General features: G+C 42.6%; 12 protein-coding genes across 31 annotated transcripts; 9 read left to right on the forward strand and 3 right to left on the reverse strand.

Moving 5' to 3' along the window:
* The first annotated feature begins 6,460 nt into the window (after positions 1-6,460).
* On the forward strand, positions 6,461-41,876 carry mast3a (microtubule associated serine/threonine kinase 3a). 4 transcript variants are annotated; one of them, XM_020045535.3, is made up of 28 exons: positions 6,461-6,851; positions 8,239-8,270; positions 16,077-16,165; positions 16,871-16,943; positions 19,720-19,740; positions 19,893-19,971; positions 21,583-21,740; positions 24,277-24,352; positions 24,507-24,716; positions 26,147-26,248; positions 26,401-26,533; positions 28,116-28,189; positions 28,360-28,445; positions 28,719-28,927; positions 29,499-29,637; positions 30,286-30,418; positions 30,601-30,766; positions 31,058-31,159; positions 32,737-32,859; positions 33,132-33,253; positions 33,448-33,611; positions 36,351-36,472; positions 36,588-36,779; positions 37,264-37,490; positions 38,907-39,029; positions 39,166-39,302; positions 39,549-39,736; positions 39,956-41,876. In XM_020045535.3, the coding sequence occupies exons 1-28, from the start codon at positions 6,813-6,815 to the stop codon at positions 40,756-40,758; spliced, it is 4,122 nt and encodes a 1,373-aa protein (XP_019901094.3). In that variant the 5' UTR covers positions 6,461-6,812; the 3' UTR covers positions 40,759-41,876. The 4 variants fall into 4 exon arrangements, with proteins under 4 accessions (XP_019901094.3, XP_019901093.3, XP_019901095.3 ...); XM_020045534.3 differs by lacking the exons at positions 6,461-6,851; positions 8,239-8,270 and adding an exon at positions 12,643-13,108 and having other exon boundaries at positions 39,552-39,736; XM_020045533.3 differs by lacking the exons at positions 6,461-6,851; positions 8,239-8,270 and adding an exon at positions 12,644-13,108.
* A 3,972-nt stretch (positions 41,877-45,848) lies between these two features.
* On the forward strand, positions 45,849-84,020 carry pik3r2 (phosphoinositide-3-kinase, regulatory subunit 2 (beta)). Of its 5 annotated transcripts, none has more exons than XM_034291433.1 (16): positions 45,849-46,042; positions 54,803-55,612; positions 68,041-68,133; positions 68,995-69,063; positions 69,414-69,545; positions 70,560-70,776; positions 71,677-71,756; positions 72,466-72,565; positions 72,797-72,895; positions 74,799-75,033; positions 76,874-76,999; positions 79,906-80,048; positions 80,255-80,431; positions 81,756-81,827; positions 82,816-82,992; positions 83,349-84,020. In XM_034291433.1, the coding sequence occupies exons 2-16, from the start codon at positions 55,288-55,290 to the stop codon at positions 83,548-83,550; spliced, it is 2,247 nt and encodes a 748-aa protein (XP_034147324.1). In that variant the 5' UTR covers positions 45,849-46,042; positions 54,803-55,287; the 3' UTR covers positions 83,551-84,020. The 5 variants fall into 5 exon arrangements, with proteins under 5 accessions (XP_034147324.1, XP_034147327.1, XP_012988754.1 ...); XM_034291436.1 differs by having other exon boundaries at positions 70,563-70,776; positions 83,349-84,019; XM_013133300.4 differs by having other exon boundaries at positions 74,853-75,033; positions 83,349-84,018.
* A 10,082-nt stretch (positions 84,021-94,102) lies between these two features.
* Positions 94,103-97,950, forward strand: ifi30 (IFI30 lysosomal thiol reductase). The gene is made up of 7 exons (XM_010894264.3): positions 94,103-94,279; positions 95,215-95,403; positions 95,522-95,596; positions 96,543-96,632; positions 96,988-97,140; positions 97,282-97,350; positions 97,624-97,950. Exons 1-7 carry the CDS (start codon positions 94,163-94,165, stop codon positions 97,690-97,692), a joined length of 762 nt encoding a protein of 253 aa, XP_010892566.1. The 5' UTR covers positions 94,103-94,162; the 3' UTR covers positions 97,693-97,950.
* A 2,963-nt stretch (positions 97,951-100,913) lies between these two features.
* Positions 100,914-104,286, forward strand: mpv17l2 (MPV17 mitochondrial inner membrane protein like 2). The gene is made up of 5 exons (XM_010894278.4): positions 100,914-101,301; positions 102,305-102,466; positions 102,647-102,723; positions 102,939-103,065; positions 103,166-104,286. Exons 1-5 carry the CDS (start codon positions 101,112-101,114, stop codon positions 103,210-103,212), a joined length of 603 nt encoding a protein of 200 aa, XP_010892580.1. The 5' UTR covers positions 100,914-101,111; the 3' UTR covers positions 103,213-104,286.
* Positions 104,287-107,402: 3,116 nt separating this feature from the next.
* On the forward strand, positions 107,403-156,170 carry pde4ca (phosphodiesterase 4C, cAMP-specific a). 9 transcript variants are annotated; one of them, XM_029119166.2, is made up of 16 exons: positions 107,403-107,487; positions 108,892-109,161; positions 141,351-141,542; positions 142,243-142,284; positions 143,091-143,127; positions 144,232-144,305; positions 144,539-144,585; positions 144,851-144,963; positions 148,042-148,135; positions 149,793-149,977; positions 150,320-150,418; positions 150,586-150,750; positions 151,109-151,208; positions 151,371-151,648; positions 151,926-152,108; positions 152,232-156,170. In XM_029119166.2, the coding sequence occupies exons 2-16, from the start codon at positions 108,905-108,907 to the stop codon at positions 152,748-152,750; spliced, it is 2,385 nt and encodes a 794-aa protein (XP_028974999.1). In that variant the 5' UTR covers positions 107,403-107,487; positions 108,892-108,904; the 3' UTR covers positions 152,751-156,170. The 9 variants fall into 9 exon arrangements, with proteins under 9 accessions (XP_028974999.1, XP_019901169.1, XP_010892593.2 ...); XM_020045610.3 differs by lacking the exon at positions 142,243-142,284; XM_020045609.3 differs by lacking the exons at positions 107,403-107,487; positions 108,892-109,161 and adding an exon at positions 112,148-112,641.
* A 190-nt stretch (positions 156,171-156,360) lies between these two features.
* On the forward strand, positions 156,361-164,847 carry LOC105024394 (ras-related protein Rab-3A). The gene is made up of 5 exons (XM_010894327.4): positions 156,361-156,464; positions 158,124-158,348; positions 162,038-162,156; positions 162,269-162,393; positions 162,547-164,847. The coding sequence occupies exons 2-5, from the start codon at positions 158,124-158,126 to the stop codon at positions 162,735-162,737; spliced, it is 660 nt and encodes a 219-aa protein (XP_010892629.1). The 5' UTR covers positions 156,361-156,464; the 3' UTR covers positions 162,738-164,847.
* A 390-nt stretch (positions 164,848-165,237) lies between these two features.
* Positions 165,238-167,014, reverse strand: LOC105024402 (transcription factor jun-D). Its single transcript, XM_010894340.3, has one exon. The coding sequence runs from the start codon at positions 166,760-166,762 to the stop codon at positions 165,866-165,868; it is 897 nt and encodes a 298-aa protein (XP_010892642.1). The 5' UTR covers positions 166,763-167,014; the 3' UTR covers positions 165,238-165,865.
* Positions 167,015-170,322: 3,308 nt separating this feature from the next.
* On the forward strand, positions 170,323-179,166 carry LOC105024411 (pyroglutamyl-peptidase 1). The gene is made up of 5 exons (XM_010894349.2): positions 170,323-170,677; positions 171,290-171,342; positions 174,644-174,760; positions 174,984-175,216; positions 178,147-179,166. Exons 1-5 carry the CDS (start codon positions 170,647-170,649, stop codon positions 178,349-178,351), a joined length of 639 nt encoding a protein of 212 aa, XP_010892651.1. The 5' UTR covers positions 170,323-170,646; the 3' UTR covers positions 178,352-179,166.
* Positions 179,167-179,790: 624 nt separating this feature from the next.
* Positions 179,791-193,685, forward strand: LOC105024419 (regulator of nonsense transcripts 1). Of its 2 annotated transcripts, none has more exons than XM_013131424.4 (23): positions 179,791-180,134; positions 180,669-180,805; positions 180,931-181,020; positions 181,269-181,436; positions 181,627-181,807; positions 181,988-182,149; positions 182,266-182,353; positions 182,637-182,735; positions 182,891-182,999; positions 183,083-183,242; positions 183,553-183,671; positions 184,410-184,574; positions 184,771-184,885; positions 185,004-185,147; positions 185,455-185,668; positions 185,797-185,914; positions 186,253-186,409; positions 188,538-188,680; positions 188,944-189,118; positions 189,389-189,470; positions 190,215-190,615; positions 190,750-190,869; positions 191,048-193,685. In XM_013131424.4, exons 1-22 carry the CDS (start codon positions 179,967-179,969, stop codon positions 190,864-190,866), a joined length of 3,312 nt encoding a protein of 1,103 aa, XP_012986878.1. In that variant the 5' UTR covers positions 179,791-179,966; the 3' UTR covers positions 190,867-190,869; positions 191,048-193,685. The 2 variants fall into 2 exon arrangements, with proteins under 2 accessions (XP_012986878.1, XP_019899410.1); XM_020043851.2 differs by having other exon boundaries at positions 182,266-182,350.
* Positions 193,686-193,965: 280 nt separating this feature from the next.
* Positions 193,966-214,321, forward strand: LOC105024426 (homer protein homolog 3-like). 3 transcript variants are annotated; one of them, XM_010894380.3, is made up of 11 exons: positions 193,966-194,423; positions 194,809-194,857; positions 200,580-200,736; positions 201,575-201,706; positions 201,810-201,917; positions 202,818-202,826; positions 203,654-203,787; positions 204,465-204,621; positions 209,084-209,191; positions 212,390-212,470; positions 212,590-214,321. In XM_010894380.3, exons 2-11 carry the CDS (start codon positions 194,835-194,837, stop codon positions 212,773-212,775), a joined length of 1,095 nt encoding a protein of 364 aa, XP_010892682.1. In that variant the 5' UTR covers positions 193,966-194,423; positions 194,809-194,834; the 3' UTR covers positions 212,776-214,321. The 3 variants fall into 3 exon arrangements, with proteins under 3 accessions (XP_010892682.1, XP_010892673.1, XP_010892690.1); XM_010894371.3 differs by having other exon boundaries at positions 193,967-194,495; XM_010894388.3 differs by lacking the exon at positions 202,818-202,826 and having other exon boundaries at positions 193,967-194,495.
* Positions 214,322-214,323: 2 nt separating this feature from the next.
* Positions 214,324-216,071, reverse strand: LOC105024444 (ubiquitin-60S ribosomal protein L40). Of its 2 annotated transcripts, none has more exon segments than NM_001311000.1 (5): positions 214,324-214,578; positions 214,681-214,783; positions 215,037-215,123; positions 215,240-215,351; positions 215,982-216,007. In NM_001311000.1, coding segments are annotated over 3 exon segments (279 nt in total). In that variant the 5' UTR covers positions 215,343-215,351; positions 215,982-216,007; the 3' UTR covers positions 214,324-214,578; positions 214,681-214,694.
* Positions 216,072-218,063: 1,992 nt separating this feature from the next.
* On the reverse strand, positions 218,064-228,873 carry LOC105024459 (ceramide synthase 2). Its single transcript, XM_010894419.5, has 11 exons — positions 228,256-228,873; positions 226,500-226,667; positions 224,207-224,324; positions 223,872-223,990; positions 223,547-223,604; positions 223,076-223,126; positions 221,681-221,773; positions 220,366-220,494; positions 219,748-219,857; positions 218,676-218,832; positions 218,064-218,570 (listed from the first exon to the last, which is right to left on the reverse strand). Exons 2-11 carry the CDS (start codon positions 226,664-226,666, stop codon positions 218,358-218,360), a joined length of 1,215 nt encoding a protein of 404 aa, XP_010892721.2. The 5' UTR covers position 226,667; positions 228,256-228,873; the 3' UTR covers positions 218,064-218,357.
* Positions 228,874-231,412: the final 2,539 nt, after the last annotated feature.

The following is a 231,412-nucleotide window of genomic DNA, read 5'->3' on the forward strand; positions in this document are numbered from 1 at the left end:
CGGGACCTGGGTAGATGGCTGCCGATGAGCCTTTTTGAGGACCGTACAATGTGCTGCAGTTGACCACCGCGGTGGGGAAACCCAAATCAGATGGCCAACGGAGTGGTTAAGGATGAATTCTACATTTGATGTGTGGATAAGCATTGACTGAAAGTTTTTTTTTCAGCTGACGCCAGTGTAGTCTGCATTATAGTCTCACAGTGAGCCTCTCTGTTGTATATTCAGTGTAAATGAGAAGAAAAAAAGCTTTGCAAATAAGCTCAGCAACATCTGCGCTGGATGGGATGTTGGACAGAGTTGCCTTGTCTAACTCTAGCGACTCCTTGTGGTAGGTCAAGCAGGTCATGAAAGTTCAACCATAGTTGAGTGCTGGAACATTCTCTCTCCCCCCAGCACATAAGTGCCAGGAAATACCTCCTTGAAAGTGTAGTTTGATAAGAAGTAGAATGGCTACTAGGATTTACATAGGAGCAAAAGTTTCGATCTTATGCACCTGCTGGGGTGTTGAACTAGAAAATTGGGAGAGTGGAATTCGGTAACATCTGAATAAAGAAAACTGAAATTAACGAGGAGAAAAGGAGAAAAAATGCTAAACTGGCCTTTGAGCTCTGTTTATTGTCAGTTTCACTTTTATGTGCTATTGATAGCATTTAATGATTTTTATCACTGCATACATAAGCGGATATAGAAGAGAAACCAAGTATTGACTGAAAACGACTTGATGTAGCATCGCCCCATGACTACAGCCTAATCAGGGTTAAAATACCTTAACTAGAACAGTATACAATATACTGCTATTGTTGGCGTTGATTGGAAGAGCTGCTTGTCATCTATAGATGTACAACACGTGACGAACAAGACGTGATGTACAACACGTGACGAACAAGACGTGATGTACAACACATGACGAACAAGACGTGACGAACAACACATGACGAACAAGACGTGACGAACAACGTGTGACGAACAACGCGTGACGAACAAGACGTGACGAACACCGCGTGACGAACAACAACGCGTGACGAATAACATGTGACATACAACACATTACGAACAACACGTGTGTGGTCCTACTGTCAAGTGCAAAATTACTGACTCATGCCCGCATAGCAACTCTCAGCTGGTTTGGCAGATGTCCTGTTCCAACCCATTGTTAAGGGCTCGTGCATTCTTCAACTAACAACTACGATTGAGCTGGCCGTTGCTTGACTGGCCACTAGGTGTTGGTATAGTGCAAAAACACAAGGCAACGCTGGTCAGCATCTTACCCATGGACAGTACCGCCACAACATGGTTTTGAACTCACAAATGTGGACGTTCTTAAAAGAAACATTTAAGCCGCATGGTTACATTCATTTGGAATCAAAAGTGGTAAATAATGCTAATCTCATTTGCAGCACATCTCATTTGTGTACTAAACAACAGATGTTCTTAAACCTCTCCTAGGAGATCCCTTGACATTTTTCAGTTTTGTTGTAGCACTGAACCAATTCTCCTGAATTACCCAGTGAATAGCTTAGTAAGTGACACACAACTTAATCCAGGCGTGCTAGCTCTGGAATATTTAAAATAAATGGAAAAGGCAGGGGTCCTCATGAACAGGTTTGAGAACCAACCTTATTAGATTAGATTCAACTTAATTTTCATTGAACAGTACAGTACGACGGAATGCAGTTAGCATCTAACCCTGAAGTGCAAATAGGAGAGGGCAGAAAGTATCATTATGAATGAAAACTGTTTACAAGCCCCTACATTTGGCCATGTTTTGGTTGATTGCCCTTGCAATGGAATGGAAGGTCAGTTGTAAATAATAAGGGTTAGTTTGGAGAAATATTCAGGCATGAACTTTTTATGGGTCTCTCTCTTTTCTCTTTTATGGGTCTCTCTCTTTTCCTCTATTGTAAGCAAAAATGAAAGTTAATCTCTGATTGCTCAGCAGGATTCCACAAGATTTACAGTGTTGCCTGTTCTGTGATATGGGCAGTCAATCAAGACTAAATGTATGGCTGTGGTTTTCCCTCGCTCTTGATTGGTAATAAGTGGTGAACCTGCGGTGGCGAGGACACAGGAGAAGTATACAAAAACACATTAAATGACATGCGATGACCACTGCATGTGAATGTTTTTAGAAAGAAGATGACCGGGGTTAAGCGCAGTCTGAAGTCAAAGCTCAAAACGAGCAAAGACAATGAAACAAGGGATGATTCATGCCACCGACTTACAACAAGGAACGTGTGACACCACATGACAGGACAGGCATTGTTGGGGCATTCTGGTGCCGCTTGGAGGAAGACAGCATAGATCATCAAGCCATTTTGTTCAATTCAGCTGAGCTGCACCGTTGTCCACGGCCGTCTGAAGGTTTGTTCACACAGACAGATGACCACTGCAATTATTAAAGGGCTACGGAACCAATTTGTTCACATATGAAGTGTATTCAAAATCTCACTGAAATCAAATGTTCTTTTTTTTGTTGTTGAATGTAATGATACAGGCAGTGGCGTTTTTACATGTAAACAATTGGTGGGGCACAAACCATTTCAAAATATAGGATACATACCAGTAAAGCTACAAAACTCACTCTTGCTACTGATGTGTTTATTTAACACATCAACATACAGCGTGGCTCCACAAAACACTTTTAACGACAGAGCGGCTTGCTTCTACCAGGTGTTGTAATACACATACTGGAGAGAGTGAGAGAGACCTTCTAGTGTAATTGCTCTCCTTCTCTCTCACACCATGTAAAATTACCACTGTCACATTTACAAACCTAAATTAGGAATGCAACCAAGCTCAGAACCAGTGTGCCTACAGGGCCATACATGAACAGCAATGAGCTGAACACCACTGAAGGCCACAACGAAGCGGAAAGACAACTTTTTAGGGATACAGATCCATTCTATGACAACAGCCTTAATAGATAAGCATGGAGACAGACACTCGTCACCATCTATATCAATCGATCCAGCACAAAAATATGACCAATGCATGGACCAGCACCACAAAGGCAGGATGATAAAATATGCTTTCACTCATTAAGGCTGAGGGCTCACTTGAAGAGAAAAGTGGCATGGCGGTTCTTCCTCTGGGCAAACTTTTCGATGACTTTGGGAATGAAATCATGTAGCTGCTGAATCAGCTGGCTTTCGATGGACAACATGTCCAATGCATTGAGTCGTGGCTGTCCCATGGTATTGCGAGTGAAGGTTTTTACCCTCTTCAAGGTGGAAAAGTTCCTCTCAGACTCGGATTTCGTCATAGGTGTTATGATAATTTTCAGCAGTGTGACGGTCTCAGCAAAAGCCTCCTCTAGGTTGTTCTCATGGATGGATGCTCAGTGTGGAGGTACAGGGTGGTCAGCTCAGACTTTTCCTTGTTTCCTAGAGGACATAGTTTCAGCGCACAGTCAAGCTCAGATGTAGGGAATTACAGGACAAATTGTGGGAAGCGTGAGCGGTCAACCAGCTTGGCAGCAATCAGGTGGTCACTGTGAAAACCTCTGCTCCACCTGAGAGATGACTGTGTTGCATGCCTCCTTCATCACCGGCGCTGTGTTGTTTACTCGTCTGCCTGGCTTGTCTGTTCCATTGTGAACAATGACAGCCCATTCATCAGTTTGGTTCCACATATTCTGGACATTCTCCTTGAAAAGGGTGAGCGCACTGTTAATCCCAGATGCATCGATCCTCCGTTTTTGCAGAGTGTTGTATAAAACATAAACTTCTGGCATAAGGAAGAAAGAAAATTCCAGCAGCTGCAGAAAGGCTCGGTCCCTGAGTTTTTTTGACAGGCCGTATGCCTCACTTATGGTGGCCTCATCCCATCCTGGTTGTGAGCGTATGTCCTCCGTACACAGGAGCAGCGCAGCGCGGTTTTCCCAAACTGCATTGACAGTTCTACTTTTAAAGTTCCATCGTACAGCGGGTGGCCTTGGAATGCACCTCAGCAAGTGCTGCAACACGTTTTGGAGCACCAGAGAAAAAGGTGGCAAAAGCAGTTAAATCTGCAGAAAACACCTTCAGGATGCTCATCCTTGCTGAACAAAGTTGTTGCAAGGTCAGGTTCCGCTGGTGAGCATAGCAGTGAACAAACTGGGCACGTGGGTATGTCTCTTTCATTAGCGTCTGTACCCCTCTGAAGTTTCTACTCATTACATCCGCACCATCATAAGTCTGAGCGATCGGCTTTTCTCCCAGCATCAGAGGTTCCAGCACACCCTTGATGAAATTAGAGAGGCCGAGTCCGGTTTTATCTTTGACTTCCACAAACCCCAATAACCTCTCTGTCACTGTATTGTTAGGCAACACAACCACCATTTGTGATTTACAGGAGATTTATCAGTTGTCTCATCTGCCAGTATGGCAACAAATTATGTCGTCCACTTGCTTGACTATCTCCTCCCTGTACACTTCATACATACAGTCTAACAGTTCGTTTTTTACAGGGCTAGATGTCCCTTTGAAGATGGGCTGAGCGTCATAGTGCCTCTGAAGTCTCGACCTCACACATAGTCTCGAAAATGCGTCTGAATATTCCAGGATTCAGGGAGTCCACCGACTCGTCGTGCCCCTGCAGTGCGGTTTCACATTTTCCACACATTTTAATACATGTTATGATCCGACTGAGAACGTGCCTGTTTTCCTCCACCTGTTTGTGATGCTGCTCAATGGAGCGCCTGTATGCACTGTCAACTTGGGCTGTGATATTTATCCTTCAGAAAAGATGTTTCAAATCTTTGCAACCCGTTCTCGACCAAGTACCATCTCCACCAAATAGCAGACATGGAAAACAAAAGAGTGCCTTCTTTTCTATGCTAAACGTAACCACTTTTTCTTCAAAAACCACTCCACGTTAAACCTGCAGTTACTTTTACCAGCAGTTTGAGTGATGACAATATCCCATGGCTGATGGGCACGAAGTCTACATTGATCACACTAACATTCTCAGCAGTCGTGTTAATATTTTCACACATACAATGTGCATTCACGCTTAGCCTATGGCCTACTACTGCGAACTTGAATCGGCAGAACGGAAGCATCAAGGCAGGGACCAATGAACCTGAAATTAAATCCTGACACAAATTATATGCAATTTAGGAAGATGCTACATTCATATATAATGGATGCTCTTCCGCTCTCTCTGTTTTACTCAGAGTGGCGTCGTCTATGCACACTGCTGGGCTGGTTAGACAAGACACTGAGGAAGGGTTATGCCCTGAAGTTTCACTGCCTGCCTCCCCCATACTCAGGGGATTTGGAAACAGTAGTGGTGTCTCCAGTGAAGGTCGCTGCCCTGTAAGGGGAGGTTGCGGAACTTCTAGAGAAGGAGGCAGTGTCTTTAGTCCTGTTGGAGCAGAGGGTGTTGGGGCTGTATTCCCCTTACTTCCTGGTGCCCAAGAAAACGGGGGGCATTGTCAACCTGCGCGTTTTAAACAAATGCGTGTCGAAGAGGCCTTTTCGCATGCTCACGACGAAACGTCTCTTGGAGTGCTTTCACCCCGGGGATTTTTGCGTCCGCACCGACGTGAAGGACGCTTTCTTCCATCTCCCAATACTACCTCGCCACAGGAAGTTCCTGCGGTTGGCTTTTCAGGGCCAGGCGTACGAGTACACACGGATTCCGTTCGGATATGCGCTGGCCCCCCGCACTTTCAGCAAGTGTGCGGAGGCGGCGTTGGGACCTACAGCGCTGGTTCACATGTCTCCAGTTGGATCCTGTGGCTGAGATTGACGTGGTTCTGTCTGCTTGTGTGTCTGCTTGTGCGCCGAGTCCAGATCTCGGTGTGTTTTTTGGGCTGGCCTTAGACGCTCAAATTGGTTTTTTACTGATTGAGGAGGTGCCAGATGGGTTGGGGCCGTGGGTGCATTCGTTTGGGTCTGTTTGTCAGTGAGCAAACGTATGCGCCAATGTTTGAGCGGGATGGAAGCGGCTCGGTGGCGTGGTCGGTATTCCATGCCTGAGCCGTCCTGTTGGGCACTTGTCTTGTAGGTGAGGTTGGTGACCGGTAGGGAGTACATCCAATAGGAGCGAAGCCCCTATGGGCAAATCTTCACGATGTAGAACGATAGTTACTTTCGTAACTCCAGTTCTATGAGTGGAGCGTTGCCTATAGGGTTCATGCCCTGATCAGTCTCTGACTGCTTTTCTTTTATAGCCATGGGGCTGATGGCCATGAGAGGTGTGATTTGCAAATTTAAATTTTCTGTGACTGCCTATTGGCAGAGGGGTAAACCAATAGGAGCGAAGCCCCTATGGTCAAAGCTCAACTCAGAACTGGAGTTACAAAAGTAACTATTGATACAGGGTATGCTATGTTGTTTATCAACATTAACTTTTTAACTGACTTGCTTTTGCTCTTTTTATGGTAACACAGAAATGACTGTACATAGGCTAGGAAATGTACAAATAGTGGATTATTCTGATTTAAAACTGCATATCCTGCAACCCTGATAAAAAAAAATCCGCAAGACTAACTTCAACAAGTGTGCCAGGGTCAGAAAAATGTTGGACGAGCTAATAGGCTGAAATATTCTATATAGAGGCCAAGCTGAATGAGCACTGTGCCACCCTAGGCGCTTTTGTCTTTAGACCCTCCCTGCACATTAATTCCCTCACCGCTGGTCAGGTGACCCCGCGACTGGCAATTAAACAAAATCGTCGGTTTTTTGATGAAACCATGAATCCCGCCGGTACCAGACGTTTGTTGAGCTCCCATTCAGACTCTGCAATGAGTAGGAGACAAGAGGACGCAGTGTGATTGGAATTACATTGTGAAAAAGGACCAGCGTAATTCTCTAAATTATTTCATAATGGACGAGCCAAACATTCTGAGACGTCGTGGACTGCAGGTAAAAACATGATTAAAAACATAAGCATGTAATAACATTAAAATGCTGTTCCTTGCAGTCATGTTTCGTATGTATGATAGGTGACACAAATGACCCGTTTAAGAATAAACGTACTGTATTTTTCTCTCTTTCTCGCACACTTAAGGTTTTTTTTTTATTGTGATTTGCTATTAATCGAATAAACGAAAACGGTTAGACGGGTTACAGTGGGCGCATATTTCGGCCCCTCAAAGACAGTTCTCACAAATGGTATCGCAAATGATTGATATCCAGATAAAATTGCATCTCATTTGTTTTGCAACATTGTTTTGAAATGGTAATGAATAGGTTTCGGGACAGAATATTGTTGTACACATTAATGACGGGTGAGTTTTAGTAGGCGGTGGCACTATAAGGCGCGTTTTTGGAGGTGCAAAGTGAATATATTTAATACATACTGCATATTTAACCCGACCGTTTTTGTTTTTAGATGGTATACATTTTCTACAGACCGTACTCTACAAAACAAAGGGCATTGTCATAACAATGATTATGGCTCCATGCTGTATTGCCTACCCAAGCTTCTAGACCCAGATTGGGTACACAATCTCCTAGACTATATTTCCACAACACTAATAGGTTGCTGTGGTGATTTGGGCGTTGAGCTCTATCGGATTCAGGGATGTGTGGTTAGTAGAAAGGCTTCCTTTTTTGTCCACTTATGTCCTTCAGGTATAGATGAGTAAATCCTAGTCCTCCTAACGGAGGGATATGTATTATTATTTTTTTAAACCAATTGCTCAGAGGCTTAACTGTTAAAAAAAACCTTCACTGTTGGCTCAGACATTGAAGTGGACATTTGTATTTCCATTCTATTATATTGATTGGTTCTTCCTCCTAATAACTTGCAGTTTTGATATGATTGCTGATTAATATGCTGCGTCATGTTTACATAAAGATTCAAAATTAATATGTAGCCTATTTTCTGGTTGAAAAAACACTGAGGCACAGGGTGTTGTATGTGCTATGTACATTCATTTAATATGGGTCTACGCGCAGCCATAAGTGTAAAAACGTAGGAACGACAACGTTCAGTGAGAGCTATATATTTTTCACATAACAGGAGGTGAATGAACCGCAGAGGACATGCTATGACGAATGCGTGCATATAGTACTTTAGCGCTGGTTCTGCATAACTGGCTACGGTTTTTAAGCATGAACCATATTCGGTGTGACGGGGATTTGAAAGAATAATCCGAGGCCGCCTCCGTCAATCAATGTTTTAATTTAGTTTCAGGGAAATTATCCCTTTGGGTCCATCCTTCTGGGATTAAATGTGCATATCAACCTATCCACCGTCGCTGCCTTTGTCACCGTTTTTATTGAACGTGTCTTTTTTTAATTCCAGAAAGAGCTGAGCCTTCCACGAAGAGGGAACGTGTAAGTATCTCTGAAGAGCACCCCTGGTTATCCTTACTCTCGTGACACTATTGCATTCAAAACCATGTACTGTCATAAAATGTTGTTATCAGTCAAACAGTTTAATCACAGAAGCAGACATTTACTTGGTGCTTTCACATGAGGAAACGCCTCTTTTAAAGATGCTTGTGAATTGTCCATGGGAGTACGTCCATGGGAGTATGTCTCAACTCCAGGATGCTGGCCTTTCCACCCACAATCTTCCTCTGTCCAGTGTCTGTGTTATTTTGCCCATCTTAATCTCTTCTTTTTATTGTCTGGGATCTGGCTTTTTCCTTGCAACTCTGCCAAGAAGGCCAGCATCCCGGAGTTGCCTCTGTTGACGTTGAGACTGGTGTTTTGCGGGTACTATTTGTTGAAGCTGCCAGTTGAGGACATTGGAGGTTTCTGTTTCTCCAACTAGACACTCTAATGTATTGGTCCTCTTGCTCAGTTGTGCACCGGGGCCTCCCACTCATTCTACTCCGGTTAGAGCCAGTTGGCACTGTTCTGTGAAGAGAGTAGTACACAGCGTTGTAAGAGATCTTCAGGTTTTTTTTTAATTTCTTGCATAGAAAAGCCTCAGAACAAGAAGAGACTGATGAGTTTCAGAAGAAAGGTCTTTGTTTCTGGCCATTTTGAGCCTGTAATAAAACCCACAATTGCTGATGCTCTAGGTACCTAGTCTAAAAAAGGCCAGTTCTACTGCTTCTTTAATCAGCACAATGGTTTTCAGTATTGCTAACATAATTGAAAAAGTGTTTTCTAATGAGCTTTTTGAAAAGATTAACTTGTATTAGCAAACAGAACGTGCCATTGGAACACAGGACTGACTTTTGCTGATAATGGCCCACTGTATGCCTATGTTGATATTCCATTAAAAATGACCTGTTTCCAGTTACACTAGTCATTTACAACATTAACAATGTATATACTGTATTTCTGTTAAATTTCATGTTATTTTAAGGGCCTTTATTTTTCCTAAAACAAAGTGACCTCAAAAGTTTGTACTGTACTGTATTATATACCGTATTGATTATATCTTTTCATGTGACAACACTGAAGAAATGACACTTAGCTACAATGTAAAGTAGTGAGTGTACAGCTTGTATAAAAGTATACATTTGCTGTCCCCTCAAAATAACTCAACACACAGCCATTAATGTCTAAACCGCTGGCAACAAAAGTGAGTACACCCCTAAGTGAAAATGTCAAAATTTGGCCCAATTAGCTATTTTTGCTCCCCGGTGTCAGGTGACTTGTTAGTGTTACAAGGTCTCAGGTGTGAATGGGGAGCAGGTGTGTTACATTTGGTGTTATCACTCTCACACTCCCTCATACTGGTCACTGGAAGTTCAACATGGCACCTCATGGCAAAGAACTCTCTGAGGATCTGGAAAAAAAGAATTGTTGCTCTACATAAATATGGCCTAGGCTATAAGAAGATTGCCAAGACCCTGAAACTGAGCTGCAGCACGGTGGCCAAGACCATACAGCGGTTTAACAAGACAGGTTCCACTCAGAACAAGCCTCGCCATGGTCGACCAAAGAAATTGAGTCCACCTGCTCAGCATCATATCCAGAGGTTGTCTTTGGGAAATAGATTTATGAGTGCTGCCAGCATTGCTGCATAATTTGAAGGGGTGGGGGGTCAGCCTGTCAGTGCTCACTGACACCGCACACTGCATCAAATTGGTCTGCATGGCTGTTGTCCCAGAAGGAAGCCTCTTCTAAAAATGATGCACAAGAAAGCCTGCAATCAGTTTGCTGAAGACAAGCAGACTAAGGACATGGATTACTGGAACCATGTCCTGTGGTCTGATGAGACCAAGATAAACTTATTTGGTTCAGATGGTGTCAAGCGTGTGTGGCGGCAACCAGGTGAGGAGTACAAAGACAAGTGTGTCTTGCCTACAGTCAAGCATGGTGGTGGGAGTGTCATGGTCTGGTGCTGCATGAGTGCTGCCGGCACTGGGGAGCTACAGTTCATTGAGGGAACCATGAATGCCAACATATACTGTGACATACTGAAGCAGAGCATGATCCCCTCCCTTCGGAGACTGGGTCGCAGGACTGTATTCCAACATGATAATGACCCCAAACACACCTCCAAGACGACCACTGCTTTGCTAAATAATCTGGGGGTAAAGGTGATGGACTGGCCAAGCATGTTTCCAGACCTAAACCCTATTGAGCATCTGTGGGGCATCCTCAAATGGAAGGTGGAGGAACGCAAGGTTTCCAACATCCACCAGCTCCGTGATCTCGTCATGGAGGAGTGGAAGAGGACTCCAGTGGCAACCTGTGAAGCTCTGGTGAACTCCATGCCCAAGAGGGTTAAGGCAGTGCTGGGAAATAATGGTGGCCACACAAAATATTGACACTTTTGGCCCAATTTGGATATTTTCACTTAGGGGTGTACTCACATCTGTTGCCAGCGGTTTAAACATTAATGGATGTGTGTTGTGTTATTATGAGGGGACAGCAAATGCACACGGTTATACAAGCTGTACACTCACTACTTTACATTGTAGCAAAGATTCATTTATTCAGTGTTGTCACATGAAAAGATATAATCAAATATTTAAAAAAAATGTCAGGGGTGTACTCACTTTTGTGAGATACTGTATATACAGATTTTATATATACACAAATGATATGGCTCATACAGCTTTTGTAAGCAAGTCAAGCAAAAGGGTCCTGTTTGAATGTGCTGTTGCTGTAATTCAGCCAACTTTCACATGATGGGAGCAATTCAGGGATGTCCCCTTTTAAATGTAGAATAATTCCATACAGAAAATATCACATGCACTGGATTCTACTACTATCTCCTGAAAACATGTCAGCCAAATCAAATACAGACAAGAATTGGCATGGTAGGTCAGCTAGGCTTTTGAAATTAGACAGGCGGAAAAACAGATCGGCTGGCAGTTATATTTGATGCTGACTACTTTACAGGAGTGACCTAGTATAGGTAAAAAGACCTGCATTTAGCCCTTAGCCCTTAGTTCTGTAAGATGTAAAGGACAGGAAGGGCTATTGTGTTGGTCAGGTCATGAATGTTGTTTGGCCAGAGTTTCTGTTGATTGTTGACACACATTCAGTCTTTGGTTTGGAGAAATGTGTATTGGCCCTCTGACCGTTGAGGCCAGACGTGGACTTAGGGTTTGGCCAAGGGGGGGGTGAAAAACATTGAATGGGCCCATATTTTATCTATAGCTGTATTTGGTATAATATACCTTGTTCTTAAGAATAGTAGGCTAAACAAAATTTCACACAAGATCAGATAGACTATGTGATGGCCTTTGTTGTCAGTTCCTGCTGAATCCCTTTCGAAAACAAAGAATAATCAATCAAATCCAAAGTAGAACAAACCTCTTCATTATTTATAAAGATTATGATGTTATAACCCTGAAGAAAATACTGTTTGACTATTGAAATCCAGTGCATAAAACGTCTTGTCACTCTTTTTTTTAAAGTAACCATTTCAGGGTAGCTAAGTCCTGTGCATCTCAGTTTGTGCTGCAACGTTTGATGAATACATCTATTTTTACTTTGTGTTAAGTTTTAAATTGAGGTCTGCGGTGGACTGAGCTGCTATTTGACGAATAGCTGGGAAGCCCAGTGTCCAATTGAAATGGGCCAGTATGGCCCAGGTAAGGTAAAGTCACTTTATTCTTGGGGAGCCCATCATTGAAACATGGTGGGAACCAAGTTCTTCCACGAACCCTTTGAAAGGGTTCTTTAACAAATAATTTGAAGAACATTTTTGTGTTGATTTTTAAGTGGCTCGGTTGTTTGTATGGCTCTGAGTAACAAGAATAGTTTGCGATGGCCTTTTAAATTTTTCATTTGAGAGCTTTTAGTGGTTCCCCTATAGTTTCAAAGTAAAGGATACTCCATGAATCTTATTTTAAGGATTTAAGGATAAAATAATGGTTTGGCGTGGATACCTCTGAGGGAAACTGTGATCTCTTGAATTCGCATAGCCCACGTGTGGCGGTAACGTAGGGCGGTACAATTTGATATGACAAATATAGGGAAAGGACGATTATTAGAGAATAAACAAGCACCGAATTGCTGAAAATAAGACCACGTAAAAAATGAGTGACATTTCTCTTACGTGGTTTTGGATTTAGCCCAGGCCTAGTTTGTATTCAGCTTTATTAATGTCCCGGGTTTTTAAAGTTAGCTAAAGCTAATGTTAACAATTTGTCTGACCCTCTTTCAAATAATTTTTATAATGTTAAACACTACAGTACATTCGATTGATTTAAATCCAGAAACCGTAGGTTTCGGTAAAACCCATCTTTTCACACAGCGCAATGACAACTTCCTCCTCTCGGTGTCAATCCCTCCTCCAACCGATGGGCAGACACAATCTGCGCGGTGTTGTTAGCTGTTGCTGAAAACTTTGTAGCGTGTCAGTAAACATGTTTTTGCTAATTTAGACAAATTCCACAATATAGTCCGCGAAAGACAATGATTGTGCTCCAAAAAATTCGCAGGGAAGAAGTAAAGTGATGTGGGTGTTCGTCTACAGCTCGTTACTTGCCTAAAATGCCACGATATGGAAATAGATAGCGCCAATGCCAACCCTTGTCGGAGTTTCTGGTTTCGGACACCGAGTACTCTTCCCAACATTTCAGACGAAGTAACAGCTATGCTTTTCAAGATATAGTTGACTTTTTCCAAACGTGATACAAATATTACTTTGCATCCGTCTAATTCGTCATGTCAGATCAGAATTACTACTGGACCGTCCTGCCCAGTTACAAAACAAGTTTTGTGACTGGGGCCATGATGAAAAGATCAAAAAGGTAATTTGAATTTGTTCTATATTTCAATCATTCAGACTAAGTCAGTAGAGCATTTATGGTTGTTTCGCGCAACGGGAAACCTATTTCAGAGCATGTTGGATTTCGATTGTCTGAGTCAAAGGTTTATTCATCAGACCGCAGGATTGTCGCAATTCTTGGAACATTACGTCGTGTCTTCAAAATGCAATTTTTTGCTGATGATTCTCTTCAATTACAGAGTAACTTTTCATTCACAAAAGCACAACAAATTGGTCTTTGTTTTCATGTTTTTGTTCAGCCTGGGTTCTCGTTGTGGTTGCCTTACAGTAGCCTGTGTCGGCTTACATCCGCCCTATTTTTTTGATAGAGAAACGTGGCCATTGTAGACTATGCAGTTATTGTTGCCTAGCTATCTGTGTATTGTCTTGTAGAAGACGCAGCTGTCCACAGGGACGCTGTGTTCTTGATGTAGAAAGCGCACAACTTCATCGTTACCACCGCAGTGTAGCCTATGCAATTCAATATTTTGTATTCACATACATACCCTTGGTTTCTATTTAAGTCAATTGAAAAACATCAAGAAAAACATTGCGTTGCATGCTTCTGGGCTGCCTATACTTCCCTAAACATATTTATGTTTAGGCATTTGTAGAATGAGGCTGGCGTTAGTGGTCAAATCACAATACAAATCTCAGTGTGACTGATGGCAGTGTCAACAGCCAAGCATTCATTCACCACAACCTGTTTGTTTATGACAAATCCCTGCCTCCTCATTGTACTTCCTTATGCATGGCACTGTGCAAAGTCCCTACAAGCAATAGGTTTCAGCTTGTTGATAAACACATCAAACAATGTCTGACCCTTTTAGATGTCTGTTACTCCCAGTCAACTGAAGCATATAACAGACAGTGATGAGTGTCAAACTTTGCACCAGTGATAAAATGCAAGGCCAAATGATAGACTGCATCCAGAGACTTGAGTACAGAAGTTGAGGCATGCATATATCGCCATAATGTAGTAGCAACATAAAAGTTGATTTCACAACATATTTTCTATGCGGACGTGACAGACATAATTTATTCCTATAAAATAAACAAATGTTTAATGTTTACCCTTTTCACCAACTTGTTTTTAAAAGATACATTTTCATCGAACCAAATTCCAAGGAAACAGCACATTCCATAAAATAACCATTTAAGGTCTTCATTTTAGGGTCCTCCAAAGCTAGATTTTGTGATGTAGAAAACGGCATGTCCTTATATTGGTGCTAAATGCAAATAAAACGATGTTCCATAATGTATTTTTGTATCAGTTGGAAATCAGACTGCTTGTGCAAAAGCACAATTTCTTAGTTATGGATTTCATTAATGTATGAGCAATATAGGACAATGTAGGAACATGGTACCCTGTGAAACTCCTTTGTGGACGTGGAGAAATGTAAATTAAATTCCATCAGCTACAATGTCCTGTGTACTGTCACTCATGTAATTTTGAAACCAGGGCCAAATTTCCTTGGCCAGGCCCAATGAAGACAGCTTTTTCAATAAGATTGAGTGATCTGCTGTATCAAATGCCTTCGACAGGTCAAAAAACAAAGCAACTTCTCTTAATTGCTCATCTAAGGCATTGGCAACATCATTTACATCTAGTCTAGTTGCTGAGGTAGTACTGTGCCTAGGTCTAAAACCAGATTGAGATCTGTTCAAAATGCAATTTTCAGAGAAAAAGGAATACATGTTTATTTATCAATTCCTCCAGGATTTTAGAACTGGTTGAGAATTTAGAGGGCAACTAGTGTCCCCCACCCTTATACATTGGGAATACATGAGCAGTTTTACTGACCTTGCTGCTCCAGAGATAATTGGAGCAGCAATTACCAATAAGCCTGGATTTTGCATATCAGCCCCTGTGGTTTTCTTAGTGTCTATTACTAGCAATGAATCAAGGACCTCTTTTTCAGTGTACAGACTCAGCAAAAACCCTTGTCACTTGTTCGTGCACAAATATTCAGTTTTTTTTTGTGTTCTATCATTTATTCCTGTCGTTTGTGATAGGTATAGAGTTTATTTTCCCCAAGAAGATCAACTGCTGCAATAAAGTGGCAATTAAAAACATCAGCAAAAGCATTTTGATCAGTAGTGTGTACGGAGTCCAATGCTATATTTTTGAAAGTGTGGTAGCGCCTCTGTTGTTATGGGTTTTTACTGTTTTCCAGAATTTTGAATCACATCTGTTAAATATTGTTAAATATATTATACTTAGTTTTCTCAATGTCTTAAGTCTGCCAGTCCAAAATATTTATGGCATCTGCCTGTGCCACATTTATTTTATGTGCACATATAGAAAACAGATAAGGGATTGCTAGTGCTGTTGAGTGCTTTGGTTGTGATTTGATTTAATCTTGATTAGATTTTTTTTTTAAATTAGATTTTTTCTTTTTCAAATTGCCAAAGTTAGATGAGTAGTGGGTTCATTATATACTTCTTGTCATTATTTGATCTCATGTTCAGGCCATTAAAGCAGATATCCCAGTGCATGTCTCTAGGTTCAGGGCATGAATCCGATCTCCATGCCGACCCAAAAATGTCAAGTTCTGTTCTCATCTAAGTGTCTCAATTATTTTCGGTCACTGCCAACAAGATGATGGCATTGATATTACAGTGGCGTTGTGGCAGAAAAACAACTGTGCTACCTCAGAAACAAATGAACTCAAAATGGTTTCCGTCTCATCTGTAAATCCACCCGGGCCATAGAGACGTGGGCACAAACGCCTGGAGGCCCTGTGGCCCTCCAATAGCAGACACAGAGTGTCCAGTTTTTCAATGCAGCATTTTAATTACATTTTCTTTTACCGTTATTCCAAAAATACGTTCTCAATGTTCACAACACCAGTGTGTTATAATCAATCCCCAATATCTCCACTCTTATCTTCGTTTACTGTGTCGTGAAAAAAAAGATAACAGTTTTTATATCTCCCCCACACACACAGTTGCCGTAACAACAAGAGGCGGAGTCTGGCGGTCGGGACCCCGTCACCTACGCTCTCGCGACCACTCTCGCCTCTCCCCCTCACCGCAGGTAGGCATTGTCGTTGGCCGCCACCACCCGCCACTCAACATGCTGTACCTGACAAATCAGTGCTGGATAAACACACGGCAGGCCAATGAACATGTGACAGAGAAGAGGTAGCAAACCAATGTGACCTTTCCAGTTCAGTATGCTGGCAGAGCACAATGCACACAGGCAAAAGAACCACATGATGACAATGTGTTAAGAGATTTTTTTTCTTCTTCTCAGACAGACAAATAAAAAGAAAGGCTTCGACTGACCTCGCTTAAGCGACTGGTTTGTTCTGTTTTGAAGCTGTAGAATCCCATAATGCTTATGCTCATATTGCTTGAGGGTTCTGTATCGCTTCAGGGGGTGGAACATTTATACTGTAGACGTGGTGAAGGAAATCGTTTAAGTTTGGTTGTTGATTGACACAGATGCCTGTTATCCTCTTTTATTTATAGAAAGCTGGTAGGCAAGCTAATCAGGTTGCCCCGACAGTTTATAGAAGTTGAGCGCTGTGGAGGGAGATAGGCCTATCACAATAAACATCTACAGACCGCATGCTCATAAATATGCACATTTATTTTTATTGAATGCAGCTCCACCTGACACTGATTAACATGTAGGTCGGCATATTCTTGGCTCGTGCGTCACTTAGTCATAACTATATTTATTTATTAAAAAAATCTCTTCTGAAAAAACACTGACATTGTCTAATTGTTGTTATAGCTGGAAGTAGTCCCCAAGAAAGCCCCCGAAATGTCTCCTCTAGTGCCTCAGCCAACTTCCAATTTGCGCGCAGGTAAGGAAAGATCTTTTTCACTGTACTTTTTCATCTTGTTGGTATTATGGAAACAATTTCATCTCATTAAAAAGCGGGAGCACAATTCACACACACACACTCTAGACCGAGATCTTAAATATTGCATTTTGCATCCAAATGTAATGGCACAGTAGGTAATCTGCTCGTCTATGACCGCATCAATGAATCAAAAAACCATGTTAGCAGAGAGGGCCGTGTTTTTACGTTGAAACCAGCCAAATGGCTCAAGGCCCACTCAAGGAAAATGGGACTTGGCATTAGTCTGCGCAACTAAATGCAGAGTAAGGCAACATAGCGCACGCTTATTACTCAGTGCTGTCATTCCGACGCAATACAGAATGCGCTTCTACCGAGTCTATCGCGCTTTATTGGGGGCAAGCGCAGTAGTAGTGGGAGGATAGACTGTGGTAACCGTGCAACCCAGTTGTGCTGCTGAGCATTGAGGCAGTGGCGTTTACAGTGCTGTTATCAGTGTTACTCACCATAAGCCCCAGGGAGGAGTGGGGTAAATCACATGGAGAATTTTAGCTGGGCGCACGTTTCCATCGACTTACACATGCCTGAATTTGCTGACGTACCTGAGATGCCAGTGTGGAAAGTTTATGTGGCTGCAGTGTGTAAAATATTGTGCCGGAGTAGTTGTTAGTACTCGAACTGCGGCGTGGTTGTGGCCAAGGCAATGGGCCCATGTTGAAATCCTTGTTTGAAGGCTGTTCACTTCCCCAATTGGGGTTTGTTAGAAAACATATATAGGGAATAATCTTTACGATTGAAATTGTGCTGAAATATATTTTGAATGACAATATATATATTATCGTACAGCTATTTTTAGAACTGCTGGACGAAACCAAAAATCTAACCGCAATCTCCACCGTTCTGGCGGTGGTGAGATTCATTTTATACCGTGTAAGACATGACCCCTGGGCAACACCCCGTTGTACTTCGCAAACATCAAAGCAGTGAGTCACTCACGCAGGCTCACACTACAACAAACCTCACGCGTGAACCGGTTAATGTTCTAATCCAGGCACTGGTCATCTCACGCCTGGACCTCTGCAACTCACTGTTGGTATGGATCCCTGCTTGTGCCACCAAACCTTTTGCAACCTATTTTGGACACTGCCTGGTGTTCAACCATATCCGCCATTCGCTCGGCGCAGTCAAGTGTTTCCCGTTACTGCTCACCCGTCCGCTACACGACCACAGTGCTCGGTACAGAGCAGCAAGGGGAACTAACCCAGCCTTCAGGCAATGAACAGGCCCCCACATCCCTACCCAAAGTCTCTGATCTGCCACCTCTGGTCTCTTGGCTGTCCCCTGCCGATCGGAGGGGAGCTCGCGCTCAGCCCAGTAAAACCTCAGCGGTGGAACTATCTGCCCATTAAATCCCTTGACTCCCTTTCCATTTCCCCAAAAAGCTCTGGAACCAACCTTCTGGAACCAAAAATATGAATCGAGGTTTTTCCATAAAACAAAAATCAGACCGTGTGTGTCTGAACAGAAGCTATTCAAATGCAAACTCTTTCCGCTGAATGCTCCATGAAAACGAGGACCTACAGGGTTACTGAAAATACTTCCAACTCATCAACAAACCGCTCCCTGGCATTGTCTCCTTTCTCCCGGTGTGCCTCAGCCACAGAACAGTCCCTGATGGGTTGGAGCATGTCCATGTCACACATACAACCAAAGCTGTTGTGCGGGTTTAGGCTGAGGCTTCATAACAACATTCATAATGGGTGTCGTGATTACATTTATTTTCTCTCCAGCTATCGGATTAATTTTCATTCGGAGCGTGTAGCCACCCTAACGCAGCAAGTGTATCCATTCGTCTTGGGTTTTTCCGTTATGCTATCTCTGCTCCCCAGATAGGCCCAGAGTAGAGGTTAAAGGACTGCATGGTGCCAGTGGATTTAGTTAGGATAAATGCCATTTTCACATTATAATTAAGGAGCATTAAAAATCCTGTTCTTTATTTACATAGTGATGCATTGTTTCCTTCCCCTTGTTCATCAGCCGCTGCCCCCAACCCCCCAAGCTTTTAACTTCCTTTATTTCCGTTTTTGTCTTGCTAACACACAAGAAACACATGTTCTGGATCATTCAACAAACATTCTTACTTGTCAGCATCCCTGCGGCGATGCAACAACAGTTAAAATGATCAAATAAAGTATAAATTAAATCGTGTTATGAAATGGCTAGTAGTTATAACATAGTAGCACATATAGTGGGTTTGCATAGGGTGAAGTGGTAAGTACAGTAATTAGTCTGAGTCAGAGTGTTGTTTTTGTCGGCAGCAGTTAGGACGTCTCTGTGGCAGAAATGTTGTTGGGCGGGTGGGAGGAGTGTGATTGCAAGAAAGAAGCCGTCCCTGACTCTGGTGTGATACAGACCCATTCTGTATGGCGGTTTTGCAGGGCGTTGTTGTGGTCCTTTCTGATGATGCAGGCCTTCGTCGGGGCCTTGTTCAAAGTGAAAAAGTGAAATGAACATTGTCCTCTCACATGATTTCTTCTGAATAAAATGCTTAGGCGGTTACCTAAGGATTAATAAGCTGAATCTTTTATTTTTGATGTGTGGTATTAAGCCGAAGCCATTGTGTTCATGGCTTTTGTAGGTTGATAACGACTTGGCAAGTGTTCAGCACCTTTAGTTCAGGCTGGGAGCTGTCAAGGTGAAGCAGGTTTATGATTGCTTCATTGTGTAACTGGTTGTTGGTTCTCTTTCTCTGTCTCTCTGTCATAATGTCATGAACCAGTCACCTGGCCCGCACAGAAAGGTAGGAAAATATTTTATAATTGTTTTGTTCAATGTTCAATGTTACCTCTTGTAAACACATTCAAAATCATTTGGTAGTGTTTCATGGCTTGATCACTGAAGGATAGAATGGTCATTTCAAAGCTCTCACTTGTTTTTTCATTGTTCCTTCAGGGCGGATGGGCGAAGATGGTCGGTGGCCTCAGTTCCCTCGTCTGGATACGGTACTAACCCTCCCAGCTCCTCCGTTTCTGTAAGTGGTTTCTATCATCCTGATTTACAATATTTAAACCGTTGTTCCTCAAAGAACAGGAATAACAAACACAACTTGAAGTCGTTATTTTTAAGATGAAATTGCCAACCTTGTTTTGGTAAAATCTTTTAAATCAAACTTCATTTGTCTTGAATTTGGCAGTTTCTAGTGCATTAATATTTTTTAAACTTTTTAAAATTGAGTTCAACTCATGCTCTTATAACAATGTTAAAAGTGAATATTTTATATTTATTTTCTAAATTGCGGAGAACAAGAGTCACCTCATGGGAGAACAGTAATACTGATGAAATGGCTTGTAAGCCCGCCTCGTCTATCTTAAGGTTTTCATCAGTGTTTTTGGCTTGAGGCAACAACGGTAGAACTGAATATGACAGCAACGTGGACAGATGACTACTTGGTATAAAAAATGTAAAAAAAAGTGCAGTGACGTATTCATTAAAAGCCACGAATGACCTAATTTGAAATGATCTTTTCATTGCGGCTCGGGACATTGCCTGGTGGCGTTTCTTTTTCCCAGTACCATTTCAGTGTGCATTTTTTGTTTTGTTTCTACCAGCTTGACATTACTTGTCTCTTATTTGTTTGAGTGGAAAGCTTGGAAGCACAGGAATATGCAGAGGTAGCCTAGGTTAGTAATGAACTCTACACCTGTGGAAAAACTGTGGAGCCTCCAGCCTGAGAGATTCATTGGGTGACATTGCAGATTTCCTGGTGCATCAGTGTATACAGGAAGTCAAACCAAGGGCAACCAAATCTGTCAGCTATGTCTGGCTCTGGGTCTTGTCATTATTATTTTTTTTGACTTTTCAAATGACACCCCAGACAGCAAACAAACAAGGCCCATTCTATCCAGACCCCTATGTCTGGGCTTTGATTTTTCTATGGCTAAATGCGTGGCCTAGGCGGTGAGGTCATTCTCTCCCCTCCCACACAATGCCCCATTCAGTGCCCTGTGTCAGTGAACTCTTTATGTAGTGCCAGGCACGGACGCCTCTCCAGTTTCCTTCTTGGAGCGTTTCTCTGGTCAGATGAGCCTCGAATCCTCTTCTCCTTCAGTGACACGCATACGTTCCACTTTGTTTGTGGGTTTTGGTTTGGCCCGTTTGGTTCTAAATTAAAATATACACAGCCAACAGCGCCTCGGGCTAACCATGAAAGGAAATACTGATTCAAACCTGATTCTACCGATTCAAAACGGATTCTAAAAACTCGCCGAATATTGTTTTTAGGCCTGAAATACAGGATGTCGTGCCTTAATGCGCAGTCCCTTGAAATTCATGTCGGAAACATTTAGTTGGCTCTATTGAAACAACAAAGACAGTTTAGCTATTAAGCATTATGTGTCTTATAGTATGTGGCATGGCGACATTGGAGCCTACTTCTGGAAACGGGTTATTTTCAGCCATGATCTAATTTATCTCCTAGTCTATCATTGTACTAAGCTAAAGTATACAATTATTTTACAAATTGGAAATAGTGTTTTGTATCTGAGAGATACTGATATCGCTCTCTGTCCAGTTTCCCTGTCTTCTGTCTCTGTCCAATGTGTGTCTCTCAGTTCAATCTCTCTCTGTTTTTCTGTCTCTCTAGTCTTCATCCTCCTCTCAGGAACTTTTGCACCAGCTGCCCTTCCAGCCCACGGCAGACGACCTTCATTTCCTGTTCAAACACTTCCGGAGCACGGAGAGCGTGCCAGATGAGGAGGGGAACCCCTCGCCCCCCGTCCGGCTACGTTCACGCAGTCTCAGGTGGGCATTCTCCCGGGGGCATTCTCACGGGGGCCTATTGCCACCCAAATAAAGTGTTGTTTATCTATGCAGTACTTCATTTAATATTACTTGGAAAACATGGCAAAAGACTTAATGAGTTTCATGTAAAGATTTTCTTTGTGACTTGCGCCGTATTATCAGTGGGTTTCTCTTTCACAATCACCTCAATAAACATCGGTTTCTGGTTTGTCTGTGCGCTCAGAGGCTTTTGCATCTACTGTGCATGAAGCAATTGAGTACTCAGACTCTGGTGGCGTCAGTGTTTGTGCCGTTACGTCACAGTGCTCTCTAGTCAGTGAGTTCGAGTGACACAGGTTTCTCCTCACAGTGACACAGGTTTCTCCCCTCAGTGACACAGGTTTCTCCCCTCAGTGACACAGGTTTCTCCCCTCAGTGACACAGGTTTCTCCCCTCAGTGACACAGGTTTCTCCCCTCAGTGACACAGGTTTCTCCCCTCAGTGACACAGGTTTCTCCCCTCAGTGACACAGGTTTCTCCCCTCAGTGACACACTTTAATCTGTTCTCTAGTAGTGGTGGTTTGAGAGCGTCTGCTGGGTCGACCTGTGGAAGTCTGGCTGCCGTTTTAGAGCGTGTCAACGATTTCTTGTTTGCTCCTTGTGGTGAAACACGTTAAACCCCAGGCAGCGTGCAATGCCTTTGTGACATTCTCCCCATGCAAATCCAAGGGGAGAATCGTTTGTACCGTGAGACCAGGCCATTTGCGTAAGTGTCACGCGCCACTACACTCAAGGTTCAGTACCCGGGGTGTTTTACAGCCAGTCGTGACCCGGGAGCACCAGGGTTACGCCTGACCCGCAGCACTCAAGCCACGCCTTTCAGCAGGTCAGTAACCTGCCAGCTGAATTCAATATTGTTAGTCGAAACAATCACAATCAGCTTGTTCTCCATAGGCTGATTGGGCTAACTTGTGGTTGAGAAAGCATTGGGGAGAGAAGCAGAGCAGCTTGACGGGGTACATCATGTAGGACACGTTCTGATTCATTTTAACCAGAAAAGGAACTAGGCAAGCCTTTTTCAGCCGGCCCATGATTAGAAGGGAGGAATTTTGTTGTCCCTGGCTGGTTTTGAGCCATGGTTTTCTATGTGTCAGTCTGTGTCTTTAACCGTTACTCTGTTTAAATAGCGGGAATGTATCTTTTACATCAGCCATTACATTTCTGCTGAAATAATGTGGGCAACAGAACGTTTCTTAACCGAACTGAAGTGTACTCTTCTACAAAGGGTGTCGTCCATACAATAACAGTTGAATAGCTAACCACTATGCTATGTGAACTACGAGGAAATTGAAAGCATTGGCTGACTCTCAAATCGTATACTTCGTACTACAACTACATACTTTGTGGATGTTGGTGAAGTACGTACTGTTTTATATGTAGTAAGCTTGTATGCCTGTATTGGGACCGATTGGGACATACTGTCTCGTCAGAAAATTGCGTCTCGACATTAGATCATTTTGTCATGCATTAACATCACGCCAAGATTGAATATTTTGCTAGACTCCATTAATCATTGTGTTAAACTGACTAATGTTTCTTATTTCTTATAATGTTTACTTCCACCACAAATTGCATCTAAGAACTATATGGCTTTTATTAGCCAGTAATAGGCCTACTAGTATCTACTTACAACTTGGAATAGTCATAATAATTGAGCAATTGCTAGCGAGACAGAAGATGAACATTACACTGCCAAAGCTATTTCATGTCATGGCACAACAACGTTTGTTTTGCTTTCATTCGTGAATGATACAATAACTATCAATATAGGTGAGGATAACTGAATCATTCGTCAAGTAAAAGGCGAGAGAATCGTGGGAACCCCTCTTTTTCTGAGCAATGGGTTGTCTATAGGCTGTTACTCCTAAAAGCATGCACACTTCGAAAATCCACCAGAAATAATCAGTCAGTCAGTAACAGACATTCGCTCTTCTTGGCCGGCTCCACTAACATGGTCTGGCGAACATAATGATGAAAAAATATTGTGGTACAGGTTGCTGAGCTTTTGGGGGGGGTTAAGCTGACAGGTCACCATCCATGTGAACATATTGCACCTAAAAAATGTGTTTGACAAGACCTTCTGAAATAATTGCATTGGAGTGCCCCTCACATAGGGGGGATATTTTCCAACATATTTTCTTAACTGCATTAATTAGGATGTTAAAATGATTGTCTACTATAAACCCCATAGTTCAGTTTAGTTAACTTTTTTGGGTTCCCTGGAAATAACGGCTGGGACAAATGTCAAGTGGTTTTGGGGATCTCCTCCATGCTGTTTTTTACTGAGCCCAACTCTCCTATCTAATAGCCCAAGTCGTGACAAAGGTTATTAAGACTCAAGACTACATAACTGTTGAACAACATTTAGCCATGAGGGGCATTTTATGTTTTTGTCTTACAGCTAAACATGCTATTATTCATCACACTCTATATTAGTGTGGTTATGTGTGCTATAATAAAGAAATTGATGGTTGTCTTCTCTTCTGTCTTCCTCCAGTCCCGGTCGAACATGTGGTACCTTTGACAATGAAATTGTAATGATGAATCACGTCTACAAAGAACGCTTTCCCAAGGTATGCATTGTTTTAGCACGTCGATTCATCCGATCATCTTTTTGAATTTTATTAATCGCCAATTAGACTATTAGGACCTTTCTGTTTTGTCGGTGAAGTGCGTTGTGACTCATTCGCAAATTGGCGTTTAAGTTAAATCTGACGTGGGTTCCAGGCCACAGCCCAGATGGAGGGCCGTCTTTTGGACATCCTCGCCGACTGCTCCCCGGACTGCCACCTCCCTCTGGCTGATGGTGTACTGGGCTTCATCCAGCACCAGCTAGTGGAACTGGCCCGCGACTGCCTGGACAAGTCCCAGATGGGCCTGGTAACCTCGCGGTACTTCATGGAGCTGCAGGAGAAACTTGAGAAGCTACTGCATGAGGTAAAGCGCTCCCGTTGCGATAGATTTCGGTGAGCATGCTCTGGGATGGAACCTCCTGGCACTGGCGTTTACCTGTGGTTGGAGCGTTGCATTTTCTAGTGATTGTTTTATTGTCCCTTTTATTATCTCTGTACTGCGTTAGAAAGGTCTGATGCAGGGAGGGTCTTGACTGTGGTCAATCTCAGTGGGGTTCAGGATGTGATGGACAGGTGTGTAACATGTAATTCTAAGGCGTGGTCGTATTGGGTCATATTAAGGTCAGTTTTTTTTTTCTTGAAGGCACTGCATCTAGCAGAATAACAAGATTTGGTGTTTACAAACTGACACTGGATTTGGCTAATATCCCACAACCATTTCTTGAATGTGATGCTAGCCGATCTGGCCTCGAACCTTGACTGGGGTGGTTAGCTTGGCGCGTAGTATTTCTAGCATAGTCTTATGAAGAGATGATTTGCATTGTTAGCAGTTTCAAACCTTGAGTGTTACTCGGTTCTCGCATTGCATGGTTTTTAGAACATTAACAGGGGGAGTTGTCGGGGGAGTTGTGGTCTTACATTAAATAGTCTCTGCCGTCTTGTTTGATTGTGTAACTGGGGCTCATTGTACAATTGTCCATAGGATCACTGCTTGTCCATTTGTGTCGTCACAAAGGAATATGTTCATTTTGTGCTTTGTTTGGCTACTATATTTGTTTTGGGCAGTGTATTTCCCCCTAGGTATAGTGAACTTGTTTAAGTATGGTGATTTGTTTCCCAAATACAGGATGCATCTCAGTGTTTTTAGGAACGCTGAGTCCTTTTATAATGGTCATTTCCCGAGACAGAAATGACTGCATTACATAACCATGCAATTGTACATTCACTTTGATGTGCTCTCAAATTAGACAGGAACGGTCTTGTCCCCTTTCACAATCGCCACTTAAGACACTCCGACATATTGCAGTGGTTATTTCTCACGCCTGGGTTCTCAGGCAGTATGTGCTGCAATACAGCTGCAATGGTTATTTTAAGCAAAATTAGTAAGTTACAACGCGATTGCAGAAGTTCTTTACCCCTATATTTGGCACATTTTGGAATAACTTCAAATGACACATACACACACACACACCGAGCCAACTACCATCCAGTCCCTTATTTAGCATTGGTTTAATGCCGTTTCATTCAAATCTATTGCAAATTTCAATGCAAAGTCAGGTGCGTCCTTGCATTTGAATTTGTGTTTCTCTACGTGTGTGTGTGTGTGTGTGCTATCAGTATGTTTTTATTTTGGAGCAAAACTTTTAGGTACATACACTTGCAAAGTGTGAACGTGTTCTCAGTGTGTTTTCCCTGACTAATTGACAGAAAAAGAAGACTTGTGTCCGAATATCCCAGATATTGTGTGTCTCTCTCTCGTGTCTCTCTCTTTATTGTTCTTGTCTTGGTCACTAGGCTTATGAACGTTCTGAGAGTGAGGAGGTGGCCGTCATCATCAAGCTGGTGAAGAAGATTCTCATTGTCATCTCGAGGCCGGCCAGGTTGCTGGAGTGTCTGGTATGATTCACACGCTGGCACCAAATCCGCCTGTCCTTCCGCCTGTTTAAATGCGTTTTCCCACCTAAATCGATGGCAACAGGACTAACATGATCTGGAATGGGGCATTTGTCATAATGTCTGACAGTCCAGTGGTGTTTTCTCCCTGGCAGGAGTTTGACCCGGAGGAGTTCCTTCATCGTTTGGAGGCAGCGGAGGGCCACGCCAGGGTGGGCCAGGTCATCAAGACTGACATCCCCCGCTACATCATCAGCCAGCTGGGTCTCAACCGGGACCCACTGGAAGGTACGGTGCCACGCCTCTTCTTCACCCCACTAGGGCTCCAGAGTGACGTAAAGAGCCTTACAGACCATGTCTCTTCACTACCTCCTTAGAAAGGTCAGCCCGCACAGACTGATGTTACTGACCTTCCCTGGGTGATCCCTGTCAGTAACTGGCCTTCCCTGGGTGATCCCTGTCAGTAACTGGCCTTCCCTGGGTGATCCCTGTCAGTAACTGGCCTTCCCTGGGTGATCCCTGTCAGTAACTGGCCTTCCCTGGGTGATCCCTGTCAGTAACTGGCCTTCCCTGGGTGATCCCTGTCAGTAACTGGCCTTCCCTGGGTGATCCCTGTCAGTAACTGGCCTTCCCTGGGTCATCCCTGTCAGTAACTGGCCTTCCCTGGGTCATCCCTGTCAGTAACTGGCCTTCCCTGGGTCATCCCTGTCAGTAACTGGCCTTCCCTGGGTCATCCCTGTCAGTAACTGGCCTTCCCTGGGTCATCCCTGTCAGTAACTGGCCTTCCCTGGGTCATCCCTGTCAGTAACTGGCCTTCCCTGGGTCATCCCTGTCAGTAACTGGCCTTCCCTGGGTCATCCCTGTTAGCTTACACTAAGTAGAAAGGATAAATATCACATCGTATCAGGCCGTTTTCAAACGGGTTGGAGTGGTATTCCATTGGCCGGTGGCCTTAACTGGTCTAAGCTGCTGTGCCTGGGTACATTTACTGTCCAGTCGCGGGTCATTTGAAGTGCAAGTCAAGTAAAAAAAGTGTGGAATCAATTACATCATTTTATTTTTTTTTATTTTCGGTCACTGATTTGGCACTTACTGTTACAAGTACATATCATTTTTATAAACCTAATGTGAAAACCCATTCAAAGGTCTCATGGAATATAGGTTTTACATACAGCAGAACACTACATTTAGGCTGCAAAGCAAAACCAAAGTTATTTTTCAGGAGAACAATTGCAAATGCACATTTTTCTCGCACACAGTTTCCACTCACAAGACCAGAACTCGATCTCAAAAACATTATAAGAACCGTTGCCCACAGGTCTGTCTTAGCGAGCTGTCTGTCTTCGTTCAAAGAGGAGATTGATAGATAAGACGTGAGCTGTAGCACACATGGGAAGGTATCTGAAGGGCTTCCACTTCCTGTTGACAAAAAGTCACCCAGTGATTTAACCATATTCACATCATAGTCTTGTGCAACACATTGGCTTGGCTTCACAGTGGCTAATCGAGTACGCGGCAATGACATGGTCTGTCTTCCATTCTGGCTCTGTAGACATGGTCCATATGGATCAATGACATGGTCTGTCTTCCATTCTGGCTCTGTAGACATGGTCCATATGGATCAATGACATGGTCTGTCTTCCATTCTGGCTCTGTAGACATGCTCCATATGGATCAATGACATGGTCTGTCTTCCATTCTGGCTCTGTAGACATGGTCCATATGGATCAATGACATGGTCTGTCTTCCGTTCTGGCTCTGTAGACATGGTCCATATGGATCAATGACATGGTCTGTCTTCCATTCTGGCTCTGTAGACATGGTCCATATGGATCAATTACATGGTCTGTCTTCCATTCCGGCTTTGTAGACATGGTCCATATGGATCAAACCAGCTCAGGACACCACGGAGCGACCTACAGGGAGAACGATGACGCCTTGGAGGTAATGTAACAAGAAACGGCTACAATGTTAGGGGGGTCGTGCTCCGTTCACCCACATGACTGTTAGACGATCATGGTGATGTTAAGCATTGTGTTAGCATAGCCCCTTTGACACGACTGATGCTCCATTTTCAGGGAGATAACGTTTTGTTCCTCAATTTTGTGTCTTAGGGCCGGGCTGCCTGCACTCCTCCTCGCAGGAAACCGTTAGAAAGTGACTTTGAGACAATCAAGCTCATCAGTAACGGGGCTTATGGGTGAGTAGGAGAGATTTCTTTCGAGCTTTCTCGGTTTCTGACCAGTTCCCGGTATCACAAACCTGGGAGGAAACTGGGGAAATGGTCTTCTGCAGTGCCGTACAGTTGGTGGAAATGTCAGTTCTACATTTCAGATGTGATAAAAATGTTTGACACCGCCCAAATGCTTGTCCAAATATGTTGTGTGCCAGATTCCCATACACCCCCTCACCCGTCTTAATTTGATCGATGATTCCTAGTCATGCTTGCTCACTTGTCTCCCCCTGGTACCAGCGCTGTGTTCCTGGTCAGACATAGGGAGACCCGGCAGCGTTTTGCCATGAAGAAGATCAACCGGCAGAACCTGATGCTGAGGAACCAGATCCAGCAGGTGTTTGTGGAGCGAGACATCCTGACCTTTGCGGAGAACCCCTTTGTAGTCTCCATGTTCTGCTCCTTCGAAACAAAACGGCACCTCTGTATGGTGATGGAGTACGTGGAGGGTATGTTTCATTTTTGGCACCTGAAGATTTATTGACCGAGAGAACCCAGCCGCTGGATAGAACCTGTGCTGGGGTTTGGATAGAACCTGTGCTGGGGTTTGGATAGAACCTGTGCTGGGGTTTGGATAGAACCTGTGCTGGGGTTTGGATAGAACCTGTGCTGGGGTTTGGATAGAACCTGTGCTGGGGTTTGGATAGAACCTGTGCTGGGGTTTGGATAGAACCTGTGCTGGGGTTTGGATAGAACCTGTGCTGGGGTTTGGATAGAACCTATGCTGGGATTTGGATAGAACCTTTTTTGGCACTAGGGATTTGAACCAGCGTGTTTCCAGTTACTGGTCTGACACTTTAACTACAAGAATTTCTGACATTAAGTTCTTCTAAACCTAATGACCCCAAAAATTCACTGTGGATGTCAAAGAAGCCTGAGGCAGAGATCAGTAGATCTGGTTGGCCGATAATGAGCTGATGTCATAGCAGCTGTAATGCTGCTGTTGTGCTGTTTGTCGAGCTGTTTCGATGCTCATTTCTGACAGCCTGTTATAGTGCGTTTCCCCGCTGTCTTCTCCAGGTGGGGACTGTGCCAACCTGCTGAAGAACATGGGTCCTCTGCCTGTGGACATGACCCGGATGTACTTCGCAGAGACTGTCTTGGCACTGGAGTACCTCCACAACTATGGCATCGTACACCGAGACCTGAAACCTGACAAGTGAGTCCGGCATCAAATGGAAAAATGGTTCAGTTTGATGGTGTTCTGCACGGTGTTCGTGATGTTGCCATTGTAACTATGTTTCAATGACAACATCGCCATGTTGTGTTTGGGAAACCGCATGGGTCGATGCTGATTCGCCGTGGTGTGTGAGACTGATACCACCAACAGGAAGTCACATCACTTTTCACTGCCAGGATTACTAGGGGTGTGCCGGGCACTCGGACAACACTAGGGTCATAGAGAATATCTTTCATTTTCTGAATACAACTATTTCATTCTATCTAATCAGGGAAAACATATTTCTGTATGTATGCTTGCCCAGGCCACTAGGTCACTAGGAAATAAAGGCAAATATAGGTATTTACATTTGATTGAAGTAGTGGAAAGAGTGGTGGGAAAGAAAGGATCACATCTTGCAAAAGTGAAAAATGGGCATCTTGGGTTTGTGATAGATTGTCGATATGAACTATACAACTTTATTTTTTTTTTACATTCATTGAACTTTTTTTTTTTTATAGCTTATACCTGATAGATGTGTATACTGGATAATATGCTTTGTGTATAGAACTTTTCATAATCCAGATTTACATTCTGTTAACTCGAGGCTAAACGATTGTGTTCCAATGTATTTTTCTTCCTGTGTAGTTTGCTGATCACATCCATGGGCCACATCAAGCTCACTGACTTTGGACTGTCCAAGATTGGCCTGATGAACATGACCACCAACCTGTATGAGGGTCACATTGAGAAGGACACCAGGGAGTTCATAGACAAACAGGTGACATGTCTCTGTCTTCTCTATCTGTCTGTCTCTGGTCTTCTCCCTCCCTGTCTGTCTGTCTCTGGCCTTCTCCCTGTCTGTCTGTCTGTCTCTGGCCTTTTCCCTGTCTGTCTGTCTGTCACTGGCCTTCTATTTTATATCATCAATCTCTTTGATTTTCTCTTGGTTCATTGTCCCAGGTGTGTGGTACTCCTGAGTACATTGCCCCCGAGGTGATCCTCAGACAGGGCTATGGGAAGCCGGTGGACTGGTGGGCCATGGGCATCATCCTCTATGAGTTCCTGGTGGGCTGTGTGCCTTTCTTCGGGGACACGCCCGAAAAGCTCTTTGGACAGGTGGTGAATGGTGAGTTGTCATTTCCTGAATGCGTAAGGTTTACCTGAAGAAAGGGGAAAAAAATTTGTAGATACTATGTTTTGATATTATTTTGTTCGTATGTTGCTTGTTACCACAGTCTTCTTGCCCTAAGCACACCCTCAGTCTTGTCTTACTCTGATGGGCACGAAAGGCACACAGTACCTGGTTTCTTTAAATGTCTACTCAGTGAGACGAGAACATCTCATCATCCTTTATGTCACAGTCTCTGGTGTCTTCGGGACATCTGGTAATTCAGTTGATCTGGTGTTTGATTGACAGACGACGTTGTCTGGCCTGAGGGTGAGGACGCCCTGCCCGCTGATGCCCAGGACCTAATCACCAGGCTGCTGAGACCGTGTCCTCTGGACCGCCTGGGGACTGGTGGGTGTCTTCTCTGATGCCTTCATAGAAATAAGTTTGGAGTTGATTGAAGCAGTTCATTCAACTTTACTTTTCTGCTGCTGTCGTCTGTATGAGTACCATAGATCAGTACAGCTGGGATATAAAAAAGTAGCTGCCTACGACCTCAAGTATCTTTGGTTGTCTATGATGGGTTACCAAGTTTCTATTAACATTTTTATTTTCAACCTTCCAAAAGGAAGTAGCTCAGAGGCAAATCCATAGTTACTAAACCAGCAGTTGCTATGGGCAGTCAGCCTGGAGTTGTTGACAGTGGTTGCTTCATTTTTAATGAATTTAGCACATTCTTTGGCTCATCAAGCGAGCAGATTCATACAATACGCCAACTGGATCGCTGTACACAAGATGAATTATTGTAGTCTTAAATTGCATTTTTTTAAATTAGAATGTCTCACTGCTAAATAATGCCATGCAATCTCTTCCTCCTTGCCTTTCTAACACTGCTAACACTATGACGTTTAAACCAAAACAATAGACAATAGACCCAGCTGCATTTAATTTTGTTTTACCTTTTATTTGTATTTATTTATTCTATATACTTATTGCGCTGATGCATGATTTCCCCCTGAAAAGCAGTCTCGTCCTGACAAGATCATGTAGGCCTGTACCCACAGATGATTAAAAATGGGAAAAACAAACATCTGAGAGAGACACACTTACCGGCCACTTCATTAGGTAAACCTTGCTAGTACCAGGTTGGACCCCTTTCGCCTTCAGAACTGCCTTAATTCTTCATGCATAAATTCAACAAGGTGCTGGAAACATTCCTCAGAGATTCTGGTCCATATTGACATTATTACAGAGATGATCTTCTGCATACTTTGGTTATAATGAGTGGTTATATGAGTTACTGTTGCCTTTCCATCAGCTCAAACCAGTCTGGCCATTCTCCTCTGACCTCTGCCATCAACAAGGCATTTTTGCCCAGAGAACTGCCGCTCCATGGATATTTTCTCTTTTTCGCACCATTTTCTGAAAACCCAAGAGATCTTTGTGTGGTAAAATGCCAGTAGATCAGCGCTTTCTGAAATACTCAAACCAGCCTGTCTGGCACCAACAACCATGAAACATTCAAAGTCACTTAAATCACCGTCATTCCCCCTTCTGATACTTGATCTGAACTTCAGCACATCGCCTTGACCGTGTCTACATGTCTAAATGCATTTAGTTACTGCCTTGTGATTGACTGAATGCATATTTGCGTTAACGTGAAGTGGCCAGTGAGTGCTCAGCAATGCTGTACTAAAAAACTGTTGTTGCAAATCAGTTCCCAGAATAAAGGGAAAATAATGCCTTAATGCTGAGATCCCGTTCATAAATTGCCCTTGCTAAGCTGATGGTGCTGCGATTTCTCAGAAAAGTAAAGACATTTCCTGTTTTGAGTCAAACGTCTGTGGTATGTTCTGTTACTTTTTTCCCCCTCAGCTTTCAGCCAAAATCTAATTATAACAAACTCGTTGTTACGGATATAATAATAATAATTATTATAATTTTTTATGGCTAAGATTAAGTAATGTTTCACATTTGACACACTGCAGGGGGCACACTGGAGGTCAAGATGCACATGTTCTTTGTGGGTCTGGACTGGAACGGGCTGTTAAGACAGAAGGCTGAGTTCATCCCCCAGTTGGAGACTGAGGACGATACCAGCTACTTTGACAGTAGGTGGCGACCTTCACCACTGTCACCAGGACTGTTACCATACGTGTTGTGGTGTAAAAGTGCTTGATGTGGAACTTGGGTCCTGCTGTTGTATCAAGGACAGGAACATCCCAAAAACAAGTCTAGTGTCAATCATTGTGGCTTGACTGTGGTGCTGAGGCTCTGTTCTGGACCTTAATGAAGTGTCTGTGTGTGTGTGTGTGTGTGTGTGTGTGTCTGTCTGTCTGACTACCGTACTTGTGTGTGTGTGTGTGTGTGTGTTGCCCTTCAGCCCGGACTGAGCGATATAGTCACCTGGGATCGGACGATGACGAAGATGATGATGAGACCTGCGACGAAGACACATCCCTGGAGCTCAAACAGTTCTCGTCTGTGGCACATCGCTTTAGCAAGGTGGGAAACCCCCCCCCCCCCCCCTCACCCCTTCAAAAAAAAGAAAGAAACAAATCCATTTGAAATTATTTGATGTATGTATCGACTCGCAACGTCATTGTCATGTTTTGGTATGTCGGAAGGAAAATAAAAAGGTGATGCTGGTCATTTCACCAAGCTTTTTCCTCACATTTCTCTGACCTCTGGTCCCCCAGGTGTACAGCAGCACAGAGCATCTTTCCACATCCACGCCGTCGTCGGAGCGCAGCCACAGCGAGGAGAAGGAGGAGAGATGGGAGGGAAGAGCACTCCTCTCTCCAGGAGAGGGAAACAAACAGGGGGCATGCGGGGACCAGAGGACGGAGACACCCAGAGGAGGGTGAGACACCAAGAGAATAAAACCACACTATGATCCAGTATAGCTGTGTCTAGAATAAAACCACACTATGATCCAGTATAGCTGTGTGTCTAGAATAAAACCACACTATGATCCAGTATAGCTGTGTGTCTAGAATAAAACCACACTATGATCCAGTATAGCTGTGTGGCTAGAATAAAACCACACTATGATCCAGTATAGCTGTGTGTCTAGAATAAAACCACACTATGATCCAGTATAGCTGTGTGTCTAGAATAAAACCACACTATGATCCAGTATAGCTGTGTGTCTAGAATAAAACCACACTATGATCCAGTATAGCTGTGTGTCTAGAATAAAACCACACTATGATCCAGTATAGCTGTGTGTCTAGAATAAAACCACACTATGATCCAGTATAGCTGTGTGTCTAGAATAAAACCACACTATGATCCAGTATAGCTGTGTGTCTAGAATAAAACCACACTATGATCCAGTATAGCTGTGTGTCTAGAATAAAACCACACTATGATCCAGTATAGCTGTGTGTCTAGAATAAAACCACACTATGATCCAGTATAGCTGTGTGTCTAGAATAAAACCACACTATGATCCAGTATAGCTGTGTGTCTAGAATAAAACCACACTATGATCCAGTATAGCTGTGTGTCTAGAATAAAACCACACTATGATCCAGTATAGCTGTGTGTCTAGAATAAAACCACACTATGATCCAGTATAGCTGTGTGTCTAGAATAAAACCACACTATGATCCAGTATAGCTGTGTGTCTAGAATAAAACCACACTATGATCCAGTATAGCTGTGTGTCTAGAATAAAACCACACTATGATCCAGTATAGCTGTGTGTCTAGAATAAAACCACACTATGATCCAGTATAGCTGTGTGTCTAGAATAAAACCACACTATGATCCAGTATAGCTGTGTGTCTAGAATAAAACCACACTATGATCCAGTATAGCTGTGTGTCTAGAATAAAACCACACTATGATCCAGTATAGCTGTGTGTCTAGAATAAAACCACACTATGATCCAGTATAGCTGTGTGTCTAGAATAAAACCACACTATGATCCAGTATAGCTGTGTGTCTAGAATAAAACCACACTATGATCCAGTATAGCTGTGTGTCTAGAATAAAACCACACTATGATCCAGTATAGCTGTGTGTCTAGAATAAAACCACACTATGATCCAGTATAGCTGTGTGTCTAGAATAAAACCACACTATGATCCAGTATAGCTGTGTGTCTAGAATAAAACCACACTATGATCCAGTATAGCTGTGTGTCTAGAATAAAACCACACTATGATCCAGTATAGCTGTGTGTCTAGAATAAAACCACACTATGATCCAGTATAGCTGTGTGTCTAGAATAAAACCACACTATGATCCAGTATAGCTGTGTGTCTAGAATAAAACCACACTATGATCCAGTATAGCTGTGTGTCTAGAATAAAACCACACTATGATCCAGTATAGCTGTGTGTCTAGAATAAAACCACACTATGATCCAGTATAGCTGTGTGTCTAGAATAAAACCACACTATGATCCAGTATAGCTGTGTGTCTAGAATAAAACCACACTATGATCCAGTATAGCTGTGTGTCTAGAATAAAACCACACTATGATCCAGTATAGCTGTGTGTCTAGAATAAAACCACACTATGATCCAGTATAGCTGTGTGTCTAGAATAAAACCACACTATGATCCAGTATAGCTGTGTGTCTAGAATAAAACCACACTATGATCCAGTATAGCTGTGTGTCTAGAATAAAACCACACTATGATCCAGTATAGCTGTGTGTCTAGAATAAAACCACACTATGATCCAGTATAGCTGTGTGTCTAGAATAAAACCACACTATGATCCAGTATAGCTGTGTGTCTAGAATAAAACCACACTATGATCCAGTATAGCTGTGTGTCTAGAATAAAACCACACTATGATCCAGTATAGCTGTGTGTCTAGAATAAAACCACACTATGATCCAGTATAGCTGTGTGTCTAGAATAAAACCACACTATGATCCAGTATAGCTGTGTGTCTAGAATAAAACCACACTATGATCCAGTATAGCTGTGTGTCTAGAATAAAACCACACTATGATCCAGTATAGCTGTGTGTCTAGAATAAAACCACACTATGATCCAGTATAGCTGTGTGTCTAGAATAAAACCACACTATGATCCAGTATAGCTGTGTGTCTAGAATAAAACCACACTATGATCCAGTATAGCTGTGTGTCTAGAATAAAACCACACTATGATCCAGTATAGCTGTGTGTCTAGAATAAAACCGCACTATGATCCAGTATAGCTGTGTGTCTAGAATAAAACCGCACTATGATCCAGTATAGCTGTGTCTAGCTCTAGCTGAAACATTGTAGAGAGCTGAGAGACAAGTCTTGCTGAAACATTATATAGCCCAAATTACATTCAAATCCAAATAACTATACAGATATTTTTAAGTTAAGTGTGAATTAGTAGGTTGAAAGTGTCAGTCCATCCATTATAGCGTAATTATGGTTGGGTTCCATGCAGCTCATTGACTTTGTAGGCAACATGCTCTACCAGAGTTCCATTCCCAGAATGCTGGTGTGAAAATGTTTGCACTCGCTATCGTACGTCCCCCTGGACAACAGCGTCTGCTGAAATATGTCAATTCTAATGCTAACAAGATCACAACGTCTCTCTCTGTAACTGTCCTGTACTTGTTCCCTTTGCTGGTCCTCCAGCCTGCGCCCCAGGGCTTCCTCCAGCTCGTCCCAGTCTGAGAGGAGTGCCAACCTTCTGGTGATGAACAGCACCCAGAGCCTGGAAACCATGCCACGCTTTGCCATCTCAGCGGAGGACGAGGGTGAGTTCAGATACCCGCGGCCTCTTTAAACCGAACACCCATCACGGAAAAGACAAGGCTCCCTGTACATGACCTCCCTCCCGCCCTTCTCCCCCCTCCCCCCCCCTCCCCTCAGATGGCGTCGTCTCCAACCTGCGTCGTATCCGTATCCGTAGTAACAGCACAGGCACGCGGCCCTCTTACAGGCGAGGGGCGTCCCGTCGCATCGGGCACCAGCTGGAAACCCCCGAGAAGCCCAGGCCCCCGGCCGGCTGCAAGGTCCCCAAGTCGGCCTCCGTCTCGGGCCTGTCCCTTGTCATCACCCCAGGTAGATGAAGCCTCTAGCCTGGTGCCACTCCCACAGTGACAGAGGTCCGTCCCAGTGTTTTTGTATTTCACTGGTAGAAACGGGCCATCTGTTTACATTTAGTGGTTGTTGGAGAACCACAAAAATCCAGAATTTGTAGCAACTGATTAGCCAAGATAATTAGCATTAGGAGGAGAATTTGATGAGCAACACTGCTCTACTTTTATAGGTGCATTCTTTGATCCTGTCTAGTAAAATCGCTGAAATGTGTTCCCTGTCTTGGTTAGAGTGGAAAGTTTACCGGGGCCTTTTAAAGAATACTACTGCGGTGCATAATTATGTGTGAAACACCTCCGACCGCTCATAACGATGTAGGGAGACTGAAAACATCCCAGATAGTGTCTAGCAGTGGATTTTTCCTTTACGACTTCATAGACACCACACTTCGATACATTTCATATGAAATTCCTTCATCCTAACACGCGTTCCCTCTCTGCGTCTCTAGACACCACAGAAGGCATGCCCACCAGCCCCAAGTCGTCCTTGTCCCTCTCCTCCAACCCCTCATCCCGCGACTCATCCCCCAGCCGGGGGGACCTGTCCCTGAGCATCAGCAGCCTGCGACCCCCGGTGGTCATCCACAGCTCCGGGAAGAGGTTCGGCTTCGCCCTGCGCGCCATCCGGGTCTACATGGGTGACACGGACATTTACACTGTGCACCACATGGTCTGGGTGAGTGGTCTTACCAGCAATCACAAAGATCATTGAAATGGAATCTCGTCACTAACAAGACTACAGGGCGGCCATCTTGGGCAGGACAATTAGGCTAGTATGTACTGTATACAGTGAGGGGGAAAAGGTATTTGATCCCCTGCTGATTCTGTATGTTTGCCCACTGACCAAGAAATGATCTATAATTTTAATGGTAGGTTTATTTGAACAGTGAGAGACAGAATAACAACAAAAAATCCAGAAAAACATCTACATTTTTTATAATTGATTTTCATTTTAATGAGTGAAATATTTGACCCCACTGCAAAACATGACTTAGTACTTGGTGGCAAAACCCTTGTTGTCAAGAGGTCAGATGTTTCTTGTAGTTGGGCAACAGGTTTGCACACATCTCAGGAGGGATTTTGTCCCACTTCAGCTCCCTTCACAGATTTTCTATGGGATTAAGGTCTGGAGACTGGCTGTGCCACTCCAGGACCTTAATGTGCTTCTTCTTGAGCCATTCCTTTGTTGCCTTGGCTGTGTGTTTTGGGTCATTGTCATGCTGGAATACCCATCCATGACCCATTTTCAATGCCCTGGCTGAGGGAAGGTGGTTCTCACCTCCTGGGACTATGGTCCCAGCTGCCTTGAGATCATTGAAAAGATCCTCCCGTGTAGATCTGGGCTGATTCCTCACCGTTCTCATGATCATTGCAACTCCACGAGGTGAGGTCTTGCATGGAGCCCCAGACCGAGGGAGAGTGACAGTTCTTTGTCACCTTCTCACCAAGCTGGCGATGGTTTTGTAGCCCATTCTAGACTTGTTTAGGTCTACAATCTTGTCTCTGAAATCCTTGGACAGCTCTTTGGTCTTGGCCATGGTGGAGAGTTTGTAATCTGATTAATAGATTGCTTCTGTGGACAGGTGTCTTTTAAACAGGTAACAAGCTGAGATTAGGAGCGCTCCCTTTAAGAGTGTGCTCCTAATCTCAGCTCGTTACCTGTATAAAAGACACCTGGGAACCAGAAATCTTTCTGATTGAGAGGGGATCAAATACTTATTTCACTCATTAAAATGCAAATCAATTTATAACAATGCATTTTTCAGGATTTTTCTGTTATTCAGTCTCTCACTGTTCAAAGAAACCTCCCATTAAAATGATAGACTGCTCATTTCTTTGTCAGTGGGCAAACGTACAAAATCAGAAGGGGATCAAATACTTTTTCCCCTCACTGTATCTGGTCATTTATATCTATGGCTTCTGGTGATCCATTTCAGTCTGGTAAGTTACAGAAATTCTGTCCATTTGTGGTGCATCTATGCGCCTGCTAGTTTGCAAACCAAATCTCAAGCTAAGAATATCGTTACTTTGGGTGCCAGTCAAAGCCGTCAAGGCTACGTTCTAACTGGACCTTCTCCGTGTGTTCCTGTAGTGCGTGGAAGAGGGCACCCCAGCCCACGAGGCGGGTTTGAGAGCCGGGGACCTCATCACCCATGTGAACGGGGAGTCTGTCCAGGGCCTGGTGCACACTGAGGTGGTGGAGCTGCTGCTCAAGGTGAGACTCAAGAAGACTCTGTTGCCGGGCTCTCCCTTGCCTCGGTCTCTCTTGGGTGTCATTTGCTTTATGTAGCCCAAGTGTTCTACGTAGAAACACCTAGTGGCCAGTAAACCTATAGCCGTTATATTCACAGAGCGGCAACAAGGTTATGCTGCAGACCACGGCCCTGGAGAACACCTCCATCAAGGTTGGCCCAGCCAGGAAGACCAGCTACAAGAGCAAGATGGCCCGACGTAGCAAGAAGAGCAAGAGGAAGGACAGCCAGGACGGGTAAGGGAGTGTTGGTAGGCTTGCGTTCGTAGGTGGATAAGGGTCTCCAGCAAGCACATGTTATGTCGCAGCAGATGTAAAGTCCCAGTCTGTAGGCTGTGCGGAAACAATTATTTGCCACAGAAAGCTAACAGTGAATTTGCTTCAATCCCAATGGTGAGGATTGCATGAGGATGATCTTTGGGTGTAGGATTGGACCGAATGCTACACCCATATCGTCATTTGATTCCCATTTCTGTCCTGTAGTAGACGGCGTAGCATCTGGAAGAAGCTGTCCAAGCACACGCCTTCTCCCATGCAGAGCAGTCGCAGTTTCTCGTCCGGCTTCCAGCATTCGGTCTCCTCCAGTGACAGCCTGTCTGGCTCTCCCACCCAGAGCCTGTCGCCTGGGCCGTCCACACCCTGTCGCTCCCCTGCCCCCGATCAGTCTGGAGGTACGTTGGTAGCTAGCCTCTTTATTGGATCGAAACTGCTCCGCTATTTGGTGCTGTGCAAAATTGAATGTATTCAGGCCGGCAAATTGAACACACAGGCATAATGTCGTAGGGGTTCAGGGCCTGAGTTTTCTGTTCTGCTATCAAACAGTTAACAGCTGGACTGTGAGCACATTGTCTTTTGTGGACGATGCTGAGCGTTGTCTCCTGTTTCCTCAGACTCCAACTCCCCCCTGAGTTCCTCACCCTGCTCTAGCTCTCCCAACTCCCCCGTTCCCCAGGCCCGACCCAGCTCCCTCCACGTCCTGGGCCGCTACACCAAGGCGGGCCGCTGCAAGTCTACCAGCAGCATTCCCCCCTCCCCGCTGGCCTGCATCCCCCCGCCCCAGCCCCTCTCCCCCCAGTGCCCACCGTCCTCACTCCCCAGTCTGTCCAGGAGCCTCCAAGGTTTCCACGGCAAGACCTTGTCCCCTCCCACCGTGGCGCGGCACTCCGTGCGCCCCCGCAGCGCCGAGCCGCCCCGCTCGCCGCTCCTCAAGAGGGTGCAGTCGGCCGAGAAGCTCTCGGGGGCGTACCACGGCGACAAGAAGGCTTTCGCCACCCGCCGACACACCATGGAGGTACCCCTGTCAGAAGGGAAGGGGCTAGAGGACGTGGAGGCGGGGGAGACTGCCACGGGGTTTGTCTGTGTGGGCGAGCAGCATGGCCGCCAGGGTCTGTTCTTAGGAGGTCAGAGGAGCCACGGCGGCGAGCACCGCTCCAAGGAGGTGGTGGTGATGAGAAAACTGGCCCTGTCTGAGAGGAGGGACTCCTTCAAGAAGCAGGAGGCGGTGCAGGAGGTGAGCTTTGACGACCCAGAGGAGAAGGAGGCCCCAAGCTCTGTGCTCCCTGTCAGGCAGTCACGGTTCAAGGCGTCATGGATCAACTCGGCCCAGCCCGACTGGGGCCTGGAAGTGGCGGGGCAAGGAGCACAGGATACAGCGGGGCACATATCCAAGCCAAAGGAGAAGAAGGGCTATTAGCAGAGCATTGCTCCAGGAAGGTGAAAGGTCAAGTTATAGTCTCACTCTAGAGGAGAGTAAGGCTACACATTCTCCGGCCTCCGGCCTCATCAATAACCCAATGATTTGGCTTTTGGGGGAAAGGGAAATATCATGTGACACGCGTTGCGGTTTTGGACATTAACAAGGCAACACTCCATCTTAACTCCTTTTGTGTTTACTGAATTGGTTGAACAGTCCAGAAGTCAACATCCCGTGACATTTCCCTTCACGTCCAAGACCAGTATGTCGGGATCTTGTTGCAGGTGTTTCTTAATGCCTGCAACGCCGAGTTATAAATTCGGACTGTCTACAGTATGTGAGGGCCCTGCATGTTCATCCGCGAGAATATACTCAAGTTGAGCCAATTTAGTCAGCGAAAGAGAGGGAATCTAAAATAATAATTGGCACATTCCGCTTACAGTTTGCACACTACCACACTGTAAAGGGAACAGTTGAGTGCCAAAATTGATTTACATCCCTCATCCCTCCCTTTTGGATTTAGTTTCACTGTAGCACTGAAACATTATTTTTTAAACTTTGTAAATACCTTCTTTTTTTTGTTATGAATAACCTATTTATGATGCTTTCTTTTTTGTTAATTGTTTTTGTTTATGGGGCTGAACATGACAATATGCATTATTTGCCCTTCATGTAATGCACACAATTGAATTGCCATTCTCTAGTATAATTGATCGAGACGTGGAGAAAGTAAATTTTAGAACAAATGTTTGGATGGTTGTAAATGGAGACAGCGGATGAAGCAATTTTGTTTAATTATCTCTGTTAAATTGATCAACATTTGACTTGCCATTATTCATTATTTAAAAATAGGCTGTTGATTTTTGTGTTTAACATTGGCCTCAATAACTTGAATGTTTATTGACTCAAAGTGTTTCCAAACCATTATTCCAGTCTCATAATTAACACACTAAAACAAAATGTGGGTGGTATTGATTGGTAGTAACCGTTATATCCAACAGCACCTAAGAAAGGGTGTCACGCGGTACAAGAAGTATATGGCATCTCAATTCTATAGGCTTTGTGCCAGGACATGGATTTCTCTAAAAAAAAAAAAAAAAAAAAAAAAAAAAAAAATTGATATATACACACACACATACAGTGGGGAGAACAAGTATTTGATACACTGCCGATTTAGCAGGTTTTCTTACTTACAAAGCATATAGAGGTCTGTCTTTTTATCATAGGTACACTTCAACTGTGAGAGATGGAATCTAAAACAAAAATCCAGAAAATCACCGTGTATGATTTTTTTAATAATTAATTTGTATTTTATTGCATGACATAAGTATTTGATAACCTACCAACCAGTAAGAATTCTGATGATGAGTCTGATGAGACAAAAATAGAGCTTTTGGTCTAAACTCCACTAGCTGTGTTTGGAGGAAGAAGGATGTGTACAACCCCAAGAACACCATCCCAACTGTGAATCATGGAGGCGGAATCATCTTTCTTTGGGAATGCTTTTCTCCAAAGGGGACAGGACGACTGCACCGTATTGAGGGGAGGTTGGTTGGGGCCATGTATCGCGAGATCACCTTCCCTCAGTAAGAGCATTGAAGATGGGTCGTGGCTGGGTCTTCCAGCATGACAACGACCCAAAACACACAGCCAGGGCAACTACGGAGTGGCTCCGTAAGATGCATCTCAAGGTCCTGGAGTGGCCTAGCCAGTCTCTAGACCTGATCCCAATAGAAAATCTTTGGAGGGAGCTGAAAGTCCATATTGCCCAGCGACAGCCCCGAAACCTGAAGGATCTGGAGAAGGTGTGTATGGAGAAGTGGGCCAAAATCCCTGCTGTAGTGTGTGCAAACCTGGTCAAGAACTACAGGAAACGTATGATCTCTGTAATTGCAAACAAAGGTTTCTGTACAAAATATTGAGTTCTGCTTTTCTGATGTATCAAATACTTATGTCATGCAATAAAATGCAAATTAATTACTTAAATATCATACAATGTGATTTTCTGGATTTCTGTTTTAGATTCTGTCACTCACAGTTGAAGAGTACCTATGATAAAAATTACAGACTTGTATATGCTTTTTGTAAGTGGGAAAACCTGCAAAATCGGCAGTGTATCAAATACTTGTTCTCCCCACTGTATATAGATAGTACATACAAGTAACAGCACATCTGGAATGGTCCCTGCTTCAGTGCCCTGTCAATCATCTGGTGATGTCATCAAATGGAATCACTCCACTGGCTCTTTCACTGGTTTAAATCACATACTGATTGGCAGGACACAAAATAAATCAAGTTTTATTCTGACACTTCAACCTGATGATTGGGGATCATTAGTGACCCTGCAATACTCTGCCTACCAGCTTGGTGAATAATAGCACGCTACCCTGCAATCTAATTGAGCAGAGGCGTATTTTCACTGGTTAGTGGTTTTTACCCAAAGGGATCCTTTTGGATTTGGGAGATTTTATCTACTTCCCCAGAGTTGGATGTATGTGTGGATACCATTTATATGTATCTGCCTCCAGTATCAAGTTAAAGGAAGCTTCAAATGCCACTACTGTCTAGGGTAAGTACAGTGAATGCTAGTTAACAGATAACATAGACTTCCAGTCATTGGGTTAATGCTGGTTAGCAATTGCACTGGTGCTACAGTTAATCAGTCTCTGGGGAAATACTTAAGGGGCCTTCTTCCCAAATTCACATACGATCACTAAAGGAACCTTTCAACAATGTTCTCATTTTAGGTTTTCCAGAATCCTTGTTTTGCTTTTGCATTTAAATAATTGTACAGTTGTATGTAGGAATTGTATGCATTTGCGTTTTTTAAACCATGTAATTAATGTTTACGTTTGAGTCAGTTGTGTACTGTATGTAAACTTTTTCCATCTTCGCTGTTAAATTATTCTGAACAACGAATGACAGGGACTGGAAGGATTTCAACAGAATCCCTAAAAGACCAAGACATTTCATTTTGTTTTGTATATTTTCATGTTGAAGCAGTCTTGTTGCATTGCTGATTCACCCTTGTGGTTTATAAACACCATAGCTAAATCTGACAGCAGTTGACAGTGCTTGGTAGTATAACAATACATTTGATAAGATTGATTGGGTGAGAGAGATGAATGTTTGGTTTGGCTGTCAACTTAGTATGCTATCATTGCAACATTGTTTTATTCCACTATTAAAGAAATAACCAAAATTACTGGTTAATCTGCATTCCTGATCCTGGTTGGCTGATAGTTGTGATATATGAGATCATACACCAGGGGTGTAGACTTCACATGACTGCTCTAATTGTGTGCGTAACCAGGTCATTATATCAATAAGGCATCTCTGAGGTTTGTGGTATATTGCCAATATACCACATTGAAGTGCTTTATTCAGGCACCCTGCGATGTATTGTACCTGAGAACAGTTCTTAGCTGTGGTATATTGGTGATAAACCACACCCTCTCATACCTTATTGCTTAAATATATCAGGTGATGTATGGGACATGTTTTACTTGGGATAAGGGAGTACTGACGTAGTTAAAATACTAACTTAAATTTAGCATCAGCTAATACTTAAACTGGAAGAAAATCAAAATGTGAGAAAAATAAAATGTATCTACTTGTTTTGTTGCTTGTGTACTTGAAACAAATTGTATTCATGATTTCTGCGAGTGTAATAGATCATTCAATTCCCAATAGATTTTCCAGACCTTGATGTTGTCAAAATATGGTACCTTTGTTGGAAATACTGCATCTTCCTCCTGTGTCACACAGTTTCCCCTCGACTGAATAACTACGTGTTATAATAGTTAAGGTTGTTTTCATTGTCTGGCTTGCTAGAGCGTTTGTCAGATTTTTACATTATGTTTAATGAAACTACGATTGCCATTTAATGTAACAGAAAAATACAATTGTTCTTAAGGTACCCACGTACATAACTGAAATATATTAATTTAAAAGTCTTGAATTCAGCTTCAATAATCCAGGGGATGAAGCATGTGGTGCCCGCAGTATATAACCAATTTCAACTACCTTCACGTTTCTCCTGATGTATGTTAAATGGGACATCTGTAATAATCAGCCTTAATCCATATACATGCTGGGGCTGTTCGCCTCGGCCCTGGAGGTCCAAAACACTTTCGGTGTTTTTACCTGGTGATTAAAGATGGAGTTGGTGACTTTTGCAAAAAAAAACAAGTAATTTCTTTGTTGAAACCCCCCATTTTGGTCTGGATGTGTAATATGTTGTTTATGTGTGCGTAACCTAAGTAGGATCACCATCATACCTTATCGTAGCTATGAAATTCCAATTTTTCGGGGAGCCATTTTGGCACAAACTGTGTCCTAAAATCCAAGAATGCATCTTTAATGGGACTTCTCTGGTGTACCAGATCTGAAGTGGACCCTGTTTAGAAGGGGAGGATAGAAACCAGAAATGTTTGGACCCTCCAGGACTGGAGATTCAGAGCCCTGTGACGTAGTTCATGCTTGTTTTACCTTGGTGGCCCTCAAACTGCTTTGTCATTCTATTTTTCAAACTGGTCTCTGGTAAAAATAAAAATTGGTGTGAAGTGAAATTATTTTTTTGTCAAACGGTGTTTAAAATAAATGAGCAGCAGAAGACTAATATGAAGTGGTGCCTTTTTTAAGGGGAAATCGTATGTTCTGTTGTCAGATGCACATTCACCACACTTCTGTAGTAGGACTCAATAATAAATAATATAGATTCTTCCAGTCTTCATATTACATTTGAGGGCTAGATGGGCAATGGAACATTTCAATTCGAGTAATTTAACAGTAATGACTGCACACTTTATTCATGTGTGTGCCCCATGGTGAGTTGAACCCACAACCCTGTGCTACCTGAGTGGGATAACAGCCTATAGACTACAATTTTTCAGCGTAATGAACAAAGTCATTGTAAAATCATATATTTCATAAAATGAGGTTCAAAATATTTTTGAGGACTGAAATTTAGAAGTGAAATATCAGCATGGACGTCCTCCTGCGGTTCGTACTTTTCCGACTGAGTTCGTTTTTTTCCGCGCTCTTCATATTAGTTCCCACGCACTCTCCTTTTCTGTGCTGTGCTGGAAAATGGCTGTGTAGGGAGCTGAGAGTTATGTGCGACAAAAGAAAGAAAGGGAGAAAGAAAGCGGGCGAGAAGTAAACAAGGAAGGTGGACGACTCTAAAGCATTGAGTGGGGAAAACTGTAAAAGATTAGGAAACGTACGGTCTGTAGGTGTTTAAGTGCTTCCACAGCGAGATATTTGGAAGAAGTATTTGCGGGTGAGTTTTTCCAAGTTCTTGCACATATCCAGTCCTAGCCACTGAACTGGAAAATGGTGGAAGAGCTTCAAGTGCCCTAGTACGCACAAAAGCTGCACGAACTTCTGCACGAACGTGTTGGAAGCTTTGCAAGAAGTCGTTTTCTATAGTTTTACATCACGCCAAATGTTAATACTACTTAGCCTACGTTAGTAATTTAATAATGACTGTCATTTACAGCAGGCCAGTAACATGCGCCTCAATAGTGACATATCACAATCGTCGATCTACTTAGCTACTGTAACCTTGTTTGCAGTCCCTATATGGCGCGTGATTGTTGCATTATTTTGTTAACGATAACGCGTCGAAGCAAGTGTGCTCAAAAAGTACAGATGGCAACTGTTGGGAATTTCTCGAACACGTCACCCCTGGCGCTGAATGTGCGAGCTTTACTTGCAACAGGTTGGGAAATGTGCTACACGAAATGTATTTAACTGACAGCATCGTCTGTCTTGGACCAGCCGAAAATACTTAATCCACCAGTTCGCGTTGTTGTTTATAAGTTATTTTTGCACTTTTTTGTGGTTTAGTACTATTACATGGTTGTATGTACCATATTTATTGTGGGTTGATTACATAAGTTGTAATGTCTTAAGTGTCTTAAGTGAAGAATGTTACACTTCACTGTGAGTCCCATGTTAGCCTACACATTATTTCTGTAATTACTGTGTAATTGAAGTTTGATATCAACGAATTGCTGAACCGTAGCCTACACTGAAGGCCGACACACGGTAAGGGTGTGGTGGCCGAGCTGGTCGATTTGAAGGAAAGAAGTCCGTATGTAATTTGCTGAATTGATGAGACATTTTTTTTATAATTATCTGCATCACCTTCATTTTTATTTCGTTACCAATATTCTACTACTAGTTTGAGGGTTTTAGCCATCAACTGGCCTATGAACAATCGCTATAGTGGGTGAATGTATTTCATTTTACACGTTATATGGTTCTTATAATCAACTACATGGGCAAAATTCCGGCGCTACGTGATTGGTATGGTCAGTTTCAATGATTAATCTGTGTCCTGGCTGTACTTAGTAGGGTTACCAATGTGCGGTGTAGCAATGAGTAACTAATACACTGTACTCAATGAAGGAAAGTACTGGCCTGCTTACAGTAATTAATTGCATTTCCATTCAGCGAATAATGTTCTTTATTTCAAAGTCAATAGATAGGCTATGTGGCCTAATTAGGGCCAAGCTCTTTACCTAACATATTTACACAAAGCAAAATCTCCGGGCAATTTTGAGTCTTCACCCAAAAACGGTTTAAGTCAGGCCTGAGTGAGACTAAGCTGATTCCTGATTTGCGCCTGTACGGGCAACTCTCCCAGCAAGCAACCAAGCACCAACTATCATGTTGGCTTAGATATTTGCCGAGGATGAGTTAGTGTTTTATTTAGCCATAGAGGTCTGTTTGTTCTGGAATTCTTTGATTCAACATAGTTTGTTCCTCATGCTGCTACAATATCACAAAGATTAGTTTTCAAATAGGCTTATAACATAACACTATGTCATGCTGTAGACTGTTGACATCCAAGACTAGCATCTGGCATCTACCAGTGGACAGATGGCCACAAGGTGAATGTATACTCTTTGTATTTATTTGGACATTGGAGCTCAAACTTGTACATTTGGCTCTAGTCCAACTTTCTGGATTTGAAATCGAATGACTTTCACCATAAATTTGAGGGTATTACTGTAGGTATGTCTTAAAAATAGGAAAGGAACCGTTTATTTTAATAGTGTTTCATTTTAAGATGTTTTTGGACAAATTCATACAGTGTATTTAGGTAGTCGAGTTAACTGTTTTTCCATTTTCTTGGCAAAAGAAACTCATATCTGCTTAATATTTTGTAACGTTCCCTCTTATTGGTAATGGTAACATATTAGTAACATAGTGTTGATATGTTTACAAATATTCTACTTTTATTAACAGTAAAGGAGATTCCAAAGTGATATCCTACATTATTTACTATTCAGTTTAATGGGCAAATTATCATATTAAATACGAGTCGCAAGCTTGAATTACTCATTGTGTGCTAATAACTAAATTAACGGTAACATTATGTTCCATTTTCTCATGAAACAGTTTTATCCCAAGTCCTTGTCCTGTCTTTTTTTTCCCTGTCCAAATATATCTTCTGGGATTGTATGTGAATTTGAGTTTAGGCCTTTATATAAATATATTAATTTAACCACATTGTGTGCCATAAAAAAATGTGCACTGAAATCGCTGTCTCCAGAAATTACAGACTTGCCTGTAGAATTGGATGAATGCCCATTGTGAAAGGCACCGTTGAATATTTGTGATTAGGCGTTCAGATCTTTTTACTGACTATGTAGTTTAAACTGGCTCAGTCAAAAGAACAAATATTTAGATTGAGCGCATGACCCCATAAACGTCAAATTACAAACTTTTTTGGAAAGATTTATGGTTTCTTATTTACCATAGGAGTCTCTAATTTGTAAGTGTGAGTCATTAAACGTCAAACATTGAAAATTTGTGATTGCTAGTGGCTGGGCACATACAGTGAGGAGAACAAGTATTTGATACACTGCCAATTTTGCAGGTCTTCCCACTTCCAAAGCATATAGAAGTCGGTAATTGTTATCATAGGTACTCTTCAACTGTGAGTGACGGAATCTAAAACAAAAATCCAGAAAATCACATTGTATGATTTTTAAATAATTAATTTGTATTTTATTGCATGACATAAGTATTTGATCACCTACCAACCAGTAAGAATTCCAGCTCTCACAGAACTGTTCGTTTTTCTTTAAGAAGCCCTCCTGTTCTCCACTCATTACCTGTATTAACTGCACCTGTTTGAACTCGTTACCTGTATAAAAGTCACCTGTCCACACACTCAATTAAACAGACTCCAGTCTCTCCACAATGGCCAAGACCAGAGAGCTGTGTAAGGAGATCAGGGATAAAATTGTACAAGGCTGGGATGGGCTACAGGACAATAGGCAAGCATCTTGGTAAGAAGGCAACAACTTTTGGCGCAATTATTAGAAAATGAAAGAAGTTCAAGATGACGGTCAATCTCCCTTGGTCTGGGGCTCCATGCAAGATCTCACCTCGTGGGGCATCAATGATCATGAGGAAGGTGAGGGATCAGCCCAGAACTACACGGCAGGACCTGGTCAATGACCTGAAGAGAGCTGGGACCACAGTCTCAAAGAAAACCATTAGTAACACACTACGCCGTCATGGATTAAAATCCTGCAGCGCACGCAAGGTCACACTGCTCAAGCCAGCACATGTCCAGGCCCATCTGAAGTTTGCCAATGACCATCTGGATGATCCAGAGGAGGAATGGGAGAAGGTCATGTGGTCTGATGAGACAAAAATAGAGCTTTTGGTCTAAACTCCACTAGCCGTGTTTGGAGGAAGAAGAAGGATGAGTACAACCCCAAGAACACCTTCCCACCCGTGAAGCATGGAGGTGGAAACATCATTCTTTGGGGATGCTTTTCTGCAAAGGGGACAGGACGACTGCACCGTACTGAGGGGAGGATGGATGGGGCCCTGTATCGCGAGATCTTGGCCAACAACCTCCTTCCCTCAGTAAGAGCATTGAAGATGGGTCGTGGCTGGGTCTTCCAGCATGACAATGACCCAAAACACACAGCCAGGGCAACTACGGAGTGGCTCCGTAAGATGCATCTCAAGGTCCTGGAGTGGCCTAGCCAGTCTCCAGACGTGAACCCAATAGAAAATCTTTGGAGGGAGCTGAAAGTCTGTATTGCCCAGCGACCGCCCCGAAACCTGAAGGATCTGGAGAAGGTCTGTATGGAGGAGTGGGCCAAAATCCCTGCTGCAGTGTGTGCAAACCTGGTCAAGAACTACAGGAAACGTATGATCTCTGTAATTGCAAACAAAGGTTTCTGTACCAAATATTAAGTTCTGCTTTTCTGATGTATCAAATACTTATGTCATGCAATAAAATGCAAATGAGTGATTTTCTGGATTATTTTTTTAGATTCCGTCACTCACACTTAAAGTACCTATGACAAAAATTACAGACTTCTACATGCTTTGTAAGTGGGAAAACCTGCAAAATCGGCAGTGTATCAAATACTTGTTCTCTCCACTGTAAATGTGGTTTATTTGTTTGTACCTTTGAATTTCACGACCTTGTATTAATTAAATGCTTTAAACCACGAACATGATAGACTGGTGGTTGGGCCATATCTCAAGAGTTGGTGAGTCCAATAGGCAATGAGCTTGCTGTTGAATTAATTGTAATAAGCAGGTCAAGCCAACAGAAAAAGGAACAACTCACTTCAAAAATTGCATTATGACTTGATTCAGTAAAGAGTTATAAAGAATCAATCATTTGCAAACTGCACACTGCTGTTAAACACCATCAGTCAAAACTTGTGTCCTATGCTGATGTTTTTCTATGCATTTATGTTGATGTGTGGTTGTGGTTGAAAATATCATAGAAATTTACACCCCCCCCCCCCCCCCCCCCCCCCCCCCCCCCGGGTTCAAATGTCAGACAGTATTGTGGTAGTAAAGTATTTCCATCTAAACAGTCATGTCAAAAAGTGCATCGTCTGAGGAATTTTTGCCCACTCTTGGATCATTGTCTTGTTGCAAGATCCATGTTCAGTCAACATTTTACATTCTCTTCTAGAATTCTATGGTATAGTATGGAATTCATGGTTGACTCAATGTTGGCCTGGCGGCAAATCAGCCCCAAACCATAATGCCACCTCCTTCATGCTTTACGGTTGGTATGAGTTTTTTCTGTTCAAAGGCACTGTTTCATTTTCACTACCATTGTCTAGAGCAAATTTTTGCAGTCGTTTTGGTCTTCACCCAGTTGTTGTCTGGCAACCCCCAGCTGTGTCTTGATATTATTTTTTGAGAGCAGAGGCTTCTTTCTTCCTGACTTCCCATGTAGACCACGTTTATGCAGTATCTCTCTGACAGTTGACTCATGCTCCCTGACTTTGTCTGTGGCAAGAGAGGCCTTTAGATCCCTTAATTTTCCCCTGAGGTTCCTAAAGACCTCTATGAGCATATTTCGGTCAGTTCTTGGGCTGAATTTGGTGGGACGACTTGTCCTATGTAGATTGCCAGTGGCCGGTACTTGTATCCATTATAGCAGATCCGTCAGAAAGTGGGAGGGGTACTTGGAATTGGTTGGAAATGGCTTTGTAACCCTTCCCAGACTCGGGCATCAATAATCCTTCTTCTTAGGCCCTCAGATTGGTCATTTGATCTTGGCAGGATGGTTTACCACACGCCTATATGTTACGACCAAAACCATACAGTTCAGAAATTATGGAAATCTGGACCATCCCAGCGTACTCTCCCCAATTTTCCATTCATTTGTAACGGTTTTGATGCATCTGATTCAAATGTAGCCATTTTATGTGATGGTTAGGGTAGGGTTATACTATACTTTTGTGTGATTTGGTAAATTGGGTTACTGTTATCAATGACTGTTTGGGGGATTTAGCTCAGAAATCCATGTCCAAATATGTAAAGAAATAAATAAAAAGACTTTCCGGGAGTGTACCTACATTTTCAAATTACTATTTATGTCATGGTCACACTCCAGATCAAACGTAAAACCGTGTTTGCCAGCACAATCACACCAGAGAGATTTTTCTATTTAGCAATTATATGTAAAGTAGTTTAAGCAGACCTATTTGTCATGTAGTAAGTGTTTTGCACAGATTTTGCATAACAAATCTTAAATTAAAAGATATCGTGTCAGAGTGCATCACTGGAATTCTGGGATGTAGATTCTTAAATATATCAAGACTCATTCAAGACTCTCATTCAAAATGCTTAATAATATGTCATGGCCTTACTAGAGAAAAGAGTTACTGACGTTTTTATTGCCTCCAGTAGAAGTCCAGTCCGGCTGCCTCCCAAGTGGGGACTGGGAGGTAGCCTTTATACCAAGCAGGGTAGTAAACGTACCTATAAACCAAAACCTGTGTGTAAGTTTAGGACCACTCTGTTGTGGAATAATTCTTTACTAGTCTCTTGTCGAGGAACAAAAGCAAAAGCATTTGACAGTTGCGATGATTATACACCAACAAATCTTGGCTCATAACGCACTTTTTAAAAGCACTAGAGCTTGCTCCTTTGGATACAACTGCATACAAATGTGTATTTGTTTTACGGCTGGTGACTCTGGCTTGTGTAGGATGCAAACTGTATATTTGATTCTCTAGTTATATTCCTTTTGAAATAACATTTTCGGTCTTCTAAAGCTGCTAAAATGTTTTCTGCAGATTTAATCAATCTCAAATGCAGATTTTAATAGTCTGTTCATGTTTATGGTAAAATATCTGATATTGCTGCCTTAGGCATGAATTATCTGTATAGTAAATATTTTCGTATCTGTTTGTTGATTTTTTTTATTTTACATACATTTTTATATTTCATTCATTCAGTCATTTAGTATGCAACGTGATGTGTGAAAAGGTGGAATTGTTTGGGTCAGGAGCTTTATCACTGCCTAGATACATTTTCTAATATTAGAACATTTCCTTGATTTGCCCGAGCTTCTCTGGTGACTCCTGAGCACATGGCCGAACAGCAGCCAATGAGAGGCCAGGCTTAGTTTCCCTCTCTCTAGCAACAGTGAGTTTCCTGCCTTTCATTCATTAATTATTTTCTGTGGTGTCCCTCAGCCGTTTGGGCTCTCCTGATAACAAAACGCGCTGTCTCTTGACTGACTAAAAGTAAAGAAAAAGGAATGGATCCAGTGACGACAAGCCAGCAAGCTGCTGCCTTGAAATGTGACGTTCTCTCCCTTAGCAGGACTGTGGCAGAGATTACTCTACTTTCAACCCATTTTAGTTGCAGCACTTTTTTTTTGCAGTGGAAAAAAAAATAACCCAGAACTGGACGGTGACTGAGTGCGGGACGATTGCAGTTTCTTTCTGCAGGGTTGTGAATATAAACAAACAAAAAAACGGCAAAAGGGAATGGACTTTTTTTTGGCGGGTGAGGGGGGGGTGTGGGGGAGGCGCGAGGGGGAGACGTGGGGGGGGGGGTGTTATGGTGGTGTGAGGATTGCGGGCTGTGGTTGGCTGTGCCTTTGCCACGTGTCCACCCTGGCACCTCTTTTCTCGACACGAAGGATGTTGGACAGAGAGCCTTGGTGAAACTGTCCGGTTTCCCCCTAGCCAAACGTAGGGTGAGTACTGTTGCCCAACGGTACGTCCTGTGATCGTGGTAACTATTTAAGGTGTCGTAGCAACGATATTAGAACTCAGAAAGGATAACCACAATGTTGGCACGGTTTTTCTTCTTTTCTTTTTTTGTTACATTCGTGTGGAGATTGGTCAGAGGGCTTTTTGAATTGAGTGTATGTACCCCTGGAATTGAAAATGCGCCACAGAAGAGGTGTACAGTTCAAATTGACTGTTCTTTACATTTCAGCATCAACCTATCGTATATTCCAAACTAATTTACTTGATGAGCTTTTCGTGACTGCTCCAAACAGGTCTTCACAAAGACTAGTTATTTGGAGTTGGACGTTGGAGAGATGCTCCAAAAACTGTTAGGGCTGCGGAGCTATTATTCCCTGAGTCAGAAGCCCAACCCCTCCATTACAACCCCCTCCCCAAAATAAAATCTCAGATTTTCTTTTGGTCATCACTTCAGCCACAGAGGGGGAAAAGGAGACTTCATCTTGCCATACTTTGTGGGACCAAACACTAGTCTGAAAGCCTAATCTCTCTCTGAGGCACAGTTGCCATTTTGAGGGAAACTTGGTCTATTTTTATTTTGTCGCTTCACTCCTTTTGCTGAAGCTACAGTACGCAAAAACAGAAGGTAATTGGGGTACAGTTGTCTGGGTCTTCGTGTTTTAAGATAGGATTTTATTACTGTGCCTCGGAATTCAATGAGGAAATCGATTGACAATAGACAGTCCTAGGATAATGTTGTCACTGAACTGGTCTTCAATAATGTATTATTATGATTGAGATCTAATAAAAAAGATGTAATGGTTCTATTTAGCCATCTACGAAGTTTTACAATATTTTACAAGAAGCAAGCGTAAGTCAATGTGAATGGATGCATGCATGGGAATTATATTTTTCTGTGATTAACTGTATTCGATTATAAGTCCAAGATGTGACTTGCATCAAAATATATTTTTTTGAATATTATTTAATGTAATGTTTTATTAAGTGATTATTACTTTTTGAGAAACTGCCAAAATATAAATATAACTGAACCATCTGAAGTGGCACCTAATACCTCGATTTCCTTTAACAGCAAACAAATAAATGTTTTAATGTTTATGCTTTAGGCTAGTACTGTAAACCTGGTCATCTCTTTTTCTCTAAAATTGCTGAAGCATACTTAAAAAAAAAAGATTATCCTATTAAGAGCATGAGGGAATTGTTGAAATCTGCAGAACCATTACAATGTTGTCTTTTAGTAAAACAATGTCAAAAATTTGTCAAGAATGTACATTATAGAATGGGATTCTGTGGTACGTTATGACGCAGAAGCAGCATCCAATCCTTCCATCCCAGCCCAGATTGCACAAATGCATAGCATTGCCGCAGTTCGCCATTTTACTAATACTTACTTATTCTTTGTGCTTTTGGTAATAACACGGATACTTCTCTAATGGTGGGCAACCGCATATCTGTAGCAATATTTGTAATATCAATGCATGTTTATTTGACACCACTTTTAGTGTTTTCCTCTCTGTGCACTGCAGGTTGTGTCACTGTCCAGAATGTGAGGAACCTAAGAAAATCTAATCAAGGGACTGTAAGGCTGTCCTACTCTGCCTTCACCATCCACTGCCACCGGCACCGCAGGTTGACCGAGGAGTCCGACGCAGGGCCTCAGTTAGGTTTATAGCCCATCCAGCTTTTTTCCGCTTGAAGGAGCATGTTGCCAACGTTGTCTCTCTGCTCCATCGTCTGGTTAAACCGGGGGATCAAGCTGAGGAAAGTGCTCCACTGCGCCAACACCGGTCAGCTCTGAGGAAGCAGCACCCAAACTACCTTGCTGTATAGACTCGGCCATTTTAGCTATGCTTCTTAGGTTTGGTTGATAGTTCCTGGGCTCTAAGTGACCACTGCTCCAAGCAAAATCATTGTCACCCCCTACAGCCGATACACTTCTGGGTTGCCGTGGCATTGGGCCGACTTTCGCATCCTCTCTGCGTCTTTCGGCAGCTTTTCTTGGCTTCTCAAAATGGCGGTTGAGGGTTTCCAATACCGTGCCCTCTATGTCTACACCAAGGATTTGGAGGAGGACATTGACCTGCAGCCCGGAGACATCCTGACCGTCAGCAAAGCCTCCCTGTTCTCCCTGGATTTCAAAGAGGGGGATGAAGAGCATCCGGAGCTCCTGGGCTGGCTGCTGGGCTTCAACGAGCGTACCAAGCAGAGGGGGGACTTCCCGGGGACATATGTCCAGTTCGTGGGCCCTGTGAGGATGTCACCGCCGTCCAGCCAGCCTCGCTCCCAAAGACCCCTCCCAGCAGCCCCAGGGCCTGAGCCTACAGCGTCACAGATAGGTATTTTATTCATTTTGTTCATCGATTAATTGTCTTTGCAAATGAATACGTTATGTTTTAGTGTATCTTAATCTCAGTATATTAATATGATCTGATCTGAAAAGAAAGACTTTTGAGTGTCAAGAGTAGTATATTCCTCTCAAAATACTGATGACCTGTGTTTTTTTTCCATAACATTATTAATCTCTAGATAGGTTGTGTTTGAAAGAACGTTAAAACTTGAATGCAGTTTAGGTTTGGCTGCTAATATCGTTTGTTTGAATTGAAGCACTGGTTAGATCTGGTTTTGGCCTACAATTTGTTAAGGTTTATCGAAGGTTTTTTACTCTGACCGCAGACTGACCCTTCTAATCTACATTAAAGAGATGTCATATGCCTCTATAATTCAAAATGCAACTAAGCAAGTTCTCATTTGAACTTAATCCAGTTACTGGCTTGAGTCTTGGTCAGGTTTGCTTTAGACTGTCTTATATTTTTCCTTGATCCTTTGTTCAACTCTCTTGCATAGGACAGGGACAAGATGTATTTTACGAGGTTGTATCCAATAGCCTATTACTGACATAAGATATGCTGAAAACCTTTTTGATATACAGATGTTATAAACTTTTACATAAATTTGAGGATTTTATGGAACTTGAATTTCAGATAACAATTGATTTGCTATACTGCATTGAATATGAGCTATAAATTAGTTATTTTAGTTGAATTTAGATAGTTGATAAAAATGTTTCTGTATTATGAACAAGATAAATTGCCCGGAAACAATATTACATGACTTGACAAAGCAACCCATTTTACCCTCTTTATTCTGTAACCTAGAGGTCTGCAGAGTGCACAAAGTACTAAAAACAAGGATGCCAATAATTGTGGCACACGATTTTTCTTAAAATAATTATTTCTTAACAACAACATTTTTAATTTAACAATCTACATTCCAATAAACGTTAGATCTGCATAATATTTTCTGTGAACGATCAAGCTGCCAAACATTTTTCCTTTTTTCACAGATTTTTTTTGTTCATAACTTAGGATGCCAATAATTCTGAAGGGCACTATAAATAGGAAAAGCAGATGTAACCAACCTGGACAATGCACAAACGTAGGCCTGTAACAGGGCTTCTGAGCGTGTAAAATAGTAGACTGTTTATTATCTTGTCTTAACTCACATCTAGTTTTGTGGAACTGAAGTATTTTAGTTCTCACCCCACATAGTAGTGTTTTACATGCATTGCGATGGCGATAGTTCCAGTTCAATTTGAAAAGTCATGCCAATTGCTTTTCAACACTCCACTTCGATAAGTCTAACCATGTGAAAAATCTACATATTTCTGATTCCATCTCTCCAGTGGAAATGTCACAATTCTTCATTGTGCAAATGGAAGCAGTCTGTCGAGAGCTCATTGACCCAGGACATTTGGGCCCAGTTTAAACAATGGTGCAAATTCACTATAACGAGCTCAACCCATACGATGGGAAGCAGAGATTATTAATTCTCTACAAAAAACTGTGCTGAACCTACTGCAATTTGTAACAAAACAATATTTATAGAGTATATATTTCTTTATCCAAATATTTTCCTTCGTATGTATTTACCCTTTTATGTTCCTTTTATGATTAAAATTCGGTCCGCATTTAACATATTTTCACATACATCCAAGATTCCTAGAATAATCCGATCTGGGATCCAAGGGTCAAGGAATTTGGGATCTGATCCCAAGTAATCGGATTTGTGTATATTCGAGAAGACCTTTACCCTGAACTACTATATTACTGCATAAGTATGTTAATGATTAAGACATATTCATTAGCGATTTTTACTGTGGTGCTCTCCAACTCTAAATATACAAAAACATTTACTAGTTCTACTGCACACTGTTTTCTCTCCTGCTTTTTTACTCTCACTCTCTCTCATTCAGCCCTGAGATTTAATTTGCAGCCTCCTTATTTGGAAAGCCAGCATGTCATTGGGCCAGAATGTATTAAAATAAAAGTATATATCTGATCGGCAGTGGTTACTTATGTTATTTGTAATGAGTTGAAAATACCCAGTCCTCCTCTGTCAAAATTAATGTTCCCCAAAGATGTAATGCTCCCTAAAGGGTCATTCCCTTTCAATTCAGCAAGCCATAAGCATCCACCATCTCAGATTGGTCTGGACTGATTCCTAGAGTCAGTTAACATACATTTAGCATTCCTGGTTAGATTTAAATTGGATTTGATCTGTAAGAAATTAAACTAATTAATTGCACTCAAATTATACAGATTTATTTATAGGATTCATATAATAAATGGTATACCTAATATGCGATTTGGAGCAATTGTTCTTGCAATTGCGTTATACATAAGGAATCCACCAACTATTTTCTAAATTAACCCACAGATGCACATACTCCCATGCTAGTCCCACCTTGTCAACTAGTATACATTATCAGTTCTCTCTGTTTGACCAGTAGCTTGAAGCTTCTTCTTGTGGTATTGTTTATTCTGCCTATCTCATGTATTCTCTGTGAATTTCGGGACGCCTATTTTCCCTTGTTCAGAGAAAGTTTTCATGGAAGTTAAATTCCCATTGAAATGAATGTATTTGGTCCTAAAGCCATTTGTTTTTATTTGACCGGGAATACATCGGAAAAGGTCAGCCACTATCTGCTGTGAACGTGATCTGCAGGCTATTGATCATGGCTGGTGAAAATTGGTGACACTCCTCTTCAGTGCCTGCGCAAAGACGCTGGGTATTGGTGGGAACCAGAACATTCTGTCACACACATCGATCCAGAGCATTCAAGCTTCAGTTTGTCCTGGAATTCATCAGTTGTACGGTTGGTTGGTCTCAGGTGAAAAAGCCAGATGTGGAAGTCTTGGACTGGTGTGGTTACACATGTTCTGTAGTTGAGAAACCTGTTGAATGTACTGTCAAATTCTCTAAAATGGCATTGGAAGTGGCTTATGGTGGAGAAATGAACAATGCATTATCTGTAAGCAGCTCAGGTCAACATTGCCACAGTCCTCATGCCAACTGCAAACTCACTCTAAATGTGTTGCCTCTATGGTAGTGTGTTGTGTGACACGCACGTGTATGTGTCCAATCAATGGGTTGTCTTGGCGAAGGAGAAATGCTCAGCAACATGGATGTAAACATCCCCCCTAAACATACAGCCGAAGCCCCATTGTATCTTTGGCTTTGGCTGTTGGCTTTAGCTATATTTTAAGGTCTTCGTCAGTCAACTTGACAGAGCTTGAGTTTGCAAGGAAGAATGGGAAAAGATTGTTGTTTCCTGATTTGCAAAGCTGGTAGAGAGTTATCCAAATAGACTCATGGCTATAATTGCTGCCAAAGATGCTTCTAAAAAATATTAGCTAAAGGGGTAAATAATTTGACAAAATTTCACTTTAACATGTGCTTTTTTGTGTTCATCAGTGGCAAAAAAACAATTTACCAAATAATTAAATAATTAGATTTCATATTTCAATATAACAAAATGTATAACAAAATGTAAGTGGGTGAGAGAAACCAGTTGGGCAGCAGAGGTCTCTGACTTGGATGGAGCGGGGGAGGTTGGACATGCCAAATCCTCTGCCAAGAAACAGTGGAGCCGAGTGGGAGAGAACTGGGGGGTGGCTTGGCCTAGCGTCAACAATGCATTGTAGATTAGGTATGGGTTGGCCCAGATTTGTACAGATATCATCTTTATCTCCCACCAAAATGGTGGTCCTTGTTGTGAATAGATAGACTTTGAGTATAGCCACCTCGCTGTAATATATGTGTATAATTTTTATTTGTATATGGATTTAATATTTAGTTGAATGGGTAGCTTTAGTTAAAGTATGTAGAAAGCAGGTGCTTCCACACAGGTGTGGAATTAACACCATGTATAGGCTCATGTATATACATTTTGGGTAGGCCCAGTTGCCCAATATTTTGGCTATTATGAAAAGAAGGTCTCAGTGACTTTGAAAAAGGGGTGGTTGTTGGGTTATGTTCTGCAGAAGCTTCACTAAGTTACATGGCTCAACGTGCAGATGTTTTAAGATGTGCCATGGGCCTCCGTCGCCAGATACCAACACATTAGAATTTTTTATGTGAGAGTCTGGAGCGATGTCCGGGGCAGCGTTTTCCACCACCATCGACAGAATACCAAATAACAGAACAATGGTGTTGCCTCCCTCTATTAGAGTTCCAGACACTTCTAGAATCAGTTCAACGGGGCGCTGAAGCTGCTCTGACAACCAGTGGTGGCTCCTACCACTATACGGTTTTTGTTTTAATTTTAATGTATCTGTGTGTAAAAGCATCAAACCTGACTTTTGACAATTTGCTTATTTTGTATAATCTGATTGGTTCATGCGATTCAAGATTACGCTTTATCTTGGGTTAGGATTGTGAAGTGGTCCATTTAGACATGTAATGAGAACACTAGTTCCTTCCTCACCTTTCACAGGGAAATGTTGCTCTAAACGCTGGTTTTGGCAGATTTGAGAGAGACAAATAAGCCATCTGGAGATGGTTTGCCTCTATTAACATTTGTTATTGGCTAGAGAAACCCATGAACTTTGGGAATTACACCAGATTTGAAATCAAACTCAGGCTGAGGGCAACACAATCCTTTTCTGACAAGAAACTAAACTCTGCTCGTGGCGCAGAAATAATTCTCCAAACGAGGAAGGAGGCGTTTTTTTCCCTCCTCCTCCCTCCTCTCCCTGGCCTCACTTTTACTGCCTGCTGAAGTGAACCATGGCTTGGCATTTTTGCAAACTCCTCCTCCTCCCCCTGGTTCACATACACTTCTGATACTGTCTCCAGGCAGCCATAAACTATCCAACTGCCCCAGTTCTCAGAAAGGAGAGGCCTCGCTCCCTTCTCCCCGCTCCTTACCAGGAACCTGCTTTCAAAGAATCCAACGAAGGGAAGAGGGGGATCACGGCCTCACCAGTACCACGCAGCAGTTATATAGCAACCAGCTGAGAACGAGCTCACTTATTATTTGTAGACTTCATGCAGTACACAAAGTGCAATGCTCTTGTGGATTAATTTCTGCCCACTGCATTTGTTTCGGGGCCCTACGTGTGTAAATTAACTGATCTGGTGTGTGTGTGTGTGTGTGTGGGTGGTGGGTGGGGGGGGGTGTCAAGCATACCAGAAATGACATTTTATGTTGCATTTGTGTAACTTCGGAGAGGCCTGGGTCCCTCATGAGACTTGCCAGAAAAAGTGAGCTGGGCCACCACACACACACCTCCCCTGGGTTAGATCTCGTCCGTCTCATGCGGGCTTTGCCACATCCTGGCAAAGGGGGCGACGTTGAGCTTGTGCCTGGGTGCGTCGCCACGCTATGCAGATACAGGCCTTGTAATGTGACCGGCACAACTGCATGAGATCCCGGCGCGGCGTAGCAGGACATGTGAACTTTGGAATACGGTTTTGCAAAGGTCAAGTCACATGTTCCAGATTGCATAATGTGTTGTGCCGATAACTAACAGATGCGTCCTTTGATAGTTGGATTGGGGATTGAATAAGTGTGGAATTTGAAGTGGCCACTCCTCCAGTAAACATGTGTACAGTGATACTAACTCTTTCCAAATAACTCTTTCAGTTGTCCTGTCAGTAAAGTCAGGTGAAAATTATTTTATTAACAAATATTGATGGAATAACTGTCATGTCGTGTGAGAATATTTCTGTCCTCAAAGGTTAGGTTGCACAGATTGAAATGTTACCATGAATTCACACGGCAGTGATGAGCGTCGTGCTTCCTTTGAAAACATTGATAGCGTATTATAATATGCGTACTGAACGCAGAATCTGTGAAAGGGTCAGGTCTTGGGATATCTAGCTCCTCATAGAACAATATGGTTCCTTTTAACTCAGTAAGTTCAGTGGATATATTTGCTTTTACTTAAACACGTTGTATCTATTTATAATTTTCGACCAGTCGATTGGATGAAAACAAGTGTGTTGCCCTTGCTGCTTCTGACATTCAAACATTAGCCAAATGCCTCTGTCTGCCTTCTGTATAGGGCAAAGCCACGTAATTAATTGTCTATAGCCAATTTTGTGTTATGTGTTGGCTTGATGTGTCTCTGGCTGAGTCATAGGTTCCTGTCGATGGTAAATGAAGATCAAATTATGTTATTTTAGCGGATTGTCCTTTCAACCATCGCTCAGCCCAGCTGTGTGGAGGAGCATGATGTTATGAACTGTGGCCTCTGCAGCCACAGATGTCATGTATCAGCAAAAATAATGACCAGAGGGAATATTTGAATACTTTATCAATATACAATGGGATAGTTCTCTCCAACCTCCCGGGTCTTTATTTGTAGATTATGAGGCTTTTACTTTTTTATAAGTAATAACCTACATTTGAGGTTATTACTTCATATCCAAGTGGAAAACGTAATTTCGTACGCCGGCGTCCCGTCTCAACGTGAATAGAGCTTGTTACTGTTATCACATTGTACTGTTGTGCACTCCCTCGTTCCTCACTGCCTCTGCTTCCTCCAGTTCCTCGTTCTCCCAGTGTCATGGCTGCCGTCCAGGGCGTGTTGAGTCGCAGGCCTGCTTGCCAGCACGCAGACTACTGAGGTGGTTCTAATTGAGTGATGATGAGTTGGTGCTCTCTCCAAAAAAAACAACGACGACTCCGGGGCCACAGCTGTTTTTCAGAAAAAATCGGTGTTCCTTTTGCACAACAGCACGAGCGACTTTAAGAATGTGCACGTGTTTGCGCGTCAATGTGTTTGCGCATCTGTGTGTTTGTGCGTCTGCGTGTTTGTGCGTCTCCGTGTTTGTGTGTGACAGAGGGAGACATTACAGTTATTCTTCTGGAGGACTACATTGCATTAGATCAGGGGTGGGCAATATTTTTCACTGGGGGGCTGCCACACTGAAAATGCCAGAGAGCATCGTGGGCCAGATTACTTTTTCAACCAACATGCCTAAAAAACACACAACATAGCGAACTCTGTTAACTTGCATATTATATTTATGCATATTTATTTTCCATGCAACACCGTTTTCATAATTGAACTTAATTTACTTTAACAATGTTTTTTGATTATTTTCTGTTAACAACTGTTATTATGGCAGGCAAAGGCCTAAATAATCCCTTTTTAGGGTTATTACTCAACAGAAATGTTGCAACACATATTTTCCTTAAAACTTAACTTTCAACTCAACAGAGTAAGCTACATTACATAAGGTATAGTGTATAACAGTTATATAGGTATAATAGTTATTAGGGCAGACATAAGTCTGTATACTTCATACAGTATATTTTTAGTACTACGTGCTTTTAACGACAGCGTTTCTAGCAGCGCAGACCCAAGAAATGAACTTTTAGGGCTACTCACTCAATTTGAACAGGAGAGCCTCGTATGGGCGTTGACAAGGTGAAGTCAGGAGTAATTTCTGTTGAAGCAGTGTGCGGTTCTGTTGAAGCAGTGTGCGTTTCTGTTGAAGAAGTGTGCAGTTCTGTTGAAGCAGTGTGCGGTACTGCTGCAAGATGTTCATCAGTGAGGCTGCATCTGCCCTTGGACTTGTTGAATTGTAGCATCGGTTGACAGTTTTTGTATTTCGCTGCATGCTTGCTCTGAAAGTGCCTCTGCAAATGGTACTCTTTAAAAACTGTGACGTTAGCTTAACATATTTAGGAAGTTGCTTTACCTGCGACATCTGCAAATAACTATTTTCCTCTCAATAGTTTTTTAAATACCCTACTTTCGTTATCAACTTTTCTTAAGCTCATTTCCAGAGATCGCTAGCCATCAATTGCGTACAGTACGTACAAATGATAACTTCCGCGCGTGGATTCTGGTGCTGGTTCCCCACGTATCATAGCAACGCAATTACCTTGTTTCAACTTAAAGTTATATTAAACATACAGTATGATACTGCTGTACTTATTACTGGGAGTTCCACGGGACTTTTGATTTTAAAATAAATAAATATTCAACAGTAAATAAAGTAACGTAATCTGCGGACCGTGTCAAGTATTTTGTATTAATAATACTATTATTTAAAAAGTTTAGGATGTGTCGCGGGCCGGATAGAATGACTCAACGGGCTGGATCCGGCCCGGGGGCCTTTTCTTGCCCAGGTCTGCATTAGATTGTCCTGCCACCCACCTCCAAAGTGGAACACATTTGTTTTGTGGTTTTATAGTCTATATTTTTGCTTATTTGCCTATTGGATTTAATTTCCCTGTTTTATTGGCTGCGGCACACCCAAACCCAAGTAGATGTGAGCAAGAGTGCATATATAGGTGCACTGCCTTCATGTTTGTTGATCTGAATAATAATCACTGTACTGACTATACATACTTTCAGATGTATAGTCTGCTTTTATGGATAGGTAATTTATTTCCTTTATTTTCTATATTAAAAAGCATTTAGGTTTAATTCAGCTCTTCCTTTACCACATGCAAACAATCCCCAGGTTTGAAGGAGGAGTTTCAATTTAAATGGTACCCAGCTGCCTGACATTTCAGTTATCTGAAGTTGAAGGGTTAAAAAAGGATGTAGAGGTACCTAGCCCATCTGAAAAACATTCCGGTATGCTTAATCAGTTTATAGGATAGGTGTAATGTGGCTTGTAGGAGGCATGGACACAGGCACTGAAATAACTAAGTTATTTTAATAGAAAGTACTAAGATGTTACAAAACTAAAACATGACTGAACAACGTTTGAGAAAGGAATAGAATCCAAAACGATGACCAACACTAGGGAAGGAGGAACTTAAACAGGGACATTGAACACAGATGAGGCCGATAACAACCAATAGGTGTCCGTGATCCAAATGAGGAAGAGAGGATCTCACTGGACGTGACAAGTAGGGTCATGTGATGCCGTCTTAACCAGCAGGGAATGTCTCTCATTTACTGTAGGAATGTCATCGCTCTTCCAGTTGATGATTGTTGTTTTCCGGGCACAGAGCAGGCTAGTTTGTATGCTGTCCCCAGGGGGCTTTGGAACATGACTCAGTTCAGATGGACCTGCGAGTCGGGACAGTTCTGGGCACACATGGATTCTTAAAAAGAGACAATAAAGACTTGTGAATATCATCACAGAACCAAGGATTTCTATGGGGCAGGCACCTTTATGGTCAGTCAGTATTTCTTGGCTGAAAGGGAGGTGGGTTGCGGTTGTTTTTATATGGCGTGTAGCCTACTTTCTTTTTATCATCATCAGTGATTGTGGGAGAAAGTGTGAAGTGCCGTTTGCACTGAACAACCCCATAGGCTGAGCTCTGCTGTCTGTACACGAAAGGGGCGGGTTATCAGCTGAGCTGGCTACCACGATTGGATCACAGCTGCTCTCCCTTCCCTCTCAGTCGCCCAGATAAACAGACACACGCTTGGCTCCAATCCCTGCCACTCACTCATCACAGCACGCAACGCTGCCTGTCTGTCTCTGGGCCAAACACAGTTTCAGCATGTAGACATTGTTGTTCTGCCTACTGACCTAGTTATATTGGAAGTCCACTTTTGTGAGGTTGTATTTTTCTACTCTGCGATGTGCAGAATACAATATGCGAGATATCTGACTCGTCCTTGAGAAGTCAGAGTTGCGCGTTCCTCGGCTATTCATTATGTGGCTTGTTCCAATCTGTCGTTGTCATGAAGCCTGAGCTACACATCATTAGAAGATGAATGTAAATCTTCTTTGGGGGCGGCAGGGGGGTTTTGAGCAAAGGGAACATGGGCAAGCTTAGATATCGGGGGAGAGACATTTTGCTCCTCTCAGCAGTGAAATGTATCAGGCCGTCCAAGGTCTGTTTCCTTGAACCACTCATATTTTTTTTTAATAGATGGCTTTTTTAATAGATGGCTCTGTGTTCAGATACAAGGGAACTAGGCTACTGCAACCCATTTTCTCTATGTGTGAGTTTGTGTCGGGTACAGTCTTGAGAGTATCACCTAAAGTCCAGCCGTCACGGATCAGCTATTAGCAGTTGGGGGGCGGGCCAAGACACAGCTGACCCACACATCACCAGTGGACATGTCCATAAAACCTGAACAAAGGTTCCTCTGTCCTGGTGGCTTCTCCAGCAGCTTGTGGAGTCCCCCAGACACAGTAGTTGGAGTCATGAGTGAGTCCAGCACAACCTGTGGGGGATTTTGAACCGGAGCCCTTGACACTATTGACCTATTGGAACTCTTTGTCATTCCTCATCTGTGACTGGTATGACTCCTTAAGGGAGTCCATACCCTAAGAGGGCCAGTTTAATGCAGACCATATTGATGCAGACTCAACAAGTAGATGCGTGTGGCCAAAGCCTCTACCCATACTGTTCCATAATGATTGGGCGAAATAGATAATTGGAAGGTCTTTAGTCTGCGGTGACATTTGGGTGGTCACTGGTCAGGGATGGTTGAGCTGGAGGTGGCCGCACGCAAATCGTCCGACGGAGGGGGGGGGGGGGGCTGCCCTGTAGATTCACCCGGGGCCATTGGGAAATGTGTCGCGACACTGATGCATTGTGGGATAATGGCAACTTTGCCTCTGTCATTTGGCTGCAGGAGGTTCTTCAGTTTTAGCATAGGGCGTTTCCACCCACCAGGGGACCTGCTGCAGATCTGGTCCCATGGTGTAAAGAGATTGGAAGAGACAGTTAAGTCTGGAGAATACACTAGCTTGATTACTTTAACTGTCCTCCTTAAGAACAGGGAAAGTGTGGACCACCTTGGACAGTCTCAAGTGGTTTTGACTGTTTCAGTATTGCTGGATACCATTATATCCAATGTTTGTGCTATATTTAGACCTTAAACAGTTTATACCACGCCTGGACCTTTTGGAAGGAACCACCTTGTAAAAGGGATTTAGGCGGGAGGTTAGTGGGAGGGCCTTTGAATTTGTCCTGTCTACCTGCTATCCAGAGAAGGATGAGATTGAAAGGATTTTTTACTAACAGGTTTGCATTGGGTTTCTGGGATAAGATATGAAAGCAGTAATGTACAGGTTGAGTCTCCCATTACGGCACGAGGGAAATCCATATGTTGTTGTTACAGCTAAAAGCTTTATTTCGTAAACAAGGAGAGGAGGGTCTACGACCTTACTGACATCCTCATCCGTGACCCAAAATGCTTGGATTTTTTACCCCTTAATAAAATTTATTTTTGGGGAGGCCACTTTAAGTTCAGGCCATTGCATTTCTGATACCACCATCCCTTCAGAAATCCAACCCGCTTTGATGCGTGACTTTAAACCAGATAAAAACCATTCAAAATGTTTTCATATGGTCTATTTTTTGCAACAGGATTGTTTTGGGCCGGATATTTTCCTATACATATTAACACTCAGTAGTGTACACCTTGAGCCTTTACAAGGGGTGCTTATGTGTTTACATGAAGGACAGGAAGTGGGAGAAAGAGAGAGTGTGCATGTGGGTGTTCTGCCCAGACGCTGTGCGTGTGCCCGACATTGGAGGTGCGAGGGGGGGCAGGGCTGACATTCGTCAATGAAGCCATCAGAAACAGGCTGTCACGCATGCTAGCACAAGCTAACGCTTGCCAGGCAGCCGCCAGGGAAGAAGGTTTTCATGTTTAACGTGCATCGGACGGAGCAGGGCAAGGAGAGGGAGGGAGAGGGGGCAAGGAGAGGAGGAGAGAGAGAGAGAGAGAGACAGTGGGGCGGAATGTGCTGACGCTGCGTTTTCGTCTGAACTCCCCAAATTAATAATCAGCCGTGGTTTAGCCGTGCCCTGCCAGGAGCAGGAGGCTGCCAGGCCGGGGGAGCGCTGGGCCCAGAGAGGAGGCACTGGCAGCAGGCCACAGGGCTTTTGCTTGTTCAGGTTTTTTGATTAAATCCTTTATTGCGCTTCGCTCACGCGAAGGGGGCAGAGGAGAAAGAGCGCAGAGAGTGACTGGAGGGGTAGAAAAAGGAAAACCTCTCCCTGTCACTCTTTTGCTCCCGCCCCCGTTGTCCCTAACTACCGTTCTCTCTCACTGTCGCCTCCCTCTTTTCGTCGTTCCCTCCCTCCCCTTCCCCCATTAGTGACTGGGAATGTGTTTGGATGTGTTGTATGGGGCAGTTGTGGTTATGTCGTGCGCCCCTGGATAGTGCCGGCTGGCTCTTCCATCTTTCTTCCATATTCTTTCCATCTTTCTTCCGTCTTTCCACTGAGGCTCCGTGCCTTTGTGTGCTTTCTCGATGGCACATGGCCTCTCTGGGGTGATTCCTATTTTTGAACAATGTAAGTGTAATGTGCAGGCACTCAGCCTCTGGAGTCGAGGCAGAAGTGTTTTTGGCTTCCACCCGCTGCTGTTTATAGGATGTGCGGTCTTCCCTGGGCAAATATGAGAGGAGAAGCCCGTACGTTAGCATTTTGGAGGACAAGCAGTGGGGCTCGCCGTGGCTGCACAGCGCCTGGAGTCCTGTTTAAGGCGCCCGCGGGAAGTCCCAACGTGATTTGGTGTTGTTTTTGCCGTTCTTTCAGCTGTCGCTCTTCCAGATTTGACCGAGCAGTTCACCCCGCCAGAAACTGCCCCCCCTGCCCTGGTGAACCTGGTGGAGGCCATCGAAAAGAGAGGTACACAGACACACACACACACACACACACACACACACACACACAGAGGGGGTAGACAGCGTTCTTCCCACTCTGACCAGTACCACATTGTGTTGGCCTGTATCAGTTCCACGCTCTGGGATATGCACACGCTTTCTTTTCCTGTACTTCGCAAAGTCGAAATCCACTCTTTGACTCTGGTCACTCTGTTGTATAGTTCATCATTAATAAGTGGTTATCAAACTGAGGTCAGTGGGCCAAATCCGGCCCCCAAGCAGTAGGTTTAAGTATGAAATGAAATAATTGGGGCGGTAAAGCACTCCAACCCACACTTAAACATAGTTAACTAGATCAAAAGTATGTCCAAATGGTTATGCTCCTATAATTTGTTTATTGTTCTTGACAAATAAATCAAACATTAAAAAAAATCTGGAGCCAGACACTGAATTTCAAAGTTCCAATGTTGCCCGCAAGGCAAGACGTTTTCCCACTTCTCTCATAGATTCTAGGCTACCATTTAGGAATGAAGGCTAGAACCCCGGGAGGCAGGCTAGAACCCCGGGAGGCAGGCTAGAACCCCGGGAGGCAGGCTAGAACCCCGGGAGGCAGGCTAGAACACAGAGAGGCAGGCTAGAACCCCGGGAGGCAGGCTAGAACCCCGGGAGGCAGGCTAGAACCCCAGGAGGCAGGCTAGAACCCCAGGAGGCAGGCTAGAACACAGAGAGGCAGGCTAGAACACATAGTCACATCGTAATGTTCATTACATTTTATCTGCCTGTCTGGGCGCATCGTGCTAAGTGTCATGCATACTGTAGGGTTTCTTTTAGACAATGAGTTATCGTCTAGCTCACAACATCACACATCATCTTGGTTCATTTGCAGGTCTGGGCTGCAAGACCCTTTACAGGACACCATCTGCCTCAGATGGCTTAGCTCGGAGCTTGAGTGAAGGTGAGTGAATATTATCAGTGATGGAAGTGTCTAAAAAATAAATAAATTAACTTACTGCATTTATCCAGAGGTTACGTTGAAATGTAATTTTTTCCCCCAGTAAGCCTGTCTTTGTACATTTAATGTACAATACATCTATATATTTTCTGAACCGCCAAGTGACTGATAAGACTTGACACAACTTACAAGCCCTATAAATACATTCATAAATGCCCCGCATGTAATGAATTTAAAATGAATTGCTCCCGCAAACGTTCTCGCTAATTCCACGTGACATGTCTGGATGGGATGAGGAGGCAGCCTGCCAAGCCCACTAACTGCCCCCCTTTCCCTCGTCCTCTTGCCCCCAGAGGTGGAGTTGGCGCTGGGCGGTGACATGGGCATCCTGTCGGAGTGTGTGCTCCGCTACCTGCGGGGGCTGCCGTCCCCCGTCATCCCCTCCGGTGTTTACCCAGACCTGCAGGCTGCTCTGAGGGCTGCAGGTACACATTTCACCGCCCCCCCCGGCCTGGCAGACACGGTTATGCTCTCCATCGGTATGGACAAATACTCCAATGCTGTTAAATCCCTCCGTGGCTGGGAAGAGCTTGGTGTGTTTGGTTATGACCAGGGCTCGACTTGACTGAGGATATCACAGTCCCTTTGTTAAAGAAAAGGGCAAAAGGGATATTTGACAAGCTCTAAAATCACTGCGAAAGGTATGGCTCCAGTGCGAATGGGGATATGTTGATTCCTCAGTATATCCCCATATTGGCCGTGGGCGCAGTGAGGGTTCTCGTTTTACCTTTTAGTGACCTCCGCCTGAGGAACTTAAAGGAACAATTAGGGTTGAAAATGTTGCTCAGTGGCACCACAGTACATTGCTAACCTTGTTGGTTGGATTTGACAAGGCCACATTTCTGTTACTGGTCAAGTGCCAAACCCCTGGGCTCTCTGTGTCGCGCTACTACGTTCCACGTGCCCTGGTGGTACCAGACCACCCGGGGCTGGGAGTCCCAAATGGACGGCTCCCATGGGGCCCTTGGGGAGGTGTGGCCAGACAAGGGTGGCCCCATCAGTTCATTTGTGTCCAGTTACCCTACAGGAGAATTCTCCTGGCTAAAATGGTACACCCGCCTAGTCATATGAATATGGTTGAAGAGCCTTCCCTACAAAATAATACTTTTGCCAAAATAGGTTTGTTTTTAAAACTCAATGTAAGCAGGTTTGTGGTGCACAAGACCTCCCAAGTTGGTATTACATTTAAGTCCAAGTGGCAATGAAAGTGGTTTCGCAATGTCTTGAATTCAACTTGATGGAACCCGCAGATACCCAGGAACTAGTCAGGCATCATATAACTTATATAGCAACCCTGTTCCCCATTGGTGTGTGTGTGTGTGTGTGTGTGTGTGCGTGCGAGAGATACTGGGAAAGCAGAGTTAAGTGTGTGTGTGTGTGTGTGTGTGTGTGTGTGTGCGTGCAAGGCGCTGCCGTAACACACTGTGTCCCTCCTCCAGCAGATCGGGCTGTGACTGTGGAGGCAAGCGGAGACGGGAGTCTGAGTCTGATCCTGGAGGGGGCCGCTGGCGTGCCACTGCAACACAACCTCACCCTGCACTACCTGCTCACTCACCTGGGCAGGGTGGCCCAGTGTTCCCATCTCAACGGCCTGGACCCTCATGCCCTGGGCCAGGTCTTTGGCCCGCTACTGATCCGGCCCAGCTCTGGACCCGGGTGAGTGGATGGATCCGCGATCTGGCCCGAGGAAAGCCAGGCCCTAAAATCGGTCGGAGTAAGGGCGACCGCCGACAGGGCTGGGTCTGGTGTGCATCGCTCGCTGGCACTGGTCAGCGTTGCTGGATCATTTTTTGTCAAACTGTGTTCAGTCAGTCGGAAATTGAAGGATTGTGGGAACGGTGTGCCAGCAGCCTAATGGATTGCATTGATACTGTGCAGAGTGTTTTTTAGTTTTTTTACCATATCTGAAATATATAACACAAAGCCCAGGAGACCTTGTGTTAGCGTTGAGACCTGGTGGCTCCAGGAGCTTTGGAGGTCCGACTAGAATCAAATTGTTTTCGGTCTACACTTGTTAATTGAAATACAAAACATCCTGTTTGTCCCGTGTAAAGCCCTGCCCTTCCTTGTTTACTGATGTACTTCTTTTGATTTGGAATGTCTTTGAATGTCGATCAAATGACCTGTGTGTTTTTTTAATCCAGTTTGGACTCTAACACAAAGCTGGTAATATCCTGTAGAAAACGGCCAGAGTGTTGCACCATAGCTGAGGAAACCGGCCTCATGTTTAACCCTGCCGTTATGGCGTCTGGGTCAGCGTTGGCAGGGCCACCAAGGCCGTCTTAATGAAGTAGTCAATATCAGTAAACTTCATCGGTTGGTCCCACCTGATTACACGGTTGGCGTGGCGATCAAACGACTCCGGGTCATCAGAGTTGGAAGTCCCGCCCTCAGTGACTTCATTGAAATGGCGGGTGCCTAAAATGGCGGGTGCCTAACATGCAAGAGTTAATAGTGGAGTGCTTTTCCTCTCACTTTTCATCTTGTTTTGGAATTGATGGTACCCCCCCCACCCCCCACCCCCCACCCCCCACCCCCGTTGTTGTTGATTGATAGGTGGGAGGAGGAGTTTCCTGCACTGGCAGTGGAAAGGCTGCTGATTGAGAGGACCATGGGAGATGAAGTTCCGCCTCCAGGTATTAATGGATACAGTGCTTTAAAATTGTGAGCGCCCCTGAAAATAAGATAGATCCTGGAAAGGATGGAAAATAAGTTTTTTTTTGAAAGGTTGGCCCAGACTAATACGGTGGTTCTCCAACTCCTCGAGGCCTGGGAGGGGGGGGGCTTATGCCAAAGAGAATTCCTATTCAGAACTCTACTGTATTGAGATGAAAATAGCACATACTTAGTTTTTCAGTGACTTTGGCAAAGCATAGCTGAATTAACCGATTCTCAGGCCAGTAGACTGAGCATTTTAAAAGCCCGCATCTTGGCAATGGAGGAAACATTTAGAGGTTATCAAGCTTATATCCTGCAGTTTTACACATGTTGTCATGGTGCATAGATTGTCCAGTTGTTCCAGTTTTACAGCTAATTACGTGACTTCATTGTGACATGAAGGAAAAAATATATTGCAGTTTAAATCTTGAATTACAATCAATTAAATTACATGGTTCAAAACAAACATTAGTGCAAACCTCCTAATACAACGATGAGACACAGGTGACACAGTGTTTTACGAAACCCTCTAAAAGAATTCCACGGATGACTTGGCTCAAAATCTGTCTTTTGGCCTTGGAATGCAGGGGGCAGACCCCATGTTGATTCTGTTATACCTTACCAAGTCATCTAAACCATCATAATTCATTTTTATTATTCGTTCTGTGTGTGTGTGTATATATACAGCTCTACCGGCCAAGCCATTGAAGGCCAAAGCCACATCTCCAGCCATGACTGAGACAAGCATACTGAGTGATTCTGAGTGGTACTGGGGGGAGATCTCCAGGTAAACAGACATTTATGTAACTGTAGCATTTCTTAATCCTCAAGGTTATCATTTATTTATTCCATGAACCAAATTTTTGCATGAATTATAACTGGTTCCTTAAGGATGAATTTATTGAATATGTCTGCTCACATGGAACAGTCTAATTTGATTACATTTAGGTCAAGATGTTTTATTGTGAAGGATCTGGTCCTGTCAGGAAATCACAATCACCTCGCAATGTATTTCTAGGGAGGAGGTGAATGAGAAGATGAAAGACACCCCCGATGGCACGTTCATGGTCCGTGACGCGTCCAGCAAACTGGAAGGAGAGTACACACTGACCCTCAGGTGGGAGGCTGCTCACCGTAGATTATATACCGTAGATGGGATTTCCATAGATTATGGACTGTAGATGTTATTACCTTAGATAATATTCTTTACATGCTGTTATTGTAGATAATTTACGGTAGATGGTATTATCATGGATTATATTGTGTAGATGGTATTATCATGATTTTATAGTTTAGATGGTATTATCATGGATTATATAGTGTAGATGGTATTATCATGGATTATATAGTGTAGATGGTATTATCATGATTTTTATAGTTTAGCTGGTATTAGGGATAATCAACCAAGGGTCCGGAGCCCCCTTGAGGTCCACAGAGCTACTGCAGAACATGATGTTTTTGTGTGTGTGTATGAATGTGTGTGTGTGTATATATATGTATATACACTCACCTAAAGGATTATTAGGAACACCTGTTCAATTTCTCATTAATGCAATTATCAAATCAACCAATCACATGGCAGTTGCTTCAATGCATTTAGGGGTGTGGTCCTGGTCAAGACAATCTCCTGAACTCCAAACTGAATGTCAGAATGGGAAAGAAAGGTGATTTAAGCAATTTTGAGCGTGGCATGGTTGTTGGTGCCAGACGGGCCGGTCTGAGTATTTCACAATCTGCTCAGTTACTGGGATTTTCACGCACAACCATTTCTAGGGGTTTACAAAGAATGGTGTGAAAAGGGAAAAACATCCAGTATGCGGCAGTCCTGTGGGCGAAAATGCCTTGTTGATGCGAGAGGTCGGAGGAGAATGGGTCGACTGATTCAAGCTGATAGAAGAGCAACTTTGACTGAAATAACCACTTGTTACAACCGAGGTATACAGCAAAGCATTTGTGAAGCCAAAACACGCACAACCTTGAGGCGGATGGGCTACAACAGCAGAAGACCCCACCGGGTACCACTCATCTCCACTACAAATAGGTTAAAGAGGCTACAATTTGCACGAGCTCACCAAAATTGGACAGTTGAAGACTGGAAGAATGTTGCTTGGTCTGATGAGTCTTGATTTCTGTTGAGACATTCAGATGGTAGAGTCAGAATTTGGCGTAAACAGAATGAGAACATAGATCCATCATGCCTTGTTACCACTGTGCAGGCTGGTGGTGTAATGGTGTGGGGGATGTTTTCTTGGCACACTTTAGGCCCCTTAGTGCCAATTGGGCATCGTTTAAATGCCACGGCCTACCTGAGCATTGTTTCTGACCATGTCCATCCCTTTATGACCACCATGTACCCATCCTCTGATGGCTACTTCCAGCAAGATAATGCACCATGTCACAAAGCTCGAATCATTTAAAATTCGTTTCTTGAACATGACAATGAGTTCACTGTACTGAAATGGCCCCCACAGTCACCAGATCTCAACCCAATAGAGCATCTTTGGGATGTGGTGGAACGGGAGCTTCGTGCCCTGGATGTGCATCCCACAAATCTCCATCAACTGCAAGATGCTATCCTATCAATATGGGCCAACATTTCTAAAGAATGCTTTCAGCACCTTGTTGAATCAATGCCACGTAGAATTAAGGCAGTTCTGAAGGCGAAAGGGGGTCAAACACAGTATTAGTATGGTGTTCCTAATAATCCTTTAGGTGAGTGTATATATATATGGTTTAGTGAGTGGGGAGAGGAAAGTGATTTGTGTTTCTGAACATTACATTTTATATACTGCAAATCAATGAGGGAGGAAGGTTTAGATATAATGATGGGTTTGTGGAGGCAGGAAAAGAAAAGAGGTTTATGTTTTTGTAATGTGAATTGTTTGTGATTGCGTACTGGCCCTTGGCTTACCATTATGAAAAGAGCAGTGTTGAGAATATCTACATTATTAAACTTAAGGAAAAAAACGAGTCACGTTCAAAAGTGCCTGAACACACCCATTTTCTTATTGTTCCATCAGCGGTTCTTTTCCAACCGCTCCTGAACCATTCATCCTTTTTCGACTGTTCCACAGAAAAGACGGAAACAATAAGCTGATCAAGGTCTGCCACCGGGGAGGTCGCTACGGCTTCTCTGAGCCTCTCACCTTCCCCACGGTGGTGGAGCTCATCAACCACTACCGACATGAGTCCCTGGCCCAGTACAATGCCAAACTGGACACTCGGCTCCTTTACCCCGTCTCCAAATACCAGCAGGTACAAACAACTTTGCATTCAAATTTTTCTTTTCCCGAGAGTGTCGTTTTTTTGCTGGTCCTCCTCTCTCGATGGTGGCATTGACTCCAGCAGCCCCGTCAGGCTGGTAACATGATCATAGGTAAGTTGTGTGTTTGAGAAATTTTGAATTTCTCAGGATTTTCCGTTTAGTTGCCTCAAGATCCAGGGCAATGCCTCATATATTTGGAATGTCCTTTTTTCATATGAGTATCTCATGCCAAATGTGCTTCCTGGTATGTATTTTCACTGACAGCTGGTTAACCTAATTTAGCCTTTTCTTGTTAACTGTCTGTTAGTCTCTTATGTCCACTGGGAGGAATTCTTGCCCATTCAGTACTACTTCCACTGTGTCATGTGCATGGACGTTCTTGCGTGCTTCTGCTTCAAGTTCCCCCACAGCATTTCTATAGAATTGAGATGTGGGTTTTGACTCTATCATTCCATAAGCCTCTATTTCTTGTTTTTGGGCCATTCTGTTGGTGCTTTGCATGTGTGTTTTAGATCATTGTCCAATTGAAGGATCCGTGTTCGATCAGCCTCAGATTGTTTTTGACAGATGGCCTCACATTCTACTCACATATTCTGTGGTACAGTATGGAATTAAAGGTTGACTCAATGACGGCAAGTTGGCCAGGCACTGGGGCAGAAAAGCAACCCCAAACCATTATGCCAACATATCCATGTTTTATGGTTGGTATGAGGTTTCATTTTCCCCAAGAATGGCGTCTGGCATTGCGGCAAAACTGGCATCTCCATCATTCACACAACTATCACATTGTTACAGTGGTTTTTGTCTTTACCCAGGGGAAATGTCAGCTGTGCTTCAATATTCTCTTTCTAGGGCATAGGCTTCTGTCTTTCTGAACTCCCATGTGGACCAAGTTTGTGCAGTGTCTTTCTGACAGTTGATTCATGCACTTCAACATTGATTGTGGCAAGATCCCTTGATGTGACCCTGGGGTCCTTAAAGACTTCTATGAGCCTCTTTCAATCAGCTCCTGGCCTGACTTTGGTGGGATAATCTGTCCTCCGCAGATTGCTAGTTGCCTGGAATTTTCTCCATTTAGATGTTCCATCAGACAGGGGAATCTTCAGAGGGCTTCAGACCAGGTCTTTTGATCTTGGCATGATGGTTAGCCACACACCCATAAGGTTATGACCAAACCAGGCCAAGTTTCTAATCTTTATGGAAGGCTGGACCTTCCCTGCTGCGATGATTTTGTAATAATTTGCATCTGTTTTGGTGCACCTGATCCTAATTTGAGTAATTTTATGTGGTGTTAAAATTAGGTGTGTACCAAGTTCTTCAGGGAAGGAAATTGTTTTACTGTTCATTTTAATTGCGTAAATGGTTTCAAAGTAAAAGGTTTTTGTTGTTTAATTGGGTTACCTTTATCAATGGACGTGGTTAAAATTTAGCTTGAATGTCAATGTTTCCAAATATGTTAAAACATTTCTTTCCAGGGGGTGCACTTACATTTTAAAATGACGGTACCATTACTTTATATAACTATGTGTATACTGTATAAAACATAGGTCTTCAGCCCTCTACAGTGGACCCCCCCCCCCCCTCCCCCCCTCCCCTCGCAGCCATCTCACAGTTTTGTTTTAGCCCTGAACTAGCTCACCTGATTCAACAGATAAGGGCTTGTTAATAAGTTGATTCAAGTGTGCTAGCTGGATACATCTGGGATACATCTAATAGATGGAATGGCTGGGCGGGGGGGGGGGGGGGGGGGGGGGGGGGGGGGTTCCCCCAGGAGAGGGTTGAAAACCTGTGGTATAAACACACCTGTCTCTGGCTAACGTCTGACCGTAGGAGCAGCTGGTGAAGGAGGACAGCATTGAGGCGGTGGGGGAGCAGCTGAAGGTGTACCACGAGCAGTTTCAGGAGAAGAGCAAGGAGTATGACGTGCTGTATGAGGAGTACACTCGCACCTCCCAGGTACAGGACTCCTCTCCGTACCAGGAGTCGTCTTGGATTTGGGTAGGGGGGGGCCTTTTTACAGAGATTCGGGTCGGGTCTGAAATTCTGTACTTCAGAACTGAGTCGGATCACTGTTGGTGGCCATTGGTGTGTGTAGAAATGTGATGTACCGGGCAGACAGACCCACTGTTTATCTTTGCTGAAATGGACCTGGGAAGTGGAGTTTAAGAGGAATTGTCAGCAGCTTGAGAAAAAAAAAGACAAATGTAAACAGATGTTTTCTGCCAATTACCTGGTTTTCTTTACCTTGTGAATGTTAATTTAAAAAAAATAGAATTAAAAGGTATATATATTTTTATGTTATTTAAATTAAATGTTGTCCCGATAACTGTTGTTTGTGTGAATAGGCCAGAACATCAGTGGGTTATTCATTATTTATTTACTCAAATTTACTTTTGAGTTAATTTGAATCAATCATCTGTTTACTTTTAATTAGTTGTCAAATTTGCTGTTTGTCAAGTCAGTGAGGGAGAAGGAGAACTCTGTAACTCCCACCAAAACCAGTTAAATGAAGTCTTGCATGTATTAACAGGCCTATAGGATTTTATCCCTCAAGGGAACCTTTTTTTAAGTGGTGAAAATAAACAGCAAACAAGGTTAGACCGTAAACCTGTATATTCTGGACGTAACTTGAAGAAGGACAGGATTATATGATGAAAACTGCCAGTGTCACTGAAATGGTGTGGAGAGAGTTCTGGACAGTTAGTCTAGTGGGAGAGTGGACGGTTACTCTAGTGGGAGAGTGGACAGTTAGTCTAGTGGGAGAGTGGACAGTTAGTCTAGTGGGAGAGTGGACGGTTAGTCTAGTGGGAGAGTGGACAGTTAGTCTAGTGGGAGAGTGGACAGTTAGTCTAGTGGGAGAGTGGACAGTTAGTCTAGTGGGAGAGTGGACAGTTAGTCTAGTGGGAGAGTGGACAGTTAGTCTAGTGGGAGAGTGACCTAGAGCCTAATAATAATAACTAGCGTTAAGTTGTTAATGGTTGAAAGCGGCGCTGACGCACCCTGCATATGAACTAGGATACAATAGGAAGCCGTGTAAGAGGAGGGTGATGCAACAGTGAAGAGTGATACCACAGGCATCATAGAGACAATATGGAATAGAAGTACAGTGTGGCAGCCATGGTAACATGGTTTACAATGGCCTCCTCTGTTTAGTAGAAATACAAGAAGGGAAACGTGTATTAGCGCTACTTAAGCACTTTGCACACTTCTAGATCTTAGCTATTTTAAATGTATTTATTGAATTTTCTTGTTCATTCAATTTATTTGTTCAGGCTTGGCTATTTAGTAGGCTCTTTGTACCAGGTTCTCTGTTAAAAAAAATAAATAATAGAACCGTTGGTTATCTAATGATGAATGACTCAAGTCAAGTGTGATATTTGTCAGCATTAAGCTGACTGACTCATCCTGTATTCTTTTTTCAGGGGAAGGCAGTTTTTATGGATAGAAAGTAGAGAAAAGTGTTGTTTTTGCAGAAAGAGCAGTAGGCTCTTATAACTTAATTTTATTTCAAAAATGATATTACCCAAAACAGTACAGGTTACCTTGTAGTAAGATTGTCTTCTCACAGCTTTTTAGCAAGCAAGCAAGTTTATATATTTATATAGCACAATTCATACATTGAAGCAATTCAATGTGCTTTACAAAGAAAAATATATGACATAACATAAAAACAAATACTCAAATGAAAACATCAAAATAAATGAATACATCATAATAATAAGAAATACAATAAGAAAATATATAAAGATAAAGAAAATTGATGAAAACATAGGAAGCTATAAGGCTAAACAGTGTGGTTAAGTTTTAGTGCTCAGTCATTTAACCTGGATTTAAAAATGGATACGTTTGGGGCACGTCTAAGATCTTCTGGTTGTTTATTCTAGTTGTGTACAGCATAAGTGCTAAACACAGCTTCTCCATGTTTAGTTTGGACTCTGGGCTCTACTAGCTGACCTGTGTTCATGGATCTAAGAGCCCTGCTCGGTTTATATTCTGCAAACATATTAGAAATGTATTCTGGTCCTAAACCATTCAGTGATTTATAAACTAAAAGCACCACTTTGAAATCTATTCTGTAACTGACTGGAAGCCAATGCAAAGATTTAAGAAGTGATGTGCTCTGTTCTCTTGCATTCTGAATGAGCTGTACTTGTTTTACAAGGACACTGTATGGTAATGAATTGTATTTTTATATTTCTGGTCAATTTTCGTTAACACATCCAAATGTTTTAGATAATTTTTTGGAGTCCGGTAAGAATTGGTTAAATCCTGTTAGGTTTGGCTTACATTTTTGGGATCCATTAGGTCCACATAGCTGATTCAATATTGCCCATTCTTTTATCTTTCCGCTGTAACCAATGATGCAAAAGAACAGCTGAAAACAGCATGAAGAAAAATCACATTGCTCCCAACTGTCACGTGGAATAAGAGAGGGAGATGCGACTCACGGTATTAAAATGCTGTTTGGTTAAGTTAGTTTAGCCAGTGCAGGAAGTGTGGTGTTGATTCCCCTCTTAGGCCACGCTTTGGTAAAATGTACGACTGTAAGAGGTTGTAGAAGAGGGTCCCACTTGTTCCGTCATGTGTCCCATGCTAAATGTAACACGGTTAATATGGGACGCTATCCTCGTCTCTCTCCACACCTAGCTTAAAATGTTGCCAGTTGGATTAACGTTTGTATAGCTCAGATGGTTGGAACGTTTTCCCAAGAGGGCATTCTTGTGTTGCGAAACAGAAGGCGTTGGGTTTGAGCCCGGAGTGGGTCCCTGCCGACTGGCAGTGGAGGAAGTTCAACTGTTAGAAAGCAGCACGTATCACAAACGTGTTTAACGGACTTGTGTTCATCCGTGTCTCTCTGTCAGGAGCTCCAGATGAAGCGCACAGCCATTGAGGCCTTCAATGAGACCATCAAGATCTTCGAGGAGCAGTGTGAGACCCAGGAGCGCTATAGCAGGGAATCCATTGAGAGGTTCAGACGCGAAGGCAACGACAAGGAGATCCAGAAGTAAGGCTTATTCCAAGCGACAAGCATGTCGAAACCACACCATATGTTCCAGTGGATAGTTTACACACATGTATACCAAGAGTACGCTAACTCTGCCCTCAAATGTGTGTCTTGGCTGACCAAAAGCTGTAGCTATTCAGTCAGTTTCTTGTTAAAAAAACTGAGCCAAAACAGAATTGTCACAGGCTTTTTCCTCTCACGTTTAGGATCCAAAGTAACTCGGAGCGCCTGAAGTCTCGGGTTACTGAGATCCACGACAGCAAGAGGAAGCTGGAACAAGACCTGAAGCAGCAGGCCACCGACAACCGAGAGATCGACAAGAGGATGAACAGCCTGAAGCCGGACCTCATGCAGCTCAGGAAGATCAGGGACCAGTACCTTGTGTAAGGAAGATCAGGGGCCAGTACCTTGTGTGAGGAAGATCAGGGGCCAGTACCTTGTGTGAGGAAGATCAGGGGCCAGTACCTTGTGTGAGGAAGATCAGGGGCCAGTACCTTGTGTGAAGAAGATCAGGGACCAGTACATTGTGTGAAGAAGATCAGGGGCCAGTACCTTGTGTGAGGAAGATCAGGGACCAGTACCTTGTGTAAGGAAGATCAGGGACCAGTACCTTGTATAAGAAAGCTCAACACTACATCAGGAATCAACGCAGATGTTCTGTTCATTTTCTCAGGAAAATAATAACTCAGTGGGACAACACGCACCTGAGGCCATTAGCGATTTCATTAGTTCCAAGGCGATATACAGATGGAAGTGTGTAACCTTTGAAAGTTGGCCTTACTAGGAGTGACCTTACCAAGTAAAGTACGTCATAAAGATGTAATTAAATGTTTTGTCGTATCACAATCGACTGCAGGGCAGCTGTGAATAGGGGCATGGCATATGTATATGTACAGAGACACTGAGAGTGCAGACAGACAGTTTCACCTGGTCTTTGTTCATCTGGGAAAGAGATGATTCCCAACTAGACGTTTTGATAATTAAATTCTTTTTTTTTTCATCCTTTCACCTCTAAATCTTGTTCTATGTTAAGCACTGTTATTTATTTATTTTCTACAGTAGTACAGCTGGCAAGACAGGTGTTCGTCCCACATGTCTAATAGTTCAGCCAGAATATCAGCCTCTTTTTCAGCCTCTTATGTAGAATGTCAGCCCTCTTTTTCAGCCTCTTTTGTAGAATATCAGACCCTTTTTCAGCCTTTTTTGTAGAATATTAGACTTTTTTTCAGCCTCTTTTGTAGAATATCAGACTCTTTTTCAGCCTCTTTTGTAGAATATCAGACTCTTTTTAGCCTCTTTTGTAGAATGTCAGACTCTTTTTCAGCCTCTTTTGTAGAATATCAGACTCTTTTTTAGCCTCTTTTGTAGAATGTCAGACTCTTTTTCAGCCTCTTTTGTTAAATATCAGCTTCTTTTGCATTTGTTTATGATGTTTTGTAGTGACATTCATAACATTAATGCACGGTTTCTCATGGAGGGGAAACCTTCCTCTCACCAGGACACTCAACTGTTCATTACAACCGAGGAGATTAAAAGATCAGTCGAGAAGATTTGCTAGCAAATCTGCATATAAAACCCGCAAATTCAAACATACCAGTTGGCGGAGAAGCTGTATACGGTTAAAAACCTGTGGGAAGATTTGACAGCATCTGTGAGTTTGATATGCTGTGTGGAACGACAAATATTCTGTTTCTTTTGGTTTTACAGCTGGTTGACACAAAAGGGGACGAGGCAGAAGAAGATCAATGAGTGGCTGGGCATTAAGAATGAGGCAGAGGAGTAAGTGATATAAATGTTTGACAAGTGCTTCGCTTGCATGTTGACACCCAAAGGTGCATTTCTAAAACTTTATTTAATTTGAACCACATTCACGTTATATTTACTAAATGAAGGGTGCTGCAGTGATCTGGACCCTGCCTCTCAGTGCAGCTGTGGCATTGCAGGCAGGGTTCAAATCCGACAGAAAAGGGGGAGGGTGCAATTACAGTATGTTGTTGCGACCCATTCTGCCCTCAAGAAATATCACATTGACTCACTCAAAAAAGACCCTGTTTTGAACTCCACACCCTCTCACCATAAGTCTGCAGCCCCAGGGTGAATCTACATTGACATTGTTGCGGAGAGTGCCGCAAAGCATCCAGTGAGACGATGGCCTTGTACCAGTGTCCCGCCCATAGTTTCCTGTTGGCCCTTGGTGTGGGAGTGTCCAGTGGGGGTATGGAGAGCTGTAAAAACCCTCAGGAAAGGGAAATCACTGCAGCATTCGCGCACCAGCCCATGGACACCATGCAGTTCACTGATCAAGAGCCTTGTGTTTTTCACAGTGCCTGTACTGATGGCCAGTATCGCTTGCCCTGATGTTTCTTAAGCAACAAATATATGTGCCCATGGTGTGTCCATCCTCAAGGCTAGCAACCCTTCAGTTACACATCAGAAGCTCTAAACACTAGGCTGCCCCAGTATATACCAATATTCTCAACTCCTGGTGTTTTATGTTAAACCTACTGTTTGAACAAATCGGGATGATAAACCTACTGTTTTTCCCTAGCTCAAAAATATAAAGTTTTGAGTAAAGGGAACAAACTAGAATATGTAGCTTGCCCGGATGCAACGGCATGAAGAGCTTGAGCTGAATGTCCAGTGTGAAATATCGGACCCATTTATTTCATTATTGTTCGGACATTGACCCACGCCCGGGACTATGACACATTGGACCCCCCCCCCCCCCCCCCAAGGGGCCATTAACATCCATGTCTTTCTCCTGCAGCTCCTACTCACTGGTGGTGGAGGAGGACGAGGGCTCGCCCCACCATGACGAGGCCACCTGGTACGTGGGCGACGTCAAGCGCACCGAGGCGGAGGAGCTGCTGAGGGACAAGCGCGACGGCACCTTCCTCATCCGAGAGAGCCAGACGCAGAAGGGCTCCTACGCCTGCTCTGTGGTGTGAGTGCCCCCCCCCCCCCCCCGTGGTGCTATGTCGGTTCCCCCCGGTCAGAATGGCTAAGACCGTTCCTGTCCTTGGGGCTAGACGGGAGACAGGAGAGGATTATGTACGAGGCGCTGGTTCCCCCACGTCTGGCTTTGTCTCCCCAGTTGGCTAAAGCATTGTGTGCTGGGTGATTGATAAAGGGCGGACCGTGGGGGAGATGAACGTAGCTATGGTTGTATGTGGGTAGTCGATAGGATTTAGGGTGATTTAGAATTGTCCTTTTACTGTCTTCAGATGTTAAAATGTTTATTTAGAAATGTGTCCTGTGGCGACCTTTGACCTTGTTTGTTTCCCCACCCCTGCCCTCCAGTGTGGACGGTGATGCCAAGCACTGCGTCATCTACAAGACGGACAGGGGCTATGGCTTTGCGGAGCCCTACAACCTCTATGGCTCCCTGAGGGACCTGGTTCTCCACTACAAGCACGAGTCCCTGGTCCAACACAATGACCAGCTGAATGTAACCCTGGCCTACCCGGTCCTAACCCAGACCCAAATGCAGCATCCCAGATGAATGGGGGGGGTCGCGGCACTCCGATCCCCGACAGAGACTAGCCCTTCTGAAGCATGGCCCAAATGCACTCCGCGCACCACAGTACCAGCCGCAGTAAATACCAGACTAAAGCCCTATACCTGTGTCCGTCGTAGATAAAACAACATCAGTACAGTTGCGATAACAAGCTTTCGAGACCCTGGTGAGGATAGCGAGAAATGTGGACGGGGACGATGTAGCTGGAGGGTTAGAGGTACTAGACAGCACCCGCTCCCATGTTGACCTTTCCGGACAAAGCCTCCAGCTGTCATCTCTGAGGTCTGGTTGGCTGACCGGGCCGCTCGCCCCACTGCACCACGAGTCGGTCAGAGCTAAGAGACCTCGGTGCTGGAATGGGGGCACTGGAGCCTGTTGAGTTGGGGGGGGGGGGGGTCGTCACACTCTTTGATTCGTTCAAAAGCTTGCTCAAGTGCCAATGACCATGAGCCTGTGTTGGGACAGAAGGGGACTGTGGTGTAGGTGGTTGGGTGGGGGATGGCGGGCGGGCGGGCGGGGAACAAGATCAGGGCATGATCCGAAAGACAGCTATAGAAATAGAAATACATATATATGTACATGTATATACACACACATATATATATATATATATATATATATATATATATATATATATATATATATATATATATAGATATAGATATAGATATATATTTTAAAGTCTAATTTCCGTGAAACTGCCATGGACAGTTCTCCTTTGGGCTCTTTCCAGTTACTTGTAAGATACAAATACTTTATTAAAAAAATTAGATGTGGTTTATTTGGTGTATTGTGAATATATAGATGATATTCACAATGGATCAAATCTATATATTGTTTAATGCAGTTTCTGGAGGGATTCAGGTTCCTCTTTGCATTTCATGGGTATTGGAGAAATCCCTGCAAGCTTGATTCAGATTTAATCTTATAGTGCTTTCTTTTATACTGTAGACTGTAGCCATGATGGAATAAGGTATTACTGTTAGTGTTCTCATTGTTTTAATTTCTATGCTAATATAGTTAGACCTATTGGATTTTAATTATCGGTACAATGGCTTAATCTTCAGAAAGCCGATCTGGTACAAAAGTATTCTCAGAAGCTCTTTGATATCGCAGTGTTTCTCTCCTTTCTGAGCTTGACTGTTTTTATTTGACACAAGCTTGATTCACAGAGCTGTAGAACGTTGTTGTACAAAATAAATAGAAACTGATTATTGTATAGAGACGTTATGTAACCCGTGTATCTACAGACAGTGACTGGCAGTGTAACTGTCTTAATTGCTGTGTATATACTGCAGTCAACCATGCATTGGAAGTATTGATTGCCTTTTTCAGCTGTGCCCGCCCCCCCTCCGGGAAAACTGCTGGGGGAGGCGCATCATCCAGTTCAAGTGAGCCAAATGAAGGACGTCTTTTCATGTAGCAAAAACAAATAATAATAATCTGATCCTTTTTCAGAAACTACGCATGACCACAGAGGTCTGAGAGATTTTCTATATTCATGGTATACGTGGAAATCCTTCTTTTGGGTAGAACCTAGACACTAGCTCGTGAACCTGTGCTGTTTTGAGTGTATGTCTTGTGTAGTGTAACTGTAATTTTCAAACGCTAGTAAGTAAATAAGAATATACATAGATCTACAGAATCCCTCCACAGATACCGAGCGGTACTTCAGTCATGTGGCTTCAGGGACTTATTCTGACAACTCATCGATTCCTGTTTTGCATGACACAGATTTTGTTTGCGCAAGGACTCATCAGCCAAAATTCTACGGTTGACTCTTGACTCAGAGAAGCATTGTGTAATGACACTGGGGATATCAAAGATTTTAATTTGGTGACTTTGTTTAAGTGGTGCTTGTGGATTCTGTTCAAAAAGAAGAAACTTGCCCTTTCGTAGAGTCTGCAGTCAAATGTAAGTAATCTAACAGCCGCTCCTTTGGGCAGTTCCAGTTTGCCCCAAGTGTGATTTATGTTAGTCAGAGATTAAGGCTGGGATTCATTCAGACTTGCCATTAAAGCTAAGCTTGTGCAGTGTCTTTTCAATATTCCTCCTGTGCTCATACACTTGGAATTCCACAACGTAAAATCCCACCTGTGAGGGAGGGCCACCTTGGAAGAAGATTTATGTATTTTTAACACCTGAGTTCATTTGATCTGAAACACAAAAGAGCATCTGCTTTAGTAGTTCTGCAATGCGGGTTTGATTCATTTTTAGGTATGATACACAGATATTGCATTTGAGCATGTTCATTAGTTCAAAGTTTGAGATTTTTTTTTTATGTGTCAATATTAATTGGATGTTGGATATAAAATAACATTTTCCTTAAAGCTGAGAGTATTGTTAGTTAAAAATTTATTTTTCATACAACAAAAACAGAATAAAATAAAGGAGAATAGGATGATATTGTATAATGGTGCTTTGCACTGTCATTGGCCAGAAGAATAGCAAATAAATAAACTTGAAGTGACATGAGTTGGGCGTCTTGAGAGTGCTATGAAAGATTCACAAAGTTAAGAAGTGCCTTCCTGATCTGTGTCACTTTCTCTCGTAGGCAGTATCAATGTCTACTCTATGTTTTGTTTAAAAAGCATTTGATCTAACGTCACTCCTTGAAGTTAACTGGTTGAGGAGGGCAGTGGTCATCTAACCTGGACTCGGCTTCGGTTCGAGTTTTGAAAATGTTTCAAGTTTAGTTTGGAGATATTTTAGTTTAGTTATAGAAATGTTTCAGTTCCGTTGTGGAGATGATATAGGTTTAGTTAAAGAGATGTTTCAGTTTCGTTGTGGAGATGATTTAGGTTTAGTTATACTTCTTTTGTTATGTCCTTTCTAATAGATGTTACCTTTATGTATTTTTTTGTCGGGGGCTTTTGCTTGCTGCTCGTTGTTCAGTGAGCTAGTCAGTTTCCTTTGGGGTTTGTTGTATAGTTTATTGATTCAAACCTTTTGGACAGAAATGTGAATACGCCGTCACCCAATACCGCGTTTTGTTTAAAAAGCCGAATCTCATTCGTTAAGCTCTCAAATGAATGCATGCAGTATTTCTGTTTTCACATCAATTCCCTGTGAATTCAGAGACCTTCTACCCATCTTCTGATGCATTTATTTACAGTCCGTTGGACCAACATTTTGTTAATGCACTTTTTCATGTTCCAGACCTTTAATTGAGTGTGTTTAAGTCTGAAGAATGAACGATTGAATAATCTTAAACAGCATTGGTGAAGCTCAGTAAGCCGTGATAGTGTTGTTTCAGGAATATTTTGTCTGACTTTCTTTGTGAAAAGGAATACAAAATAAATAAAAAACGATTCCCTACGCAATGCATTGGGTGAAAGTGTGACAACCTCCAAAATCGTAGCAGATATTTTGAACCTGTTTTTGAAATTGCCACTGGGGCAAGCAGGACTCAGGTCCGTCGTTGCTGTTTTTCACGACTGGTTTGTTTTACTGTGTATATTATAGAACTGTGTTCCGTGTTTGGTTCTGATTGTGCCGGGCCTACCCATTTTAAAACGGATGACCCGTTTCAAACCAAATGAAAGGGAAGCTAGCTAATACGCAGTCAGTACATTTGATTGGTCTCCGGCCCTCTGAATGCTATGTGGACGTCCTGCTGTCACGTTGACATTTGCGCTGACACCTGTTGGTGGCGGTATTCTTTGGGCGGCCGCTCTTAACGACATTGGCTTGTGGAAAAGGGTTGATGGAGCGTTGGTCTTTTTCCCCCTTTGACTTGTAGCAGAGGGTTTTATGACTAGTCCTGAACCCCGTGGTGGCAGAGTGTGCCCCTCCAAAATGTTGATTCATTATCCATGACTGAAGCTTATCTATGGTACAAAATACATGTAACAATGGTACCATACGTCTACCATATCGTTTACTGAATAAGTAACGAACAGTTATTACGCTTGATAAATATTTAGGTTTGAAGCATATTGGAAAGAAGTATATTGAAATATATCTTGACATATAGTTTTGTTTTATATTCAGATATTGTCGGCAACGGAACCAGGTGCGCCGAGTCAGGCAGAACTAAGATACGTGTGGCCTAGCAGCTTTGCATCGGCGGGCCAAGCGATCTCTAGTTTTGGCGTGGATAAACTGTCGTGCCATTGAGCTGAGCTTCATTAGAATCATCGGTAAGCGTTCCCACCGATCAAAATGCAGTGCTGAATCCGGTGTTGTCCGTGACGACGTCATACTGATTGGTCGGTCTTTGCCCCTTGGGCCTACTCGCACTGACTATGTGAGTGTTCAAAGACGTCCAGTCTGAGTTGTTTATCAGTGTCCTTGGCACCAGTGTCATTCAGAAAAGCTCCGTCAGCAATGCAGGACAATACTAGGACTAACTGGTGTCTAGGCTGCAGCCTTTATATTTCACGATAAGATTGCTATTCTGAACAGATATAGTTTCCTGTGTACACCACTGTTCAAACGTTGGTGCCACTTAGACATTTCCTTGTTTTCGAAAGAAAAGCAATATTTTTTTAGTAACAGAAAATGTATCAGAAAATGTATCAGAAATGCAGTGTAGACATTGTAAATGCTGGATGCTGGCTTTCTAGGCAGGGATGGAAAGAATAAGCCAGCTCTCAGACTGGCCAAGAAAAAGCCAGCTCTCAGACTGGCCAGGAAAAAGCCAGCTCTCAGACTAGCCAAGAAAAAGATTAAGATGGGCAAAAGAACACAGACAGGCCTGCATCCTGGAGTCGCCTCTTTACTGTTGACGTTGAGACTGGAGTTTTTGCGGGTACTACTTGGTGACGCTGCCAGTTGAGGACCTGTGAGGTGTCTGTTTCCCAAACTAGACACTAATGTATTTATCCTCTTGCTCAGTTGTGCACCAGGGCCTCCCACTCCTCTTTCTATCCTGGTTAGAGACCGTTTGCACTGCTCTGTGAAGGGAGTACAGTAGTACACATTGTTGTACAAGATCTTCAGTTTCTTGACAATTTCTCACATGGTTTATCCTCAAGTTTCTCAGTACAAGTATAGGCTCACGAGTTTCAGAAGAAAGTTCTTTGTTCCTGATTATTTTTAGCCTGAAATTGAACCCACAAACGCTGATGCATAGTGAACTAGTCTAAAGAAGGCCTGTTTTATTGCTTCTTTAATCAGCACCACAGTATTCATAATTGCAAAAGGGTTTTCTAATGATCAGTTAGCATTTTAATATGAAAAACTTGGATTAGCAAACACAACGTGCCATTGGACAACAGGAGTGATGGTTGCTTTTAATGAGCCTCTGTACTCCTACGTAGATATTCCATTGAAAATCAGCTGTTTCCAGCTACAATAGTCATTAACAACATTAACAATGTGCACAATGTACATCAGATCAATTTGATGGTATTTTCTATAGACATTTATTTTTTCCTTTTGAAAACAAGGACATTTCTAAGTGACCCCAAACTGTTGAATGGTAGTGTAGAAATGCTTTGTCCATAGGATGGAGAAAGCACCTTTCTTTTTTTTATTTTTACATGAACATATATCCTCATAGGTTCTAATTTGTTTTTTTTTTCCCATGAGAAGGCTGTTTGAAAGCTTACCCGGTGAAGTGAATGATTCAAAGAGAGGAGCATTTAATCATTGGATGAAATTCCTCCAAATGCACTACAAAACACTGATACTTTATGCCGGCCAAACAAGAATACGTTTCCAACGATATTAGTTAAGCTACACATTTCAACGGTTCAAAAACACTCTTTGGATGAATAACAGACTTCTATACAGAGGACAGTGGTGGCATTAGAACATGTTCCTTAATGGTGCCAGGCGAGGGTTTGTTTTTAATTTGGCTTTTTAAAAAAGCTAATTGATTTTACTGTCAAAGTGTTTGTTTTATTTGTTCCTTTGTTAATAACCTTACAGAATCTATAAAATAAGCTAGCTTGAATATTTTCCTCCATACAGAAATGTAAAATGTTTACGATATCTAATTAACCAAATAGCAAGTATGCGTTTGAAAATCAATCTGTCTATCCCTAAAAGTGGACAGATAGATTGATTTCTTTCTTTCCTCTGTCGTTTAAAACTTGAAGATGTTATGACTGCTTGTTGTTTTGTTTTGATTTTTTTTTACTTGTTAAACAGTGCTCCCTCAATATGACAAAATAAGAAATGTTACCATCTTCTGCTTTGAACAAAACTGACAAAATCCTTTATTCTATCTCATCCAGCACAGAATGGTTTGACCCTGACTGGCTAAGAATCGTTGATGTCTGTTGCTTAACCTTCTGTTTCTCAGACTGTTTCACCTGGACTTGACTTCAACGTCTGTATCTCAGACTATTTCACCTGGACTGGACTTTACCTTCTGTATCTCAGACTATTTCACCTGGACTGAGCCTTTTGTAGAGTATGGCCAAATCCTAACTGTAGACAACGGCTCAACTTAGTGCTTTCATGCATAGATGTTGATGGGAGATTTGCAGGAAAATTTGAAAACTTGCAGATGTCCAAGTTAGGATTTGGACATAGGTTGCACCATAGATGATTTCTGAGGTTTTTGTCACCAGTAGGAGGTTCACACTAGCTACTTGGTGAAAATGTATATCTACAGGTTTTTTTGGGGTGAGTCAACTATTACATTAATTTGAAAATGTGTGAATGTGAAGAAGCATGTATGTCGATTTTGCACTAAGAACTCCTTATCTCACTACACTCTAAGGTAGAGATGTTCAGTGAATTGCTCTCTGTCACTAAAAGAAAAGATCTTTATCAAATTTATCTTTGTGAAGTTTTGATTTCTTCAGCTGAATTTGTGGGATACGTTGACTCTGCTTACAAAAGTGCGCTTTCATTTACTTAATGTTTAATCTGCACCCCTTCAATGTAGATTTGATTTTTGGTAGCAGTTTGTTGTCATGTGACTGTTATAGAAAACAGGACAGGTGCAGTGCATTTTAACTTTGGAGATAAGTATATGGTGTGACGACATGATTCTTATTGTAGCGAAAATGTGGTGTCATGTTTTTTTTCTCTTTTTTAAAAAACGGTGAATGGAAATGAACGGGACAGTCTGATAAAGCTACTCTACACCAAAGTGCAATTGAACTCAGAGGGGGCACTGTTGGTGAGCCAGCGGGAGTCTAATTTGACTGGTCGTGGTATGCACAATCCTTACGTACCTAGTCTGTCTTAATTCAGATGCAACATTTCTTTGTTTTGTTTTGTGTACAGCTCAAACAGCTACTCCTGCTTCTGTATGGATTTTTCCTTAGATTGATGCAATGATAAAAAGAAATATTAAAAAAAATAAAATACATTCGAAAAACCAAGTGTATGAAAACGTTGGTATTTTGTTGGTATTGGTATTTTGGTATTACGATGTATATTGGTATACGTTGGTATTTTGTCTGTGCAGTTTATTGACCAGTACAATATAGTTGGGCAGACCTATACAGTAAAGTAGTCCTAAATTTAAAAGACCATCAACTGTCACAATATTGTCATAAAGTCACCCTCGTGTCCCCCTGATGTGCTCTGAGGATTTTAGGATGGCCCTAAATGCTCACATGACACTAGGTTAATCTTTTACAACAAATTAGTCTGATTACCCTTTTTTTTGCTGATATCTGCATTACCCATGAGGCCATGACATTTGAGCACAAAGAGTCATGTGGTCTGAGCAATAAGGAACAATGGAAGGCTTACTTAGAATAACAGGGGAACTTCCAAGTTGTTAGGAATTAACCATATACACTGCCTGTCAACAGCAAAACTGGTTGTACAACAAGATTCCACAGCCCCAATGTAAAAATTGAAAACTGTGTGGTTAAGGTAAGGGCTCAATTTGAAATAAAATTTTGAGTTGGCAAAGTAGACACTAATATACACATTCTTCCATTGTGGTTAAATTTTTCAGACAGTTTTTATGAGGAACTAGGAATATCATTAATAGTAAAGGGGGAACTCCTGAGTTGAGATAAAGCAGCATAAACTGGGGCAGTGGAACCAGCCATAGAGATGAATAAAGGACTTCACATGAATTAAACACATTGTAGCAGGGTCTTTGCCACTTAGGGTTTTGACTAAGTAGTCAACTTAGTGGGGCTACCGACTGCAGCGGCAGATCCATCCTCGTGACCCAGTTGAATTTCGGTCTCCGGCTTCATCGTCTGAAATGATCAGCCAATAGATTTTATTTGTGATAAGTAAATTCACTTGAATAAACAGAGGTGGCTTTAATGGGGCTGTCCATGCCCAAAACACAAATATTTGAGGGATACAGAGGTGTGATATCTATAAATGTCTATTTAGGGCCCTTTTACACTACTAATTCAGCTACACAAAGCTGAATTCTAAAGGTGTCTGCAAATGCATCATACTGCACCGCCATTACCACAAGCACACATCAAAATCCTCAAAGAAATGGTTACCTTTAAATCAACAAGTTTGCATCTGCCCTTCGATCCCATTGAGTATACATGGCTTGTGTTGAAGTGGGCAATCTATTTCACCAGGTACGTGGTACGTGAAAGTTAATACCCCTCGAATCCCCTTTGAAAAGTGCCAAATCAAAAATCCTGTGAAGTTCCAAGTAAAATTGAACTTCTTGGGTAAAATGCAAGGTGTTACATTGGTCACAAACCCAACATGGCACATCACCCGAAGAACACCAGCTCGACTGTGAAATGTGGTGGTGGCAGCTTGTTGTGGGAATGTTTCATTAGAGTCTGGAGAACATGTTAGTATAGAAGTGAAAATCAATGAAACAATGTACAGTTACCTTAAGCTACAGTTAAGGTAAAAGTGCTTGAGTAAACCTGTTCCAAATCTCATCAAAAATGCGTGGCATGGCTTAAAGTTTCATGTTCTTTGACAGTGTCTTTGGAACCTGACAGAGCTTAAAGGTTTTTTCAATAAGAATGGTCTTCAGCAGCTTATTCAAACGGGATCACTGTAACTCCCTGCCAAAACTGATTGCACCAAATTGGAGACTTAAAGCACTGATGTACCAACATATGAAGGGGGTGTGAACTACAGACAAGGAAACTCCTTACCTGGGTTTTTTTATATAAAAAAATGTGTTGATCTTCATAAGGGGTATGAAGTCGTTTTGGAGGTGACTGAAGTTGGCTAGATTTACTTACTCAGCGGTCTATAAACATGTTAACCAACATGGGCGAATTAAGTCACCGTGAGTGACTGACATTGCCGCACTGACCACATTGCGAAATTACACATCATAAAAATATGTTTTTTGGGGGTTAGCAACCCCACCCTAAACGGACGCATTTGTTGCTGATGCCTAGAAACAGCAGTGTACTGAAATGTTCATATAAACCTCCAGCCCCTTTATTAAAATGTGTTTTGTATTTAAATCAGTGCTCCACAGAGTCTGTAAAAATCTAGACCACAACTGTAATTGTAGTCCAACAGGCTGATGTGGAAAGATTAAAATATTTATTCTTTGGAGACAACAGACCACTGTTTTTTAGCATTGAGGAAGCGACCTTGAAAATATAGCATAACAAGCAACACACTGTAAGAAGTTAAGCTAAACTATAGCTGCCATTCAAAAGTCAATTTATTCAACAAAGTTAGTTTAAAAACGATATTCATTAAAAAAATTCTGTGAAGATCTGCATAGCCTTAGATCTGCAGATAGATCTGCATAGCCTAATGTTATAGCACATTTCCAAAGTAATAGAATAATTTATATTTGGTGCCAAACAAGGTGCATAAATTAGCCGGCTTGGGTTCAAATCCAGCATGCCGCCCTTTGACAATCCCCCGTCTGTCTTCCCTCCTACCAACACTGTTCTGTCTTTCAGAATAACATTTTAAATTACAAACAGTGTAAGCCTGCCCAACTGCAAAAACATACCCTTAATAAAAATGTCTTACACACCAATTACAGCATTGGATGCTTTTGAAACACACAAAGCACAATACATTCAATCACAGTACATTATGTTTTGAGTCATTGCTGGACAGCAAAACCATGGTTTTAGTACATTCAGGCAAGGTCACTTTGGGTGGACAACTCAGGAAAACTCAATACCTCTTAGAAAACACTATGATGTGTCTTTGGCAAATAGATGTTTTATAATATAATAAAATAAAATGGAATAGTATGTCTGATATGGAATAGTATGCGGGCACTAAGTTATTTCATAATGGCGGCAATTATGTAGACGTCCCCATTTTAATCTTTTGCCCTGTGATACACAAAAAAGGCTGGTCTGATTGTTATAAAAAAAAACAGTTCGTGCAAAACGATCAGAATTGTGCAAACTGTTTAACTGCCTGGTCTATTAACATTTATGGTAAAACTACACATTTATTGCATTTATTCCGGAACAGACCACCAGGCCATACATTATATTCATCTATGTGTTTAAATGCATCACGAGGCATTACAAACTGCTTAGCTGCAGTAAAGTGGTGTCATCTGCCTCAAGTTGGATAAAACAAACTAAAAAATATGCCGGTGTTAGGTGACACAAATGATCACATGACTGACAACCAATCACAAAATTGAAAATCTCTGCATCTAGGAGGAGGGCAACGTGATCAAGTATTTGAATCACTAACTACAAAGTTATATTCATTGACTGTCGATTGTGTGCGTGGTGAAGGTAAAATGAAGAGTGTTATCGTATTCACGGTTTTGACTATTTGGGCAAATGTAGATTCTACGCCTTGCTTGTCTTCCCCATCGCAATGGTGTGATTCTTTGGACTCAGCTATCGAATGCGGGGTAAGAATCTTATCGGAAACAGTGTTTTGGTAACACTTACATGGTAGGTTTTCTGTGCGGTACAATGAGACCACAGTTACGCCTTTGGAGAAGGTTCTTGGAGGAGGGGGGAATTAGACCGCAAATACACTAATACAAAATTACTCCAGTAAAAGTCATCAAGTATAGCTAATAATAAACATAAAAACGTATTTGGTAGTAAATCTAAGTCTGTTTACAAAGTAAACCTATAAATCATTTTAAATTCTTTATTAAGCAAAGACGGAACTTTTTCATTTATTATTTTTTTGCGGATATACAAAACAACGCTTAGACAGGCTGACTTTGTTTGTCAGAAATACAGGAAGTGGGAATACTATGAGGTAGCTATAATGTTAAATAATACTTTGTGTGAGTTGAGTCCAACGTGAATTGAGGTTAAAAAATGTTTTAGTATGAAGATGAGCAGAAAGTGCATTTCCAATCGAAATTCACGATCACACCTGATCAAATTGCGCAAAATCATCAAAAAGGCACTCCTTTAGAATAGTTGTTTTTTGTTTGTTTTTTACAAAAATGAACAGTCAGTTTGTGACTTTTTACGACAGTACATAAATCTAAACCCATACCATTTCTCAGTCTTCATATCCTGAATTACACCATTTTCTTGTGAAAATGTTACTGTGGTTACAATGGTGCAGTCAGAGAGAGACCCTGTGAAGTAACCTCCAGTTGGCCAGTCATATGGTGACTGTGGGTTAGTGTGGTCTGCAGGTGTCCGTGCACTCTGTATTTGATTGATTGGCAGGTAGTTTGGCGTCCGCTGTATAACTTGGAGAGCATAACTTGGCGGTACAAGGCCGTAGCATTCTAACAAGGATGTGTGCTTCACTGTATGGTATAGGGAACAAAACACCCTCTTAATCTATTCTTATTCTGCCATTCTTGTGTGTCAGGTTCTGAAGCAGTGCCTGGAAGCCAATGCCACCAGGCCGAAAGCACTGGCGCAATCTGTCCAAGTAGAGCTGTACTTTGAGAGTCTCTGCCCTGGATGCAGACAATTCCTCACCACTGTGCTTTTACCCACCTGGGTCTTGCTGCAGGATATTATGAGTGTGACATTGGTGCCCTTCGGAAATGCACAAGTATGTACGCTGAAGCGTGGACAATGCTCATCTCACGAGCCTTGGTTTGACACTGGTACGGAACTTGAAATAGCGTTGTGGAATTTTGTTTGAATAATTGTCCTTTGTTTTGCTGCAGGAATCCGGAAAAGAGAAACCGTATACCTTCGTCTGTCAGCACGGTGAGGAAGAGTGTCTTGGTAACATGATTGAGGTGAGATATTAATTATAAATAATGTTTTATTTATAATTAATTCAAATTTTTTGGTCTCCTGAGTAGATTAAGGAATACACATTTATTGTTAAAGTAATTGCCTAATAATTCCCTAGCGACTACACCAGTTTATTTGACATTCATTGATGGGGGTGTAACAGTACGCTAAAGTCACGGTTCGGTACGTAACGGTACGCTAAAGTCACAGTTCGGTACAGTGGGAAAAGATATGCAAAACATTACATTTATTTTAATTTTAGAAGTTATACATTTTGCCCATTGCCACTGTATTTAAAGCTGCACTAGGGAGGATTTTTTTTCCCGTAAAACAATGACAGCATTTTGCAAATACTCACCGGTGAGAAAGCGGTTCCGCGCCAATGCCCGATAAAGAATGCATTTCCGAATACTAATACGAAAAATGGAACTACATTTTTTAAGCGCTAACTCAATGTTATAGTTAGCCTTGCTAATGTTAGCTCATGGTTCCTGGTTGCAAGCTACTGAAAGCTCGTCCAGGTCTGCTGTTAGTAGACGAGGGAGGAATTGGCTGTTTGTCAGCATGTCGTCCTCTAGCTGACATTATAATTTCTTACGGTAAGCAAACTTCGTTCTGTGCTAGGCTACTTAAACAATATGCCCTCTCTGGGGGAAACTCTGAGTTTAGTATGTTAGACTATATCAATTCGGACCACAACGAGCACCGAACTCAACGTCCTGTACGGATACGTGTACCGTTACACCCCTATTTTGATGAACGTGTCACTACGTAGGCCAACGTTTTAGCAATGAGTAGAAGTATCAGTTGTCACCACATTTTTTCTTAGTTGACATCATGCGACTTCCAGCTTAATCTAGACTGAAGCATTATGCTATTTTCTTTCTTTTCTGCACATTAACATGACATCTTCCTCTTTGTTGTTTTGGGTGTGCCTTCCCCTCTAAGACATGCATAATGAATACTACAGGAAGTCAGGCGTTGCAGATCATCTACTGTATGGAAGCCTCTACTAATGTGGTCAAAGCTGGTCCCATGGTGAGTGACATTAATTCTTACCTTCTGTCTACACCAGACCATGAAATGATCATGCCTAAAACCAAATACAGCACTGCCTTATTGGAATACCATTGATGAAATCAAAACTATGAGGATATGAGTTTGTAATGTGTAATTGCAATATGTATTTATTTTTACTATGTTCTACTCACGTGGTAAGAGGTTATGGTTGGATGGAAACGTGAGATATGGCTGGACACCATTGTAAATATTAGAATGGAGCGGCAGGGCTGTGTAATAGAGTTGACCAGTAACTGAAAGGTTGCTAGATTTGAAGAATGTTGAACCAAATAACACCTGGAAGTCCTGTTCTGACCACCCCTCCCTTCGGCAGTGTGTGGAGCTCTATAGCCCCCAAACCAAGTGGGACAGTATCATGGCCTGTGTTAAGGGAGCACAGGGCAATGAGCTGATGCATCAGAATGCCGTGAAGACTGGTTCCTTGAAGCCGGCCCACGAGTATGTGCCGTGGGTTGTCATCGATGGGGTATGTTCACAGCATCTGTGTGGTGATTCACGCTTTAAGGAATGAACTGTATTACCACCTGATACAGTTAAGGAATAATAATACCTATCAGACATTTGAAGAAGTTTGTCTAGATTGTTATACTTTTTGGTTTCTTTTTAGGTGCACACAGACGAGCTTCAGGATAAAGCAATGGCTTCACTCTTCACTCTGGTCTGCAGCATGTACAAGGTGCGTTTTGACCAAAGAAAAGGACCATTCCAATATGCGTATTATGTCTTGATCGTTGGTCCTTTCTTCTCCAAGTCTATTCACTGGCTAAATGTAAATCCTTGACAAAGATACCGGGATTACAGTGAGTGTAGAACATGCTTGCAGAACACGCCCTGCTAAATATAGCGAGTAATTTACCTTTTTTAGGTAGCTTTTCTCTGGCGTGTGTGTCTTGTGTGCCATGGGGTCAAGTGTTCAGTCCTGTGAGGTCTGTAATCTTGTCTCTTTCAGGGACCCAAGCCTGAAGCCTGTGGTGCAGTCCCAAAGAAACGTCACAGAAGTTACTGTCATAACGAGTGAATCCTCTCTCGTCACTGCGTCACCATACTGACATTATGCCTTCGTGTTTAATGAGCAGATATGGATGGTGACCATGAATAGTTATGGTTACAAACTGTTACTCTGGAACCAAGAAAAGGGATGCCATGGGTTGTATCAGGAAATAAGAAATTTCATGATAAATAAGCCCTCTGATAGCAATACTTTTTTATGGAGGGATGATGTTTAACTGGTCTTTTGTAACAGGATGACAAATAAAGCAAAGTATTTGAGAAGATCTATTTTATGAAGTTAGTTTATATATATACACACACACTCCCCTAAAGGATTATTAGGAACACCTGTTCAATTTCTCATTGCACTGACCAATGGGGTTTGGGTGCTCTTAGCACAAGGCTATATGGTGGTTTTGGATATCCTCACTGAGTCTTGCTTAGGAGAAACATGGCATGATAACCCGCTCTCCCTGGGCAGCTATGTTCTCCATAGCTATAGGCCTGCTCACCAGGTATTCATGTGCTTCAGAAGAATTTGTCCAATGGAGTGCAATGAACAAATGTCAGGCACCTAGGAAGATACAAGACATGGCTACAATATTTTACCCTTGTTTAATTTATCATGTGACAGGTGTTAAGTTGCCCATTGTCAGTTAATCAATTCAAACGGACGATGCCAAAGTGGATCGTTCAGTAGTAAAGAGCCCACTACGTCTGCATCAAGACGCATACAAAAATACAAACTAAAATGTCAAAACACACATAAACCGGGTCAAATCAATGTCAGTACATTCATTGCTACTGTTGCTGGCACCAAGACAGTAAAGCAATCCACTAGCACCAAAAAACTTCAATGAGAAAAGGCTGGTACCTTGTTCTTTATCTTTAGTTCTCTTTCTCCCATACAGCTAATACCCAAAGGCCACTGGTCAATCCATGCCACTGAACGTCAGCCACAGACACAATATATCACATTCGCATGACTATAAAGTTGTGCTCAAAAGTTTGCATACCCTTGGAGAATTGGTAATATATGTACCATTTTTAAAGAAAACATGAGTGAGCACTGAGCAGGCAGCACACGTCTTATTTCTTATGGGATTCACATTCAATTGTAGGTCATAACAGAATGGCACAAAACATGGCAAGAAAGAATAAAATGAACCCTATTCAAAAGTCTGCATACCCTTAGTTCTTAATACTGTGTATTGCCCCCTTTAGCATCAATGACAGCATGCAGTCTTTTATAATAGTTGTCTGAGGCCCCAAATTCTTGCAGGTGGTATAGCTGTCCATTCGTCTTGGCAAAATGCCTCCAGGTCTTGCAAAGTCTTTGCATCGTCTTGCATGAACCACATGTTTGAGATCTCCCCGGAGTGTCTCGATGATATTAAGGACAGGAGACTGTGATGGCCACTCCAGAACCTTCACCTTTTTCATCTGTACCCACTGAAGGATCAACTTGGCCTGCTGGAAAGTCCAAGAGCATCCCCTGCGCAGCTTTCATGCAAAATAATGCAAATTGTCTGACATCATTTTCTGATAACATGCTGCATTTATCTTTCCATCAATTTTCACAAGATTTCCTGTGGCTTTAGAGCTCACACACCCAAAACATCTGTCTACCCCCACTATGCTTCACAGTGGGGATGGTATTCTTTTCACTATAGGCCTTGATGACCCCTCTCCAAACATAGCGCTTATGGTTGTGACCATAAAGCTCTATTTTGGTCTTGTCATTCCAATTTACAGTGTGCCAGAAGCTGTGAGGCGTGTCAAGTTGTTGTCGGGCATATTGTAACTGGGCTTTTTTTTGGCATTGGCACAGTAAAGGCTTCTTTCTGGCAACTCAACCATGCAGCCAATTTTTGTTCAAGTATTGTTTTATTGTGCTCCTTGAATCAACCCCACCGTCTTTTTCCAGAGCGGCCTGTATTTCTCCTGAGGTTACCTGTGGGTTTTTCTTTGTATCCTGAAAAATTATTCTGGCAGTTTTGGCTGAAATCTTCTTTGGTCTACCCGACCTTGGCTTGATATCAAGAAATCCCAGAATGTTCCACTTCTTAATAAGTGATCGAACAGTACTGACTGGCATTTGCAAGGCTCTTTTTACATCCTTTTCCATCTTTATAAAGTTCCATTACCTTACACAGGACTTTTTACAGTTATTTTCTGCTCCCAGTGGCTCGATATCTAGCCTGCTCAGTGCATGCACATGAGAGCTAACAAACTTATTGACTATTTATACACAGACAATAATTTCAATTTAAAAAGACACAGGTGTGGGAAATTCACCTTTACATGACATTTTCACCTCTGTGTGTCACCTTGTGTGTCTGTAACAAGGCCAAACATTCAAGGGTATGTCAACTTTTGATCAGGGCCATTTGGGTGATTTCTGTTATCATTATGATTTTAAAAGAAGCCAAACAACTATGTGATAATAAATGGCTACATATGATCACAATCCTTAAATAAAAGGATTGCATCAGTCATATTTTCAAAATCAATGCCAAAATTTCACAATTTCGACCAGGATGTGCATAACTGTAACCGCCCCCATTACTAATACATACTTCTCTGAGTCTCTTTATACATTATAATTTACATGTAATTTGTATATGGCACACAGCTCACTCATGGGTGTGTCATCTGAATTTCCCAATTTAAATAATTCAAAATGGATTCTGCTACACACAAGGAACAAATCTATACCAAACAAAGGCACTGTGAAAAGAGTTGGTCCCACGTTTCATGAGCTGAAATAGAAGATCCCACACATTTTCCATGTGCACATAATCTACTCCCAGATATAAAATCCATGAAGTAGATTAAGCCCTGTTTGGTTTTCCAAAAACATACAACCTTTACACTATAGATTATTGTCCTAGGAGGATTCCTGCTAAAACCATTTCTGCCTAAGCAATGTACTCTTAAACATAGATATGACCTTTATACCTTAGCTATGCATTGTGCTTATGTTTCATGGAATGAATAGTAGCCCACACCTACACAATCGCCTTAACAGTGCAGTGTTAGTGTAGGGATTTTTTAAAAGTCAAATCACCTTTTTTACAACCTATTATAGGTTTGAACGAATAGAGAACTATGAAATACACACAAAAAAACCGTCTCGTCTCGTGCGTCAGGCTGCTGTACTTTGCGCAGCATTGTGGAGTATGACGTCCTGAACTCCTCCTCGTTACGCGTTAAGACGCTCTGTTATTGAATCAATCATTAAAAAAACCGAAACAACTTGCTGTACGTCTTTGAAAAGCCGCGGTCTTCAATAGTAGACTACTGCAAAAACGAATGTACTTGTATATGACAGTAGAACAGTGATGTCGACATGGTTGGATGTTTAAGGTCGATTAAGACATCGGGAGGTAAACCAGTTCAATTAGATTCGCATTGTTTGGAATAGCCTAAGAACCAATAGGAATCATGATTCCGCAGTCCAGCAGAGAATTTCTCGTCAAGATTTCTGGTTACTGGAAGCCGCTTTTCAAAGGACGGTTTCTTATTGTAACCAATACCGTTAGCTGTGGGAGTATGCTTGCCGCCGGCGACATCCTTCAGCAAACCAGAGAGAAACGGAGAGTCCCCGGCAAGGCACGTGACTGGGCTAGAACTGGTAAGGTCTTGAACCGAGAACAGCAGCCAACATGCTGTCCAATGTCCACCTTTAACACCTCGCCTTATGAAACTGCGTTTCTAAAAGGGAATAAATTGTGTGTATATCGTACGGCAAGATAAGTTAATTATAGTCAATCATTAAAAAAAAAATGCATGGCGTCCACAATGATGTTCAATTATAATTCACATTTGCATGTGTAAATGTTATGATTGGATGATTTTTGTGCTCTAGATTTCAAACTGGCCTGTGTTAGAAGTAATCCGTTGTACGGGCATTTTATTTCGTGTGGGTTATGTTTTCCCACGGGACCATAACTTAATGTGTGCACGCACTTAGAAACGTTTGTTAGCTGTGTCATGAACGCGACTGGTCAATATTTCACCAGGATGTCAAAGAAACGTAGGTTTCCAAAGCACGTTTGTCCAAAACAATTTCTGCATTCAGCACCCGAACGGTACACCCAACACCTTTCTTCTAGGAAAATAAACATAATATCGAACGTAACAGCTCCCCTGTGTGCAACAATATGAAGCAAATGTATCTGATGTTGTAAAAATATGAGCCAGACATCAACAGTCGTAGTTTATAACCGTTCTGTACACATTTTTATGGAAACAAATCCCATATGATTCTTATGGGTTTATAATTGGAAACACAACATTCCTGCTAGAGGTTTCTTATATAATTTTAATAGGAAATAGTAATCTTATTGGATGCTTCCGAATTATGATGGAAAATCCTACGCGATTTTTGACTAGGAATACATGAACTACACAGACGGATACCGAGGGGCACAGTTTAGCTCGCTTGGATGTCTAGTCTGAAAGTGAAGCGTTTTTTTTCTCGGTCAAATAAATTATGAACACTTCAGCTGACCGACAAGCATGCGGCTAAGGCCCTACCTTGGCGCGCGACGGGAATCCTTACTACTGGCCTATATATCGATGTCAATAACTGTAGACATGTATTACATGCGGCTGTCTAACACTGCCATCTGCAGGTAGCATGTTCGCAGTAGGATGCTCCATGGGTCCTTTCATGCACTACTGGTACCAGTGGTTGGACAAGGTCTTCGTTGGCAACGCTCTACCTGCTGTGGTCAAGAAAGTCCTAACTGATCAGCTGATTGCATCACCGACCATGGGAGCATGGTATTTCATTGGTGGGTTATGTTTTCCCCCCCCAGTATGTAAACGCTTTGGAATGCTGAGTAAAATCAATGTCTATTTGGACTGTTGGCAGAAATAGGGGGGAAGTCTTCCTAATGCAAAACCTAGCAACAAAACGAATCCATGCGATTTGTGTGAGAAACAGTTGTTTTTACAATCATCTGTTTGTCCAGGAATGGGCAAGATGGAGGGCCACAGTCTCTCTCAGGGTTTGGAGGAATTCAAAGACAAGTTCTGGGAGTTCTACAAGGTAAGTGGATTTAAAAAAAAAAATCTTTCTTTTGAATAGTTTGCCCGTAGTATTCCATTGCATTTTGGCCTTTGCTACTCTGCCCATTTATCTCTTTTGATTTTATTATATTCTTTGTTTGACCGGTCTTGATTTGACTGGCTTGGATTAAAAACGAATCTAAACCAGTCTTTGCCCATGGATGCTCCTCTAGTTTGTGCTCCTTTGCCTTGAAGGCGGACTGGTGCGTTTGGCCTGCGGCACAGATGATCAACTTCTACTTCTTGCCTCCTAAATTCCGAGTCCTCTATGTCAACATCATCACTCTGGGGTGGGACACCTATCTCTCCTACCTCAAACACCGTAAGAGCTGACCTGGCGCCGTTTTGCTTATTCTCTGTCCAACATTACACTTCAAAAGAGACAGGTCCTCAGTATGCATCGTTGTACTCTGTTGTGTCAGGAGACAAGGTCGTTGAAGGAGAACCCAGAGACCGCACTGAACTCTGACCAAGCCCAAACAGGAGGAGTGAGGTTTAGAACCCGGCCGGTCACACGAGAAGCTCAAACAATGTATTGGGAACTTTGTGACAAAATTAATTACTTGAATTCAGCATCAGTATCACTGACATTGCCAATACCCCCCATCCTTCGTGCCTTAAATGCGCTAACGACGATAATTCAAGTTTTTAATGCTAAACAATTGTTTAACAGTGAGCGTTGCCTTGCCACCTCGTACAACACAGGACCTATACCATTTCTCAGTTAAACTTTATTGCGGTGCGCCGCCATGAAGCCGAAAAATGCTTGTCTTATTTGTGTAGTGTCCGTCTGCACTGAGTGAAGATAACACTCGGCACTGTGTAGTTGGTTAATATGGTAATTATATTCAGTGTCTGGGGCCTCATCATTTCAGTCGCCGGGGTTTCTTCTGATCATCTACCAGCCTCATGAAATTCAACATTCAAATTGATGTGTTTCCTGCTGAAGTTGACTTCTATTATATTTTTTATATATGTTTTTGGAATGTTATTCTTCTGTTGATAGAGGAGTGGCAGAGGGAAACCTGTTTAATTAAAGTATTGGTATGCCATAAATGACACAATTTTGTTTTAATACCAGCAAAGTATTTGTCTCCTGTATTAATTCATTTTTTTCTATTTAATAACTCAGATATTTTATGAGCAATAGCTTTCTCTTGCATCATAAAATATAAATATTGTAATTTTAAATTGAATTGTGGGTATAGTATTATTACTATTTAATATAATTTATAATGTATTTATACGTTTGTTAACAATAATATGGTATGCCAATGCAGTGAAAGACTACAATTCTGTAGCTGCAACTGCCTACAGATGTTTGCTGTTGCATTGTAAGAGTGTAACGACATACAATTGTCAAATGTGTATGTATTTATGAGATCAGTATAAATAATCAATCTATAATAAAATGTGCAAAGTACTGTGCTTTTGGAAATTATCCTGTCCACTTAATTTCCTGCACATTTGTTTGTAATTAGGACTTGACTAATTAGGACTTGATGTAAAAATATGTTTTGCTATCAATCTTAACAACATATTTGTGCCATTTTATTTAAATAAAAAACTGAATTATCAAAGTATTTAGACCCTTTTTACTTTTTACTGTAGCAATCACAGCTTTAAGTCTTGGGTATGTCTCTACCAGCCTTTCACTTTTTGATATGGGCAGTTTCTTCCATTCTTGTTAGCAGATCTTTATGAACTCTGTCAGATTGGGGGTGGGGGGTGGGGGGTCAATAAACATCTTCAGGTCTCCCCACCCCACAGGTGTGCAATGGGTTTTAAATCTGGGATTTGACTGGGACACTCAAGAACATTCACAGACTGTTCCCAAAGCCATTCCAGCATTGTGCTTTGGGTCATTCATTGTGCTAAAAAAAGATTAACCTAGATTATCCTAAGCCTAATAGTTTGATTTTTGTATCATTGGAGACCAAAATAGTCCTTCTGGCAGCATGTCATATCCCTTTTAACCAGGAATGGCTGGCCATTCCACCATAAAGTCCTGACTAATGGAGTGCTGCAAATATGTTTGTCTTTTGGCAGGTTCTCCTATCTCTACAGAGAAACATTGAAGCTTAGTTAGAGTGATGATTGGGTTTTTAGTTACCTCCTTGATTAAGGCCCTTGTCGGATTACTTCGTTTGACTGAACGTCCAACTCTAGGAAGAGTTTTGGTGGCTCCAAATGTCTTTTACTTCACAATAATAGAGCACACTGTGTTCCTGGGAACTTTCACTGCTTAATAATAACCTTAATTTCTATCATCTTACCTAGATCTATGCCTTGACACAGCTCATTGGTTTACAGAAAGTTGCTTTTACTTCATGACTTGGTTTTCTCCAATCAATTGTATTTGGAAAAGATGGACACCAATTAAGTTCTAGAGACAACTCAACAATGTTTTAAATAACACTGGATGCATCTGAGTTCAATTTGGAGTGTCATGGCGAAGGGACGTATGTACATTTTAGATATTTCAGTTTTTTATTTTCAGGAAACCGGCACACATTTAGGTTATCAATTATGAATTAATTCTACAACAATAAAATGTGAAGACAGAAATGTTTGTACAGTGTGGAAAAAAATGTGTAAAGAAAATGCAAACATAATTTATGAAAAAAGTGAGAGCTACAGTATCTCACAAAAGTGAGTACACCCCTCACATTTTAGTAAATATTTGATGTGACAACACTGAAGAAATGATACTTTGCTACAATGTAAAGTAGTGAGTGTACAGCTTGTATAACAATGTAAATTTGCTGTCCCCTCAAAATTACACATCACACAACCATTAATGTCTAAACCGCTGGCAACCAAAGTGAGTACACCCCTAAGTGAAAATGTCAGAATTGGGCCCAAAGTGTCAATATTTTGTGTGGCCACCATCATTTTCCAGCACTGCCTTAACCCTCTTGGGCATGGAGTTCAGCAGAGCTTCACAGGTTGCCACTGGAGTCCTCTTCCACTCCTCCATGATGACATCACAGAGCTGGTGGATGTTAGAGACCTTGAGCTTCTCCACCTTCCGTTTGAGGATGCCCCACAGATGCTCAATAGTATTTAAGTTTGGAGACATGCTTGGCCAGTCCATCACATTTACCCTCAGCTTCTTTAGCAAGGCAGTGGTCGTCTTGGAGGGGTGTTTGGGGTCGTTATCATGTTGGAAAACTGCCCTGCAGCCCAGTCTCCGAAGGGAGGGGATCATGCTCTGCTTCAGTATGTCACAGTACATGTTGGCATTCATGGTTCCCTCAATGAACTGTAGCTCCCCAGTGCCGCCAGCACTTATTCAGCCCCAGACCATGACTCTACCACCACCATGCTTGACTGTAGGCAAGCCACACTTGTCTTTGTACCCCTCACCTGGTTGCCGCCACACATGCTTGACACCATCTGAACCCAATAAGTTTATCTTGGTCTCATTAGACCACAGGACATGGTTCCAGTAATCCATGTCCTTAGTCTGCTTGTCTTCAGCAAACTGTTTGCGGGCTTTCTTGTTCATCATCTTTAGAAGAGGCTTCCTTCTGGGACAACAGCCATGCAGACCATTTTGAGGCAGTGTGCGGTGTATGGTCTGAGCACTGACAGGCTGACCCCCCACCCCTTCAACCTCTGCAGCAATTCTGGTAGCACTCATACGTCTATTTCCCAAATACAACCTCTGGATATGACGCTGAGCATGTGCACTCAACTTCTTTGGTCGACCATGGTGAAGCCTGTTATGAGTGGAACCTGTCCTGTTAAACCGCTGTATGGTCTTGGCCACCGTGCTGCAGCTCAGTTTCAGGGTCTTGACAATCTTCTTATAGTTGAGCAAGGTCTCATGTTGAACTTCCAGTGACCAGTATGATTTAACACACCTGCTCCCCATTCATACCTGAGACCTTGTAACACTAACGAGGGAAAATGGCTAATAAGGGTGTACTCACTTTTGTTGCCAGCGGTTTAGACATTAATGGCTGTGTGTTGAGTTATTTTGAGGGGACAGCAAATTTACACTGTTATACAAGCTGTACACTCACTAATTTACATTGTAGCAAAGGGTCAATTCTTCAGTGTTGTCACATGAAAATATATACTCACATATTTACAAAAATGTGAGGGGTGCAGTCCTCTTTGTGAGATACTGTAATGTTGGTTGACTTTTGACATTAAACAGTTGCAGAAGTTCACTTGATCTCAGATAAGAAACCCATCTTATTGTTTTCCACTTGTTATGATTTATGAAGACATGTTTGGGAATGTTGCGGTGCATCATAATTGCTAGATAATATCACCACGCTCTTACACTATGGCCCGCCAAAACCTCTTTGGCCTGCCTAACCTCTTTGGCCTGCCAAACCAGTATCTGAGGCTAGCAGATTGTGGAGATAGACACGCATGAATCATGGCTGGCAAATAAAGTACCATTCGGACCAACATATATTGTCATCTCTTTCCCTGCAGTTGAGGAGTCAACGTTTCTTTTGGATTGTTGTACACTTCAAATCCTTATAGGACCGAACTGGCCAACAGGTGCATTGAGCATAGTTTTTATAAAAACGATCAAGGGGAACAGTATAGTTTAGTTGCGGTGAATTGGATTGCAAAAGGCCAGTTTTATGGATATTTAAAAATGTCTGTTACATGGATCTAAAACATGGTGATCAAAACATTTCTGTGGGACTGTGTCATTGGGCACGACCTGTGAAACGCATGAAGAAAGGCCCCTAATCAAGTCTTTCCGCTCAGAGAGGTTTGGTTTGGGATTTTCCTTTGAAATGTAATCTGGAGCGGGTTGTTATTCCTTAATCATTCTATATCTAGGCTACTGAGTCTGTCGTTACTGGACAGCATGTTTTTGAATCTAAAACTGTAATGATAAGATGTGGAAACTATGTAATGCTAGGTACTATAGCGTTTGTTTGAATAGCAGCCCGTTCCATAATCAATGTGCTTTTTGACAAACTCACTAGTGCAATACTATATTAACTTCAATAAGTTGTATCTTAAAAAATGTCGTAGTTGTTTTATGACTGTTCATTCAACGGTCCTACAAACATGGCAACATTTGGTTTGCGACCCTGTATCTCTGTCTTGCTATTTTTACCTGCCAAAATGGTAATTTCTTCCTCTTTTCGCTTCTGTACTGCACAATTGGGAATTTGAAATCAAATAATTACTGTGAGGTTGAAGTATAGATTCGCATCTTTTATTTGAGGGTATTTCTGATTCACTGTTTAGAAAAAAATATATACTTTTATGCATTGTCCACATATTCCGGCAGAATTATCTCACATCAAACTTGAGCAATTGTGTTTGGTATTTGGTCTCATATTGTTTGTGTGGAATAACTCCTTGTTAGAGAACAATTGAGCCCACCAAACATTTTGAGGTCTGTGTCTTCGAATGCGGGAAGATGATAAGATGTACGTAGTCTCCAATCTGCAGATATCTGAAGAAGGTATTTCTACTGAGGTCATTTCTTTCCTCCAGTGCTTCTAAATACAGACTGTGCTATGCATGATGGTAGTATTATTATACAGTAACTTCTAAGGTGGGTAAGGATATGAACACTACTCCATTAAAATAGGGGACAATCCTCGCACTGTATTCTAAGACAGCTGGTTGATGCTGTTGTGTCATCAAGCCCAAAACGTGACAACACAGGTATTTGCAGACCAGTAGTAAAATCTACAGTTTCGGGAGAGCCAATCCAACTCACGATTTGGATTTTAATTTTTTTTAACTATTGTATTTCTTTAAAAGTCTCAGATTAATGGATTAACAATAGAATCCAGTTGTGTCTATGTGTGTGTCCACATGAAAGCGTTAATAGATCCATAGTATCCATAGGACTGGTCACCCCTCTGAGCCTGGGTCCTCTCTAGGTTTCTTCCTAAAATTCGACCTTCTTAGGGAGTTTTTCCTAGCCACTGAAATTCAACACTACTGTTGTTTGCTCCTTGGGGTTTAAGGCCGGGTGTCTCTGTAAAGCACTTTGTGACAACTGCTGTTGTAAAAAGGGCTTTATAAATACATTTGATTGATTGATTGAGTATGAGTGCAATTAACTCTTCCCAGCGAGGACATTGTGACAGTCACATCCCAAAGAATTATCACAGTCTTCTAGAATCCTAACATTAGCCCTCCTGTCCAGGCACAGTGGGAAGATGTTTTACCTGTGTGAAGAAGATGAAGATTCAGAGGAGGTGTCTCCGGAGCCCGTCGTGAAGTCAGATGTCGCCTGTGCTGTCAGAAGAAACTTTTCTGGGATGCTGCAGCTCCCCCTTCTGTCCCAGAGGCAATCCAACCTGAATGAGGTCAGGAGTGCTGAGCGAGGCCAGCTCATGTCTGTGTCCTCCTCAAGTCGTCTCAAGGCCACAAGGAGCCTGGACACCATCACCGGCTGCTTTTCCAGAGCTCTCAAGTACGTATTTTATTTTTTTTACTGTTGAACCCAATTCCAAACCCATTAATATCTCTATAGTTGTTAGTCTGTGGGTTTATTTTAGGATTACTGGGGCCTTCCATCTCTCTTCCTTCTGTTTTGGGATGTAGGGGGAGTGGGAACAGCAATAGATTATTGCTGGAGTAGGGCCATCTATCTGTTCATGGGCGTTTCAGAGAAATAAAAAGATACATGTATTTTTAAATAGTTGTTCCAGTACAAGTCATTGCTGACTTCCAGTTGCTATTGGATGAATTATGCACGTACTGAACCCTACTGAATAAATCAGGACATGGTCCTATAAAGTTTTGATATTACCAAGTTACTCAATTGTCAACTTAATTCTTGAGAAATCTTCCTGATTATGATCTTCTAGTGATTAATGGATGAAGTTTCACGGATGACTGCTATGACTAACCATCCATTGGTATCTATCAATCATCTAAATCTAACAATATTTATCTACATAGAGAATGTGAACAGAGCTTGTGTGTATTAGAGGGGGGAAACCGAGAGAGAGGTCACACTGTAGTCGTGGAGACCAGAAATCCCCTCAAGGATACTACAACATGAGACAAGAAACATTCTGACCTTGTGTTTGACACCGGTCCCACCAACCTCGGATTTCGGGAGTTCCTGTTCCTATGCATGTAATTCCCACTAGCCTGCAAGGCCCTGGGACCTTTTATTATGCCGCTCCAAGGATCCGAACTTACTGCAGAAATTATGCACCTTTTGGGAGCCTCCAAAAATAAGACTTTAAATGGGAATCATCTTTTGTTCTCCCACAAGGATCACTAAATATTAAATGTGTGTGTGTCCATGTTTAACTATACCTGTGAGGATAGAAAATAACTGAAAGGCTAGTCAAACAAGGGATTTAGGGTTAAAAGTCACACTTGGGTCAAGGGAGTTGTGGTATAGGCTTACTTATTAGATCAGCCGTGAAAACGTGACCCAAACCATTGCAACCATGCCAACCATGCTAACCTCTTGAACTCTGTTATTTCTCTGCTGTGTAGTCAGCTGTAACTCCTCGCTGTGGAGCCTTGGGGAGGAAGCGGTCTATTTATTTGAAAAAAAAAAATGATTCAGATGATTCGATTCTAGTTTTACTGTTTTGGATCTCAGGTTAACGTTTAGAATGAGCGGCCAGGTTCTGGAAGATGCTACAACTGGCCCATAGGGGGAGCCACTTCACACTGCAATATGAAGCAGCATTAACAACCATGGTTCTCTCTATTTAAAGGCTTCTCATTGCGGTCCTATTGTCTCAGCAGAGAGAAGACCTTGTGCTCACATGTTAAGTTGCCATTACAGTGTTGTTTCAAATATGTTATAATTTTTTTGATCAAATGTATAATAAGATGACAAGCTTATATTGTTACGTACATACAAGGACCACCCCAGGATGTACAAACTGGCCCAATTTGGCTAGCCAAAGAAAAGAAAAAAAACGGAGTGATCCCCCAGAGATGTTATGAACGAACAAACGAGACAAACATCGAAACCTTTCCGGTATTGGCGTGTAGAAAGAAATTATCTTGGCTTGGTACCGCTCATCGCTGGCTGGAGGGTCCAAACAGGGTGCTGCTCAGTAAAATCCTTCTCTGGGATTTAGTAGCTCAGGTGGTCGGTTGGTTTGGAGCGTCGGCCGAATGGGAGTGATGACACGTGACTGGTACACGATACAAGCTAGTGCACAGTTCAATGGAAACAGACACTGTTCCGTATGCTTTGTGACTATTGTTAGTTACTGGTTCTTATGGGAGCCATTTACAAGACGTTGTCTTCTTTCTAAAGCCCGGGAACACTCATCATTCTAATACCCTTTTCAAAAATACATTTCTCTCTGTTTTTCTTTCGCCTACGTCTCCAATGTTGAAACAACTTACAAAACGCCTGGAACAATTGAACTGGGGACATTCCGACCGAACTTTCCATACATCCTAGCCTGCCTTCTTAATTACAGATCTCTTATGAGTGATAAAGACTAATCCACTGCATAACTCTCCTACACTTGAAATCATTAACCTGCCTGTCGATGACCTGTGTAATGAGTCATGATTGTCAATCCGATTCGTCGTCAGGCGAGTTGTGCCAGAGTTTTAACCTTGCCGTGGGGCCTGTCCAATGGAAGTGTCCTATTCCTGGCCCTTCTGTTGTTGCCCTGTCCACCTTGATGGGCTGGTTTGTGGTGATTTGAGAGTTGTGAGAGTGGCAGTTCCTCCAAAAGGGGTTGAGAAGCCCTTCTCGCCAGGTGTGGTGTTTATTATTGAGAGGGACACTATTTGACAGTTGGGAGAGAACCAAAAGATCCTGTTTTAAAAGGCAACCCTGTGTTTGCATCTGTCTGGCTGGCTGTCATAGGTTCCCTCCTGTGTCAGATGTTCCGACTCCTCAGTTATTCTGGGGAGAGCGGTGCTCAGCTGCAAGTCGTAAGATCGCAGGAGAACCTTTTCTCTTCTCCTCCTGATAATAAACCCCCAGGGGATCTGGCCCCCCCCAGTCCCAGATAGAGAGACATCGTGACAGGGCCCACGCTCTTTATAACTTTATCTGCCCTGGCTTTTTATAGTCAGGGCCCTTCATGTGACTTTTCCTTGGTAGACTTGTGAGCATGTGAAAGGCTAACAGATTTCTTGAAGCAACTTTTCAGACGTCACAACACCGCTGGAAATTGGACGGGAGTGATGTTAAGTTGAGTACGGGTTAATGTTTATACTCAGAGGAACTGAGAGAGGAAGTAATTATGGAGCATAGTTTAAAGAGAGGCCCGGCATACAGCTCTGGCAAGAGGAGGGGGAGGAGGCAGATCTGTCGCTCACTGTAAATCAAACGTCCATATTTAGTCGGGCGGGAGGGAAGGCCTAGCAGTTATGTAAACAAAGGCCTGGGCCAGCTGGGGAGGGATTGCACTGCACCAATGTTTGAGGCTGTTAGCCGTGGTTATGTGACAGGGCTGTTTCCAAACCGAGCGGAGGGTCAGATAGAGAGCCAACTAGCTTTTTAGGTTGCTCCTTCTCAGAGTGCTCCTGAAGAGCACCAACTACAGTCAGTTTCAGCTTCAACCATAATGGAGGGGTAGTTCAAGCTTTGCTTGCTTCTTCGCTGACTGGGCAGTTCTGTCAGAGGAGGTTAGGAGCGGTCAGTCTTCAAGGTTAATCAGAGTAGCCCGTTGGGACGAAGAAGCTGGAGGAGCCGAGCTACTGAAATAAAAACCATGAGCGAAGCCAGCACCTTTGTGGGGGAGCGTCCTGGCGAGAGATCAGAGGAGCAGCCGGTCAGCAGGCTCCCAGTTGTCCAACTCAAGCCCAGGTCACCGGGCACATCCCCAAAGATGTCCCCCCACCACTCCCCGCGCGGGTCACCCCGAAACTCCCCGCTTCTCTTCAGGAAGCTTCTGATGAACCGGAGCATCTCTCTGCAGCGGAGGTTTACGCTGGCCCACACTCCCAGGTAGAGAATGCAGTGGGTTCTGTGCCTGTGTTATCTGGGCTTGGGGTCCCTCAGGGTTGCGTGACAAGTCTACTGTGTTTAGAGGGTGAACTTTCAAAGCCGGTAGAAGAAAAAGTCCCCGGGCCCCTTCTTAAGGTGATCTGAAGTTAAGTCACCAGAGATGGTTTCATATGCTGAAGCTAACAATGGCTTTTGAAAGTACTGGTCTGTGCTGTGCTTGAATGGATGCATTTGTTGTAGAGAAGCAGAATCTCTTCTATCGGCTGGCCCGAGGCAATCTAACTTATGCCTTCTTTCTCTGTTGTGATGTTTGGCACGTAGCAACAGTCCATTTGAAGAAAGTCCATTTGATTGGATTCTTAAAAGTTAAAGGAGCCCCTTAAATGTTTTAACAAGGTCCTCCTCTTCATACACTAAAGTTGTTGTGATAATAGTGAATATTCCAGAGTTATAAGCTTTGTTCTTTTCATGTTTTGTCTGATCTCCTTTTCATTATACATGTGTGTCTTGATTTTTCTTGTGGACCAGTAAGACAAACGACAGTATAACAGGTGTTTATGATATTATCCAAAGTGATGCAAATTTGATGACCACTTGTGTTAATGGGTCCCGGCCTATGTTTAGATGACTCTGTTAAGTCGGAGTAAAGCATGGTTCCATGCATTGTTTCTGGGTCGAGATGTCTCTTGTCATGCGCGGGGATTGTTATCTTTTCTGCTGTGATGCCGGAGATCAATGTGACTTCCTCAGAAAACGTCCCCTGACAAGGCAGAGCGACGGTTCAGTCTACAACTGTTTACTGAGGACAGCTGCCTAATGGGACACTTGTCAAGCCCTTCTCTGACAAGTCTATTGATAGTAGCGCTTTAATGACCCCTGTGACGTCGCAACCACTAGCCATAACCCATGATATTGATGCAGATCAAATATTTACCGTGTTTGTGCTCAGGAGCTGAAGCAGCACGGCTGATGAAAGAGCACTTGACCTTAATTACCTGGGAGCAAAACAAATATTATGTCTGGAAGGAGACAGCAAAACAAATCCTGGGTGTTTCTGGTGTTTGTGACAGTTTCTGTTTAAGGGGGGACGGGTGTTTCCAGTTTATACACTCTGTGTTGCTTGTGCAAAGTGCACTTTAGGAGAACGACCAGGTGCGGAAAAGTTCACTTATCAGCGTCACACACCTTTACCTGACATAAACAAAGAGACAAGAAGCAGAGACTGTGAAGAGGTTTCTCAGAATTTTTTTGAAAGGCGAGGTAAGATTCAGCAACCTTGAAAAACATGAATTCATGAAAACAATATCAAAGTGAAGAAAGAGCTTTGTTTTTTAAATTTATATGTGCTGTATATATGAACTTTTATTGCTTAAGGCATTTCTTTTCTGGGATCGAACCACGACTGCCCTAGTCCTGTCAGTGAGTTTGTGTGAAAAAAACCAAGACGAGCACGCCATCTTCATGGCTTGTCTGAGACTCCACGGACTTCGTGGAAATTTGGTCTATTTAAAACTATAATTAGAAAGAGGGGCCATCCGTTTGGGAGGGAGCCTTGCAAAGGGCCCGCCCTTGATAATGTACAGTGCCCCTAAGAACGTGAGTGGAACATGGGGATTAGTTACAGCTGGGTGGCTAGCAAAGTGGAGGAATTAAACAAACTGGGGGTCTGCAAGAACAGCCTACCGACAGCCAGTTGACGTTAGTCAGGACAGGAGACATTATGTTTTCCCTTTAGCATCAACATCCGTGTTGGAGGGAAATCACTGGAGTTCCATTTTGTGTAACGGGATGTTTTGTTGTCATTGTGGTGTTTTGTTGACTGGTTCAGAGAAATGGCTGGACTGACCGGCACGTCCTTACATTGGAGCGTTGCACCTAAAGCTGGCTCCCGATATATTGTTTAGAAAAATACCTTTAAGTTGCTCAAAGTCAGATGTTGTCTAATTGCAATTCCATTTCATTGTATTGGTGCTTCTGATTTTCTGATTAGCAACTCAACTCAAAGAAATGCTGCATATATGTAGCCGAGTGATGCTGTTCTCATGTTTTAAGGAGTGGCCTCCAGTATTACCAGGTGCGTTTATATCAAGGTCTGCTTGCTAGAGAACCCCCCCCCCACCACCACCAAAAACATCTGTGATTAATGTGAAGTAAATAAGATAATTTGAAAAGGTGTGAAGCAACATGTGATACCATGAAAGTACACATATGACAACATCTGAGCACTTGTAAAAACCAAGTGTCAAATGGTCTTAAAAAATGACTTAAAACAGCTATGGTCCCCTGCGGCTTTTGTCTAGTAAACACTTTTTTGTTTTGCTAGGACGTCCCAAACATTTTATCCGTGCGAAATGACATGTGAAGTGTTTCAAAACAATGTTTTCATGCTTGAAATGTAACATGTGGACCCATGGGATTTTCCACACAAAATATATGTATTTGTCCAGTTTGGGATGACCCTATAAGGCCTTATACAGTTACTGAACCTGAAACCCTGGAGAGCATGAAAAAGGATAAGATACAGCTCCGGAAAAAGTTTTGAGGCCACTCCCCAGGTTTTGAGTGAAAAACAGAATGTCAAAATTATGAGACCACTGCAAATTGAACGCTTCTGTTTCTCACTCAAAACTTTCCCTTTCAACTTTTTTGGAAAAGAAAGAAAAAGGTGCGGTGGTCTCTTCATTTTAGCTGTATATTACACCTAATTCCCTAGGTCCCGCACATTTGTTTTTACTAACCTCCAGATGGAATTGACAGCTTATGGGCTCTCTTGGTCTGGTTGTAAAATCCCTGTATGACCCCCAGAGACATGGCAGCAAAATCATCCAAATCCTAACCCTTCTTGCCCTGGTTAATCTGGTTAATGTTTTGGACCCTTGCTGATGTAATGCCGGTCCTTTCCAAGGGAGGGGGCTGCGGTGTCGTGGATACATGTTTGCGCCTCACCCGTTAGCCGGGACGGCTCTGCTGATGTTTTTCCTGACTTGGACGGGAAGTTGAGTGACTCTGAGGCCGTGCACTACAAAACATACTCTCTGCCCTGCCCTCTGTGGCTCCAGACCAACAGCAGGAGCACATTTATGTAAAAATTATCTTACTAAAGCTTGGAGGACGCATGACAGTTATGACTCGGCAAAACTGCCGTACGTGCGCTCATATTTGACACCTGTCACACTGGCCCAAACATGGCGGCTGGAAGCTAACAACCCTGGCGTATGAACGGGTGTTCATTGAACGCTCAGGGCAAACAACAACGAATACATTCCAAATGTGAACCGTCTGTGACCGCCTCCTCTCCGGTTGCCTTGCACGGTTTTGTCGAGCTGCCGAACAGCGCCCGCTGGGTGTTGCTGCCTTGTGTTGAAGCGGGTCCGCCTGGCCGGAGCTGCAGGGATGCGTTATGACATCTGTAGGACGCCCAGCGTGGGACTGCACTGGAGCTCTGAAAGACTGCACTGGAGCCCCACGCCGGGGCCCGAAAAGACCCCTCCCCTCCCCCTTCACCAGCTGAGTCCATCTAGTGACACCCAGCTCCTAGCACCATTTAGGCTGCTCAACTTCTCATCTCATGACCATCCCTCGCTGCCTCTCTCTCTCTCTCTGTCTCTCTCTCTCTGTCTCTCTCCCTGTCTCTCTCTCTCTGTCTCTCTGTCTCTCTCTCTTTCTGGCTGTCTCTCTATCTCTCTTTTTCTCTCAGTGGAGCTAGTGTTGTTGTTAGTTGTTCCAGGCCAGAGTTTAGTCTCGGCAATCTCAGGAGAGAAAAGAGTAGAGTCTGTTGTGGATGGCTGAGGAGGCCACACACTCCAGGAAGCATCGGATGGGATTATATTCCTCTATTTCTCTCTCTCTCTCTCTTTACTTTTTCCTCCAGGGATGAAGGTCTTTGAGCTTAATTTCAACAAAGAAAGAAGCATTTGCTGAGCTTTAGAAGAGCCCTGTGTCAGATTTCTGAGGCGGCCGTTGAAGAAAATAAAAGTTTGGACCCTATTTGGAGAATACCTCTGACCTTTGGGAAGATTAAGCTTGCTGTTTCCTATTTAGGTGTGCTAGGAGAGAAAGTGAGAAGTTGATCTTGGCTGCTCACTGGTGAGCAGAAAGGGAAACAAGCAGGCAATTAGCTTCAGATCTGCGCTGACAGCTGATATGAGCCACACGTTCAGTTGATTAGATTTGGCCAGACTACCAGTTGCTATACTGATAGACTTGCTGAGATGGGCTCTTAACAGGCACCAGTCTTTTTTTCATGTGGGTTTGCAAAGACCTGGTTGGAATTGAATTGTTCTAACATATGAACATATCCTCGCAGCAAGGACCAGATGCTGTAGAATTTCAGCTGCTTAGTAGGGCAAACTTTCCGATTGATGGATTTTGCTCTTCAATTAAGGCCACTACTTCCTCTTGTCAGGCGGAACCCAGCAGACCTAACCTTTGACTGTTCTGAACTTTAATTTGTCCCACTTGTTTCTCTGCTAAATGCTGTGTATCTAACTTCGTTCGATTTTATTAAGTGTTTGTTCTCCAAAAAGGGACCTTTCACTTTACGAGACCGGACAAAAATGGGGGTTTCGGACATGCTGGCAAAATTCTAGTTCCCTGAGATGTTGCACTGCATTCTATTCATCCCCTGACAACTGAAGGTCACCCTGTGAATTCCACCAGTACATTTGGCTTTTTCACGCCGCCGACACAATGATGAACAAAGACTCTCGCTTCCCCAGGAAGACCGTGCACAGCAACCCCTCCTCTCGAAGGCATTCATGCATTGGGTATGTGCGGTACTGTATTTCAGTCTGATGTTGTGTTGCACTTGACCAACTCTGGTTTCCGTGCCCTGTGGTGAATGTTATCTGATTACTGATCACATACGTTTCACAATACGTGATGGTGACTTGTTTTCGTCTGCAACCATAAGGGCATCGTTTTAGTTGGTGTGTTGCATTAGATGCTAGTATGGTGCTAGTGACACCAAAGTGTTTTATTATGGAGTGAATGTTAAACGTCCAGCAGGTCATCACACTGAGTGTTTCTGAGAAGTAGATCCCCCAAGAATCCCATTATCTTTCAGCATCCAAAGTTTCACTGTAGCACAGAGACACTGTTCATGCTGTTCATTTTGGGGTCAGTTGCATCTCTTTCCACTCAACTGGCGTTGGGGGAGATTGGGATATAAATGTGTTTTTATAGTGACACTATCGGTCTTTTACTTGCATCTAGTGAAAGTCAGTGTTGGGAAATGTCACAGTTTTCCTATTCTTTGTTTTACAGTGTGACAGTTTTGCATTTCATGGGTTTTCCCATGGTCTGTTTTTAAGGTTTGTGGTTTGGCTGTGATGTGTTTTGTCCCTTGACTTTGGTTCAGTTTATAGTTTGGCTGTGGTGTGTTTTGTTACTCGCCTTTGGTTCAGTTTGTAGTTTGGCTGTGATGTGTTTTGTCCCTTGACTTTGGTTCAGTTTATAGTTTGGTTGTGGTGTGTTTTGTTACTCGACCCTGGTTCAGTTTATAGTTTGGCTGTGGTGTGTTTTGTAGCTTGACTTTGGTGCAGTTTATAGTTTGGTTGTGGTGTGTTTTGTTACTCGCCTTTGGTTCAGTTTGTAGTTTGGCTGTGATGTGTTTTGTCCCTTGACTTTGGTTCAGTTTATAGTTTGGCTGTGGTGTGTTTTGTTACTCGACCCTGGTTCCGTTTGTAGTTTGGCTGTGGTGTGTTTTGTTACTCGACCCTGGTTCAGTTTGTAGTTTGTCTGTGGTGTGTTTTGCTACTCGCCGTTGGTTCAGTTTGTAGTTTGGCTGTGGTGTGTTTTGTAGCTTGACTTTGGTGCAGTTTATCATTTGGCTGTGGTGTGTTTTGGTGTTCTGGGTGTCCCGCCCTCAGGGCGCCAGGCTTGGGAATCGATGGCACAGCCAGTGTCCATTGATGTGTTTCCTGGGGTGTAATGGTCCACAAACACGCCATGATTACATATGAGGATACACACACACACACACACACACACTCTGAGAGTGGGAGGCCCATTTAAAGTCTACACACCCCTTCCACACCCCCATGTTGCTGCTCTCAAATGAAACCAAAAATGGAATTACACATATTATTTCCCCGGAGACATGTTTGAAAGTTAAAAAAATGAACAGAAAGATCAATACCTCACAATGCATATGCATATAAACAACGGCAGAGTTAATATTTGTTGGAGGCACGTTTGGCTGCGGTTACTAGTGAATTACTTTCATTTTATTTGTTTATTGTCCAGTCCATGACTGTGACTTGGTCTCGTCACACTAGCTCTTCGGCAGGTTCATCAGCCCACCATGCTTTTCGTCACACTTCTCGCTCAACCATGAAGTTTTCAGCGCAGCATACGCACTTGATATCTGAATGCGTTCTGCGGCCAAAAAACTGATGACATCATTGTTTTTAGGCCATTTTAAATTAAACATACCAAAAGAGTCAATTTGAATGGTTTTAATTAGTGTTGTATTGGATTTTACACAAAACATTTCGTTTTTTAAGTTAGTCCAAGAGTTTACTGGTGGTTGCTGAATTGATTATTTTGAGTGGGTGTTTTGACATTGGCTTACTCTTTTACAATGTTATACAGGCCAGTAATTTGTCCTCAGAACAAGTGTAAAAATGTTAATGCCAAAGTCACACCAGAATAGCTTTCCAAGAGGTTTTCAAATTTCCTGAATGTCCAGGCTCTGTCCTAACTTAAATCTGGTTAAAAAGTCTGAAACAAAGTTTGGAAAAGGCTTTCCACTAAGGGCTCCCAACCCAAAACAAATGGAGACAGCACAGTCTCAGAGTTGTGCGAAGTTGGTAGAATATTAGTCTAAATGATACACAGCTGTAATGTCTGTCAAAGGTGCTTCTACAAAGTATTACCTGTATTTTCTATATAATATCATGTTTTTATTTTATTTTGAAAATGTGGGCCCAATTTGGACATTTTCACTTAGGGGTGTACTCACTTTTGTTGCCAGTGGTTTAGACATTAATGGCTGTCTGTTGTGTTATTTAGAGGGGACAGCAAATTTACACTGTTATACAAGCTGTACACTCACCACTTTACATTGTAGCAAAGTGTCATTTCTTCAGTGTTGTCACATGAACAGATATAATCAAATATTTACAAAAGTGTGAGGGATGTACTCACTTTTGTGAGACACTGTATATACATACATACATACCTGTGACACTCTGGTACTTGTGATAAAGGAATATTCTTACTCAATTTGATATTATATATTTATTTTTTTGGAGGAGCAAAGATATCTTCACAAAAAGATTTATGTTGGTTTATTAACAAAATAGTCACTTGTTTACCACGAGTTAGGAAAAAATACTTGTATATGATGGGTGAGCTTTAGTGAACTCAAGCTCCTTCCCCCTTGGCCTCAGAAGTGCTCTCTTCAAAGTCCCCCAGCTGTGATTATGTCACAATCATATGAGCAGATCAAAGATCTAGAACACCGACAACAGAATAGAACTCTCACCCATAATACCACTCGCCTCAGCTTGTTTTAAGTTCATGTAAGGAAAGTTTTAAGTGATGTTACATGAAATCTTTAAATCTAGCTACAAAGATGTCATCAATAAGGGAGTTTAACATGTTTCTACAATACATACCATATTATTAACCTTTCATTATTCACTTAAAGATAATCTGTGTTATTCGTGGAATAATTTATTGTTGTTCCTCGAAATAAGTTATTGACGTTTCCATTTCATTTTGTAATTAGGTTGTTCATGTGAATAACTATTACTAAAACAGTAATAAAAAGCCAGAGAGTTATAATGTAAATGCTTTGGACTAATAGCTAGATTGGGTGAATGAATTACCAGTTGGTCTATCAATTATTTAGCCTGTCACTTAATCATCTCGCTGCCCTGTGTGTTTATTCTTTGTACCTTTATTTATACAGAGATGTCAGCGGAGATCATTCTGAAACCAGGGTTGAGTGTCCTTGGCCAGGCCCAATGAAGACAGCTTTTTCAATTAAACTGTATTATCTGCTGTATCAAACGCCTTTCGACAGGTCACAAAAGCAGCACAGCTTCATTTCTTATCTAAGGCTTTGACAAAATAATTTACAACCAATGTAGTTAGGCAGCAAATGCAGCAAAATGCAATTTTCTGATGAAAGAGGAACGTAACTTTATTTTTGTGATTTATTTGTTATAGTTATCAAAGGCACCAATGTCCCTACCATTATGCAGTGGGAGGACATTAGCAGTTTTCCAAACTTTTAGGGATAAGCCCCAAAAAACCCCTGACAGTCCCCCTGAACACACGCTTCCCTCGCCTTCACTGTCTGCGGCCGAGACAAAGCGCCCATCTATATTCCAGATGTGTTCCCATCACAATAGTAGCCCATCGGCTTGCTCCGCCAGTACCAGGCCACCATTCAGCACTGTAACATTTTGTGCCGGGGCACCATTAGGAACGGGACCAATCCCTGTCATCGCTTTTCCAGCAGAGATTCCACTGTAGTCCGCTTATAGTACAGGGTCATGGATTGACGAGGGCCCACGGAATTGACCGTCATTAGATTCGGTCTGCAGGGAACGTTTGGCACTCTGGTAATGCATTCTCGTACTCTGCGTCTCAGCTCCATGCCAGTTATCTAGGCCTAAGGGCCTCACGCCACGCTCTGTTTATGACAAAGGGGTTGGTCCCGTTTTACGAGAGGACTGAAATGGGGACGGTATCTATGGTAACTGAGAAAAGGAGGGGCTATTGAGTGAGTGGTGAGCAATTGCTGCGTCATGCCATGCAGATCCGGTAGAATTACATTGATTGACCGAAAAAAGCGCGACATACGCAAGGTCACGACTCTCCATAGCTCCAGTTACACAAGAAGGAGAACATTTCCCTCTTGGTCGTAGAAGCCCATACGGAAATGTAATTTATGGCAATATATGTATTATGCATTATTATTATATGTGTCTTATATGAGCATTTGTGTTATAAAGATATTTGGTTTGATCAGCACATATGAGCGAGAATTGGCCGCTTTTATATGTCAGATTAAAATATGTATTTAACATATATGATAATGTATTTTTAAATATATGTTAAGTCTTTCAATGTATATAGCCATATACTAGATTTCTGTGTGGGAGGTCAGCAATGGTAGATTTTCTGCCATTTAGAACTCCTCTGGCACTGAATGACGATCTGCATGATATGTGGCCTCTATGAACAAAGGTCCCTACACACTATTCCTTATGAAGTAGGATCTAGAAATACATGGATGGTATTTTGTGGGCATGGTCTGGCATGTAAATGCGTATAAATCTAGGTATTTGTATTATAACAAGATTTGGTGCACCTGTTGCTGTCAGGACTTATGAAACTTTTATATTAACCAAATGGTGACGCTGTAACAGGCACGTTTACATCGATTATTTTCTTTGACTCAGAGTCATGACATTTGGCACACATGCTCAGGGACATGAGTCTACTTAATTTGCATTATTTTTCTGGCTTGGGGAGGTTGGGCATTTTCCTTCGGTGAGAAACTGGCTCAAGTTTTTCGTCTGTAAAGGCAAATACAGAGAGAAGGCAGATACAGAACCAAGGTCGACAATAAGAGATAGCTAGTGTCAAGCGAGGTAACACAGGGCAACAGTGTCAGTGTCCACAGGTCCCAAAAATAGCGCCCCCTGAGCCCAGAATAGTCGATAAGCCCTGCTGCTGTGGCTGTGCTCTGGCTGTGTGCGTCACAGCTCTGCTCCATATTTTCGGCATGACTGATTTCCCCAATCACTCCACACCAAAAGCACATCGATCCAGTACAGCGCAGTTGCTTCCCAACCCGGCCCAATACTGGCTGTCACTAAGCCACCCCTTCCAGCTACTCCTCATCCCATCCCTATTGTCCCGACCCAGAGCACGTCAAGGGACCACATTTCTATTGGACCTGCCCTTTGGCTGGTTGTAAGGCTTAACAGATATTTCAGTTTGTATTTATACCATGCTGATTGAGAAATAGGCAACTAGTCGTTCAGTTTGGGGTTTTATTTTTGAAGATTGTAACGTGGCTGCTGGTACACAGAAAGTACCTCTCAGCGGATACTATTTGAAATATTTGAGTAGGATTAATTGAATTCCTGATAGAGGTGTCGGAGGGGTGCAAGCAACTAAGGCCAAGCTTTGCAGTACTTCTAACAAGGTATTAACTGTAAGCCCCAGCCTGTCTGGCTCCTGACACTGTGCAGTCCTGACCTGGCCTCTGCGCTGAAGCTCCTTCACATGGCATTTGGTTGTTGCTGCTCCTGCGGGCACTGTGTTTATTGTCACCACTAGAGGGCAGAGGTGTCTTGGTTATGCACTAAGGACAGTCTAAATGAAAGAACAGGGGACGGCTATGAAGGTAAAACAGCGACGTAAGTTTTGTATGCCTAAAAAACGGTTTGCAAACTTGCATTTAATTTTGTAGTTGTAAAAAAGATTTGCAAACTTGTTAAAACGATTTGCAAACTTCTAAAAAATATTAGCAAAAATATAATTACCTTTGTAGTTGTAAATAATATTTTACAAACTTAAAAAAAATATTTGTGAACTTGTAATTAGTTTTGTAGTTGTAAAACAAATAGAAGAAGGCTGTGTGTGGTCATCTTGAGTACCTTAGATCAGCGCAGCTGTAAGAAAATATGTGTTTATTATGCCCTTGAGTGTGACTAAGAAAAGCTTAGTTTTGACGCATGTATTTATACCATTTTATCATTGCGCAGATAAATCCTTCCAACAAAAATCTTTCATTGCTACCCAAGCCAGCCAGCCATTTCTTCAATTTGCACTTTCAAAACCTTTCAAAACAACTGTTTGTTGATCGATTTATTCAAGTTTCTGTGGGCATTTACAATGAGCCAGGCACTGTTTCCTCACTAAAATAAATGATCCTGACCCAAAGCTTGCGTTGCCACCCGAGCCAGCGGGTCGTTTGTTGTAGTTGCATGGGTATTTTTCAATAGCCAGACACTATGGACAGCGGTATCACTGTCCACCATACATTAAGCACATCACCTGACTCATCATCCAAGCTAATTCACATGGTAAGCAGTACATGTGACCATTCTACGTGTTTAAGGGGAATTATTGTAATCATAAGCCTTTTTAATTATTTCAATCGATCATCTTATGACTAGGCTGTGAATTATCCTGTGCAAGCTCATCATCTTTGCCTTTCTAATGTTACTCGCACTGAGGTTCAAACTGAAACGAGACTAGTCCGCACACATCTACTTTATTTTAGTTTATTGTTACCAGTTGTATGTATTTTGTATGCCGATGAACTGTGCCTTTGCATGTTGGACCTCTTTGTCCCGTCCTCCAACTCAATAAATCATTACACGCTGGAGCAGTGGATGGATGGTTCATTCATTGTTGTGGTGATGGGACAAGAGCTCTGGTTCTATGGATTCATTTGAAGTCATCAAGGGATAGTAGCAGCATTCCCACGGACATTCTCCACAGATCTGCCGTGGATGTCCAACAAAAGTCAATAACAACATCCAAATTGGGATTGTATGGTGGCATTACAATTGAATAATTACCAATTTGCTGTAATAACTCAATAATTTCAGAATCTTATCTAATTTCAACAATAATGCAATGTACTATAATCAAACAATTCAGTTTTCCAGCAAATGTAAAAAATTCACCTGCTAAGGGATTACATTTCACACCGTAAAATAAATTAAATAGAGGAAAAGCAGACATTAACATTTGTAAAAAATACAACAATTGGCTCTTACAAACCAATTGCTGGGCTAAAAGCAATGGAAATAATGCCTAGATGCTTTTTACATTTTATTAATTTCCCTGGCTGGGCTGATTTGACAATGGATGTGGAGGGATTCCTTTGAAATGCAAACAAATGTCCCATCTTGCTTTGGTAAATAAGAATATTACAGCTTTAAATGTGTGTTTCAACCAATCATCAATGTTTAATTTCACCCTCTCGTTGTAGAACCCCCTTTTAAACATGTCTGGTACACTCAAACACACACACACACAAAACCATCCTCACAAGCTGTCAGACAGACCAGGGTCTAGTCTCAGTGCCCTGGCTTGCCTGGCTGTAGTTCAGAGGTTATAGTCTCCCCTGGGGGCTGTGACTCTGCCTGCCTGGGGCCTGGTTGTTCCCCTGGTTCTTCCCCTGGTTGAGTTACCCACAGGAGGCCTGCTGCAGTTAGCAGACGTTTTCATCGGGTCCAGGGCGTGATCACCCTGAGACCCCTGTCGCTGACAGGTGTCAGTTTATGATTCATGGCAACACCCTGATACCCCACTAGGGTACATGCTCCAGCACGACGTCTGACGTCTCTGAGCCACAGTTAAATATAGGATTTGGCAAGCACCGCACCAGGGCCAGTTTGTGCTTAGCTGAGTGACAACTGGTTGGGCTTCTTTCGTAAGGTCAACACGTTTTCCGCTAAGCTAATAGTTGCCGTGGCAAAACTTTCCCTGACCTTTCGCGGTTCCCCTTGCTCATTTTCTTCTGACACAATGTGATTTGTCTCTGTGTTTTTCTTGGCAGTTCATGTTAATGAATGCCTCCTCATGGCACCGGAGTTACTTTTCAACGTGAGCGGGTCTATTCGTTTTAGTATACAGGGATGTAGACCGACACGTCACCTCGGGGTCTGATGGAACGACTCCCGAGTGTGATGTGGGCCAATTGTAACTTTCCCTAGGTTGGCCGATGCCTATAGACCAAACACTGGTGCTGCTGTTCATGTTCAGGCTTTAAGTAAACAAGAATCCTGGCCTTTTGTTGAGGATTTGCCGAGTAGTAGAATGAGAAGGGAGGTGAAGACTTAATCTGTGACACTCACAATTTTAGTTGATAGTACAGTCTGTTGTATTCTAACACAACTGGCCACCATTTGTGGCAAACGTTTTCAGGCTTTGGACTCCTTGGTGGCGCATTGGACCAAGGCGCCATTTGTAACACCAAGCTGACCATTACAATCAGGTCTATGGCTAGGAATCCTGGGGCCCCGGAAAATATATACCCCCTCATTTATAGACAACCTTGACCTTATTACGATCTGTGGGCCCCCCCCCCACCCCCAAACTATGGGCCCCATGAATCATATCCACCTTTCCCCGTGTCGGCTACGGCCCTGTTTAAAATCAAGATTCAAGCCTTTACTAACAGATTATCATGCAAACACCCTGTGTGTCTCTCTGCTCCGACATTTTCTTTTTAATAACCACTGTCTCTGGACAAACAGTAGGACGTTAACCAGACCTTAGCACAGGATTCTGGCTTTTCTCAGACGCCCACTGGCTTCCAGGATTGTGACGTCGATACAGTGTCTCCTAAAACTGTTCATAATACAGAATGTAGAGTGGGTAGTAATCTATTCACATCACAAGAACAGGCCCTGAAAGTCTTTTAGCTCCTTCCTCATGACTTTATTTTGATCTGTGGTGAAATAGGTCAAAATGTTATTTTTCATTTTTAGAATATTGCACTGCAAATAGAGCATCTGGTATATGTCAAATCCCTAAAAAGACAGTATCCTCATTTTTGTCCACCTTTCAAAGCTATCCTGTGGGAACTCACTTGGTGACCACAGGACTGAAAATGATCTATTCCACATCCATGTCTCTGTCACTAACAAATACAGCCCTGGGTGGGAACACTTTCAATTCACTTGAAAAGGCAAAGAACACTGGGGACTTATTGGAGGGGTTACTCCAAATGTCGAAGCAGATACGACTTAAATCTGGATCCCCTGTAGAGACTCGTGGTTTGAGTAGTAAATAAAAACCTATTCAATTAACCGTACTCTGAAGTACAGGAGCTTTTTTCTCAGACACTTTGAACAGCGAAAGCAGGTTAACAGGGATGTGTACCAGAGAGAGGTCAAACAGATACAATGTTGTGCCGTATCTGTTTGACCTGTGGCCTCAAATATACCTATTGCAATCCCATAGATATTAGGAACACCTGACTCTGTTAGAGGGTGGAGGGACTACCGTATTGCAATGGGTTTTGATTCTTGAATAAATGGTCCTTTTTGCTCTTGAGCCAGGCAGTCGTTGGGCAGTTTAGAGTTTTATGGAATATTTCTGCAGTAGAGATTACATTTTCGTTACCGCTGAATACCTAAAGGTAATCTGCTTTCATGTGCTCTATTATTCCACGCCTTTGGCGCATTTCGGGGGGTTTGTTACAATTTTCCCTTTCGGTTCCATGTCTGCCTTTTTGTGAAATACCTCACTGCAAAACCCTCCTGCAGGGACCGTAGTGGGTCAGTCAGGAGGTTTCACACTTGCAGAACACATTTTGGGTGCTCAGAAATACACTGCCTATGGCCCTATCTGGCCTCGGCTTTTGCGTGGGCCGGCTCAACACACACGGGAAGTGTGGGAGGAAGTCCATGCCCAAACCTGTAAGTAATTCATTGTGAGGACCTGTGCCCCCAGGAGGTCGGAATCACCGTCTATGTCCCTCAGCCAGCCTGGAAACAATCATCCTTCCCACTAAAACCTCGACGAAATCTCGGCAATGGATGTTCACTGCGGCCAGTGGGAGAAAATAGAGGAATGTCGTTTTATCCGCTGAAGCTGTCGTCCGTATTACCGCACACGTGTGGAGTATTGGGAGCGGAGAACCCCACAGTGCGGTGCTGCAGTTCCAGACTGATGTAGAGATGCAGCAAAGGGTTAACGCCTCTGCCGTCCCGAGGAGGTGGAACCGTGTGTGTGTTGAGGCCACACCCCTTTTCTTTGCTATGACCTCAGTGTAAAACTTGCTTCCCGTGTAGGTATACTCACACACACACACACACGCGCGCGCACACATGCACACACGCACACACACGGGCTGCGTAGGGTCAGAGAGGCAGTCTAGAGGAGCCACAGCTTCCACCTTCCATTCCTGTTGGAATACGAGGAGAGTGACTGTGCTGAGGCTTCCTTTAACAACCAGAGGGCAACAGGCGCTCTAAAAGGAGATACCGGTGTCCTGTTGGCGAACCTGAGGAGAGACCTGAAACATCAAGCCAAACGCCATGAAGAAATGGAGTGTGGAGGGTTTTGCTTTAAGAACCCATAGATGTGCTGAAGAGATGAACAATCTACATTTTCCCCAATGCTTGAAGAACAGCTAGAATGCATATTTCGACCGTTGCTACTACCCCAAATTCTTGGAGCCCGAGACACAGCTCCTGCCCGAGAGGCCATGAGAATCGTGGGTAACTGCAGAATAGCGGGGCCCCAAAACAGAAAAAGGAAAATTGACCCTGTTCTGTACAGGGCTGGAGAACTAAGACGAGACACGTGCGCGAAAAGAGAAAGAAGCAAGGTGAAGGATGAGCGTGCCAACCAACTGTGCATTCTATTTCTCTGCCGATCGATCTTTCCAAGTGCGGAATGGGAATATCTGCGGATCGCCTTGTTCAGTCAACAGGCCTATTGACATCATTCAGAAACGCAGGCGGTAATACACTATGCTAATCTATATCTTTTTTCTTGCTGTTTGCATGCTGTTGTAGAAAGCAGTGTTGTTATAGTACCAGAAGAATAAATGAAATTGCTACGGTGCCTGAAAGGAAAGCTATGAAGTTGGAATAACCCCAACTTCACAATTGTGGTGGCGAAAAGGATATCCCAGATATCCCAGTCTCTTCATACTCGCAGTATAACATAATCAATATGAGGGGGTTCTTTGGGAAATTGAGGAATCTGTTTTCCCAGAGTTACATTTTCTAATAGTGGTGAGAAAAAATGTATACAGCTGTGTTCATCGATTTTGGGAGGTTCCAAATAAGAATTAAATGACCAACAGTGACCTTATTGGATCCTTTTTTCATTCCTTTTTATTTCATTAATCACTAGTATTAGTATGAACTCCCTTAATCTGGCCATTTATTTCCTAATCCAAAACTTCTCAAAAATGGTGAACTCAGCTGAGTACTTTTGCTTTGTATTTTCATCCCTCGATCTAACAGCAGATTGTCAATGGGGATTTTTTTGCAGTAAAACATTTTTTTTTATACTGAACTTTCCGTTATTAACTTTCCGTTATTAACTTAATATACTACTTGTTTAACTTTATGTGATAATTCAACAAGGCTAAACGTAGTTTACAGCCATGTATTACTTCCAGCCCTGCCTCAGACAGACCTTGTCTATGGCAGACTTGAGACTTGAGAAGGGGCGGTGGGATTAGAGATCTGGTGAGGCAGTACAGTGCCTCCAGAAATAATCAGGCTGGCAGTTCTGTAAACAGTTGCTTAGAAGAGTCCCCAAGTTTCTCCCCGCCCCTGTCAGTGAGACGGTTTGGGATTTGTGGGCTGTGGAAGAAGTCACACACACACACACGCACACACACTCACAGCCCCCCCCCCCCCCCCCCCCCCCCCCCCCCCCCACACACACACCCACACTGTACATAAAGAGCAATTACTTATAAGTTATTTAGCAGATGGACTCATCCAGATCAACGTACAGTAGTAAATACATATTACACACACACACACACACACACACACACATGGACAAACTACAAAACTCGTCCTCGATACCAATGAATCTTCTCACAGGGCTCAAGGAGGTTTTTATGTCACATGTAATCCTCAGTGCTACTGGGGAGGTTATGAAGGAGGACACGGAGATAAGGACGTTTCATTCCTCTGTCCCTTTTCTCACGCAGGATCTTTGTTTATTAGATTTAATGCAGTAAATGTGGAGTCAGTGGGAATTACTGTCATCTTGTTTCTGTTCTACAAAATTTTTAGGAAGGAGTTTTTTTCTGCTTTGGGATTTCGGTAATTTATTTATTTACTTTAATAAATTTGGAACGGACAACTAGGTACTAACAACTAGGTTCAATTCTGGAATGTAATTATACCTAGTTATGAATTTAATTCAGTTGGTTGACTTGGATTTGACAGAAAAAAAATCACACTTTTCTCACAGAGTTTCCTACCCTCTTGTGCTGTACGCTATGGTTACAAATGGGAGTTTTAGAACCAGATCAATACCACGATCCACATCATGAAACCCTCTTTTGTTTTTATAACCTGTCTTTGTGGGCTTCATCAGCTGGTAGCATTTCACCTTTAATCTACCAGGGTTTACTAATCCTTTAATCTATCAGTTTCCCATGCCTTTAATCTACCAGGGTGTACTATGCCTTTAATCTACCAGGGTGTACTATGCCTTTTATCTACCAGAGTGTACTATGCCTTTAATATACCAGGGTGTACTATGCCTTTAATCTACCATAGTGTACTATGCCTTTAATCTACCAGGGTGTACTATGCCTTTAATCTACCAGGGTGTACTATGCCTTTAATATACCAGGGTGTACTATGCCTTTAATCTACCATAGTGTACTATTCCTTTAATCTACCAGGGTGTACTATGCCTTTAATCTACCAGGGTGTACTATGCCTTTAATCTACCAGGGTGTACTATGCCTTTAATCTACCAGGGTGTACTAATCCTTTAATCTACCAGGGTGTACTATGCCTTTAATCTACCAGGGTGTACAATGCCTTTAATCTACCAGGGTGTACTATGCCGTTAATCTACCAGGGTGTACTAATCCTTTAATCTACCAGGATGTACTATGCCTTTAATCTACCAGGGTGTACTATGCCTTTAATCTACCAGGGTGTACTATGCCTTTAATCTGCCGATTTAGATGATCAGGGGACATTTTTCGTTATTTATAGAAGCTCACTGCCACTGTAAACATGTCGTTTTATTTTGTATATAGAAAGAAGATACATATTTCCTGGAATTCCAGAGTGAATCACAGTGATTCACTGCCATGTTATGTGAACATCCTGTGTACAAGAGACATGGATCAATCTTATTACATTGCATTTAAATACATGGTAGATCTGCATATATAATTTGTCATTTGAATTTAGAAAAGCAAACCATTGCACTTGAGAATCTTATTCCAAGCTACTGTAATATGCTGGAGGGAGGCACACAACAGAGGTCAAAGAATACTCACTGTAAATTCACTGTAAATTCACTGTAAATTCACTGTAAATTGAATGTGAAGAGTCAGTTGATTAAACCCATTCATTTTTAAATCTGTTTTAATCTGTGCCATAACTCTTCTGTTGAAGGCCCTTTAATTAAACACTTGATCATAAAATCCCAAGTGAAAATACATATAAATGACATTTACACAGGTTTAGGCCCAAAGGCCTATCAAAACATATTATTATGTTTTGATATGTTAAACAAAGAAAGTAGGAAATAATTAATATTTTTCCTCCAGATTTTAAATCAATAAGTAGCTACAGTCTTTTCTTAATGCATCAATTCCCAATGTGCTTGGTAAAGTGGAAGATCAGAACATATATCCTCCAAGACATCCCCACCAGGCCCTGGAGAAACCCTTTCTAATAACTTTTTAAACATTACATTAGATTTATATGGCACTTTTACTCCAAAGGTCAACAACTGCTTAATTCCATGACATGTTACATCTATGTGCTATTGATAAAAGAATTTGAGCTGTTAGCCAGTATGTGAAATACCTGATCCACAAAGATTATAAAGACATCAAGCCCCTTTAAAAGAAAATAACTTGTTCCTTTGGCAGGACAGGTGCTGGCATTGGCCAGAAGAAGACTCATTGTTACATATGTGTCTAGATGTACTTCCTGGCTTTTCTTAAATCACCTCCGAGTAGATTAGTAATTGTGGGTCCCGAAGGAACACAAAGGCATTCATCTGTCTATTCCCAGACGTGGGTTCTGATGGTGTAGAGTTACACTCCGGTGCTGTGCTGCTGGGTCATTTGTTAGAAACTCACTGAGTGTCCTGTCATGATTAAATAAATCTCTTGCCTCTCCAGAGTGGATGCTTTTCTAACACCCCTGGACTTAACTAAGGAGATCTCCAGATACAAGAAGTTGTGAAATGCTTTTCTTTTTGGAGAAAATGTGAATGTGTGCCACAGCAAATATTGGATCATTAGCAGATAGGCCGATAGCTTGTGTAAATTTGACGCCAATTCCACATAACTTAGTGCTACACGTTAGCATGGGAGACGCTTACTGTAATAATATCCACATCCCAGCTGTGTTCTCTACTTTCCCCCCACCATCTGAATATATTCCAGACAGCCTCCTCTTATCTTCACCTCGGCCCCTGAAACACACTGCAGTACCCTGGCCGAAGACCCGTTCCCCTCTCTTCGTGCTGTAATGTTTTCTCTCGAGTGCGAGCGATCTCGGAGGATAACAGAGAGCCCCAAATGTGCCTCTGGACCCCAGGAGACCCTGCAGTTTTCCCAGCCCAGGTCAGGCCCAGAACAGCTAAACTAGCTCCGGCGTGGAAAGCGTGGATGTGCCCCATTTGCTTTGTTTATAGTTAGAAGGCTCTTTTATGAATCATGACTCTGAGGTTTTCGAACTGACCGGCTTTTATAGCCAGGCCTTCGTCCCTACCGACCTAAACAGCCATCCTCTTCACAGCACATCGTTGTGTACGTTATGTAGCGAACGTTGGAGCAACATTGAGCTTGCGCGTTTTGTTTATGTGGGCTTTTATTATTCTTTTTTGAGTCAGCTTTAGAGTTTGTGTGTAAATGGGTGTAACGACATATTCACGTTGCGATGCACTGGTGTGTCTGTAGCACTCTCTGCCAGTACAGATGTCCTGTTTTGATTTGACCGGCGGCAGATGAAACGCTGCTAGTTCAAATACTCAAGCAAAACAGTCTGCCATTTTTGCTCATGTAAGTTACTCTGGATAAGTCTGTCTCCCACATATCAAATCAAATGTTTTCATTAGACTTCATGGTATATATTTATCCAGTGTCCTTAGTAGCATAGGCTTTATGTGTTGTTTTTAAATTGCAGCACGAGGTTTGGGCTTAGATAGTCCATTAAAACAATTATAGAGAAATACAAGCACATATCCTCCTGACTCGTTTTCCCCATAACACGACCCGGCACGGCCGGGCCTGACTTTCACAGAACCTCTGATGGCTATCTCAGCTGTGTTCATAAAGTGCAACGGATGAACTGTGCTTCAAGGTGTGTGAGCGTGCGTGTGTGTGGCCCAAACACAGCAGTTAATTAGTTGTATTTGGAATGACTTCATTTTTATGATTTATCTTGCTGGGAAATGTAATATAATGTGTTGCTCCATAGCGCCCCAGTCCTTGGCTTGCCTTAATTTGACGAGTTCGATTAATTTAAGTCAAACTTATTAAAGTAGATCACATGTAGAACTTTGTGTACCCAAGTTCAGATGGTGCATGGCGATGTGTAAAAACACAGGGAATATGTAGCCGGCCAATGAAATAATATAAAGAGGGTGGAAGAAAAGTGCAGCCAGAAATGTATGCAAAGCCATTCAACTGCAGAGCCAAGATACACACTTGCTGGTATTATGGGCCTAGATTGTGATATTTCATACTTTCTGGCTGTTTCTACTTTTGGCAACTCCTGCAGTAAGACGTTTAAAATCACATTAACAAATACGTGATGTGATTCTATTTGATGGTAAGTTACTCATGAATCATTTTGGAATAGTTCATGAGACAATGATTATAATTTGCAAATCACATAACAACAAATTGTTATACAGCGCTGGAAAAAAAATGAAGAGAGTAAAATGAACAGTTTGGTTTTATTATATTAACTAATGACAACATTACTCCCAAATTCCAAATAGAAATATTGTCACTTAGAGTATTTATTTGTAGAAAATAACAACTTGTCAAAATAACCAAAAAAAGATGCACTGTTTTCATACCACAAATAATGCAAAGAAAACAAATTCATAATAATTTTTCAACAACAAAATACTTATGTTTTAACTTAGGTTCAGAAATCAATATTTGATTGAATAACCCTGATTTTTGATCACAGCTTTCATGCGTCTTGGCGTGCTCTCCACCAGTCTGTCACATTGCTGTTGTGTGACTTTATGCCACTCCGGGCACAAAGATTCAAGTAGGTCGGCTTTGTTTGATGGCTTGTGACCATCCATCACCCTCTTGATCAAATTCCAGAGGTTTTCAATGGGGTTCAGGTCTGGAGTTTGGGCTAGCCATGACAGGGTCTTGAACTGGTGGTCTTCCATCCACAACTTGATTGACCTGGCTGTGTGGCATGGCCATTCCTCTACGGTCCAATCCTTATGGTCTTTTGCAAACTTCAGCCTGGCTCTTCTTTGCTTCTCATTGATGAAGGGCTTTTTTCTAGCTTTGCATGACTTCAGCCCTGCCCGTAGGAACCTGTTTCATATTGTCCTCGCTGTGCACTTCACCCAGCTGCTGTTTGCCATTCTTTTTGTAGGTTACTTGATGTCATCCTACGGTTGTTGAGTGACATTCAAGTTGACGTCATCTCGGTCAGTGGAGAGTCGTTTTTGCCCTCTGTAGCTTTGTTGTCCCCAATGTCTGTTGCTTGAACTTTTTCAAATGAACCGCCGTCTTTGAAATTTTCAGGATGGACACAACCTGACGCTCACTGTATCCCTCAGCCAGTAAAGCCAGAATTGAACCCATCTTTTCCTCATTTAAAGCGTTTCTTTTCAACTCTTTTATCATGCTGAATAGTTATTTTTTTATTCTCATTACCTTTGAGGTACTACTTTCACTGTTTTTGCCATCCAGAATGGCTGCCATACATGTAGAGATGCTGATTGAAGAAAAATTAGGAGCGGTCTCTTAATATTTTTCCAGAGCTGTATTTGTTGTTTTTTTTTCCTTTGGGGAGTATTATTTGTTAAAATACATTTTGGCACAGGGAATGGTAGCTATTTCTTTTTGTTGTTCACCTTCATTATTTCACATGTTTACGTGTTTCTTAGTTAGTCTGTAAATAAAAACAGGAAAGCATAGAAATGGGCATATAGGTGGGAAATACCTGTCTCAGAGCACATTACACAATGTGAGTGGTTTCATGTGACAAATATAGATATATCTAGTGTTAAAGTCACTGCCTGGCATTACATTAGTACATTACACAGTACTCAAAAATACATACATGGCTCTTCGTTCCAAAGGATGAAAACCTCAGTCATCTACAATACAATATCCCCATAATCGTCAGTAGATTGCTGGTGTTCTCTGAACCCTCTCTATCCTGGCCCCAGCCCATTCCCAAAGCGAGGGTCACGTCCTCTCCCATGTCTGACAAGGAACAATGGAGACTACGCAGAACACACGCACGCCCGACCGGCTGAACCAGGAACTATGTCCCCGGTGACCTACAGTATGACCTCAGAAGCCAGGGAGTGTCCTGATCCAACAGACTGCAGTTCGACCTCTGTACCCCGTGCTACCGCCCCCGACTCAGTCCGCCTGCGACCCAACGTTCAATGCCACAGGAAGGGAAGTAAACAGGAAACAAACAAAGTCATGGTGTCTTGGGTCAGTGGATTCAGTTAACTCAACCTTGCTTCGCATGCAAGTGGAGGGGAGACATTTTAAATAGAGTGTTTAGTTATACAACAGGTCCACGATGGTGTTTACAGTAGCTTTCACTGAGTGGACACTCTTGTGTAATAACTCACAGCTCTTCTTTTTTTGATGGCCTTAGCAAGTGAAAAAGCCATAAGTTCTGCTTACACATCATGATACAAACCTGCATGCAAACTCTGTAGCTTGCTATATCGGTTGTCCAAAGTCAAGTTAATGGGTACATTGCTGTTGTCATTATTTAGTACCATTGCATTTGTAGATGAGTTTATAACAGTGTAATATATGCCTGGACTTGATGAGGCCCTAAGCAACCCCCCTTTTCAAAGCAAATAAAAGCATTATAGTTTTAGGCTTCATTTTTGGCAATTCAGCTTTTAATATAATGTCGGAACAAGATTCACTTAGAACATCCATTGGTTAGTAACTCCACTAAGATTACTGAAAGTGTAGAAAGATTGGCTATGCTAACTTCCTGTCTAAAAGGTGTTAGCTGACATGGCTAACTGTCAGAACAAAAAAAAAATGCTACCATTCTAACTAAAACAGTAAATTGAGACAAAAATACCTAACCCCACCTCGTATATAATCCTTCAAATTTACTCTTTCCAACATGTTACACACCATTTTGTGCTAGTCTCTCTTCAGTTGAGGGGGATTCTCTCATGTTTATTACCCATTATTTACCAGTAAACAGTTGGTGAGCACGGTCGCCAGGACTGTAACGTAAAGCATCTCCGTGTCCGGCACAGGAGGTGTGGGGGAGAATGGTCTCAGCCCTGTGGCTGTGCAGGCTGGCCTGGTCCAACTAACTGTAACGCTGGATCGGCGGAGACCTCTTTTCTTTCAAGATCTTCGGGTGAGTGTGAAGGATGAGGAATCACTCCTCCCACACTGGGCCTTCTGCGGTGCGGGCTGGGCTGGGTCCGGCCTCTGCTCCAATGTAACCCAGCTGGATCTGACCCAGCCGTGACATGTGGCGACCCAGGCTGGTTGTCAGGTAGCCGTCCAATTGACAGGCCAGCATCAGTCACGCTTACTTGCCAGGCTGCTTGTTAAGTAATGTTTTCTCTCATGAAACCTTTCAACTGGAAGGTGGGCTTTTGAACAGTTGAGAATCAGCTGTGTTTCAGAGAAAATATAGTATTTGGTCGTGGGGGTCTGTCTTTTATGACCCGGTCTGGTTCTGTATAGAAGAACTCTTGGATTGCACGGTAACTTGCCTCAGTCCAGGACAATGAAGTAATGCATCTTATCAATTCCAAGAGGAGCAAATGTGTTTAAATACTAGCTGGTTATCAGTTTATTTGGTCCAATCTGTAGGGCTTATACATCATTAGAATACCATTAGATGTTTGAACTACCATCTCTCATTTTCCAGGGAACTGAGTTCAGCCATTTTAATGTGATTTCAACAAAGCCCAGTAGAGGGACCCTATCCCAAGCAGGAAAGAAAACATTATTTTCCACACAATGCCCACATCTCAGATCAGCCAGTATGGCCCTATCTTGTAGTGTTGAACACCCACCCACCCCAGGTTTATTTGGGGCTGTTTTCCTTTCTATTCTTTTCATTTATGTTCACACTTGTGTTTGTTTGTGTCTGTGGGTGTGACTGGTAAGAATGTGAACAAGAAAAGACAATGGAGTCTGTTTTTCGACATCCAGACGCACAAAGAGCCACCATGGTGCTATAGTATATATATATACTGTTACTGTCACCACCATGGTGGCTCTTTGTATGTCTGGATGTCGAAAAACAGACTCCATTGTCTTTTCTTGTTCACATTCTTACCAGTATATATATATATATATATACAGTATCTCACAAAAGTGAGTACATCCCTCACATTTTTGTAAATATTTAAATATATCTTTTCATGTGAAGAAATGACACTTTGCTACAATGTAAAGTAGAGTGTACAGCTTGTATAACAGTGTACATTTGCTGTCCCCTCAAAATAATACAACACACATCCATTAATGTCTAAACCGCTGGCAACAAAAGTGAGTACACCTAAGTGAAAATGTGTCAATATTTTGTGTGGCCATCATTATTTTCCATCACTGTGGGCATGGAGTTCACCAGAGCTTCTTAGGTTGCCACTGGAGTCCTCTTCCACTCCTCCATGATCACATAACTGAGCTGGTGGATGTTAGAGACCTTGCGCTCCTCCACCTTCTGTTTGAGGATGCCCCACAGATGCTCAATAGGGTTTAGGTCCCCCACCCCTTCAATTTATTTCCCAAAGACAACCTCTGGATATGATGCTGAGCACGTGCACTCAACTTCTTTGGTCGACCATGGCGAGGCCTGTTCTGAGTGGAACTTGTCCTGTTAAACCGCTGTATGGTCTTGGCCACCGTGCTGTAGCTCAGTTTCAGGGTCTTGGCAATCTTCTTATAGCCTAGGCCATCTTTATGTTGAGCAACAATTCTTTTTTTCAGATCCTCAGACAGTTCTTTGCCATGAGGTGCCATGTTGAACTACAGTGACCAGTATGAGGGAGTGTGAGTGCGATAACACCAAATGTAACACACCTGCTCCCCATTCACACCTGCTCCCCACTGTAAGACTAACGAGTCACATGACACCGGGGAGAGAAAATGGCTAATTGGGCCCAATTTGGGCATTTTCACTTAGGGGTGTACTCACTTTTGTTGCCAGCGGTTTAGACATTAATGGCTGTGTGTTGTGTTATTTTGAGGGGACAGCAAATGTACACAGTTACACAAGCTGTACACTCACTACTTTACATTGTAACAAAGTGTCATTTCTTCAGTGTTGTCACATGAAAAGATATAATCAAATATTTGCAAAAATGTGAGGGGTGTACTCACTTTTATGAGATACTGTACATGTACACATACATGTATACAAGTTCAGAGCAGAACTCTGAACTTGACCCTGAATCCCTAACAAAAACAGATGACATATTTAGACTTTCTTCATGGTAGCACCCAACCACATGAAAGTGGACGGTCCATGGTGATTCGTGAAGACCTGTGGCCTTTATCTATAAACATATAAAGCTATAAACATGTATGGACATTATTGCATGTGTCCATGCAAAATCCGTTGTCACACACAAGGATTTGAGTGTCGCCTTGGCAAAACTAGCCTGTGCAGCACTTCAGGTGTTGAGGATAGCGGCGTCCATTGTTACAAGTCAACACTCTCCTTCCTCGTTAAGAAAGAATATTAAGTCACATTTCCGCATGCCTGGACTCCTCACATGTGGCCGTAGTACTCAAGCAAACGGTAAACACAACTCCAACCTGGTGAATACATCAAAAGGCCATCTTAGGGCTTGGCGGCGAGGGAAAGACGGGGTGGGGGCATTTTTGATGGAGACTACATTTAGCCTGGCATCTGCTTCAAATAGAAACCCTCCATAAATATTCATGAATGGAGGGAAGAATCTGGTCTCGGCGATGCAGCGAGGGCGTGGGGGGAGAAGAGAGAGAGGGAGCCAGCACCACCTGAAAAGCTATTTTTAAATCTTCTGCCTCTATTCCGCGCTCTGAGAGGGTATTTATAGCAGCGCATCCGCACCGGAGAGTGGGAGCTGAAGTGACAGCTACAGTCGGAGTGCTTGGAATCAGCCAGAGCCAGCTCGCCATTAGGGAGGAGGGAAAGTAGCACTGCCCCCTGGCAAAGGTATTTTTAGAACACTGAACACACATGCTCTCACACACACAGCTCCCTTCGCAAAGTCGCCCGATTTTTGCCGTTGTAGAATCCCCTCGAGCACGGGCGAAATGACCTGAAGTGCTCATTGAACAGTGCGTGTTCCTAGGCACATTTGTTTTCGTCTCACGCTCGTCCTGTAATTATTGTCCCGGGTCCCGTCCGGCACGATAATAGTGAGTGGCTATCCATTCATCATGGCCCTTATTGGGTATCGAACCCACAACCCCAGCGGGCCAGGTGCCATGCTCTTACAACTGAGCTACACAGAACACTATTGACGCATTATATATACATATTATTATATATATTATATATAATGTATAGTTCTCTGTCTGCAATTCTGTTTCTCTCTTTATCTTTGTCTGCTTGTCTCAGCCCCCCACAGCCCCTCGCTCTGTTGCTATGTATAGTATTCTTTCACATGAATAGAGGGGGCCTTCTGCATTGATTACATAACACACTGAAACAGACTCGTCTTGTTATTATGCAACATTCCAAGGAACAAAGCGAATGAAGAAAGTGAGTGCCTACTGTAAGCACATAAACACAGTGGCCTCTCAGTGCCGTTGTGCCACTGCGACCAGGGTTTGTGTGTTCCTGTCCTGGGCGGGGACTGTTGCCGGTGGCCAATCTGGTCCTGGCAGGCTAATAATGGTCATTATATACGTACATCCTTGTATGACACCTCGTTGAGTCCACGCCCCAAAGAATTCAGGCTATTCAGGAGGCAGGAGTTTTGTATGTATCTAATAACCTGGGTACTAAAAATATTTATTATAATTGAATATATTATTTCGCACAAAACATCTTCAGCTAGAATACAGGGTTTATGTAAGTATACATCTGAAACTGTCTGGTCTTGGATCAGATCAGAGAATTTGAGGTTGCAATTAAAGTGCTAAAGGGGGGGATGGTAGCCTAGCACTGACCAATAACCACATGGTTACTAAACCCTGCTGTCATCATGAAAAAACACCTAGATCTGTCCCTGAGCAAGGCACTTACCTTAAATGCTAAACCAGGTCCCGTTACATGTTCTATGACGGCTTTAGCATGAAGGTTTTATTTCTTCATGTAATTTGATGATGCTGATTATTACTATCATAATATGACTAAACCCCTTGCCAAGGCCTCGAAGCCGTGTACAGTCTCTGCCAATGCAAAGTGGTTGCAAAGAGTTGATTTTGACTCTGGCCTTCATCACAGCCCGCAAGTGGATTTAAGCCTGGATGTTGTTGAAGGTTGTGGAAATTAGGATGTGGATCAAGGCAGAAACGTGCCAAGAATCATACGTGCATTTATTTGGCAGGAGACATAACCCCCCCCCCCCACCCCGGTGCGATCCGGAGAATCCACTCTACCTGACCGGCGGTCTATAATCTATTAATAGCAGTCACGTGGCCCCACGTCAATACGCCAGGTTATTGTTAGCTCGCCGCAACTCCCACACCACACCGACCTTGCAGTGAGTCGACCCAACTCGTGCCAAACTGCCTTCCAGGTCCCTCGGCTACAGCCGGTGCAGGGGAGACGCTTTGGTGCCGCGTCACTAGTCTACACTGTCACCTCCTTACCTCGTCTCCTTCCCTTGCTCCTTACAGCTCTGGAGACACTGGGCAAGGCCAGGAGGTCACATAGGGTATGTATGTACGTTTGTGTGGATGCACTTGGGGTTCTCTTTTTGTTTTCATGTTTTTTTTTTTCTTTCATAGTTTTACGATCCGTTTCTCATGAGGGGGGTGAAAGATGCATTTATATTCGTGAGAACTACCGCTGTCTGTCAGTCTGGGCCTAGGCAGGCCTCGCCTTACGATTGAAATCTTTCTCTGCACTAGCACTCGCTGCTGATTTCAGACTGAGGTCTGTCCATCAAAATGGAGAAGAACATCCTTTAAGACGGTTTGTAGGTCTGTGAGTCGCTGCAGGGGCTTCACCGCAGATTGACCCCCCCTTCACCCGAGCCTCAGTTCCCACCGTCTGCCCAGCCAACACCGTGCCGACGCCAACCTCACCAACCTTTTGCCGACGTATTCAACACGACAATGCATTATGCCTTTTTTATTTTTTTTTAAATGCTGCCATATCCTGTTCTTTATTCAACCTCACTGTTGGAAGGGTTTTGTGTAACGATTGACGCCACTGATATTTTTAGTCTTTTCAAATGCACTCGATTTGAGTGGGGGAAAGCGGTATGATCGCTTTGTCCTGAGTTCAGGCCCTTTTATGATGTCTGAAATAACGTCAGCGTTAAGCGTCCGTTCGTTTTTGTGTTTGTACAGTAAATGTGTTTCATTTATTGAGTGATGGAGCAACTGAAATTATAAATCATAATGACAATAAAAAAAGACACATGGCTTTTACTAGAAGATGCAATACATCCTGTGGAGTGCGTCTATGACTTTTTCCTGATCGCTGTTTCTCGTCGCCGGGAACTAAGCTCTACACGTTGAATGGTAGAACGCTGTGGAGTCAGATGTACTTTAATCTGAACCGTTCTTGCATTTCTACTGTTAAGTTAAAGCTTCTTTAACGTGTTTGAGTATTAATAACAGTGGCTTTTATTCCCCATCTCCTGTCCCTCCCCTGTAGTTTTGATGTTGAGAATGGATTGTCTGTGGGGCGAAGCCCCTTGGACCCCCAGGCCAGTCCCGGTTCCGGCCTGGTGCTACAAGCCAACTACGCCCACAGCCAGCGCCGTGAGTCCTTTCTCTACCGCTCCGACTCCGACTTTGACCTCTCACCCAAGGCCCCCTCCAGGAACTCCTCTACTGCCAGCGAGCTGTAAGTGCCTGGTTGCCTGGTTTCTGTCTTCGTCTGTTATCTTTTGTCTTCCTCTCATGTCTACTGTGTCACAACGTGACGGAGACGTCTCCCCCGAGGGCCTCAATACCACGAGGGCTCTCCGCGAAAAAGGCGAACCGTGTTCATAATGTCCGAGGCTATACACGGATATGGTTTCGTGGAATAGATAATATCATATGGGGGAGCTAATTGTGTCTTGGGAGTTCAGAGCACAAGGAACCAATTAGGCCAATTTGAAAAAAGCTTTCCGTTATACTGTATAATCACACTATCTATTTGTCATGCAGACGGTTGTGTGGTCCCTAAAGTTATCCTTCAAAAGACCTTATTAAGTGGATTTTATCTTACCACAGTTAATGTAGATTTCTTTCGGACCCAAAGTTTTATTAGCACAAAATGGCGTATTTAATGAAATTGCTCTGCGGGTTTGGAAAATCTACCATCCAGTCTGAAAGCCTCTATTACAACAACCCGTCGTTCTTTCCATCACAGCACGCTTGCATGTCAACTCCGCTTTTGTAGGATTACACCAAGTTGAAAAAACTGGCCACTTTTTTTCTTTACTCCTGCTGTCTGTTTTTTCCAGCCTACGTCAGCCTAGGCCAGTTTCCCTGTCTAAACACCTTGGTTTGTGGTTAATCGGTTGCAGGTCACCAACTCTTGCCTCTGTTTTTTAAAGGGAAGAAAGCTTGAAGCACTGGGATGTCAACTGGTTGTCTCGGTGAGAAGGACTTGACAGTACACTGACTTTGTCCCCTCAAGGGCCTGTCCCTCATCTCCATTTCAGGTTTCAGAGCCATTATCCCCTCCCCACAGCACCGATGAATAATCATTGGCTCCTCCCCATGGCACCGATGACTAATCATTGGCTCCTCCCCATGGCACCGATGACTAATCATTGGCTCCTCCCCATGGCACCGATGACTAATCATTGGCTCCTCCCCATGGCACCGATGACTAATCATTGACCCCCCCCCCCCGCCCAGCATCGATGACTAATCATTGACTCCTCCCCACGGCAACAATGACTAATCATTGACTCCTCCCCCAGTTTTTACCGTGACCCTATGAAAAATATATTTTTTCTGTTGCATGTAAAGCTTTGAGAAAAATACGCTAGTATTAACTCAGACCTTTTTTTCTACGAGTTGCATTTTTATTTATCCTTACCTCACGGTTCTTGTACAACGCATGGTATACTTTGCTTGACCTAAATTTCACCTGGTCTGGTCTTCTTTTTTATTGCCCTTTTTTTGTTGTTGTTTCTTGCTTTGGTGTGAAGGTTGTTCGTTTTTATTTCACATAAACTTATCAACCATCTTGATTAATGAATGTGATGAATTTCAAAGGTGTAGTCAACAGTATTACCAACACAGCTACACATTTTGGATTTAACCTGTTTGTTATATGCACACTAAATGGTTTGGAATTATGTTTAGCTTTTTACTGTTTCTATTACTGTACTTAGATAAAAAATCAAGAGCAAAACCAAAAACCTGACTGTGACCTGTTTTCCCTGCTTTATAGACACGGAGAAGACATGATTGTGACACCATTTGCACAGGTCAGTCGGAACTCTTCGTCATTGTTTTCCTGCGCTGCCCGGTAATCTGTCTACATGTAACCATAGTTGAGCAATTCAGCGAAACATGGGAAGACAACTTTGGAAAGAAAACAAATCCCTACAAATAGGTTGTTGCCATTGGCCCAGCGAAGTCAGGGCTGACGCCACAGGTGACAGGGACAAGAGCCGTCGACTGCCAGAAAAGCCTTTGGCGTGCAGCTGGCGCCTCTACGCAGCCGGCCCACTCACTTTACTAAACAACCAGAAATCCAATACGGCGTTCCTTGACGCGGTTGCTGACTGATAAGAAACCCACACGGGCTGGAAACCGGACAGCTTCTCTGTCAGCCTGCTGGCTCAGGGTTTAGACTCTGACATGTATGACGTACGCCTGGGAGCGAGCCGGGTAATCTACTCACTTTACATTCTGTAATGAAGATGGCTCCAGGGGCTCTGATAGTCACCAAAAGGGTGTGTGGGGTGGTCTTCGCGTATTCAACATTAGAAACGACTTCAGAGTTCCATGTGATCTTCATCATTCCACACAGTTTAACACTCAGGACATCTTTTAGGAAGGCAGTTAATATCATAATAATATTAATTATAGTTCTTATTTTTCTTATTAGTTTTTATCTTAACAACATCTGATCGCTACTAAAAATGTTTTCATAACATACACAAAACCTGAATATAATTATAATCTCTTTTACAGAAAGGCATTAATTAAATGAATATCAACAATGACACAGGATTAATTTACTTTAAATATCATTTTATATATTTACGACACAGATTACGTCAAGTCTTGGACTAAATAAATAATTTAATCTATCCATAATGTTTAATATATCTAAACATGTTTGTTCTACATCTATTTATTTTTACATGAATGACCTCACATGTCACAGTATGCTAATAGTCTTGGCCGTTTCTATAGGTGCTTGAATGCTAATAGTGATGATGTATGCTAATAGTATTGATGTATACTAATGGTCTTGGCCGTTCCTATAGGTGCTTTTATGCTAATAGTGATGATGTATGCTAATAGTATTAATGTATGCTAATAGTAATGATGTATGCTAATGGTCTTGGCCGTTCCTATAGGTGCTTGCCAGTTTGAGGACGGTAAGGAGCAACTTTGCAGTTCTGACCCATCAGCAAGACCGTCAACCCAGCAAGTAAGGTTACTCAACCCCTCTTATAGGCCCCATGGGGCTTGTTTGATAGAGCAAGGTGCTTGCAATGCATGGGTCAATGGTTTGATTCCCATGGGGGACAAAATAATGCACTCAGTACTGTCACTAAGTCTCTCTGGACAAGAGCATCTGCTAAAATCCGTTTACTTTTATTATGAAGTGAACAGTAGATTGCTACAGACTTCACATATTCCCACTGGGACGTGTGTCCACAGGAAAACTGGAAGTAACCCACCATCCATGTGCAAGACAAGTTTAGCAGGTGAGTTTAAAAAAAATAATTCCAACTTTGCTTGGTTGAATTGCATAACTCAGCCACTTAGCAGCAATGTTTAGATTATGATTACATCCAGTCTGAGATGAAGCGTGACTGACGACGGAACCATCCATAGAAACGAGGCAAGGTGGTCCCGCGTCATTGGACAGAATTCTGTTGAACCGTTAGCTGATGAATGGGGGTGTGAAGTGAAGGCTGAACGGCGCACTCATCCATCTGGTAATGCCTTGTCTTTGTGCGGCTGTAACAGAGGAGCCGTTCCAGCAGCTGGCGGTGGAGACGCTGGATGAGCTGGACTGGTGTCTGGAGCAGCTGGAGACTCTGAAGACGCGCCACTCCGTCAGTGAGATGGCCTCAAACAAGGTACATACAGTCACGCGCACACTGAACCCTGGCCCAATCACATGACTCGGTGGATCTGAATTGTTGGCTTTGAATGGCTTTGAATGTGTTCGCTGTGGTGGTCTTAAATTAGGTACTGCCCTAAAGCGGGAGGCCCACCTGTAAAGTCAGCATCATCCTGGCTTCACCAAGCGGGACGATGCGCAGTGCTCTTGAATTAATCTACAGAGAATTGTAATCACGTTTTGGGTTAAACTCTATGTAAAGATCTTTCAGTAAACCAATCATAAGCACTTTGTAAAGAGTTTACGTGGTATTTGTTGATAAGTATTCTCTTGATTTGTATTTTACTGTAGAGGTACAATATCTACAGTACCCTAAAAATACTTACTTTTTGGGGAACAGCTGAATCTAGTTTCCTTTTGTTTAGCCAAAACAATTGACTATTTACCCAATTAAACCGGAGAGAGTTATTTCACACTTAATTCACACTATAGTTTTTAGGAATCAGTGGCTAAGGCAATCCCATCAGCGATTAGGAAACAAGAATTAGCCAACATTTCCGATTTCTTCTGACGGTTGGAAGCTCATTCCATTAATGAATGGGATAGTCGCACGCTTTGTGCATCAACGGAGCTCCACCCTCCCCAACTCCTAATATCTCACATGCAGAAAAATGTGAATGAAGCAGCGGGAGCTGATGAAATGGCATTCCCTATCCGCATCAGTCTATTCATTTCTCTGTCTATCCATTCACCCTCTTTACTGTCTCCCCTCCCCTTTCGTCCAAACCGGGCTATGAATCCATGATTAAAACAACCACGCAAAATCGAGCAACCGAGTGCTGGGTTGAAACAACATGAAATACAATAGGCTAATAAAAAGGTGGACGTGGAAAATGAAAACACGCGCATGGCAGCGTGTCTCACGCGAGGCAGACTTCATTTTGGCAGATCAGTCATTGAAAAAGTAGATTCAATGAGGAGGAACGATGCTGGGACCTTGAAACTGCGCATCCGACTTCTTTGTAGTTTCTGCATCGCTGCAGGATTTTTCTCCACGCATTTTTGTTTGGCTTTCTAAACATTCTAGACTGTCACTCGTGCGGTTTACTTCAGGAAATATAACATGCAATGATCAATGATCGCTCAGTAATGTAACAGAAAAATAATATATTTTTCTCTTTTGCCTTCTGCAAATAGTGTTTACATTCTGAGTAGTAGAATGATTTGTCGTCGGATATTTTATTTCTACTTAGCTTTGGATCTACGGATAATTGTTTAATTGTCATTCATGTCATTCATGGCAATGCATTCATGCGTCGCGGTCTATATTGTAGCATAAATATATGAATGAAACACCTCAGCCATTCAAGGCATCGGGATCCCTCTGATCGCCTTCAAACTTGGTGCACATGGTGCGCCTTCCTCAAGTCCCGCCTCCATGCTCACGGTCAGCTGCCTTCTCGCGCTCAACGTGGGCCAATCAGCTTAGCCCCCCTGTCCCAGCCTCTTATGCAGCAGGCTGCCGATTGGCTCACTGCTTTGGGCATATGGGAGAGGGAGGGGATGTAGTTGTTGACACACAGAACTGCAAAATAGTACTGGTGAAGGAGAGAGTGGGACGAGCTGCTGCAGTCTCACCTCTGACACGGTCCCCACACTACGCACCCTCAGCCTGGCTTCCACCTTTTTTCCACAAAGGCAACCTTTTACATGGCCATTGCTGCAAGAGTGCTTGTACAAAAGTGTGCTTGTGCGTTGTGCGCGGACTGTGCTTGCAGGAGATCGGGTAGAAGCAGGATAGGAGCGCTGTACTGTACCGGCTTCACTGTACAGTTGCAGCCGAAAGGACTCGGCTCTTGCACTCATTCACGCACCTACCACTTGTTTTATTTGGTTCTGCAATGCCCGAAGTCAACTACTTGTTCTCTGTGTCAAGGATATATATTCAGGTACGACGGGAAGGGCTGGAATTGCATGCACGTGTTGCTTGGTGAATGATGAATGTGTAGTACAGCTGTTATTGGTAGTACAGTTCTTCACAGTCAGTTGTAATGTGATGGATTTTTTTGCAGCGCAGGTGTGAGCGAACTGAGCGGGCGAACTTGTGCACTCGTGTTTGAGTAAAGTCCGAAAAGTCCATGCAGGCATTTGTGTGTGTGTGTGTGTGTGTGTGTGCGCGCGCGCATGTGCGGAAACGTGTCGGTTAATCTGTTTGTATGTTCATGTGTGTGTGTGCGCTTAAGCCAATAAATGAGAGAGGGTGCATATACTCTATTTTCATCTTTATATGTGTGCAACAAGTGTGTGTGTGTGTGTGTACATGTGTGTATGAGTAAGTCCATGCATGCACTGTATGTATGTAGTATGGGTGTATGTATATACAGTGTGTTCACCTTTATGTGTATGCGTGAGGTTGTGTGCACGCTTGTATGACCAAGTCAGTGAAGTCCCTCATCTAAAGGAAGTCCAGAATATGTGTGTGCGTGCAGATTCGGGATGTGTCCATTCATCTTTGCGTGTGTGCGTGTGCAGAGTACATAGTATGTATGCGTGGGCGTGTGGGTGTCTTCGAAGCAGGCTGTTGCTGTTTCCATGTGTATGGTGATTATATAAGACTTGTTCTACTCATTCCGACTGAAGGAAGAGATCTTTGCAAACCCCCCACCCCCCATGGGGGAATACTGTCAGTGCAACACGGTGTTGTAAATTGCACACCCATGCACAGTTCAGTCCTGTTAGTTGAGTGTGTGAATGTCTGGCTTGGTCCTCGGTCTGTACTCAGCGTTTGAGATGCGGCAGCCAGGGTTCCCTTCCTGGCTGCCGCATCTTTCCCGTCCTGGTGGCAGGGATTTTTATAGGTAAGATGACCCCCTGCATCTGGGAAACGATGCCATTATTCTCATACACTTCGAAGGGACAAACTGGGAAACGAGTGAAACGTTTTCACTGTGTTGTTATGTTCAACTCTGGTGTGTCAGAGAGGGAACAAAGGCACCAGAGTGTAGATGTAAGTTACTGTAATGTATGGATGTGTCCACAGAGTCGCTGCGTCCTCCTGACCTGTTGCGTCCTCTGTTGTGGTTTGCTTCCCTAGTTCAAGCGGATGCTGAACAGAGAGCTCACTCAGTTGTCAGAGACCAGCCGGTCAGGAAACCAGGTGTCTGAGTTCATCTCCAGCACCTTCTTAGGTATGTCTCCTTGTCTCTCTCCCACTGTCTGTCTCTCTCTCTCACTGTCTGTCATACTGTCTGTCTTTCTTTCTCTGCCGCTCTCTCACTGTCCATCTGTCTTTCTGTCTCTCACTCACTCACTTACTGTTTGTCTGTCTCTCACTATCTGTCTGTCTCTGTGTGTAATGCTAAAATGATTGTCATATTTCAATTCTGTTATCTATATGCACTTTGCCGTTGTTTAGTTACCTGTAATTACACCAAGACAATTAAAATCCATGTAACTACAATAGATCTGTGCAACTTCAACTGGAAAGTGTCACCTTCCCTGGTGACCCTTCAGAACTGTGTTGTTCCCACTGTGTAACACCTGTGTAATGACTGTCTATTGACTGTAATGACTGTCAATTGACTCTTTAATGACTATTGACTGTGTAATGACTGTCAATTGACTATGTAATGACTGTCAATTGACTCTTTAATGACTATTGACTGTGTAATGACTGTCAATTGACTATGTAATGACTGTCTACTGTCTGTGTAATGGCTGTCTACTGACTATGTAATGACTGTCAATTGACTCTTTAATGACTATTGACTGTGTAATGACTGTCAATTGACTATGTAATGACTGTCTACTGTCTGTGTAATGGCTGTCTACTGACTGTGTAATGACTGTCAATTGACTCTTTAATGACTATAGACTGTGTAATGACTGTCAATTGACTATGTAATGACTGTCAATTGACTATTTAATGACTATTGACTGTGTAATGACTGTCAATTGACTATGTAATGACTGTCAATTGACTCTTTAATGACTATTGACTGTGTAATGACTGTCTGTTGACAGTCTAAGGAAAAGGCCTCTGTTCTGAACATCACCTGGTAAATAATGAACGGTGCAACAGGGTGAGGCTTAGTTCATTTTTCCAAAGCCATGTACAGAACCGAAGCATTTATCCCACTTATACCAAAGTTGCCCTACGAAAAAAAAAACATGAATACACATTTACCAGTAGAAATCACCTTTTCCAACAATAATCTTCAATAAAAGTGCATTCAGATTTTCACAACTTTCCATGCTAGCTGTCAAACTTGATCCCTTGTGTTTGCTCGCCAACTACAGACAACTAACAGTTAGTAGCAATTCTTACTTTCTCAACTTTCCACAAAATCGGGTTGTTAGTACATCGTCAAGACACAACCCAGTCATTAAGTCAATTTGTTCTGTATCTGTTGACACGACCCAGTCGTTTGTTCTAAATATTCTGTTGCCATGCTAGCTTCCAACGCTAATCCCTTGTGTTTGCTAGCCAGCTACAGCTAACACAGTCAGTAGCTAACATCTGTACAGTTGCAAGAATAATAGCATAGTAGCAACATTTGCATTTGTTTAAGCTGTCATTTACACATTATGCCAGGAATATTTTTTTTTCAAGTACTGTCTTCATGTATGCGCTTAATATCAGGTTATGGTTAGTTGCACCGTATATATTGGTCCCGAGGACATCAGACCAACGCGAATACTGGGAAGTAATTTGTATTTTAGAACATACAAATAACGAATCACAAACAGGAATTCAACTATACTTTGGTAACAACTGTGTAATGGTTGTGTCATTACTGTATTATATCGAGCTGATATAACGGTGGGTGCCTGTTTGTGCCTCAGAAAAGCAACATGACATGGAGATCATGTCTCCACCCACCAAGGAGAAGAAGGAGAAGACCGACAAGAAGAAGCGCCCCATGTCCCAGATTGTGGGGGTGAAGAAGCCTATCCAAGTCCCCAGTGTGGCGCCCTCCATCATCCCCCGCTTTGGGGTCGCTTCCTGTCAGGAAGGTCTCCTCGCCAAGGTAGCCTACACAACTTCTATTTTCCAACAATTTATTTGTTTATTTAGATCCCAGCACGCAAGTTATTTTTTTTTCCATGGGTCCAACACAAAAAATATGTTACAGGATACAACATTCAAGACTGATATAGGTTTAACGACAACGATAACATGTAGTCATAACAGACAAAATAAAAACAATATAAAAATACTAGCCACTAAAGACATTCAAGCAAATAAAATAAAAAGCACAGTATACAACAAAACAAAAACAGACTATTACAGTCCCCAGCAAGTCTTGGGGTCAAAGGTTGTGTGTTTTTTTTTTGGTTTAGTTTTTCTGAAATGTTTTTCATTCTGGCAGGAGTTGGAAGATGTGAACCGCTGGGGTATAGATATTTTCAAAATATCAGAATATTCTGGAAATCGTCCACTTACAGTGGCAATGTATTCAGTTTTCCAGGTATGTCCTCCTGTCATTAACGAGTCCTTCTTGATCGGCACCCCTTATATGGCTCTGCTGTACACAACGACACTGCTCAAAGCATTTCACCGATGGAGCAAATGTCAAAGGGGTTGTCTTAAACGAGCACGACCCACTGTGCTATCTCTGGTTGCCTTTACACATAGGAGCGAGAGCTGCTCAAGTCCTTTAAGATACCTGCGGACACCTTCATCACCTTCATGATGACTCTGGAGCACCACTACCATGCCGACGTGGCCTACCACAACAACATCCACGCCGCCGACGTGGTCCAGTCCACCCATGTCCTCCTGTCCACACCCGCCCTGGAGGTACGGCACTGACGACACTTTAGCGTATGAACAGAAAATCGGCCAGAGCGCTTTTTGGTCATTTTGTTATTGTCAACTGTATAACGAGCCACTTTAGGTTTCTAGGGCAGATTTCAGTCGTAGAACGTCTTTTGATGAGTGTGCCTGTATTTGTACAGTCAAACAGATGTATATGTATAGTAATGTGCCAGACTATATTAAGCACATTAGCACTGGGCCAGAACCAAACCCCTGCCACAGCAGTCCGTACCTGTGAACCTGAAGGTGGTGACTTGGACAGCTAGGCCACCATAGTCCACCAGATTCAGTGTTTATCTTTATTATAGTCCATATTAAAATATTTCTCCCATCTTTCCAGGCTGTGTTCACTGACTTGGAGATCCTAGCTGCTCTGTTTGCCAGTGCTATACATGATGTGGATCACCCAGGCGTATCCAACCAGTTCCTCATAAACACCAGTGAGTTCTCATGCCTACCCTGGGCTCCAGGATGGAGATGTTTATAATTCTGAAACCCTTTTCTGGTTGGTTGTCCACATTAACGAGCCACACAGACCTCGCCCCGGCAGTTTGAGAACGCTGCTGTACATAACTCTGTGTCTCTGCTGTGTGGCCATCCAGACTCAGAGCTAGCCCTGATGTACAACGACTCGTCTGTCCTGGAGAACCACCACTTGGCCGTGGGCTTCAAGCTCCTACAGGAGGAGAACTGTGACATCTTCCAGAACCTCAGCAAGAAACAGAGACAGTCCCTCAGGAAGATGGTCATTGACATGGTGCTGGCCACAGACATGTCCAAACACATGAACCTGCTGGCTGACCTGAAGACCATGGTGGAGACCAAGAAGGTGACCAGTCTGGGAGTGCTTCTGCTTGACAACTATGGAGATCGTATCCAGGTAAGACTCACAGAATTATCCAATCTACTCTCTCAGCATGGATTCATATTCAGAATGACAGGTGTTAAATAGATAATACTATGACCATTTGGTTCATCTAAAATATTTGACCACAAAGCCATTTATTTAGTGTACGTGGCGTACGCCAGAATTGAACCCATTACACTAGCTTTGGCTGATATCGCCCTTCTCCAACTTATTGAACCACCCCATCTTATTAAATGATTGTTCAGTTGACTGAACGCTCAGTAACTAATGGTTTGGGCTTCCCCCCCAGGTTCTCCAGAACATGGTCCACTGCGCTGACCTCAGCAACCCCACCAAACCCCTGGAGCTGTACCGTCAGTGGACGGATCGGATCATGGTGGAGTTCTTCACACAGGGGGACCGGGAACGGGACAAGGGCATGGAGGTCAGCCCCATGTGTGACAAACACAACGCATCCGTCGAGAAGAACCAGGTATGGTTACGACACATACAGCCTAGAGACACACACACACACACACACACAGTCTGGTCTTACAAGTCTGCTCCTGTTTACAAGCGTACGTGTGTTGTTGACGACGTTCCTCTTCTGCTCCAGGTGGGCTTCATCGACTACATCGTCCATCCCCTGTGGGAGACCTGGGCCGACCTCGTGCACCCTGACGCCCAGGACATCCTGGACACCCTGGAGGACAACCGCGAGTGGTACCAGAGCATGATCCCCCACAGCCCCTCGCCCACCCCGGACGCCAAGGACAAGGACCTGCCAATGGGGGCCGGAGGGGGCGGCGGACCCTCAGCCGGGGACAAGTTCCAGTTTGAGCTGACCTTAGAAGAAGAGCGAGAGTCTGACACAGAGAGCCCCACAGAAGAGGAGCAGGGCTGTAGCTGTGCAGGAGTGGAGCCTACTAGGACTGACCAAGACAGCATACTCCCTCCTGTGTCTGCCACTGCGCGTCCATACTCTCAAGCACTCTCCAAAATGGCCACTTCTGTCCTCAACCTTGATGGCAGGACTTTGTCAACTGACACTAACCCAGACAGGGAGGCCGCTGAAGTCAGAGATCACGACCCAGAAGGTAACGCTGGCGTGAGGCGCTTCAGGTTAGGGACATAGCACTAGAGCTATTGTTCTTTATATTTTTTATTTTGTGCCTCCCAACCGGATCCCTTCAAACCTCGCCCCCCACCCCCCCCCCATTTCTGGCTTCCTTGGACTAAATGACAGAGAAAAGCTTGGGTAGAGAACATGGAGGGGTGGGTTCTGGAAGCTTATTAGGCTGTCAGTCACCTTGCACTGGAGAGATGAGAGCTGTTCCACTGTTCCTTGTATAAAACAATGTTTTGAGCTGGTCTTTTACATTTTACCACGTTGGACATATGTCACCTTTTTTGGCCCACGTTTGCCAGGCAGAAGCTCAATTGATGGAGAAAGAGCTAGGACTTTTGCGTGACATGTCTTCCACTTCACTACTTGACCGCTTGAAAAAATTAAGGAAGCGAAGAGACAGCGAAAACCAGAGAGTCTTTTCAGACATCATGCCAAACAGCGCAATGAACAGATTCTTGGCATACGGCAATATTTGCCAGCCCTTATCAACTGTTGATCATTGTATCTTTTTAAGTCACTTACAGACTACCAAATGTGTACTACAAAGGACAAAGTACAAATCAGCAACTTTTGATTAAGAGGTTGTTTTAATGTAGCACTATTTTTTTGGGGTACCCCCGTTCCAACTGCTACCGTGTATCTGGCCGCAGCCCTTGCTTCACATACAGGTTCAGGCTTTCTCCCACAACTGAGACCTGAACTGTCACGTGTCAACCCGCAAAACCTACACTGATTCGGGGGGGGGGTTAGAAGTATCCCAAAGCTTTGCTGTGGGCCCCTGGCGCCTCCCGGTGTTGGATATGGGAATTGATGGCACGTGTAATCCGATTGGAGGCATTCTAAATGCCGGTTCCTACTGTAAACTAACAGCAGGCATGATAATTGAATTGGGTTTAGCTGTGGTGTTGTTGATACCCAGGGTACCCAAAACAAGCACTTCAGTTAATATTTAGTACTTCTCTGTATGATTTAATTTTAAGAAATATATATATATATATATATATATATATATATATATATATATATATATATATTTGAAGTAATTCAAAGTGTATAGATACTGCTTTATAATGTATTTGTGTTTATCCTCAACCTGTTTATGACACCCATTTCGTCATTCTGCCTCAACTCTTAGCACTTTACAATTTCCCTCACAGCCAATCCCCTACCTGCTTGAAAGGGCTTGAGCTAACCCATGAACACATTAGAGGCAGATGACAGAGATGTTTTTTTTTTTCCACTGGCACCGAGGTAACCAGCACCCCATTCTGGCACATCAACAGGACTAGATGCTCTGAGGGAACCTGGACAAAATGAAGCACTGTTTGACAGGAGGTCTTTAGGACAAACTGTACAAAGTCCTTTTATGTCCATTGTTACAGTACGGTAGGTCTGACATTTTCCTCCTACTTCAGGTACCATCATCATTGGTCACATTTTGAACTAGTTGAACAACTGAGATACTTTGGTAGAATTTACCTGTGTTCGCTGCACTCATGTGGAAAATGTTTTTTTTTTTTTGTCCGACTGTTTCAGAAATATGAAAGATTTGCAACTAAAGAGCAAATCTGACTGTCCCCGAACAAGAACATGGGACAGTTTTCTATGCCAGAATTTTTTTCTCCCTTTTCCTTTTGTCATGGATCAATATCCTGCTCTTCACAGGGACATAGCCAATGACAATACAAGTGCCAAGCAAACATGACACAACTCGTACTGTAATTTCCATTTTGCCCCTGGCTATTTTCCATCAGTGATTGACGGACAGCAGTGTTGATCATGTCGCCCTCCCTTTTGTACCCATCCTGTCCCATTGGCTTCTGTTTCAGAACAATAATCCACTGATAACTCTACTTTTCTTAAAGATGTGGTTTGTATGACGATATTTGGATTTATTGAATTTATAAAGAAACCAAAGCACTTTGTATGGTACTTTGACAAGTCCGCACTTCCAGTACAGTTGACTGTAATCTAACTGTTGTCTAATCCACATTAGAATTCTGTCTATACTCTGTAACCTGGTATTATATGGCTTGATGCCAGGCTGGCCCTATGCATTAGTGACATAAGCAACTGCTTGGGGCCCGGTGGTTGCTTGGAACTCATTTGGAGTCTAAACTTGCTTTCTAAATGAGCTCCCCTTGTATTTACTGGTTTACAGTGTACTGTATTTGACGGCCATAAAGAGTCACAGAGCCAAGTTATCTCAGTAATCAAGTTACCTCAGTTTTCATTGGCTCTACACCCACCTATGTTTGTCTTTCGACAGCGACGGTCTACAAAATTTTCTACAAAAAACTACACTCAGCCAATTTTAAGATGAAATCTTAAACACCATTGAAAAAACTAAGTATATGAATCTGCAACTGTGACGTAAGAGGCATCACTTTCATAGTGCATATTAACATGGCAAAATGTATGGCCACCTCCCTGACTCTTCATCCAATGAAATTACATTCAGGCCTCTCTGGCAGTTACCAGAAACCTATGGGTTTGGTCAGAGCATGTGAGTGTAGCAATGGTTTGAAAATTCACTTTGATACTCTGATTGGTTAGTAACAATGTAATTGCAACAAAACAACAACGGTTCACGTAGAGCCCCCAAAATGCTAGGGCCGGCCCTGAACTAATGCCTACAACAGGCTGAACCAATGTAGCCGAAACAGGGGAGGTGTTATCGGATTTACATTTTATGTAACTAGATGTCTTTTGATGGACATGCATGACTTGTAAGAAAAGTTTCCAAGTATCTAAAATAAGCTAATCTGTGTGGACGGAAAAACAAACGTCTGAGCTACAATCATGGTTCTATGTTGAGTTTTTCAAAAGATCTAGAAAATGTGACTTTCTGGAGCCTTATATTTGCATCCGTTTTCTTTCATCGTAGATTTGATACTTGATAGAGAGGGGATACACCAGTGCTCAAACTGTGGTTGAGCAATCGCAGCTGTATGACATCAGTTTCATGAAAGGATTCAGTTGTGCGTGTCACTTAACATTTATTGTTTTGTATATTTTCTTTGCAACGCTTTGTGTACAGTGTATTTATTATTTCTGTGTATCTGTCTGAAATGAAAAACTACAGACCTTGCTGGGGGCTGAGTATTTATTTGTATACCTTCTGAGGTTTGGGAGAAAACGCTTGACAGATTTTAACTGCAGTACTCAACCGAATGTTTTAGTTTCCTTATGTCTGCCATTTGAAAAGAAACCTGTTTTTTTTTTTTTTCTAGATAGCATCAGTAAGGTAAGAGATTCCTCAAGTTTCAGACATGCTATTCCTTTGTTTCTCTCCTGACCAGAACTTCTCAGTCAGCAGTCTTGACAATCCAAACAACTGTTTACTACGGGTTTAAAAGCTCTGTTTGCCTAAATTGTATGCCTGTCCACCTTGCCAATAAAGGAGTCTTCATGCTTTGGACATCATGGAAGCTTATTGTAAATAATGTTGACAACTGAATACTGCAGTTTTACCCCCACTGATTATTAAAGTATCAGTTTAATAACGGCATTTCAGCGACTTTTCTGAGAAGGCAAAATGTACTGTTGGGGTGGACCCAACAATGTTTTGATTGGTACACCAGAATGTCAGTCATCCTCTAGCTCTACTCTGACCCGCTCCTTCGTTGACAGTCAATCGAGTGACTCCCGGAGCTTCTGCAGGTGCAATACTGGGCACTACGGCTGCATCTGAGCTGCAGATAAAACGGACATTTCACGGTAAGCCGCAAGCTCTATTATCTTGCGAGGCAACGAAACAAATTACAGTTGCGGTGGAAATTGTTTGATTATCGGGGCATATGAAAATCAATTAAGATAACTAATTTTATTGAAAAATAACAGAAGAATAACCTTCATTTGACATAGAGCTAGAAGACTGGGATGCTTCGCTACTAGCATCAACACCGCCTAGCATGCTAGCTAGCTAGCTGACTAAGCCTTATTCTAGTGAGACATGCGTTTTCATCCGGCCAGCTGATGTTTACAATGCTTGATCAATGCGTGTCGACATAACAGGCTAGATCTTCTGTCATTAAAAAAAGGTACCTATTTCATTGACCTGGAGAAGTTCACTTTATACCCATTGTATTGGGTTGTGTTTCTTTCCTGAGAATTTTGCTAGGTAGCTACACAGTGTGACTATCGTATGGATGGTCTTATCCTTTCTGATCAGCCATTGTGACCAAGACAGTTGAAACCCATGCAAATGCATTTATCAACAAACGTACCTAGCTTGTTAAATTGCCTGTAGTCATGGAGTCAGCCTGGTGTACTGAATCTATTCAGTGTTCTACATGCTCTAAACATTTATTCCCATCCAATACACACAGCTATAGCTGGTTAGCCAGTTTAGTCGATGCTTAGCTTAAGCCCCGGAGTTTCCGCCTTCTTCGTCTTGGTCGGGTTTCATATGCGATTTTACTGTCTGAATGTCAAGAAATATAACCAATACGTGTTTACATTGTTTATTCGTTATTTTTGTGCTTTTCATTGCATTAGAGTACTTCAATTAATAATGTAAAGATGGTCACAACGTCGTTTATTTCTGGCTAAACGTAATAAGCGTATTATGCAGGGCCTGACTCGCCCCAGGACGCGACGTGGGGTGCGCACTTAACTCTTATTCCATATCAGTTGTTGAAGATAAAGGAAATAAATAATACACAATACACACTTCTTTAGGAATGTCATTCCTTTCCTGATAAAGAAATCGATGGGAAGGAAACTGTCACTTCCCATGATGTTTGTATAGTTCATTCAATTTAGTCAACATTTTAAAACGCATAACTCATAAAATACAGTTGCATTTTAGCTTCTTGTTAAATGTATTTTTTTATGAATTAAACGAAGTATTTGTGCATGAAATTGTGTTGTTTAAAAAACATAGATATTGATTGACATACATTAAAGCGAAAGTAGTGCCCAGAACTAAAACAAATGCACATTTCCAAAAAAACAAGCCTTGTTCCAAATTCAACAGCATTTAGTTTGATTTAAGGTTTTGTCAGTGAAAATAGCATGGTGAAGCATGTTATAGAAATATAGCTCTAGGAATCCACCTTTCTCTTTAGTTTACAAACAGGGTGTTCGCTGAGTGAATCATTCACTGAATGGCTTTATGTTTAAAGATGCATTCTGGGACTTTTGCCAATATGCCTCCTATTTTGGACAGGGTGTGTAATGTCGTGTTTGTATGTTCACAATCTACAAGCCATTATCCAAACTTCATCCATGAAATTACAAGTTTGAAAGGAAGGGGTTTAGATTAACACATACATCAGACACATATCGGGACATACATAAGACATTTCATTTTCACAGGAAAAGTTTCAAAAAGTTTCAGAAAGACAAATCTTTTAACATTTTTTCTCTTCCAAGATGGCCTCAGCAACAGCCACCTATGGACAGAAGGAGTCCTCCGATCAAAACTTTGACTACATGTTCAAGATCCTGATAATTGGCAATAGCAGTGTGGGTAAAACCTCCTTTCTGTTCCGCTATGCGGACGACTCATTCACACCGGCCTTTGTTAGCACGGTTGGCATCGATTTCAAAGTGAAGACCATCTACAGGAACGACAAGAGGATCAAGCTGCAGATCTGGGTGAGACATTGACCTCAACTGATCTTGGTCGTCCCCCTGTTGACCACAGATGAGTTCGTCTAGGAGGTGTTTAGGTTTTAAAGGAATTGCTCACCCCAGTTACAAATGTACCTCATCTGATGGCAAAATATAGTAGTCTGGTTTAGGTGAAGAACTGACATTGGCAGATTCAACCACTGTGGTTGGAACAGTGTGTCTTCTGTTTTTACTGCTATAGAGTAAAGGCTGTAGGGGAAATATCATTAGGACAGACTTGAACGTTTCGCTTTTTTTCAGGGGGGTGGGGCTGGCTGAGTTGTTTGTTTTACTGCATTCAGACCCCTGTTCTTACATGCACACATCTCCATTATAGTCCTATAAAAGCTGTTACAGGCAAGAGGGGCACTTTCAGCAGTGTTTTTACACTTGCAGGAGTTTTTTGGTTTCCAGTCTTTTTCTTTCTCTCCGTCTCTACCACTCTCTTTTTTTCTTCTCTGTGTCCCTCTCTCTCTCTGTTGCTCTAGGTGTCTCTGTGTCCCTCTCTCTCTCTCTCTGTTGCTCTAGGTGTCTCTGTGTCCCTCTCTCTCTCTCTCTGTTGCTCTAGGTATCTCTGTGTCCCTCTCTCTCTCTCTCTGTGTTGCTCTAGGTTTCTCTCACTGTTTTTGTCTGTCTATCTCTCCCCTTCCCACCATTTCTGTCTCCTCCCCTCACTCGCTGTCCCTGGCTCCTGAGAGGAATATTCTGCTTGAGATTTGTAGAATAAATTATTTTGGGGTATCCCATTTTGATCAATCATGTTTATCTCCTAATAACCAATTGTGGGTAAAATTTTTATGTATCTGCATCTGCTATAAATTAGGTTAGATATGGTTTTGGGAGAAAATGTAACAAGCACAAAATGAAAAAAACTGGCCTGCTAAGAGAATTGTATTTACAAGTGTATCTGACACTGGAGAAGTAGGTGAAGTTACAATGTGCAAGCCCTCCCGAGAGCTGTCCAACTGCATTTGGACCTCTGTAATCGCTGAAATATGGCCTCAGTGGAACACAGGTTTTACATTGCATGTAAAAGAGGCTACTTTTGGTCTGGGGTTTAAGACATCACAAAAAAAAAGACCTTCAATAATTTTGATAGTTGTTGATTTTTTGTGTGCAATTGGGAGGAAAAAGGTTATGGATGAATACAGTTGACAGACGAGATACGCAGAAATTAAAGCCCCATTTTAACAGACTCTCTTATCCAGAGGAGCCTGCAGTACAGGTGAGTTCATCTTATGTAAACCGGGTGGGATAAGCCCACTACCCAGGATTAGCAAGTACACCCTAACGCAATGAGGCAAGAGCCAACATCTGGATTATAGTCAAACAATGACTTGACTGGGTGTCATTTCTTCGTTGGTGTAGTCTTGAAACAAGCATTTAGAGTTGACACACTTGTTGAATTGCCACAGAACATGTCAAGAAAAGCGATTCATGAGGCAGAGTGTAGACTGTGCAGGTGGACACAGGCAGAGTGTAGACTGTGCAGGTGGACACAGGCAGAGTGTAGACTGTGCAGGTGGACACAGGCAGAGTGTAGACTGTGCAGGTGGACACAGGCAGAGTGTAGACTGTGCAGGTGGACACAGGCAGAGTGTAGACTGTGCAGGTGGACACAGGCAGAGTGTCTAGACTGTGCAGGTGGACACAGGCAGAGTGTAGACTGTGCAGGTGGACACAGGCAGAGTGTAGACTGTGCAGGTGGACACAGGCAGAGTGTCTAGACTGTGCAGGTGGACACAGGCAGAGTGTCTAGACTGTGCAGGTGGACACAGGCAGAGTGTAGACTGTGCAGGTGGACACAGGCAGAGTGTCTAGACTGTGCAGGTGGACACAGGCAGAGTGTCTAGACTGTGCAGGTGGACACAGGCAGAGTGTCTAGACTGTGCAGGTGGACACAGGCAGAGTGTCTAGACTGTGCAGGTGGACACAGGTAGAGTGTCTAGACTGCGCAGGTGTTTAGTGGTTGCACCCAAAGTTCCCTCTGAAAACAATATTGGACACTGAGCAACAGTTTGCTAGTAAGTTACAATAGGAGAGTGGTAGACATTTTCTTACTGGGATGTCACTTACCATCAGGTAATCCATGCATTACATTTTTACCCTGCGGTTCATTTGGGATGTGGAGTGCTCTTCTGGCTGCAGGGCCGTTTTTTCTGCCCATTATAATGACTTAATGTGTTGGATATAACAAAAACAACTCAGTGCGTAGGATATTACAAAAACAACTCAGTGCGTAGGATATTACAAAAACAACTCAGTGCGTAGGATATTACAAAAACAACTCAGTGCATAGGATATTATAAAAACAACTCAGTGCGTAGGATATTACAAAAACAACTCAGTGCGTAGGATATTACGAAAACAACTCAGTGCGTAGGATATTACAAAAACAACTAAGTGCGTAGGATATTACAAAAACAACTCAGTGCGTAGGATATTACAAAAACAACTCAGTGTGTAGGATGTTACGACTAAGTGTGTAGTGTATAGTAATAATGACTTAGTGTCTGGTGGGGCTGCATGATTTGGATAAAATATTGAATTGCGATTCCTTTGACAAATTTTGCAATTACGGTTAGGATTTTCAATTTTCAAACATGGTTGTAAACAGCATAGATAATCTCACTTAAAAATAGAGATCATAGCCTACATAATGTGCTATTAAACTGAATAGAAATCCAGTTAAATTTCAGTGTTTTCTATTTTACCCTTATTTCCAAATTTAAGGTGCAGCCTGTATCAAACTATTCGTTTAATTGCTCATTTAATGCAGTGGCGTTTGCTATGTTTGTGCCATTGCCATAGCTGGTTAAGCAAAATTTCTCAACCCTTGAGGTATACTTTCTCCCTTATAAAGTTTGTTTGTAGGCACCAATATTGAAGCCTAATCTTTTAATAACCGTGCTGTTGTGGGACAATATATCTTTTCTAGCGTCAAACGCATCTCATTCACAGTTTTGGGAGCTGAAAATCATATATGTTAGCGATTTGGATATTGCACATGTCAGTTTCACAATTTTGATTATATTTGGATTAATTTTGCAGCCTTTGTGTCTGGGATATAAGTACTCTGTGTGTAGGATATAACCACTCAGTATGAAGGATATAACAATAACAACTGTGATGGAAATTCACATAACATGACACAGTATGAAGGATATAACAATAACGACTCAGTGTGTAGGAGTAAACGATAACTCAGTGTGTAGCATATAACGACTCAGTGTGTAGCATATAACGACTCTGTGTGTAGGATATAACAACTCTGTGTGTAGGATATAACAACTCTGTGTGTAGGATATAACGACTCTGTGTGTAGGATATAACAACTCTGTGTGTAGGATATAACAACTCTGTGTGTAGGATATAACGACTCTGTGTGTAGCATATAACTACTCTGTGTGTAGGATATAACGACTCAGTGTGTAGCATATAACGACTCTGTGTGTAGGATATAACGACTCAGTGTGTAGCATATAACGACTCAGTGTGTAGCATATAACGACTCTGTGTGTAGGATATAACGACTCTGTGTGTAGGATATAACGACTCTGTGTGTAGGATATAACGACTCTGTGTGTAGGATATAACAATAACGACTCAGTGTGTAGGATATAAAGATAACGACTCTGTGTGTAGGATATAATGACTCTGTATGTTTCTGTTAGGACACTGCTGGACAGGAGCGCTACAGGACCATCACCACGGCCTACTACAGAGGAGCCATGGGCTTTATCCTCATGTATGACATCACCAACGAGGATTCCTTCAACGCTGTGCAGGACTGGTACGAAAACACCAAGAAACTGTGTGTGTGTGTGTGTCCATATTTTATATTTTAAATGTGTGTGTGGTCTACTAAAATGTTTATTCTCAAACTTTACTGTGTGTGTGCGCAGGTCAACCCAGATCAAGACATACTCCTGGGACAATGCCCAGGTCCTGCTGGTGGGCAACAAGTGTGACATGGAGGACGAGAGGGTGGTGGCGGTGGACCGGGGCAGGCAGCTCTCCGACCAGCTGGGTGAGTTGGACCCCTGTCCTCACCCGGGAACACACCCAATAACGTCCCTGTCTCGTTTTGCTTTACAATCGCCAATCATTCACGTGCCCTGTCTGCTACCGCGGTTGTCGGTTAGACTCAAAAACAGTTTTACCGCCTCCCTCTGCTCGGCAGGTTTTGAGTACTTTGAGTGCAGTGCCAAGGACAACATCAATGTGAAGCAGACGTTTGAGCGGCTGGTGGACATCATCTGTGAGAAGATGTCGGAGAGCCTGGACAACGTGGATCCTGCTGTCACCGGAGCCAAACAGGGGCCACAGCTCACGGAGCAGCCCCAGCGACCCCACCAGGACTGTGCTTGCTAAACACACACACACATACCAAACACACACACACACACCGAACACACACTCGCCACTCACTCGCACAGAAACACCCGACAGTAACACACACACACGCCTCCCTGCAGCCTCGTTAGCTGTTGGAAGAGGTCTGTGGTGGGTTAGTGTCAAGATGGAAGGCCCTGTTCGAAAACGCCATTATTACATATTTCAACCCCACCCCCCCAGCTTCCGTCCTTCCTTTTGTCCATACCCGTTCTATTGTAAAATGCCCAAGTTCACATTCCTCTGACTACTCTTTCTGTGGCCTCGAACCTGTAGGGATTTCATGTCTTTTGTTCCAAGGGCCACATTTCCGAATATGTGTTTACTGTTGATGGCTTTGAGCTGTTTTTAAAAATATTGCTCTATTGGCAGGCGGCTAGCGATTTTGACCCACCAAATCCATATCAGTGGTATCAGTGGGTGAGGTTTGTCCAAAGACCAAATTTGGGATAGCGAACATTTTATGAGATTGTTTTTTTGGTTTTTACATATCCAACCAAAGTCTTACTGAAAACACATTAATTTAGTAGTACTCTACTGATTTAATTTAGACTTTTATTTGGGGTTTTAGTAAAGAGGGATAGAAAAAATATTGATTGATGGGGAACGATGTCTCTGAGTACGAGAGAAGATTACTAAACTGTATAAATGTGCGACTTCATAGTGTAGTAAATATGCATATAAAAATTCTAATATATATGAAGAAATATTATACTAGTAAAACAATTGAAAATGTCTGTGCTTTGTGAGGGGTGCATGTAGTTGGAGCTGTTCTCTTTTCTTCTATGCGTGTGAGAGCTGTCGTTGCACTCGTCCCATTGACATGTAGAGGTTGCAGCATGTCCAACAAACGGTGGAAAATGAAGCCTCGCAAAAATTGTCAGTGTACAACACTGCTACTCTACAGCACAATTACCTCTTATTGATGTGTACCACACACACACACACACACACACATACACGTTCTCAGACTTGTGTTGGGTTACTGCACTTATACTACAACACTGGACAAACCTTCCAACTAAAATCTATGGTTTGTCATTTTTGGGGTTTGGAGTAGATACTTGTTTTGCTGAAGTGTGTCCGGCGTCGTGTTTTCTTTTGCTTTGCCCTGTTTTAGTGTTGGCTTTTATGTGTGGAAAACACACCAAGAGTCACCGGAAGAAACTTGGACACAGGAAGGTATTTCGTCATTTGTGTCACAGCCATCAATATTTCTACATATTATTTATTGTAACTTATTTATTTTATTTATGAACGAGCTTCTACATAGATAATCATAGTTTTGCGGGCAACACTTCATCACAGCTGTAAAAAAAAAAAAAAAAAATAGACTGTTATATCAGTATTGTATAAAGAGGTTGGTTCAAAACCAGAATGTCAGATGAGATTGACTCGTGTTGACATTCTCCTGCATTTCACTGTATGTTCTCCTGATCATGTTCAAGCAATTTCAATGAAAAATACCTGTATATCAATTTTCCATGTTTCTACACTAACTGTGAACCTGTGTGAACGGGTGTGATATAATGCCACTGTATGTACAGTATTCCAATTGGAGACATACTCTCAATGGCCACTCTCCTGGTTTTCCTGGTTGATAAATAATGCCCCCCCCAGCAAACCTGCTGAAGGGCATGTCCGGGAAAAAAATACTGTTGGCTTTAGGCAGCTTTTGCATGGTGTTTATTCCAAAGATATCCCAACAAAGCCAACATTTGAGGGCCACTGAGATAAGACCTGGAAGACATACTTTGAGAGCTGCACTGAATGAAAGGCTTGTCCTCTAGTGGGTCTATCCTCCGTGGCAGTTTTTAAAAAGGGGAGTGTTAACATTTTGATCAGTCCTTATCACATCCTATTCTTTTTTCTGCATTTGTTAACTTTTTTTTCTTAATTGTGTTTTGCTAAAGCTGTAAACTTGCCTCTGACAGTCCAATTCAGTTTTGTCTTAGCTCTCTTATCTGTTCTGTCTACCCCTTGTAAATAATGTGGTTTTTCTTGCGTTTTAGTCATGTGCGAATTGTGCTGTAATACTGTAACTCCAGGTTTGCTAAAACAAGGAATTAATAAACAAAACATAAAAGCAGAGTGTGTGAAAACTTAGTTTATATATTTTTTATGTAGACACACAAAATGTTGTATGTTCTGTCATATTAGTTCTGGCATCTTCGTTAAACGGGACAGTTGTAATATCCTAATTTCCCCACTAGGTGGCAAAACAACACATTGCTGCCTTATTATTGGCATTATTGGAAGCTGTTCTATTTGAGCGTTATTTTCCCTGTTGTCATTCTGAGGACGTATGTTATTATACTAATGTAAGAAAACATTAAACGGGACAACCCAAACAAATTAAACTGCAACTATTGTGTGCCAATCTTGCCGGGAGAGGCCGTAATCAATAGTTAGGACAATTTGTGATTTGACCAGAACTGCAACAAAGGACGTTCGGTCCAAAATTAGACTTGACAAAATATTATATAATTCATTGAATTTAATAAACAGCTTTGAGAGGTAAAATCACATTAAAAATGGCTACATATGGCCAACAACAAGGAAGGCTACATTCATGGATGGTGACAATAAACACTGAACCGCACAACATGGAATGAACATATAATTACTGTACACAAGAGCGTATACAAGACATGCACAATTCATATTTGCAAAATATAAGACCGTATGCAAAATAAGACGTTTTGGTAAATAAAATATACATTTGTCATTGGTAAATAAGTGCTTGTAAACAAGAAGCCTAAGGCATATATTACACGGTGGATGACATGCACTCAATGACATCCTGGTGTTTAGTTGCAATTAGTGAAATTGTCCAGCTTACATGCAGATAATGTTATCCTTATATGTACTGAATTGTCCTTTGGAGAGCTGATATGCATGTTCCCCGGAAGAGGGCAGCACAATTCGTGTGTGCTATGATGTAGGGCTCATAGCCATTTTAAAAGTGTTCCAGTTCTGATGGGTTTTCAGCAATTGTATTCTATTAGAAAATCCTGCTGTGTTTCAGGTAGTCCATATCTTCAGAAGTCCTGTGAGAAGATAACTAACCAAATGATGGTGGTTGCCTGATAGGCCTACACAATCCTCTAGTATGCTTGTACTTGGTTTGGGAGAAGTTGACATCCATTACTCACGTGGTTCAGAACCTTTTGTTTCAACTGTGCCACTTGCTCTCTGAGCACACTGGCAGTGGAAGCCAGTTCAGTGTTCTGAGTCTTCAGGTTTTTGACCTTGTCTTCAAGACGGGATATTCTCTCCAGTTTTCTTTTGCGGCACTTGGACGCTGCTATTCTGTTTCGCAGCTTTTTCCTCTCTGCTTTGATGCGTTCCTGGTTGTCCATGTCAATAGGAGACAACGGCGGGCTGTCTCCAAAACACTGCATGTCAGGGACCGTCTGCGGCTCGTCCTTCAACGCCTGGAGCCGAGACAGCGCCGCCGCAGCAGCCTGTTGATGAGCGCTCATCAGATGAGGTGGCGGCGGGAATGGAATGGTATCTGTCGAATAATTCACCGTGGTGCCCAGTGGGCTATTTCCATAGCCGTTTAAAGTCGTGTACACTGGCAGATCTGATGGCAAGCCTACCGGGGCTGCGTTGGAACCGATGAGGTCCAGTCTCTCCGGGGCGCAAGTCCCCTCGCTTAGCTGATTCTGCTTGTGAAGATCCTCAAGCGCTTTCACGAAGCCTTCCGCGAATTCCTGTTCGTCGCTGGCTGACTTTGGATACAGAAACTGAGAGGTTGGGGTCGTGGTAACTCCATTCGATTGGATAATCAATCGTTCAAGGTCCGGAGTCGCCAATTTCAAGAGTCCTAAGTCCGGGGAGTTCAGAATTCCGTCTGCGTCCCTGAGATTCGGTTTCAGATTGGAGCTTTCGTCGTCCAGGTTTAAACTCATGTCTTTCTTCATCATGCTGTTGTACGAATAAAGGCTTGAAATCCCTCGACTATTCAGCGCATTAGCAGGGTAGAGGGTTGTTTCCATTCTAAACCCTCACATGAGGGTCTGGTTGAGCATTACGTATTAAATAACACGATTCAACATTTAATCTATGGCAGTAAAACCAACAGTTCAGGTTACAGTATACAGTTTTCTCCTCTCTTCAAAATCAGATTCAATTAATCGACTGTCCACACTGTGCCTGTATGCCCGAGGCGAAAACAATGGTCTTGGCTTTTCCTGTTCTTCTCGCCCGGGTACAGCGCTTTTCCCGATGACACGACTGCTATGCGCACACCCAACCCTCTGCTTGCTTTCTATCCCTAAAAATTCCATTATGTCACTTCAGCGCGCTAAGATTGGCTCAAAATGACGTTTGTTTCCGGTCTGATTTAAACAAGGGGCTGAACCAGTCCTTATTGCCATGGAGACTTTAGGTAAACTGCAAACAGCGCAGTGCATTGTGGTTTGATGTCATAGATTAGAAAGCACAGGGTCGCCAAAAGAGACAGGGCGGGTAAGGTTTGGAAGCTAGGGAGGGGCTCTGAAGGTTCTCTTCAGCTCTTTCTGCTAGTTCAGTCTTAACAGGAACTTTATAGACAATGTTCCCACGCCATCTTGACAGCTGTATGTCAGTGAACACACATACATACGTGTATCTACCACCTACAAACACACGCACACAGTAAAAAAAAATTCAGACACATTCAGGAACACTGAATGGGGCTCTGTGTGAATCACTGTTTGTGTTCCTGATTAAAAGTAAAAAAAATAATGTAAAGTGTTTACATTTGGCTGGTCCTCTCTTTGACAAGAAGCTTTATCTGAATTGGGGTTAGAATAAGGGTTAGGTATAAGGTTAGATTATTAAGGTTAGACAAATTCTGAGGTTTAGTGTCAGGTTGAAGTTTAAGGTTAGTTATTAATTGTTGGCTTAGCAGTTAGATTTAGAGTTATAATTAAAGTTAGGGTTAGGATGAGGTGTTTAGGTTTAGGCATACATTTAATAGTTAAGGATGAGTTCGGGGATGGGATTTTGGGGTTGTGGTGAGGGTTAGTATTATATTAAGAGTATTTTGTTTCTATGTACATCCATTGTCACTCCCCAGACAGAGTGTGTGTCTGTGGAGAATGTACTGACATTCACAAACAGTCAGTTGGGCCGTTGGCACGTGCGTGTTTATCTCCAGCATGTGTGTGGACATCTGTTTTTTGTTCCAATTTATCACTTGATTTGTTCTCATGACACGTGACACATGTTGGTTCCACTTTCAGTCCCGTCCCGTTGAGGAAATCATGACAGAGAAACAGGCAAGGATACCTATCAAACTACATTGTAGTCGGTCAGGGCGCACTCCCAGGTATGCAGTCAGTCATTGAATGGAAAAATGTTCCCTTAAAATTGAGTTAATTTGTCTTACAGGATAACACTGTCTTCCAATCTAATTTTTTTAAAGAGAAGGCATCGCATAGAGACACTGACCTGAGAGGGTGCATCAACATGTTGGAGAAAGATCCAGAAACAGGGATCCAAATACTTCAGTAAGAAGTAATTTTGTTAATTAAAAAAATTTCTTTAAGGAAAAAAAACAGCCAATGTTGATTTCTTGTTTGACAGTTAGGATGGTTAGTAACGTACATAGGCCTTTCCAATAGTTACTCTGATTGTTATGGAAAGGATTTATTATCTGCCCACAGAACGCGCACTGCTTGTCAAGGCTCGAGAATGAAGTATCACTCCGGAATATTGAAAACCCCCGCGAGAAGTAAGGTCAACAAATGGCTGCACACCATATGAGACTGTAAATGGTGACGGTGATGACTGCCTGCTGAAGCTTTGAATAGCCCGGTGCAGCGCGGTGGGATACAGTCAAAGCAGCCAATGCCGCCCCTCCTCCCAGTTGGAAGCGATGACGTCCGTAGACTGCCTGCATCAGCACCACATAATGGCAAAGGGCATAATTTGTTTCCATGGCAACTTTGCCACAGGCTCTGACGCAAGAGCAGGTGAATGACTGAGGATGGTGGGTAGGGGGTTGTTTAAGACTGCAGTGCAGGAAGACAGGAGGATGCGTGGGTGGTGAATGGTTTGTGTTTTATAGTTTATCTCCACTATCTCCAGTATTACATCTTCCAGTATATTGTATATTGTGTTATAAAGTGTAGCCTATCCTCATTAACCCTAAATGGTGTAGCCTGTCATCGTAGATGTTATATAATTTTGCCTATCCTCATTGATGTTATATGGTGAAGCATATCATCATGGATGTTATATGGTGAAGCATATCATCATGGATGTTATATAGTGAAGCCTATCATCATGGATGTTATATAGTGAAGCCTATCATCATGGATGTTATATAGTGAAGCCTATCATCATGGATGTTATATGGTGATGCCTATATACATGGATGTTATATGGTGTAGCCTATCATCATGGATGTTATATAGTGAAGTATATTATCATGGATGTTATATGGTGAAGTCTATTACCATGGCTGTTATATGGTGTAGCCTATCATCAGGGATGTTATATGGTGAAGTATATTATCATGGATGTTATATGCCAAAGTCTATTATCATGGATGTTATATGCTGTAGCCTATCATCGTGGATGTTATATGGTGAAGCATATCCTCATGGATGTTATATGGTGAAGCCTGTCCTCATGGATGTTATATGGGGAAGCTTATTCTCATGGATTTTATATAGTGAAGCCTACCATCATGGATGTTATATGGTGAACCTATTATCATGGATGTTCTTTAAGCAAAAGTCTCTCCCTTGTAAATCCTCTCTCTAATAGTTAACATAGCATATTAAAAGAAACCCCAACCCAAAGCTTCCTATGTTTATAGACACAACAATTTAAAAAAAATCATATTCAGCATGGAGTTTAGAATTGGACATTCAGAGAGCAGTGGCTAGAATGTATGAGTCATGTCTAAAAACAGGGGTGTGGACTGAATACAAACCAAAAGTTGTTATGGTGAACAAATATCAAAATGGGAGTGTCTGTATAAAAACATAAATACCAATCTAGTTGGTTTTAGTGAGGATTTCCTACAAAATGCCATGTTGTTGTGTTTCAAGCAAATTAAATGAATGGCTACACTTTACATGAGCAGATAGAAAATGCCTGACTCTTAACAAAATACTTGAAAAAACAATTTTATTTATTAATAGGATACATATTTGCTTACACATTATCTTCTGGCTTTGAAAGAACCTTTACAAACTGAAGGATGTCTTTTCAATGCAACTGTAGATTAAAGCTCAGGACCTATGCATAAGGCTATGCATTCCCATACAGTAGATAACCAAAGAAGGCTGTATGCTAATCATGTAGACTAGTGTTGTCAAGCGTAGAAGAAAAAACGAGACTGCTCCGCCAAAGATAGTTTAGAATGAAGATAAGCAGAAAGTGGTTATCGAAAGATTTCTCCTTCACGCTACCATACGATACGTAGACGATATCATTGCAACGTTAGCTAGCAACAAAACAAAAACATGTAATCTGATCGTGTTGCGCGAACTGCGCATGTGCACGCTATCCAGTCAAAAGTACTCCTCCCATACATTGTTGTTGACAAAAATGAAAACGTGTTAGCTTGTCACATACTCGTGGTGGTAATAATGACAGTAATAATTCAGCTACCTAATACATGGTAATGAATGAGTGTTGTGTGTATATTTCGAGAAAATTAACAACTAAGACGAATGTTTCAATTAAACCATTAACTTCTGAATTGTATGCGTTCCCGGAAGCGTCGCGATGTTGCTTGTCTGGGTATAGAATATCTGTGCTCGTTTCTCCTGCAAAAAGAGTAGATGACTGGTGGTGAAAGAACTGCGAGGAGGAATTCTCAACTCAACAGAGTATAAGAAGAATAGATTACATTGTTGCAAATTTGCTATAAATAAAAACTATGGCTACTAAAAGGAAGGTAATAGTGACAGGTAATCAATTTTATGGATATTTTTACCATACGGAGAAAAAAAATCTTTATAGGCTTTTTTGTATTTTAGTCACTTTTGTATAATGCTTGGAATCTTCCATTCAGAAATTATCGCAGGTTGAAATCTATGCATTTTAAGGGTGGAACCAATGAGCCAACCAAACCTGTGACAGGCATATCAAGGCAGACATGATAATTATGTAGCCATTCGTGGATACGTTGGTAATACATTGTGAATGGCTACATATGTGTTGACAAAAAGCCTATTTTCAGTCTACTCTTGTCGTACAGTGACGGGAGATTTCGGATTCCCAACAATACAACGAAAACAATCTGTCGTTTTAACTCAAATTAAAACACGACAAAAAGGGCATTTTATTATAGTGCTATATCATGTACAAAAGTCCATGCTTTTATTGAAATATGTTGTGTATTGTGACAATTATCGTCAACCCAGTTGTTAATATTTAACAACTTTAACCTTTAGACTTTGAATGAAGATTCTTGTTTTTCTCATTTACACAGGCTTATAGAGAAGCAGCCACAAAAATAATTGTTGCTATACAGTGGTTTTTCTGATGGCTGAAAAATTCGTAATCTTCTTTAATTCTAGGGTTTCAACCTTTTGGAGAACACACGGTCAATGCTAGCTGGGTGGCAGTGCAGGTAAATAACGTTTATTCTTATAAAACCTTTGTACTTGTACATGTGAATTAACGCAGTTATTATTAATTTATAAGTAACAATACTATATACCATTAAATACAATAACATAATGACACTATAAATTGAAAGCATCATGGCATTTTTTCTTTTTTTGGATATGGTCCACATTAACATTTGTATATATAAAAATATATAAAATTCACACTATGCACTACGATATACCACTGTGTTAAAATATTGTTGATAATGGAATATGAAGTGTTATCCCTAGGAAGGTATTAAAACCACCAACATGTTCTACCAACATTAAACAAGAAAAAAATCTCAGCAGAAATATCCCATATGGAAAATAAAAAAAATTTTGCAATGCATAATGCATGTAGAATGTATGATGAATATATGTAGAATTTAACTTTATTCAAAATACATTTCAGGAATGAAAATGTCTTTAAAAATGTATACATACATTTAACTTTATTCAAATTACATTTCAGATATAAAAATGTAATTCACCTTTTATTCCGAAATGTATGTCAAAATGTATAAATACTTTTAAATTTTGTCCAAATGTATTTCAAAACAATTAATGTTCACAGTCCAAAATGACATTAATGTAATACTTGTTATATTTTATCACTTCACAACAGACCTGAAAATTATTATGCTTTTATTTCAACAAGGAACACAGACTTAGACCAAGATATCTGTTACATCTGAAAGGTGTTATTCCTTTAGAGGCCTCAGATTTTAGTTGATATTGGGCCTGGTAAGGACAGTGGGGTCCCTTAGGTGTAACCGAGGGACAGGTCAATATTTTATTACAGCCGATAGTAGGAGCACACTTGTCTTTACACAGTGAATATACAAACAACACTTTCAAAATATTAGTGATTGATGACATCTGTAAAAACGGTTGGCTGGTAAGCCTTCACCCGTCTGATCGGTTTGCTGAGAATGCCCTCACCCGCTATTCACTGAAGCTGATTCGGAAGGTTCTGATCTTCTACAGGGCGTCCGGTAAGAACGAGACGGATGGTTTACTGTTTAAGACTTTTATTCATCCACTTCTTGACCACCACACATTGAGCACACTCACACTCAATCACGCTTCACCGCAACTGAACTGCTTGTATGAATTATAAACCATAAGTACAATTAGGAGTGCTATACGTGAAGCATGCAAACAGGGTTCACTGCTTTACACATGCATTTACATATAACTTCACACGTATTAGACATACAGCCAGTTTAGTCAGGTTCAACCGGCAATAGTGCAGCAACGCTAACCCTACAGAACCTCCGCGCCACTGAGCCAGAAGTCCCCTATCACGTGCAATGGTAATGCACGCATGATCTACTTAGACTAATGGTATGAACTATCTGTACACTCGTACTTGACCAACTTTAGAACAGTATCGCATGGTGTATAAAAGTAAAAGGTAAATCACATAACTCTGTGCACGTAATCATATTGCTCTAGTAGCAGGTAGGCTACGTGCTATACAACGTTGTAGCTAACATTTCTGACCATCAATTACCGTAAACACTTCCGTACCCGACATAACCCGCTGCCAATTACTTTGCTCAACTCACCCATAGATGCACGCACAGCATTCAACCATCAAACCCATATCCCACAGTTGAGATTGGCAACTTGCGTCTTGGTCTCACCTAAATGTTCGCAGATGGGCAGGCAGGGCGAGTGGGTCGTGCGCGCTCTTCGCGCGGTTCGGTTGGTGAACAGTGGTCGTTATGGCAACAGTGCCACTCAACTAACAACGATGCAACGTTGGAGGGACTGGGGGAACTTTCATCAGGTTTAGGTGTTGAAATACTATTTATTTATAGATATATATTTACAAAATGCATTTAATCTTGCACTCACCAATATACTCGCACATTTTAGAGTGGCCTTTTATTGTGGGCAGCCTAAGGCACACCTGTGCAATAATCATGCTGTCTAATCAGCATCTTGATATGCCACACCTTTGAGGTGGATGGATTATCTCGGTAAAGGAGTTTTGTGAACAATATTTGAGAGAAATAGGCCTTTTGTGTACATAGAGAAAGTCTTAGATCTTTGAGTTCAGCTCATGATAAATGGGGGCAAAAAGTGTTGCGTTTATAAATTTTTTCAATGTATTTGTAAATGTATTATAAATGTATTAATTACATGTCCTTAAATACATGAATTAAGCAATTTTTGTTATTTTTAAATGTATCCCAAATATGTTTAGAAAAATATATTTAAAATGTATTTATTTTCCATATGGGACATTTGGAACAACCTAGGAAAGGAATGTGGGGAGGGTCAAGCATGAGCTTGTGAGAACCTCTAGTGTAACAGAGTTAAGAACATACTGCAAGCATACTCTTTAGCTATCTTGAAATGTTGCTGATGGGGCTTGATTCACACTGCGTTCCCTGTTTTTTTTTAAATGAGGGGATCTCCCGAGTCATGCTGTCGCTACCTAGCTGCATCTTTTCAACCAGGGTGTTCATTTCTGTCATTGCAGCCAGAAAGCGTCTCTGCTGTCTACTAGTTACTGGTTGACTGGGCAATGTGATAAGCAGCAGAACAGCTTGGTGAAATGTGCATCAAAGGACACACTGCTCAATCGTAGTTGGTTTGAAGTTTTATTGTTTCCCTAGCTCCACAAGTGCTGTCACTTTTGTGGGGCGATGGTAACAACACTTCGTGGTTGAAGATTGTTACATTGGTGCTGTGACCCGTATCACCCAGTTGGGCTCTTTCTAGATGCTTCAGTTGCCGCGGAGGGGGAGGAGGTCAAAGGGGGTTTCGTGTAATGGGTGTGGAATGGCTAGTCAGTTAGAGCTGTGGTCAACACTGGTAGCATTTCAATCGGTTATGTCATTCACTCTGATATTTTGAAGGAGTTGTTCTGCAAGGGCTGCAGCTTTTGTGGCTCAATGCTAATGACAATTCATGGGTGATAGTCTTCATTATGTTCAGGAGATAGAGTGTGGTCGAAGTGAGATTGTTTCACATGCATTAAGGCAAAGCAATAATCACAAATTAGCGTTGCAAAACATGGAGGAGAGAAAATGGATGGGAGAGAGAAACCATTCTCTTCTGTTTGTTGCCTTCTCACAAGAATGGTGTGAAAAATCTGTCAGAATTTGGGCTCATATCATCTCAAAGGATTCCTGTGTCTGACCGCCAGGCTTCCTCTCCCATAAGTAGTAGAAATGATGACCTGATGCTTCACATTTAAACATTGTCCCCCTTCCTGTGGATTCTGTGGGTTTCTCAGTCACTTCCTGTTTTCTCTGTGAACAGGAACTGGAGCGGCTGGGCTTGGGTCAAAGTGTCGACCTGCACGTCTGTGAGGTACCAGTGGAGTACAAGACAGTTCAGAGTTTACTGCCACAGCTATGGAAACAACACCAGCCACAGGTAGCCACAGGAAATTATATAGTCAAAATGAAAGAGTCAAGTGTTGTTGCAAATGTAAAAATGGCGGACAGTAAAAGGTATTAGTGGTAGCGCAGGGCAAGTGCATACGCATCAAATTACACATTGGTTTGCATTTCAAAATATAATGACCGCCTTTGTGATTGTAACTCATGTAGCGGTGCCTAAATTAACGCCCACACACAACCTCTCTGTGGGTCTACAGTTAGTGGTCCACGTCGGGGTCTCAGGGATAGCCACCGCGGTCACACTGGAGAAGTGTGGCCACAACCATGGCTACAAGCGGGTGGACAACCACGGATTCTGTCCGGACTCTCAGTGCTGCGTCGACGGGGCTCCTGACTGCATCGATTCAGTCATAGACATGGGCCTGGTCTGCAAGAAGGTCAACTCGTCCAGTCTGGGCGTGACAGTGGTGGTCTCTGAGGACGCGGGTCGGTGAGTCCTGAGCGAGACTATACTCTCATTCTACCAATCAGATTCAGTGCCCTCTGGAATTATTGTGACCCTTGGTGATTATGAGCAAAACATATTCAAATGTAATTGTAGTTCATTAACTTGATTATACATTAGAAGTGAACTATTCTGTGAATCACATGCCAATCTCCCTTATTCACCTATTAACAAGTGAAAGGTCAGGAAACACACTAGGAAACTAAAATAAGACAGTGTTGATAACATTTGTAAATAAGCAATGGCTGTAAAACATACATCTAGATTTCTACAGGAAAGTTTAAGTTAAATGGAATTGTGATATACCTGCCTGGAAGAGGAGTGCAAAGTTAAGATATACAATTGTTTTAAGATTAATTTTGTCTAGGAAATTTTGTATTTTAATATGGAGTTGTAGGACCTATGTAGCCTTCTCAAAAAAAGAATGGAAAATTATCTGATGACATCGAAAGTGCATAATGCTGCCTAAAAGCATCTACAATATGTACCAAGTTTTCCATAAAAAGTTTTGATTAACTATTTACTGCTTTGCCTATTTTGTCTTCAAAAGTTAGGGGGGAAAAGTATTAATTTTATTTTATTGTTTGAAAAAAAAAAAAAGGGACCCTCATTTTCCATTTTCCCAGTGCATACTTTGCTTACTCTTAACATTGTAAATCAGCCTGGATGTCCTAGAGCAAAACGAAAACCACCTCCTTGTTTTCCGGAGACTCTACTAAACGTAGAACATGTTCTACTATGTTTTTCTTAAGGAATGTATTTATAAGTGCACCTGATGAGGGAAATGTTCCACTAACTCTTTAGTTTGGCTTTTGGTTGATAGCATGGCTTGTGGGTTTGTTGGTCACCTTGACCAAACGGTTTGTTGCTCCAACCGTTTGGTCAAGGTGACAAGACAACCGCCACTGACGACTCCAGTTGGATTCGGTTACATCTAAGGTTCTGTGTGTCTGAGGGGAGAACGGCGATAACCAGCGTGCTCCCCAAGCTCTCCCCTTCTGGGTGATGTATACCATGCATTTGAATCATGACCAGTTCGATATTTACAGGTGTCTTAGTGACATCTTTCTTTTTAGAGCACCCCACCTCTGCAAAAAGACAGCAAGATTCTACTGAAAATAGTAGAAGAAATATATACACTCATAATGGAGATATGAAACAAGAACAGTTATGTACTTATACAGTAGGTACACTTTTGAAGAATGTTCCCTCAAAGGTACATTTTTGGTCTTTATGGGGACAGAAGAGCACCTTTTCACTTACAGAAATGTGTACAGAGTGAATTAAAACAAAAGAAAGAATCAACGTGGGCCATTTCACCCCAGTGGGCAGGGGCTGCATTGGACCCTGCAGCACTGAAAACATGTGTTGGTACAATTTGATAAGGTACAAACATGGACTGGCAGTAAAGGGTACACAATTGTCTCTCAAAAATGTACCCCACCAGCGACAAGCATTTGAACCCTTTTAAGTACACACCGGTACTCCTATTTCTGAGTGTGTAGTGTGGCTAGACCAAACACAAAGGGAATCAAATAACACATAATGTCGTATGATCACATTGTATGATTTTTTTATAATTAATTTGCAATTGACATAAGCATTTGATCACCTACCAACCAGTAAAAATTCCGTCTCTCACAGACCTGTTTGTATTTCTTTAAGAAGCCCTCCTGTTCTCCACTCATTACCTGTATTAACTGCACCTGTTTGAACTCGTTACCTGTATAAAAGACACCTGTCCACACACTCAATCAAACAGACGCCAACCTCTCCACAATGGCCAATGGCCAAGAGCAGAGAGCTGTGTAAGGACATCAGGGATAAAATTGTAGACCTGCACAAGGCTGGGATGGGCTACAGGACAATAGGCAAGGCAACAACTGTTGGCGCAATTATTAGAAAATGGAAGAAGTTTAAGATGACGGTCAATCTCCCTCGGTCTGGGGCTCTATGCAAGATATCAACTCGTGGGGCAATCAATGATCATGAGGAAGGTAAGGGATCAGCCCAGAACTACACGGCAGGACCTGGTCAATGACCCGAAGAGAGCTGGGACCACAGAAAACCATTAGTAACACACTACCACATCATGGATTAAAATCCTGCAGCGCACGCAAGAACTACAGGAAATGTATGATCTCTGTAATTGCAAACAAAGGTTTCTGTACCAAATATTAAGTTCTGTTTTTCTGGTGTATCAAATACTTATGTCATGCAATAAAATGCAAATAAATTACTTAAAATCATACAATGTGATTTTCTGGATTTTTGTTTTAGATTCCGTCACTCACAGTTGAAGAATTCCTATGGTAAAAATTACAGACTTCTACATGCTTGTAAGTGGGAAAACCTGCAAAATCGGCAGTGTATCAAATACTTGTTCCCCTCACTATAATTGTATGGGTTAATGTCATCAAGACACAAATGCCCTGGAGTTTGTTAAACATCACTGGAACTTTGATTAGAACTGGTTCTGTGGCCAACTGAGGCAAAAATTACGCTTGTGGAGAATATGGAGGGATTCTACATGCATGAATGGTCACAGATCCCATGTTTTCGCCCACCTCATCACACATTACAGAAGACTCTGTGCTGTTATCTAGGGAGGGAGGGGAAAGTGCAAACATTACAGAAGACTGTGCTGTTATCTAGGGAGGGAGGGGAAAGTGCAAACATTTTTGCTCATCTTTACCAAGTGTGCCAATAATTCTGCAGGTCACTGTACATAGAATTATGTATGATCCGTAGTTCCAAGTAAGCTCCATTAAAGGGAATGCATCCTATGTATGAACTTCCACACCTGGTATTGCTTCAGAAAGCCTTCTCATCTGAATGACAAATCCATGGGTTCTGATCAAAGCAAATGTCACCTGTTGACTCTTTGAACCTAACACTACCTTTAACCCTGTCAGGTACCTATGTGACTACACCTACTATATGTCACTGTACCTGGGGAAGGGCAGGTCAGCGTTTATCCACGTTCCTCCTCTGGAAAAGCCCTACAGTGCCCAGGACCTGGGCAAAGCTTTGCAGGCTGTGGTCGGGGAGATGCTGGAGCTCATGGGTGCAGTTGAAGACGATGACCTCCAACGCTGCAGCCACCAGCATGCCCACTGAGGAATGACCCCTGTAACCCCCTGCTCCGGCCCACAATGGACAAGTAAAGCACTTAAAATCTGCTACTCTGTTCGCAGTAATCTGTGGAGCCGCAGTTGAAGGGTTGGGCATCAGCCATCCCTAAGGAGTGTGGAAAAGAAGGACACATTTTTGAAGAGCCATGTCCACCTGTAATAATGCTAAACTATAGATGAGAGTAGGATCTTTATTTATCCAGTGTGCACTGAAGTGTGTAGTGTCACACGCCCTATGATTCTGACACCTGTTTTATCGGTTGTTTTTCACTTTTAACCAGTTCCTCTATTAGTTCCTGGGGTCACCTGACTAATCACTGTCACTTTGACACAATGGTTAATGTTATGTGCCATTTAGTGTATCGTCCTTCATGCTGCGTGCCCCTGTGGTCACATGTTCAATATTTGTGGTGTAGTAATGCAGTGATGATGCCCAGTGTGGTCTTGTGGACTAGGATTCTGCCCCCAGTGTGCATGCGCTGGTGCAGTGTGGGTTTGAATTAGTGAAAATATTCCTCTTTATTTCCTCAATGTCTCTATCCAATGTTGCATGAATGTGTGAAGAACTCTTCAAAAAAAACATGCCGTAGTCTGCAGACTGTATGGTCAACAATATATGTATTCAACAAGATTAATGTACCTCAAGCTTGTGTTGATATCTCAGGTGATGTATTGCACATACAATCAACATTTGTAATGTGACAAATAATAGAATGTGAAAATGTTTATTTTGTATCAGATATTCTGTATTTCTGAATATGAAACAGGTATAATGCTGTAATTAAATATCTGTCTCAGTTGGCCTTTTTGTTTTTTTGACAAAGAAATCCACAAATGTGCCACTCGGACTAAAATATCCATTATTTACAGTTATCTTGGCCACGGGTTGTAAAGGGCCGCTCTAGGGCCAAAAAGGGTCCCTGAAAATGAATTGCTGTGTCATGTGGCAATTCCTGCCCCATGTCATCAAATCTTCTCACTTTCAAACTTGGAATTTTGTGAGGTATGTTAGTAATTCTACTCATTGATTATAAACATGTATACATCATATTACACATCCAGCTCAGGTTTAAAATAATGGGATATTTAAAATAAGGTTTTCTTAGTTGCATAAGTCCCAGACTGCATCTTTAAGTGCATACTTCTACAAATAGTACAGCACAACATTTCTTTAAAACTATTCATAATTTACTTCTAAAATGGGAATCATTAAATTGAATGTAATCTGACTGAAATTATTAATATGAAATGCGAGTTATATTTTGTAGGCCCTAAAATAAAAAAATACATATTCAATATTTTCAGTTCAAGGCCTACAAAATAAGAATGAAAAGGATATTTGAAAAATATACACTTCTTGTGTAAACGTCATGGACACTCCTTTGAATGTGCTCTATGCGTTTGTTGTGCAGTGCAAGGTGGTACGTCATTATTTTGAGTGGGAGTTGAGGCTTTCGAGCCCGTGTGTTCTTAGTTCTTTATCCATTTGCTTAGGTGTTTCGGTATTTTTTTAAGTTTAATTTGGTTGGAATATCTACACATTGCAATATTTACAGCTTAATCTTTAATATAATTCTGAGATATCACTGTTTGTGGAGAAAATGAGTGTTGAGGCGTACGGGCCGAGCTCGCAGACTCTCACGTTCCTGGACACCGAGGAAGCGGAGTTGCTTGGAGCAGACACCCAGGGTTCGGAGTATGAGTTCACGGATTTTACACTGCCGAGCCAGACTCAAACAGGCCAAACCCAAAGTCAATTGGACAACCAGGTTCGTGGAATTATTGTTGCATGTTTGGGTGTAAAGTAGCGATTAACAGCTCGCTAACAAGCTACATTACAGGCTAGCGTGTTTTAAATACAGAACCTCGGAGGTAACTAGCCAGCTAGCTAACTAGTTAGCGGAAGCTGTTAGGTTAGCATAGCTAGCATCGCCATCAGTCTAACCACCTAGAAAACACGCTTCTGCCCTAGAAGCCGTGGCAGTTGGCTAACCTATTAGCTTAGCTAGCATTTTTATGTATGATTTAGCATGAGCTAATTTGCATGTAGGCTTTCTGTGATGGACACAGGGATAAACAAGTAGTATATAATTTTCTTGTCAAGACTACGGCTGTGTAGTAATGTTGACTTTCATTATCTATTGGACAGCCATACAATTATGGGTACAGTAGTTGGCTAGATAACAAGCCATTTTTTTCAAAAAGCAGGCTTGCTATTTAGTGTTCTGGATTCTTTGGTGTTGACCATTTCCATTATATATTATTTAATCGCTGTCTTGACATTTTCCACGTATTTATCCTAGGTAAATGGGCCAGATGGGGTTTTGCAGAATGGCGACGACTCTGTTGTAAAAGCAAGTCAACTTCTTGCAGAGTTGAACTTTGAAGAAGATGAGGAGGACACCTACTACACTAAAGACCTCCCAGTCCACGCGTGCAGGTGATGTCAAGAAATACTTGGAATTCTTCCTTTAGTCGTGTGGATTAGTATATTTTTTTAATAAATTTTTTGCTGCCCACAAAGTTTTGACAGTTGTGACGTTATCCTGTCATTCCTATACCCAGTTACTGTGGAATTCATGACCCGGCTTGCGTGGTGTATTGCAACACTAGCAAGAAGTGGTTTTGCAATGGCCGTGGCAATACATCTGGCAGGTAGGTTTCAAAGACCTTCTAGCCTGACGTTGTGGTGTTAGACCTTCCTTACTGTGGTGTTAAATGATTATCCATGCAATACTGCAAGTCTCTCCAGATTAGAGCTTCTGCTAAAGGGCAACACTGTAGTTAATGTGTCCGGTGTCTACTCTTTGCAGAAAACTGCACACAGGTGGAAATATGTGTATGGTATTTCCCCGAATGAATTGACCCGAAATGTAGATGTATTTTGTGTCCTTCTCTCTCAGTCACATTGTGAACCACTTGGTTAGAGCCAAGTCCAAGGAGGTGACACTGCACAAGGACGGCCCTCTGGGGGAGACGGTGCTGGAGTGTTACAACTGTGGCTGTCGAAACGTCTTCCTCCTGGGCTTCATCCCCGCCAAGGCAGACTCTGTGGTCGTACTGCTGTGCAGGTAAAACTAGATCCGTTGCGTTTGCTAACCTCTTATTTGTGTATTATGGTCAAATGCCATGTTCCTCAAAATGTTCTTGACTTTTTCTTTTATACCCGTTATCAAACGTCTCTTTTCACTGAATATAAGGGGTTTCACTGGAGAGTGCATAGATGGATGCAGAGGGGGTTATGTTTTCTTTGTCATTCAGACAACCATGCGCCAGTCAGAGCAGCCTGAAGGACATCAACTGGGACAGCTCCCAGTGGCAGCCGCTGATCCAAGATCGTTGCTTCCTGTCCTGGCTGGTGAAGATCCCCTCAGAGCAGGAGCAGCTCCGGGCTCGCCAGATCACCGCCCAGCAGATCAACAAGCTGGAGGAGCTCTGGAAGGTTAATAACAAACTGTGTTTGGCTTCAGCTGACCCAGGGGTTTTACTGTAGGCCAATGGCTTTCACCTTTCTGGTTCTGTAACGCTACTGGCTTTTATTTGGAATTCACAAACTCTGCTTTGGCTAACTCCTTCCGGATCTCTGGCTGTTGTTGGTCTGTGTTCTTCCGGGTGTCTTCAGGAAAACCCGACAGCCACTCTGGAGGACCTGGAGAAGCCTGGTGTGGACGAGGAGCCCCAGCACGTGCTGCTGCGCTACGAGGACGCCTACCAGTACCAGAACATCTTTGGCCCGCTGGTCAAGCTGGAGGCTGATTATGACAAAAAGCTCAAAGAGTCCCAGGTAAGTTTCTTTTCTTTTTTTTCTCTGGGGGAGTTTTCACACTGGCACTTTCTGGTTTTACGTACTTCATTTATCTCTGTCTGATGTGTGTCGTCGTCCCCCTCCTCCTCCCACAGACCCAAGACAATATAACTGTCAGGTGGGACTTGGGGCTCAATAAAAAGCGGATTGCCTATTTCAGCCTTCCCAAGACGGACTCAGGTGGTAATTCCTTTTCTGTTCGTCTTCATCAGTGTCACACGGTGTCCACAAGTGGTCCATGTCCATTCCATTCCGGCAACCACTTCCCTCACATCCTCACTGACGAGCACATTGGAGTGTTTTACTGAGCCTGAATACGTGTGTGTGTGTGTGTGTGTGTGTGTGTGTGTGTGTGTGCGTGCGTGTTCAGTTTCATGTTCAGTTTCAGTTTTCTATCAATGATCAGACGCGCCTTTCACAATCTAATTCGCCTTTGTGTCGGTGTCCCTGGTTTGTATTCCCATAGACATGCGCCTGATGCAGGGTGATGAGATCTGCCTGCGGTACAAGGGAGACCTGGCCCCGCTCTGGAAGGGCATCGGCCACGTCATCAAAGTCCCAGACAGTATCCTCCTCATTGTTCCTGTCACTCCCATGTCGCCTCCACTCTTCAGTTCCGTTTCGGTTTGTCCTCTCAATAGCGACGCAACGTCTCTGCATTAGTCTCTGGAATGGAGGGTGTTGCGTTGTTCTGTGTAGTCCTTAATTCTTCCCTAATAGACTACGGTGATGAGATCGCCATTGAGCTGCGGAGCAGCGCTGGGGCCCCTGTAGAAGTACCGCACAACTTCCAGGTTGACTTTGTGTGGAAGTCCACCTCTTTCGACAGGTAGGAGCCTGTTGATCCCGGTCAGTGTGAGAAGCAGTGGGTCGGTGTTGGGTTGACCGTTGCACCGTTTCTATTTTGTCCAGGATGCAGAGCGCCCTTAAGACCTTTGCCGTGGACGAGACCTCGGTGTCGGGGTACATCTACCACAAGCTGCTGGGTCACGAGGTGGAGGACGTGGTCATCAAGTGTCAGCTGCCCAAGCGCTTCACTGCCCAGGGCCTGCCAGACCTCAACCACTCTCAGGTGGGTGTCAGCATGATCACAAGGTATTTATTTACAGAGAAGACATTTCTCATTTACGTTCTTGTGGTTATGGGGGAGGAATGGGGTTGAATGAACCAATCAGAAGATTGGTTAGGTAGCCGCATTGACATGAGGACCTGATTAGGAAATGTGATATACAGATGTGAGTTATCCCTGGTTTAAACGGTATTTGCTTACAGATGAGGACAGGTGGCCTGTTTTTAAATGCTCTGTGTCGTAGGGTTTTGTGCTGTGTCGTAGGGTGTTGTACTATGGTTATGTGTTATGTAGGTGTTATGTTATGTCGTAGGTGTATGCTGTGAAGACCGTGCTGCAGCGTCCTCTCAGTCTCATCCAGGGGCCTCCTGGCACCGGAAAAACCGTCACCTCAGCTACCGTGGTCTACCACCTGGCCCGCCAGGGCAACGGGTAAAACATTCACGCCCTCCACTGACGTAGAGCTTCTGACATCACAGACGGGTGCTTGAGCATTACAGTGATTTGGCAACCAGATGAATGGGTGTTCGGTGGGGTGTGGTAGAGCTGGGAGAGGGAGTCTGCATGCAGACCGCATGTTTTTATAATACAGGGCTCAACTGTGAAAAAGACCCTGGTATAAATGTAATGCTCCTGTCACAGGAGGACACAGTGCAGAGTAGGTAGCTGACTTTCCCTGTAGGAGTGACTACTACACTAGTCTTTCAATCTAGGAGTGACCACTACACTAGTCTTTCAATCTAGGAGTGACCACTACACTAGTCTTTCAATCTAGGAGTGACCACTACACTAGTCTTTCCCTGCAGGAGTGACCACTACACTAGTCTTTCCCTGCAGGAGTGACCACTACACTAGTCTTTCCCTGCAGGAGTGACCACTACACTAGTCTTTCAATCTAGGAGTGACCACTACACTAGTCTTTCAATCTAGGAGTGACCACTACACTAGTCTTTCCCTGCAGGAGTGACCACTACACTAGTCTTTCCCTGCAGGAGTGACCACTACACTAGTCTTTCCCTGCAGGAGTGACCACTACACAAGCCTTGGGAGAGGTCACCTTTGTTGCAGTTTACCAATTTTTTCTTGACCTACTTGAGGCTGATGGCACTTTGTCCCTACCTAACTCTGGTTCAATTTGTCCCTCCCCTAACCCTGGTTTTATCCCCTCAGGCCTGTGCTGGTTTGTGCTCCCAGTAACATTGCAGTGGACCAGCTGACTGAGAAGATCCACATGTCAGGCCTGAAGGTGGTCAGGCTGTGTGCCAAGAGTAGAGAGGCCATTGACTCCCCTGTGTCCTTCCTGGCTCTGCACAACCAGATCCGTAACATGGACAGGTAGGTTGGCTCTTCTGTCTAAACAGAAAGGCTGTATTTCTTTTTGGTCAGTTGTGCTGCTATTTTGAAGTGGTAGGCATGTTCAGCTATGGGCCGTGAGATTTGCCTTAGTTTCCAAGCATAGTCCCAATCGTAGGCTGCGTAGATTTATACGCAGTAAAAGTACAGTTTCTTTAGTTGTTGTGTCTGTGTTCAGCATCCCAGAGCTTCAGAAGCTGCAGCAACTGAAGGATGAGACTGGGGAGCTCTCTTCCTCTGATGAGAAGCGCTACCGGGCCCTTAAGCGCACCGCCGAGAGGGAACTACTCATGGTAACACTTGAAAATCAACACCTGAAACGAAGCCCTGAACGTGTCTCCGCAAATAAGTTGATTCTTCCCTAAGCCTGATTATTTCCGACCACACGTCTCTTTGGTCCTTGCTCCTCAGAATGCGGACGTGATCTGCTGTACCTGCGTGGGGGCCGGAGACCCTCGTCTGGCCAAGATGCAGTTCCGCTCCATCCTCATCGATGAGAGCACCCAGGCCACGGAGCCAGAGTGCATGGTGCCTGTCATACTGGGGGCCAAGCAGGTGCGTCTCAGGGACATTTCCCAGATGGATCCTGCCCAGGGCAGTTAGTCTCAATGACGCCAGTGTCCAGAAAAGAGGGGAGGTTGTTTGCTGATCGTTGAATCAGGTTACATTCAGCTTCAGGCCGGTTTCGGTCTTACCTGTACGTTATTGTCATGGGGACACTGTCCCATATTAGTGCAATTTGTGGGAATACTTTGGGAGAAGTTTTGTGTGACCGAAATGATTGTGCAACCGTTATGCGCCAGTGCCAGAGGGTTTCGAGTACCCCGTCTCCCCGTACTGAACCACTGACATTCATCCGCAGCTGATCCTGGTGGGGGACCACTGTCAGCTGGGCCCGGTGGTGATGTGTAAGAAGGCGGCCAAGGCCGGCCTGTCCCAGTCCCTGTTTGAACGGCTGGTGGTTCTGGGCATCCGACCCATCCGCCTGCAGGTCCAGTACCGCATGCACCCGGCCCTCAGCGCCTTCCCCTCCAACATCTTCTACGAGGGCTCCCTGCAGAACGGCGTCACCGCCGGTGAGTCACGCTGGGGGGGGGGTGTCTGTCTGAGACGTAACCCCCGGCTACACCTCGGCCAGGGAATGTGCCTGAAATGTGAACGTGCTAGCTCTGCCGTTCCTGACACCTTTTGTTAATCCCAACAGCTGACCGCATCAAGAAGGGCTTTGACTTCCAGTGGCCACAGCCTGACAAGCCCATGTTCTTCTACGTCACCCAGGGCCAGGAGGAAATCGCAAGCTCCGGAACCTCTTACCTTAACAGGTATTTCACGAAGAGTAGCATTTGTCTTCTCTGTGCTTGACTAAACAACGACATGCAGTGGATATGAAAAGTCTACACACCCCTGTTCAAATGCCAGGTTTTTGTGATGTAAAAGAATGAGACAAAGATAAATCATGTCAGAACTTTTTCACCTTTTAATGTGACCTATAATGTGAACAATTCAATTGAAAAACAAACTGAAATCTTTGAAGGGGGTAAATGAAAAATAAAACCTTACAATGACCTGGTTGCATATCTACTTTTTATATTCCCCTGTACTTAATTCATGAAACAGCTATTTGTTTTTGTGAATAAGCTTCTTGGCTTTCTCTGGACAGGACTGAGGCTTCCAATGTGGAAAAGATCACCACCCGGCTGCTGAAGGCTGGAGCCAAGCCTGACCAGATAGGCATCATCACCCCCTACGAGGGCCAGAGGTCCTACCTGGTGCAATACATGCAGTTCAGTGGTTCCCTCCACACCAAGCTCTACCAGGTACAGTATTATATACCCACACCAAGCTCTACCAGGTACAGTATTATATATCCACACCAAGCTCTACCAGGTACAGTATTATATACCCACACCAAGCTCTACCAGGTACAGTATTATATATCCACACCAAGCTCTACCAGGTACAGTATTATATATCCACACCAAGCTCTACCAGGTACAGTATTATATATCCACACCAAGCTCTACCAGGTACAGTATTATATATCCACACCAAGCTCTACCAGGTACAGTATTATATACCCACACCAAGCTCTACCAGGTACAGTATTATATACCCACACCAAGCTCTACCAGGTACAGTATTATATACCCACACCAAGCTCTACCAGGTACAGTATTATATACCCACACCAAGCTCTACCAGGTACAGTATTATATATCCACACCAAGCTCTACCTGGTACAGTATTATATATCCACACCAAGCTCTACCTGGTACAGTATTATATATCCACACCAAGCTCTACCTGGTACAGTATTATATATCCACACCAAGCTCTACCAGGTACAGTATTATATATCCACACCAAGCTCTACCTGGTACAGTATTATATACCCACACCAAGCTCTACCAGGTACAGTATTATATATCCACACCAAGCTCTACCTGGTACAGTATTATATATCCACACCAAGCTCTACCTGGTACAGTATTATATATCCACACCAAGCTCTACCTGGTACAGTATTATATATCCACACCAAGCTCTACCTGGTACAGTATTATATATCCACACCAAGCTCTACCTGGTACAGTATTATATATCCACACCAAGCTCTACCAGGTACAGTATTATATATCCACACCAAGCTCTACCAGGTACAGTATTATATACCCACACCAAGCTCTACCTGGTACAGTATTATATATCCACACCAAGCTCTACCTGGTACAGTATTATATATCCACACCAAGCTCTACCAGGTACAGTATTATATATCCACACCAAGTTCTACCTGGTACAGTATTATATATCCACACCAAGCTCTACCAGGTACAGTATTATATATCCACACCAAGCTCTACCTGGTACAGTATTATATATCCACACCAAGCTCTACCTGGTACAGTATTATATATCCACACCAAGCTCTACCAGGTACAGTATTATATATCCACACCAAGCTCTACCAGGTGCAGTATTATATATCCACACCAAGCTCAACCAGGTGCAGTATTATATATCCACACCAAGCTCTACCAGGTGCAGTATTATATATCCACACCAAGCTCTACCAGGTGCAGTATTATATATCCACACCAAGCTCTACCAGGTGCAGTATTATATATCCACACCAAGCTCTACCTGGTACAGTATTATATATCCACACCAAGCTCTACCAGGTGCAGTATTATATATCCACACCAAGCTCAACCAGGTGTAGTATTATATATCCACACCAAGCTCTACCAGGTACAGTATTATATATCCACACCAAGCTCTACCAGGTGCAGTATTATATATCCACACCAAGCTCTACCTGGTACAGTATTATATATCCACACCAAGCTCTACCAGGTACAGTATTATATATCCACACCAAGCTCTACCAGGTACAGTATTATATATCCACACCAAGCTCTACCAGGTACAGTATTATATATCCACACCAAGCTCTACCTGGTACAGTATTATATATCCACACCAAGCTCTACCTGGTACAGTATTATATATCCACACCAAGCTCTACCAGGTACAGTATTATATATCCACACCAAGCTCTACCTGGTACAGTATTATATATCCACACCAAGCTCTACCTGGTACAGTATTATATATCCACACCAAGCTCTACCTGGTACAGTATTATAGATCCACACCAAGCTCTACCAGGTGAAGCAGTGCTATATACCCACACCAAGCTACAAATAAATGACTTGATTTGAAATGTACAGCAATTGTGGGGTCTTGTTAGTACTGTGGGGATGGGTATGTTGTATGCAATGATGATTACAATGTTTTATGCAGAAAGTGTGCAGTATTATTTATTTTTTCTATCCCTGGAGGCACTGACTGTCTGTAGTCTTTGATAGCTGGTCTCAGGACAGTTTTCAGTGTAGCCCAGGGTGGTGACTGTGTTTAATGCTGTCTCCTGGCTGTCTGTAGGAGGTGGAGATTGCCAGCGTTGATGCCTTCCAGGGCAGAGAGAAGGACTTCATCATCCTGTCGTGTGTCCGAGCCAATGAGCACCAGGGCATCGGCTTCCTGAATGACCCGCGCCGCCTCAACGTGGCTCTTACTAGGGCCAGGTGCGCAAAACCCGCCCTTCTGTTCCCGCAGGCCTAACACACACACACACACACACACACAGTATTTCAGGGTCCGGTGTGGACGTTTCCGTGGCAAAAAACATTTCCGTGGCAGCTTGTTGGTGCACTAGGTCTCTGTGGGTGCGGTCTCTGTGGGTGCGGTCTCTGTGGGTGCGGTCTCTGTGGGTGCGGTCTCTGTGGGTGCGGCCCCTCCGGGTGAGAGCGTCTGACAGGACCTGTGTGTTTTGTCATGGTGTTGACAGGTACGGGGTGATCATCGTGGGCAACCCCAAGGCCCTGTCCAAGCAGCCTCTGTGGAACCACCTGCTCAACTACTACAAGGAGCAGAAGGTCCTGGTGGAGGGACCCCTGAACAACCTGAGGGAGAGCCTGATGCAGTTCAGCAAGCCCCGCAAGCTGGTCAACGCCATCAACCCTGTGAGTGTGTGTGTGTGTGTGTGTGTTAGGTTATGTGTGTACATGTTTACATGGTGTAGGGCTGAGGATTGCCAGGTACCTAACACAACGATGTTATCATCATATTAAGGTGCCGATTAGACACATTGCGTTGCGATACAGTTTTCAGATTTGATGCTACAATTATTGTCATGGACAATATTGTGCTATGTAACTATCAGTGCCCGCCCACCCATACAAGGGTTGTACAGTGAGTGCCATAAAAAAAAGCTGTGTGTGTGGTTTCTTCAGGGGGGACGTTTCATGAGCACCGCCATGTACGATGCCCGGGAGGCTCTGATTCCTGGATCTGTGTACGACCGTAGCAGCACCGGTGAGGAACTCTGTGTCTCTTCATGCTTTGCCCCGGTCCAATACATTCTCTGTGTGTCTCTTCATGCTTTGCCCCGGTCCAATACATTCTCTGTGTCTCTTCATGCTTTGCCCCGGTCCAATACATTCTCTGTGTCTCTTCATGCTTTGCCCCGGTCCATTACATTCTCTGTGTCTCTTCATGCTTTGCCCCGGTCCAATACATTCTCTGTGTCTCTTCATGCTTTGCCCCGGTCCAATACATTCTGTGTCTCTTCATGCTTTGCCCCGGTCCAATACATTCTCTGTGTCTCTTCATGCTTTGCCCGGGTCCAATACATTCTCTGTGTCTCTTCATGCTTTGCCCCGGTCCAATACATTCTCTGTGTGTCTCTTCATGCTTTGCCCCGGTCCAATACATTCTCTGTGTGTCTCTTCATGCTTTGCCCCGGTCCAATACATTCTCTGTGTGTCTCTTCATGCTTTGCCCCAGTCCAATACATTCTCTGTGTGTCTCTTCATGCTTTGCCCCGGTCCAATACATTCTCTGTGTGTCTCTTCATGCTTTGACCCGGTCCAATACATTCTCTGTGTGTCTCTTCATGCTTTGCCCAGGTCCAATACATTCTCTGTGTCTCTCTTTGCACTTTGCCCCGGTCCAATACGTTCTCTGTGTGTCTCTTCATGCTTTGCCCTGGTCCAATACGTTCTCTGTGTCTCTTCATGCTTTTCCCTGGTCCAATGGGTTCTCTGTCTGTCCCTCCAGGACGTACGTCCAACATGTACTTCCAGACCCACGACCAGATCGGCATGATCGGCACCGGCCCCGGCCAAATGGCCTCTGTGAACATCCCCATCCCCTTCAACCTGGTCATGCCCCCCATACCCCCGCCAGGCTACCTGGGCCAGGTGAACGGCCCGCAGGTGGGGCGCGGTGGAGGCATGAAGGGGAAGGCGGCGGGGGGTGCCGTCGCTCGAGGAAGCCGTCAGAGGAGCCGTGGCATGGGGGCGCACGGTGGGGGCAACGGGCAGCAGGGCCACGCCGGACCCAGCCAGGACCTGGGCTCCCAGCCCTTCTCCCAGGGGCCCCTCACCCAGGGCTACATCAACATGAGCCAGCCCTCCCAGATGAGCCAGCCGGGCCTCTCCCAGCCCGAACTGTCCCAAGTAAGTCAGCAGACAGCTTTACTTGACATTGTTTCTCTGACACCAACCAGCACCTGTAGCAGTAGTAATGAGAACTATCACGAGCCAATTAGAAGCTTCTACTCAGTTTTCTTTTTTTCAAATTTTTTTTTCAGGACAGTTACCTTGGCGATGAGTTCAAGTCCCAGATTGACGTGGCCCTCTCCCAAGACTCCAGCTACCAGGGGGAGAGAGCATATCAGCATGGTGTTACTGGACTGTCCCAGTACTAGAGTGTAAGATACTTCTTTTTCTTTTCTCTTCTTCACGTCCTTTTTTCTTATCCCACTTTGAACCTTGGAGCGAAGCTAACAGTGACTGTATCATGTTAAGCAATACTAGGTCAAGTAAATAGGATACCACAGGTTGTTTTACCAGGGTATTAAAGTGAAATTTGTTTCATTTCACCCTTAGGTTGTGAAAAACAGAGCTAGGCCTGTGCTGAGCTTAGTTCGTCGGCATTTTAATCTGGGTAATGTAAAAAAAAAAAAAGAACAAACATGGATACCTGTTTTCCACTGCTACAACTGAAGCACCACTGTGTGAAAGCAACAGGAGAGAGACCGAGAAAAACCAACCAATCACAAGAGTGAGAGCAACGTGGAGGTGGAGCTGGACAGGACAAAGAGCTGGAAACGAGGGAGGGAAAAGCGAGAAGGCGCTGCCCGCGCGCAGATACACGGAGAACAGGAAAAGCAGCACACGTCAGGGTAGCGCCGCCAGGGAGACGGGCCCTTCGATGAGGGGGGGTGAAAGGTTCCGGATCCTCATTGGGGACACAGGAGTCACTCCCCAGCCCCTGCCACCTCTTCCTTTCCCCCTGGGGACCGCAAGTTAGTCGACGGAGGGCCTTGGCCTCGGGCAGAAGAAGACTGAGAAGAGGTGTTCTCACACAACCCTCCAAGCTCATTTCACATAACTGTCTCCTGCGAACTGTAGAAGGGGGGAAAGAGGGAATGAAAATCTTGAAGCATTCAGACGATTTGGGAAAAATTCTAACCTCAAAGTTGATGCAGTTGAGGAAGCGAGGGGTTTGGACAGACCAAGAGCAGTTGTGGTGGAACGTCTCGGGGAAGGAATGGAATGGTGCAGCGGTCCGAGAATACTGACCGTCTTTTTCAGCTTTGAGTTGGAACGTTTTCTGCAGTCTGTTGTCGCAGAGGTTCTGAAATGGAAAGCTAGGGGAATCTTCCTGGCTTCCGCATGGTTCTTTCTCTAGGTGGTCTACTAAGGGAAAATGGTGGAATGGCTATTAAAGGAAAACATTGTCTCAAGATCTGAAGTGGTGGACCTGAAGGATCTGTAGTTTGCGAGACAAGTTTTTTTTTGTTTTTTTGTGTATCTTTCTGTAAAACAAAAAGGGAGAGCATAAAGAATACCATTACCAACATTGTAAATGAAGCTGTAATCACTTCCAGTTTGTTAGTTTAAAGGGCATCACAGCTCCATAATAATAAAATGTCATTTAGCAGCTGCTTTAATATAAAACGACAAGAAACGCAACATAGGAAATGCTTGTAAAACTCACATATATCTTTTACACAGCTAATTGATTTACTTAAAGTAAATGGAAATTCTCCCTAGAGCCCCAAGTTTGAACATGAAATTGTTGTATTTAATCATGTTTTCCATTATTGGTCATGATTAGCTACTGATTAGTGGTGTTGCATGGCAACATGCATTTATGCTCAGAGAGGTTATAGCCATCAAGTACCACTGTTGTAAGACTGGGTAGAATCGTATGTCTTTGAGATAACCGACTCCCAAATACCTTTTGAAGTCTCTGGCAACTGTTAAACGTAGACTTTCACCGCTGGCTCATGTGACGTTGACTAATATGGACGAAGCATATGAACTCTCAATTTCTAACCATACCTCGACAAGATTCTTGACAGGCAAGAGGCAGTTCTGCCAGTATGTGTGGATGTTCTAGATACTGGGCATAATTGTATATTCATTGCTCAATAGACAGTGTGTTCTTGATTTGCACCCCCCCCCCAACATACCATACCATATTGTCTGTGGTAGATTGTTGTAAACCCTTTTTCTTGTTGGCATTTTACCCCTTTGAATGTTCCATTGTTTCAACATAACATTGGATAGGTACATCTTATAACAAGGCGTAGGCCTGTCATGTCACATGTAGAGTCATGCCGTTGATGTTATGTGTGTCATTAATGGTTGCAGTCCTACTGTTTAAAATAAGAATTATGTTTAAGTCCAACTGGTCACTCCTCTGATGTTAGTTTTTGGTTTTACATTTTATAATTACAGATTACAAGCCTGTGATAACTGAGTGTCAGTTGACAATCATTTACATGTTGTTTTGCTGAATCGTGAGAGGCTACGATTTCCAACATCATAGTCATATGACTGGGATGTGGTTTACCATTGTCTGTTGTGAAGGGCTGTGGGATGTTTCTATGTTTATTCTCTCTGACTGATACGTTTGTACCTACCAAAACTATATGATATCCATATCTTAGACATGAACCCCTTCTTTTAGATACATTTGAAAAATGTGTTGATTATTTGTGACAGCTTTCCCTATCTGACACCTGTATGTGAACTGACAGAAGTTATTGCTAAATATTCACATAGATTTGTTATTCCTTTAATGAAATTGGCCTGTCGTTTCCAAGGTGGAGTTATTGAGACTAACAAATGAGGAGTGTATGAAATTAGGTAGATTAAAGATTACTGCACTGCAAATAGTACAGTGGTTCTTTTGATATTTAAAGATGTGCAAACAAGACAATTTATTTGTGTGTTCCATGACAGATTTGGAATGCAAACCTTGAATTTGGACAGACAATTGCTTATATCTTTCCACTATTTCTCCCCCATTGTGCAGTCCTAGTATTATTTATATTCATTATATCCTGCTGAGATGTTTGCTCTGAAATGATTGAAGTGATATTTTTTCCTCTTTGGAAATTGCCTGAATGTTTATGTAGTTTTTTTTGTCATACAGTATTTAAACCTCGAATCTCATCTTCATAAATTTGGAAGAAAAATAAAGGTTGCTTCTTTCGCTAAGTGATGAACAGTTTAACTGTTTTAGAACCATTGATTCTTTTGTAATTACTTGAATTATTAGCACTCATTGTTTACAAATATGGGCCCGTAATAGGGAAATGCGGTGACCTACACGTGTCTTGTGCACTTATAAGGAATTTGTTTGATGTGAGAATGAAATTCGGCATCTGCTGGTGTCCACTACTAACGATCACCAGTGAAGTAGGTTTGTCGTTGTAAGATATATTTATATTTCACCTACTAGCTAACTGTCACCACCAGGTGGTGGTATGTAGACTAGGTGAAACTAGACCTAAGCTCTGCGACGCGCGCGACTCGTTCTATCCGGCATATGAAATGTATAACCAATAAAAAAGTAGCTCGCGCTAAAGCGATACTTTGTAACCAGTGCAGAACGCTGCGCGCTTACGACTCGCGTTGCACCTTGGAGAGGGATATACAGCCGAGCTTCGCGGGCCACTGCGCTACAAGGTTACTGAAGTGCAGCGAAAGATTAGTACATCTGAAAAATCTACACATGATGGACTGCCTGGAGAGTGGCAACTGAAACACACGGTTCCGATTCGTGATGGCAGCGATGTCCGACGTCGTGGCAATAATTGTCAAGTGAAGGGCAGAGCACGTGATGTATTCATAGTGAATGTCCACAGTATTCACAGCCAAGTCTTGCCCTTTGCAGTGAAAATCCGGTGGAAAATTAGGAATAATCCGTATCCTAATACAGAAGAAGAAAAAGGCTACAGCTCTCCCGGTATTTAAAAACAAAAGAAATCATGTTGCACTTGGATCAATAGATCTAATTTAATCTTTACCACGACATGGGGTGAGTGTTTTGAGTAACTATTCAAGTCTCACTCACCCGTTGCATTGGACGCTAGTAAATGACTTACTATTCGAGAAAAAAAAGTTTAGGCTATGCTGCAGTCACAGGCATATTAATATCGGCGTTCACTGAGCTATGTGCTGATCAATTAATGTATCAATGAATTGATAGGCTACTGATACATTGAAAAACCGCGAGAGCTATGTCATTCTTTTTTTCTAGTCCAGTTGTTCAGTGTTAACATGTTTTGTTGTTTGAAAACACAAGCTATATGTATGCAGTCAGTGTGTGTGTTAATTTCCTTATCCCACAGAAAGAATACTTCTCCCGCCTTATAAGATGTATCCGCACCATCGAGAAAGGTAACTGCAGTTCATTTTCCTTTTAGATCTGAGTTAATATTCTCTTAAGTAGCAGTTAAACAATCCGTGCGGTTTATCATGACAGACATCCTAGTTCGAATTAAGATATCCTTTCCACCATTTGAATGTTGGCTGCTAGAAGTCTTGACGTAATGACCTTGGGATGCTATGTCTCCTAAAAAATAGTTCTACAGGACAAGAAAGACTTCTTGAAAATCGTCTCGTGTATGATCTTATGAAGGTCCGTGCATTAAAAAAAATAAAAAGCAAGTGGGTAGAACTGCTATGGAATTACACCTCAAAGTTTGAGAGTGATGTCAATTTCCATCTAACAAGAAACTATAACAAGCTGAATTTTGCACTGTTACATGTTAAAATTGAGTGATTGAAACTTATTTTACAAAGTAGTTCATCTCATGTTGGTGTTTTGTTCTCTCACATTATGTTATTAGAATGGTTTATTTGAGTAGCAAATTTCTGTAATAGCTATGAGACCACTGGTATGCAATCTTAGTACAGCTGTAATAATTAATGGAGAGAAGTATTTTCCCAACACACACCAGGCCCTAGAATCTCACCTAGAAAAGCACCAGGGTAAATTATTCTGTATCCAGTGTGCACATAATCAACTGTAATAATATGCCAACAACCAAACTGTGTGATTTATAAGACAGACAATGAGGGCGCAATTCAATCAAACCTACAATGCGTTATTCATGCAGTCTGTCTTTTTACCGGTGTAAAAAATAACCTGACGTACTGTAAAATACTTGGACGAACTTGCATGTAGAAATGCATTTACCTTTCAGCATTAGAAATGTACAGGCACAGAGTTTAATTTAGTAAATACTCACATTTGCATAACTGTTGCCATACCATGTATTTGAATCCCAGTCTTAAGTAAATTAAATAAAATGCAATGATCTGGTAATTCATATAGAAAGCATTTATCTGGTTATTGTTCTCGAATTTCTATCCCCGGAAAACAAGTTTTTACACTGATCTAATGTTGGATCTTCTCCCTATGTCTTATCCTGGTAGAATGCAGCTCTGGAGCAGATATACCAAAGCCTTGAAATCAGCCTTGCTGATGTGAGCCGAAATGGCTGACAGTGACAGGAGCTATCTCCTGTGTAGCATGAGGCAGCGTGTTTCACACATACACCCCCTGGACAGGAGGCTAGTCTATCACAGAGCCTTGCCTGAAATCTGTCTCCTTAACGGTGCCCAGCAGAGAAGTGTTGGGTCCGGCTCCTGTAGTCTTTGGTAAAACCCAGCCCTGAAACCCTTAACCGAAAAGATCACAGAGTTGAAAGAGAGACCGGGGTACCTGGCTACAGTGCCCTCCTTTAGGAACCAAAATGTCAATGTGAGCTTCCCCCAAAACGGTCAGACATTTTTACATTGAGTCGGGGCTAAATGTTTAACCCAGATCGTGTATGGACTCATTTACATCACGTAACATGAGGGATGAACAGTAGATCCTGGACAGAGATTTGTTATACCCTGGTTAGTGTCCTGGATAATTTTTTCCCACTGAACACAGGTTTTTTTTCTGTGCCCGAGGCAAGCCTTTAGGTGTCATAACACTATGCCTGCTAGGCACCCTGAGTGGGTGGAGGTAAATTAAGACGCTCTGATGTGCCCCCGGGGAGGGGCTCAGACATGGCATGATGTCGTCATGTCAGGGTGATCCCAATGGAGCTGGGATCCTGTGGTAGTCAAAGCTGCTCCTTACTGATAATGAAAGCTTTTCCATAAGTGACCACAGGCCGATCAGGTGGATGCTGAGCGAGGCTTAGTCCCCGCGGAATGGGCATAACCTCCCGTTGCCTGTTCAAAGGTGGGCAAAAAAACACTGTCCGTCTTTACAGTGGAATGGAATGTTTCACGAAGAAACTAGCCCTAGCCAGAGATAAAAAGTCTCATTTGAGGGATGTCAGTCGGTTTCATCATATCTAAGCTAATTATCGGGAAGTGTTGGTGCCATGATGGTAGCACTTACATTCCCGTTTCTCAGAGTTGGATGAATTGTGGGCGATTTCTCTGACTCCGTTCCACTGCGGTGTTTCTGTCCCCTGACCGGCCAACCCTCTGATCAGTGTCTCTGCCTAGGGGGTGGCTGCATGGCCAGCCGGCCCGCCTTACAGAAGCTGGTTATTAAACAGGAGATCAGTTGACAACAGGGGGATTATCATGTGATGAGACGGAGACATACAGCTCAGGCTTTCATCAGGGAGCTTTCCTGACAGGGTCTGTGTGCCTGTCTGTCTGTGTGCGTGCGCTTTGAGGCATTTTAGGATTCTGAGGCTCTCAACCTCCAGCACTTGATTTGTGTGTCACTGAAGAGGTCAGAGTAGGGGTCATTGTAGTCTGACCTCTTAGTCTGACAATAGTCTCATTCCCAGACACAGTCTGGTGGAGCACTTTGCCAAATTTGGCCTTTGGAATACATTGTGCCTGGAGAATCCACTGGTGTGTTTCTCATTGGCTTAATCTGCATCTTAATTTACAACCTTGTTTTCCAAAAAAGTTGTGTAAAATGTAAATAAAAAACACAATGCAATGATGTGGAAATCATTTTAACCCTAGATTAAATGGAAAATAGTACAAAGACAACATATCAAATGTTTAAACGGAGACATTTTATTTAGATGCCCACTTTGAATTTGATGCCAGCAACACATGACAGAGGCAATAAAAGGCTGGAAAAGTTGTATAATGTAAAAAAAATACAAAAAACTAGTGGAATATCACACAACTATACAGGTCAATTGGCTACAGGTCAGTAACTTGATTGGGTATTAAAAGATAATTCCGGAGATGATGGGTCTGTCAGAAGTGAGGATGGGGAGGGGTTCACCACTCTGTGTAAGACTGAGCAGTCAAATAGTGCTACAATTTATGAATAACATTTCTCAATGTAAAATTGCTAAGTGTTTGGGGATCTCATCATCTACGGTACATAATATAATTAAAAGATTCAGAGAATCCAGAGAAATCTCTGTATGCAAGGGACCAGGCCGAAAACCAATATTGGATGGCAGTGATCTTTGGGCCTTCAGGCAGAACTGCATTAAAAGCAGACACGATTCTGTAGTGGACATCACTGCATGGGCTCAGGAACACTTCTACAAACCATTGTCTGTGAACAAAGTATGTCGCTGTTTCCAGAAATGCTAGTTAAGACTGCCATGCAAAGAAGAAACCATACATAAACAAGATCCAGATCCGCCGCCGCCTTCTCTGGGCCTGAGCTCATTTAAGATGGACTGAAGTGGAAAACTGTCCTGTGGTCTGACAAAATTTGAAAAGATTTTTGGGCATCATGGACACCATGTCCTCCGGACTAAAGAGGAGAGGGACCGCACAGTTCAAAAGCCAGCATCCGTGATGGTATGGGGGTGCATTAGTGCACATGCCATTGGTAAATTGCACATCTGTGAAGGCACCATTAATGCTGAACAATATATACAGATTTTGGATCAACATATGCTGCCACTGTTATGGAAATTCTTGAACTAATATACATTTGAGAAATGCCTGCTTTTCTATTACCTGGTATGTAACTCTGATTTTTGTTTCTGACATGTCTGAATGATATCAATAGATCATTATGACCTCTGGCCATCTGTTAATCTGCCCAAACCAATAAGGGTATCTGTCCTTTGTTCTTCAGGAATTTGGTTGACTGTCTTATACGTTGTGCCCCTACCCCCTAGACAGTAAACACATAGGGCAGGAAGGATAAGGTGTGGGACAGCCCGCCCTTTGGGTAAAACCTATGTGACATAAGACAGCTGGGCGGTATCTAACCACAAACCCTTTTAACTTTAATTAATACTGACTGTTCATGTATTTTCCTCAGAGATTCCTCACAGGTGTATTTTGTAAGCTTTTGACGCATTTCTCTATTTGCAAATAAACTGCTAATTATGGCAAGAGAATTTTGTCTCTTCCAGTTCCTATCGATGGAATTACCATCACACCACCCAGACATTGTTTTCAGGGAAGGCCTTTTCTTATTTTAGCAAAACAATGCCTGCCTCTGTCCCAACTTTAAACATGTTGCTGTCATGAAATTCAAAATGGGTTAATTTTAGGGATAAATGATTTGCACATTATTGCATTCTGTTTTTGCATTTTACGCAGCGTCCCAATGTTTTTGGAAAAGGGGTTGTGCAAACCAATGATCTATCACAACACCTCCAGGTTTCTCTTGGGTTGTGGGCAGTCTTGTTATGTTCAGCAGATTTAACTTTTATTTAATATTAAGGAGTGGCAAGGAGCCTAGTGGTTTACGGCATCTGCCCAGTAACCAAAAGGTTGCAAGATTTAATTCCATATCCGACGAGGTGGAAAAATCCTCCATTCTGTCCCTGAGCAAGGCAGTTAATTGCTCGCAGGTCATTGCTGATTTTCAGCATTTGTACATGCAAACATAAATACAGCTCTGGGAAAACTTAAGAGACCACTGCACCTTTTTCTTTCCTTTCCAAAAAAGTTGAAAAGTTTTGAGTGAAGAACAGAAGTGTTCAATTTGCAGTGGTCTCTTAACTTTAACCCTTCTGTTCCTCACTCAAAACTTTCCTTTTTGACTTTTTTGGAAAGGAAAGAAAAAGGTGCAGTGGTTAGCTGGCTAATCAGTCAACGAAGTTTGTATTGTACCACACTTGGTACGCAAGTCACAAAGTCTGGTAAGACTCAATACGTGCAGTAACTTTCATTTCGACCTCACACTGGCGCTATAATGGAAATATGAAGTTTGGCTCCCATACTCTTAGACACCACTAACAAAGTTTTTACTAGAATTATTACTTTTAATCATCACCTAACGGCAACACACTGCAAGTCCTCCTGAATAATTTCAAAAGCTTTAAACTGGTGATGACAATGGAAAAATGGCATACTGGTAAATCTGTAGCCACACATTAAGGTATTATCTTTTAGTCCGCAGTGTGTACGTAATCCAATGGCTTTTTCAATGCTTTTTTGTTATAGCCTGGGCTTCTGTAGTTTAGCATTCTCATGTCTGCTGTCCCTTTCAAGTTGGACTGCACTTTACTGGACTTTAACTATCCTTCTGTTAGAGACCCTTCCACTGTTCTCACTCATGTTTGGTTGGGTTTAATTTTTCCGTGTCACAGTTGCCAAACCATCCCGAAACACCTGTGACATTGTTGCTTTAAAATATTTACCCTGTATCTAGGAGACCTATCAGGTTCAGAGTGGCAGGAACAGGGGAGAGGGAGGGGACATGGGCAAAGCTTCAGAGCTGTAGTCAATGTCCTAATGCCAACCACAATCACTGGCAAATTTGGGTAAGTCCGAGAGATCTGCCAAAGGTGAAGCCAACATATGTAACATTATGGTAGCCAGTTAAGTTTGCGAGCTGTTCCCTATTTTTCTGAAAAGGATGTGGTTGTTCCTCTATGAAAGCACAAAGAAATTGCTGACGTTTGTTATTCGTCAGAACATGAACTGTAGGTCTCATTTTCAAAGTTTGTCCGCCAGTATAATCACTGAACATTTGGCAGCTGTGTTACATTTTCTTCCAATAACAGTAAGAAAGTGTCACCCTTCCAAAGATGTGAAAATCAAATAACTTTTCAGAAAACCCTTGCTTTCTGAACACCGGTCCATCTTCACAAACTTGGCAGAGTCTTCTAAGGAATAGGAAAATCTTGGCCATCATTAGCCTGGAGTCACCTTCTTTCCCCAGGGAACAGCCAATCTTCAGTGCCAGGGCCCATGTGTTCCAGATTGACCCGACCACCAAGAGGAACTGGATCCCAGCCAGCAAGCATGCAGTTACCGTATCCTTCTTCTACGACGGCAACAGAAACGTGTACCGCATCATCAGTGTGGGCGGGACCAAGGTGAGCCAGGCGGCTGAATGCAGGCCACATTTAGATTATGTTGTTGTTGAAAGCTGTGATTAAGGGGAAACAACCCTTTGAGGGATTTTGATGGGATTATGGTGGGTTGGTTTGGAAAACGGTCTCTAGTTCCCAATAATGTGCTTTTAGCCAATATAGCACTTTACAGTTTGGCAGTGTAGTTACGTTTATTCTGGAATGAGTAGCAGGTCAGTCATGGCCAATTTGACATATTTTCAAGATGTTCACTTTGCTCTTACTTTTTCTCACTGTTGTTACTTATCTCTCCATCTCAAGACCATGTTTGTTCTCGATGCTAGACATAAAAACAGTGGTTGTACAATTTTGTGAATGTAAAATCATTGTGTGGTTTGTGAGAAATTAAATGTAAACAGAGGTTCAGTGTAACCAATTATCAAGCCCCATCTTCCTCACAACACTCACAAAGTCAAGCCACATCTTCCTCACAGGATTTGGGTTTCTGGAGATTACAGGGTGGTGAGGGGAATCTATCTGATCTCCTCTTAGCACCTCTGATTTGACCCACATTTCCAACCCCCCACCCCCCGTGGTCAGCTGCCCAATTCTCCCCGTCTCGTGTCTGCCACGGTTGCGTCATGTGGAAGATGTTGCCCCAGTCTACCGTAATCATTTGTTTAAAAAGCTTCTCTTATTTAAGCTGCCCCTGCCCCCTGGGTCTGGGCTTAACATCAGTTGTGTTATAGTCATTCTGCAACCGACACGGGAGGTTATTGTGTTTTCTCTTGTGATGAAAAACAATTTGAAGGGCTGAAGCCACTTGCCAGCCACAATGTCCCCCCCTCCTCCTTGTCCTCAGGCAATTATCAACTGCACCATTACGCCCAGCATGACGTTCACCAGGACCTCACAGAAGTTTGGCCAGTGGGCCGACAGCCGGGCCAACACCGTCTACGGCCTGGGCTTCGCTACTGAGCAGCAGCTTCACCAGGTGAATCTTCCTCGCTTCACGCCCCGTCGAACACCCGGGTCTCTGTGAAATAGTTCAGTCATCCAGCAGACGGACATGCATTTCTCTCTTGTCCCTTTCTCAGTTTTGCGAACGGTTTAAGGAGGTGAAGGAGGCTGCCCGTCTTGCACGTGAGAAGTCCCAAGACAAGATGGAATTGGCCAGCACAGCCCTTAGCATTGCTGCGCCACAGGTGAGCGCTAACAATGCTGATGTCAGGCAAAAACCTCTTGTCTCCAAAGCAGACACTTTTGAAAGGATTTGTAACAGTTACGAATATCCATTAACATAGAATACAATTTAGAATTTAGAAGATATATTTAATGTGTGTTATTGGTCTTAGAGTTGGAATGTTTGCTGTAAACACATGTGACTTTGATGTACGATTTTTATGTTTTCATCCAAGATACAATAATGACTCAGTAGCAAAATTGCTTTGGTATTTTACAGAGGAATCTGTGAAATTCCATTTTCAAAGTACTTCGACAGATACATGAAATGCATTATCAGAAACACATCAGAGGAATCTTCTGGAGAATAATGTTTGAGAGTCTGTGAAACTTCGGCAGCAGTACATATTGAGGTGCTGAAATCTCCCAGGCCATTTTACTAGATGGGATAAAGAAAAGGGATGGGAATGAAGACATTAGAAGGATGAGCTGGGTCATTTGTCTCTCAGGAAAGTGAGAGGAAACTAGGGCAGTGGTAAAATTATCCTATGCAGTTCAATGCTCTTCTTGGCGGTGTGTTTTCGCTCACTTCAGAAGCCTCTGAAAGGATGAACATTTGCAGTCCCAATAGAGATCAATGGAGAGTACAGTTATCAGATACGTCTGCCTGGGTTTGAGAAACATGGCTCCATTTTGTGGCTGAGTGGTTCTCAAGTGTTGCCTCTCATTCCTAATCCGTCCCAATTAGTGCTGTAATGGTGATGTTGGAAAAGAAAACTGCTGGAAGATTCAAAACCAGTCAGATATATTCGTACTAGGTTGCAGTACACTACCTTACATCATTTAATTTCATTGATCACTAAAATTGATATTGGTGTGTTCTTATTTTCTTGTTAACGGACAACATGGGATTTCTCCTCAAGTTTTCACAGGTGGGTCTCATGTTTATTAATTTCCAACCTTCACCATCCATGTCTATTCATAGCTACTGTGGTAGTGTTTTGTAATAGAGTAGGCAAAGAAACAAAAAGGCATCATCTTTGAGTTGCTCAAAGTTTCAAACTAACCAATTCTCAAAACTGCTCAAGGGTTTTTGACCCTCCAGTTGTTACAGAGTTGACTCTCCAGTTTATTTTAGGGATTTGTTTGCTCATTTTGTGTTCTCAGGATCTCATCGCCTTCTCCGTTCTGATTTAAAGGGGTAATCTGCAAATTGCTGCATACATTTTTAGAAGAGTTGAGTGTTTGTCTATAGGGTTTTAGTTCCAAAACACTATGAACATTTTCAAAAATGTTCTGAAAGAAATTATGTTCATCTTATCAACTAACAAAACAGCTGACGTCGGATGACCATTTATTTTAAATATATTGAAAGGCAATTGTAGTTCAGCGAAAAATAGTAATGTTTTTCTTTACAGTGATCTTCAAAAGTATTTGGGCATTACACATTTACACATATTTACACATTTTATCTCAGTATTTTTTATATTTTAAATGCTACAAAGACTATGTGTTTAAAGTGCAAACTATCAGCTTTAATTTCAGAGTATTTTCATCCATACTGGAAATAAAACCATGTAGGGTGCCAAAAGTATTTGTACAGATTATGTTAAATCCAATGTTTAATACAATGTCGCATTTCGTTTGCTTGCCATGACTGTCTCGAATCTGTTATCCATAGACATCACCAATGCTGGGATTGTGTTGTTTAATCTGCTTATTTCCCGACTGAAGTTATTTCTGTTTCACTGTGTCTTAGGACCTTGGTGACGAGCTCCAGTCGCCGCCGGTGGCCTGTGTGAACGGCCCTGAGGACAAGATGTTCCGCAGTCAAAGCGCTGACATCACACTCTCATCGGAGAAGGAACGCATTAAAAAGATGCTTTCTGAAGGGTAACCCCCGCACTTTATACACACAGCATTGTAGCTGAAGTTCATTTCATTGTCTGAAAGAACAAAGAATGTTTTAACCTTTTTAATGTTCAATTTGTTAAGCTAAGATGAAGGTCTCAATCTCAAAGGTTCAGACAGGGTTTATGCTAATCTTTTTCGGCCAGAGTCATTATATTAGCCATGATTACCTGTTTTGATCAGGTTCTCCCCCATTCACTAGAAATATTAATGGCGCTCAGGGTCCAGACAGCAGAGAATGGAGTTAGGGATGAGCTAATGTGCTGACTAACATAATTAAGGGAAGGTTACTCACATGCATATTATCTTGCCATTCAGTCACCCGTTGTGCCCTCTCTGCTTTTGTCCCCGTTTATCCAATTTCCTGTCATGCATTATCACAACACAAGGTTTATGGTTGCTATGGTGAGCTGCTACCATTGAATAACCTCATGCCTTTTAATGGTAGAATTGGAAAATGTCATCCAAGGGCACAGACTCATGGGGCAGGAACATATTTAATGGACCAATTACAGTCATTTTACACATGGGTTGGACAAGGACACCATTGGCCGCAGAGCTTTGCCACTGAGCCTCCCCGGTTTACCGTAAATGTCCACTCAATATGTGTCTGATTGAACAGAAGATATTGGTCCGAGGTCTTGTCTGATGTCTTCCAGGTCTGTCTGTGAGATTAACCTGGAGGCAGAGCTGTTCACCCTGCAGGACAGTAACTCCAAACTGGTGGCAGCGCTACATGAGGCTAATAACAACGTGGAGCAGTGGAAGAAGCAGTTAGCCGCCTACCAGGAGGAGACCGAGAGGCTACGAGACCAGGTGCGTGCTGTCATGACTAAGGATCCAGAGGATGCTTATAGCGTGATGCTGTGTTTGATATTCGACAAAACATTGAGTGGATTTAATCCCAGCAGAATGCTTGGTAAATGCTGGGTAAAATGTATACACACATAAAAAATAAGTTACATTCCCAATTGTGCAATGTAGAAGTACAGTTGAGTATGTTACCATAGCACATGACAAAGACTGTGTTGTAATCAGTATCATTAACAGTGGACATCTTGCCTCACATTCGCTTACTTCATAATGGCAAAGTGGAACAACGGGTTTTGGTCTATATCAAAAGTCTTTCGAGAAAAGGAAAAGGACTCATTGGCTGGTACCTCACTTCGTCATTCTCTAACAAGACTCCTTGTCACGCTGTTTCCCCTGAAGCTGTGTTCATGGTGTGTTTGTTGGGTTGGACTACTGGACTCCCGCTGCGCCTTGTGACACTCTTCTTCACCTGTCCCTGAGGCATCTGGTTTAAAGGTCCACCAATGGATTGTGGTACACATAAAATCCCGTTAACCTCTCATTCCTGAAAATTCATACAATACGTTAGTATCATCATTGAAATATTTAGAGGACTGGACAGATATAGGACACATTCTCTGATGGGTGTTTGGTAGCTGGGTCTATGCTTTGCTATTTTTCTCTTGGGATTGTGTGTATTTGTTTTTTTTTTCCAGGGTTGCTGGCTGTTTAGTGCTGAGTCCTTATGCAGTAGAGTGTGCTAAGTAGCTCTGTGCCACGGAATACATCTCTTTGGATTTGAACACTTCAGTGGGTTGAGTACCAACCAGGTTTGGGGGTTTAGTAATTGAACATCGCACTCTAGTGACTGTTTGAGGCTTTTGAGCTCAATCAAAGTAGAAGGCCGGAGTGTTCCCTCTGGCTCGTTAAGGATTATGGTCTTACTCTTTTAAATTACTCTTGCGATTTATGTTTCTGTTAAACTCTCTTAGAGAGCAAATATCTGAAATCTCTGAAGAACCAGGACAAGCTCAAATATTAAATAGATTTTATAGGACTATTTGTTGAAACACATTTACAGTCCAAGATGATTACCATTCTCCACTTCACAGTAATCTTCTTCTGAAAAGACAAGCCATCTATGTCTGGTGGACCAAAATCTCGCTCTTTCTCTCAATCTGAAGTGGGCGACCAGGTGGCTGAAAATGGTTCACATCTCTAGGGGATGAAAAAGAGAGGGGTTTGTAGGACAGCGATATCCTACTTTCAATGCCCTAGTTAGGTGGAGGAAAATGACAAATCACCAGAGGGAGCTGGCTACTAACCCCCTCCCACTCCCACCACATACAGTTAAAAATAATTCTGCTTCTCAAGGCCCGACAAGAGCCTGAGACCTTTTAGAGGTGTCCTTTTAGTTTGGCTTGTTTTTCTACAGGTGGGACTGACACTGGCAGTGTGGTTTGAATTCCCCCTTAATTGTTAACTGTAGTGTCTTGGTCTTTGGCTTCCAGAAAGGCAGTGGCTTCGCTCATGGTTGAGGGTTGCAGGGATATAGCAAATATTGTGTGTGTTTTTGAGAAGGAAAGGTTATGTTTCTTTTTTGTATCCTCAAATGAGAGAAATTTACTGGGAATTTTTGGGGGTTGCATTTGTTCAATATAAAGTAAGGCTTTTTGTTGTTTGGTTAACAAGAGGTGGTTCTATGTTGCATGTCTATAAAAGATATTCTCAGTGGCATGGCTTTAACAAAAATTGGGTTAATGTGGGAAGAGGGCTGGAGGGGTGTATCCTGCTGAATGATCCAGATTCCAAGATGGCAGGGTTCCTGACATTTCCTGGATGAAGGATATTTTCACTCAGAGAGGAAAAAGGATTTGGATGCATGGCCAAACACACTTGCTCTTTACTAAAATATTTACCTATTTCTTTTCAAATTATTAAATTATGTCTGGTGCACATTCAAGGGGCTAATACCAGAGGCAGCAAAGCAACCCCTCAGAATTAACAAATCTCTCCCATCTAGATTGTAGGGAGTTGTACTTTTAATTAAGTCATTGATCATATTTTCTTTAGGTTTGTTTTGGAGAAGTTACGTCAGGCATTCTTATATCCTTCAGCAGGGATTACTTCTTAGGATTACCAATGTAAACCAAAATACAAATAAATAAAAAAGAAGACCATGCCTACGATCCGTTATGGGGGTGGTGGGATAATGCTTTGCCTCTGGTCCTGTGGTCCTTGAATATGCCCAGTACATTATGAGAACAGCTGATCATCAAGATGACAGTTTTTTTTAACTCCCAGCAGGACACCAAACGCACATCAAAATTCCCTGGAATTGATTGCGATTCACTGGAATATTTTGGATTGGCCAATGAAGAGCCTAGATTTAAACCAAAAACAAAATGTATGTGAAGTGCTGAAACTAAAAGTCAGTGGGCACCCTTCAGATGCTAAAGAATTAGAGCATGTTGGAGCAGAAGAGTTAGACAAATTGCCCTTTGCTCATTGATGGATACAAGAAGCATTTGTTGGCAGTTACTTTATCTTGGCCAAAGACTTTGCTACCAAGGGTGTCTATCATTTAGTCCAAGTCATTTGTCTTCATTAACCAAATTGTAGTTGTGCCCACTTCAGGTTGGTGGAGAGTGCCTGCCTCAAGTGGAGGAGTTTAAGTATCTAGGGGTCTTGTTCACGAGTGAGGGAAGGATGGAACGGGAGATTGACAGACGGATCGGTGCAGCTTCTGCAGTAATGCAGTCGATGTATCGGTCTGTCGTGGTGAAGAAAGAGCTGAGCCGCAAGGCGAAGCTCTCGATTTACCAGTCAATCTACGTTCCTACTCTCACCTATGGTCATGAGCTTTGGGTCATGACCGAAAGGACAAGATCCCGGATACAGGCGGCCGAAATGAGTTTTCTCCGCAGGGTGGCTGGGCGATCCCTTAGAGATAGGGTGAGAAGCTCGGTCACCCGGGAGGAGCTCAGAGTAGAGCCGTTGCTCCTCCACATCGAGAGGGGTCAGCTGAGGTGGCTTGGGCATCTTTTTCGGATGCCTCCGGAACGCCTTCCTGGGAAGGTGTTCCGGTCCCATCCCACCGGGAGGAGACCCCGGGGAAGACCTAGGACACGCTGGAGGGACTATGTCTCCCGGCTGGCCTGGGAACGCCTCGGTGTCCCCCCGGAAGAGCTAGAGGAAGTGTCTGGGGAGAGGGAAGTCTGGGCATCCCTGCTTAGACTGCTGCCCCCGCGACCCGGCCCCGGATAAGCGGTAGAAGATGGATGGATGGATAGTTGTGTACAAATTATTCTAAAACATTTTTAATCCAATTACATGGTGTGTTGATGGAAAGCGCTTATTTAATTTGAAAGGATGTAGGGAATTATTCAATAAAGGTGCCAGGTGTCTACATAAATAGATCCAACTGTATGTGTACATATGTCAGCCAAAATAAACAAGTGCTTTCACACAGGTGTGAAATTAACCAATACATGGAAGGCTTGTTTGCCCAATAATTTGGCTACCATGACTAGAAAAGGACCCAATAACTTAGACTGGACTACTAAACACCTCCCAGAAAGAGATTTTTTTTCTCCATTAACAACAGTGTAATTGTCCCACTGAAAACTATAATAATTAGAGGGTTATGTTTTCACAGGACTCAATGGTCGTGAACACATAGATGCTTTGTTTGCGCTCACGGCACGGCAATCAGTACTTCCCTCAGACAAGTCCTGATTAGCGATCATCACATTCACTCTGGCCATTCTAAGTAGCAAAATCTATGCACATGATGAGTTTTGCTCCCCCTCCCTCGCTGACTTTTACTAACAGTTTCTGCTACCGTCTTTTGTTTGGCTTAGAGGTAGCGCTTAGCGTGTAGGCTCTGAGCAAGGCCAATCACTGAAGACCAAGTGCTATAAAACACAGCATGAGCCCATCATGTGGTGAGTTAGCTGTCACCAATAAGACGAATGTCAATATCATTGCTGCATTGCGGCCAGTTTAACATGTACCTCTTTAACTTGGCTTTGCAGCTTTGATATTCAAACTTAAATTCTTGCCACTGACAAGCAGCATGACATGATGCTGCCAACAATATAAGGTGCACAAAATGCAATCTCCTTGATCCCCTTGTATTGCCACTATATTGAGGAGGCGGCATCATCTTGTTGTGGGGATGTTTAACGTTGGAAGGATCAAAATAAATGTCAGAGCAATTGGACACTGCTGTTTGGTCTTGCCAGACAACCACATCCACTTGATGAGACACAGAGATTCTGCAGGATTTGAATCAACACTATAGAATACAACAGGAAGGCTCCAGTTGACATGCCCCTATTTCAGGACCCTTTATGAGTGCACAGCATGTGGCTCTATCTACAGTGGCCCCATGAAAGTGAAAGTCAGATTCATACATCAAACCCTTGCCGGAGCTTCACGTCTAGGCTGATTTTCTCCTGGTCTTAACCTTGTATGTTGCCAGGTGGCTGATCTGGAGGCACACGGAGGCCACGGCCCCAGTGACATGCTGAAGGACGAGCTGACTCAGTCTCTGGAGGAACTGGAGGCCCTGCTCAAAGCAAAAGATGAGGTCAGGGGTTGGGGGGGGGGAGCCCAGTGGAGGTATTTTATGTATAGCTATTAGCCCTCTCTAGTTTACGGCTTCTCTTCTAATGCTTTGGGTTTTGAATTTGGGTTGGGTGTGGCCTGGGGTAATCCCCCACTCTAAGCTTCCAGTACACATGTACAGCTGCAACATGGATTTGCATCTTTCTTTGCATTTTTCTCACTTCATTTTCCACTGTCAGGAAGCAGTTTCTTGATGGGGTTGAGGGTGGAAGTAGTGCATATTTTGAACAATTTACAATGTATGTCAATTTGCAATGTACCCTGCTCAAAGAAATTAAGGGAACACGTAATCATCAGGGTATAACACCAAGTCAGTTAAACTTCAGGGAAATCAATCTGTCCAGCTAGGAAGCATAAGCCTATTGTGAATCAATGTGACCTGTTTTGAAAGTGACAACAGGTGCACTGGAGAGGCAACAGCAACACCACCCCCAAAAAGGGAATGGTTTTGCAGGTGGTGGCCACAGACATTTGCTCTATCCTTATCCTTCCTGACTGATTCTTCTCTAGTTTTGCTTGTGTCCTTGTCACTACCAGCATGAGGCGGTATCTGCAGCCCATTCAGGTTGCACAGGTAGTCCAGCTCCTCCAGGATAGCCCATCCATGTGCCGTCCTGGATAAGGTTTGCTATAGAGACGAGCCATTACACAAGGAGAGCTGGGCCAAAGACCGGCATCAGACCAGCAGCAGGACCAGTATCTGCTCTTTTGTGCAAGGAGGTACAGGAGGAGCACTGCCAGAGCCCTACAAAATTGCCTGCAGCAGGCAACTGGTGTGCATATTTCAGACCAAACTGTCAGAAACAGACTCCATGAGGGTGGCATGAGGGCCCAACATCCTCATTTAAGACCTGTGCTCACAGCCGAGTACCATGCACCACGATTGGCATTCACCAGAGAATACCAGAATTGGCAGGTCCGCCACTGGCGCCCCGTTCTCTTCACAGATGAGAGCAGGTTCACACTGAGCACATGTGACAGACGGGAAAGAGTCTGGAGATGCCGTGGTAAACGTTATGCTGCCTGCAACATCATCCAGCATTTCATGGATGTTCATGGATGACGAAGGCAGTTCATGGATGACGAAGGCATTGATGCCATTGACTGGCCTTCACATTCTCCAGACCTGAATTAAATTGAGAACCTCTCAGACGTTATGTATCGGTGCATCGGATGCCGCCAAGTAGCACCACAGACTGTCCAGGAGCTCACTGATGCCCAGATCCAGGCCTGGGAAATCCCCCAGGACATCATCCGCCATCTCATCAGGAGCATGCCCAGACATTGTCGGGAGTGCATACAGGCATGTGGGGGCCATACACACCACTGAGTCACATGAGTTGCCATGATGAAAGTTGGAACAGCCTGTGATTTCATTGTTTACTTTGATTTTTGGTGTGAGTTTGAATCCAGCCATCAATCGGTTGGTGATTTTGGTATCTATTCACCATTTTTATGTCATTTGTTCTCAACGAATTACACAATGTACAGTAAAAATGTTGATATTCAATATATTTTGTTGATTGAGATCCAATGTATGATTTAAGTGTTCCCTTAATTTTTTTGAGCAGTGTATATCATTTTATATATGGGCCATACAGTGGATATAAAAACTCTACACACCCCTGTTAAAATGCCAGGTTCTTGTGATGTATAAAGAATGAGACAAAGAAATCATGTCAGAACTTTTTCCACCTTTAATGTGACCTATAATGTGAACAATTCAATTGAAAAACAAACTGACATCTTTGAGGGGAAAAAAATAACCTGGTTGCATAAATGTGCACACACTTTGTTGAAGCACCTTTTGATTTTATTAAACCACTCAAGTCTTTTTGGGTAGGAGTATATTAGCATGGCACATCTTGACGAGGCAATATTTGCCCACTCTTCTTTGCAAAAGCACTCCAAATCTGTCAGATTGCGAGGACATCTCCTGTGCACAGCCCTTTTCAGATCACCCCACAGATATTCAATTGGATTCAGGTCTGGGCTCTGGCTGGGCCATTCCAAAATTTTAATCTTCTGATGAAGCCATGCTTTTGTGGATTTGGATGTGTGCTTTGGGTCGTTGTCATGCTGAAAGGTGAACTTCCTCTTCATTTTCAGCTTTCTAATGGACACCTGAAGGTTTTGTGGCAAAATTGCCAGGTATTTGGAACTGTTCATAATTCCCTCCACCCTGACTAAGGCCCTGGTTCCAGCGGAAGAGAAACAGCCCCAACGCATAATGCTTCCACCACCATGCTTCACTGTGGATATGGTGTTCTTTGGGTGATGTGCAGTGTTGTTTTTGCGACAAACATACCTTTTGGAATTATGGCCAAAAAGTTCAACCTGGGTTTCATCAGACCATAACACATTTTCCCACGTGCTTTTGGGGGACTTGATGCCAGGCTTGGATGTTTATCTTTGTAAGAATAGGCTTCCGTCTTGTCACCCTACCCCACTGCCCATTCATATGAAGAATATGGGAGATTGTTGTCCCATGTAGCACACAGCCAGTACTTGCCAGAAATTCCTGCAGTGCCTTTAATGTTGCTGTAGGCCTCTTGGAAGCCTCCCTGACCAGTTTTCTTCTCATCTTTTCTTCCGTTTTTGAGGGATGTCCAGTTCTTGGTAATGTCTCTGTTGTGCCATATTTTATCCACTTGATGATGACTGTCTTCACTGTGTTCCATGATATAGCTAATGCTTTGGAAATTATTTTGTACCCTACTCCTGACTGATATCTTTCAACAATGAGATCCCTCTGATGCTTTGGATGATCTCTGCGGACCGTGGCTTTTGCTCTGAGATGCAACTAAGAAAATGTCAGGAAAATCCTACTAGAACAGCTTAACTTTATTTGTGATTAATCAGAGTCAATTTAAATAATAGCAGGTGTGTAATGACTTTGAATGTGATTGGTTAATTCTGAACACAGTCACATCCCTGGGGTGTGGAGGGTGTGCACACTTATGCAACCAGGTTATTGTAAGGTTTTTATTTTCCATTTTTCCCCCTCGAAGATTTAAGTTTGATTTTCAATTGAATTGAAATCTGACATGATTTATCTTTGTCTCATTCTTTTACATCACAAAAACCTGGCATTTTCAGATTTTTTATATCCACTGTATGTCCTCTGGCTAATGTGCAAAGTATAATGTTTGTTTTCTAGGAAATTCACATTCTGCAGAGCAAGAAAGCCGAATACCATGAGATGGAGCAGGAACGAGAAGAGGCCATTCATAGACTACAGGTAGACCAGGAAACTGAAGGCCCATTTTTAAAAACCTTTTCAGAGAAAGAACAGCCAGCAGGATGCACGTAGAGTGAGTTAAGGTGGGTGAAACTGTCTTTCCCCTGGTGGTTCTGTAGGAAATGGAGATGCGTAATGTGGAGCTGGAGCGGCGGGTGCAGAACGCGGAGCAGAACCTGGCCGCCTCCCTGGAGGAGCGGGATCGCCTGGAGGGTGAAGTGCAGAGGGCCATCGAGATCCTGGACGTCAAGATCTTTGACCTGAACGACCTCCGGCAGAGCCTGGTCAAGCTTATTGACAAATAACGAGCAAATGGACGGGTCTGTCAGGGACTGCCACAGCAAAGAGGAAAGACCACGGTGTAAAGGAGCTGGCCTCTTCCCACTGGCAAGCACAAAACCAATTCTGCTTTGGGGAATACGGCTGCTCCTCTGGGTCCTTTCGGCACAAGCATCATTGTACTGTACTCTTTAGCTTCTTAAGCCATAGGTTGTGCTGTTTCTTAGGCAGTGCATCTGCTATGTCCAACGTTGTGCCGTATTTCATGTTGCTTCCTTAAGTAACGTTCAAGGCAATAATCTAAGTGCTAGGCTGCTTATCTGAGATAAGGAATATTGTCAAGAATGAGAGCAATGAGTTGTTAGGTGCTTGTAGATGTAGTTTTCATACTTTTGAAATCAACCGATTTTATACAAACTCTGGAATGTAATGTTCCAGCAATTTGGATAATGTTTAATTTTTCTAGTGGGAGAAGATCAAAATTGGATACATCAGTGCATCCAAACCATATATTAAGTATTTACAAAAGAAGCAGCACACAATGATACAAATGGACGACAAAACATAAGTCATACAACCCAAAGGGCCGGGCTAAGGAATAAAAAAATTATTTGATGAACGTTAGTGACACATTAGAGGCCCAAACAGCATGACATGATCCGTGTAGCATCCCATTCTCATGTTAACTATATCCAGCTGTAGAAAACAATGCATGTTAGGAGGTCCGGTTCCAAGAATGACCAATCCGGGACTCTGTTCATGTTCACTCGATCCCACGTCAGATGTTTCAAGGTTTGAGTTGTAAATATGGATCTCTATTGCTACTCCCGTGGCATGCTAGTGTAGTGTGACACAGGCGGGGGGAAGCATGGCAGGGTACCTGGAGTTAATGTAAATAATGTTTCAACTCTCTATGAACGAAAGACACCAAAGATTCTCAAACTAAGAGCTTTTGGGAAGCTTGAATCAACATGTCATTTTTGCTCAAAGAATGTTAAAGCTAGATTAGTCCTGAGTGTTTGGGTAGAGTAAGATAAGCAATAAGATTTAAGATGTTCAAGTGCTTGTTCTTGCAACAAATCAATGTACTAAGTTTCCTAAAACAGATGTCTTTCGTCTAAGTGGTTAGCAGTTGATATAAAACAGACTGATTAAGTCTATATTGATTAACTGTACAACAGTTAACATTTAAAGGCAATGTCAGTGAAATGCTATATATGCTACGGTGGCATTTTAAATTTCCATTGTGCAGATCATCAGATTGAAATCAGATCATTATGTTCATGTAAACCCATCACTGACTTTTGACCAATCAAACTACCTCTTAAGCTGTGATTGGTCAAAAGACAAACTAAGTAATGATATCTGACTTCTGGTTGCCAGTGTAAACAAATGCATTTGATCAGTTATTTCCCTCTAGCTTCTGCTAATGGTATATGCTTTGATGTTCAGCTTGTTAGAAACAATGCCTTACAGTGGTGGTTGTAAGTATACGCATTTACTGTTTAAAGATGCCTGTAATTAAATTGCAAGTTTAATTGCACAGATTACATAAAAATGAAAGGCACTCAACTGAAGTGAAGTGTTGCTTTACTTTTCAGCAGGCCTCATTGAAAGACACCGTTGAAGAAAATAAAGGACAGTGAATAATCTGATAACAAATTGTAGTTGATGACATATAACAGGCTTTCATTTTTTTTTATTGAAAACACAAATGATCAACAAGGATCCCAGTTTACTTCAGCTTCTTTTTAGGGCGCAGGTTGCTGGTGTGCCCACACTTCTTTTTGCGGCAATTGACCGCACGGGGGTGAAGACGTGCATAGCACCTGAAAAGCAGAGGGAACCAACATTAATGCCCACACTGGTCCACCAGTAAAACTCCACAACTTGCTGTTAATGTCAGTCTTCATTTGATAAAGCGGACATACTTGCGGCAGATCATTTTGTCACAGTTGTATTTTTGAGCAAGCTGTCTCAGGGAAGGCTCAATGATGCCTCCTCTTAAACGCAGGACAAGGTGAAGAGTGGATTCTGGGAAGCCAAGTGGTGAAGCGTTAACAAAAACACCAAGGAAATGATGCCGCCTCATAAATAGGTAGCTCTCGTTTCAGTGATTATCCATTTGTATTTCTAAGAGTTTGAGATTTGTACTGACATTGTGCAAACAAACATTAAAAATAGAGGGACAGAGGAATGGCAGTGTCAGTAGATTGGGATAATGACAGAAAAAACGAATCACCTGACAGTTTAAACAGTATCATATATTGAAATAGTGAAGTAGTACCTTTCTGAATGTTGTAGTCTGACAATGTGCGACCATCCTCCAACTGTTTTCCAGCAAAGATTAGTCGTTGTTGGTCAGGGGGAATACCTTAAAGGGAATGCAGAAACAGTTTGTCAGAAACCCACCGAAGACAGCCCAACTGAATTAATTACCAAATACATCTTTGGTTGATTCTGAATGTAACTTAAGATTGGGTGGGTTACCTTCTTTATCTTGAATCTTGGCTTTCACATTCTCGATAGTGTCACTGGGTTCCACCTCAAGTGTGATGGTTTTACCAGTCAAGGTTTTCACAAAGATCTGCATCTTAGACGGCTGCAGAAACAGGCTAGGTTACATACGAAGACTGGTAGGTAACGTTAAACAGGTCAGTTTCCTAGAAACGAATTAAGTATCGTCTGTAACTAACATGGTTTACGGAGAAAATCTGGGTAAGAACGTACTTAATATAGATATAACTACGAAAAGGCTGGTAATTAGTTTCGCAAAACTAGCAAACGTCAGCGACAGTTGAGTTCTGCAACGTTGTTGAACAAATTTAGCCAGAACTGTTAAAGACCAACTGTCACCTTACTTCAGTCAGTTTAATTATCAAATTAACATGTTGCCCGAATTTTCCTAGTCGTCACTCATCTGCCAGCTATTCCAGTATAACTGGATAACATGCATCGTATGGGTAAGATGATTTCAACATTACTTGATTAAATATTTTGGAAACGGCACATGGCTGACTGAAGCCAGAGAGGTACGGGTGTTAGCAAGCAGCTTGTTAGCTAGCAAAGAAGCCTATTACCCGCCTTCCCTTTTCATGCGGTTTAAACATGTGGTCTTTAATTTCTGATAACTAAATAAATACTGCTAGTACCTACGGACAGTCGAGCCTTAACTATATCAATACATTTAAAATAGTGAATATACCGCTTGCAAATCGGTTGAACCACTTACCGTCAGACACTGATCACTTCAAAAGGACAGGAACTCCAAGGATTGCTTTATCTTCTTTGCCAACTTATGTATTATCACGTTTGCGCCACCTATTGGACTGGAGAAATATTGGCGTTATGACCAAAGCGATTGGCCATTTACAGTAGTCATTTGACCAACGCGATCGCATTATTAGCTGGATGAGGCAACCACATCACAATTAAATTAAGTTATAAATGATCAGCTTGGTCTCCATAAATTGTTTGATTTCCTTAGTATAATTTTCTCTGTAATATGTTTAGAAAGTAAGAACAAGAGGACCGTTTTGCCTTATTCAGTGTTCAAATGCTATCCAGAGTTTCGTATTACGCTATATCTGTGTTGTCTGCAAGCATAATATCATAGTGGTGTCTGAATTGTCTCCTTGCGGTTTCCACACGATTGAAACTTGCCGAAACTCATTTACTACTACCATGCCTTTAAAAAGTCTCCTACCCTGGAATAAAATGCCTTCTCAAAGCACACAGATAAGGTTTGGTTTTAGTCTGAACATTCTGAATGTTTTACCTGAAATGACGAAAGTCATTAGGTTTATTCACCGTAACGCTGTCAGAACAATACTCGAAGTATTAGCATAAGAGGCAGGGCCGTTGCTGACGCAAGGATGGTGGATATGGTTCATGGGGCCCATGGCTTAGCAGCGGCTCTACACTGTATGGGTTTTCATGTCAGTAATAATTATTTTTCATTTGAATAAATTTTTTTTATTTTTTTATAATTCTGTAGCTAATTAATATATATTTCCCTTTTTTTTTTTTTTAAATGTAATGATACCTCTCCGGGCCCCCTCTACCCCACTTGAAGGCCCATGCATATGTTCTGTCACAGGGCCCAGTATTCCTGGCAACAGCCCTCATAAGAAGTGTACATTTTATTAACATTGAGTTTTCCAATGCATTTTTACTAATGTCTTTGCAAATGTAGTGCTAATCATAATTTAGTGGTCAAATGAAAAAATCAATCACTCTGATAGGGGCCTACTACTGAATATGTATTTATTAGTCTATGTACATTTATTTATGCACCATATACTAACATTTTATTCAGTTTATTGATCCATAGACATTTGTGAAATCTGTTTTTATTTCATTACATTGCAGATATTATTGCTCTAACATTTACAAGTGTTGCCCAATTTAATATTCATCTTACCCAGAGCAGGCATATCATTATATAGTTTAAAAACAAAATGTAGAATTATAAAATGAAAAGATTTACAAAAACTGTCAAATTCAAATCAGATCTTACAGAGGAATCATCCTGTCTTAAAATTACAAAAATGGACAGACCCAATTTTATCAAATAAACTAGGCTGAATGAAAGTCAAAGAACTTCTGCATGGAGGAAGCATATTTCCAAATCCGTCTATAATGCGGTGGGGATGAAAATCAGTACCTCCAAATCCGAGGCCATGGTCATCAGTCGGAAAAGGGTGGCTTGCCCACTTCAGGTTGGTGGAGAGTGCCTGCCTCAAGTGGAGGAGTTTAAGTATCTAGGGGTCTTGTTCACGAGTGAGGGAAGGATGGAACGGGAGATTGACAGACGGATCGGTGCAGCTTCTGCAGTAATGCGGTCGATGTATCGGTCTGTCGTGGTGAAGAAAGAGCTGAGCCGTAAGGCGAAGCTCTCGATTTACCGGTCAATCTACGTTCCTACTCTCACCTATGGTCATGAGCTTTGGGTCATGACCGAAAGGACAAGATCCCGGATACAGGCGGCCGAAATGAGCTTTCTCCGCAGGGTGGCTGGGCGATCCCTTAGAGATAGGGTGAGAAGCTCGGTCACCCGGGAGGAGCTCAGAGTAGAGCCGCTGCTCCTCCACATCGAGAGGGGTCAGCTGAGGTGGCTTGGGCATCTGTTTCGGATGCCTCCGGGACGCCTTCCTGGGAAGGTGTTCCGGTCCCGTCCCACCGGGAAGAGACCCCGGGGAGGACCTAGGACACGCTGGAGGGACTATGTCTCCCGGCTGGCCTGGGAACGCCTCGGTGTCCCCCCGGAAGAGCTGGAGGAAGTGTCTGGGGAGAGGGAAGTCTGGGCATCCCTGCTTAGACTGCTGCCCCCGCGACCCGGCCCCGGATTAAGCGGAAGATGATGCGATGCGATGCGATGCGATGCGATGTCTATAATGCACTGTAAATGAATAGTGAGAACAAAAAACTTTCTTTTCAAATGTTGAATGCACATAAAGGTTCTTATATTATATACAGTAAATTAAGTATGTGCAATTACGTTGATTTGGGTGAGTGGTTACAGCCTTGTTGTGCTTAGGTGGGTATGGTGAAAGCTATCCTGTATTTCATTTACTATCTAACATACATTACTTAAAGGGTCTTTTTTTCACTGTGCTTTCCGCATCCTGCTTGCAACAGCAGCTCTCTGATTGGTCAGGTTGTTTAAGACACAGCTATTGGTCAGCGTTTTTAGTTTAGAGTTCAGGGCGTCTTTACTCCTTTCCCAACAATACTCCCCCTGTTCCCCCTCCCAATTTTCCTTGTCATCCTCCTCCTCTTCCAGTTCACTCTCCTCATCACTGCGTTCATCTTTGTCCAGCTAAATGTAGAAAAAAATAATGTTTTTATTACTATCTGAAAAAGGACACCTGTGGTAGAGGCTACTGGATTTCTGGGTTTTTTTGTGACCTCACAGGCTACTCACCTTGCCAAGGAAGAGGAACTTGTAGGCCATCCGTAGGATTAACATAGCCCAGAAGACATGAAGCGCTTGTAGCACCATTAGAAGAAGGTTGAAGAAATAGTAGCCAGCGAATGGTTCATAGACCTCCATGGACAACACAAGGGTGGTGTGGATTATTCTAGAAACCGCGTCAGGGAGAGTAAATCGAGTAAGGATTCATTTGTGAACGTTCCTTTTTGATGTTTTGTACATGTTCTGATGCCTGTTTTGTGATATGCTGATTATCTCCACTATGTGTTGTGTATGTGCAAATTTATTCCATAAAATAATAACATTTTAACAAAAGAAAGAAAAGGAAGTAACTCAAGCATCGATCTATTCACTTGTAAGCCATTCTCTACGATAAGCTCAAACAAATATTGTTGTAGATTACATTGCTAAAAAAGTATACTTGGCAGTGGCTCTATTTGGTAACTGACAGTAGTGTAGCATTCACCATCAATACTACACATTCACCATCAATACTACACATTCACCATCAATACTACACATTCACCACTACACATTCACCATCGATACTACGCATTCACCACTACACATTCACCATCGATACTACGCATTCACCATCAATACTACGCATTCACCATCAATACTACACATTCACCACTACACATTCACCATCAATACTACACATTCACCACTGCACATTCACCATCAATACTACACATTCACCATCAATACTACACATTCACCACTACACATTCACCATCAATACTACACATTCACCATCAATACTACACATTCACCATCAATACTACACATTCACCATCAATACTACACATTCACCAATACACATTCACCATCAATACTACACATTCACCACTGCACATTCACCATCAATACTACACATTCACCATCAATACTACACATTCACCATCAATACTACACATTCACCACCACACATTCACCATCAATGCTACACATTCACCATCAATACTACACATTCACCATTACACCTGATGTTGATGGCATTACAATGTCATCATGATAAAACAGATGATAAAACTTAATGACACGACTGACATGGTCTTACTTGCTGGGAAACACAACCAGGCGAGTCACCAGAAAGACAGCAGCAAAAATGACAAATAACACGTTGCAAGTCTTTTTCCAGCCAGTGCCATAGTTGAACATCTTGCCAAGCTGTAAACAACAACAACATTTTGTAAGATGGCTCCCCAGTGTAGACAAAGGCTTTCTTTTGGGGAAAAAAAGAAATATATAAATATATACACAGCTCTGGAAGAAATTAAGAGACCACCGTTCCTCACTCAAAAAGGACAGTTTAAAATTAAGAGAACTCTGCAAATTAACCACTTTTTAGTTCCTCACTCAAAACATTCCTTTTCAACTTTTTTGGAAAGGAAAGAAAAAGGTGCAGTGGTCTCTTAATTTTTTCCAGAGCTGTACATTCAGTGTTTATAGTGAGAAAGGGAAAGTTTATGTAAACATTTTAGGTGATAAAAGAATGAATGCCACCCCAACACATCTTTCAGTTTTGTATTGTAACCACATTCCCATTGCAAATGTCTTGGGAAACACATGTTCATGTGGAGATGGGTTGGGCCAGAGATACTTGTCACTGACTGACCAGAATTCATATCTCCTCCTTTCCATTATGAATTTGGTTGGGCTGGTGTCCGATTCCTACCTCCAGCAGGAAGTCAGATGAGTCGTGAAGCAGCATCACCAGAGTACCAATCCTCACATAGTTGGAACAGTAGGAGAAACCCAGGAGAAAAATGGTGGCAATGTGGTGAATTACTTGCTCCCTGAAATCCTGGAAATAAGCAAGCAAGCAAGTTTATTTATATAGCACAATTCATACATGGAAGCAATTCAATGTGCTTTACAGAGAAAAAGAGAAATATAAAATACAATAGAATAAAAACAATAAAACATCAAAACAGTATTTTTTGGGTATTTTCATTATTATTCTACTGATAAAATGAAATGCAAAGCATTTCAAGGCATCAAGATTTTCATTTTGAAGCAAAAGAAAAAACATAATATGTTTTGCAAGATTGCTTTGGAGTAGTTGATTGTTTGACTGCCTTTACATTTCCAAAATGCTTTGCCAAAATGTTTTTAAGAAGATCTGAATGACTCCTCAGACTGGGTATTTATTAATGGAAATAAATATGTTTTACCTTTAATATGTCTGATGTTAACATGTGCAAGTAGATTATTCATTATTTAATGGGTACAGTATTTTAGTCAACTATTAACAGAGAGCCCAAGTAATGTTTACTTTAAATTGCAGGGAGAGCTGTTCAACTATGAAAGATAAAAGGACACAAATAATGTCACAACCTTGTCTGTGTCATTCTCTATTAGTGAGTGATTTGTAAGGAATGGGCACTAATGGCCCTAACAGGTGGTTCAAGTTATCATGGTCTTGTCAGGTGGTTCTTGTTATCATGGTCCTGGCAGGTGGTTCTTGTTCTCATGTTCCTGGCAGGTGGTTCTTGTTCTCATGTTCCTTGCAGGTGGTTCTTGTTATCATGGTCTTGTCAGGTGGTTCTTGTTATCATGGTCCTGGCAGGTGGTTCTTGTTATCATGGTCTTGTCAGGTGGTTCTTGTTATCATGGTCCTGGCAGGTGGTTCTTGTTATCATGGTCTTGTCAGGTGGTTCTTGTTATCATGGTCCTGGCAGGTGGTTCTTGTTATCATGGTCTTGTCAGGTGGTTATTGTTATCATGGTCCTGGCAGGTGGTTCTTGTTATCATGGTCTTGTCAGGTGGTTGTTATCATGGTCCTGGCAGGTGGTTCTTGTTATCATGGTCTTGTCAGGTGGTTCTTGTTATCATGGTCCTGGCAAGGGGTTTTTGTTTTCATGGTCTTGTCAGGTGGTTCTTGTTATCATGGTCCTGGCATGTGGTTCTTGTTATCATGGTCCTGGCAGGTGGTTCTTGTTATCATGGTCCTAGCAGGTGGTGAAAAACAGCCAGAGGTGGGGACTCACCTTCCGCTTGACATCCACAGAAACACAGAGCAGCAGGGAGAGGTAGAAGCCAAGCTCCAGCTGGTAGTACCAGAAGTGGGCCCTTTCAACAGGCTGCAGAGAAAAGGAAAGCAGACAATGTTAGACTACAGAATGACAAGGACTAGGTATACCATAGTGTTAGACTACAGAATGACATGGACTAGAGAACATGTCCTACAGTACACATTTTCTTCCACTGCCAAATTAATTGTACAAGGAAGTGAAATTCCAAACCAGACTCAACCAAACTAATCCACTTCCTCCTATTTACATTGGGGCTTTTTACAGGTCAAAGATATATATGTCATATATACAGTAATGAAATGACCGAAATAGAGAATAATTACAGTCTGTGTTATACAGAATACAGTTAGGCTGTGTTCACACAGGCAGCTAACGAGGATGTTAAAACATTTTGGTCATTTAGCAGATTCTCCAGAAGGATTCCAGGAACAATTATGGTTAAATGCCACACTCAATGACCTCTCGGATCAGCTATGAAAAAGATCTCATGTCAAAGGCCTGGATATGATGATTCAAAAAACGAATTACTGGAAATAATATCCGAAATGAGCTGCCTCTGTAAACGCAGAAATGTGTGTACAAAGACATGGATTACTGTTTAGACATAGTACCTGGGATTAAATATATATGGATTAAATATAAAACAGAAAACCTGGGAGTACAGAACATAGACAGGGATTAAAACTAAAACAGAATATCTGTAAATGATTTTAGCAATTATCTATAGTGGAAAAATAATAGCATATCCGGTCGAGTCAAGAGAGAGATGCATTTAGTTATTTCTTGGAATTATAATATAGTTGTCTTCATGAATGTTCCATCATCTTCTCTTCATTACATGGTTGCTCTCGCACATATATAGCTTCAGAAAAAAATTATTAAGAGACCACTGCACCTTTTTCTTTCCTTTCCAAAAAGGTTGAAAAGGACAGTGTTGAGTGAGGAACAGAAGCTTTCAATTTGCAGTGGTGTCTTAATCTGAACCCTTCTGTTCCTCACTCAAAACCTTCCTTTTTGACTTTTTTATAAAGGAAAGAAAAAGGTGCAGTGGTCTCTTAATTATTTCCGGAGCTGTATATACTGGTCTATCTAGAACAATGCATTCTTCTGGTGACCCAGAGACCACTTTTCCATAACAACCCCCATACCCAATGATCAATCACACATTCCTGAGGTTGACAGAGTGTGACTTCCTGAGAGATAATCTAAATACTTGCTGTGATATAACATACATTCAAACAAAAATAACACAATCAGAATACCACACCAGGGACTATACAGACATAGATTGAAGTTAAAACAGAATACTTGAGAGAAAATAGACATGGATTAAAAGTGCTTTGCACTCACCTGTTGTGGATATCCTCTCCAGCACTCCCTCTGATCCCAGAACCAGGATCTCTGGGGGGATATGAAGCAGAGTAAAATTGAAGGGCATTTTGGAATGACATTTGTGAATAATCATTTGGATATTGTTTTATTTATATAATTGATGTTTGTAATGTATTTGAAAATAGTCAAATACACTACAATAGTCAAGTGTTTTGAAAATAGTCAAATACTTGAAATATTCCAATGCATTTGAACAAAGTCTTTAATATTTGGTTTAAATGATAGCATCTTAATAGGAGAGTATTTAAGAAATAACTGAGTCAAATTAGTATTTAAAAATTTAGGTATACTAAAGAAAATGTTGGTGGAGATGGTGTACCGGTATAGCAGTAGGCCAGACTGGAACTCAGGCTTTCAACAACAAACAACCATCATGTATTTTAAATGAGATCTGCTAATTTATTGTAGGGTTTTCACATTAATACTCACGTCAATCAACGTTGCAAGTCCAGCTAGGAATGCTATGAGGTAGAAAAAAAACCTCCAACTGCAAAATGATAGGATTTTGTTACAACAGACAGTATTACTACTTAAGTAGTTGTGTGAAAACGGAATCAGTAAGCATTGTATTTCACATGACTTTGCCCTTGACTAGAACATTGTTAATATAACTACATTTTAGAGCATCAAGAATATATATTTTTTATTCCTGACTGACTTAAATAAAGGCTAAATAAAATACATTTAGTCACAAAGGTGATCTTAAGCCAAATGAAAAGAAAAATGCCCTTCATTTAGTGAAGAAATTACTCACGAAGCCTCACAAAACCGCTTGGTGTGGCTGGGCCTGTCTTGGTTTCTTCGCCGACGGAACCAGGTCTCAATTTGTCTCTGGGTTTTGTCACATTGGGCCATGAGGCTGACAATCTCACTCTAAATGTGAATATAGACAGCACATTACTATAACCCCTTTATGAATATATGTATATACTCCCACTGAATGTGTTACTTATTACAACAATGTCTATCCACACCGATTTTACTTCCTATTCAATCAGTTATATTGACTTTAAGGACAAGCATGATCGAGACTAGCAAATTCCATTATGAAAGGTTAACTGACAGACTGACTCTCAGGCTGACACTGACCTGAGATGGTTGTCTTGTTCGCTGGGTGTAGAAGGACTCCAGCTTTGGTAAAGGAGCAGCAGCCAAGCTTGGTCTCGTCCTCAGCCCAACACATCTGCCCAAGGAGGGAGCCACCACCCTGGGGCGAGAACACAAACCACCACCACAAGACTTAAGTTATTACCATGCCACCACGCACTGACTCTTGTTGCTTGCTCTTTAGGGTTTCAGGCTGGGTATCCGTAAAAGCACAATTGCTGGTGTAGAAAGGGCTTTAGAAAATACAAATTATAAACGCAACACTTTTGTTTGTGCCCCCATTTATCATGAGCTGACCTCAAAGATCTAAGACTTTCTCAATGTACACAAAAGGCCTATTTCTCTCAAATATTGTTCACAAATCTGTCTAAATCTGAGTTAGTGAGCACTTCTCCTTTGCCGAGATAATCCATCCACCTCACAGGTGTGGCATATCAAGATGCTGATTAGACAGCATGATTATTACACAGGTGTGCCTTAGGCTGGTCACAATAAAAGGCCACTCTAAAATGTGCAGTTCCATCACACAGCACAATGCCACAGATGTCGTAAATATGGAGGGAGCGTTCAATTGGTATGTTGAATGCAGGAATGTCCACCAGAACTGTTGCCCGTGGATTGAATGTTCATTTCTCTGCCATAAGCCGTTTCCAAAGGCATTTCAGAGAATTGGGCAGTACCAGTCTCCAGAATTGAAACCCAATAGAAAATCTTTGGAGGGAGCTGAAAGTTCGTATTGCCCAGCGACAGCCCCGAAACCTGAAGGAACTGGAGAAGGTCTGTATGGAGGAGTGGGCCAAAATCCCTGCTGCAGTGTGTGCAAACCTGGTCAAGAACTACAAGAAACGTATGATCTCTGTAATTGCAAACAAAGGTTTCTGTACCAAATATTAAGTTCTGCTTTTCTGATGTATCAAATACTTATGTCATGCAATAAAATGCAAATGAATTACTTAAAAATCATTCAATGTGATTTTCTGGATTTCTGTTTTAGATTACGTCTCTCACAGTTGAAGTGTACCTATGATAAAAATGACAGACCTGTTTTGTAAGTAGGAAAACCTGCAAAATCGGCAGTGAAAACCTAGCCAGTCTCCAGACCTGTACCCAATAGAAAATCTTAGGAGGGAGCTGAAAGTTCGTATTGCCCAGCGACCTCTACATGCTTTGTAAGTAGGAAAACCTGCAAAATAGTCAGTGTATCAAATACTTGTTCTCCCCACTGTATATGTGCCCGTTAGGGAGAAGTGGCACTTGCTAAACAAGCAGCGAGTGACATTTTTACCCTTTACTCTTGCATTAACATAATCCCAGTGCTGCCTGGAGGGGAAACATTAGCATCAGGTTCAGTGGACACTGTCTTCTCCGGTTACCGTAGGAAACAGCTGTCGTGGCAACAGAGCCTACCCTGTCGACAATCCACCTGCTGTCGTTCTCCCATTCAGCACGGTGCCCATTCCCGGCCTTGCCGCGTTTAGCGACTGGCCTGCTCCAAAGATGAGATTTCTACCCCAAGTCACTGCAGGCATACTGCCAAGGTCGACCTACAGGAGGCATCCTCCAGCCATGAGGACGGAGCTCTTGGCTCACACCTATCCTGCTGATGGTTGTCCGGTGACAGGGCGTGACGAGACATAATCAAGAATTCAATCAAACCGGTGATGTGGAACAATCTCACTCCAGAAAAACTGTGCTATTTCTCAACTACATATCAGATACTGATGTGCCAATACTCAGCAATAAAAACAAGTCGATCCAGTTTATCATCCTTTATTAATTATTAAATTATTATTCAAGTTCTTCTGGACTCAGAAGATTCAAAAATGCATACATTTTCTTCGAAGACCATCTTGCCAAACAGCTCTTTGTCACCTTGCTTGCTTTTACAGTAAGTACTAACTGGCACCTTCGCGCTTGAAGGAAAACGTTAGGCCCCAGGGCTGAGTCGGTATTTAAGTTTCCAGTTGCAATGACGCAGCTGTACTGTGGCACTGACGTTTAGCCCTGTGCCATTCACCAGACCCTTATTCAACCATTTTGTGAAACCAAACAAGTCTTGATGTAACAAAGGAATTCTGCTTTGCTGTTAAGCCTACATTTAGAGTGTACCAATGTATTTTGTTTAATCTTTCCTTTTTAAAAGATAATGACCATACAGAATAACACTGTTGTGTCATTTTTGAGTGATAAGCATTCCTCTCCTTTCCGACCCAAATACTGCAAAGACGCCAGATTGAGACCGCCAGGTTAAGACCGATTCATCTCGATCAGTTACCTGTCAAATACACAGCGGAGGGCAATGAATGCTAGAGCCAAGGGCAGCGCCAACAGCAGGTGATGGGGGTGTGGACAATCGGACTCCTCCATCTGCTCCATATCTCTCCAGGTGATCCCAGGAGGCAGCCAGTACTCGTGGTTCCACAGGTCAGGTAGGACGTCCATTCTGGTGGAAGGATAAAAGGCTTGCTGATGTATTGTTGATTTGACTTGGAATGTAATGCTACAGGGTCTTTAGTGCCATATATATATATATATATATATGGAAATAAATATATATATATATTTGTGTTCATGTCTAACCCGGTTGGGTCTAAAAATTCCCCACGGGAACAGTGAGAGGCAATATCCGGTTTCTGCAGAAAGATAGAGAATTAACACCTGCTGAAAGATTGAGGTTGGGAAAGACAGGATTGTTATGGGAGAATTGTTTTGACTCCAACAGAATTAAGATTAATAAAATCACCCAAAAAATATTGCATAACAAGGAATTACTTTCAAGTTAGTTTATAGTTTGGGTTTTCATGGTTAGGCAAAATAGGATTTTGAATGTGAATAATGCTTGCTTGCGGTCTCCACAGTAAAAAGTGTGTGTGTGTGTGTGTGTGTGTGTGTGTTGTTGACAGTCTTTGGCTGTGCGTCAAAGTTCATGCCATAATGCTTTCGTACACGCCTGTGTGCCTTCATGTCATCTGGAAATGTACTGATACGATCTAATCAATCGCTAGTAAAAGTCTTCACATTTCTTCATTTGTCACTAGGTGCTGACTGAATCTAAAAAGGCATTACATTAGGCACTAATATTTTTATATTTTAACCATCAAATGGACACAACCTAATCCACATTTTCAAAATAAACTACACTTTGAAACGTTCTTACAAATTACAAAATGACAATGTATTGATTGCATATGTCTACACACCCCAGTAATTTCTTGGTAAAATTACTTAAGCACAGTAGATGTCAAACATCCCCAGCTTCAATTTGGCTCATTCATCCCCTCTCCTACTCTCTATTTACAGTTTGGGAAGGACTAAATGTATAGAATCAGAGTCACCTACTTGAATATTAAAAAGTAAATAACTAGTGTTTACTTGAAAAGCTTCGACAAAGCTTGAATATTGCTGTTCATCAATGATTCCTGACGAAATGTACAGATTTTGAGAACTGTTTTACAAAAACAACAAAATAAATTGTGAAAAAAGTATGATGGAATCCCGTCCATAATGTTTGTCCTGTCAGCAGGTATTAACTCCGGGTGTTTAGACAGTAATCAAGACATCATTTGTTTTAGTGTACTTTTTTAAACTTTGTTCTACAACATTCTTCCATTTCGAAAATATGGAGTAGGTTGTATGGAAGCAGTGTTAGACTTTCCCTATCCTCAATAACTTTGTTATGAATGTTTCATAGTCAGATAAGATCTTGAAGTTATCTTTAAGACAATGTTGACAGCAGGTAATTGTTAGTTCTAGCACGTTTCTATGGCGAAAGGTTAGGCTAAACTGAGTTCGGCGACAACGTGCCATCTTTTGAATAAACACAATAGCCTATTCTTTGGTAGGGGAGAGGTATATAATTAAATAAGTTAGGTCAATGCATTTTTGTTATAGTGGAATGTCAAATAGGTAACCATATTTATCTTGGGTTGCCTATTTAAAATATAGTAATTACGTATCTTAAAACCTATTCACTGTGAACATCATTTTTATATCAGGTAATGGCTATGGCACGACGTTATAACGCAACTTACCTGTAAGAGACTTGCGGGTATGACTGAAGATAGTGTTTCCAAAAGATGAATCACAGTTCTGCTGTGTCCAACAGCGAGTTTTCCTCTTTCGTTTCGTGTAAAACTTCGTTGGTCATCAATCGATCCACGGAACTTACCCGAGCTCCTCACTTCACTTGATGCCCAAGCCGTTCTTGCGATGAAACAAAGGGGCGGGTTCAGCCAGTCGTGTCAGCGCGATATTTTGTGACGACAAAAGTCCAGAGAAAGTCCATTGAAAGGAATAGAAAACAAATGTATTTTTTCTGCAAATATGCGTTGACACCACACTCTAACCTATTGGTATGAGACAGTTAAATGCTTACTGTGGTGGGTTGGCTGTACCAAAATAAGGGAGAGTTTACAAACTCAAGGATTGTGTCTTTTTAGTTCGATTATGTTGAGCTTACTGTGCCTTTCCCCGTGGTTTTCATCCCTCATAGCCAAATATCTTAATTTGGTTTTCTTCTGTCACGAATTGTCTTACGTGCCAAACGTACAGACGAAACATGAAAGTCTAGTGCCGACATTAGCATAAATCACCGGTGTAGCCCTGGTACCGGGGTAAAGCGCCAGTGGAAGTGAGGTGCATTGTCTTTTCAGCACGAAAAGATAAACCAGTCAGCTCAAAAATCTCTTCTATTTGAACAGTGACAATACACGTATCACTCAGTTTCGATGGACCCCCGCAAGGCATGAAAACAGAATTATACAAGCTACCTACCATTGCACTAGTCCATCCACTACTCTCCATAGCAGGCGATAATCTCCCAGCACACACAAGGGATCACACACTGGCACAAAAGTTAATCGGTTGCATCTTAGAATAAAGTAAAAACTAACACACAGGGCAACAGTCATAGATTGTTACACTTTCGCAACTTTCCGACTGAAACTACTACCAAGTTACATGTTGTAATTACAGTGGAACTATGAGTTGTTCCGGTTAGAGAAGCATTATGAGACTTTTTTTATATGGCACTCACTACCTTGTTTGCCTGGTTGATGACTTATATAAAATTATATCTGAAAAAGCCCCCAAGAGCTTCGAAGTAACCACTTTTCACCGTGGAGATTATATTGACGTGGTTGAGCTGGGTGACCATAACTCTGAGAAGTTCAAACTACAAAAACCAAGGTGACAAGATGCATAGGCCAGTGTTTGGTTGGCCACACCTTGTGTTGACTCAAGAGCATCAGCAGTCAAGGAACTTAAACAGGAGTTAATGTACATTGTTCCCCATCCTCCACCCTCCTGCCAGACAGCTATAGACAACCACGGCAAGACGTTTCTACTGTTGTGATAAGGAGCTTAGCGAATGTCTCCAGATGTAATCGTTATTGTTAGACAGGTTCCATGTTCCCTCTCATGTACAGGAAAGCACATCAACACTACAAAAAAAATTCCCCCAAAATGTAATGAAAGAATAGTATGGCAATTGCTATCTAATAATGATAATAATAATTATAAAATAATGATAATACAAATTAATACAAAAAACAACTTAAAGACTATGACATTTTCAGTATGACAGTCAATACCTTACATTTACTTAGCTTGTTGAGAGGGATTTAAAAGTTAGTGGTGATTTAAAAGGTAGGGCGATTTAAAAGAGAAAATTGTCTCCCATGTATAGATTTACAGCAGTGGCACTACATTGAAAGTAGAAGCTGAGGGTTTTCCCAAACAATGACATACGGTTTCTTACTACTCAAACAGATGATATTACACAAAACATACAGTTGCTTGGATACACTTAGGCTGCGGTAAATATAGTTGTCATTTCTTTAATTTACAGAGTATACATACTGGGATGTTTCTACTCTACAGTAGACAGCAGGTGGATGATTATTTTTAAAATATATTTTCCACAACCATTTTAATGCTTTATTTGACCAGAAGGGGTTTTGCTGGTAGAGCGCTGGGCTGGACTTGAACCCACTCTGCAGCATTCTGCATGTTTTACCGGGGGTAGTGGGTTTAGATCACTGGCCAGCCAAAGTCACATAAAGGGTGTTTAAGAGAGGCTTATTCATACAGGTTGTCAATGCTTTGTTCCACCTCAGACGTGCCATGGGTAGACAGCAGAGTTATTTTTCACATGGAACAGGCAAACCACCGACAGCCATGTTAAATTACTCCGGACCAAAAGGTGGTTGTAGTGGGTGGGTGGTTTGGTTTCCTTCTATTTTAGTTACTTAATTGATAAGCAGAAAGAGAAGTGCATTGTTAAACGGAGACATTAAATCAACAGGAAATTAAATCAACTTAGAGACACGCCCCCATTCCTTTTTTTGTCCAGATATGGGCACTCTGTTCTGCTAATCCCCCCCTGCCCTGGACACGGTCTGCAGGTTGCCCCAGAATGACAAATCTGACTGGCACAATTTTATCTGGACAGGGTGGGTTGGGGCAAGCATACACAGGCTCCAGGCCCATGGGGCTCTCAATGCAAGGATTGTGTGTTTGATTCCAACAGGGTCCATTCCATGAAGTCAAAGATTAGCCCTACCCTGATAATAAAGTGTCTGTTATTGGGATGTCTTGCTGTTTCTTTCTTCTGGATAACTCTAACTCAGGGGTACTCCACCATTTACATTCTATACATTTTGTGAAAACCCCCTTATGACACCCCCATTGAAATAAATATAATATTTATAGCCCTTGAAAAAATGAAGAGACCACTGCACCTTTTTCTTTCCTTTCCAAAAAAGATGAAAAGGAAGATTTTGAGTGAGGAACAGAAGCGTTACATTTGTAGTGGTCTCTTAATTTTAACCCTTTTGTTCATCACTCAAAACCTTCCTTTCCAACATTTTTGGAAAGTAAAAAAAGAGGTGCAGTTGTCTCTTTTTCCAGAGCTGTATATATAGTTCATTTTACCCCTCATATCAGGTAAGGCCCAGGGCCCTGCCCTGGAATCTCATGTGCCCCATTTTGTGGGCTTGCCCCCTAGGTTGAGAATCCCTGCTCTAACCGACTGACTAGCAAGCTGCGCTAATGCGATTCAACGCTAACTGTTCAGAAGCTGTGTGAACTTTTTGTCTCCTCTCCAGCAGGAATGCAGGGTCCTGTTGGCTTCCGGCCCAGCAGGTCACGGCACTGATGTAACTCTCTGTGGCACAATATGACACACTA

This window comes from Esox lucius, chromosome 3 (genome assembly GCF_011004845.1).
Source record: "Esox lucius isolate fEsoLuc1 chromosome 3, fEsoLuc1.pri, whole genome shotgun sequence".
In the NCBI taxonomy this organism is placed as follows: Eukaryota; Metazoa; Chordata; class Actinopteri; order Esociformes; family Esocidae; genus Esox; species Esox lucius.

What these genes read in the sequence shown, in the direction of transcription:
- mast3a (XM_020045533.3), top strand. Translation starts at nt 13,023, where the DNA reads ATGTCAGATCAGAATTACTACTGGACCGTCCTGCCCAGTTACAAAACA. An exon ending in AGAACGATGACGCCTTGGAG is followed by an intron (nt 28,190 to 28,359) that starts GTAATGTAACAA and finishes TTTGTGTCTTAG; the next exon opens with GGCCGGGCTGCCTGCACTCC. An exon ending in CTTTGGACAGGTGGTGAATG is followed by an intron (nt 30,767 to 31,057) that starts GTGAGTTGTCAT and finishes TTTGATTGACAG; the next exon opens with ACGACGTTGTCTGGCCTGAG.
- pik3r2 (XM_034291433.1), top strand. Translation starts at nt 55,288, where the DNA reads ATGGCGGTTGAGGGTTTCCAATACCGTGCCCTCTATGTCTACACCAAG. An exon ending in GGAGGCCATCGAAAAGAGAG is followed by an intron (nt 68,134 to 68,994) that starts GTACACAGACAC and finishes GTTCATTTGCAG; the next exon opens with GTCTGGGCTGCAAGACCCTT. An exon ending in ATCAGGGACCAGTACCTTGT is followed by an intron (nt 80,432 to 81,755) that starts GTAAGGAAGATC and finishes TTGGTTTTACAG; the next exon opens with CTGGTTGACACAAAAGGGGA.
- ifi30 (XM_010894264.3), top strand. Translation starts at nt 94,163, where the DNA reads ATGAAGAGTGTTATCGTATTCACGGTTTTGACTATTTGGGCAAATGTA. An exon ending in CGTGGGTTGTCATCGATGGG is followed by an intron (nt 97,141 to 97,281) that starts GTATGTTCACAG and finishes GTTTCTTTTTAG; the next exon opens with GTGCACACAGACGAGCTTCA. An exon ending in TGGTCTGCAGCATGTACAAG is followed by an intron (nt 97,351 to 97,623) that starts GTGCGTTTTGAC and finishes TGTCTCTTTCAG; the next exon opens with GGACCCAAGCCTGAAGCCTG.
- mpv17l2 (XM_010894278.4), top strand. Translation starts at nt 101,112, where the DNA reads ATGATTCCGCAGTCCAGCAGAGAATTTCTCGTCAAGATTTCTGGTTAC. An exon ending in AGTTCTGGGAGTTCTACAAG is followed by an intron (nt 102,724 to 102,938) that starts GTAAGTGGATTT and finishes TTTGCCTTGAAG; the next exon opens with GCGGACTGGTGCGTTTGGCC. An exon ending in TCTCTCCTACCTCAAACACC is followed by an intron (nt 103,066 to 103,165) that starts GTAAGAGCTGAC and finishes CTGTTGTGTCAG; the next exon opens with GAGACAAGGTCGTTGAAGGA.
- pde4ca (XM_029119166.2), top strand. Translation starts at nt 108,905, where the DNA reads ATGTTTTACCTGTGTGAAGAAGATGAAGATTCAGAGGAGGTGTCTCCG. An exon ending in GTGCAAGACAAGTTTAGCAG is followed by an intron (nt 144,586 to 144,850) that starts GTGAGTTTAAAA and finishes CGGCTGTAACAG; the next exon opens with AGGAGCCGTTCCAGCAGCTG. An exon ending in CAATGTATTCAGTTTTCCAG is followed by an intron (nt 150,419 to 150,585) that starts GTATGTCCTCCT and finishes CTTTACACATAG; the next exon opens with GAGCGAGAGCTGCTCAAGTC.
- LOC105024394 (XM_010894327.4), top strand. Translation starts at nt 158,124, where the DNA reads ATGGCCTCAGCAACAGCCACCTATGGACAGAAGGAGTCCTCCGATCAA. An exon ending in GGATCAAGCTGCAGATCTGG is followed by an intron (nt 158,349 to 162,037) that starts GTGAGACATTGA and finishes TGTTTCTGTTAG; the next exon opens with GACACTGCTGGACAGGAGCG. An exon ending in TTCAACGCTGTGCAGGACTG is followed by an intron (nt 162,157 to 162,268) that starts GTACGAAAACAC and finishes GTGTGTGCGCAG; the next exon opens with GTCAACCCAGATCAAGACAT.
- LOC105024402 (XM_010894340.3), bottom strand. Translation starts at nt 166,762, where the DNA reads ATGGAAACAACCCTCTACCCTGCTAATGCGCTGAATAGTCGAGGGATT.
- LOC105024411 (XM_010894349.2), top strand. Translation starts at nt 170,647, where the DNA reads ATGGCTACTAAAAGGAAGGTAATAGTGACAG. An exon ending in AAGGAAGGTAATAGTGACAG is followed by an intron (nt 170,678 to 171,289) that starts GTAATCAATTTT and finishes CTTTAATTCTAG; the next exon opens with GGTTTCAACCTTTTGGAGAA. An exon ending in GTCTCTGAGGACGCGGGTCG is followed by an intron (nt 175,217 to 178,146) that starts GTGAGTCCTGAG and finishes TAACCCTGTCAG; the next exon opens with GTACCTATGTGACTACACCT.
- LOC105024419 (XM_013131424.4), top strand. Translation starts at nt 179,967, where the DNA reads ATGAGTGTTGAGGCGTACGGGCCGAGCTCGCAGACTCTCACGTTCCTG. An exon ending in CAGATCCGTAACATGGACAG is followed by an intron (nt 184,575 to 184,770) that starts GTAGGTTGGCTC and finishes GTCTGTGTTCAG; the next exon opens with CATCCCAGAGCTTCAGAAGC. An exon ending in TGGTCAACGCCATCAACCCT is followed by an intron (nt 189,119 to 189,388) that starts GTGAGTGTGTGT and finishes TGGTTTCTTCAG; the next exon opens with GGGGGACGTTTCATGAGCAC.
- LOC105024426 (XM_010894380.3), top strand. Translation starts at nt 194,835, where the DNA reads ATGTATCCGCACCATCGAGAAAG. An exon ending in AAAAAGATGCTTTCTGAAGG is followed by an intron (nt 203,788 to 204,464) that starts GTAACCCCCGCA and finishes GATGTCTTCCAG; the next exon opens with GTCTGTCTGTGAGATTAACC. An exon ending in AGGCCATTCATAGACTACAG is followed by an intron (nt 212,471 to 212,589) that starts GTAGACCAGGAA and finishes GTGGTTCTGTAG; the next exon opens with GAAATGGAGATGCGTAATGT.
- LOC105024444 (XM_010894408.4), bottom strand. Translation starts at nt 215,342, where the DNA reads ATGCAGATCTTTGTGAAAACCTTGACTGGTAAAACCATCACACTTGAG. An exon ending in AGACTACAACATTCAGAAAG is followed by an intron (nt 214,784 to 215,036) that starts GTACTACTTCAC and finishes TTGGCTTCCCAG; the next exon opens with AATCCACTCTTCACCTTGTC. An exon ending in GACAAAATGATCTGCCGCAA is followed by an intron (nt 214,579 to 214,680) that starts GTATGTCCGCTT and finishes TCTGCTTTTCAG; the next exon opens with GTGCTATGCACGTCTTCACC.
- LOC105024459 (XM_010894419.5), bottom strand. Translation starts at nt 226,666, where the DNA reads ATGGACGTCCTACCTGACCTGTGGAACCACGAGTACTGGCTGCCTCCT. An exon ending in GAACAAGACAACCATCTCAG is followed by an intron (nt 223,991 to 224,206) that starts GTCAGTGTCAGC and finishes ATTCACATTTAG; the next exon opens with AGTGAGATTGTCAGCCTCAT. An exon ending in CTGTGGATGTCAAGCGGAAG is followed by an intron (nt 220,495 to 221,680) that starts GTGAGTCCCCAC and finishes GCTTATTTCCAG; the next exon opens with GATTTCAGGGAGCAAGTAAT.